At 36.9% G+C, this 288,358-nt stretch overlaps 16 protein-coding genes, 5 long non-coding RNA genes and 3 pseudogenes across 38 annotated transcripts; 12 read left to right on the top strand and 12 right to left on the bottom strand.

The window, feature by feature from the left end:
* Window positions 1-871: 871 nt before the first annotated feature.
* LOC147512606 (uncharacterized) lies at window positions 872-2,740 on the bottom strand. Its single transcript, XM_086598748.1, has 3 exons — window positions 2,468-2,740; window positions 1,506-1,813; window positions 872-1,358 (listed from the first exon to the last, which is right to left on the bottom strand). Exons 1-3 carry the CDS (start codon window positions 2,738-2,740, stop codon window positions 872-874), a joined length of 1,068 nt encoding a protein of 355 aa, XP_086454874.1.
* Window positions 2,741-17,782: 15,042 nt separating this feature from the next.
* LOC147512605 (uncharacterized) lies at window positions 17,783-22,196 on the top strand. The gene is made up of 7 exons (XR_015217244.1): window positions 17,783-18,569; window positions 18,703-18,750; window positions 18,958-19,049; window positions 20,216-20,466; window positions 20,564-20,604; window positions 21,748-21,995; window positions 22,074-22,196. It is a non-coding gene; the product is annotated as an uncharacterized LOC147512605 (long non-coding RNA).
* Window positions 22,197-29,672: 7,476 nt separating this feature from the next.
* LOC147512604 (histone H3.3) lies at window positions 29,673-30,594 on the top strand. Its single transcript, XM_086595628.1, has 4 exons — window positions 29,673-29,855; window positions 29,942-30,018; window positions 30,106-30,196; window positions 30,294-30,594. Exons 1-4 carry the CDS (start codon window positions 29,784-29,786, stop codon window positions 30,462-30,464), a joined length of 411 nt encoding a protein of 136 aa, XP_086451754.1. The 5' UTR covers window positions 29,673-29,783; the 3' UTR covers window positions 30,465-30,594.
* A 53,864-nt stretch (window positions 30,595-84,458) lies between these two features.
* Window positions 84,459-86,867, top strand: LOC147512603 (uncharacterized). Of its 2 annotated transcripts, none has more exons than XR_015217243.1 (3): window positions 84,459-84,595; window positions 85,351-85,454; window positions 86,723-86,867. It is a non-coding gene; the product is annotated as an uncharacterized LOC147512603 (long non-coding RNA). The 2 variants fall into 2 exon arrangements; XR_015217242.1 differs by lacking the exon at window positions 84,459-84,595 and adding an exon at window positions 84,693-85,253.
* A 49,994-nt stretch (window positions 86,868-136,861) lies between these two features.
* LOC147512602 (uncharacterized) lies at window positions 136,862-140,662 on the top strand (annotated as a pseudogene).
* An 11,097-nt stretch (window positions 140,663-151,759) lies between these two features.
* On the top strand, window positions 151,760-156,250 carry LOC147512601 (DNA repair protein RAD51 homolog B-like). The gene is given in 10 exon segments (XM_086595627.1): window positions 151,760-152,138; window positions 153,369-153,513; window positions 153,633-153,743; window positions 153,857-153,948; window positions 154,334-154,428; window positions 154,506-154,619; window positions 155,472-155,601; window positions 155,792-155,862; window positions 155,864-155,908; window positions 155,990-156,250. Coding segments are annotated over 10 exon segments (1,044 nt in total). The 5' UTR covers window positions 151,760-152,021; the 3' UTR covers window positions 156,114-156,250.
* Window positions 156,251-157,337: 1,087 nt separating this feature from the next.
* Window positions 157,338-158,410, bottom strand: LOC147512600 (germin-like protein subfamily 1 member 17). Its single transcript, XM_086599476.1, has 2 exons — window positions 158,254-158,410; window positions 157,338-158,045 (listed from the first exon to the last, which is right to left on the bottom strand). The coding sequence occupies exons 1-2, from the start codon at window positions 158,369-158,371 to the stop codon at window positions 157,480-157,482; spliced, it is 684 nt and encodes a 227-aa protein (XP_086455602.1). The 5' UTR covers window positions 158,372-158,410; the 3' UTR covers window positions 157,338-157,479.
* A 1,895-nt stretch (window positions 158,411-160,305) lies between these two features.
* LOC147512599 (putative germin-like protein 2-1) lies at window positions 160,306-161,424 on the bottom strand (annotated as a pseudogene). Its single transcript, XR_015217241.1, has 2 exons — window positions 161,296-161,424; window positions 160,306-161,017 (listed from the first exon to the last, which is right to left on the bottom strand). The product of XR_015217241.1 is annotated as a putative germin-like protein 2-1 (transcript).
* A 1,473-nt stretch (window positions 161,425-162,897) lies between these two features.
* Window positions 162,898-163,344, top strand: LOC147512598 (uncharacterized). Its single transcript, XM_086598747.1, has one exon. The coding sequence runs from the start codon at window positions 162,898-162,900 to the stop codon at window positions 163,342-163,344; it is 447 nt and encodes a 148-aa protein (XP_086454873.1).
* Window positions 163,345-166,433: 3,089 nt separating this feature from the next.
* Window positions 166,434-168,262, bottom strand: LOC147512597 (putative polygalacturonase; annotated as a pseudogene). Its single transcript, XR_015217239.1, has 5 exons — window positions 167,936-168,262; window positions 167,647-167,773; window positions 167,361-167,535; window positions 167,094-167,170; window positions 166,434-166,905 (listed from the first exon to the last, which is right to left on the bottom strand). The product of XR_015217239.1 is annotated as a putative polygalacturonase (transcript).
* Window positions 168,263-179,792: 11,530 nt separating this feature from the next.
* On the bottom strand, window positions 179,793-181,173 carry LOC147512596 (putative germin-like protein 2-1). Its single transcript, XM_086595626.1, has 2 exons — window positions 180,755-181,173; window positions 179,793-180,496 (listed from the first exon to the last, which is right to left on the bottom strand). Exons 1-2 carry the CDS (start codon window positions 180,870-180,872, stop codon window positions 179,931-179,933), a joined length of 684 nt encoding a protein of 227 aa, XP_086451752.1. The 5' UTR covers window positions 180,873-181,173; the 3' UTR covers window positions 179,793-179,930.
* Window positions 181,174-181,860: 687 nt separating this feature from the next.
* On the top strand, window positions 181,861-184,248 carry LOC147512595 (uncharacterized). The gene has a single exon (XM_086598746.1). The coding sequence runs from the start codon at window positions 181,861-181,863 to the stop codon at window positions 184,246-184,248; it is 2,388 nt and encodes a 795-aa protein (XP_086454872.1).
* Window positions 184,249-189,388: 5,140 nt separating this feature from the next.
* On the bottom strand, window positions 189,389-196,107 carry LOC147512594 (Pentatricopeptide repeat (PPR-like) superfamily protein). The gene is made up of 3 exons (XM_086595625.1): window positions 192,620-196,107; window positions 191,401-191,468; window positions 189,389-189,877 (listed from the first exon to the last, which is right to left on the bottom strand). Exon 1 carries the CDS (start codon window positions 195,855-195,857, stop codon window positions 193,212-193,214), a length of 2,646 nt encoding a protein of 881 aa, XP_086451751.1. The 5' UTR covers window positions 195,858-196,107; the 3' UTR covers window positions 189,389-189,877; window positions 191,401-191,468; window positions 192,620-193,211.
* Window positions 196,108-198,675: 2,568 nt separating this feature from the next.
* Window positions 198,676-203,053, bottom strand: LOC147512593 (uncharacterized). Of its 8 annotated transcripts, XR_015215030.1 has the most exons (5): window positions 202,915-203,053; window positions 202,691-202,754; window positions 202,005-202,558; window positions 201,144-201,255; window positions 198,676-200,577 (listed from the first exon to the last, which is right to left on the bottom strand). It is a non-coding gene; the product is annotated as an uncharacterized LOC147512593 (long non-coding RNA). The 8 variants fall into 8 exon arrangements; XR_015215029.1 differs by having other exon boundaries at window positions 202,691-203,053; XR_015215034.1 differs by having other exon boundaries at window positions 202,005-202,240; window positions 202,693-203,053.
* Window positions 203,054-204,117: 1,064 nt separating this feature from the next.
* Window positions 204,118-207,442, top strand: LOC147512592 (uncharacterized). The gene is made up of 6 exons (XR_015217238.1): window positions 204,118-204,254; window positions 204,351-204,493; window positions 204,577-204,817; window positions 205,399-205,495; window positions 206,198-206,444; window positions 206,972-207,442. It is a non-coding gene; the product is annotated as an uncharacterized LOC147512592 (long non-coding RNA).
* Window positions 207,443-212,801: 5,359 nt separating this feature from the next.
* Window positions 212,802-215,517, top strand: LOC147512591 (F-box only protein 13-like). Its single transcript, XM_086595623.1, is given in 3 exon segments — window positions 212,802-212,971; window positions 214,018-214,843; window positions 214,845-215,517. Coding segments are annotated over 2 exon segments (1,233 nt in total). The 5' UTR covers window positions 212,802-212,971; window positions 214,018-214,048; the 3' UTR covers window positions 215,283-215,517.
* Window positions 215,518-220,480: 4,963 nt separating this feature from the next.
* LOC147512590 (1-phosphatidylinositol-3-phosphate 5-kinase FAB1B-like) lies at window positions 220,481-233,536 on the bottom strand. Of its 4 annotated transcripts, none has more exons than XM_086595621.1 (12): window positions 232,746-233,511; window positions 230,917-231,666; window positions 230,461-230,614; window positions 229,947-230,291; window positions 227,875-228,795; window positions 227,459-227,790; window positions 226,130-226,253; window positions 225,879-226,037; window positions 223,489-225,030; window positions 221,915-222,181; window positions 221,089-221,449; window positions 220,481-220,610 (listed from the first exon to the last, which is right to left on the bottom strand). In XM_086595621.1, the coding sequence occupies exons 1-11, from the start codon at window positions 233,360-233,362 to the stop codon at window positions 221,123-221,125; spliced, it is 5,538 nt and encodes a 1,845-aa protein (XP_086451747.1). In that variant the 5' UTR covers window positions 233,363-233,511; the 3' UTR covers window positions 220,481-220,610; window positions 221,089-221,122. The 4 variants fall into 4 exon arrangements, with proteins under 4 accessions (XP_086451747.1, XP_086451746.1, XP_086451745.1 ...); XM_086595620.1 differs by having other exon boundaries at window positions 220,609-220,680; XM_086595619.1 differs by lacking the exon at window positions 220,481-220,610 and having other exon boundaries at window positions 220,819-221,449; window positions 232,746-233,536.
* Window positions 233,537-238,548: 5,012 nt separating this feature from the next.
* On the top strand, window positions 238,549-247,918 carry LOC147512589 (ARID/BRIGHT DNA-binding domain-containing protein). 5 transcript variants are annotated; one of them, XR_015215025.1, is made up of 18 exons: window positions 238,912-239,194; window positions 239,274-239,465; window positions 240,346-240,399; window positions 240,574-240,662; window positions 241,094-241,361; window positions 241,477-241,533; window positions 241,730-241,761; window positions 242,809-242,944; window positions 243,048-243,221; window positions 243,488-244,117; window positions 245,386-245,523; window positions 245,664-245,762; window positions 245,856-245,956; window positions 246,055-246,145; window positions 246,396-246,505; window positions 246,637-246,722; window positions 246,892-247,567; window positions 247,657-247,918. XR_015215025.1 is itself a non-coding variant. In XM_086595617.1 (16 exons), exons 1-15 carry the CDS (start codon window positions 239,060-239,062, stop codon window positions 246,492-246,494), a joined length of 2,295 nt encoding a protein of 764 aa, XP_086451743.1. In that variant the 5' UTR covers window positions 238,912-239,059; the 3' UTR covers window positions 246,495-246,505; window positions 247,657-247,918. The 5 variants fall into 5 exon arrangements, 3 of the variants coding, with proteins under 3 accessions (XP_086451740.1, XP_086451743.1, XP_086451742.1); XR_015215026.1 differs by lacking the exon at window positions 246,892-247,567; XM_086595617.1 differs by lacking the exons at window positions 246,637-246,722; window positions 246,892-247,567.
* Window positions 247,919-248,095: 177 nt separating this feature from the next.
* LOC147512588 (E3 ubiquitin-protein ligase RSL1-like) lies at window positions 248,096-249,612 on the bottom strand. The gene is made up of 2 exons (XM_086595618.1): window positions 248,843-249,612; window positions 248,096-248,528 (listed from the first exon to the last, which is right to left on the bottom strand). Exons 1-2 carry the CDS (start codon window positions 249,463-249,465, stop codon window positions 248,369-248,371), a joined length of 783 nt encoding a protein of 260 aa, XP_086451744.1. The 5' UTR covers window positions 249,466-249,612; the 3' UTR covers window positions 248,096-248,368.
* Window positions 249,613-251,015: 1,403 nt separating this feature from the next.
* LOC147512587 (E3 ubiquitin-protein ligase RSL1-like) lies at window positions 251,016-253,479 on the bottom strand. Its single transcript, XM_086599475.1, has 2 exons — window positions 252,732-253,479; window positions 251,016-251,398 (listed from the first exon to the last, which is right to left on the bottom strand). Exons 1-2 carry the CDS (start codon window positions 253,340-253,342, stop codon window positions 251,242-251,244), a joined length of 768 nt encoding a protein of 255 aa, XP_086455601.1. The 5' UTR covers window positions 253,343-253,479; the 3' UTR covers window positions 251,016-251,241.
* A 4,968-nt stretch (window positions 253,480-258,447) lies between these two features.
* Window positions 258,448-259,635, bottom strand: LOC147512586 (E3 ubiquitin-protein ligase RSL1-like). The gene is made up of 5 exons (XM_086598745.1): window positions 259,522-259,635; window positions 259,249-259,460; window positions 259,004-259,141; window positions 258,628-258,649; window positions 258,448-258,549 (listed from the first exon to the last, which is right to left on the bottom strand). The coding sequence occupies exons 1-5, from the start codon at window positions 259,633-259,635 to the stop codon at window positions 258,448-258,450; spliced, it is 588 nt and encodes a 195-aa protein (XP_086454871.1).
* A 17,007-nt stretch (window positions 259,636-276,642) lies between these two features.
* Window positions 276,643-278,694, top strand: LOC147512585 (RING/U-box superfamily protein). Its single transcript, XM_086599474.1, has 2 exons — window positions 276,643-277,641; window positions 278,378-278,694. Exons 1-2 carry the CDS (start codon window positions 276,782-276,784, stop codon window positions 278,451-278,453), a joined length of 936 nt encoding a protein of 311 aa, XP_086455600.1. The 5' UTR covers window positions 276,643-276,781; the 3' UTR covers window positions 278,454-278,694.
* A 5,871-nt stretch (window positions 278,695-284,565) lies between these two features.
* LOC147512584 (uncharacterized) lies at window positions 284,566-286,671 on the top strand. The gene is made up of 2 exons (XR_015215024.1): window positions 284,566-285,304; window positions 286,233-286,671. It is a non-coding gene; the product is annotated as an uncharacterized LOC147512584 (long non-coding RNA).
* A 178-nt stretch (window positions 286,672-286,849) lies between these two features.
* LOC147512583 (E3 ubiquitin-protein ligase RSL1-like) lies at window positions 286,850-288,135 on the bottom strand. Its single transcript, XM_086595613.1, has 2 exons — window positions 287,406-288,135; window positions 286,850-287,279 (listed from the first exon to the last, which is right to left on the bottom strand). Exons 1-2 carry the CDS (start codon window positions 287,996-287,998, stop codon window positions 287,195-287,197), a joined length of 678 nt encoding a protein of 225 aa, XP_086451739.1. The 5' UTR covers window positions 287,999-288,135; the 3' UTR covers window positions 286,850-287,194.
* Between the last annotated feature and the right edge of the window lie 223 nt (window positions 288,136-288,358).

The raw sequence follows: 288,358 nt of genomic DNA, 5'->3' as shown, positions 1-288,358 counted from the left end.
TTGACCGTCTGGGTGTAATTCGATATGCCTATAGGACCTTAGGCAGTTCTTCGACCCATAAACCCTTCGCGTCATCTAATTTACGCTTCATGTTATCCAAGATGATCCTGTTAAAGGCTTCAGCCTGGCCATTGCCTTGTGGATACCTTGGAGTTGAGAACAGATGGGTAATGTGAAACTCCTCACACAGTTCAGCAACCAGTCTTCCAGCGAACTGTTGCCCATTAACTGAAATTATAACTTTGGGTATACCAAACCTGCATACAATGTTGTTCCAAATGAACTTTTTGACATCCTGTTCTCGAATGAAGACAAGGGGAACTACTTCTATCCACTCGGTAAAGTAATCTGTTGCGACTAGCAAGAATCTGACATTGCTAGGAGCGGGTGGTAGGGGTCCTACAATGTCAGTTCCCCACTGTGCGAATGGCCATGGACTGGCCAATGGGTGCAATTCTATTGTTAGAGCATGGATAAGTGGAGCAAATCGTTGACACTTTTCGCACTTGCGGACAAAAACTTGTGCATCCTTTTACATATAAGGCCAAAAGTATCCTTGCCTTAGGATCTTGAGAGCTAGAGTTCTACCCCCAGCATGGTTGCCACAAATTCCTTCATGAACTTCTCGCATAACCTATTCAGTGAGATCTGGGGAGAGACATCTGATATGAGGTCCCAGAAAGGACTTCTTGTATAGATCGTCTCCAACGAGGGTGTCTCTTTGTATCTTTGCAAGCAGACGCCTTGCTATATTTTTATACTCAGGGAGTGTCCCTTCTTTGAGGTAGGACTTATATGGATCCATCCAAGTTTGAGTAATGGTTGGAATGACACAAACTGTTGTAACTGGGACCTAAATGCTAGATTTCTCTTAGAACTCGATAGGGATTGAACGAGACTCGCTGTTGCCCAACATTGAGGCAACATATGCCAAAGCATCTGCGTGTCTATTGGCTGACCGAGGCAGCTGATAGAACTGAATATTCTCAAACTTGCTCTGAAGTCCCCTTACCAATTTTAGGTATTTTGCCATTCGTTCATCCCTGGCCTCGTATCCACCATCAACTTGGAAAACAGCCAACTGTGAGTCACTAAAGACTGTGAGGTGTGACAAGCCCAGATCGAGAGCCATTGTGAGGCCAACAAGAGTGGCTTCATATTCTGCCTCATTGTTGGAAGCATTCCAACCTAACTGGATGGATTTCTCCAATCGCATATTGTCAAGAGTGACTAACACAACCCCAATTCCTGCACCTTTGTCATTTGAAGCTCCATCCACAAACAATCTCCACCCGGAGCTTGGCTCCCAGGGATCTAGATGGTTTTCTGGAGATTCAAGCTGGATGCGATCATCTGTACTGGGGGTAGTTGAGTCGTACCCTATGTAGGTCTTTGGGAAATCTCCCAAGAACTTTGCTAGTGCCTGACCCTTCTCTGAGATCTTAGGGACGTAAATAATATCATGTTCTGACAGTTGCACAGACCATTTTGTTAGCTTCTCTAACCTGTTCGGTCTTTCTAGAACTGACTGCAATTGGTACTCTGCAAAAATAAGTGCTAGAGCGACTCTTTTGAGTTTTGGGTACCTTGTTTCTGCTGGAATAAGCGTGCGGCTCAAGAAATAGACAGGTTTTTCAACCTTCTTTTCATCCACGCGTATTAGTACATAACTGATACCGTAGTCAGACGAACAGAGATAAAGACCCAAGACTTCTCCCTCAACTGACCTGGAGAGGATTGGTGGTGCCCCCAGGTATGTTTTGAGTTGATCAAATGCTTTCTGGCATTCTTCCGTCAATGCAAATGAGGTATTCTTTCACAGTAACTGAAAGAGAGGTTTGCACTTATCTGAACTTTTGGAGATGAACGTGTTCAGAGCTGCTAACCTGCCCGTAATTTTTTGAACCTCTTTCATATTTTTAGGTGAGGGCATATCCAGGAGTGCCCAAATTTGATCCAGGTTTGCCTCGATTCCTTTTTTAGTAACTAGATACCCCAAAAACTTCCCTGATAAGACAGCGAAAGCACACTTTGTAGGGTTGAGCTTCATGTGACACTCCCTGAGAATGTCGAATGCACGCTTCAGGTGGGAGAGATGATCTCCTCGTCTTAGGCTTTTGATCAAAAGATCGTCTATATACACCTCCACAATGTCACCTATCAATCCTTTGAACATCTTGTTTACCAATCACTGGTATGTAGCCCCTACATTTTTCAGTCCGAACGACATGACCTGATAGTAATACAGGCCATCCTCGGTTGTGAAACTGGCATGCTTGTGGTCCTAGTCATGCAAGGGGATCTAGTTGTAACCAGACGACCCATCTGTGAAAGACAACAGTTCATGTCCAGCCATAGCATCCACCAATTTATCAATTCGTGGCATAGGGTATCTTTCTTTTGGACATGCACGGTTCAGATCCGTGAAGTCGATACAGATTCTCCATGACCCATTCTTCTTTCTTACTGGGACAATATTAGAAATCCAAGTGGGAAAATTGATTTCTCTGATAAATTTAGCTGCCTTCAGCTTTTCAACTTTGGCTTTTACAGCTTTGGATCTGTCAACACCTATTTTCCATGGTTTCTGCTTGACTACTACTGCATCATTGTGGACATTGAGTCGGTGGCATGCCACATGGGGATCAATTCTTGACATTTCTTCAAACGACCAAGCAAACACATCCTTGTGCTCTCGGAGGAGCTGTATCAAAGCTATGTGCTCTTCATAACTCAACATTGTGCCGATGAAAGTGGTTTTTGGAGAGCTGCCTCCCTAAATATCCACTTCCTCCAACGGCTCCAGTGAGGGGGGACCCTCCCTCTCTCTTGGGACCAGGTCCGAGAGAGGGGGATCCAACTATAATTGCTATTTAGCGGGTTGCACCACCTCCATTGGTTCAGAAGGGAGTAGGGATTACTTTGTTGCCAAAGCATATCACGTCTTGGTAGCCACCAGATCTCCTCTAATTGTCTCAATTTTCCCATGATGTGGGAATTTTAGACATTAGTGACAGGTGTTGGGAACGACTCTGAGTCTATGTAGCCAGGTCCTACCTAAAATCATGTGATATGATGTGTTAGCTTTAACCACAACAAAATTTATGATAAGAGTTACCGGACCAGTGACTACAGGAAACTGGATCTCCCCAACAGTGAAAGCTTTGTCCCCACTAAATCCATACAGGTTGGAGCTGGTGGCAACCATCTCCGCATCTGGGATCTACAACTTTTTGAATGCATCATAGTAGAGTACATCTGCTGAACTGCCTGGGTCTACCAATATGCGATGTTAATCATAATCTCCAAAAGGGAGTGTGAGAACCAACACATCCTCATGTGGACTTTGGATATTAAAGCAGCCAGCTTCAATGAAAAAAATTAGTGGATCATTCTTAGGTACCACGTTGACCTGAGCTCCTGTAGTCAGCTCGCTGTTCATGATCCGCATCTGCTTGGCGATGCGTATTTGATATCGCGTACCCTTGTCAGTGACCTATCCACTTCGTTTACTTGCTTTATCCAAAATCATATTTATCTGGAGTCGGCCATTGAGTGGTCCAGTACCTGGGGGGTCCTGAACTGACGTGCTGATCTCCTCAGGATGTACTGCATTTGTCTGCTCATGTGCGACAAATTGCTTCAAATATCCCCTTTCAATTAGATCCTGTAGTTCATTTTTCAAGGTTCTACAGGCTATGGTGTTGTGACCCTTACTCTTATGGAACTTGCAGTAGGTTCTTTGGTCTCTGGTACCCAGGGAACCTAGCTTAAGCGGAGCTGGCCATTTGAGGTAACTCTGATTTTTGATCGAGTCTAGAATCTCATCTGGCATTTTGTTCAGAGGGGCAAAGTTTCTGTCCATTGAAGGAAGAGCTTCTTCAGCTCCTTCCACACGTGGCTTCTTCTGTGACTTTCCATCTGCACTACTGGCTACATTTTAGTATTGCCCTCTGGGCATTTGTCCCTTTGATGGGGATTCGGCCCTTTGGCGACCACGATTACGGTATCTCTTTGATTTTTGAGGGGAAGAATTTTCATTCCCTTCTTGAACCTCCGAACCTGCCCCGACTATTCTTCTTCTTGACGTCTGTTCAGGACATCTTCTTCCCACCCTGCATGAGTTTCAACCCCGTCAAGGAGTTCCTCTAAATCACAGGGTGGTTTCCTAGAGAGAGATCCGAATAAGGCGTTGTTTTCATCCAACCCTTGTTTGAAAGCTATTATAGCAGTCTGTTCATCACAAGACTCTATTTGGATTGAAATTTCCATGAACCGTTGCATGTAGGATCTCAATGCCTCTCCATCCTTTTTCTTGATGTTGAACAATGCATCGATCCATTTAGGTTTATGCTTGTTGCATGAGTACCTGTCTATGAAGGTCCTGAATAGTTCTTCTGAGGACCTGATCTGACACTCAAGTAATATGTGGTACCACTGGAGCATAGATCCAAACAGGGAGGCTTTGAACTCCTGACACATGACATGGTCATATCTCTCATATTGTCCCATAGTAGCACGATACCTGAATACATGATCCACTGGATCTGACTTGCCACTAAAGACGCTGAACTTCGGTTGTCTGTAACCACGGGGATATGGTTTCCTCATCACTCGTAATGCGAAAGGAGATGGCAGATTGAACAAGGGAGTCTTGCATTTTTCTCATCTTGCCTGTCATCCGATGCATCTGACGAATCAGGTCATTCTTCTCAGTTTCCCATGCAGCTTCTTTGGTAGAATGCTTCTTGGTCTGAGCTATTTTCCTATGTCGAGGGTCAACATCATGATCCTGGTCAGATGACTTTGGTTCAGATGCTGTATCTAAGTCCTCATCTGAGTTATTGTATTCTGACTCAGATGTCTCGCATCGAGCTGGACCCCCACGCCTTGGGTTCGTTGCACGATCACCTTCTAGAAGGTCGTCATCATCGAGTTCAATGAGTGTCTCCTTCCCTGTGTCGAGTTGATACAAATGCCTCGACAGCTATACTTCTCGTTCAAAATTGCTCATTTGCTACTCCAAAGCATGTACTGCCTGGCTTACCTGAACAGACTCTGGGTTGGTGAGAACAACATTCTCACCATCTTAACGCTTTTCTTGAGCGTTATTCCTGGGGCCTGCACCGGGAATTGCTGGTCCGTCGGTGCTGGTCATAGGTCTTTAGAGGGGGTTGTTCGCGTCATTGTGGCCAGCGTTGTCCCCCCCTTCAGGTGTCTCATGCTCTTCTTCTCTCACAGCGGCACTACGTGTGGTAGCGCCACCCTTTGTTTTCTTTGCTCCTGCCATCACAACAGTAAAAGTTTTTAGGCTAAATCAATCGTCTGAAACGAATATTTACCTATTTTTGTCCCCACAGACGGCGCCACTAGATGTAGGGGATTTTTTGAGTTTTCCCTGATCTTCTTATGTGCCTTGTGATCTTGGAATCTTTAAATGAATAGAGAAAAGATGAGATGATTGTGAGTTCAGGGTAGTTCCTAAGAGTGAATCCCCTTTGTTTATATAGGAAGAGCTACGAGAGTCCTAGGGTTAGGGCTGTCTTCACCGCTTGTGAGTTCTCTTCCATCTTTGGACTCTGCCTTCCTATTAGGATTTCTCTTCTTATGGAAGTCTGAATCTAGACCATATCTTACGAGAGGTAAGTTTCCTTGTTGATAATAATGTCCCATTATGTATGGGAAGATTATATCTCGGAAGGAAACTCCTAAGATATGTCATCACGATTCCTTCCTTATCATCAAAGATCGTCATCTTTAGTTTCCTTCTGTTCAAGAACTGTCTATATCAGTTCCTAACGACTGGGTAATTGTTATGCTTGAGGCGGTCAGTCATGTGCTTGGCACATGTCCACTAAACACTCGTGCTGAGCATGAGATCACTTACTCACAGAACTGATCCGATGGTCCTCGTCTCATTCTGGACATCTATAGTCTTAGGTTATTTCCCATACATGTGTCATCTGTTCAGTGACGGGAAATCCCCCCCACAGAAGGTAACCTTTCTAAGTATCTTCAAGTTGTACATCAATTATTACCATCTTTCAAAAAAGTCACTATACAGCACTTTCTACGAGACGAGAATCGCCACGCTGATAGCTTGGTGTACCTCGCAACCCAAACACCGAACTGTGACCTTAGGAAACTACTCATTGAAGTAGTAGACCGACCTTCTTACCAAAATGAGCACGCCCTAGAAGTTACCAACCTATGCCCACTCTCTGATAGTCAGATGAGTGGGCAAACATGGATGCAACCTATCATAGATTACATTCAGCTAGGCAAAGCACCAGAAGATCGCATAAAGGCCAGACAAGTTCAATATCAGTCAGGTCGCTACTGCCTCGTCAATGACAAACTTTTTAGAAAATCGGCTGAAGGACCACATCTGAGATGCATAAGCCCAGAACAAGGTCAGACGATTTTCGCAGAAATTCACGAGAGAGAATGTGGTAACCACGCAGGAGGTCGCTCTCTGGCTCACAAAGCGATCTCACAAGGATACTTCTGGTCGTGAATGCAGATCGATGTCAAGAAGTATGTACTTGATAAAACCCGTAAAAACTCAATTAGATTACTCTAACCTTATTCTTACTGTATCAACTATTTATTTCCTACTCTCACATATAGATTCATGCAATATATATATAGAGTACGGATTCGTTCCACTATTAACTCTCAAGACTTAACCAAATTCAATTGATCTTATACTAATAATTATGGATGTGAATTTATACTACGAGATAATACTATCAATTGATCTTATACTAATATTAACTAAAGTAATTAAATATAGATGAATCAAATATGGATAAATAATTAGGGGAATTTGATTCCACCTTGAATTCAACTCAATAACTTAGCATAGATTGTTGTAATCCAATTTTTACGTTCTTACGATAAGAATTGGTCATTCTAATCCCTAATCATTCATGTCAATCTCTACCAACTAATGACTAGCATGTGAGGAAGTTCTACCCATTCTCATGGCGAATCAACTCCCTTCTAGAGTGGAATAGACTCTTACAACGATTCTACACTACACAATCAAGTTTTCATCAAGGCTTCATAAAACCCCTCTAATGGAGGTTTAGCCTTGATTCATTAAACTATCATTTCCTAATGAAATTAAACTAGACATCATATAAAGGTTCTAACTTTACTAAATTGAACTAAACAATAATTCAAATCTAAATTAACAACTAAGAAATCATTAACAACTAAGAATCGAAATTAGATCTAAGCAATTTTAAATAGCAAAATCGAAATTATCAAGAACTAACTATTTTATTTATCTAATTAATGATAAACAATGATTCAAATAACTAATCTAAAACAAGGTATGAAAAAACTAATTAATTAACTAATACAAATTCTCAAAACTAGATCTAAAATATTCTCTAATGGCTACCTTCTATCCTAAGCTCATTGATACTTAAGAGCTAAGTCTTGTGTGTGGAAATAGAGGAGACCAGATCCACATTTTCGTGCATGAGCTGAGGAGCCATGTTTTGGGCCGAAAAATCAAGCCCAAATCCCAATTTCTTTAGTCCACAGGGCCCTTTTCAGCTGGCTTTGACCTCAATAGGCTTTTCGTTCACTTTTGCTCCTCTGATTGGGTCAAGGTTTGGACCATTAGAAAGCCCTTTCCGAGCCGGTCGTTTTGACATAAGGTACGCCTAATTCTAAAGCTTGAGTCCAAAGATACGGTCTTCGAAAGTTATGCTGACTTTTGTGTGATGTTTCTGCCCGCATTGACTCTGACTTTTCAGCTTCTGACCGGGCTTTACAAAGGTTTTTTCTCCTTGAATCTTGGCCTTTAATCACAGAACTTCTTAGCAACCAACCCTTGCTCCTTTATATCGCCAAAGTGGCACATTTCTGCACATAATTGACTTTAATGCCTAGAATACATAAAAGCACATAATTAGCATTAACTCTTATTTATTACTCGCATAATTGGTCTAAAAGTATTATTGTTAAGGGGTTAAAACTACAGTTTTGGGCTCTTATCAATACTCAAATGCGTTAAGTGTCAAACATTTGGCCACAACATCATTCAGCTAGCTCGGGAACTAATCAACATTGTCAGCCCTTAGCCATTCCACATGTGGGGCTTGGACATCATGGGTCCATTCATTCCACAGAAGAGCACAGGCTTTCGGTTCGTCCTAGATGTAACAGACTACTTCACCAAATGGGTGGAAGCGATTCCCTTGGCACATGTCAAAGAGGCTAATGTCAGAAACTTCATTTGGACCAACATCATCACCAGATTTGGCCTCCCCCACACATTGGTGATGGACAATGGTTCTCAGTTCAAAGGAAAAACGGTGAAAGAATTCTTGGCTAAGTGAAAGATCGTTCACTCATTATCCACTCCCTAGTACGCCCAGAGCAATGGTCAAGCGAAAGCTAGTAACAAAGCAATCCTAGAAAACTTGAAAAAGAAGATTGAAAAGAACAAAAGTCAGTGGCCGATGCAACTAGAAAACATTATGTGGGCTCATAGAACGACAGCTCGTTCTAGTACAGGTGAGTCACCATTCTCATTATGCTACGACACTGATGCCGGCATACCTAATGAGCTAACAATTACAATGACTCAATCAGAGATCGTCGAATCTGGTTAGAATGATTCCATTCTCGCTCATGAGGTCGATTTACTCGAAGAACGACGCGACCTAGCAGACATTCGAGTGACATCCTACTAGCAAACCTTGAGGAAGACTTCCAACAAACGAGTTAACCCTCAAAGTTTCAAACCTGGAGACCTAGTCTTGAAAAAGACCAAGGATGACTCGAAATTAGCACCAACTTGGGAAGACCCTTATATAGTGGAACGAGTCGTTGGCAATGGAGCATATTGGATCAAAACCCAAGAGGGACAGCCACTTCCACGTCCTTAGAATACTTTCTTGCTAAAGAAATTTTATCAATAAACAATTCCATTTTATGAATTCTTATTCTTAGTGTTAATACTCATACTTTTTATTTTGCATCAATGCACTGCAATCTCGCAGTATTGTCAAATCGACGCACAGCTCGCTTGCTAGGAGCAGAACGTGCAATTGAACTAAAATGCTCTACAGAGCTTAAACGTTTTCCACACTTAAACGCTCACTCGAGCTCAGAGCTACATAGTTCACAGGCTACTTAGCCTTAACACTTCTTGCCAGATGGAGACCTATACTTCGACGGTCCCACGCTCTCCAAGGACAGAGCATTCAAACGAACTTAAACGCTCTACAGAGCTTAAACGTTCTCCACATTTAAACACTCACTCGATCTCAGAGCTACATAGCTCACAGGCTTCTTAGCATTAACACTTCTCGCTAGTTGGAGACCTATACTTCTAGGGTAAACTAAGCGAAGAACGCTCTCTAAGGGCAAAACATTCAAGCGAACTTAAACGCTTTCCAAAGCTTAAACGTTCTGAATGACAAAATGCTCTCTGAAGCTCAGAGCTACATAGTTCATAGGCTACTTAGCCTTAACACTTCTCGCCAGGTGGACACCTATACTTCGATGGTCAAACAAGCGAAGAACACTCTCCAAGGATAGAGCATTCAAACGAACTTAAATGCTCACCCGAGCTAACTGCAGCATAGCTTACACAGCTCTCGCTATGTTTCAAAACCTACATTACTACGATTAACATAGTAACGAATGCTCTCTGAGAGCAACACGCATGCTTAAGCTAAAACTCTCAAACGAGCTCACAAACTTCATAGCATCCTATGTCTGCCTAGACAATGGGATATATATTTCTAGGCTAAATTCCTATGAAAATATATGCAACAAGCATTCAGCCAAGAGTACAAACATACTTCAAAGTACTCATGCATTTCATAAGTGCAAATTCAAACTGCCTGGACACACTCAGGAAACCAGTTCTTTAACAACTACCGAACTGCCACTCAGGTGGAAGCTAGTTCATCCAGATCTCAAAAATCAAGCAATAGATAAGTCGAACTGCACAGGTTTCCCTAGGGTATCAGCTCTTAATGTATCTGGGCTGAGCCCCGCCATTTCAAAAAGCGAAGTGCCCAGGCAAGCCCAGGAAACCAGTTCTATTGTTTTACAACCATTAAAAATTCTGGAATTAGAGAGAACATAAAAACAAACCTCACCAAAGAAGAAGAAATGTTGCAACAGTGATCACACATCAGGAGTGGTAATATGTTTATCTTCATCAGGCACGAGACTTCAATCAGCAGGGACAGTACTGGTAGACGAAACGTTACTAGCATCTCCAATTACAACAAGCGCACCCGCGTCTTGAACCCCACGTTCACGCTCTTCTTTCAGTTCAAAGTACGTCTCCTCCAGCAACGTGTAATAATCTTCGTACACTTGGTCATATGCCTATTGAGCCTGCCGAGCAATCGACTTGCATTACTTAGCGTGCTCAGTTATTGCACTCAATTTTTCGTGCAAGTCGATTATCGAACTGATCATCAACGATCTCTCAGTGACAGCGTCCTGATGTTTTTTCCTCAAAGCTTTTAGTTCCTTCCTCTCAGCATCTCGAGCGAGTTGCAAACTCAGCAGGCCCGCCTTTATATATCTTCCCCACATCATTTTCCACATTTCCCATAACTCGGGCCGCATGCTTCAACTTATGATACCCAGTCAGAAATTACAACAAAAACATACATGTTATTCTCGCCAATAAAAGAAAAAGGGACCAGAGAATAGTAAAGCTTACCAAATAACAAGCCATGTCCATGGTCTCCATAGTCTTATCTAAATCTTGGTCTTTTAGAATCTCCTTGTTACCATCCAAGACAATACCTTCCAGAAGACAGTTAGCTATGGGTGCCGACCCGAGGCTGCAATCAGATCGTTTGATTGCTCGCCTCTTCCCCGTTTTCCCAAAGATAGGCGAACGGTCTTCCTGTGTCGCCATCCCGCTCCCCAGTAAATTAAATCAGCCCCAAAGCTTTCCCCAGCAACAACTTTTCCTTTCCCAGCCACAGCACGGATGCGAGAGCCCAGGTCGACCCCACGCCTAGAGCTCGGGCCCCTGATCACCAAAGCTCCAGGTCGCTTGCACGAACCAGAATCAGCCCAACCCACACTTTTAGAACGCTTCTTGGCCTTCGTGTCAGAAGCAATCGCTTTCGGTTTACCCACATCACGTGAACGCGTGGCAAGAATTCAATCTCCTCCAAGATGAGCGGAGAAGTCTCCCTCACCCCACCCATTGGAGGGACCAAATATTCAAAGTCATCACCATCTGCTCGAGGCATTCTGCAAACACAACGTTCAGCAAAAGAGGCATACAAAGCATACATATCACCAAAGCAGAACAATGAACATAGGGCGGAAACGTACCTGAAGCATTAAAGAACTTTGGAAAGAGCTTCGACAGTACTTTGGCAAGAGCGTTAGCAGCACTTGAGCAAGACCTTTCGCAAAGAGCTTAAGGAAAATGACGAACCAGTAACCCTAAAGACTCACATAAAAGGTATTTAAGGCAAATCATTCCACTTCCCAAGACATACCATAAATTTACCAAAACCCTAATTGACGTGCCGAAAGAATCGCCATTTTTTGAAAATTCCATAAAACAGTGAGGTTACCCTTTCTGGTTCCCAGACGGTTCACATACTCACACGTGCTAATTAAGGTCCTCTCTAACCAGAACGCTCTAAGATGGAGCACGCTCTCTACGAGCAGCCCGCTCCCTCTAGCTCACAAGCTACATAGCCTCAGCCCCGCCCCTTACTTGATCCTTACAACGATTAGAATTGACTAAGCAAAAACGCTACCCAAGAGCATGACACTCAATCAAGCTCAAACGATTCAGTGCCTTGACGCACCTGACCAGTTGGATTCTTCAACGATAGGCAAGTATAACAGCATCAACAAACGCATTCAAGACATCAAGAAAAGAGCAACAAGAAAAAGCATGCATTTCATAAAGGCAAAGAAACGAACGAACGGACTTCGGGAACCGGTTAGATGCGCTAGTCGAATCGGCTGGATGTCCCGCAAAACCAACTTCGCCGAAAGCATTCATCACACAACGAACGACCCAGAACAATCCAGGAAACCAGTTCATTCAATCTTGTTCAAAACACATCATAGGAGCGAACTGCCCAGGTTTCCCCAGGTTATCAGTTCTAATGTATCAGGCCTACAACCAATCAAAGAAACGTAAACTCTTACAAAGAAATGATTAACTCATCAACTTGAAGCGGGTCCAGTGAAGGGCCAGAGGCAACCTGGAGCGAGGTCACGACATGAGGGACTTCAAAGGTCATTCCTACCTCAGTCTCCCCAAGCAAATCACCAACAGGAACAATAACAGCAGGTACCGTAGCAAGAGCAGCATCAACATCTACGAGGGGAGCGACCTTCTTCTAGCTCGCTTCCACATGAGCATACTCCTCCTTAAGCTGTTCATGCTCTACCCCCAGCTGCTCATGCATTTCCTCCAGCTCCTCTAGTTCGGTGAAATTTCGCTCGTACGCCTCCTTAGCCTCCATTGCCACCTTCTTGCACTTATCAGCAAAGTCATTCACTGTAGTCAACTACCCTTCCAGCTCGGTCACTTAGTTCTCTGCAACCGTTCTCTCCAAGGAAAGATTAACAACTTGGGCCTTGAGGTCGTTCAACTAGGCATGTTCAGCTTCCTGCACCGCTCGAACACCGGCGAGCTCGTCCATTAGCTTCTCCAGTTCATTTTTCTCCATTTCAACAAACTGAATAGCAGTCTTCATCTTCTGATACCCAGCTATAATCTGCAGCAAAATAAACACGGTAAGAAGCACGAACAAAGCTCAAACAAACAAAGCATCAATTTCAGGTCGCAGTTAGGCACTTACTAAGCAGTGAGCCCGGTTGAACGCTCGCAGGTTCTCAGCCAGATCCTTTGAATCAAGATCCTGCCGATCACCGTCCAGTGTAATCCCTTCCAACAAGCACGACGCTACAGATGCAGACTTATAACTACAGTCCGACCTTTTAATAGTCACCTCCCAGCCAGTGCGCTCGTTTACATAAACAAGGTTACGCTCAAGTTCATCACCACCAGTACTAAGATCAACTTTCCCGCCCTTCACAATAGGAGCCTTCTCCCTCACCTTCTCAGCAGCAGTACCAACATCCCCGTGACCCAGAACGCTAAAGTCTATCCTAGACCGGGAAGACCAAGCTGTCTTCCCACCATTTCATTCCACACTAGCAGCACCAGAATTGCCACCAAGGATGACTTCAGCCGCTCTAGTGACCTTTGCAACCCTAGAAACAGGTCAGCCTTCCTCTTCAAGGAACTCTTTCGCTCACGAGGAACGAAAGAGATGTCCTCAGCATCAACAGGGAAGCTCTCATGTTCTTTCCCCCTTCCACCAGTAGTAGACCTATCCACCTCAGGTCGTTTACCACTTCCACCAGCACCTCCACCAGGTCGCCCAGACCCACCGCCATTCCTTTTCCTCTGCTCCATACTCACTATCCCACTATCTTCACGATTCATACTTGGATCACTGGAAAGCCTCACAACGTCTTCACCCCTAGACCTTTTCTTTTGTTCCCTCCTCTTCGCCCTGATCCCACGACCGACTCTTTCAACAAAGTAGTTGGCCACTTCAGGCAGCTTCTCTTGCTTCTCAGCACGAGTCAGACAAGCAAACCTCTCTATCACACTACACCCTTTCTTTCTGGCAATAGCAACCTCTGCACATAAAAGCGTCAAAGGTTAGTTCGTTATAGCACAAATTCATCAACATACAAAACAAAGTCATGGCTAAACCATACAACCTAGCACATACCAGTGAAATTACACACCCTAGTCTCCACACTAAACCCAGAGGTGCAAAAATTCCCAACTATTAGAAACGGCCTCTTCTCCCAAGGCTTGTTACTAACTCCATCCAGAACGCTAGACTTTCCAGTCAAAGCCTGTAAGCTGAAGTTGTTAGCACTAGATCGTTTCACAACAAAGTGCTCAGCAATATCCATAACACCAATGTTGTATTCTCCACTCTCATTCAAAAGATCGGACACCCTAAGCAAACGCCACGTGTTTCCAACGAACTGGTAGGGCACTTTCTCACAAAAATTTAAAAACTCACATGTCAACCGAGAAAATGGCAACCTCAACCCCGCTTTCAGTTGCCCCTCACAAATAACTATACCATGATCACGAGGGACGAATGCGCTACTAAAAACGTCAGCGTCCTCGCCCAGCTTGTGAATCTCCATATCATTACAAAGAACACCGTAAGCACACCTCAAATCACCAAAACTTTTTAAAGCTTGCTTATATACTACCCGAGGAGGCACTAGAGGATGATGCACCAGAACTTCTCGCCACCGCGACCACAGTTTCGGAACCAACATCCTCTATCTCCTCACTCAACTCAACCTCCCTAACCTCCTCAGAACGGGTATCATCAGAATCAGACATTATCCTTCCTCTCTTCAAAATCACAACAACTACTAAACCAAAACCAAAACCAGATACCAAGCAAAAGTAAAGCGAACAAAAGAAAAGTGCAAGAAATGAAAATGGCGGAAACTAACCTTAGCTCTCGTTCTCAAGGGAAGCAAATGAGGACTCTTCATCTCTCCAACCGTATATCACAAGCCACCCACCGGTTCATTTTTCGAAAAAAGCACAATCATTTTATTTAAATCTAGCGTGCCACGTGTTCCCGCAAAACAAGGTGTCTCAGCTGTAGCCTTTCAAATCACACGTACCACGTGCGCACACACAAACTCCATACTCTCAGCAGATCGATAACACAAACTTAACGACCTACTGAGATGGGGTTGTGTGAGGGAGTAATATTCACATCCAATTAATATCAAGCACGAGTCCAGCACAGACGTGAATGCAGATCGACCCTCGATTCTCGTCCTCATAGCTCGCTTCATAGCGACTCAACTATGGTAGTCGATCTGACTAAACAGTAGTCAACCGACCTGAAGTCTTTGTCACATGAGCTCGCTCCATAGTAACTCGCTATACACGAACGGCCTCGAAAGAACAGCAATCTCCAAGATTCTCGCTCACACCAATGGGCGGTAACGTAAGTTTTAAATGCCATCATCAAGACCGGAGCTTCAGACACACTTCACCATAAATGTCCTTAACTCGTCATCATGGCGCGCGAGTGACCTGAAGACCTGGATCTGACTTGATGCGCGAGAGCCGGAGGCGCAAACCCTTGCCTATATAAAGAGGATGAGGAACTACATCTGACCTGATTCAAGTCCCCCCCACCAGAGGAGAGAACTTGATACGTAGGCAATTCGTCTATACGAGCTCGGTCAATACCATATATACACATCATCTCCCCCACTTTCTTGAATCTGTAAGGTAAAACCAAATATAACCTTTACAAAGATAATGTTATAGGAGATTGTAGTAGGTTTTACACAAGCAATTGCTAAAGGTGGGAGATTGTAGTAGGTTTTACACAAGCAATTGCTGAAGGTGGGCAGCAAGGTAGGCGCGAACTGTTTAGACCAAGCTCTTGAATGACCCGTGAACATTGATTTTAAGAGTGCACTGAAACTCAATCTTACAAACAAATTCAAATGGTCGTTTACCACAGATTTACACAAGCAAGTCACCGGTTTCCTCGAGTCAAAGAGCCAATTGATGAAAATCTATCTAACGTGCACCTCGTTGTGCAACTAGAATTACACTTTTAATATCTAGCATACACCTCGTTGTACAGCTAGAAGTGGTGTTTTATTAGAAACTGACTAGATTTTTTAAACTGGTGGCTAACTTCTATCAGTTCTAAAACAATTTGATTATGTTTCATCAAATTTTGAGACAGACTACTGAAATGCTAACAAGAAAGCTGCATTACCAATAAAAAACAAGTTGCGCTGCACCAGCTAAAATGCTGGAAGCTCTTACACTTTTAGTACCTGAGAGGCCACAAATACAACAGTCTACAAGTGAGAACAAACCAATTGATGTCAAACTAAGAACAAAAGGAAGTCGCCATGTGGGGCATAGAAATTGCCAATTACACTACATTGGCATAGAAATTGGCTTTTGGTCCCTCCAACAATGCTGTCTTTAGCGTTTGGTCTAGAGGTAATCTTCCATTAGTGTTTGGTCCGTCCTACTGTCAGTTGGAGGAGTCTCTGATCAGCTAGTGTAGTATTTCATGGGAGAGACTGGCGGGAGTAAAAAGATCACTGAAATTCGGAATCATCAAATTATATTACATGGTTCGAGATATTGAGTTTTTAATCCCACACTGTCTACTTACTAGCATCTTCATCCCTTTATAAATTCATGCTTTTTCTCTCTGATGCTGAGCCTGGTAACGCGGGCTTCTGACTCAAGTGGGAGCAATAGAATGGTTGTATGTCGGGTGAACTTACAAGACTGCTTGGACAGAAATGATAGATATCTTTGGGCTTGGCTCTGTAATGGATGGTCCCATGGATAAATGAAATGCTAGTAAGCAATAGACCAGGAAGGGACAAGTCATTAAGCTCTTTGAGCCCGAGCGATCAGGTCCAAGCTTACCGTAATGAGGACCAGCTACAGCCATGTAGGTCAAGATGGTCCTGCCTTGTGCCTGATCGGAAAACTCGCATAGATCACAAGACTTCTTTCAGTCCACTTCAATCAAACATCCATTTTTTTTCTCTTCCATCTTCTTCAATTCGTTTATTCTTTTACTATTTTATGTCCAATTCATTGAAATGAACTTTATACACAAATCATTCAAACAATTCTAAATGAATCAACACTTGGATGAACCAACATTTCACGGTACCACAGTTTAACCCAGTATTTTTAAGTACAAGGTCTTGCATTTTTCTCTCCCAGATTGGTGATCTCATTTATACGCAATGTGCTTTTGTACGCAATGTGCCCAGTGTATTGGGAGAACATCAAAATCGTTTGTCCTAGTAACATCTCAGTTGCATACAATTGTTTGTACTTAATCATGTAGTCCAAATCATAAGCTTCTTTGCAACAAAAGTTCAAGAAATAGTTCAGCTACTTTGATTAGCTTTATGGGTTTAGTAATCCTTGATTTATATTGTACCTACCCAAGGGATAACTCTTCGGTAAGAGTTTTTCTTCATTGTTGAGCTGAGTTGTATGCAATGCATCCCACTGTAATAAGGTAACATCATAATCTCGTATCCCTGTAATTCTTGCTAGTAGAATGTAAACATAACTTATTGTTGCTTTTTCTCTAGGAAACAGTATCTTTAGTTTTCTTCTTTCTTTTCTGCAATTCATGGATTTTGATTTCTGAATGAGATTAACTTTTCATGCCACGCAGTTAGTGCATTACTTTAGCAAGGTTCTCTTTGTTATCTGTGTGTGGGTGGGTGGCTTCATTTTGTTTGGGTCCTATTATTGACAGACCCCATTTTGTGTTGGGCAGACCCCGTGACCAAATCCGAACAAAAAGAAACCCTAGATAACCAGTTACCACCTTTCGACTCTGCGAATTCACCCGACTGATATTTAGGAAATTTGGAAATCACCGAGTTACCCATAAAAAAAAAAAAAAACCTTATTATCTTTATATATATATTATAGCTCTCCCCTCCTCAATTGAGGAAGCGTTGGTAGAGTGTCCACGTGTCCATACTAATTACGAAAAATCAAGAGAAAAAAACTGCGAAAACTAAGAGTCCCACTTAATTATGTTTCCTAAAAATGAGGACCAACAAATGAAAGTAAGTTTACCGGCAACAAAAATGCAAACCCATCTTTCTCTCTACAAAGAAGAACGGCCAACCCATCTCTTACTCTTCGCCATTAAACAGAACTTACCATTCATTCTATATTAGCTAAGAGGATGTCACCCCAATATCGGTTATCTTTAACTTATTTCTTCAAACCAACTATCACAATCCATCCGATATCACAAAAATTTCAAAAACGTGTTAACCCTTAAACATCATGTACCAAGAACCCCATAAATCAATTGATAGAATGGAATTGCAATTTGTAAAAAATAATTTGGGGTTGTTTAAATGAAACTGAATTTAAGGAGTTCAAGAAACTTATCTTGACGGCTCGATATCGGTTATGAAATAATGAGGTTGCTACTACATTGATCCCATCTTTGGAGTTTGGACTGCTGTTGATATCAGTATCGGCATCCTTCTTGGTCTTTCTGAACATCAACCATGGCAAGTCGCCCCCAGTATCGGTATTGTCTAAATTTTTGATGTCGTCCCAGGTTTTTATCTGTATCGGTATCAAAAGTTTAAATGGGTGCTTGATATCGAACTTCAGTTGTTAGAATTGATTGGTATCGATATCGAAAATGGGTTGTTGACTGCGTTACGTTGAGTTGGGTTGGGTTGGTTGGTCTCGATATCGAAACTTTGGTATCAATCTCGGTTTGTTGGGGTGTTATTCAGTATCAAAATTGGGTGTTGCTGTTTTTGGGAGTTTGAGATTTAGATCAAGGAGGAATCGAAGTCGCCCCCAGTATCGGTATCGAATTTGAAGTCAGGTATCGGTATCAAAGTTCTCCCACCCGATGACACAATACCACCCCTCTCCTTACGAGTTAGGAGTGTTCACTTCAAGTCTCTATTCTAAATAACAGGTGTTCTCAGTCACATACTCACACATGTGCCTTCTCTCAATCCGCCTCTGCTTATGCCGATGATTATTTATTTATTTAAATTTCTTTTTAGTTTGTATTTGTATTGAACTGATTAATCAGATTTTCATTGCAGTCTCACTCAATAAAAATAAGACTGGACCAGCAATTCGGGTTATCTAAGGTAATCACAATTGGATCAATTGAACTCTCCTATGATTAGTCACAGTAGAAAATGGTTATTGTATTTTGGTAAGGAAAATCGGTTACTATATTAAACTGTTGTTATTTCTCATGTCTCTGCTTTTTGATCACCTTCTCATTCTCAATCCTTTTATCAGGATATTGGCCATTAGAAAGGATTAAATTAATGCTTAGTAAGTGATTGCAGGTGTGACAACAATTGCTGGAGGAAAATACATTGGACTATTAACACCGAATCTTGATTTAATTAGGACTAATAGAGTGGATGTACAATCTAAGGTATGTAATTTACATGGCTAAAGACCCTATGAATCCACTAGAATTAGAGCATAGGCAATTTGTATGTATATTGTTCAGTGATTTTACATACAACATGGTTTTGTGCATCGTCTTTATTGGTTCAACTCAAATACATTGTATTTATTGCACGACCATCCAACAATTTTTCACATGAGGTTTGTTATTATTTAAATAAATGGTGATACGGGTGTCTTTATCTGTAGAATCACTATTTAAATTGTTAGCTAATTGTTTTTCTCCATAACTTAGTCTGATTAGTTTTAGTATCTTCCTTTCGGTAATATATGTGTGATTAAAGTTGAATGAATTAACTTAGCTTGAACTCCTTTCGTGTCCAAACAAGTCATGGAGTGGAATAGCAGTCCCTTTTCAAGCTCTCTGATGTTATCCACGTAATCAGGGGGATTACGAAAAAAAGTGGAGAGAAAAATGGGATTTTACGTAGATCTCATAGAGTTAAACACTTAAACCCAAACCCAAAAGAAAATATCATAAAAAAAAAAACCTTTCTTCCCCGTCCAAAACCTTTGTCACTTTTATAAATCTGATACAGATTTTCATCACGATCATCAGCCTAATAAGTTGCAAACCTCGATACCCGAGTTCAGGTACGAAAAATTTCCTTACAAAACATTAAATTGTGTTTATCTTTTTCACTATGTTTGAGGAATTATTAAGTTTGTGGTAGAATTATATTTATTTAAATAGGGATAATAATAATTTCAATGGGTTCAAAAACAAATAAGCTGACCACCCACGACATGAAAATTCTAGACATGCAATATAACTCTCTTGAAATCTGAATGGGGTTAATGGGATTGCAACTATACGAGATAGTCTTTTCAACACTACCTTAACACCCAAGGTAAGTTCCTATCCTTCAATTGTTCTTCAGATTATACCATGAAGCGCCACAGTAAGGTATCAGGTAGAAAGCAAACAAAATGTTTTTCCTGGCCTATGGCCATTATAACTTTTTGAATGCCTTTCACGTGAAATTAAGAAGGGTTTGTATAGATTTGCAAAAATTCATCTCGGTGAAAATGATGTCATAGATTCCTTTCACATGGTTATAGGCTTTAATGAAATCATTATTTAATAAAGGTGAATCTCTGAGCTTTATTCATTTCCACCAATGTTTACAGCCAAGGCTCAATATACATGTCAAGAGAAAAGATTCAATAGGTGTGAAATCTGCTACAAGAACATGATGCAGAGGAAGATGCATTTGATGTTCACGAGAATTTAGAAGAAGAGGAAAATGAAGAAATAGTTGAGCTTGATCCGTCTGCGTTTAGTAGTGACGAGGCATTCGCTAGAGCTCTTCAGGATGCTGAGGAGAGATAATTGGTTGTGAGATTGATGGCTTTTACTGGTGTAAATGATATAACCAGTTGTGAGTGTTTCTAGACTTACCTTTTATAAGCATATGATAATGGAAGGTGTTGAGTAGTTGTTTAATTATGGGTTTGTTTTGTTTTTGCTTTATATAGGGATTGCGGATGATACTGAGGACAATGACGATAACTCTCAAGTAATTTTCCTTATCCTTGATTTTGATGTATTATGAGATTCAAGACTCATGATAAGTTTGTGGGCTGTAGAGTAAAGTATTAGCTCTGATGTGTACTTTTGCTACATTTAATTGAGTTTGATATTATTCACCCTTAGTGGTTAGTACAACTTCCAAATATAGAATTCTCAAGTTATACTTGATATATGTCTAGAATTTGTATTACCTTTGTATGGTGAACACTATCTTATCGTCAACACACTCTATTCTGCAATATGTATTTGCAACTCAGGTATCTGCAACTACAATTTTTATATGGTTGACTGGTTGTTTTGGTCTTATTTTTACCTAAGTGTGTTTTACTACATGTTTGTTGTTTGTCTGTCTGTCATTGCTAACATTTAGGCATCAAGTTCATCGCAGTAGAGTAGTAAGTAGAAAACAGTTAATCAAATGCGTAGAGGCTCAATTTGGGCCGACTCTTACATATACTAATAAGTAATAACTAAAGATTAAATTCCATGAATGCTATTCTGACAAAGTGAAATTAATTAGCCAAACCCAGTAATCACTGATTACTCTTTGACAATGAACAGCCCCAGTTTGATAATACTTCGTCATGTCCAAGTAACAACACGGTAGATATATATGTCACCTGAACAGCCGAATGATGTGATCTAAGACAAATGTAACTGCAAACTTTGCCCTTAATATTTATTTTTCTACCAACACCGTATGATTTTGTTGTTATATGGTTTTCCTTGCAATTGTTTTTTAATCAGTATCATTGCTACTTTTACATTTGCATTGTTTAGAGTATTTGTGCTCACAAGCCGTACGCAGCTGACTATTGTCTTACTATATTAAAAGCATTAGTTGGATTTCGTAGTCATGTTGTTATTGTGGTTTTTCTATTTTTCCCTATTGTGCCATCATTTTTTTGTTTTTACCGGTACCTCAAAATGTAGTTTATAGACTTCAGGTAGCCTCCCTACTCAGGCCAACCACCCTGACCATAACATTTGTTTTACTACTCTAAGTGGTCATTTTTTAGTTACTTGGCTATATCACAGTAGATTTGTATCATTAATCTTTAGTGAAAACCCTTTAATCCTGGGTTGCATTGCATTAATGTCTGAATCATATATCTTTTTGTGTTTTCAGGACACGTGGGAGGAGGTTGATCCATGTGAATTGTCATATGAGGTAGACCAATTTATCAGGTTGTTGCTTTATAAATTAGGAGCTTCACTGTGGTTTACATAATATAATCTGCTTCTATCTTTACAGGAATTGATTGCATTGGGTGAAGTTGTTGGCATTGAAAGCAGAGGACTTTCTACAGATACAATAGCCTCTTTGCCTTCAGTAATGTATAAGGCTCAAAGCAATCATGATGGTAGCGCTAAGCAGTAAGCACAACACATGTCCTTAGTTGTCAATAGTAGACAATTTTTATGTGATTATGATATTATGGTTGTAATATACAGATGTGTCATTTGCTGGTTGGAGTATGAAGATGAAGACACCTTGACGGTGCTTTCATACAAGCACTCATACCACTATGAGTGTATAAACAATTGGCTTCAAATAAACAAGGTATGTGTTGTTGTTGTTTCATTTATTGTAAGTGTGGCAGATGATCAAATTCACACTGGCTGTGCATCATCTTATTATATGCTGATTTGACGGTGTAGATTCCGTATTTGTTCGGACTCCAAATTCTACGATCATGTTCAAGATCTAAGGAAATAGAAATACTAAGAATTATCTTAGCATTGTCTGATGGCCAAAATGCACGGACCAAATCCTATCGCCATTGTCTGGTAAGAGGGTCAATGAAGTCACTAACCCGATCAAGGTTGCAGTTATGTGGTTGATCTAAGAGAGGGAGAGGTGAAGGTGTCCCAAGCACCCAAGCACCCAAGCACCCAAGCATCCAACCAGACTCTAATAGATCACCTAGCTACTTTCCAATTGAGACCAAGGGCCATGAGTTTTCGAAGGTAATGGATGAGTTTCCAGCTTTTTGAAGCACTTCTATGTACTGTTGCTCTCATAAAGTCTTGAGGAGGTTAATATTTCATCTTCATCTGGCGTGCCCATAGTGAAGTTGGTTCAATCAGGTCCCATGCTTTCTTGCGCGCCTAGCAAGGAAAAATTTTGAATTTGAATATCTTTTATACCCAATCCTCCTCCTTTTAGTGGTGAGCATGCAAGGTCCCAAGAGAAATAGTGTAACTTTCGTTCTCCCACTTCATGACACCAAAAGAAAGCACGCCTAAAACTGTCAATTTTGGTATTAGTGGTGATTATGGACCATATCGACAGTTCTCCAAGTGTTTGAAGGTATGCCTTTATGTCATTCATTTCATTTTTATTTTTTTAGGTTTTGTAATGGGTTTTCTTTATATGAAAATTGCCATTTTAGTTTGTATGGGTTTTTCTTTATATGAAAGTACACTTCAATTCATGCTTTTATTATATTCGGTGTATTTGGGGCTTTCTAGCTTCCCATCTTCACATTTCTCGGTGTTTGAGAAAAAATCTCGGCAAAAGATTGTTTATTTTGATGGATTTTAGAAAAAATAGTTTGTTTGATCTCAGAATGTGTCTAATATTCTTCTCCAATACCATTTGAAATTTGGTTATACTGCTACGTTGTTTAATTTATTGTTTGGTTTGTAACAGGTCTAATATTCTTCTCCAATACCATTTGAAATTTGGTTATACTGCTACATTGTTTAATTTACTGTTTGGTTTATTGCTTACTAAACTTAGAAACAACCTCCCAAAATTGGAAAAACCTTCCTCACACTAAAAAAACAATTCGTCGCATAAAAAAACCTTTCTTCCCCGTCCAAAACCTTCCTCACTTCTATAAAAAAAAAAGAAAGTAAAAAAAAACGTCATCACACCCTAAATTTTCATCACAGTTTGAAGAAGAGATTTAGTTCTAAGTTTCAACTAACATCATTTATCTTCTCTCTTGATCACAACTTTAAGAACTAACAAGAGGAAAGATTTGCCAGGTGTGAAATCTCATTGTATTCGAAAATATTTTGGACTATTGACAGCTTTGATTCAAGATTTTGTAATGATATGATGACTGTAATTGATGATATATCTCATCATGATTTTCATTTTTTTGTGTTGTTTTAGTGATTTATTATTTTGGTTTTTGTAGAAAAAAGGATTATTATACAGTTATCAATTCGTTCAAGAGGTGAGTTTTCTTGGTCTGATTTTTCTGGGAAGATCAACCTCTTCTTTGTCACCATGTATTCATGCCTATCAACCTATCATGTCTTCCTATTCTATCAAGTAAGATGTCTTCATTGTCTTCTTATCTCTTCATGGTTAATTCATTTTTTTTTTTTTTTATTAGGTTTTACATGCGATCGCGTTGTCATTGGACAATTTTCACTGTTGAGATGACACCCATTTTAATAGCTGTTGAGAATGTATGTCAGATCCAAGTAAAACTCTTATTAGTTTTGTGTTTTTATATTTCACTATTTACAATTTTTATGATTGGTTTGAGAAAAAATATCTCAGAAACTGGTATTTTTTTATTTTTTTTGGTGTTAATGTCCACATAAGTAACTGTTAAGTTAATTTGGATGGCAAACTGACAGAATCACCACATTGTTAAAATTGAAAAGTTGGATGTACAAAGTGTTAACAAAAAAAGTTGGTTGCCCACTATGTGAAATTGGCCATAGTTTGATGCCCAGAAATTCATTTTTTTTTCTTTAGGAAATGGTTGAATCTAATATTAATGATACATTTTGCATTTTTTTTTAAGTGTTTTACCACTGGCGAGAATAGTTGATGAACACAGATGGAAATTTATTTCAGGCAATATTCTTACAAATCATGGAATCCTATGGGATCTTATACAAGGAGGACTTGAGCATGCTTAAATATCATAGGAAGCTTAAATTCATTTGACGTGAAGGAACCTTCAATGTTTTTAATAAATAGAGTGGTATTGTTGCTCTTTTCATTGAAACTATGTTCTTGAACACAAGTGATAACAGTAAGATTTTGTTTTAATGTAATATAAAGCTACAACAAAGGTATATTAAGTTTGCTTAAGGTTGAAAGGCGTTTTTTCCTCTGGCAGTAGCAGTAATCAGAAATATGTCAGGAGCAGTTTTTTTTTGGTTGAAAATGTAATGACGACTTTAGAAACTTTTGTTGCAAGTCTTTAGGATTGCACTTTTTTTTTGTCAATTGAACAAAGAATTGTCTATCTAATGGTGATCATATTGTAATGTTTCCTATCAATTTTGTTTATTGTGTAGACAAATTCAAGTCTTAAGGTTCTGTGTCATTCTACTTATTATGTAAATTTGATTTTGAAAATTAGCGATATTGGACCATCATAGATAATACGTACAAACATTTTCCACGCTCTATTTCATTATTTAAAAAGGTAATGGCCTTCATCCTCCTATTCCACTCATAGGTATTTGCATTTTATTTATTTTACTCTGCAATACTACATACTTCACACATTGGAATCAAGTTTTCAGAGTTCCTGACAAAGATTGATAGGCATTTTGGAAAGGAGCTGGAGAATGAGCCCAAGTTTTTGAACAATGGTGATGCAGGGTTTGTTAAGATGATTCTACTTAACTAATGGTGGTCAAAACTTTCTCCTTTAACAAAGAGGGCCCATGAAATGGGAAAGTGGTGGCGTCCCTATACTTTTTAAATAGCCATGAGTCAGCCTATTCTCCTGACTTATTATTCTTCTTTATAGATTTCGTTACTTTTAGTTAGCTATTGTCGAAAACTCTTAGCATTTTTTCGATAACCTAGAGCGCATATTTATCCCACGGATCAGGCTGTCTCAAATCTTAGTCATTAGGCAAGGAAGTAGAATAAATGTGAGAACAAGAACACTAAGATTGAAGGAAGGATTAAATGAGCAGAACTGGGATCAACAAATATAGATAGCATAATAAAGTCGTTAATGGCAGAGTCCATAACGCATGATTAACGTGTAAATTGAGCGTTCCAAGCATTTAAGATTTTTATGTCCACTCAAAATTTGACATGGCTGATCATCTGGAAGTATTCTTGCCACTTTAGCATCCATATTCCATAATATTAAGGCAGGAGGATTAAGAAAAAATGGGAGAAATAACTGTCGATAAAAAAGAGAAACAACCTGTGAGAAAAAAAAATTAAATAGTAAGAGTCCCAATTAATTATGTTTCTCTTTTGAAGAGTCCTAATTTAGTTTCCTAATCTATAATAATAAATATTACAGGCACAAAGAGATTCCTTTATATACTAATCTTCAAATCGAGAGAAAAAAGTCATGAGCAATTCTTGAACTTCTAAGTATCCCATACTCTCGAATTCTTTCTACAAGTCTTCTTTCAGCGAGAGACTCTCCTCAAATAAGGAGATTCCTTTATATACTCATCTTCAAATCAGGAGAAAAAAACTGCGACCAATTCTTGAACTTCTAAGTGTTCTTTCTACAAGTCTTCTTTCAATACCTCCCCGGTACATAGAAAGCACCATCTCGAGTTCTCTTAGCAACTTCACAAATAATGATGAACGACATTTTCTCTTTCACAACAACATGATTTTGAGTTCTTTTAACTAGGTAGCTATGTCTACAAGAAAGCGAGATGCACCTTAAGATACTTGAAAGTGTATTTAATCAAAAGAGTTTATATTATACTAAGGAAGAAATCAAACTTTTGACAACTCAACTGTCAATACATGGTCAAATTTCAAAAGATAATATTTTTCAGGATGACCTCAAAGAATAATTAACGAGAAAATTGGAAATTTGATGCAACTGCATTGAACTAATCTCAAAGAATAATTAATATAAAATCGAAAACTGAATGTAAATGTATTGAACTAACTTTAAAGAATAATTAATGGGAACATCGAACTAACTTCAAAAAACAATTAACGGGAAATCATGAACTGGATGAAAATGCATTGAACTAACCTCAAAAAATAATTAACAAGAAATCAGAAATTGAATGCAAATACATCGAACTAACCCCAATGAATAATTAATGAAAAATTGGAAACTGGATGCAAATGCATCGAAACAATTAACGAAAAATCGGAAACTGGATACAACAACATTTAACTAATCTAAAAAAATAATTAACGGAAATCAGAAACTGAATGCAAATGTATTGAACTAATCTCGAAATATAGTTGTATTATATGTAGTTGAAATGTCTACACAAATATAGTTTTGCATTTAAAATAATATTTACCACATATTTATTCGTATGATTGGGAATGCCTAGCTATTCAACTAGGTGCAATATGATTTTCGCCTCATTTGGCATTCTCATAAAAACTTTGATCAAACGCCTATTATTAAAAAACAAAAAAAAAAGTCGAAAGGGTTCTTTATTTTTATAGGTGGGGTTTTCACGTTGCAAGATTGATATAATATTTATATCTCATAGCTCTGTATAGTTGCAAATATTTTTCAAAATAATATAATATAAAACGGCACCCGTTCATAGGACGGGTTCGAAAAGTAGTTAGGACCTAATCTAATACCACGGTTTCCAAAGCACTCAGCCGAAAAGTTGACTTCTCCTGGTAAAGAGGAGATAACCACATGGTTTGATGATGATAGGGTACTCACCTATCTTCTCAAGACTCATGGATCGTTATTCCCGCCAGGCGCCAGTACATGGTTCCCCTTGCTGATAGAGCTCAATATGTGTCCTTGATCATTGAACATCACTCCAATGCCTATGGGGCCTGGAATCCTTGCAGCACTATCTTTCTTCATTTCCTTGCACTCATATCAACCTCTTAAAAATCATGATATCTGAAACCTTGTTAAACAGCGCACCTTTGACAGCTTTCCTGGACAGTGTATCCAATATCTCACTTGTTAATTGAATCGAGACACAGACAAAAAAAATTCTTCCTAAACAACCTTGTTTCTGCATTTCCCAAGAACTTTAATTATCCGTAAACCCCTAATGATCGGGATTTTAGCATCAGCTTTTGAGAGAGCTGCTCGTGTTATATATTAGTTTTACTAGAGTTTGCTAGTATGTTGGAATGACAATATAATACTATCAGCCCAATCAATCAATGGTGATAGTGGGTGTATGGTGAAGGGCTAGACGAGGTTGCAATAGGTTATTTTGATGTAGTTTTAGGGTCTGCCCAACCCAAAACATGATTTTTAGGATAATGGCAAATTTGTAATTTTTTTTTCGTGTCTGCCCAACACAAAATGGGTTGTGCTCCTAGCGAGTACCTTTAGTTTTCAAGAAACGGGCCTCACCTCCCTGATTCTGATCCGGGTACATAAAAAACCCTCCGGTTCGGCCCGCACCACATAACCTCCCTATAATTCATGTTGCGTTAAATAATCTCCCTATTTTTTAGAAAAAAGAAATCACGATCTCTTTTGTTTATCTTTTTATTTTTTCTCTCCCCTTTTTAGCTTTTGAAAAAAAAAACCCCCATTTTCACTCATTGTTTGTCGTTCAATAAATTTAATTTCTTTACTTTCTCTTCTATTATGTTCAATTTTGAAAAGTCTTTTTAGAAAATTTTCATTTACGGTTCAAAAATCACGTATGATTATGTTGTAGAGGAGTTTGGTTCATTGGAAGATTTGATCTTGAATCAACTCATTTATCTCTTCAACTTGTTTTTTGAATGAAAAATAACGGTCTTAACTTCCAATTGGAGGGGTGGAATCAATTTTTAATTTTTTTTCAATTCAACTTCATGTGTATTGAAAAAGATTAGTGCAAATTTATCTTTTCAACTGGTGGATTTAGATATGTTTGCTTTCACTCTTCTTTGTTTCTCTCTGGTGGAATAGTTTTCGACTTTTCGTCAAAATTTGATTTTCTTTCAATTGATTTATTTCTTTTCCGGTCTTATAAATGGACGTTTCAATGTGCAAAAAAATCTGCATAGCAAGTTGACTATGTAAATTTATTTTTGCATAGAAATTTGACTATGCAAATTTAGTTTTGCATAGCATTTCGATATGTAAATTTATTTTTGCATAGAAATTTGACTATGCAAATTTAGTTTTGCATAATATTTTGATATGTAAATTTATTTTCGCGTAGCAAATTGACTATATCAAATTGACTGTGCAAATTTACTTTTGCATGACAATTTGACTATGCCAAATTGATTTTCACATAGTAATTTCGAATTAAAATGTATTTTTACTTTATCTTCATTTTCAGTTTTTATTTTTATTTTTTGAGATTTTTTGCAAGAAAAAAATTAGATATTTGTATTGGGTTTATTATTTATTTTTATTTTTCAATAGAAAAAAGGACGTAGGAAAAAATGAGAACCTGAGCTAAGTTACGGGGTATCTGTGTCCATTTAAATTGTGGTTTTGTTTTTGAAAAAGATAGGAAGGTTTTATGAGTTCTCTAGCTGGCGAATAGTTTTTATAGACCTGATTATGCACTCAGGGAGATTTATCGTAAAACTTGCTTTTGTTTTAGCAAGAAAATTTGAGAAAGTGAACCGGGATTGTTTTAGTTATTGACTTTATTGTTGGATTTGAGCACCAGCCGACCTGAACCAAGAATAAAGATTTCGAAATGAAGCAGCAACTCATCTATTAAATTCGTTACTCACTGTCAATTTTTTACAAGATCGACTTCCTGCCATTGAGTGCCTGTGTAAGCCGTTCCCTGCATTAGGTTGTTTGATCAGCAATGCCAGCATTGAACCGAACTTATGCAGTTCAGGAAATAACTTGAGAGAAACATGAGTTTCTTGCTAATGAAATAATAATGCTAATTTGATTTCTATTGGAATGAAACAGAAATAACAACTCCGATCCTGACGTTTCACGGATTCACGTTTCATGAACTGGACGCCTGCGTGTTCAGATAATTTGTTTTTTTCTCTTGTGGGCCCTGGGCTTAACTTTGACCCACCTTCACTTCTACGGTATTCGGTTAACCCAACGCCTCGATCCACCTTCAGTCTACTCCAGCCAATCACAATCCTCCTTTCTATGTTGTATCCAATCAGAATCAAGCACACGGATCGTGTGCTTCTTTCCTAGTCAGAAAAAGAGACGGTTACACTCAAACACATGTCTATAAATAGTCCCACAAACTTGATCATTCTCATCCCTGACTCCATTCTCTCGTCTCGTCGCACCAAATAAAAATCTTGGTTTTCTAGCAATGGCTCGTACAAAGCAGACTGCTCGCAAATCAACTGGTGGAAAGGCTCCAAGAAAGCAACTCGCTACCAAGGTTTGTTTACTAATCTTTCATCTCATTCTTCGAAATTTCTTTTTAAATCAAGATTTAGGGTTTTGAAATTAGTGTTTTAATTGAAGGCTGCAAGGAAATCAGCACCAACAACAGGAGGAGTAAAGAAGCCACATCGTTATCGCCCCGGGACTGTTGCACTTCGGTATAAATTTCTTTAATTATTATATCTTTTTGAAAATTAGTTAACAAACCCTAACTTTAATTGTTTTGTTTCTTTATGAATTAACAGTGAAATCAGGAAGTACCAGAAAAGTACTGAGTTATTGATCCGTAAGCTTCCGTTCCAGCGTTTGGTTCGTGAAATTGCACAGGACTTCAAGGTAAATAAATAGTTACTTCACAATTAACTATTACTGTTAATTTCATTGAGAGGGTTGTTTTTTTTTAAAAAAAATTTGGTTTTGTTATTGTGTGTAGACGGATTTACGATTCCAGAGCCATGCTGTGCTAGCACTACAAGAGGCTGCAGAAGCTTATCTCGTGGGTTTATTTGAAGACACAAATCTCTGTGCAATTCATGCAAAGCGTGTCACAATTATGCCGAAAGACATACAGCTTGCCAGGCGTATTCGTGGTGAACGTGCTTAAGTCATTGTCAAGTCAAGTTTTTAGGAACGTTTAGTTTCTAGTTTAGTATGGAAGTATTATGATGTAATGTAAAAACAGATAATTTGATATTTCTTTCTTAAATACCACAATTTACATGTTCCATCTTTAATGTTGCTCAACTACATACACATTACCCAGCTTGAATTCCTTCATAAAAACGTGAGACTCAACTGTAACTTGTCATTCGCCAGTTATTACCTTGGGTTTGTTGTGTGCTCCACAGGGCTGTTTTATCGGTGAATCCCACATTTGTCTCTGATTATATTATAATCGCAATTCACTATTTTAGTTTCGAGTTGGCCTTCGAAAAAGGCTTTGACTTACTGATGAAGATTATGATGGCATAAAGGTTCATGATAATATTTTCTATAAATGAAATATCAATGCCCGCTATATTTCTGGTCTTCCCTCGACTTACCTGAAAAGTTAAAATCTGATTCTCTACCTTCTGTCTCTATATGCACCTATTGAGAATTGAGATTACTAAATGACTGAATCTGACATGTGTTCTTAGCTTATGAGCATGTTCTCTGGAGCTCATCTAATGAGGCTGTAATTAGAAGTGCATCTAAGGTTTAATATTTCTTTTCAAGCATGGGGATTGACGATTGAGGACAATTGATAGCCAAAGTGAAACCAGCATTTGGTTGGAAAATAGGATCTTCTTGGAACTAAATATGTTCGAGTTAACTATATAGAATAATCTGACAGACAGAATGATAGTATTTCAGGTTGTGTCGATCAATTGTATTTAGAAACCCCATAATCAGCAGAAAAATAGCACAAAAACACGAAGTTCTGTTTCATCTTCCCTGATAGAGGAACTCCGACATTGAGCAACATGAAGTGTTGCTCAGTTGTTAATAACTAACCCTAGATATTAACAATTATGTGCTATTAGCAAACCCCGCATTTAGTCCTGATTATGTAGTAATGGCAATTGTAGGAGAAGAGTTTAGTCGAGCGCCCATTAGTTGCTCAGTTGATAAGGCGCGCGCCCACTGGTCGGTTTACATTGCTTTTTGATTACGGAGATATCGGGATTGATTTGTGGCTTGATTTTTAGGCAACCACAATTGGTATGTTGCAACAAGTGAAGACTCCACCTTTAGAAACTCCAGAAGACCTGTACGTAATTATAAATGGATGTAACGTTGTAAACTCCCATTGATTCATACAAGCAATAATACTCCTTTATTCTCCAGTGGACGTAGGAAGCCACAATGGCTCTGAACCACTATAAATTTTTTGTGTTATCTCTTTAATTACTTGTTATTTACTACTGTTAGGAACCACAACTCAAATATACTTACTCTTTACCAATTACCAACAACAATATAAACCTTTCTCTTTTTTTATACCAAGTGCGAAAAATGCAATCCGAGTCTAGTGAAGATTAATTCACTATGTCCTTAAAACAGATTTTCCCCTTAATGGTGCTTCAAGGTTGGATGGGAAACTGTCTCCCAAAATAGAACGGATTTTTCCTTCTATGGAAAGCAGCACTTCAATTCCACAGAATTAGCGAACTCAACACTGAGCACTTCGATGAGTTCAATAAGCTCATTGCCGACTTATTGAATTTGGATGAAAAAGTGCTTGAGCACTACATGGCGATATGCCTTTAGAATTTCTTTCCGGATGATCTCGAGTATCTCGCATCTAATTTGATGGCAGAAAAGGAAAGCTTGGATTATAAAGTGGTGGCTACAATATTGGTGAATCATGAGTATGGTAAGAAGGACCTCGCAGTCTACAGAGAGTCAATGCTTGAAGTTTTGGTTGTGAGTGGAAGAAACTATGAAAGGAATAATGGTATAGGTGGTGGATCGCTCTAAATCAAGTGTGAGACGTGATCGATTATATGAAAACCAATGTGCATTTTGCCACAAGAAAGGACATTAGAAATTTAAATGTCCCAAGTTGAAATCGAAAGACCAAGATTATTCAAATATTGAAAGTGTGAATGTTGCACAAGATGGAGATAGTGATGACAGTTCAGATTTTTCTTTTAGTGCTTTGATGGTTGGTTGTTCCACGAGTGAGTGGATTTTTGATTCTAGATGTACTCAACATATGTATCCCAATAGGGATTTGTTTACTAGCTTCAAGGAGCTAAATAGTGAAGATGTTCTGTTAGGTAATGACTATATATGCAGAATACGTGGAAAGGGAACTATCTGTTTGAAGATGCTTGATGGAGCAGTTAGAGAATTGGTTGGTGTTCGGTACGGTATATGTCGGATTTGCAATCTAACCTCATCTCTTTAGGTTTTTTAGAGTCCGATGGTATATAAAAGTTGTGTTTGAACATGGGGCTCTAAAGGTTGTTATAGGTGCACGTGTGGTGATGAAAATGACAAAGCAAAAGAATTTGTACTTTCTTAATAGAAGTGTAACACCCGCATTTTTAATTTAAAAACCAGTATTCTTAGCCCACATTAGTGAGAAAACCCAAACAATGTTGGTATATAGACTTTGGGCCATTTTTGGACCATTTGGAGGTCCATAATGACAAGAAAAAATGTTTTAATGTTTAGGTTTTAATTAAATTCGAAAATATTTTTTTATTTTTTGAAAACCCTAGCCTCCAAGAACAAAAAAAAAAAGAGGAAGAAGAAGAAGAAGACAAAAAGGAAGAAGGAAAATAAAAGATTATTTTTATTGTCTTTGTTCCGTATTTCTCTAACAAGGTGAGTTAGAATTTATGTTTTTAGTAGAAACATGATATGTTGTGCTTTTGTGTTGTTTATATGATGGTAAGTAGAGACTAGATAGATGTTAAAGATATTTGAATTATGACAATTCATACGTAGGTTTATGTACTAAGTTATTAGATTAAGTTAACATACTTTCTTTTGATGATTTGGTGAGGGTAGGTGTTTTATATCATGTGTAACTGTTTTGATATGAAAATCTAAGACTAGGAAGCCATTATCAGTTGTGTAGAATCATTAGAGAAGAAGGTGAATGGTAAAAGGGTAAATAGAAAACTGTACTGCGTAGTCAAAAGTTTCGTATTAGATGGAGGTCGATCCATTATTGGATGGATGTAAAATTTAATCTTAAGTTTTAAAAGACTATGTAGTTTGACATATTCGAATTATAGACAGATCCAACGGTTGGATTTCTGTCGAGGAATGCATAAACGTGACTGGTCGAAGTATAAACTACGTCAGAAAACTGCACTGCGCAGTCATAAGTTTAGGCGTAGATGAAGGATGACCCAGTCATGGAATTTCCTCATATTTGATCTGTTTATTCAGCACACATAGTAGTCATACCCAGTAATATTTCAGGCCTATCCGATGGTGGGACGTCAGTCGAGACATGGAAAGACGAGCATCTTGGTATTGGTTAAGTAGTAAATTGAAAATGGTTTATTTTATGAGTTTATTTTTGTTTTCAGTTATTGTGCATGATTTTATACAACCTGGAATTTGTTATGTATCTATCTCAAGTGTGTTTTTGATAATAGTAGTATGTTGGCATGATAATTGAGTTAGTTTGTGAAAAGTGTAGGTCTTTGGAGTGAAATAATAAATATTAGACGGGAAGACTTTTGACCTTGGATAATTTAAGAGCTACGTAAGGCTTGATTCCAAACCTTAAAAGATTTAGATACATAGACAACTTTGTAGTAAAGTGCAGTCTTTATATTAGATATTATATAATTAGTGTATTTACTGGTATAACTAATGCTTATGATGGTTAGACATTTACAAATATGATGTAAAGTGTTCTGCTTACGTGGTAAGAAACTACATGCCTCTACTTAAGCGAGAAACTATTTAGTGAGTCTCGAAAAGTAAGAGGAACTACACGTCTTGATGCACCTTAGTGGTTCAATAGCATTAATGACTTATTTTGTTGAAATTAAACTGGGACCATGCCATGTTATTTATGTTGAAATGGTATTGAATGTTTATATATTGCTAGTGGTGGTGATACTCAGAGAAACTACGGGTTTCCAAAGTGGACATGGAGAATGAAATTGGAGAAAGTTATATTCTGTTTGAATAATGGTTTATTGTATATGATTCTATTTGTATTGTATAAGACCTGTATTAGGGTATATGGGATGTTGTTAGTATATAAATCGTTTTTTTCGATTCGATGATTGGCTACTTGATTTAACTGGCATTTGTCAATATGGTTAAGTAGCCGGTTCCACGAATCAGTATATCTTTTAGTAGTTGGGTTTACGGCTGAGGTTTTAATATATTAAATAGAAGTATATTATTTGATTTTCAGGTTATAATAGGTTTTAAATTTATGAAATGTTGGAAATACAGAGGAAACTCTGCCAAATTTTTTTTAGAATGTGATGTTCAAAGGTTGTTTTATATTTTAGTTCCAGTTTGGACTAGCTCATGTGAGTCAAACCCGCTTACGTCTTGGTTTATTAGATTATTGAATATTCGGATCGAACTCTTTTATCTTAATATTCAATTATTTGAAAATTTGGGGCGTGACAAGAAGTGTGGTTGGTACAGGTGGAGATCATTCTACTTGTATGGTTGTTAGAAACTCTACCATAAAAGAAGAACGTGGTTTTGGGAAGAAACAAAAATTTGTTTCTTTTGGGCATTTTGATTTGAATGTATGTTCGGATGTCTCAAAAGGTGGAGATTGATGTCGCTCTTTGTGATGTAGATGGGTACACAACTGATAATGAAAGTGAAGCCACAATTGAAGTTGTAGATGCGCTAACCCATGAGCATAGTAAAGTTGTGAAACCATTTGTTGTTGGAAGCCATATGAGATTTCGAGGTGTTGGAACATCTTCTACTCTAGGAGATAGTACTGAAATATCTACAGTATAGTCAGTGGAGATGATATTTGATACTTTTGACCCCTGTGTGTTGAAGTTTGTTGGTGATCCCTTGAGGGGCTCACGCCCTTCTGGGCAATGATATGGGCATGGTTGTTGACTGACCCCTTTTTCGGGGGTATGGAAGAAGCTTGAGTTTAAAGTCTTTAAGTGGCATCAAATTGCAGTAATGTGGACTGAAGTAAAGAGCTTATGCGGACAAATGTTGTTTGTAGGCCGTAATAGATCAATGTCGATCTATTTCACCATTGCACTTTCCTGGTTCCAAGTTAAATAGTATGTACTTCATTGAGAAAGGAAATGGCAAACTTCCCTGTCTGAAAGACTACAACTTGGAAGATTGACGTATCGAAAAACAATATCCAATTAGGTCCGAAGACACTATCTATTCTGTTACAATTTTTATTTGTTGAGCCTACACTTGAGTGCTCTTTTTATCATGAACTAACATTGTTGGACAATGTACTCTTGTTTTGGTTAGTTAGACTCTAACATATATGGTCTTCTATTTTGGATGGTTAATCTTTTTTTGCTTTATGATGTATGTGTTAAGTTGGAGATGGCATCTTGTTACTGAGAAAGTGAGTTGGAGATGGCATCTAGTTACCGAGCAAGTGAAGCTCATTCGGTATTTTGTTACCGAATTTGAGAAAACAACCTGACTAGTTGGATTTTTCGGTATCCCAGTGCTGAATGAAGTATGACATTTTGGTATCCATATGCCGAAATAGATCGAAATTTCATATCTCACCGAAATTTCAGCTACACTGTATAAACAAAGTTAGGGTTTAGAATTTGGTAATTGAGACAAAATTGGTTGCTAGGGTTTGAGATTTGGTGCCTCTTTTGAGAGTTTTGTTCATGCCCAAACTCATTGGTAGTTTTCTACACAATTGGTTGTTTGTTGTATGCATGAGAGATTTGTGAGTCCATAAAGAAAGGTGAATTTGGGGGTTCTATTGAACCAAGATGAGTGTGTAACACTATTTGATTATCTTTCAATTGGAGCTTCTCTTTGGTTGTGGATTAGGCGCAAGCAAAACCTCGTAAATCTTCGTCTATCTTATTTGGTTGATTGGTTTACTATTTTTGTGAGTAGTTTATATTGTTTACTACTTGTTTAGGAGTTATTTAGTTGATTTCATACACTGTAGTTGTGGGTTATTGTTTTTACCACATTTGATATTGGTTGACGATTCTGTTGCATAAAATTGGTGTGCTCCATAGTTTTTGGGGCACAACAGTATGCAATGTTGCCCCATATACATCAAAATCTGTCGTCCTTCGAACCTTTCACTCTGCTTGTAAAACTGAATTTATTTACTTGTTTTGCTCTAGAAGGAAAGGATCTATTTGTTTTCCTTTAATTTTTTTTTTCTTGCTTGCGTTCTTTGCATTTCATAAGTTTGTCTTCCATGCTACCTAGCCAAAAAATGTGTTCTTTGTGTTCTGCACCCTAGTGCACTCCCTTTAGAGAGGAATTTTGGAGTTTATTTTGTTTGTCTGTAAGTAAAATTTGCTAATATATGTTTTTTATGGGAAGTGAGGTAGTGCGGCGCAATGAAAATCTAAGGTAGATCCTTCCAGCTTCATCTTTTGTTGCTTGATAGAAGTCCTAAAACTCCTTCTTGAGCCTTGAATGCACAGCATCAAGTCAAGATTGGTGATGACTTACATGAAGTATCTTTGGGCAAGGCTATTACGTAATGAAAATTCATTTTTGTTTACCTATGTCAGATATATCCATTAATGTTTTTGTTTAATCACTCCACTTGTCAGTATGGTTGACTTTAACCAAGTCCGATCTCTGATCCATGTTTGTATAAACCTGTTAATATGTTTCTCTTCGACCTTTCTTTCTTTCGCTCAGCACAATCCTGGCAAAGTGGTAAGTGTGCTTGATTATTGGAAAAAAGAAGCAAGTGTGCCTACCGAATTTTACTTAAAAGGATGGTACTCCTTACTACAGATCTCCAAGGGACGAGGAATGCATGGCAACATTTTCATAGACAAGAACATGTGTAATGTTCCATTAAGTAGTCCCCGACAGGCCGACACAACTAATCAATTGGTTTTGTTGAGAATGACGTACGGTTGGCTTCTGTCACACCTCAAATTTTCAGAAAATTCAAAATAGGGAATTATCCAAGATATAATTATCTCAATCGTCACCTTATTCAATCATCTGAAAACCCAGGATGAAACGAAACCCTAATAACCCATTATCAAACATGACAATAATCATCTTAGATCAAGCTAGATCAAAAGAATAACTCTTCATATACGAATTCAAGAATTACTAACCAACTCTATTACATCTGTTTCAAATCAAGACTTTATACTTCATAAAACCTATACCAATAAAACTCCAAGAGCGAATCCAAATCACGTGTCTTCATCCACTGCACTCCACCATCTATGTTACCAATAACACACCCACGTTGCAAAACAAAGCAAACATGAGTCAGCAAATTGAATTTGCTGGTATGAGTAAGACTAAAAATATATAATAGTCTAGTAGTATATTCAATCTTTCAAATCAAGAAATATAGTATTACAATCATTTTAATTTGGAAGACAATTTAGTTATGTATTCTCAAAACGGCATGCAGTTTCTTCCCAAGTAAAATTTCAACCCCCAATATACATTTTCAAGAAATCTCATATAACAGTATTCATCATTCTCACTTTCCAAAATAACTCACAATATAATTACTACTTACATTCTACTTATTACATACACATATGCTGACTTATTTAAATATGAGTTTGATACACTTTACCTTTAAGCCAGCACGTCGTCTTAGGATAGGACAACGTCTCTGCATAAAAAGTTAATAAGTCCTACCTTCCTGCAAAACAAAGTTAGATTTCCCAAACGTAATCATTTATAGTATACATCTATTTAACTCTCACTACAACCATCATGGGTATATATAATCTAGCATAATATATCGTCAATATTAACATTCATGTCACACCACCATATCCATTATATCATAATATATCACCAATATTAACTAACATTCATATCATACCACCATATCCATCATATCATAATATATCACCAATGTTAACTAACATTCATATCACACTCTCATATCCATTATATCACGCTAACCATATTCACATTCCTTCGTAAAAAATTATATGCATCATATCATAATATATCACCAATCATATCCAACAACTCGCTCATACTTAAAGCTAATATTTTTCTTAAAAACCACTCGTCTACTTATGAGAACGAGAAAAATATCACAACCAGAGAGTACATTCATCCCTTGTGAGTATCAACTCACACAAACCATGTATATATTTCTCATAAGAAATCATGTACATTATAATACATAAATATTCATATGCAATAACTCAGTCACACGTAAAATAAATATTTTACTTTGCTTATTAATTATCTCGTTGACTCATTTATTAAAAGACACAGCCCAACCTTTAGTTCCTACTCCACGATTTGCACTTCACATATTTGCCAAATCAAACATATTCGTGTGCCTCACTCACATCGAGTACCACTAGAAGACATATGTCCAAAGTGGGGATATCGCCTCCAGGAAACATATTTCCATCTTGTAAACTCGTAACTTGTGAGTCACAACCATCTCTGGGCTTTCCATACACATAATCATAAAGCCTCTTTTGGGCATAACAAAATATCAGGTCATTCCCACCACATTCAAGGAATACCCATCATAATACTAATATGTCATTCATGGCACATTCAATGAATACCTTAGGTCATATTCCAGCCATATTCAAGGAATACCCACTACTACAGAAATGGTCATATACCACTATTTTTTAGAGTGGTAAAAGGCCTTTTACCACCGTTTCTAAACCATGGTATTAATGGGGGTGGTAAATACTTTTAGCTAAACCGTGGTATAAACTTGTTCCTATTAACCACGGTTTATCCTAGAACCATGGTAATAAGTTTTTAAAAACCATGGTATCTGAATATTACGAAGTACTGATTTCTTGATAAACCGTGGTATAAAGTCACCATATTTGCCACTGTTCTTCAAGAACCGTGGTATATAAGTTTTTTTATTTAAAAATAAATAATAGAAATCCCTAGTTATTTAAATATTCTAATCACATAATAACTTCATGAAATAATTATGCATATCACATTCCACTTCATCACAAATTCAAAACACCATGGTCCACATGACTAATTTTAAACATCATCCGAAAGCAATCCACTCCCAATCGAAAATCCAAATTCTAATCAATAAAAATATATTATATATAAAGAACATGTAAACTAACTTATTCTATTTTGTTCAGTATTCCAAATTATGTTACAATGAAACAACAACGCGTACAAAAGAAAAAAAAAATGTAAATCTCTATAACTTCACCAGGAACATTCTCTTCTGCGTTGGCATTTTTGTCCCAAGAATATTCAACAAGAATAAGCAAAGTATGATCACCCTATGAAAAAAATAGTTGTGACTAAACAATAAAGAAAAGTACATGTAAAACAGTTTAGAAATTGTATAACTAACCACTTATGTACCTTGTTAAATAATTGATTCCTTAAGATTCTTGAAGTATGATTAGTTGGTTGTGACGTAAAATCTGTCAAGATCGCCATTAATTGTTGCATACTCGTGAAGAAGCATCCTGTTAAGTGAAAAATAAATGAATAAGAAATAAAAACAATGAAAAACATTAAACAAAAACAAAAACCCTTTACCACTAAAATAAGGGTTCACTACCCATATGGTATCTATGTTGGCACGAGGATAAACTCCAAACCTACATGCGTGAAACCGTCACATGCTCAAAGGATGGTGCTTAGATGACTATATACAAAGAACCAGAGCTTAGGTACATAAACAAGTTAGGCCAACCCATCCACAAAAAATGCCATGTATGCTATAAAAAGAGCCTCTCTACTGCCTCAAACAAATCTTTTGATGGATTGGAGTTATTTACATCACCTTGGGCAGGAAGATGCCAAAATGCAAATTTCAAGAAATTAATCCTTTTCTGAATCCTAAAGCACACAATTCAAGTGTATATGAACATTATATTTTCTTTCACGTGTATGTGGCTCACAACTAACACTCTTTACTAATTACCTTCAACACAATTAACACTCTTCACCAATTACATTCAGCATCTGCCATAGGTGTTTTAGATTTGAGTGTTACTGAAAATTTATGTTCTCAAACAAAAATTAACTAAGTATACAAAAGATTGTAGAAATATAAAATGAAACAAAGCTGATTGAGGATCCCTTAATTGGCCTTTTAACTTGAAACCAAAGAATATAACGAGAAACACAAACAAATAATAGATTCAATTTTAGCACTTTTTAATAAGCAACTGAAACTCTTGTTCCATCTCTCTATCATTTACAATCTCTATTGAACAGTGCAATTCAATCAAATGGAGACATCTATACAACAACAATTCTCAGCAACAACACATTAATTCAGTTAAGCAAATTAGGAAGTCAGGAACAAAACACGCTACCTATAGAGAGCGCAATCAAAGTTTCCGACCTGTACAACTAGAAAATATTTTCCCAACCTAACAAGGAATAAAAGAAAGAGGACCATTCAAAGTGTCCGACCCTACCAAATTTAGCACAAATATATAGTTTACAAGCATCAAACCCTTAGTATTTCAATACTCTTTCTTACGTGCCCTATAAAGGTTATCATGTCAACAGAGAGGAAACACAAAGAAAATGAAAATGTATTGCATAATCAATGCGACATCTATGTGTACAACATAATTCACCATCAATTGAAGTAAAAAGATATTGAGTACAAAATTCAGTTTGAATAGCCCACTTTCTGTAGAGCATAACTCTTGACTCCGATATCCAAATGCAACAAAACAACATTCATTAGAAAATAGACGCAGGGCACTGACTATTTTGTAGAGGTCATTGAAGCTAAATGTGACTATAACCTTGTCAAAACATAGCTGGAAAGCAGTCCAGTGCTGCTTCCCTGGGCAGGCACTACAGCACAATGTTCTCAAATTCTCACTAATAAAATTTATGAGGCTCTCTCCATGTGTTCAGCCTACTCAAGAATTGTGCTTGCATTGCTCACTCCCTTTTGCCTGGGTATAAATGAATGAATGCTATCTATTACCCTGAAATACAAAAAGTGCTAATTTCAATGCTTACAAAGGCAAACCATAGCTAAAGGAGAACTAAAAGAAAGCGAAAAAAAAGAAAGACAACTTAAAATGCTAAATCAAAGATGGGACATAACAAAAATGGATAAGAAAACCATTAGTTTGTTCCATATTAGCGTGAGTTGTTGTAAAACACTCTATCGATGGACAGTAAACTGAATCCAAAAAGTGCTACTTGGTCATTGTTTCCTGCTTCAAGACCACACTAGCCAACCCATACATTCATTCTATCGAACACATTAATAGCAAGACAATCGGCTATTTAGAGAACAACCAACCAACTACATTGAATCATCACAAAGAAACAACACAGAGAGAACCTAAATTGCCAAGTATCCAACCCTCTAAGAAAAAAATCCTCTTGAATTTAATTCGTAAAAGTTTTTTAATGCCAAGTAAGACTACTGATTGTTAGTATCGTGCTCCAGCTACATGAACTTTACCACAAAAACTTAAAAAGAAAAGTTTGGCTTGCCTCATCCCTGAAAATTGTTAGTGGGTAATTAGGCGGCATGGATATCTAGTCAACCCGAATTACTGGCTATAACAAACAGACCATTGATATCCACTGACCTCTGTTAAGTGAATCCCCCACAAACATCCGACTCTTGCCTCTCAATTTCTCCTAACATCTCAGTTGCATTCCACCTAAATGACACAAGAAATACTGAACTTGAATCTCATTTTATAGCACCTATTAGGTAGGTAATATTACATGAGGCCAAAGAACACAAGCAAAAAGCGAGAAAGCAATTTTCTGGTATTTACCATAAGACCGCTAAACAAATGTAACTAATACCTCTTGAGATTGTAGTCATGAGGTTGCCATCTCCAATTCCAGTATTCTAAATCTGTCCTCCCATGCTTCCAACATGCTAACTTAACAGAAATATACGGGCAATCCGATTCATTGTAGAGTGGATATGAAGCATTGTCAAATATCCATTTCCCCATAAACATATCACACTTCTCCAAAATAAAAAAAACCAAACTTCCCAAAATAAAATAAAACACCATTGTCAAATATCCATTACTGGAAATGTTTGAAGAAACTGATTAAATTGAAGACAAACAGAGCTTATATACTGGAAATTTTAAAGTGGAATTATAAATTCTAACTAATAGATTTTACATACGTAATTAAAGGAAACACACCTTCAATTTCGAAGTGTAATCAAGAAATTCTTACCAAATGAGAATAAAGAATTTTTTTTTTCAAAAAAAGCAGCACGATCTTGTGAAATTCGGGTTCGAGAATTCTGCCCTAGAGTTAACGAAAGCTACAATAGTAAATTGCAGGAAGAAAATTGCAGCTTGAGCACCGACGATTTAGAGCGAGTGGAACTTTTTTTTTTTTTTTTTTTTTTTGATATAACTTCTACCCCACGGAATTATAATTTGCCGAAATATAAACCACTGTTTGCCAGAAAACCGTGGGATACTCCTTAACTGATTAGTGGAAAATTAATGTGTTTTGGTATATAAACAAACAATATGCCACGGTTTTTGTAAATTAGTGGTATAAACTAAGATCCAAAAAATTGGATCAATTTCTGCCGTGGTATACAAATATTAGGCACTATTATTACTAAACAGTGGTATATAAATTCATATATACCGTGGTATATGTGTCTTTCTGTAGTAGTGACCCATCATAATATTAACAGGTCATTCATGGCACATTCAATGAATACCTAGGTCATTCCTGCCACATTCAAATATCCATCATAACACTAACATGTCATTCATAGCACATTCAATGAATACCTTAGGTCATTTCAACCACATTCAAGTAATAATACAGTCAACCCGCAAGGTGAATGCCTTAGTTCCTCTCTAAGGCGGCTTTTCACATGACATTATTAGTCATAAATATTTTATTTCATTTCTTTTCATCAAATAGGCATGGAGAGATCTAAATATGTGGGCGACACATTAAATTTTTACCGGACACTTTTGCACCGGATTTTAACACTCAAGAGTTCTCATTTATTATAATATTTTGATCATAAACTAAACATTGTCTCAGCAATAGAATCATTACTAAATATTCCAAACACAATAACCAATCAACTCACCTCATTATCAATTATATAAATCACAGATATCAAAATTCTCAATTATGAGTAACACGTTAATTAAATGCCTCATGAATACCTTTTAAACAATCATAATCACATACACAATTAAGTACTAACATTGTTCACATATAATTATCAAAAACTAATATATAATATATAATATATAATATAGTATAGTGGTTGCACTTTTGCTCAAAGCTGCCTAAATATCTAAATCTTTCAAGATTGGAATCAAGCCTTCGTAGTTCTTATCAGCCACATTGTCAAAGTCAAAGTCCATCAGTGCCAATATATATTATTGCATAATACCATGTTAAATCTTTATTAGATAGTGGCAAATATGTTTAATTATACAAATTTTGACAATATCCTATTATTAGATTTGTCCACAAAGTTCAATATGTCAAAAGTCAAACTTGGTCAACTAGTCAACAGCAGTCAAGCCCGACAATCAACAGTCAAAGGGTTATTTCCCAAAATCAGTTAATCCAAAACTCATCCCATAACCCATTAATTAAACAGTGAACTCATAAGTCCTAAACTGACTTGGCTAGCCTGAGTCGGTTCAATAACTTAAGTCTTAACCCAGCCCATAAACAGATTAAGCCCAACTAGAAATAGTTTTTATAAACTGATCCAACCCTCACAACTCTAAGCCCACAATCCAGAAACTAAGACCCAAGACCCAACTAAAAGAAACTAAAGCCCAACCCACTTAAAATGAAGGCTTGCCCAAAGAAACCAAAACTTAAAATTTCCGGTCCAAGCCCAACTAAAAAGACTTTAGATCCCGGTCCAATTAAGAGGTCGTCTTATACCTCTTTCTTCTTCCTCAACAGCCAACATCACCACCGAATCAACCACCACCAATCTCACTCCCCACCACACCAAAACCGTTCGGTTTTTCTCCCCCTCAAAAACCAAAACTTTTAACACAACCAAAGCTAAATTCCATCACTCCTCAAAAACCGATCCCGACGCCATTAACGCCCCCTTCAGAGCTTCAACAGCACCCATACAATTAAACAACCAAATTAACATTCAACAACCACAGTTCATCCAACAACACAATTTACCTATACAAACCCAACAGTTAAACAACTAATTCTAAACCCGACATCACCCATAAACCAACAATCCACAATCAATTCAAATCAAGAAATATCGCATAATATATAGATCGACCAAGTAAATAACAATAACCCTTAATCAATTAATTACTCGCATTTTATCAATAAATCTTGCCGAGTTTTCTTGAGACCATATATGTTCTTCAATTATGATGATAGCCTTTATTTAAACACAGTTAACACTAAATAGTCGACAGTACCAAAACCAAATAATAAATCAATATGTGGACAATTTAAATATCAAGTAAAAATAATTTTTCCACAACATCGTGAAATCTATAGCAATGTGAAATTTATCAAATCCAGAAAATATCTACTCACCTCTGTCATGTTTACGAGCGACACGTGAATGAATATAAACTTGAGAATGAAAAACGCCACGCAACAATCGTTAGAAAGCAATCCCAATAATCTTCGCCTTTCTCTATTTTTCACTCTGTGTAAAACTCTTCTTTGTGTTTTTTTTAATCTCCACTAATCTTTATCCTATTTTTGTTTTATTTTAATTATTCTTATTATTAATATTAATCATATATTATAAAAATAATAAATAAAAAAAGCAGGGTGTTATATATACACACCTTAAAGGAATCTCGTCTCAAGATTCTAGGAAAAAATATAGATTAACCAAACAAACATATGCCAAGCAATAATTCTTCTAAGGTAACTGATCATATCTCAACGACGTTAGTCTAAGTTTGAACATTTTTACGCTCGCTTAGTTCGTTATTATCGCTACGACAAAATCTGATGAAGTTCCCGCGTTTAGCTTCGTCAGTCTAAGTTTGAACGCTTTTACGCTCGCTTAGTTCGTTACTATCACTACGACAAAATCTGACGAAGTTACCGCGTTTAGCTTCGTCAGTCTAAGTTTGAACGCATTTACATTCACTTAGATCGTTACTATTGATAAGCACCCAAAAGTGTATTATGAAACCCCATTGAGACATATAAATTTGGTTAATTATGCGTTTAATAATCATGAAATAAATATGTTTTCATACTTTTGCAGGTATTTGCAGTAAACATGGAAATATTGGTTAAACCTGCAATAAAGCACGAGGAACGGCGTATATATGAATTCTCCCAAATCCGCACAGAAGCATCAAACTTCCAAAGCTCCTACCTCTCAAACCAGGACTCCAAATGCGACAAGAGAGTCTTTCGGACAATCGAGGCGATGAACTCTACGCATAGACGGGAAGTTGTAAAAAAGCGCCCAAAATACCGGACCGCCATCGGATCGCATTATGGGCCCACTATGGGGCCACAAGATTGGATGAGTCATCAATCATGGAGCATGTCAAGACAAAAATAACAAATTATTGGTGCAAAGTTGACACCTTGTATGTAATAAATTAGATTAGGTGTTAATAGTGAAAAAAAGGCAAGGTGTCACTTTGTTTTAATGTGGTGGATAAAAATGAATTAATGTGGTTTGATGATTCACGTGGGAGGAAATGAGATTTCTCTCAAATGGAGAAGAAATTAGACAAGGGTGGGGGACACTCCATTTACTCCCTTGACTTATTTTTCTCACATGGCATTATTTTAGTTCCTTAGTGAAAAAAATCATAAGTTAGTTTTTAGTTTTTGTAAAAAGCTTGTAATAGTTTTAATGGAGGAAACACTTGTTTTCTTCTAGAAAATAAATATATCAGTGAGTTTGACTGTTTATCTTCTTCCTTTCTATATCTCTCTTTTTTTTTTTTTTTTTAGTTTATAAATCCTTGTCCCAAGGATCATGAGCTAACTTCCCTTTTGGGGAGTTAATCCAACTCATGTGAGGGTAAATCAATTTTTGTTGGTTTGGTAGGTTGTTAGGAAGAACAACTAGTTCTACACCCTATCCCAAAATGATAGTTGGTGTAGTGTCTAGTTAGGAATCAAAGCAATGAGCTTAGAGATAAGTCATTGTTTAGTTCCACTTGCTAGCATGTGTGAGCTCTTAAGTGAGCCATACATGCTAGGGATCAAATCTTTTCTTCCATTAGGGGCTTGTCTATGAGTCTAGGAAGGATCAAATAACCTGTTTCAAATCAACAATTAATGATAGTTTCACATGAGGAGGATTAACTCTCCACCTTTTCTTTCAAATCTCTATTTTGGTATTAAGTGCATGTTTTCAAACTTTAATGTTTTTTTTTAATATTAGGTGTAGGAAGGAAAACCTAGCATTAATATTTAATCCTTACTCCTTAGTTTCTCTTATTGTAACATCCAATTTGTAGTTGTTCTAAACTTTAGGTTAGTTCGAATTTTTATTCCAACTCTACGAAATGAAGATCGTGAGTAAGGAACCTTGAGTGCTTTTGCATCAATTTAGAGAGTTCAAAACTCTAAGTAGTAGTAAGAGCATATATCAAATGGCGCCGCTGCTATTCTAAAGCCATAGAACTTGTGCTACAGATCGGAAGTTGCATCAAGGGGGAACCCGCATTCTCTTCCTTCATTTACTTTTCGTTCGTTTACGTTTTTTTTTGGTTAAAATTTGTATTTTTCCCTCGAAATAGACCTGTAATCTCACAAATTTTTCGTTCCACTTCCAGGTACCAAAAGTTAGGACTGGGAAACTTCAAGGGCGAAAAAACGGGAAGCTACAGGTTCCAAATTTTCAATATTATTATTATTATTATTATTATTATTATTTATGTTTTTTTTTGCATCTATGCCATGTATATAGTATTAGGAAAAATTTATGGATTATTATTTACGTATTAGCCTAGAATTATGCATGAATCATGTGAATATGCCTGTGAATATATATGCGGTTAACTGGTCATGAATTACATATTAATGTATATATACATACAAATGGAATTGTTTTGCATGGTTACAAATGGAATTGTTTTGCATGGTTATCTATATATCTATATCTAAGTCACATGTTTAGCATATATATTACCGAATGAGTGATTATTTGCATGTTAGCATCTATAACTTAGGAGTTATACATAGTAATTAGGATGTGTTTTGGTATTTTGGCCATAACTTTGGCTACGGTTCTCTGAATCACGCGTGTGAGCTCAATTCGGAAAGATCTCAACGACGCGCACGCTGTCTCCACCCAGCTAGGCTCGGTGGAGGTCATTTTCGAGGTCAAAATCAACTGTTTTCCCCTCCAAAATCATCATTTTAGAAAACGGTGTTGTTTACTAAGTCGATTTTGTCAAGAAAGAGGAGAACATTCCAACGAGGGTTAAAATCTGAGTTGGGTAAGTTGTTTCTAAACCCTACGGGTAAAAGCTGCTCTCTATAGGACATTAAAATCTCAATGAGTATTGTCGAAATCGATTTATTATGCAATACAAGAGTCGTATTTTAGTTTAGGTATAATATTTTGCATGTTTAGTTTTGTCATCTATTCTGCGTATGTATATTATATTATATATTGCTAATGTATTTTAGATCATTATGAGTGATTCAAATTAAGCTTTGTTTCTTGTTGATATCGTTTACGTAATATCGATTTACAAATTAAGCGCACATATACATATTACGATGTATATTTGCCCCATGCGTATGGAAATATTTATCGATGACACAAGCTTGCCTATTCGTATAGCTATACGTATGAGTAGAGTATCTTCACATGCTATTGCACCTAGTATTGTATGAGTAGATCGTATTTGCATGTTTGTATTTTAACCCTTGCATAAATCTCTAAAAAAAAAAAAAAAAAAAAAAAATTAAATTAAATTAAATTAAATTAAAAAAAAAATTAAAAAAAAAAATAAAAATAATACCGCCTTTGCAAAAATTTTAATTCCATAAATCTTAAATCATATTCCAATGGTGTCTAGGAAACTTGAAAGATTGAGGTTACTTAATTAGAATCGTGCTTGCACGGAAAACCTCCCTCATATCTCTCTTGTGACCTGGCTGTTGGTTTATGCACACGTATTCCTAGCTTCATTGCTACGTTAGCAGCAGCTTAGGCATATGTTGTTAAACTCTAATGTTTAAGATAATAATAAAATTCGAGTCCTACTAAATTCCTTCTGTAAGTTAGATCTAGTTTTATGCTTGCATGAGATTAAGGTCTGGTTCCACTAAAGAAATTGAACATACCTATCGTCGAAAAAAATACGATAAGCAATTGCGTAAGTTCTCACCTAAAAATTGTTCTTCTTCTGCTAATTACCTTCATCAAAATCCTTCGTCGCCATCAACTTCGTCATTATGGCCGGCGATCCTCCACCAGCGAGAGAAGCCCCTCTCGGACTTTTATCTTTGCACTTCTGGGAAGGACCTTCTTCCCCGCATCAAACTTGAGGACATTGTCGGTGATTTTAGTAGATCCCATCAAACGTTTTCAGTTTGTTACCAATATATCATGGTTTGGAGCACGAAAAACCTTACAATCATCTTCGTGAAGCTTCAACAAGTGGCAACAACATTTCATCATCCAAATAGCCTCTCTAAGGAACAACTCTTTGCTTCGATTTGTTTCCATTCACTTTAGCGGAAAAAGCGTCAATTTGGCTAGCAGGACAACAGCCACAGTCCATAGACGCATGGAATAAACTAGTTCAAGCTTTTATGCTTCAATTTTACACTCAGAAGAAAACAACTGAAATGCTTCAGAAAATTCAGTTCTTCCGTCAAAATCCTCATGAATCCTTTATGGAAGCATGGAGTCGTTTTACTGATCTTCTGTTAGAATGTCCTCACCACCAACTAGAAAAAGCTGTCCTTGTTCGTTCATTCTTTAATGGTGCAATCGATCATCAAAAAGAAACTCTTGATATAATGAACGGAGGTTGCTTCATGGACAAAGGAGCTACCGAAGCTTATACTTTTCTTGAAAAACAAAGCGAAAAAAGTACACACTGGGGTAACACTGAGTCGTCTAGATCATCAAAGGATCTTTGTTACAAAAGCCACATCTATTTTTGAGGTAAAACCCGTTCCCGAATAAAAAAATTGGATAGAATCCCTAACTAAAAAAGTAGATGCCCTTGCAGTTCAAGTAAACGATCAACTACCAAAACCAGTTATGAACGTTGACACAGCTCCTTGTGTCCTTTGTCTTAGTCCTGACCATCCTGATGCATATTGTCCCTTGTTATATGTTTCCCGTACTCAGCAATCGGAGGAGGCATGTGCATTCAACATTCCCAATGCACCGTGGAGACAACATCCGAATTTCGCTTGGCGCCAAAATAACCAACAAATGGGGGCACCTCCAGGTTTCGCTAATCCACCTGTTCGACTTACCAACAATTTTATTCCATACCGCCAAGGAAATAATCAACAATACCAACAAGGTCAATTTCAAAATAATTCCAATGCTAATTATCAAAATAACCGCAGCCTTGTTCCAGCTAATCCAAATCCCAACTATAATCAACTTCTCAGCAATAATCGTGAACTACTACCTGTTGCACAACCTGCGCAAACCATTATGGATAGGACAAATGAGACTTTCTTGGCTTACATGAACCAACAGTCTCAAATTTTAACGTCTATCCAACAATCACTTCAAAGATTGGCGAAAGAAAAGAGTCGAAGCGTGTTTCCTCACAAGCAGCCCCAAACCCTAAGCCCGACAAACCACGACCTTTGAACTCACCAATGCCCTCGGTACAAGCACCCCCAACCAAGGTGAGGTGCATGCAATCACTACTCTACGATCTGGAAAAACTGTAGACAATCAGATACGTATGCCAGATGATCAACCAAAGGAAAAAGAGGGTTCCAAGGAATCTAGTTCTAATAATGAACCTACGGAAGAGTTCTCTGATACAACAAAGTCAACACCTCCGAATGTAGGAAACAAGCAAGTAGACCCCTTTGCCAAATTCCGCCCTAAGGCACCGTTTCCTGCACGCTTGGCAAAGAATAAACCTGATGACAATTTTGCTGAAATTCGAGAGACTTTTCAAAATTTAACAATCAACTTACCTTTTCTCGATGCCTTAAAATTATTACCAAAACATGCAAAATTTCTGAAAGATATGTGCACCATAAAAAGGAGAACTAATGTTCCTCAACAAGCGTTCCTCACTGAACATTTTCCCTCCATCGCAGAACACAATGGTATAGTAAAATACAAGGACCCTGGTAGACCAACGGTTCCATGCACCTTAGGTGACAAATACACGCCATCTTTGCTACTAGACCTAGGAGCTAGTGTGAACTTACTTCCATATTATTTATTTAAACAACTAGGTCTTCATGAGCTCAAACCTACCACCATGACTCTACAGTTAGCAGATCGTTCCATAAAGTATCCAAAAGGAATTGTGGAAAACGTCCTTGTAAAAGTCCAAGATTTCTTCTATCCTGTAGACTTTGTTATTTTGGATACAGAAGTTGCATGTGATTCCATTCCTATCATCTTAGGACGTCCTTTTCTCGCCACTGCTAATGCTCTTATTAACTGTAGAGATGGTTCCATGACCATGTCCTTCGGAAATCTTTCGGTCGAGGTGAATGTGTTCAAGTTGATGAAACAACTTCCAGAGCCTGACATTGATGGTGAGGTCAACAGGATTGACAGCATTCCACAAGAGTATTTCACAAACTCTTTTCCTGAAGATGAAGTGTACCAATTTCTTTCCTTTAGCGAATCTGAAATTGAGGACGACGATTATACACAAGAAGTAAATGAGTTATTAGAGTCAGTACCATTATTTGACCCTACAACAGTGATGTCAAATAACTTGGATGATCATCAATCTGTTTACTACATGGATGATGACCTTCCTCAAGAATCTTTAATACCCACTCCGCCCACCCCTGAATTAAAACCTCTTCCTTCGGAATTAAAATACGTCATGACTTGATGCGATGGTCGCCACCCGCTTATTATTTCTTCACAATTGATTGACGATCGGGAAGCTCGTTTAATTAATGTCATTCAACAACATCGCTCGCTATTGGATGGTCCCTCGATGACATTAAAGGCATTAAACCTAATGTGTGCACCCATCGCATACACCTGGAAGAAAATGCTAAGACGTCGCGTGAACCACGCGCCGCCTAAACCCTACCATGAAAGATGTGGTCCGAGAGGGAAGTGTTAAAATTACTAGATCGCGGGTATTATTTACCCTATCTCTCGATAGTGTTTGGGTGAGTCCCGTACCGCGTAGTTCCAAAGAAATCTGGCATTACAATGCGGCCCGATAAAGATGAATGATGAATGCATTTCCGCTCGTATATATCCCAGTAAAATGGCGAATATGCATTGACTATCGCAAACTTAATGCCGTCACTCGTAAGGATCACTTTCCACTTCCATTCATCGATCAAATGCTCGAACGTTTAGCAGGTCATGCCTATTACTGTTTTCTTGATGGTTATTCAGGTTATTTTCAGATAGTCATAGACCCTGCTGATCAAGAAAAGACAACGTTCACCTGTCCATATGGTACATTTGCATATAGACGAATGCCTTTCGGCTTTTGCAATGCACCTGGTACTTTCCAACGCTACATGCTTCATATTTTCAGTGATATGGTTGAAAGGTTTATGGAAGTATTCATGGACGACTTCTCAATTTATGGAGATTCTTTCGATAGGTGTCTATCACATCTTGAAATGGTCTTTACACGTTGTGAAGAGAAAAACCTTGTTCTTAATTGGGAAAAATGTCATTTCATGGTTACTAAAGGAATAGTTTTAGGACATATCGTTTCAAAGGACGGAATCGAAGTCGACAAAGCTAAGATAGAAAAAATTGCTTCACTTCCTATACCAAAAACAGTTCGAGACATTCGCATTCTTAGGACCGCAGGGTTCTATATAGGAGATTTATTCAAGATTTCTCAAAGGTTGCTAGACCTTTAACCAATCTCCTGCTTAAAGATGCCGCTTTTGATTTCAGTTTCAGTTGCAAACAAGCCTTTGAGGTATTAAAAACCGCATTAACTACCGCTCCCATAATTCAACCACCTGATTGGTCTAAACCTTTTGAATTAATGTGTGATGCGGCGACTATGCTATTGAGTCTGTACTAGGGCAACAACGCCGAAGATAAGCCGGTTGTCATTTACTATCGCGAGTAAAACCCTTAATGAAGCTCAACGTAACTATACCACCACCGAAAAGAGTTTCTCACTGTTGTATACGCGTTAGATAAGTTTTGTCCTTACCTAGTAGGTTCTCCAACTATTGTCTACACTCGACCATGCGGCGCCGTTATCTATTAGCGAAAAAGATGCAAAACAAAGGTTGATCCGATGGATTCTCCTTTTGCAAGAGTTTACTCTCGAAATTAGAGATAAAAAGGTAGCGAAAATGTGGTTGCGCACCATTTATCAAGACTTGTCGATTGATGTTGATACTGATACCGAACCTATCTGTGATTCCTTTCCGGATGAACACTTGTACTCTATTTTTTCGTCCCCTTGGTACGCAGACATAGTAAATTACTTAGTTACCGAGGAAGTCCCTTTATCTTGGTTTCGTAATGACCGGAAAAAGTTCTTATCCACTGTGAAATTTTATTTCTGGAATTATCCCTACCTCTTCAAATATTGTTCCGACCAACTAATCCGCCGTTGCATTCCCGACTGGGAACACAACGATGTGTTATCCTTCTGCCATGAACAATCTTGTGGTGGTCATTTTAGTGGTAAGAAAACTGCGGCCAAAGTTCTACAATGTGGATTCTATTGGCCAACACTGTTTAAAGATGCACATGAACATTGCAAAGCATGCAATCGCTGCCAACAGCTAGGACGCATTACTCAACGCAATATGATGCCCTTAAATCCCATTCTAATTGTGGAAATCTTTGATGTATGGGGCATCGACTTCATGGGTCCATTTCCAAATTCTCATGGCTTCCTATACATACTTGTAGCAGTTGACTATGTCTCAAAATGGATTGAGGCATTGGCATGTCGTGCTAACGATCATAAAACGGTCGTTTTATTCGTAAAAGAAAATATTTTCTCTAGATTTGGTGTTCCAAAAGCTATAATTAGTGACGGGGGAAAACATTTCTGCAATAAAATTTTTGAATCATTAGTAAAGAAATATGGAGTCACGCACAAAGTGGCAACTCCGTATCATCCTCAAACCAGTGGTCAAGTAGAAGTCTCCAATCGAGAAATCAAATCCATTTTAAAAAAAACTGTCAATCCATCTAGGAAAGACTGGTTTCTACGATTATCTGATGCCTTGTGGGCATACAGAACAGCTTTTAAGACACCAATAGGGATGTCTCCGTATCGCCTCGTTTTTGGAAAACCTTGTCATCTACCGGTTGAACTTGAGCACCGCGGCACTATGGGCCATCAAAAGCCTCAATTATAACACTAACGCGCGGTAAAAGAGAAAATTGCAGTTAAATGAGCTTGAGGAAATTCGGAGTGATGCCTATGATCTCTCGAAATCCTATAAAGCTAACATGAAAAGAGTGCATGACAAGCACATATTGAGAAAAGAATTCAAAGTCGGTCAAAAAGTTTTGATGTACAACTCAAGATTACACATTTTTCCAGGAAAATTAAAAACTCGATGGTCTGGTCCTTTCACTGTCTCTGCTGTCACCCCTTATGGGGCTATCTCTGTGAAAAACGTAAATGATGGTAGCGAATTTCAAGTAAATGGCCAGCGCCTTAAACATTATCATGAGTTGCGCTCTCCAGATGTCGAAGAGACTCTTCTCAATGATCCAGTCTACACAGACTAATAGATTCGCTGGTGTACTTCTTTCCATGTATTTAAACATGAAAAATATGCCATTAGGGTAGCCGGGCCCTCTTCTATTTTCTTTTCTAAAAATCCCTAGAGTGTGTGGTTGCAAGCGCCGGAACCTTAGTCCACAAAACTCTACTTCAGAACTGAGTATAAATGTCTTCTGATAATCGAGCAAATGTGCCTCCTGGAAAACAATGGGTACCAAAAATTTCAAATCCTTCTTTCTCTTCCCTTTTCTATTCTCTTCCTCGCGAACTCCAACTCATCATTTGGTGTAAATCTCACCCATCTCGAATTGGTAATGGTCGTAGTACTTTTGCTCGAAAGCGACGAGCGAAAAGGATGGGGTGGTGTATGAACTGTCAAACTCCTTTCTGTCCAGGTCTTGATATTTTATCCGAGATGAGCCGGTATAAGGTATATTATTGTCTGACACCAGCTCAACAGGATAAACTTCGTCGTCGTCCCGTTGCTCCCACAGGTTGGGATTCGTTTTGAGGATCTGACGTTAAAAGACTCACATTTCGCCTTGAGGATCCGGCGTTAAAAGACTCATATTCGTTAAAAGATCCGGCGTTAAAAGACTCAACATGTATATACTGCGTTTTTTTTAGCACCCAAAGATGGTGCCCAAAGAGAGTCGTGATATACACCATCGGACATTTCCTAGTTAAATGCGGGCAATGGATTCCACCGTGCCAACCCGATCACTTTTCTATGTGATCTGTTTCGGGCGGTTTGAGGCTATACCATATGTACTAAGGGTAATATTATTATTAGACCATTGCACATTGGTCGGGATGGTACCGCCCCACGAACCCTAGGCCCCCAAAACATAAAGGTTAAGCCACGGTCTGGCTGGATTGGGTTAAGCCCAGAGCCGACATGAAAGTTGCCCGAAAGTTAAGGCTGTTGTGATGTGTTGTTTTATTTGGACTTCGGTGGTGTTGACCGCTCTTCTCGACTTGTACATTTGTATATAAAAGTGTAAATAAATAAAAACCAAAGATTGTTATAAAAAAAAAAATGTTTGAATGTGATTTTTTTCATATTCCAGTGGATGGCATTTTTAATGCTGATCGTTTCGATATATCATCCGTTCAATTTGGAGTTGAAACGATCGAATTTCCACGTTTGAAATTTCGGAACATTTCGGGACATAAGGGGAATTTCTGTAATTCATTTGTGCTTGGGCCAAAATTTTGACCCGACCCAAAAATCAAAAAATCCGGGTACAAAGCCCAACGGTCAGAACCCAACGGACCGATCCAAACGGTCAGATGCCCAACGGTCAGAAATCAAGTTATAAATACAACTCTCCTTTCCACTTTCACTCATTCTCTTCTCTCACTCTTCACAAATTTTCAATTCCGTGAACATAATGAATCAAATAGAGCGATGGGAAAAGGAGCAACGCGAATGGGCAATCACACTAATCGTGATAACAGTGTTTATCATTATTCTCTTGTCACTCATGCATAACATGATCCAGAACATCTAGATCTATGGAACCGTCTCTTTTTCTGATTTTCATTTTGTATATTAGTATGGTGTGTTAAATAATTCTCACACATTTGTACGGGTTACGTATTAAATGGAGAAGTTCCAGATTAAATATTTGTGTATATTAGTTGTCTTTTCCTCTCTAAAAAATAATAATAATAATAATAATAAATAAATAATAATAATAATAATAATAAATAAAATTAAATAAAATATAAATAAACAAACCATATAAATAAACAAACCATAACAAAATATAATGGCCATCCAAATATATATATATATATATATATATATATATATATATATATATATAATAATAATAATAATGGATACACATGGTGTCAGAGAAAATCGCGCACGCTACAAGGTACGCATAACACTTGTCACACATGGAGCTCGATTATTCTATCCATATTCTATTACTGAGTTATGATCATCATTTCTGAAATTACGTGTAAGTCTAACTACTCTGTGAAACTTTCCTTCGTATTTTCTAACATTAAACCATCTCATTAATTGTAATTGGATATCTGACATGACAAAGACTTACTGTGGATCCCCATTGATGATGTTCATAATCACATGGGTCATTAACTACACTTGGATTCCAGTTTGGTACAGACTCATATTTTGGCTATAAATCTCTTCTTTTTCAGCCATTCTTATTCAAACATTTTCACTCTCCTTCACTCAGTACTACTACCAATGGATCAACCACGAAAAATAACGGTGAACAAGACTACACGAAAACTTTCAAGATGGCGGTTTTCTCCTTATTTTGACACGAAATCATATCGTCGCGGATGGACCTCTTCTATATCATTCAGAAGCTGGTTATTCCCGAGATTTGGTTTTGATGTTCTACCAATTTAGCGGATCTGAAAATGGAAAATTCTACTTCAATGCTTATGGACGACGATCGGAGTTAACTAAGGACATGCTCTCCGACATACTTCAAATCCCTGTGAATACCCAGGAGTCCCTTTTTCAAGAATCATCATTTGATTCCACTAAATCTTTACTACGAGCTACCGTATCTCATGACGAAGACAGAAATACACATCACAGTGTTCTTTCGCGCTATTTGAAATAGAATCAACGTGTTGTGCTCCACTGGTTGGGACACAATGTGGTAGGTACGTCACACCAATCAGAAGTCACAAAACATCAACTTCACCTACTTTGGATTTTGCAGACTCAAAGAGATGATTTTTGTCTAATCCACCACCTCTGGAGCGTAATCACCAAGAAAACAAGAAGGTCAGCACCTCTACCCACTTTAGTCACGCAAATTATGATGCGTTGGGATTATCCAGTAATTTCTCCAGAGACACCTCTTCAAAGAGTACATATAAATGTACTCCAAACAGACTACTCCGCTGGTTTTTGGACTCCTGATACAAAGATAGATGAACAACACGACCCAAACTTAAATCCTGACCATGTCTTTGAGGAAAATGCCATGTTTAATATTTTTAATCCTATGGAAGGCATTCAACTTCTTCATCAGGGTTTGAGGGAACTACATGCTCGTCAGAATATCATCATCACAACTCTTCAGGATTTCCAAGATCGTCAAGCAACGCATGATGTTGAACAGGAGGAGATCTTAGAGAATCATTCTCAATCCTTGCACAATCACGCTCTCCTAATGGAAAATCAAACTGTACTCTCTGCCAGCCAAGGGGACATTCAGATGCAGCTCGGCCAACAAATAGAAGACCTAAACAGTCTGGTGCAAAATATGCATCTTCAAGATCAATATAAGAATCCATGATATTACTAAGTCAATAAGTATATAATCATCTATGTTGTTACGTTTTTCCGTCTTACTATGTATTTTGTCTTATCTTTTTGTCTTCTTTTGTATGCAATGCTTAATAGGATTGTCATCATTTCCATTGTGACTAATATAATTTTAACATGTGCTACAGGAGGGTCTATTTTCTTACATACTCATTTTTCCATCCAGTTTGCCTGTATCATTACCCATTTCTTTACTTCATCCACCATGGCATCTTCATCAAACATTGCATCTTCATCATCCATGGTACCTCCCAAACTCATTCCTGAGCAATCCTTTTCGATCTATGATGGATTCCAATGCCTATGGCCATCTCTTCCATGATTACATCACAAACATTGGGTGGTCTTCCCTAATTCTTCAACCTGACCAAACTTATTCTCCGAGTTTGGCTGCATACTTTTATGCTAATATGGAAGACACACCAGCATTCAACCATGCGCATGGTTTCTACTTAGACGGGTTCACAATCCGAGTTGGTGACACACCTCAAATCTTTTCTGAACAGCAACTTGCCCCATCTTTGGACCTTCCATACCATGAACCTGCTGCATCTTGGCAGTACATCTATCATAATTCTTACCGTTCCTTTCAGTGGCAAGCGTTTCGTGACTCTTATGGTGATGGCCTTGAGATCAAACGAGAAGGAGATGGCCATGTGCCATGGCGCAACATCACCATTCCATTAGCAAGCATGACCATGAACATGGGGACTGCAATGTTATTTGTACTCCTAAACATTATGGGAGATTGGCATTTTTCTACTGCCAATGAGGTCGCTATAACATTCAGTGCACTAGCTTCGGGGTCATCGTTATTTAACATTTTAGGTTGTGTTATCTCCTGAAACGAGCTCGCGACTTTTCGGGGATCGATATATACTTTACCGGTACGACCGCTTGCGGATCATGAAGACACATTTTTCCACGGTTTGCGGCTACTTTTCATTTTCATGGTATCAATCAAGGTGGATTCCATGTGCCCAAATGAACGTAATCATTCGCTCATTGAGGTTTCGTCAATGGAAGCGTCCCGCTCGATACCTGAGGCATGTTCGATGTTACCCAAAGGACGAAAAGATGAATACCAATTTGAGGGAATCCGGAGACAAAGAATGGGCAGAAATTTGGCAGACTATTATCTATTGGCGCGATGCTAAGGAAATGCATTTCCTTAAAGAGGACGCCACCTTCACGCCTGGCCGATGGTAAAACTTGAGTTTGCCATTGTACATATATCTAGCTAAACCTTCGCTTGGTGTGCTATTGTTTTTCATGTTTAGTATGATATGGTTCATTATTTAGCGTGTGCTATGTTTAGTGTGCTATTGAACATTTTCTTGTTCTTTTCGAATAATATATTATGGTCTCCAACCTCTCTGTTCCAAAGAATCTAGCACTAATTTTGCTCCGCGGTTCTCGTGTACTTTCTCTCTTTAATTATTGATCCTTCGAGGACTAAGCATCATTCGTTTGGGGTGCTTTAAACTCAGAGAGCAAAAATTAGGCATCTTGTAGCCTATATATAGTTTTTATTTTCATATTAATAATTGTACTTAGTGACAAAGTCTTGTTTCCTTTTCAATGATGAAAATTGTCTAGAAATCTCACATTAGTATCCGAATTAGGATTTGTTTTAAGAAACTTTAGATAATACGTATGCAATAGTTTATACATCTTTTCATGAATATTCATGTACTGAGTATCATTGATTGTACATAGCAGTAAGTTTCTGGAACCAACGGTTAGTTACTTAAACTATAAATCCTGTGAGAATCTAACCAAAAGCCTTGATATGAGTGATTTGTGTGTGATGACACAGAGGAGTAGTTTTTCCGATTAGAGGAAATTACGCATCTACTTACTTGATCACCACCCGAACCCTAGGCGAGAATTTAGGCCTTCTTTGGATCGACATAGCTAAAAAAATTCTTACCTATTACAAATTTTACCACTAGTCACTCCACTGAACCGTTCATCAAACCTTTCACTTTCACAAAAAAAAAATCCTTACCCATTTATTAAACCAAATAAAAGAACCTACCTAAGTAATGAGTATGAGAAATAGGATTAAATGTGGAAAGAATAAAGAGAAAGACTTGTCCCAAATAAAAGTCAGTTACTTGCTTCAGGAAAGAAAAATAGAATCATGTTTTTAAGCCATCTAAAAAAAAAAAAATTGTATTAGAGGCTTAAGAACAAGGTTATAAAACTCAGTTAGAAGAAGGAAAGAAAACAAGGATTCCTCTAGTGTAAATATATGAAGACCCTATTCTCTCATACTTGTAAATTTTGATTATCCATTTCCATTTTCTTGTACACTATCCACCTAACCCCCACAATACCTAATAAAGACCTCTAGCTCAATTAGGAGTAGGGTGGTGTGATAATAAGTAGTAGACGTGATTGATCGACATCGACTCTTCTGACTGTCATTGAGATGTGAGGAAACGTGTGCCCACTGCACACTGGAGTTAACAAAACCTGAGTGGTAAAATTTTGAGTGAATTTGTGTTTCAACACATACCTGTGAGAACCCATTTAGGTATGCTCTCCAAAGAATCCAGAAACAACCCTGCTAGTACATTTCAATGAAAAGTTCACTACATGCATGATCATATGTAGATGTTTTAATTATTGAATACATATTAACTTGAGTTTCAAAGAAATCAATCCTCGTTCCCTGCTAAGGAGATGTATGGATATCTGAGATTAATTTAGGAAACGAAGTTTACACATTTGAGTCGTTGTAGTATAAATGAAGTTTGTGAGTATCTTTTCTCGAAAAACTCTCACGAGGCTATAACTCGTCCACTAGGGAATTCCTAGTGGTTCAAGGCCTTGTTGCATATGGTCAATGCAACCGCACTCTGCGAAACGAGAATTAGTTTAGGACTACACATTTTTGGCCACTTATCTATTTTAATGTCTCTTCTTTGCTTGAGGACAAGCAAAGTGCTGTTTGGGGGTAGTGTGATAAGCACCCAAAAGTGTATTATGAAACCCCATTGAGACATATAAATTTGGTTAATTATGCGTTTAATAATCATGAAATAAATATATTTTCATACTTTTTGCGCGTATTTGCGAAAACATGGAAATATTGGTTAAACTTGCAATAAAGCACGAGGAAACGGCGATATATGAATTCTCCCAAATCCATTGTAAGCATCAAACTTCCAAAGCTCCTACCTTTCAAACCCGGGACTCTGAATGCGACAAGAGAGCTGCTCGGACAATCGTATGCGATGAACTCTACGATAGGCGAAGTTGTAAAAGCGCCCAAAATATCGGACCGCCATCGATCGCACATGGGCCCCTATCATACGGGCCACAAGATTGGATGAGTCATCAATCATGGAGCATGTCAAGACAAAAATAACAAATTATTGGTGCAAAGTTGACACCTTGCATGTAATAAATTAGATTAGGTGTTAATAGTGAAAAAAAGGCAAGGTGTCACTTTGTTTTAATGTGGTGGATAAAAATGAATTAATGTGGTTTGATGATTCACGTGGGAGGAAATGAGATTTCTCTCAAATGGAGAAGAAATTAGACAAGGGTGGGGGACACTCCATTTACTCCCTTGACTTATTTTCCTCACATGGCATTATTTTAGTTCCTTAGTGAAAAAAATCATAAGTTAGTTTTTAGTTTTTGTAAAAAGCTTGTAATAGTTTTAATGGAGGAAACACTTGTTTTCTTCTAGAAAATAAATATATCAGTGAGTTTGACTGTTTATCTTCTTCCTTTCTCTATCTCTCTTTTGTTTTTTTTTAGTTTATAAATCCTTGTCCCAAGGATCATGAGCTAACTTCCCTTTTGGGGAGTTAATCCAACTCATGTGAGGGTAAATCAATTTTTGTTGGTTTGGTAGGTTGTTAGGAAGAACAACTAGCTCTACACCCTATCCCAAAATGATAGTTGGTGTAGTGTCTAGTTAGGAATCAAAGCAATGAGCTTAGAGATAAGTCATTGTTTAGTTCCACTTGCTAGCATGTGTGAGCTCTTAAGTGAGCCATACATGCTAGGGATCAAATCTTTTCTTCCATTAGGGGCTTGTCTATGAGTCTAGGAAGGATCAAATAACCTGTTTCAAATCAACAATTAATGATAGTTTCACATGAGGAGGATTAACTCTCCACCTTTTCTTTCAAATCTCTATTTTGGTATTAAGTGCATGTTTTCAAACTTTAATGTTTTTTTTTTAATATTAGGTGTAGGAAGGAAAACCTAGCATTAATATTTAATCCTTACTCCTTAGTTTCTCTTATTGTAATATCCAATTTGTAGTTGTTCTAAACTTTAGGTTAGTTCGAATTTTTATTCCAACTCTACGAAACGAAGATCGTGAGTAAGGAACCTTGAGTGCTTTTGCATCAATTTAGAGAGTTCAAAACTCTAAGTAGTAGTAAGAGCATATATCAACTATCGCTACGACAAAATCTGACGAAGGTACCGCGTTTAGCTTCGTCAGTCTAAGTTTGAACGCTTTTACGTTCACTTAGTTCGTTACTATCGTTACGACAAAATCTGACGAAATTACCACATTAAGCTTCGTCAATCTAAGCTTGAACAATTTTACGCTCACTTAGTTCGTTACTATCGCTACGATAAAATCTGACGAAGTTACCGCGTTTAGCTTCGTCAGTCTAAGTTTGAACGCTTTTACGCTCGTTTAGTTCGTTACTATCTCTAAGACACAATCTGATGAAGTTACCACGTTTAGTTTCGTCAGTCTGAGTTTGAACATTTCTACGCTCGCTTAGTCTAATTTTGCCAAGTTAAGTTAGCATTGGGGGAGTTTCATTCTATTTCGTTTTATCTACATAACTCAACAACATTGTCAGTTTTCCACAGGTATGTTATCTGACATCACAATGATATTCAATTGCCAATACATACTTTATTTTTATTTTCATCACAAGAATTTTTAGCTCTATAATATTACATTCACACAGTCACATAATCATTGGTTTGGGAAAAACCAATGGTTCCTTATTAGTTTTTTGCTTATACAATTCGTACAACTCTTTTCGTTTCAAGCGAAACTATATGCCAGCTTAATTATTTTTTCTAAAACATTCTACCAATCTTTCTACGAGAAATTTTCCGAGCGAAAATTTTCGTCAGCTTCATTATTTTTTCCAAGGCATTGTGCCGATCTTTCTACGACAAATTTTCCGAACGAAAATTTTCGTCAGCTTTATTATTTTTTCTAAGGCATTATTCCGATCTTTTTACGAGAAATTTTCTAAACAACAAATTTCAACAGCTTCATGCCGGTCTTTCTGAGCGAAACTTTTCGAGCAAACAATTTTTGGCAATTTCATTATTTTTTCTAAGGCAACGAGACGATCTTTCTTAGTAAATCTTTCCGACAGCTTCATTGAGCCAATCTTTCTGAGCAAAATTTTCCAAGTGAAACTTTCCATCAACTTCATTCTTTTTTCTAAGGCATCAAGCCAATCTTTTTGAGCACAACTTTCCGAGTTAAACTTTTTGACAACTTCATTATTTTTTCCAAGGCATTGAGCCGATCTTTCTCAACAAAACTTCTGTCAACTTCTTTAATTCTTCTACAATATTAATTGACACCTTTTTACGTGAAACTTTTATTCGTCGACTCTTGGTGAATATATTTTGCTCGTAATACCGCCATTTCTCCGAGCGGTGAAAATTCACATTACGTCAAATTTCTGAGCGAAAATTTTCTCCGCTCGACATTTTTCTTCGTAAACTTTTCATCGAAATCTTTCTCCCGTATAATAGAGTCGTTTCTACTTGCGGCAAATTAAAAAAAAAAAAAAAAACTTTTCGTCAGATCAGTTCTTCCTACCAACGTCAACAAGTCAACAATCATATTAACTAAACGCAAACAAATACAAACAATTCAACACCAAAAAAAAAAAGGCAGCAGCAGCAACAAGTAGTTCCATCTCGTCTCCACCATCATCTCTTCAATGAATTTCTCATTCTCGCACTCAATCTTTTTTATTACTTCTAACCTCGGTTGGTTTCTCCACAAGAATCCTGATGACGACCGTTCATTGTCATGCATCATTGAATTCTACTGAAAATTTATTTCGATCATCAAAGAAATCTTCCTCTTCTTCGGCTATTGATTTTCTCACCTTGTGTTACCGTCTCAAGACTACCCAAAGGAAAGGATGGATAAACCACGGGATAAAGGGTCCTGAATCTATTGCTTCAATGTTCCAAGTTACGTCGTTTATCACTTCCTCCGGATCCGGATTTAAATTCGTACCTTATCCAATCCGGATTGCATGTGCTTATCAATTTTTGTCTTTATCTCTTTATCTCCTTCAATTTTTGTCGACCGACTTAGTAGGCCAATTGATAATATGGAGACTCGAACCTTGTTCACTAAGCTCATCAACTAGTAGGTCTGCCACTACAGCCCAACCACTTTCTTAAATAGTTTTTTTTTTTTTTTTGCATACTTTTATTAATGCTAATGTCGGCAAATCCTAATTAAAAATTGGTTTTCTTTATCGATTTTTTGTGTCATCTATTTTCATTCTCGCTTCACCCTCTATCAATTAATTACATTGCAGCCTCATATAAATTAGTTTAAAATTATTTAACACACAATATTTCAGGCATTTTTCTCGACATTTCATTTTCATATCGTTTACTTTCACATGACACTTTGTTATACATTCCGCTTTTTTCTTTGATTTTTCTTCTCTTCTTTGCCATGTGAACTTTGTTCACATGCTAAAGAGGGGGAGGTGTTTCAACCCCCACCTACGTGGTAAACGTCCATTAGTATGGGTCTCTATTTTATTTGTTTAATCGACAGGGCTAAAGCCCAATTTGGATCAATGTACAGGCCCATTAACTCATGTGTCTACGGTTGAACCTTAGCCACATGGCTTGCCACTAATGTACGTTAATTTATGTCTAGATTCGTTTCTTATCAAAGAGATAATTATCAGTTGAGAGTTATATTCAATTACAATTACTTAAGTTACAAGAATATTTGAACTACAAGGAGTATCTACTCTACTTATATAAATACCAAACTAATTTTCATAAAGAACTACGTTCTTGAGACTTGATCATGTAGGAACCGTTATGGTTTCACCGAATGATTTACAAACTGCGAAAACTCATGCAGCGGAATAAAGGGTGTTCACGGTTTGGTTTAGAAATCGATACCTTTAGATCGGCTGTGATTTTTCTGAGAATCAAAGATCTACCAAATCAGCAACCTCTTGATCTTCTGTTGTATTCCTATATTTAGAATGGGCGTTGTGTGGGCAACGATCTTCCAGCCTTTTCTTTCTCTCTTGGCCTCTCTCACTCACAAAGTTGGAACTGAATTTGGATCTCACTTTCCTTGAGCAAAACCTTGGTAAAAACGGCCAGAGAGGTTTCTATTTATAGGCTACAACAGGGACCATGAGGAGAAATCAGGGTTAGGTCCCCTGACGAACTTGGGCTTCCCATGTTCGCCCAGAACACACGGCCCAAGTCCGTCAACAAATGACTTATTCCATTAAAGGCCATTGTTGCACTACCGCCCTAATCCTAAATTACGTGTTATGTTTATGGGCTCCATATTATATGCTTATTGATCTCCTCGTGTTTAAGATATCGAATGCCCATTGATTAAGTCAAGTTACTGACAACTACATTAATCAACTTCTTTTGTCCTTGAGTAGTACCACTCAACCTCATTGTCATGTCGGATTAAATCCACCTCCAGGGTTTACATGACAATCGTTATGAGCTCCTCAAGGGGACATCATCAACCCGACTTCCTGCGGATCACGAATTCCTTCGATAATCAACAGCACACCTTACATACAATGTCATTACCCAATCCATCGAGTTTGTTGATTCACAAATTAATCTCACTCATTGATGATTTAAAGCAATGTACAATGCACATAAGTACCCGTTATTATATCCGGATTAAGAGGACAAGCATCCATAATAACAGAGGTGTTTGTTCTCTTATATAGTCAGTATAAAGAGAAACAACCTCACTTGGTCCTATTCAATACACACAAAGTGTACTAGTGTAATCCTGTAATCAAGATATACTAATACCAGATTATACTACAACCGTACCAATGTGTACGCACAAAAATATGTACCTAGGTCTATGTAATTAATTTTAGAGTCGCCACTAACTTTATTAAGGAAAAGTTGAGTAAAACCTATGTGAAGGACTAGCCCTCAAAACTAGGTGATTATTGGGTTCGGAGTCAAGGTACGATGTGGGAAGGTGTGAGGCACCCACGCTCGCCTAGTAAAACCAGCCTTACTTCTATTGAGGTGTAATGTATTAAGATAGCTTAATGAAGAAAGCTTGAAATTTTATTACCAAATTAGATTATCTTCACTAAATTATTTAAAAGCAAATGACTATATGCTATATTAAAACTAAAAAACAAATAATCTTAATATGCAATACTAATTAAAATAAAAGAGAAAAGAAAGATATCACCTTATTTGGAATGTTGCCTCATACTTGATTGTAGATTGATCGATTGATTGATGATATGATAAACTTGATCTTGAATTGACAACTTTGATTTTTGGATTGAAACAGGTGATTTGAGAAAAAAACAACTTTTGGTGAAAAGAAGTTTCTACTCAAGATCGACAAAAAGAAAAGAAGGCTAAAATGAAGAACACTGAAGAAAAGAAGGCTATTAGCTCTGAATAACTAGGTCCAGATTATTAACTCCGAATTCCTAGCTCCAGATCTTTTTTTTATGGGTGAATGAGATCCATATTTATAGCTTTTGGGATGGATTTCAATATGGTAATGAGTTTGATCCAATGGTTGAGTGTTGATGAAGAAAAATCCAATGGCTTGATATCTTTCTGGATGCACCTCCTAAATCTAGCCCTTGATTCAAGAGGTGGGATAAAGGGTGCGATCTTGGCCCTTGATCTTTGGATCTTTTAGATGGATTAGGGCAAAAAAACAATCCCTAGACGTCCTCAATGAGCCCACAATCCAGGGTTTCCAAACATGGCTCCAAAATGGCATATTCTTTAGAATATTCTTGATTTTAGGGATCAAATCAAATAAAACAATTAAGGAAGGTTCTCTAGGTTTTTGGAGGATTTAAAATGGACTATAAAACCTAATGAAAAGGTACAACTCGAGCTGGATCCACAGCCCACAAGAACAAGTCCAAATCCAACCAAAAAGGCCTGTTTTGACCATTTTTTAAATACTGCAAATTCCCTTTGACCGGGTCAAAATTAGGCAAACTCTTCTTCACAAAAGATGATCCTTAATCCATTAGGAAGGCCCATGAACTCTTAAAAATACCCTTGGGTCGAAATCTTACTCCAAAAATGTGTTTCACTGAATAGCGCGCACAACGGGCTGAAATGGGATATGGCAAGATTAGGGTTTCTGAAATCCAAAAGGAACCTAGGCAAGCTTGTACTCATTTCGAAGGATTTTTCAAGGGGAATTCAAATTTGAAATAATCTCATCCAAAGAAAGAGTGGAAAAAACGAGATTTGGGCTCCAAAGGGTTATAGGGGTATTTTGGTAATTTTTAACTCAAAATCCAGAAAGCAACGAAACTTCAGCCATAGCTAAAACATGATGAGGAGAGTCTAAAGACACTAAAAGAAGATGAAAAAAAAAGTTTGATGTAGAAATGAAGACTCTAGAAAGCAAATTACCTTTTATGATCTTATTTAATTCAAAACAAAATCGTAAATGCATTATGCCTGGGGTGCAAAAATTGGGTGTCTACACAATGGTTTGTCCAAATCAATCTAGGTTGTGAACGTTTACTTATACTTTATAAGGTACTGATGATATGATCTTTTGTGTGTCACCACACACCATATCATCTACAACATGAAGTATTAGACGCATGCATATAACTAATAACATATATAATATGCATAACATTTGCCCATATGATTCTCATTCAAAATATAAAGAATTAGAGTTAATACAAAAGTAATACTTTTAGTATATAACCCTATCAGATCTCATCGATAATTTGGGTACGTAGGCAACCAAAATGTACAGTCTCATCATTCACTCAATCACCATCGCATTTTCACTACTTTTCTATGTTCTTCATCTCTTTCGTCACTACTTAATGTTTTGATCATATTTGGTCGAAACACACATATATAACTTGTGGGAAGAATTGACGAGGAAAACAATAATGATTTTTGCTATAGATGGATAGCCATCGTGAACAAACAACACTGAACCGGATGTAGTCCTTGATATTGATCAACTTTTCTACAATGAGAATTAAAATATGGTATGGAAGGTTTAACCAATTAACTTCTTCATCTTTGTTGTCTAGCATCTTGAACAAGTAAGATTTTGGTTTTCTCTGAAGAAAAGATTGATCCAACAGAATATATTTATATAGAAAAAAGACTTCTTGCGGTTTTATTTGAAATTTTGAACTTGGTTTTCTTGTTCTTACTTATTTCTAAGACTGCATTTGTTTACTCACTCACTTGAGGAAAGAAAGAAAAACCCATGAGTGGTCTACTATGGAATAGAAAAGAAAGGAATGTAATGGAGTTTTCTTTTTGATGCGTCTATTTGGTTATTTCGAAAAAAGGAAAGGAAACCCTAGGAATGGAATCTATGATGTATGTACCCGAGTGGGTCGGGTTATTTTCATGAGTTTCTCATGATTGTAAGGCTTCGAGCCTATTATTATTGTAGTAAGGATTCTCCCTCTAATGATTATACTCTTGGGGATCGGAGATATGTAACTCTTTGAAGTTTAATTAACAGGTAGGGTCTGCCTCAGATGATGAATAATGGAAGAAGAATGAGAGATGAATTAAGTTGAATTGAAATTACCTTATCAAAACCACCGCCAATAAGAGGATTTCATAACACAAGAGTGAGAATACTGTCTTTGGTTATGAAGAAAGGCGTTAGTAATAAATGAATAGGAATGAAATCTTAAGGACTACTTAATTTGGGGGTAAATTTAGTATTTCGGAAAAGCAAACGGTCTGTTAGCAGTTTCGAGATGGAATGGGGGTCTTTTGTGATGATTGTTACTTTGGGGGGTTTTTCACAAATGCGACCATACAATAAGGGGTTAGTACAAAAAACCCCTAAAAAAATTGGTAAAAAGTGTGCATAATCTTGAATTATTATACACTAATATTCCTTACGGATCAGAACATTATTTTGTCTGATCAATACTTGTTCATATACACAAACTAACACTTGGACACATTGTGAATTATGCCTTTATCTTATTTGGACGACGTTCCAGTAGGCAAGTTTTAAATAGAGGAACTGATTGAGGAGGGAAAGAAGGTGTTTGGATCCTATTTATTTATTACCAATAAACATTTATTAGTGAAAAAAATGTTTTTTGAAAAAATAAACATGTTTGGTCTTTATTTTTGTATAAAGTAGTTTTTCACCCAAAAAACATTTATTGGTTCAAAAAGCATGTTTTATGATAAATAGCAAAAACTTGTTTTTCAAGTTAAAAAACATTTTTTTTCACTTTCTCAGACATATGGATTGCCCGGGTGCCATTAGTGATAAATGCCGAGATATGCTGAGATATTTTGAGAAATATCACGAAATTTACTAGTTTGATAAAATAATAGTTTTTAAGAAAAAATCTCAACCAAACATGTTTATTCAAAAATTGTTTTCAGAAAAAATACTTTTTGAAAAAACTAATTTTTTTGAAAAAAATGAGATCCAAACACCCACTTAGATTGGTTAGTTATTTGTTATACCTTGCTAGACTGCTAGTGCTACTCCTACTATATTAGCTTATGGATTTGTTCTCAACATTTCACTATTGCTTCCCTCTCAACTCTCAACCACTTTCTTTCTTAGTTTCTAATTCACCAAGAATGAACAATGGTAATAACCAAGCAGCTGCTTGTAATGTGTGTGGTAGGCACTTCCCAAAGCACGACGCATTCACCGTTCATGCCAAAACAAAACACCCACACCACAAACATATTTGCTCACATTGTTTTAGCATTTATATTAGAAATAAGGATTTGCAAATCCACACCGACCCAAGCGGTTGCTTTGGGCCACCAAACCAAAACAAATAATAGGGGTCACACTATTATCGGCACAAAACAGTAAACTTTCTAATAAAGCTAGAGTTCAATTAGTTGCCACTTATTTAGAACATTAAAAAAAAAAAAAACAACAACAACAACAACCATATTTAAGAAAAAAAATAAACACACGATTTCAATTAATCTCTTAATCCTCGAGAACCCAATTCCTTATTAAACTCTTTCGCAATACATACGTACCCCACTCGTTATAAACAATTAAAAAAAAAAAAACACTAAACCAACTCACAATTAAAAAACTCAAACTTTTATCTATATCTAAAAAAAACAAATAAAACTCATGTGTCAAATAACAAAATCACTTCACTCGCTCTCTCTTGAATTATATTGAATAACACAAGTTTAAAAAAAAATGATAACATTAACGCATATAGGGCCACATTCTATTGTCTTGTTTTAGGCCACCAAAATGTCAGGGCTGACACTCAGCTCATTAGATATCTTGTCTTTTTTTTTTCATGCATGCATCATGTGCCTGCACATATATTCATGACTGTTTCAATTCTTTTAATTAATCATGGATTGAACTTACCTTTAATTTCTTGTTTACTTTGGTTCTTCCAAGTTCAAGACAATCAACCAAAACACTCCAATGTAAGAGCATTCCCAATGCAAGTCACTTATTTTCACCTCTATGTAGGACTATTTCCTCTCTTTACTACCTTTGTGGTGAAAAATAAGAAAAGGTTGCCCAATGCAGAGGTGACTTTAAATCTCGGATGAAATGTTTGATTCCATCTAAATGTAAAAATAAAAAAAATCGAAAAAACGGCCGGACGGAATGAAACATCCTGTCTGAAAGAAAAAAAAATGAAAAAAAAGTCGAAAAAACACGTGGCGTCCGAAAAAAAAACGAAAAAATATAAACAAAACACATAAGACGGAATAAAATGTTCCGTCCGAAGCTCACAACTCAATGACAATCTCGGTAGCAGCTTCTACCCTCGTTGTGACTTAGTTACAAGTCACCGTCATTGTCACATTTGCATTGGGCAAGTGTTTTATGGTCCACAAATATGAAAACTCTCGATTTCCCCTCATAGTGACTTGCATTGGGAATGTTCTAAATAACGTACTCTTTTTCACTTTGTAGACTATCTAGGAGAGCGGTATTGGCACCCCAATTTATGGGACTAGCACCTCTTTAGATGATATATGACATATATCATTCATTTTCTGAAAAGAAAAATAGATGAATATGATATATATCGGGATGATATCTATCTATATAATAAAATAGTTTGGTTTTTTATGCTATTATATCAAGCGGTCCAGGAGAAAACAGTTTTGAGATAATCTAATGGGTTGTATATCAAGGGTTTTCAATATTGAAATAGAAACCCATGAAAAATAAAATATCGGTAAAAATCAAACTAAATAAGATTTTCCAATATCAAAAACTCTGAAACTCTACACCCACCGTAAACTCTCTCACCAGAAAGTTCACCATTTTCAACCAACAAAAAAAAAAAAAAAAAAAAAAAAAAAAACAAACCTCAAGGGTGCTTCTTTTTTGCCCACCAATCTATCAGTTCTCTCCACCTCTCCAAGTTCTCTCCACCATCAACAGGCAAGATTAATTTTCATTTGATTTTACACAGTGATTTTTCAGATTAATTTGTATATTACATAGTTTGAAAGTGTATGTATTTGGAATCTCGTTACTTGACAAGAATTTACATGTGAATTTTTCTTCCACTATCACACTGTTCTGCATGTGAGTTTTTCTTCCACCCAAACTCTATGCAGTATAGAATTATTTTTATATATGAAGAAAGTGGATTCTTCATATCCTCCGTACTAAGACTGATTCCCGGGGTCGTCACACTCATCCTCCACTTCTTAATAGAGCTCCTGTAATATTTAATGGAGCTCTACATTGGATGATTAACGATGAATACTACAAGAGATTGTTTGGGAATTGGCCGCATTTGCATTAATTTATATATAATACTTAAAAGTTTGTAGAACACGATTGAAGGAGGTGAATTTTTTTTGAAAAATTTAAACAAAAAATTGGAATTAAACTCTATTTGTTTCCAATACGTTCTAAATTTTTCTAAAAGTATTAGACATTATATTTAAATGGCTAAGAACTGAGCTCTTGGGACAAAATGCATGTAAAGCATTTTATGGGTTCGGGAATGGGTACATTTCTTATCTATTCCTTAGTGGATTCATGTGATGGATGGGAGTAAATTTAGGAAGTGGGAGTAGAATTTCATTATAACAAACTCAGTAGTCTTTAGGTATGAGACATGTAAGTTCTTGGTTGTTAATACCAATTCAGTATGCCCTCAAGATATAAGCTGGTAAACTCTAGCCACGTACGTACCTTTGTTGTTTTGTTACCACGAGAAATAGTTTCATTGTTTTGTTACCACAAGAAATAGTTTGCAATACATTTCCCCCCCCCCTTTTCTAGGTTGTTATTTACCTTTATTTGCAACCATTGTATAGGTTGGGATGTATATGTAATCATGGACTTATAGAGGTTGTTGAACATGCATGGGTTTGATTATTTTGTATTCAAAAATGGAAAATGTTTATAACTAATATGGGCTTATGATCATTTGAGAATAATTTTGATATACTTGGTATTTAGACTCTCGAAACAAGGTTCTCAATGTAGATAATATGGTTTGAGGAGTTTTTGTTGAGCTTTATCCTCTTTTTTCATTGAGCTCTATCATACACAGTGAATATTTGTGATTAATGTGCACGACTTAATTCATATTTACTTGAAAATTGGTGGTGCATAGGATGCGGGGTATACTTAATAAGTTCATATAATATACTTATAAGTTGTTCTGCCTGCCTGATAGATATGATGTCCCACACGTCTCAAAGCTCCTAAATCCTTATATAGCATTAGGCGTTGTACATCTCAATTAGATATATAGATATATGTATGTTTTTAATACAATAGAAAATTCTCACATGTAAATAAAATGTGTGAGGACTGTTGCTCTTTCAAGTAAATTCAATAGATGCTATTTTTTTGTGCACATTGTTTATAAGGTGTTAATATGTGGATTATGTTTTTTCTCTTACACATGGGAATCTAACATGCATAGTGTGACAAATTCTTTTGTTAGTCGATGGTAACAATTTGTTGTGGATGTTTCAAAAGAATGATAATATATATATATATATATTTGGATGGATGTGGTTTGAAAGGAAAAGTACTAACACATTCGTAGACCAACGAATGGTAGAACTATGAGGAAGGCCAATATGAGAACGTGTACTTGGAGAAGCTTATATGAGTTTTTTGGCTCTACATGACAAACGTAGAAGATGAACTTACGACACTTCATTTTCAAAAGCAGATAACAAGTGGGTCATGGAAGTACTAGCTAATTATGATGCTTTTGTTAATGGAAAGTGTTCCATCTCTAATTTCTTTATTAGGTTCTCTTTCTTGCGCCATGTTCTTTAGTATATTGTACTTATATTATGCACCAAAATGGAAGCTGGATTTTAGTTTGATGTAATAGGGATTATATATACAAATAATTTATTTTATTTTATTATTATTTTTAATTTAACATGTGTATAAATATTGATTAAAGGATCGTGGTTAGTTATTCAATATACATACTTCATAGTGTTGCTCAGTTCTATTGATTATCTTCTTATAGCATCTTTAGGAGTGATACCAACCTAGCATCAAACACCAAATTTCCAACAATTTGGTGTTTTTTCAACTTCAGGAGAGTCACATGTTAATGAAAACACCAAACCAAACACCAAATCGGCCAATATTTGGTTCTAGCTTTGGTGCTGTGTATCAAATCACTCACGCGGTTTTAGAAAAACTGCGCGGTTTTGCCAACACCGCGTGGGCTTGGGCTAGATTGTGGGTGTCACACCCCAAATTTCGACAGAATTCGGAAAAACAATATTTGTTCCCGACTCTTCAATTTTCGAGGTGTGATGCACTCTCAACTTCCAAAAACCCATAATTAATTTTAAAATGGGGATAATTAAAAACCAATAAAAATTTCAAATAAACAAAAGTCTTCTTCATTACAAAAATTCACAAATATGATTAGGTTACAAATCTCCTTTCCATAACTCTTTAATTATAATTACAACTGAAAATACAAAACAACATTACCTCAATTAAAATCTATTGCACCTTAAAGGAAAACCAAACATATCCTGAAATGCGACGCTAATGCAAACCACAAGCAGCAACCAACCTTCTTCAACATTAATCCTGCCAAGACTTATCAACTATGTTCATTTAATGAACACACCCGATAAGCAAACATTCAAATCGGGTCAGCATTATAAACAATGCTGGTGTGAGTAGCCCTAAAATACAAATTATACTTATACATATATATACACAATCCATAAGGCATTTAGTTCCTCCACCGAGGCGCCTTAACTTCCAACGACTAATACAACATTCTTAATTACAAAAATTTAGGCAGGTAGTTCCTCCTCAACAGGCTCTTTTTAACTTCCCATTAACCACACAACAAACCATACGCATAATAAATAAGGAATGTAGTTCCTCCATTAAGGCGCCTTAGGTTCTAACTAAACTAAAAACCAGCCAAGCATATTCTATACTTACCGCATTTCATGCTCAATTACAGAGTGGGTCGTCTCTGCACAAGTAATTAGTTTGACCCACCCTTCTGCAAAACTATATACAATCATATATTTAAAGATATATTATTAACCAACATATTACCATAATTATATTATATAAGGCTTCCTTTGCGTGTCCTTAAAATCACGTCGTATCTATGTCTTACCTAGTTTTCCTGGCTACCACAATCGCTACCCAACACCGAACATGTACATCCACATACCTCCCCTCACATAATGAACCACTCTGTGCGTAGCTACCCTAAGCGGGATATCGCATACCAGGTAACTCTCACACGAAAGTCATTATGTGAGTACTGCCACTATTCGGCATAAAATATCGCGCATCTCATTCTAATTTTGCGAACGGAATAATTCAAGCCACTATTCGGCTACACCAGGAGGGCCATTCAGATTCACTGAAACGCCAGAAGGGCCAATCATATCACATACGCCCATCATAAGGGCAAATCACATGAGTTGTGGTAGCTAGGTTCCAGGATTTTCGTTACGTAATTTATTCAGGTGTCATATATTCATGTCTCATAACAATTCTTGTTCTATCTCATGCCAGTATACTTAATTGCACTGAAGCTCAACGTTTCTCGTTATAATAAAATCCTCATTATCACGTGCCAATACTATTCATCGCACGATATTCAAGCATCTCTATTTCAAATCTCAAAACTTATTATTTCACGTGCCAATCATATATTGCACTACACTATATGGAATATCTCAAGCCTTCATAAATACTACCATTCATTTAAGTAGCAACTCATAATAGTAATCAATCATGTAATGTATTCTTTCAATATAGTTATGTGAACTCAATTCACCATCAAAGCCCAATACTAAAGTCCGTGAATCTAAGTCCGTATATAATTTAATTCTCATAAAAACGTATATATCTAAGTCTTATAAGAACTCCCCTCTTGTTACGTGCCAATATTTATATGTTTTATACACTACTCACGTTAAATCTCAATTAGATAATGACAAACCAATTTATGCAGGCTTTCATAACATTTTAGCATTTGATTTGTCCATACAATTTACAACATAAAACATAGCACAATTCAACAGTTAAAAGTCCACAATCAAAGCCCAAAACCAAAACCCAAAAGTCCAAATATTTAAACCCAATTGGATCTATTTTAAGTTATATGGACCGGCCCCAAAACAAACTTGAAATTGGCTCAAAACAAAAATGGGTTCGGCCCAAAGGATTAAACTGAAACCGGCCCAAGACTTAAACTAAAACTGGTCCAAAACTTAAATTAAACTGGTCCGGCCCAACAACTAAAAACTAAAGCCCAAAAACTGAAACTAGCCCAACACTAATAAATAGAACTGACCTAAAACCAAACTAACTTAGCTCCGGCCCAACTAACAAAACTAAAGGTTTTGGCCCAAAGCCTAAGCCCAACCGGTCGTCTCCCTCACCAGCTCCAGCAGCCTCTTCCACCACCAGCCACCACTCATCCTCCCCTTTCAACCCAGCGGTTTTGATCCCTGACAAAAACCCAATAACTTTAATAAAAGCCCCAACTCGATTTCTTATATTGCTAACCCTCCCTTTAAATGGGATATGGGTCGTCCGCCATTAACAGCTTGCTTCAAGCTTCCAACAGCCCCCATTTACAGCCCTCACACACACTACACTAGCTACCCCATCACCAACAACCCATTCAAGTACTCAACCAAAACCCCAACAACAAAGTTCAAATAAAAACTGGGCGATTTCTTGTCGCCACCATTAACACCCTCTCAAAGCTTCAACAACACCCATTCTCCAACACCAAATCAACATACCCAACACTCAATCGACCAAACATCCACCCTTAATCAACCAACATAACAACAGTATAACCGTTCCAACAATATACAGGACAAATGTTGGTTTGCCTCGCGCCGCCATTACCGACCTCTTCCAAGTTCTAACAGTTCAGTAAAGAATTTCAACAGTTTCAATAAAACTAAAAGATATCGACAGACATAAATAATTAGAACAAAAACTGATCGGAAGTACTCGGCAGTAAAGGTTTTTATTCATAGACGTAAAACTCTAGTTTCGATGAAAAAGAAAAAACGTAACTACTCACTTTAATTAAAAGCTCCACGAATCCCTCCTAGTCCAAATCGTCGCGCTCCAACTCTCTAGCAAGCGAGCCGCCTCCATTTTATTTTATTTTAAATCCCAAAAACCCTATTCTATGGAAAAATATGAATATATACCTGGGTTTGAAATCTAAGCCCAACACAGACTCGAGCCCAGCAATCAGGCCCACATATCCCAAATCCAATCTAACAAATTTTAAATAAATAAATAAATTAATTAATTAATAAATACATATTACAAATACGGGCGTTACAGTGGGCTTCAATCACGCGGTTTTGCTAAAACCGCACCAGTGATTGGGAAAGAAAAAAAATAAGAAAGTTGATCACGTAGAGATTGAAAACCGCGTGGGCTTGGGCTTTTAAGATGGGCTTCACTGGCGCGGTTTATCCAAAACCGCATCATTTGATGTCAAAAATTTGATGTTGCTCCTAAAGATGGTTGGTGTTTTTTTGGTTTGGTGTTTTTTTTGTTGCTCTCCTAAAGATGCTCTTAGACATTGTTTAAGTTGTTGTATGCTATATCATGCATAATATCAATATGACACATACATGTTCATTTTAGATGTAAAAAAATAGTGGAAACCATGCCAAATTGGTGTAAAATGCATGGTGTGTTTAAACATACGTTTAATTTAATAAATTCACCCATAATAACAATTGAGTGGCATCACCACGGGTAATTCTAGACTATATAATAAAGCAGCTTGGTTTTTTATGCATTTAATTATATCAAACGGTCTAGGAGAAAGTAGTTTTGGGAAATCTAACGGTGAGATAATCTAATCGTAATTATGGGTATTAAAGTCATCAATTTATGTTTTAGGAGTTTTAATTTTCTTAAACTATTACTAATCACTCGAAAAAGTAGTTAAAATGAGATTGACTTTTGTTAATCTCTTCGTGGCTTCTTCGTCTTCTCTCCCTTTCTCTATAAAGCAAAATGTTCTTTCTTCCCAAGCAGCAAGGGTCTATTAGTTACTTCATTTCCAGAAAATAATATATAGATGGTGTTGTTCTTCAAAAAGTGGAGTGTGTTTCATAACATCCTCGGTATAACAGAGTTCCCCCAGTGTAGAAATTTATCTATAATTGCATTGTCTTCTCTTTCTTTTGATAAGTTTTTGAACTGTGTTAGTTGTATGAGTTTTGAAAGAGTGTATCGTAGCCAGCAAGCACTATAGACAGTATTAATTCCGCTTGCATATTTGCAAAAAAATAAAAATAAAAATAATCTTTTTATTTATTGGCTACCATGCTTACAATCCCAAATTTCGATGGAATTGGTGCTATTAGCCTATTAGGATTGGTATTTATTTATTTACAAATTAGGATCATTGCAAGCTAGCTATATGCATGCAATACATGTACATGCTTCATTGCTTCTTCTCTCTCTTTTTTAACAAATTATTTTTTCTGATCTCTTTAAGATTTTCTTTTCTTTATTTTTTTAAGTGTCAAAAAGTTAAAGAGAACCACAGCCCATACGCCACTAAGGTGTCATGTGTAGCATTGTAACACCTCGAGATAATTAGGTGTAACATTTTATATTTTTAGTTAAAATGTTCTAATAACCAGTGTTCTTTGCTTCTTTCGAAGTAAAATAGCTTGGTTTTTTGAAGTTGTTATATTAATGAGACGGGAAAGGGCAAGGGCAAAGAGAAAACACTTTTGGCATAATCAAACGGTGAAGTGAGATTAACAATTATGAAAATAAAGGATTACCCGTAAGGTTTTCTTAACACTTTGTGCATCTATCATATCTTGCGATAAAAATTATGCCTCCATGAACTCTTCATTCATTCATCAAAAGCAGTCAATATTTTTTTTTTCCTAAAATCAATCCTCATTCAATGGAGTGGATCTTGAGTTCTATTCATCCATTTTCTTCCAATAGTTGTGTCTCCTCTCCCACTAAAAAGCGCATCTAAGAACCTTAAAAACGTACACAATATTAAAAATAATGGCATGGCCTCAAAACTCTACGATAGCTAAAAGAATTTGGTCACCTTCAAAACTCAGGGATAATGTAATGAGTTAGGTAGTGGCTTGGAGTTATGAGAGTATGTTGCTTCTCATACAAAGTTCAACCAATGGAGTAACCAGCGAATGGTATATAGACCCCCTCTCAAAACAGAAGCTTCTTTTATAATTTAATTTATTCTTTTGTTGTTAAATATATGTCAATTTTTTTGTATTCTTTGCCTTTTTTCTATTATAATTTGGCTTTGCATGGAAATACGTGATTGATAATTAATGGAGTAATTGCTTCATATATTTGGGAAGCGATGCGCTATAAATGAGAGCCCCCATGTTAAGTCTATACTTTGTTCAAAACAAAATTTGAGCTTAGTTAAAAAATTGAGCACACATAAAATAGGAGCAACATACAAAATGTAGAAAGCTAACAATGTTGCGCATGAGTTGCTAAGGTCTTTGTGTAAGCAGCTGTTTCTTGCAAAAAAATTAGTGTAAAATGATAAATTTAGACATGCTTTTATTTCGTTAAATTTACCCCTAATGACAATCCAGTGGCATCGCCACGGGTTAAATTCTAGTATCTTAATATTAAAGCTCCCACAAGGGGTATTTTTCAAGCTCTATTAAAATTTCACGTTATCTCCTATTAAAACGAGAATTCCTCTCCTATTTGAAAAACGAGAATCTTTTTTTTTACAACGGGAATTCTTCTCTTATTAAACAAACTAGCTTTCGAACCCGTCCTACAAACGGTACCGTTGTATTAAATTATTCTAAAAAATATTTGAACTATGCAAATCTATTTATAAGATATGAATATTATATTGGTCACTCATCAAAATTTCTTGCAATATGAAAACCACACTCCAGAAAAATTTGACTTCTTTTTGTTGTTTAATAATAGAAGTTTAATAAAAGTTTTGTGAGAATGCCCAATAAGGCGAAATTCATATTGAGTATACTTGAATAGCAAGTCATTCCCAATCATATACTTGTCAAGACATTCCCATTACACATAAAACAACAATGTTTTGAGGTTAGTTCAATGCATTAGCATCTAATTTCTGATTTTCCGTTAAATATTTTTTGAGATTAGTTCATTGTATTTGTATACAATTTTCGATTTCATGTTAATTAATCTTTAAGGTTAGTTCAATGTAGTTACATCAAGTTTCTGATTTCCCGTTTTCCAATTTCCATTTATTATTCTTTGAGGTTAGTTCTATGGATTTGCATCTAGTTTTGGATTGCCGGTAATAACTCTATGAGGTTAGATCAATGCATTTGCATCCAATTCCCGATATCCCATTAATTATTTTTGAAGTTAGTTCAATACATTTGCATATAGTTTTCGATTTCCATCTAATTATTCTTTGACGTTAGTTTGATGCATTCGCATCTAGTTTTCGATTACACCTTAATGATTCTTTGAGATTAGTTCCATCTATTGGCATCTTATTTCCGATTTGCCGTTAATTATTTCTTGGGGTTAGTTTCATTCATTTGCATCCAGTTTCTGATTTTATGTTAATTATTCTTTAAAGTTAGTTCCTTGCAATTGTATCCAGTTTTCGATTTCTCATTAATTATTATTTAAGGTTAGTTCAATGCAATGTTGCATCCAATTTTCAATTTTCCGTTAATTATTCTTTGAGGTTAGTTTGATGCAGTTGCATCCACTTTCCGATTTCCTGTTAATTTTTCTTTAGGGTTAGTTTGATGCAGTTTCATGTTGTTTCCGATTACCCATTAATTACTCTTTGTGGTTAGTTTGATGCATTTGTATCCAGTTTCCGAGTTCCCGTTAATTATTCTTTGAGGTTTGTTGAATTGCATCCAATTTCCGATTGGCTATCAATTATTCTTTGAGGTTAGTTCAATGCACTTACATCCAGTTCCTAGTTTCCCGTTAATTATTCTTTGAGGGGGTTAGTTCATTGCAGTGTTACATCTAGTTTTCAATTTCTCGTTAATTATTTTATGAGGTTAATTAGTTATTTATAGTGTTGCATCCAGTTTCCGATTTATTGTTAATAATTCTTTGAGATTAGTTCGTTACATTTGCATCCAGTTTTCAAAATTTGTCCTACTAATTATTTTTTGAGGTTTGCTCAATGCATTTGCATCAAATTTATGATTTCCCGTTAATTATTCTTTGATGTTAGTCGATGCATTTGCATCCGGTTTCTGATTTCCCATTAATTATTATTTGAGGTTAGTTAGCTGGATTTACATCCGGCCAGTTTCCAATGTCATGGTAATTATTCTTTGGTTCAATGCAGTTGCATCCAACTTCTAATTTTCAGTTAATTATTCTTTGAGATTAGTTAAATTCATTTGGATCCAATTTCCAATTTCACGTCAATTATTCTTTGAGGATAGGTCGATGCTTTTGCATCCAATTTTTTATTTCCCATTAATTATTTCTTTGAGATTAGTTTATGCAATTGCATATAGTTTTTTATTCTCTGTTAATTATTCTTTGAGATTAGTTCAATGCATTTTTATGCAATTTCTGATTTCTCGTTAACTTTTCTTTGACGTTAGTTCAATGCAGTTACATCCAGTTCCTGATTTTCCACTAATTATTCTTTAAGGTTAGTTCAATGCATTTGCATCAAGTTTTCGATTTCCCGTTAATTATTCTTTTAGGTTAGTTCAATTCAATGTTGTATCCAATTTTCGATTTCCTGTTAACTATTCTTTGAAGTTTGTTCAATGCATACCAAGTTTCTGATTTCCCATTAATATTCTTTAATGTTGGTTCAATGCGTTTGCAGCTGGTTTTCCAATTTTGCGTTAATAATTCTTTGAGATTAGTTCGATGCATTTGCATCCAGTCTCATATTTCCAATTCCCTTTTAATTATTCTTTGATATTAGTTCAATTCATTACAGTGTTGCACACAGTCTCCGATTTCCTATTAATTATTCTTTGAGATTAGTTCGATGCACTCAAAAAGAAGACTTTTGAAATCAACACAATACTTGTAAATTGAAGAACTCGAGTGGATAGTCAACAGCAGAATTTTAAGAAAGAAGCTATAAAGAGATGAGCAATAATTAACAGGAAAATCTCTTATTATTCTTTGTTTCAAAGTGTATAGATTAGAAAACAGGAAACATAATTAATTGAGACTCTTAGTTCGGTAGTTTCTTTCTCCTATTATATCTTAATCCCCCCTCTTAATGCTATCCTTTCGTGATATCCAACGACACAATATGATCAGTCCTTAGTAGATGGATCAGTCACTTGCGATTAGAAACCATATAAAGCCTATGCTAATCACTAAAGGTATTGCTAGTCCCTCTTGTTATTTTCTGAGTTCTGACGATATCCTTATCTTCACAAACTCGATCTTGCAAAACTATCAAGAAGGTGTTGGTCAACTCATAAACAAAAGGCAAGCTACTTATGAGTGGCATAACTACGGGCTGAAGAAGAGCAATATCACTTGAGTTGGATGTTAAAAGAGGGTACCTCTCTCTAAAGTACCTAGGTGTACCTCTCTTTGAAGGCAAGCTAGGTTACCAGGGCTTGTGTTGGCGGTCTTCTTGACAATATAATAATAGAGCCTACTATCCTTTCATGGAGAAATATACTAAACAAAGTTGTATTAGTTAGTATACCTGTTCACAATCTTGCTGATTACAAATGGCCACAAAGTCTAACTGAAGAAGCAAAAGGATCCATAAGGAATTTTCTTTAGTTTAACAATAATGAAGAAATAAAGAGAACAATAGGGATCAAGCTGTTATGAAGTCTGAAGTTTAGTAATTGCTACAAACCGAATGTATAGCTGTTAGATTAGGAAATCGTTAGTTGTTTCGAAGTGTATAGATTAGAAAACAGAAAACACAATTAATTAGGACTTTTGAAAAGAGATTTAGTATATAAAGGAAACATAATTAATTGAGACTCTTTTTTCAGCAATTTTTTTCTCCTATTTTTTCTTAATCCCCTTGCCGATGTGGACACCCTCACAACACTCCAAAAGAGAATGCTATTATATCTCTACTAGTAGCATATCCTATAATGATCGTGGCCTCCTAAATTCATCCGGGTATTTTTCTTACGCATAATACCTCTGGATGAATAATTATATCAAACACCTAGATATTTATTAATGAGGACTATTTGGTCTTTTTATGTCATTGTAAATTTTTAGTACCGATATTGTCCTTAAATTAAAATATTGGTTAACACCTTTGAATAGGAGCAATCAGTCTTTTCATGTGGCGGTATATTAAAAAACCAATTCCACGCAATTTTGAATTAATAATTGGGTAATTTAATTATACGGGGTTAAGAAAATGAAAAGTCTGTGGAGAGAATACGAAGGGATGGATATTAAATGTTAAATGTTACTCAATTCTTATTGTGGCGGCATTCGTGCTGATTAGTTTTGGGATTTTGTTTTTTATGTTGAAATGTTGCAAGGGAAAGCAACGGGGTGACAAATTTTCAAAAAGTCATAAAATGGGTGCATCCAACGCTCCAATGGGGAAGTCTTATGACATTGAGTCCTATGGCAATTCTCAGAATGTTACACAGAAAGGTAATGTTGTTCTCTTTATTTTTTTCTATTATGAAGCGAAGGGATCAGTCTATTGTGACAAAGATAACAGAAATACAGCTTAGAAAGTAAGTTGAGCGCGCAAACTTACTTCCATGTCAAGAACAAGCAAAAGAACACATGCATGTCAAAAAATTGTGCTTTCCACTTCAGAACAGAATTCTCAACTATATATAAGATCCTTTTGTTTTTCATTGTTTTGTAGGCTTTCATTTTTTTTTATATTTGGCTATTGAAGGTTTGTTTTGGTACATGGGTCAGTTAGAGATGCTAGGAGTCTTCAAGGATTTTTTTTTTTATTTATGGATTGGATGGAGATTGTCGTTTGTGTGCTCAGCTTATGGAGGCTTATTTGCGTAACGGTAAATATCCAATGTTTAAGCAATTGCTATTAGTATTTACTGAAAACACGGGCTATTCTTTCAAAATGATGCTCTCTATCTTGATGGATTGTGAGAACACTTACGGTTGTGCCAGTAAATCGATTTTTGGGTACTTCGTTTTCCATGTTGTCCAGTAGTCTTGCCTTAATTATAATACAATTTCTTGTGAATTGATTTGGATGCTAAGTTAATTATACAATTTATCAAGTTTGAGAGCTTAAAGGATTCAAAGTAGAGTTTGATAGATTACAGAATAAAGTGAAAAGTGCTCGCTCAGTATTGGGTTTTTGTTATGGTTCTGCCTTTCTTCATTTTTTTACAAGGATTGGTTGCTTTCTTTCTGTTGTCTGGATATAGAACGTACTGTTGTTAATTCCTCTTACCTGTTTTAGCAGGGGGACTGAGAGAGTAAGCAGCCTATCAGACAATTGTGGTATGTAGAAGTCACGTCTCTATTGAGCCGAATTACAATGGACCTACAAAATTGTTAAATGTATGTTGTGCATGAAGGTTACTTTTTCTTTTTTAGTTCTTACCATGAAACTTGATACTGAAGACATTGTTCTGATCTCGTCAACTACTTCATACAAATTCCAGATCAATTTTCCCTGCTGGTAGCTGAAAATTTTACTTTCTTGGCTTAACTTCTCATGCCCTAAATTGTGTGCACTTTCTTTCTGTGTAGTTGGTCGCTGCAAGGGTAAGAACACTTCAGGACGATCAATACCAGCTATAACTATGGAGCTCAAGGTATCATTGTAAGTAGTCTTATCCTTGATATTGATAAGTTGCAACTACTTTTTGCTTGCATTCTTACCATAGTGAATTCTCATATGCCTGTGGTGTCTTGGGTGGGTTGTCGTCTATAACCTAGCAAATGGTTAAATGAAATTGATCGTTACACAAGCGAAAATGTGGACAAGTTTTAAGGTAGAAACAAGCCTGACCTTACAGCAAATACAATTGTGTCATATGAAACAACCAAGGTAAATCTCACTCCTCTGCTTTATTTTGTTGGATAAACCAGCATCGTATTATTGAAGGTGGCTGGGGAGAGGGGGAGGGGGTGCGAGCGACACTGGCCTAAATATAAACAATTTTGATTGTTTATACTTTTACCATATTATCAAGGTAAAGGCTCTATGTTTGAACAATTTTATTCCATTTTTATTTTCTCTCATTGATTGAAATTTGGGCCTGTTTTTAGGAAATTTTATACCTAACTTCATCAACTTTCATGGAACCATTGCATTGGCACTCTTTCTTGGTAAAGTAGGGAGTGGATAATCTAAAAAGTGCCAAAAATGAAAATGTGCTCTTTTTTAAGTTTAGATGTTTCAGTTGACTTGGTTGTTGGTATCCTTTTCAAAGAAGTCGATTTGTAGATTTCATGATATTCTTTTTGAAATTGGGGATTGCTATGTACATTTAGTTTCTAAATTTAGGTTTTGGCCTTTTGGGTATTGCTTACAACATGTAGTTTTTGAACTTGGGTTTTGGGATTGAATTAAGAAGTAGGCACTTTGGTAGACTAAACGTAGCCTTTTAACTTTTGAATTATCACAACACTTGGCAAGTGAACAAGAAAATATGTACCAGCAATAAACTTACCTTATTCAAATTTTGCCTTTCGAACTTAGAGAAAACAAATTTTATCTGGACTGCTTCTACTGCAATCTGTAACAATCATACCAGTCCAGTCCAGTTGAAGGTCTATGTGGCACAGCTGGAATCTCTTATGCATCTTTCTCCATGGAGTTAAAGTGAACTTACGTGTTCTACTCTTCATGTAATCATTGTGTTTTTGGTTTAGCTGCTAGAGCTATGTGATTAAATGTAGTTGCCACTTTTACTGCTAATACACCAATTTTTCTTTTGCTCCACAGTTACCATGTAGGCACAGATCTGTTTCTGTCCAGTAGCGACATACGTGACTCAGTTTCGAAATTGCTTTGGCACCATCGAGATGACATTCTGCTATTCCTTGAAGGTACCACCGCTCCTCAACCAACAACTAACTTCATTCTTGGTTTCCTGCTTATCCATTTTGCTTGTGATGACAATTGCTTTCGAACGTTGCCACCAAAGTATAAAAACAATTACCATTCATTGTTCATATTTTCTGCTTAATATAAACTTAACCATCTACAAAAAAAACACCTGGTTCTGGCGAAGGGCATAAGTGGACTACTTACCTGAGTGCACAATGGTGTTATTTTTTCCCCCAGCATACAGACCTCATGGAGTGAAAACGATTTACAATGGAGAACCTTTTGATTTGAATCCTGAACCGGAGGAAGTGATGGAAAGTATAATATATGTTGTTTGTTAATTGAGAAAAATAATTTTTCTATTTACTCTAATGCTCACTACACGGTCTTTATCCAAAATTCTAAATTGTTGTCTTAATACATTCAAAATTTTGACCTCTCAGTTTCTGGTCACTATGTTGTTAAGCTTTGTTAAGTGCAAGTTGTAAAAATGTTTGCAGTGATCAAAGATACTGATTATGCTATGAAACCAAAGTTTTTAGCGAATTTCATGGATGATTAGAGAACATTACTAATGCATAATACCATTATAAAGAAATTTGAACTTTGTGGTTTCACCCCACTCTATGAATGGCACCAAAACGAAACAGGAGGAGAAGAGAAAAATATGGTACAGAAATAACTTAGTGTGATTACTGAGTAGAAAGGATGTAATAAGAAGCTTAAAGTCACAATATGTAGCTAAGCTTAACCTGAGAAGCCAAAAAAAAAATCGGATAAAAAGAGAATTTTTTTTGGAGGAGCTATTGCAAGCATCCTGTTGGATTGAAAGCTTTCAAGGTTTTGATTTCTTTTTCTATTTTCAATTGATGTATACTTTAAAACTGTGAAAAATCAAAATGAATGTAGTGCAATCCATCATAAATTTTTGGAATTGCATTTTTTAAGGTTGCGATTATTTAAAGCAATTAGTACATCCATCCATCTCTGTTTTTCTTATTTGGAGTAGAAATTCAATTTCGGTTAGGCATTTTAGAATTGCTAAGGTCAAGCATTTAACATAATTTGAAGGTTAGACTAGCAACATATGCTTAAATGAAAACAAACATGGATTGATGGATTATACATTTACGCAAGCATGTTTCTTTAAGACACGTTATAAAAGTTTTATTGTATCATCAAAAGACAATGTTATGAACGACTTTTTTACTGTTATTTAGGGGACAGTGATATATTCATATTCGGTTCATCTATATGGATTGTATAGGGTAATAGTTGTTGTTCTGGATTGTTTTGATAACGAACTGAAGTGGAGATTGTAGTTATTCTTCTCTAGCTAGGAGGATATGAACACACGAGCAAGAATGACGCTATTATATACACGCCAAATTAAGGTACCGATGATTCAGCGTTTTGATTCCATTTATTGGTTTTGCTTTAAATTAAATAGGATTGTTATGTAGTTAGCAACATATATACTTGTAGGTGGTACAAAGTTAGACTATATGAGGAATTCTTTTTACAATGGCTGGACTGTCAAAAAAAAATGATAAAGGTCGTTCTAATTCAATGTGGTGGCGGAATGTCTATTAGATTTTCTGATCGACTTCGAGTGGAATATATGTTTTTTTTTTATAATGGGGAAATTAACTCATATCCTATCACTGTTGTTTACAATACATAAATTAGCCGGGAATGGTAGACTTTATGTGGAACATTTATGTATTTATGCATTTGTTTAAACATGCATGAAGTAAGAGCTATTACTCTGACTTATTTGACATGGCTGTCAACCCTTCCATACCCTGTCAACCCACTCATTCAAGAATTGCGTTATATTTCGATGTAAATAATGGATTTTGGTGTATTGTATGCTTATACAAGGCATAGATATGATTGTTTTAATGCAGAGTTACACATTTTTTTTATGTTATGTAAGGATTCTATGGTGTATTTGCTATCATTTATCTTCGTAGTATTCATGTCTTACTATTAAAATGTTTCTGAACATATTCTTTCCAAATTAAAAATTCACATCTTACTCTTTTTCGTCTTCTTGATTAATTATGCATTACATTACATGGTCTACTCAATACCTAACATTGGTCTTTCTACTTTTTTTTCCCCTTTTTGCAGACAGGTGTGATACATGATTAATTGTTGCCCTAAACAGAACATGTACAAAGAATTGCATTGTGCTTCCCCGCTTCAGCCATGCCACAAGCTTATATGTGGTGAGTCACAACCAATCTGGATTCCATATCTACGATATACTAATACCCGACAACTTGGATTTTGCATACACATGCAAGAAGAATAAACCACGTCCAAGTTCAATTTGTGCTGGATTATGAATAGTATTTGGATGTTTGACATGTTTTGTAGCAGTTAAGATATCATTTATATAAATGTCTTGGCAGCTATAATTGGTTTGATAACATTACCTGTCACATTTGCTTATCCACGTTTCATATGGACTGCTATTAAGAAACCATAAAGATTTAGTTCATTGGACTACATTAATTTGATACTTGTGAGTTTAGGGGTGGTTATTGGTATTTTTGTTTTTGTTGGACGTATTAAGAGTGAAATACACACCGTGACACACGCTTCTTGAAGCCTTAGTAAGGTTCAAGCATAGTGTAGAAAGGAGATAGAGTATAAATTATGTGAACTTTTGTATTAAAAATTTACATTGCTTTATTGTTTTCCTGTGAAATTCACTCTGACATTTGTATTATGTGCTTTTTTATTCACCCCTTCCCACCCAGCCACCAAATTCAAAGGGTAAATGACTGTATCATATAAATTATTTTTACCAAATTTATTCATCAAGTGTATATTTTCAAAAATATAAAAGAAAATAGATAGGGAATTAGAATACAGACACGACATCTGAGCACTATGAACAAATTTTAAATACTATAGGCAAATGAGTTTTAGCAAAGTGGCTAATGAGAACCCCTTTAGTTTGTAGGTGAGGGTGATGTCCAAGTTGGTATTTTCTCAAACATTAATGCACAAAGGTTTAGCTTCTTCCTGAATTGTGAGTACTTCTGAATTAGTATTTTTTTTAAAGTTTGGTTAATGAGGTTTTCTTTTAATACCACCTATTGTTGTGTTAGCATTAACCCTTATATGTGGTACATTAATGCAATAGCCCCAAAGACTTCTGCCACCCTTATGTATAAGATATATGCATTATAGGATCTGTTGAGTAGGATAGGAATGTGATTTATAACTAGGTTTCAAGGGGTATGGTCTCCAATGATGTCCCATTGGCATGGAATTCTCTTCCCCTTCTCTAAATTAGCCATTTAATTGGAATGTGAAATAATTTGTTACAAACTCCACATCTTGATAAACAAAATAACTCTAAGACATTCATGAGGTCGGGGAGCTAGAATGCCTCGAATATGATATTTAATTATTTTTAAAATAGGATTTTGGTTTTTTCCAGCATAGTCCTGTTTTACTGTAATTAACTTTGTTGAGGATATAAATCTTTTGTCTATTCAAAAAATTAGTTTGCAAAAGAGGTGGTGGTCTTTCTTGCTACTTAAAAACAAATCTTAAGGTATTGGTTCTCTGTTATGACTTAGACTAATAGATTTGTTGAAACTCATTCTCAGGTGTTATTATTAGTTAATATTAGACTAGATTTGAGTGCATTGCATGCTCTTTAAGTCGACTGCATTAAACTTGGAGGGTTTACTCTTAATGAATTCTCTAAAGATCCCATTGTTGTATTCGAGGCTGCCGCTAAAGAAAAAAGGTTGGTATTTTGTTGTCGCACATAGCCTAATTCAATTTGCATAAGCCAGCTTAACATTCCCTTTCATTTTCCTCTAACTACCAGTATGGCGTTTCAGTATACCGTCTGGAAATTTAAAATTTTCTCTTTCGCCGTGCAGAAACAGTTTACAAGGTGGTACACAAACTTGGACCTAGAATGTGGGCTACAGTTGGTTTCCCATAGGGTGCTTGTCATAGAGAATGGGAGTTGACTTTATGTAAGCTATTATAATGAGGAGTTCATTAAGGTGTCTAGCGATTTCTATGGAAGCTATGGTGGTACACTCAAACAAAGATCTTCTTGGGATGTATGTTTTCTTATAAAACTTACATTGGCATCATGCTTGATAAAGGGACACAGTAAGTACTGCTTATACAGAGTTTCTTATTAGGTGTGATACCATATATATCATAATTCGTTAGCTTCTACATGTTATGAACCTTTTCAAGTAATGATGCACTTAATGTATTTATCACCATTTTCCATATCCATTCCCCCAAAATTAATCTCACGGGGACTTTCTTCTCATTGAGGGTTTGTCCTAATTAGCTTTGAACCTAAATTGTGTAGTTAAATGTTTCTGAAATCTCTTTTATAATTTTTGAATGTCGAGCATTGCAGGGTGGTGCCAATAGGGCACGAAATTCAAGTAGATATTGATTGGACTAGCGATACTATTTTGTACTTCCAGTGACTGCAAAGGATGCAAGTCCAAATTTAGAGGTCATTTTCTATACAAGTATCACTACAACAAAAGGGGTCTGTTGCAACGCACTCTTTCGCCACGCTTAAAATTTGTTGCAACAAGTCATCTTTTACAACACCGTGTGGCGTTGCTAAAGGTCATCCGTCTTAATAGAATTTTCATTTTGGGAAATACCTTGAGCGACGCCTTGAGCGTTGCAAAAGTGGTCGCTTAAATTTATGATAAATAAGAAAAATAATTAAATTGAAAATGTTTATTGTTGGCAACGAGTGTGGTGCTGCTATAGATTAAATATCTATTGCAACCCCCTTGCCGTCTGATAAGCACCCAAAACTGTAATATTAAACCCCGAGAGACACAACATTTTGGTCGATTATGTGTTTAATAATCATGTAATAATTATATTTTCGTACTTTTGCAGGTTTCCGCAATTAAAATGAATATAATGATAAAACATGCATCGGGCACAGAAATACGGAATATTTGGAGTTTCCCCGCCAACCCCCGTGAAGCCCAACAAAGCCCCGACTAGAGCCAAAGTTTCCAAAAGAACAAAACCAAAGGTCGCGAGCGGGTCCACATATAAAGAAGCAAAAAACTTCCGGCTCAAATCGGATAAATCTAGATGTCGACGTTGGCTAGTGAAGCCGCCATAGCGACCCGGGCTAATTTAACTCTGCGCAAGGACAAAAAGTCGTAAAACACCAAAAATCGGCTAGCGCCATCGGACACACTAAGTGGACCCACTCTGGGGCCCGTAAGGCATGACGAGTCAGCATAGGTAGGTGGCAAAGGATGGTTTCAATTTGGTACCACCTGGCAAGAGAGAAGACACGTACCAATTCAAACCAGGTGGTTTGAATTGAAATGAGCTACAAGACGAAACTTAAAAAGCAAAAAGACAAAAAAGTTAAAACAGTTAAAACAAAACTTTGATTCTCAAAGTTTCGAACCATTCAATTAGCATAAAGCCAAATCTCAATTAAATCATTCACGGATAGCCTTCCTATATCAGCCTATATATATGAGGGGGTGGCCTTCATATATCTTCCTTCAGCATATTCATGCTTTAGCTTCCTTTAGTTAGTTTATTTCTTCAAGACTTACATTCGTCATTTCCATTCCAAAGAAGCTTAAATAATCGTAGTTATTTTACCCTTAATAAAAGTCATTCTTTTCTAGTTTAATTCCCTCGTCCCTACATTTATTTACTTAATGTATATAGCAAGTTTTATTATTCCTTCTATGACCATGAGCTAATCCCCCCCCCCCTCAGGGGGAGGGTTATGCTGCTCGTGTAAAAATCCAGATTGACTCTTAATATTCTAGAGTCACTACTTAGGAATTAGGCTTAGATTTGACATCCGGTCCCAAAATGACTGAGACTGTACAAAGTTGGACTGCTGATGCTCCAGAACAATCTCGCGCGCGACCCAAAATGTCACGCGGCGACTGCAGTGTCGGGGCAAATCGAATTAAATCCGGTGATGTGAAATCGAGCCAGAGCTGAAATAATATACCAGAGATGAGATATTATTGAAACTCATTATGCTAGTGAAATGCGACCTAGAGATGTGGGCATGCACTAGGGATCAATACTCGACGTCGTCTCCGAAAACGAGACGAATTAGAGATGTAGTGATTTGGTAATATAAACTGTTGAAAAATGATTCTTACATAAGCATGATTAACTCTCTCCCTGTTTCTCCATCTTTGTTTACCTACATAAAATCACCGTAGTAATTTACATTAATTGCACTACCGTTAATTTAATTAAATCCAACTAAAAAAACCTAAAATCCTACTCACCAAAAAGTTGTAATTCCAACAGAACCTATCCGAGCCCTAAGGTTTGGGCGATCCCTTACTCGACCTATCCTACCAAACCCACGTGAGTAAGGTAACTTGACTAAAACGCATTTACGACTATACGGACGTTGGAATTTGACTTTGGACTTGGGTCTTTGGACTTCGTGACTTTGACTTTGTGGACCTCTGGACTTAAGAAAATAAGTAACGAAAACCAAAACGTGTATAAAATGTGTGTTTATCAAATGGCAAACAACGCCGGGGACTCGACTTAACGTAATAACCGGAATACATCCATAAAACCCCTCCCTACCTCCTCATCTTTTTAATTTTCATTTCTACAATACTAACGAAGTCACGTAACTCTTTACCCTAACTTTTTCTACTAACAAATATCGTGAACCAAGTTTTGTTTATTTTCATTAGCACGTCCTAAGTTCTCCGTGAGGAATTTGAAGTCTTGAACAGACAAAAGAGTCTCGGACGAGACTGAATTAGTAGCACGCGAGACTAACCTGGAGTATCAACACTCCGGTTTTCAGGTACAGGCCACTTTCCTTTTCAGTACTCTTTTGGGCTCTCTAGTCCTGTTTTTCTAGTAAGCATAAGCTCGGGAGTTAGTCGATCGCTATACGAGGAATCGCGGGACGCCAGGTTTCAAACTCTTAAACTCCTCAAACTTTGTCGAGGATATTATTTGCTATAACCTGTTTTACCTCGTATATTTGTATGTTGGCATGAGGACTCCTTGCATGTAAAGGTGGTTCGTCATTACATATTCACGTTAACACAATATGATTCAAATATATTTTGATATATGTGTAGCGTCAAACCAACTGCTTAGAATATTTTTGTATGTGTATGTTACATCAATTCACGTACACGGTATTCAATTGCATGAGTTCGTTATCGACATTCCCCTAGCTCACGTATAACTTACATATAGTTGCACGTATAGGTAATATAGATTTGCATGGGTAGACTTTCTGCGTAAACTAGTATATGATTAGTTAGTTTCTATTTTGGCATCTATCGTTTTAATTGCATATTTCGTAATCACGTCTCCATAATACATTAATTACGTAAATAAAAAAAAATAAAAATAAAAAATCATAGTAATTAAAAATTTCATCTAAATCATCTTAATAACACCCTGCATAATACACCATTATAAATCATCATCCTATTCCATCAGTGCCTAGGAAACTTGAAAAAAATTGAGGTTGCCTAATTAAGGAACGTGCTAGCACGAACAACCTCCCTCAATTCTCTCAAGTGACCTGGCTGCTGGAATATTCACACGTTATCCTAGCTTCCCTGCTCGAGTTAGCAACAGCTCAGGAAGACGTGCTTCAACTCCCTCCTTCCTAAATTCTAAAACCTCCAGTCATTGTTCGTTCCTTATGAGCCTTAAATTAAAATTTATATTTGTATGAGACTACGGTCCGGTAAACATAAGGAATTAGAACTTAGATATCATCGTCGAAAATACAAGAAACAACTGTTTATGTTATCTCCTAGACATAGTCCCTCCTCCGTAAATCAACCTCGTCAAACATCTCCGTTGCCATTATCTCCTTTAACTATGGCTGAGGAAAATCTCACAGTCGAAAAACCCCTTTCGGATTTATATACTGCCTTACAGGAAGGACTTGCTTCCTGCATTAAACTCGATGCGATTGTAGGTGATTTTCGTATTCCGCCAAACATTTTTGATTTGTTACCTATTTACCATGGTTTAGACCATGAAAAACCGTACAATCATCTTCTTCGGATGCAACAAGTAGTCACCACTTTCCGCCATCCGACCGTTACCAACGAACAAGTCTTGCTTAGGTTGTTTCCCTTCACCTTAGCTGATAAAGCTTCAGTTTGGCTCGCCGGACAAGCGCCGTAATCCATTGACACATGGGCCAAACTTGTTCAAGCATTCATGATAAAGTTCTATACTCAGAAGAAAACTACAGAAATGCTTCAAAAGATTCAATTCTTTCGCCAGCACCCCCAGGAATCCTTTTCGGAAGGGTGGAGCAGATTTACTGATCTACTTCTCGAATGTCCCCATCATCAACTCGACACCGCTGTATTAGTCCGTTCATTCTTTAATGGTCTCTCTGACCATCAAAAGGAAACATTAGATATCATGAACGGTGGTTGTTTCATGGACAAGGGCGCTACTGAAGCATACACTTTTCTTAAGAAACAAGCTTCACGAAGCACCCATTGGGGAAACACTGATTCTTCTAGATCTTCTAAAGACACTACTACCAAAGTTACGTCTATGTTCGAGGTCAAACCCGATCCGGAATTAAAAACTCTAATCGAGTCCCTAAACAAAAAGGTCGATGCTCTTTCGGTACAAGTAAATGAACAAAAACCCAAACAGGTCATGGCTGCCAATGCTTCCCCATGCCCTCTTTACTTAAGTCCAGAGCACGCTGATAACACGTAAAAATAATATCTCCTAAATATTAATGCTACAAGAACACTAATACGTAATCCTACCGTTCTTACGTTTAAATTAATTCTTCTTACTCTCAAAACATCTTCATGCAATATAATGAGTAAGGATTTCGTTCCACTCTTAAACCTTCAAGACTTAAATAGAATTCAATTATTCAAACACAAGGAACAGTGAGAGTGATGTGTTTGGTGTTTAAACTAAAACTAATTATAAATTTAAGACAACTAAATCTAAAGATTCTAACTTTATGAAATTTAACAAACAATAATTAAAATCTAACATCAATAACTACGAAATGACTAACAACCAAGAAATGAAATTAGTTCTAAGCAATAGATAAATGACAAAATCGAATTTGATCAATAATAAACTACTTGATTTATCTAATGAAGCAATAACAATATTTTAATACTTTAAATTAAAACAAGGGAAATGAAAACTAATAAAAATGGAGATTCAAAACTAGATCTAGATCTAAAAACTAATCTAGATCTATCTTTTTCTAACCCTAAACTCCATTACGTTAGCTTCCTAACCTAACTGCTTTTGCTACCTAACCTAATTGCCATTAACAAAGAGTCAAGCTTTTGTTTTTATACATCCAGATCCAAAAATCGTGCATGGGCTTGGAGCCATGTTTTGGGCCAGAGAATCAGGCCCAAAACCCAATTCTTTCAGTCCAAAAAGGCCTCTTCAGCTGCAGTTGGCTTCCACAGACTTTTCGTCCACTTTTGCTCCTCTGATTGGGTCAGGGCTTGGACCATTGGAAATCTCTTTCCGAGCCGGTCGTTTTGACATAAGGTAGGCCCAATTCCAAGGTCTGAGTCCAAAGATATGACATTCGGAAGTTCTGCTGACTTTTGCTCCTTTATCTCGCTAAAGTGGCACATTTCTGCACATAATGAACTTTGAAGCCTGAAATGCATAAAAACACGTAATCAGTATTAACTCTTACTTATTACTCACATAATTGGTCTAAAAGTATGATTGTTAAGGAGTTAAAACTACAGTTTTGGGCTCTTATCAAACCACCCCCAAACAAATTTTTTACTTGTCCTCAAGCAAATATGAGAAATTAGAATAAGTGACCAAAAAAATGGAGTTCTAACTACTCTCGCTTTCATTGAGTCGCGATTGCATTGACCATATGCAACAATGCCTTAAACCACTAGGAATTCCCTAGTGGACGAGTTATAGCCTCGTGAGAGTTTTCCAGTGAAGGTACTCACAAACTTCATCTATACTACAACGACTAAGAAATAAAACTATTGTTTCCTTATTCATGCTCAACTATCTATACATCTCTCTAGCAATTACATAAGAATAACCCAAATAACCCTAAGCTAATATATGCATAATAATCAATCATCTAAAATAAACATATAACAATGAGTAATACTATGAAATGTAATAGCAGGTCCGTTTATGAAAACTCGGAATAGCGTCCTTAAGTAGGTCCTCACATAAATGTCAAGACAAAAACCACTCGATTTTTCCACTCAAGTTTAAGCTACTCCGATTGTGCGGTGGGCACACTTTACCTTACAATCTCAATGACAAACAAGGAAGCCGGGTCGATCAAACACATCCGCCACTTTACTATCACACTAACCTATTCCTAATCGAGCTAGAGGTCTTTATTAGGTGTCATGGGATTAGGAGATGGTTTAAGAAGGAAGGAAATGGATATTCTAGAGGACAAGTCTGAGATAATAGAGTCTTCATATTATGTAACTAGAGAAAACCTTGTTATTTACTTTTGCTTCTACACTTTGTTTCCATCCTTAGCCATATTTTTCTTTTCTTTGGCCTTTGACTCCCTTTTATTCTATTTTTTTTGGAGTTTTTTTTTTTTTTTTTCTTTTTTTTTTTTTTTTTTTTTTTTTTTTTTTTTTTTTTTTTTTTTCTTTTCTCTTTGGATGGAAACTTCTTTTCTTTATTTTCTGAAGCAACTAACTAATTTTTGTTTACACAGGTTTTTCTCTTCTTCTTTCTTCCTCATTCTATTCCCTCGGACTTATTCTAAATTGGGTAGGTTGATTTTTTATTTTGTTTTGTTTTTGTAACAGGTAAAGGAATTGTGGTTTATGGAAGGCTAAAGAAAGGCTCGAGGGGCTTACTAGCGAAAAATAATTCATAGGTTTGAATTTCTGGCTATATCGATCCAAAGAGGGCCTAAATTCTCGCTTTTAGGATATGGTTTAGTGATCAAGCAAGTGGACGTGTGATTTCTCTATCCGATTTTACTTCTCCCTTGTGTCATTTCTCAAATGTTTCTCATATAAGGCTTTAGGCTATATTCTCACAGGATTTTGTAGAATAAGTACTCTAGCCTAGATTTCAGAAACTTCATCGCTAACAATCATAGATACTCATGTAATAAATTTATAGATAGATGCAAAGATTATTACCTACATATTAACCTAAGTTTCTAACAATTATTCTCATGCAACATGTTCCTACGCGAGACTTCTAGATTGTTAAGAGCATGGAGAAAGAAAACAATACCAATATTCCTAAGTGTATAGCATACTTTTTATTTATATTTTTGAATTTTTGAAATTTTAACTAGAAAACAAGTGCACATTATACATATCTATATCCTAACAGATGTCTTAATTACACGTGTTTCTATGCCCCCCCAAAAAAAGCATGCTTTGTCCTCAAAGCATTTAAATAAAGAGGGTAGAAAAATACCATGGAAATGCGGAAATTCGAACATCCGCAAAACAAGGTGAGAACATACTAATATAGGAAATAAAAAACGCGAACTCTATAAGAGTTCCACCCATTATGGGGTTAGCGTAATTAAATTGCTTGGGACATAAGCAGACACTAACTGAAATTAAAACTTACCTCCACTCCAGCGTTTACATTTGTCATCCTCCTCTTTCTATAAAGAAGTGAGGTTCCTTCGCGATCCCCGCCATGCCTTTATAATTTGCCAAGCTTGCCGCCTTTTATCATCTACGGATGCTAACCTCGTTGCGCCACTTGGTCGGATGGGGTGTAAGGTGCAACCCGATGAGGTTGTATCCTCCACCTTTGCCAAGTCATTGCACGGAATGATCGAATAATAGAATTGGTGGGTCTCACAATGTCGAATTCCCAACCCAAACCGTGAAAGGGGCACAAAAAACAGGGAAGAAACATAGTATAATACGGCAAACTAATATAGGCATAAGAAGATACTTATGCCTCATGCTATGGGCTCGTGCTAAACTAGACATTAAGGTCTTAGGAAGGTCATATAGCAGGCGTTCCTCAGCTAAAGCAAGGAAAACATCGCAAGTGGCATCATTCGCAGAAGAAAAATGTCACTCCCCTAATATGTTTAGCATGATAAAGAACATTACCGTATCACATTAAGGGACAAGCTACCAAGGGCTACATTATATGTCCCTTGGTCCTCTACACGGAAAATGTCGGACCCATAAGCCTCATGCACAAAGTCATAAGTGTAGACATGCATATTATCTACCCAATAGCATCATGGGTCTTGTATTTCAGCGGGCATGGCAAGTCCAAGAACAAATGCTTGCAAGAACCATAAGCAGTCCCAGCCTACGTGTGTGATCACCTCGCGAAACCAAGCACCATAAGTAGTGCTTTGAAACAAATCTTCGAAAGATTGTTCAGGTATGACTATAGGAGATGTCATCACAATATCTCTTTGATCAGTTCCACAAAAATCCTGGAATGACCCTCTGAAAATTTGAAAATCCGCGTTCGCGAAGAAGCGCTGCGGCGCTGGCCAGATTATAGAGCCTTGGCGCCATATATGAAGTTTTAGAATTCCAGTGTTTGGCTTGTCGCTGGTCGCATCTTGCATGCTGGCGCTCTAGGTCCGATAGATGAGGGCGGTCGCTTCGGTATGATGAGGGCGCCGCGCTCTAGGTCCAGTAGATGAGGGCGGGTCGCTTTCGATGATGAGGGCGGTCGCTACCTCGACTAAATTTTCAAAAAATGTGAAGGGCGCAGCGCTCGATGAAGCGTATTGGCGGCACTCAAACCGAGTTTAGATGAAAAAGAAAGTAAAACTTGGAGTGAAAGGTGAGGGATGATGGTGGGGTGTAGTGTGGGTTGTGAGTGTAGAATGAATGAAGTTTTTATAGGTTTTGAATTGTTAAAACGAATCGGTAGGTTGCCAAAAAGCTTTAAGGCAATTTCCGGAAACAATAAAATTTCCGAACCCGAAAACGGAAACAACTCATATTCTTGATTCTATAACAACCCTAATATCTTTCATACTGGATTTAGACTAGTAACTTCTAAACTCTCTTAGATTTCATCCTACCACCACATCTAATCATAGGTATGCCAATTACGACAATATTCTCAACCTTCACTCCAAAACAAACTCTAAAATGGAGGATCTTCTACAAATCATGATATAATAAATAATACCACCCCCAAACAATTCGAAGGTGGGATTAACACTAAAATCCATGCACAATTTGAAAAGAACCACATTATATTAAAATTGAAATTCAAACAACATTTAACTACCAAATTCAAAGTTAACTACGAATTTAACAACGTAATATCCTATCTACTAAAAATAATAAAAAAACAACATCAAAACAACAAACAAGAAGAAATCTAGCTACTCTTCAAGGGAGTGAGGTGGGGGTAAGAATAGGAATTTGAGTGATCAAGAATGGAAAAACCAAACACCCCACCCCCAAACAAATTTTTGAAAACAGGGTTTGTAAAATTTGTTTTAAAACGTGGTCTTTTAAAGTCGATTCCCTAGACTTAAAGTGATATATATGTATTTACATGCAGTTTTCCATATATCAATAATCTAAACAATTGTGGATCTTTCCATAAATAGTTAACATGGAATGCACCACCAAACAGAATCAAGCTCCAAAACTTTCTACGACGCAACTTAGTTGAATAAGAAGGTGTCCAAGTGAATGATCGTGAGTAAATGAATGGTTTTGGAAAATACTTGGAATGTGGATAAGTGTTAGAAGAAAAGGGTGGGAAGAATGAAAAAGTGTCAGGTGGCTTATCCTTGGGTGTTACTTCTTCACCAGTTGGTTTTAGATAGTTGTGAAGCATTGGAGAAACGCCAAGGTCAAGTACAAACTCAATGGTTCTTTGAAAAGGTAGAGGGCGAGGAACATTCATGAGGGAAGGTGAATGAGTGACATGAGGATGTGAGGTGGGTGAATGGTGTTCAACTCGTGTTCTTAGGTCTATATCATCAGAGGCTTTGAGATATGCAAGACATTCCTCAATAGGTGGGTAAGAAGAATCACTGGGATAGAGGGCGAAAAATTCTTCTTCCGTCATGGCGTCAAAGAGATGAATGGATGTCAATAGGAGAACTCAAGGAGTCGAAGGAAATCTTCCTCGATGTTATCTACGTCTAGGGAGTAGAAATTGTGATCCTTGTCTTCTTCCATAAGAGGGGTATCTACTAGTGTGGGGACTAAAGTGTCAGCCGCACTAATGTGAGGTACAAAACTCTCAATGGACTTCACTTCTCCTTCTATAGGCAAACCTAGTTGTCCCCTGTGTTTGTCTAAACATGTTAACTTCTACGAAAAGATTTCCAAAAGTAAGAGTCATTGAGCCATCCCGACAATTAATTTGGGCATTGGCGGTTGCCAAGAAAGGACGGCCTTCTAAGATGATGGGAATGGAATCATGAGCAACTTCGTGTCAAGAATAACAAAGTCGGCCGGATAGTAAAAATCTGAACTTTAACGAGAATATTTTCAACTACACCCTTGGGATACTTAATAGAACGATCGGGCTAACTGCAAAAGTCATTTTGGTTGGTTGAAGTTTTGTTAGACCTAATTGTTTATATAAATAAAAAGGGAGTAAGTTAACACTTTCGCCCCAGGTCTAATAAAGCAGTTGTTATGAAGGTATCACCTAAGGTGCATTGATGCAAGAGGGATCGACCGGGGTCCTTGTACTTAACAATTCCGTTATGTTCGATAAAGAGGGATATTGTTCGATTAAGAATGCTTCGTGGGGTATGTTGGTTTTCCTCTTCTTGGTGCACAACTCTTTTAGAAACTTAAGCGTGTCCAGTAGACTTTTATAGCTTCTAGAAAAGGTAGGTTTATAGTCAAATTTTTAAACACTTCCCTAATCTCATCAAAATTCTCGTCATTTTTAAACACAACTAGTCTTTGGGGATATGGTGCTTTATCGCTATTTTTAGCAGAAGGGATAAAAGTTTTATTAGTCTTTGCTTTATCTCTAGCCGTTTTCCAACTAGGTGTCCATATTGGAACCTCTACAGGTGTAGGGTCTTCACTTTCTATTATAGTATGTGGTATGGTATCATTTTTAGTTTGTGGGTAATCTTTAGGCATAGTCACTTGGTTATCAACTACTCGCCTACGAACGAAAAGGTAGTGATTTGCTGTAGGTCCCCTTGGTTTTATATTACCATTACCGTAAATATCGCTTTATTTCAAAGGCGGTGTTTGTTGACTTAGGATTAGGCATTGCTTGACTTGGAAACACCGGTTTGGTTATTATTTTGGTTAGAAGACATGTCAATAACCTTTTGGCACAAAAGACCGCATCATTTGCATCGTTTGTTTCATCATATTAGAGTTTTGATCATGCTGATCTTTCATCAAGTTGGAGTTTTGTTGCATAATTTGATTTTGTTTCTCCAACAAGGTCACTACTACTTTGTATGTAGATGGTTGTATTGGAATTAAAGCTTGTTGAGTGTTCATGTCTTGATGTTGATAGTTCTGGGTTATGGGTACTAAACCTCTATTCTGGTCACCTAAGTTCCCTTGTCCTTGATGTTGAGTTAACTGATTGAAGTGTGATGGTTGTGGTGGTGTTTGTGCATACACAAGAGGACAATAGAAGTCGGAATGCTCAAGACTACAACAGGCATTACAATGAGTAGAGTTAATGTTCATGACTGGAGTGGGTTGTTGTTGAACAGAGATGGCATCTACCTTTTTAGTGAGGGCATCGATAAGAGTTTTAAGCTCGGGATCATGTTTAACCTCAAGAGAAGAAGGAGAGGAGCGGGAGGAATTGTTACCTCCCCAATTGTTGTTCCTCTTAGATTGATCTTCTAAGAATGTATAAGCCTCTAAGGCTCCTTTACTAAGAAAAAACTACCCCGGACATGATATCTAGAACCTCCTTATGATAATGTGAAAGCCCCCTTGAAGAAAGCACGAACAAGCGTGTCTTTCGCAAGATTATGATCTTGGGCATTCAATGAGAAGATCGATGAAAACGATTCCGTGCCTCCGGAAAGGATTCATGAGGATTACGGGTGAAGAAATGAATCTTGTGAAGCATTTCATCCGTCTTTAGTGGTGGGTAAAATTGTTCCATGAACAATTGAACAAGTTGAGCCCATGAGTCCACGAGTTTGGCGTTTGGGCAGTTAACCAAGACCGCCTTTGTCGGCTTGGGGTGAAAGGAAACACCCTAAGTTTAACTTGATCCGGACTTACGCCTAGGATGATGGAATGTAGTGAGAACTTGGTCTATCCTACGATGTGCTGGTAAGGCTTCTCGTGGTCTAAACCATGAAAAACCGGTAACAAGTTAAATATATTAGGGGGATTCGAAAATCCCCACTAGGTTTGCAAGAACGATGCACGACTTAGGGCCATCGTTTAGGGCTTTTATAAAAATCGAGAGAGGAGTCTCTTGTTCTTTAGCCATTGATACAAGTGTAGTGTGTGAAATTCTAGATAGGCGTGTTGTATTTATTTCTATGAAAAACAAGCCCGATTATACTAGAATTAAAACTCCTCCTCGAAGAGGGAGGAGGGAAGAAAGAGTACTGATGCCTCTTGCTACTCTGCGTTTGAATAAGCGTCTTGTATCTGCGATTTAAGTGTATTTAACAAGTTAGAAACACTTAATAACTTTAAGGAATAAACATATGCATTTACCTATGAAAATTGGGCTGTTCGGATGAATTTTCCTTGTTGGGCGCGGGTAGGGCGCGGGTTGGGCGCGGGCGCGCTCAAGGTAAGTTGAAATTACAGTGAATAAGGGCGGGTCGCGCTCAACATGGGCGCGGGCGCGCTCCAGGGTTTTCAAGTTTTAGGCCTTTTATCGTACTCCAAAAAATCTGAAATTTTTACAGTAATTTGCTAAGACGTCTATCAAGTAGCCTGTAAAATTTCAGATCGATCGGAGCAGTGAAAGTCCCTCTACAGCCCTCCAAAGTTTGCGCAACAGTTTTCGGACACAATACAAACAACCGAATGGTTAACCCATCAAAACAAATCCAAAAATTTCCAAATTTTAACTGGAGACTCCTAACAGATCCTAGTTGTTCCTGTAAAAAATTTAGAGCAATTGGAGTTCTACAACCTCTCCTTATTGGCTGGTGTTTCAGATATTAAGTGTTTGCAACACTGCAGAAACACACTGGAAACACTCTACTATTTAGGTGGTCAAAACAAATCAAAAACTCATCAAATTTTTACTACAAACTTCTGGATTAGGATAGATACTCCTGTAAAAATTATAGAATTTTTAGAACTCCCTAAGTAACCTTATTCATCTGTTTTTCAAGAACATACGGTGTGAAAACTGAAATGCAGCACTATAAAGATCGTATTTTTTTCACAAGGTAAACCAACTTTGAAAAATCTGAAAATATTCTAGTAAATCAACAACACATTAAATATTATGTATGAATATTTTCAGAATTTTCGAAAATTTAGAAATACCTTCACCGCAGTGTTTTTCTCTGTGAATCCGCAGCTCCTATTCCCTGAAACAAAGGAATGGTTCAAAAATCAAGAAACAAAAATGAAAAATTAAAAGGGCGGGTGGGTAGAGAATGGGGGATTGCCCCTTGCATTCAAGCAATTGAATTCTTGTCTTGAACGAGATTAAGATGGCAGCGGCGCCATTTGATAAACATAAAAATAATAGAATCCTAAATATTAATGTTAACAACGGCAGCGGGTTCGATCCCCGGCAGCGGCGCCATTTGATAACCGTAAAAAATAGTAGAATCCTAAATATTAATGCTACAAGAACACTAATACGTAATTCTACCGTTCTTACGTTTAAATCAATTCTTCTTACTCTCAAAACATCTTCATGCAATATAATGAGTAAGGATTTCGTTCCACTCTTAAACCTTCAAGACTTAAATAGAATTCAATTATTCAAACACAAGGAACAGTGAGAGTGATGTGTTTGGTGTTTAAACTAAAACTAATTATAAATTTAAGACAACTAAATCTAAAGATTCTAACTTTATGAAATTTAACAAACAATAATTAAAATCTAACATCAATAACTACGAAATAACTAACAACCAAGAAATGAAATTAGTTCTAAGCAATAGATAAATGACAAAATCGAATTTGATCAATAATAAACTACTTGATTTATCTAATGAAGCAATAACAATATTTTAATACTTTAAATTAAAACAAGGGAAATGAAAACTAATAAAAATGGAGATTCAAAACTAGATCTAGATCTATCTTTTTCTAACCCTAAACTCCATTACATTAGCTTCCTAACCTAACTGCTTTTGCTACCTAACCTAATTGCCATTAACAAAGAGTCAAGCTTTTGTTTTTATACATTCAGATCCAAAAATCGTGCATGGGCTTGGAGCCATGTTTTGGGCCAGAGAATCAGGCCCAAAACCCAATTCTTTTAGTCCAAAAAGGCCTCTTCAGCTGCAGTTGGCTTCCACAGACTTTTCGTCCACTTTTGCTCCTCTGATTGGGTCAGGGCTTGGACCATTGGAAATCTCTTTCCGAGCCGGTCGTTTTGACATAAGGTAGGCCCAATTCCGAGGTCTGAGTCCAAAGATATGACATTCGGAAGTTCTGCTGACTTTTGCTCCTTTATCTCGCTAAAGGCACATTTCTGCATTATAATGAACTTTGAAGCCTGAAATGCATAAAAACACGTAATCAGTATTAACTCTTACTTATTACTCACATAATTGGTCTAAAAGTATGATTGTTAAGGAGTTAAAACTACAGTTTTGGGCTCTTATCACACGCCGATTCTTATTGTCCTTTGGTATACGAGTGTCCTCCCCAACCTTCTGAAGAGGCTTGTGCTTTCAACATCCCTAATGCGCCTTGGCGACAACATCCGAATTTAGCTTGGGCACCCCCTGTCCAACAACAAGCTCCTCCAGGTGGCAACAACGTTCCTGTACGACCACCCGCGAACTACAATTCCTATCGTCAAGGAAATCCTCCACAATTCCAGCAAGGGCAAAGTAATTTTCCCAACAACGCAAATATAGGGTACCAAAACAACCGCAACCTTGTTCCCGCTAATCAAGGATATGGCTACCAAAATCAACCCGTGAATAATAACCGTGAACTAGCTCCTGCTGCTCCTTTGGTACAATCCACAGCCGATAAAACGGCTGAAACTTTCCTGACATACATGAATCAACAGAATCAAATCCTAGCTTCTATCCAACAATCTCTTCAGCTATTAGCTCAGGATAAAAGTCAAAAGGGCGTGTTCCCTGGGCAAGCAGTTCCAAACCCTAAGCCTACAAACACTGCCTTTGAACTCAACAATGCACCAGGATCTAGTAATCCAAGCCAGGGCAAGGTAAATGCCATTACCACTCTTTGTTCTGGCCGAACCATCGACAATAATATACGTATGCCAGACGAGGAATCGACGAAAGCCACGACTAACGTCCTTCCAACTCCTACCTCGCAACCTATAACGGACGAAGTTGTACCTTCAAAATCTACACCCACGTCCCTAGGAAAAGATACCACTGATCCTTATACACGATTCCGCCCAAAAGCTCCGTTCCCTGCCCGTTTGGTAAAGAACAAACATGACGAACATTTTGATGAGATCCGTGAAACCTTCAAAAATTTGACCATAAACTTACCTTTCCTAAATGCGCTAAAGCATTTGCCCAAGCATGCCAAGTTTTTGAAGGACATGTGCACCACCAAACAAACGTCATTTAATGTACCTCAACAAGCATTCCTCATCGAAAGTTTCCTCGATTACCACTACCAATGGTGTGGTAAAGTACAGACCCGTGTCGATTAACCAAGTATACCATACACGGGCGACAAAGTATACCGCTATCGCACTTTTAGACCTAGGTGCGGTGTTAACCTACTTCCCTACTACTTATTTATGCAGTTAGGTCTTCATGAATTAAAACCTACCAATATGACTCTGCAACTCACGGATCGCTCCATCAAGTACCCAAAAGGCATAGTAGAGAACGTTATAGTAAAGGTCCAAGATTTTTACTACCCAGTGGATTTTGTCATTTTAGATACTGAGGTGGCATGTGACTCCATTCCTATCATCTTGGGACGTCCTTTTCTTGCAACTGCTAACGCTCTCATTAATTGTCGGGACGGTTCAATGACATTGTCTTTCGGGAACCTTTCTGTCGAACTTAACTTGTTCAAATTAATGAAACAGTTTCCCGATCCTATAATGGAAGGCGAGATTAGCCTGGTTGATAGTCTGGAACATGATTATTTCACAAACTCTTTTCCCCCAGACGAGATACACCAATTTCTTTCTTTTGATAATCCGGAGTTTGACGATGACTCGTACATAAAGGATGTCCATGCATTATTAGAGTCAGTACCACTATTTGACCCTAATGCTGCGGTGCAAACTGATTCAGAAGAACCGGATTCGCTCTTTTCCATTGAAGAGATGATCCCTCACGAATCCTTGATCCCCAATCCTCCAACTCCCGATTTAAAACATCTACCCTCTGATTTGAAGTACGTGCATCTCGATCTCGATGGTAGTCACCCTATAATAATTTCTGCTCACTTGACTACAGACGAAGAGGCACATTTGATTCATGTTATCCGTGAACACCGCTCCGCTATCGGATGGTCCTTAGATGATATCAAGGGAATAGACCCTAGCATATGCACGCATCGCATACATCTTGATGACGGCACAAAGACATCGCGAGAACCACAACGCCGCCTTAATCCCGCCATGAAGGAAGTAGTGAGAGAGGAAGTTTTACGTTTACTTGATGCGGGTATCATATACCCTATCTCTGATAGTGACTGGGTTAGTCCTTTCCACGTTGTTCCCAAAAAGTCCGGCATTCAAGTTGTGCAAAATGAAAATGGTGAGTGCATCTTCACTCGCATTCCTTTGAAATGGAGAATTTGCATTGACTATCGCAAACTTAATGCCAGAACCTGTAAAGATCACTTCCCTCTCCCATTCATTGACTAGATGCTAGAACGTTTAGCCTGTCATGCTTACTACTGTTTTCTTGATGTCTATTCCGGATACTTCCAAATTGTCATCGATCCCGCCGATCAAGAAAAGACAACTTTCACGTGTCCCTTTGGAACCTTTGCATACGCATCGAATGCCTTTTGGTCTTTGTAATGCCCCGTGCACTTTCCAACGCCGCATGCTTCACATTTTAGTGATATGGTGGAACGTTATATGGAAGTCTTCATGGACGACTTTTCCATTTACGGAAATTCCTTTGACGCATTGTTTATCCAACCTTTCTAAAGTATTAACGTTGCGTTGAGAGAAAAATCTGGTACTTAATTGGGAGAAGTGTCATTTCATGGTTACCAAAGGACTTGTTCTAGGTCATATTGTTTCAAGACGGGATAGAGGTCGATAAAGCTAAAATTGTTAAAATTGCTTCGCTACCTTTCCCACGCATAAGTGATATCCGCGTGCCTTTTAGGCCACACCGGGTTTTATAGAGATTCATTCAGATTTTTCTAAAGTTGCTCGACCCTTTAACCAATCTTCTCGCTTAGGATCGATATTCGACTTCAATTTCAATTGCAAACAAGCTTTTGATACTCTAAAAACCGCTTTGACTACCGCTCCTATCATTCAACCATCTGATTGGTCTCAACCATTCAAACTGATATGTGACGCTAGCGACTTTGCTATTGGTGCCGTACTAGGCCAACGACGTGACGACAAACCCATTGTCATTTACTACGCTAGTAAAACTCTTAACGACGCTCAACGTAATTATACCACAACTGAGAAAGAGTTCCTAGCTGTTGTCTATGCTTTGGATAAGTTTCGCCCCTACCTAGTTGGAACATCGACCATCGTATATACTGACCATGCCGCAATTCGGTACTTACTCGCGAAAAAGGACGCAAAACAACGATTGTTCCGTTGGATCCTTCTCTTACAAGAATTCACCCTGGAAATCAAAGACAAGAAAGGAACCGAAAATGTCGTAGCCGACCATTTATCAAGGCTGGTTGGTGACATCGATAATGATTCTGAAGCTATCGGTGATTCCTTCCCAGATGAATACTTGTACTCTATTTTCTCATCTCCATGGTACGCGGATATCGTTAGCTACCTAGTTACTGAGGAAGTCCCCTCCTTTTGGTCACGTCCTGATCATAAAAAGTTCTTATCCACTGTAAAATATTATTTCTAGGATGAACCCTACCTCTTTAAATATTGTTCTGACCAACTCATTCGTCGCTGCATTCCCGACTGGGAACACACCGACGTATTATCCTTTTGCCATGAACAATCTTGCGGAGGTCATTTCAGTGGAAAGAAAACTGCGGCCAAGGTGTTATAATGTGGTTTTTACTGGCCTACCCTTTTTCGCGATGCACACGAACATTGCATAGCTTGCATTCGTTGTCAGCACCTAGGTCGAATTACCAAACGAAATATGATGCCCCTAAATCCTATCTTGATTGTGGAAATTTTTGATGTTTGGGGCATTGATTTTATGGGACCCTTCCCTATTTCTCAAGGTTTTCTATACATTTTAGTCGTTGTAGACTATGTGTTCAAATGGATCGAGGCACTCGCATGTCGCTCAAATGACCATAAGATTGTCGTGAGATTTGTAAAAGAAAACATTTTCTCTCGTTTTGGTGTTCCCAAAGCTATCATCAGTGATGGGGGTACACATTTTTGTAACAAAAATTTTGGGTTTTTAATGAAGAAATATGGAGTTACTCACAAGGTTGCTACTCCATACCACCCACAAACGAGTGGCCAAGTGGAAGTCTCCAACAGAGAGATAAAGTCTATTCTGGAGAAAACTGCCAACCCATCAAGAAAGGACTGGTCTCTCTGCTTATCGATGTCTTGTGGGCATACCGAATAAACATTTAAGACACCTATAGGGATGTCTCCGTATCGCATTATTTTTTTGAAAAGCCTTGTCATCCGGGTTGAACTTGAGCATCGTGCCTTTTTGGCCATCAAAAGCCCAATTACAATATCATCGAGGCAAGCGAAGCTTAAAACCGCAATTAAATGAGCTGGAGGAGATTCGAGTGATGCTTATGATCTCTCAAATCCTACAAAGCTAATATGAAAAGAGTGCACGACAAGCACATTTTGCGTAAGGATTTCAAAATTGGCCAAAAAGTTTTACTTTATCTAACTCCATATTACACATCTTTCCCCGGCAAATTGAAAACACGATGGTCCGGTCCTTTCATTGTGGTCACCGTGAAACATTATGGGGCAATCTCTTTGCTTAATCCAAAAGATAACAACGAATTTCAAGTCAATGGACAACGCCTAAAACATTACCACGAATTACGCTCACCAGATGTTGAACAGACTCTTCTTTAGGATCCAGTATACACTGACTAGATGTTTCGTTTGGCGTACTCAATCTTGTTTCTATAGAGGGTACACCATTTTGGTAGTCGGGCCATCTTCTATCTTATGATCTCCAAAGTTCTTTGAAGTGTGTGGTTGCAAGCGCCGGAACCTTAGTCCATGAAAACTCTTTTTCAGAACTGAATATAAATGTCTTCTACAACACGAGCAAACGTGCTTTTCGGTAAACGATGGGTACCTAAAATTTCACTTCCTTCCTTGTCTTCCCTTTTCTACTCTCTACCTCGCGAACTTCAGCTAATCATTTGGTGTAAGTCTCACTCATCACAAATAGGGAATGGTCGTAGTTCTTTTGCTCGTAAACGACGTGCGCGAAGGATGGGATGGTGTATGCATTGCCAAACACCCTTCTGTCTAGGTCTTGACTTCCTATCCGATACTAGCCAGTTTAAGGTATACTTTTGTCTAACACCAGGTACCTTGGGATAATCTTCGCCGCCGCCGTTTCTCCCAGGTTGGGATTCGCCTTGAGAATCGGCGTTAAAAGACTTCGATTTGTCTTGAGGATCTGACGTTAAAAGACTCACCTTGTAGATATGTTTATATTGTTGCCTTTTCCCTTTGCATTAAGTTTTGCACATGGGATTCGTGTCCAACCTCAGATGTTGCATACTTGGAACACAAACGGGCAATGGATTCCACCGCACCAACCCTAGAATTGGTTACTTTGAGTCCCTTTGGGGCGGTTTGAGGATAGCCGTATGTAATAAGGGCAATTTTGTTAGATCAGAATACGCCGACGGTCCAGATGGTACCTTCCTGCCTCTAACCCCCATAATACATAGAGGTGAAGCCACAGTCTGGCTGGATTGGGTTCGCTCCAGAGCCGACATGACAGTTGTCTATGATTATAGATGGTGACTCTCCTGGACATCCAGTGTTTTTCACGTATATCTCCCTTGTATATAAATAAAACACTCTCTTTCTTTTTTTATAAAAAAAAACCTTGTGACCTTCAAGAATGACTCATACAATTGGATAGCATATTTCGTGCCGATCGTTTCGGTATCTCATTCGTCCAATTCGGAGTCCAAACGAGTCGTGGGTGAGCATTTAGATTTTTAGGTTTAAATCGGGCATTAGCCTTGATTTGGGCTTCGGGAAAAATTTTGGCCCAACCAAAATATCGATTTCTCGGTCCATTTAAACACAAAAAACCGGAAACCACGCGTCACATTTACATCATTCTTCTTCCTAAAAAACCGGATCTTGCCCCCTCTCGATATAGTCTCGCACGAGATAGGCCCACACTAAAACCAGGTCTCGCACGAGACCCTCACATCTCCGACCAAGTTTTCCTTCCGTCAGAACATCCCATTTCTTCCCCTCATTAGTAATCAATAGCCATCCTCTCTCTAAGACCAGTAATGGCCGAAAACAGGCGGATTTGTGTTGAAAAAAAATTTGGAAATTTGTTTGAAAACGGGATGTTTGCTCCATTCTTTGATCACGAAATTCACTCTAGAGGATGGGAGAGTTTGTTATATGCCAATGGAGGGCTTTATTCCAAGGATTTGGTGATGAAATTCTACGACAATGGGAGCTTTAATGGCAACCATTTTTGGGTCACCGTCGAGGGTGTGTCGCCACGGTCACACCTGTTGTTGCTCTCGGGGATCACGGGCATCCCTCCGGTCGACCAATGTCTCGACTTCGAAGCAAGTCCGGTACCCACGGACTTCACGACCTAATGCTCGACACGCTAATCGAGGGAGAGTACAACATCGACGGGAAATGCGCGTATCAGCGCTCGGTGCGACGGAACCAGCTGGCTGTGACTCAATGGCTGGGACTGAACGTCATTGGGCACCTCGAAGCCTTCGGACATCAACAAGACCTTCCTCCACCTTCTCTGGATCCTCCAGGAGCGAAAGGGTAACTTCGCATCGTTACCTTTCTTTTTGATATTATCACACATGCTACTCTTAGGTCAGCCCCTCTTGCCGTTCTAGTAACGCAAGTTATGATTAATCTGGGTTTTCTATCCGCCACCCCACTACTCCCTATACCACAATATGAGAATATGCTTGTCTTCAAGAAATGCATACACCCTTGGGAACCCACAACACCTAGGGCTGCCGAGCACGCTAGCGTAGGATCCTCTCACCCACCATACTTTGATGAGACTGCCATGAGTAAGATCACCCACCCCATAGAGGCCCTACATGCTGTGAACAGTGGTCTGAGAGACATGTACACTCGCCGTATCGATCGATGACGTACCTTGGGCGAAGTTAAGGACAGATATGACCACTTCGCCACGAAGTCGATGATGACAAAGATGGGCGAATTCCAGCAGGAAATGAGAGCTTCCATGACTGCATTTCAGATAATATGCTTACTCGCGGAACCCGGTTCCAACGAATGTTCATGGCGAGCGCCAAAGATCAATTTCGTGCTTCGGTGATGGATACTCGGGTGATATCCAGAGCGTTAGCCTCCACGGAGCTCGTCTTTGCCGCGACGTCGCCGTCAGCAGGACTCAAGGTTCTTCTTCTGCAGCCCCCGAGGATTCTGCTACAGCACCTGAGGAGCATCACTAGCTAGATTTATTTTTTCCGATCTTGTATAATATTTATATCAGATATTTTATTTACGTGTTTGCAATTTCCAGCTTAATAGTAGATGGTTCCTAAATATTTCTATCTTGATATATTAGCTATATCTAATATTATAGTATATAGGTAGGAACATATATTGGTAATAATAAATTAGATACATATATATAAATATATATTTTAAATGTCATACTTAAACAACAAATTTTAACGTAAACTAACGTTTTATAAAACGTTTAGAAACCGATAATGAAAACGCATCAAAAACGGTCAGAAAACGGCAATTTTCTTTCTATAAATAAGTTCAACTCTTCCTCCATATTCACTCATTTCATATTCTTCCCTCTACACTTCTTATTCTAAAAAACGTTTTTAGCTCACTCCAAGCTCAAGATTCATGGATGCACTAGAAAAGTTTGAGCAGCAGCAGATTGAATATGCTACTCAAGTCTTCATGCTCGGTTGTTTTATTATAGTCATGTTGTTAATATGGCATATAGTTCTATCTAATATTTAGGTTTGTATTTAAGTCATCATATCATTATGTTGTGTTTCCATACCGTTGTATGTTCTTACATCTTATTGTGATCGTATATCTACATTTTCCTCGTCCTTCTACTTACGTTTTTCAAAAAAAAAAAAGGGGCACTCCTTGTCACATGCCCCATCCTTCTCGTCCACACTACATCCACTTTTGCACATATCTTAGAAGATACACGTGGTCTAACTACCCTGTGACACCTCGAAACGTATCTTTTACATTTTCGGATGAGTGCCTATTTATAACAAGGATAGACACCTCAAAATTTTAACTTCCCTTTTTCCAAAATAATCTTTTTTCACCACTCCATCTTTAATGGCTCTCACTCGAAGTTTCGTGCCCGAGCAAAATTTTATGGAAAATTTCCAAAATGGTCTTTTTCATCCTTTTTTTTACACTGAAATATTACGTCGAGGATGGTACCCTCTTTTACACCATAAGCAAGCATTTTATTCCAAAGAATTGGTCTTGTTATTTTATAAAAGCAGTTATTTCCAAAACGGACAATTCTTTGTCCGTGCTAACGGATGCGAACATGAATTTACTATGGAAATCATCTCTGAGGTACTTCAAATTCCTATTACAAACCAAGGAGTACACCTTCAGGATTCACCTTTCGATAATATCCAGCATCTGATGTTTGCAACTATCCTTCACGGCGAATATAACCGGAAAAATCGTATTGTTTACAGCGATCTTTACAAAAGAACCAATTATTTGTGATCCAATAGGTAGCTCATAATGTCCTAGGCACGTCTAAGACTTTCGAAATAACAAAACCCCTCCTCCATTTACTCTGGGTCTTGCAGAGTAACTGCAATGATTTTTGTATTATTAAATTTCTCTGGAATGCGATCGCACGTGCCAAGAAAAAGGCAGCTCCTTTACCAACCATTGTGACACTTATCATGATACATTGGGGTTTTTCTAGTACTTCTCCTCATACACCTCTTCGAACAGCTAACATTCTTACCATTCACTCAGTATGTAGGAAGGGATTCTGGAACCCCGACGTTGCAAAGAACCATATCGGTGCAGGAACCAACGAAGATTGTTCCACCGACAACATCTTTACTGAAAATGCATTATGCAACGTATTTAATCCCATGGAAGGGCTTCGCTTAATTCAACAAGGACTGATGACATTATTCAAACGTCGAACATTATTATCACCAAAATTCTTTGAATTTCGGGACATGCGGGACAATAAACGAAGAGGAACAAGCACAATTCTTGCACGACCACAACCAATTCTTGGCAAATCACACTCTCATAATGGAGAAGCACCGAGATTTACCGCATTTAAAACAAAATATTGCAACAGTGTTGCACGGATTGATTGACATAGAAAAATCTTATAAACGGATCCCTCCCACAAAAGGATCCTCGCCGTTACTTGGGCCAATGAAACCATTTAAATTTTGCAATTTTATATTATTTATCATTTTCTTTTTAGTTTTTAATTTTCGTATGGTAATTTGTTTTTACTTAATTATTCTCATCATACTCTAATATTTGTTTATCCTTGTCTAAACAGGTCACATTTTTTCACACATGCATCTTCTCCAATGGAAGCTCCAAAGATGATTCCAGAACAATCTTTCCACTCGTTGCTGAATTCTCCGGCATATGGACATCTTTTCAGAGACTACATCACTCGAGTTGGTTGGAACTCTCTTATTCTACACCCGGAGCAGACGTACTCCCCAGGTTTGGCAACTTATTTTTATGATCACATGGAAGATCTACCAGCTGTCCAGGGTTTCCCTTTGAATGGTTTTACACTACGTATTGGTAACACCCGACACGCTTTTTATGAGCCAACAGTGGCTATGGGCTCTAGACCTTCCTCCTCTTCACCCGGATCTCCCCATTCAATACATGATAGAAATGACCTTAATGACTATTCTAGGGAAGATTTTGTCGCCCGGTATGGCGATGGCCTTGCCCACGCCAAAGAACGTCTTGGAAGCTAGCCGATGGCCGGACTTCACTATTCCACTAGTCGAGATGACCATGAATGTTGAAACTGCCATGTTATTTATTCTTCAACATCATGGGGATTGGCATTTTTCCACCGCATCAAAGTCGGTGTAAGACATTCCATGCATTGGCCCAAAGAACATACCACCTTCGACATTCTGAACTAGTAATTGAGAATCTTAAGAAGGCTCGGTCTTTTTCGGAATACTATATCACCACCGATTCTGACATGCGGGATAGTGAGGGCGATACTTCCCTCGGTTTGCAGCCACCTTTCAGATTTGGGTAAAGGTCGACTCTATGTGTCCAACAAACAAGATAATTCGTTCTTTACGATTTCGGACATGGACACGCCGCAAGGTATCTTAAGAAAGTTCGTTCTTTCCCTAATGATGATAAAATGATAGCTCATCTAGACAATGCAAAAGAAGAGGAAGTGGAGTGAAGTCTGGAAAGCTATGATAGATTGGCGGGATGCAAAGGAATGGCATTTCTACAGGGACGAGGCAAAGAGGGACTATCCCCCAGTTCAAGGTTGGGGCAATGTGAGTTGATGCATGTACATAATTGTTTTACGTTTTGATGTGAAATAAATAAATAACCTAACAGTGTGCTTCTACTTTTATGATATATAATATATAGTGTGTTACAATAAATTTCTGTGGATGATGTCAGCTTTATTTTTGCTCAAAGCCTCTCAGGTATACTCTTTCTTCCTCTTAACACTTTGAGGACACAGTGTCCGACTGTTTGGGGGTGGTGAGAACCTTTTGCAAAAATTAGGCATGCATAGTTGCATATAGTTTACTTAATGTCTAAATAAACGTATTTAGTGACAAATTCTCGTTTCCCTTTCTATGTTGAAAAATATTTAGAACTCTCCCCCTAGCATCAGAATTAGGACTTGTTCTTAGAAGCTTAATTTAATACGTATGCAATAGTTTTACATCTTTTCATGAGCATTCATGCACTGACTATCATTTAATGTACACAGCAGTAAGTTTCTGGGACCCACGGTTAGACAACTGATAAACGTGAAATGATTCGTTTACCTACGAAATGAACTATGAATTCAAAACGTAAGTAAACTAAAACTAGTCTTTTAATGCTTATGTTTTATCAAAAATTCTCTACTCTCGATCCAATGAGATATAGTGGAGTAGAGTGATTCGTTCCACTCTTAGTCCTTCCGTATGCTTGTTTTCTAGTCTAAATACTCTACTTAAAGTCAATGAGAGATTTACGAATTACGAACTAGACTACGATGCAACTACCCATGAAATGCAACTAGTCGATTATCAGACAACTAAGGGAATGCTACGTTGATTCGATGATAAGGAGTTAGAGGGGGATTGATTCCACCTTAACTCAACTTAATCCTCTAGCGGCGAAGTGTCGTCAGTAATCCGAATTGAACTGCTACACGTAACAATCGGTTCTTCCTAATCCCTAATTACACATGGCATTTCTACCAATTTATAACTAGCATGTGAACAATTAAACCCATTCTCATGGTGAAATAATTATTTCAAAGTGGAATAGAAATTACGACTTTAATCTACGATAAACGGAATCAAGCTTTCATCAAGGCTTCTCAACCCCTCTAATGGAGTTTAGCCTTGAATCATTCCGCAATCATTTCCATTTAGCTTAAAACTAAACATAATATAAAGCATTGAAATTTACTTAATTAAACAATAATGAAATATAATTTAATGACTAAAATGAAATAAGGACAGGAATTGAAATTAGATCTAGAATTGGAAATGACAAAAATCGAAATTGATAAAGAATACTACTTTATTGATCTAATCAAATTGAAGAGCAAGATTCAAAGGTTTAATCTAATACAATAATTTAAATGGAACTAAACTTAATTAAAACAAGTAAATCTAGATCTAGAATTATCTATATTATTTTAGATCTAACTAGCTACCATTAACAAAGAGTTAAGCTTTTGTTCTTATACTTTCAGATCCAAAAATCGTGCATGGGCTTGGAGCCAGGGTTTGGGCCAGAGAATCAGGCCCAAAACCCAATTCTTTCAGTCCAAAAAGGCCTCTTCAGCTGCAGTTGGCTTCTACAGACTTTTCATCCACTTCTGCTCCTCTGATTGGGTCAAGGCTTGGACCATTGCAAAGCTCTTTCCGAGCTGGTCGTTTTGACATAAGGTAGGCCCAATTCCGAGGTCTGAGTCCAAAGATATGGCATTCGGAAGTTCTGCTGACTTTTGCTCCTTTATCTCGCTAAAGTGGCACATTTCTGCACATAATGGACTTTGAAGCCTGAAATGCATAAAAACACGTGAATCAAGTATTAACTCTTACTTATTATTCACATAAATGGTCTAACAAGATGATTATTAAGGGGTTAAAACTACAGTTTTGGGCTCTTATCAAACCACCCCAAACAAAGATTTTGCTTGTCCTCAAGCAAAGATAAGAAATTAGAATAAGTGACCAAAAATGGAGTTCTAACTACTCGTTTTATTGAGTGCGATTGCATTGACCATATGCAACAAGGCCTTAAACCACTAGGAATTCCCTAGTGGACGAAGTTATAGCCTCGCGGAGAGTTTTCCAAAGATGAATGTACTCACAAACTTCATCTATACTACAACGACTAAGAAAATAAAACTATTGTTTCCTTATTCATGCTCCAAATTATCTATACATCTCACTAGCTATGAACAAGAATAACCAAGTCAAAACCTAAGTTAATATATGCATAATACTCTATCATCTACAATAAACATATACACCATGAGTAGTACTATAAAATGTTTAGCGGTGTTTGTTTCGAGAACTTCGGAATAAGCGCCCTTAAGTAGGTTCTCACAATAATAGTCAAGAAACAACACTCTGATTTTTCCACTCAAGTTTAAGCTACTCCGATTAATACGAGTGGGCACACTTTACCTTACAATCTCAATGACACACGGGAAGCGGAGTCGATCAAACACATCCGCCACTTACTATCACACTAACCTATTCCTAATTGAGCTAGAGGTCTTTATTAGGTGTTACGGGATTAGGAGATGGTTTAAGAAGGAAGGAAATGGATATTCAAGAGGACAAGTATGAGATAATAGAGTCTTCATATTATGTAACTAGAGAAACCTTGTTATTTTCTTTTTTGCTTCTATACTTTGTTTCCATCCTTAGCCATATTTTTCTTTTTTTTTCTTTGGCTTTTTGACTCCCTTTTATTCTATTTTTGGAGTTTTTATTTTATTTCTATTTCTATTTTTCTTTTCTTTGGATGGAAACTTCTTTTCTTTATTTTCTGAAGCAACTAACTAATTTTTGTTTACATAGGTTTTTCTCTTCTTCTTTCTTCCTCATTCTATTCTCAGACTTATCTTAATTGGGTGGGTTGATTTATTATATATATATTTTTTATTTTGTTTTTGTTTTTGTAACAGGGTAAAGGAATTGTGGTTTATGGAAGGGCTAATGAAAGGCTAAGAAGGGCGACTAGCGGAAAATAATTCATAGGTTTGAATTTCTGGCTATATCGATCCAAAGAGGGCCTAAATTCTCGCTTAGGATATGGCATAGTGATCAAGCAAGTGGACGTGTGATTTCTCTATCCGGATTTTACTTCTCCCTTGTGTCATTTCTCAAATGTTTCACTCATATAAGGCTTTAGGCTATATTCTCACAGGATTTGTAGAATAAGTACTCTAGCCTAGATTTCAGAAACTTACTGCCAAACAATCATAGATACTCATGTAATATATTTATAGATAGATGCAAAGATTATTACCTACATATTAACCTAAGTTTCTAACTATTATTCTGATGCAAAAGCTACGTGAGACTTCTAGATTGTTAAGAGCATGGAGAAAGAAAACAATACCAATATTCCTAAGTGTATAGCATGGACTTATTTATTTATATTTTTAAATTTTTGAAATTTTAACTAGAAAACAAATGCATATTATATCTATCTATATCCTAACAGATGCCTTAATTACACGAGTTTCTATGCCCCCAAACAAAAAGCATGCTTTGTCCTCAAAGCATTTAAATAGAGAGGGTAGGAAAAATACCATTGAAACGCTGCGTGAAATTCAGAACATCCAATAAAACAAGGTTAGAACGTACTAATATAGGAAATAAAAACTAACACAACTCTATACGAGTTCTACCCATTATGGGGTTAACAGAATTAAATTGCTTGGGACATAAGCAGACACTAATAGAAACTAAAACTTACCTCCACTCCCGCTGTTATTCGTCATCTTCGTCATCCTCTACTTCTATAAAGAAGTGAGGCTCCTTCGCGTCCTGCCATGCTATGATAATTTGCCAGGCTTCACGCCATTTATCATCTATGTTTGCTAACCTATTAAGTGCCACTTGGTCTGATGGGGTGTAGGGTGCAACCCGGTGGGGTGTATCCGCCACCCTTTGCCAAGTCATTACACGGAAAGATCGAATAATACTATTGGTGGGTCGCGACCGTCTACCCTAATCCAATCCGTGAAACGTGTACAAAAAACAGAAAGAAACATAGCATAATAATACGTGAAATTAGAAATGGGCATAAGAAGGTACTTATGCCTCATGGTATAGGCTCGTGCTAAACTAGACATCAAAGTTCGGGAAGGTCATAGAACCGGGCGCCCCGTGGCTAAAGCAAGGAAAACGCCGCAAGTGGCGCCATTTCACGTAAGAAAAATGTCATTCCCCTAAAATGTTTAGCATAATCCAAACATAACAGTTCCTATGTTCATGGACCCGCTACCAAAGGCGACGTTATAGTCCCCTTTGGTCCTCAATACGAAAATGCCTGCCCCATAAGCCTCGTGCAAAACTCATAAGTGTAGACATGCATATTATCGACCCAATAGCACCATGGGTCTTGTATCTCAAATGGGCATAGCAAGTCCAAGAACAAATGCTAGCAAGAACCTCCGGTAATTTCCATTGGTTCATCGTTAATGTTGATGGAGAACACTTGTTCTCCATCCGGTCTCTCAAAGAAAATGCAGTTATTATAAAAATAAGATGCAAGTCTTTGGAGAATAAAGTTCACCGGTCTTACCATAAGAGGTTCCCAGCCAACGTAATGTGATCACCTCACAAAACCAAGCACCGTAAGTAGTGCTTTGGAACAAATCTTCAAAAGACTGTTCGGTATCAATGTTGGAGATGTCATCTCAAAATTACGCTTTGGAATAGCTGCGCTAATGATCCGGATACTACGCCAAAAAACTGGAAAATTTCTGGTCCACGGAAGTCGGGCGCCGAAGCGCTGGCTAACTACTAGGCGCTGAAGTCGCTTTTCTTTGTATTTTGGAATTCCAGTGTTTGAGTCGCGAAGTCGCTTTTGACTTGTATGCGCCAGCCTCGAGCAAAATTTTCTGTCGAAGTGTAGTAGAAAGCACGCCTCTTGCTGCGCGCCCGAAGGCTGTAGATTTCGCGAAAATGAAGTCGAAAACGGGAATCGCGGGTGTGAAGGGTGAGTGATGGAGTTTAGGTGTAGTGTGAGTTGTGAGGATAGATTGTATCAAGTTTATATAGGTTTAAAGTTGCTAAAATGGATCGGAAAGTTGCCAAAACTAATTACGCGCAGTTCGAAATCCTAAAATTTCCAAACTCGAAAACGGAAACAACTCATATCCCGGATTCTAATTCAAACCCAATTATCTTTTAGGTTGATTTTATGATAGAATGTACCTATTTAATCTAGATTTCATCCTACAATGATACTTAATCATATTTCTGCCTAAACAACCATATTTTCACCTTGACTCAGCAATTAATTCTAATACGAGGGTTATACAAAATTAATGCTTGAATTGATAAAACCACCCCCAAACAAGTTGGGAAGGTGGGGTCAATATGAAACAACCATGCATAATGAAAATAAGCCCTTATATTAAGATTTCATTCGGAGTACCACTACAAAATTCAAATAACGGAAATAAAAGTTACATTAAAATAAATAACAACAAAAATAAAATAAAACAACAACCACTATCAATCCTCACACTCTCTAAACACCTCGCCACTGGTGGCGGAGGGCACACTCTCTAGTGGTGGCTCCTGGGCTCCCCGAAGGTCCAAAGAGCAGTCGCCGTTCGTCGGCGACGACGCCATGCCTCGTAGTTGTGTCCTCGAGCGAGTCCAGATGAGGTGGGAAGCGTGCAAGCATATCCACTCTAAACCGGCGCTGGCTTCCATCTCACCCTGCCGCTCCCATCTCTCATCCTCTCTCTCCGCGCGGAGCTCGAAGTTGTGATGAATAGTCGCCTGTCGAGTCCGGAGGTCTGCACAGATAGTGTTTAGTGAACGCATGCCCCTATGAAGCACAGCCATGCGTTCGGCATCTGACCAACACCTCTCGAGGGCATCTGCGTCAAAACAGGTCAAGTCTGCCTCATCCTCGGAGGCATCCTGATGTCCCCCAGCCTCCTCTTCATTCTCAGCTCCACCATCCTCTTCTTCTTCTTCTCTATCCTCAGCCCTCCTCCAAACTTGTTGGACACACTCCCTATAGATACGCGTGTTACGGTGCGGGGTAATGTAAATCCTATCGAGGGCCGAGGGCTTTCATCTTCAAAGATGATCTTGGTGATTAACACGGGAAAGAGGTGCCAAAGACTTTCCGACCCCTAATCATGCTTCGGTAAAACTCCGGGATACGAAAATCGTTGCTTCCGCCCCGAGTACCCATAAGACGTGGAGGCGGTCGGACCGATGTCACCGACCTTGTCCTTCCCTAGGACATTCCGACCCGAATCCACCGAAATAGAGCCACCGGTTGGTCCCGAGGGATGCCCGGCGAACACAATGGGAGTTTGTATTGTAGCTCCCATTGATGGCGATCCACCCCATCAAAGGCTCTACCCTCAAAACGGGGTCCCGTAAAAGTGGCATCGGATGGATTCTAGGCGGAATGCCTAGAATCTCAACCAACAAATCCAATGAGTCAACTCCTTCCTCTTCTTCTTTACCAACACAAAATCCTACTCCCCTCCAACTCCCTGGTGTTGTAGAACCGTCGGACCAAGTCTTCGTGGTAGAAGGCTTCGGTCGAGTACCACAGACTACCCCAGTCTCTACTAGCCATTTCGTCACCGTAAAACGGCGCGAAGTGGTCGGCAGTGAAAACTTGCTCCGGTATAATTCGGCGTTGTTGAGCCATCTAGTGTTTGGAATGGAGTGAGGGTTGAAATGTGATGTGGTGGTGTTGGTTTTAATTGACCGACTGAAAGAACAGTGGTGGTGGTGGAGTGGTGGCGCGGCAGCACCAAAATTTTGAATTTTCGGTGGGTTTTTGTTATTTAAATCGGTGGGGGTTGTGGTGGTTTGGTTTTAGAGAAGATTTGGGGTTAGGATTTGATTTTGGGCGTGGGTTTATTGTATTTTCTTTTTAATTTATTTTATTTTAGGTTTTGGAGCTTTGTTAATGGCGGAATGGAGGAAAAAAAAAACGATGAACTGTTGCTACAGGTAAGGGCGCGGTCGCGCTGTCGGTGGGCGCGGGTTGGGCCCAAGCCCAAAATCGAAATTTTTGATTTTTTCGATTTTTTTCGCTAACTTCAAATCAAAATTGCCGCTTCGTTACCGGTCCGATTTTTGCGAATGAGATATGGAAATGATCAGGAGAGAATTTCCTATCCAATGATCCATAAAACACTCTCTTCCGACTTCGGATGACACACGAGATAGTGGAAAACGCCTCGAAGTGCGTGCATGACGTAAGTTATGCGAACGAATGAACTCTAAATTAATAGATTATGTCAATCCGAATTGTAATACAATAAAACGGCCTAAGCAACTCTAATGGGACATAAAACATTTTAGTATGCGGAACATTTAACACCCCACCCCCAAACAAATTTTTTACAATGAAGCTTAGAAAATTTGTTTTAGCAAATGGGTCTTTTAAAGTCGATTCCCCGACTTCCTAGATTACTATGTTTATTTTTATTTTTTATATTTTTTTTTTTTTATTTTTAGAAGGAAAAACAATAAGCAATAAAGACATAATTCACACCATATAGAAACATGACTCAAAAATCCAAGAAAAACATGTAAGAGTGGAAAACGTGAACTATGTGAACCGTGGACTTAGGATCCGGTACTTACAGCCACACACTCCATAGGGAGGGCCCGGTTACCTTAATGGTGCACTCACCAATATATTAAAGTGAAAGGAAATGCACCAAACACAGAAATTGAGTCGTTTATAGTCAGATACTCGAGACTTTATCTAAAACATATGTATGAACATGCAGTTGATCATATATCAACAACCGAAATAGTTGTGGATCATTCCATAAATAAATATCACAGAAAACATATCCAAACACAATCAAGCACCAAGATTTCCTACGACGCAGCCTAGTGGAATGAAAACGAAGTCGGATCACCCTATTGTGTAACCTATCATGCACCTTATTTTTCATTTTTGAATGAGTGGGTGTTCTAGTAAATAAGTGTGGAAAAGTGAATGGTTGTGGAGAATATGGTGGATATGGATAAGTTGTAGAAAGATAGCCTGTACACAATGAGGATGTGGTTTTAGCACCGAACTCATTCATTGTGTGTGTAGGGACTGTCTCAATTCTAAAAATGAAGGTGTCAAATACTTTGTCCTTCTGAAGTATCTGTTTGCTAAAAGGATTTAAAAAATTATGAAGCACAAGAGAAACAAAAGGATCGAGTGCAAACTCGAGATTCCTTTGAAAGGGTGGAAGGAGGGGAATCGAGGTGGATGTTGTGCAAGTTAGTTCTTGATAGGGTGAATTGTCACCTACTCGAAGAAACTCATCGAATTCCTCATCTAGATTGGTCATATCCACATTACTATGGTAGTCCTCTACATCTTTGAGAAAGTCATCTATCCCGTCCTCATCAATAATATGTGTATCGACTAGTGTAGGAATGAAAATGTTGAGTCCGACTTTCCAAAGGAAAGAATTTTGGGCATATGATTATCGTGGAACGTGTTGTTGAAATAATCTCGAGCAACGCTTTCGATCATGCTAACCTCTCCATCCATAGGCGAATCGGGTAATCGCTGTGTCCTTGTTTTAAAAACATTGACTTCAAAACAAGATGGCCAAAAGACATGGACATTGAACCATCACGCAATTAATGAGCGCATTGGCGGTTGCCGGAAAGGGCGCCCTAAAATGATCGGACAGTGGTCGTTAGCGACTTCGTATCGAGGACTACAAAATCAGCCGAATAGTAGAAATCTGAACTTTTACCAAAGACATTTTCGACTACACCCTTAGGATACTTAATAGACCGATCGACTAGTTGCAAACGCCATTTTAGTGGGTTGCATCTTGTCTAGACCTATTTGTCTATACAAATAAAATGGGAGTAAGTTAACACTAGCCCCCAGGTCTAATAACGCGGTCGTCGTATAGGAATCTCCTAAGGTGCATTGCACAGTAGGACGACTAGGGTCCTTGTACTTAACAATTCCATTATGTTCAGATAAGGTTGGGAATTGTTCTGTTAAAAAGGCGTCTTTTGGTATATTTGTCTTACGCCTAGTAGTACACAATTCCTTTAGAAACTTAGCATGATGTGGTAGCTTTTTAATAGCTTCGAGGAAGGGAAGGTTTATAGTTAGATTCTTGAAAACGTCCCTAATCTCCTCGTAATTTGTATCCCTAGTTAACATGGCTAATTTTTGTGGAAACGGTGGTTTCTGTCTATATGTAGCAATGGTATCACCTGGATGTTTAACCGTGGCTTTGCTTTTCTTAGGTTGTGTTGTAACCGGGTACCTCTACGGTGGGTAGGCTCTTCAGTTTCTATTTCGTATCTAGTAAAATAGTAGGTGTAGGGTTATCTTGGTGGGGTAACTATAGGCATAGTTACCTTGTTATCAACCACTCTGCCGAGCGGAGTGGTGATGGCATTTATCTCACCTACATTTTCATATTCATTACTAGTATTATCGGTTACCTCAAAGGCGTGTTTGTTGTTTTAGGATTAGGTATTGTGTGACCTGGCAACACACCTTTGGTTTTGGCTTTATCTTGAGCCAACCGTTGGGTTAAATTATTAACGGATTGTAGAAGCCGTTGGTTAGATTGAGCCATGGTTTGGAAAAGTTTTTGGCTCACTTGTATGAAGGTGTCAAGGCGATCCGGTTGTGTGGGTGTAGTAGTCACGGGTGGTGTGGACCGAACTATTTCACGGAATTATTTATGGGTGGATTTTGATAATTATTATTGACCTAACGATACCTCTATTAGTATTATAATTATTATAATTACCTTGACCTTGTGCTTGACCTTGTCGAGGTTGCACTTGGTTGTTATAATTATTAAAATTACCCCGACCACGCCCTTGTCGTAGTGGAGCTTGGTTAAAGCCGTGCGTTGGCCTAACATATTGATTATTGTACCCTTGAGGTGTGACTTGTTGGTTATTTCTCCAACCGGAGTTGGGATTTTGTCTCCAAGGCGTTAGGTTCACTATTAATGGAACAAGCCCTGTTCATAGGCTATAGACGCCGATGAGAGTCGGGATGCTCGGGACTCCAACAGAAACTACATGGGTTTGAATTTACATTCATGACGGGGATAGGCTTTTGTTGTACAGAAATGGCCTCTACCTTTTTTGTGAGGGATTCAATTAGAGTTTTAAGCTCAGGATCTGATTTAACCTCAAACATACTGGTAGCTTTAACTGTGGAAGAAGAACTAGCGGAGCGGGAGTAATCGTCACTACCCCCCCAGTTGTTATTTCGCTTAGTTTGATCCTCTAAAAATTTATAAGCCTCCGAGGCTCCTTTGTTTAAGAAACTACCCCCATTCATTATGTCAAGGACTTCTTTATGGTGATGTTGAAGTCCTTTGAAAAAGGCACGAACTAACGTGTCTTTTGCTAGGTTATGGTGTGGACACTCTATAAGCAGATCGGTGAAACGATTCCAAGCCTCTGAAAATGATTCATGAGGATTTTGTCGAAAGAAATAAATCTTGGAAAGCATCTCATCCGTCTTTAGGGGTGGGTAAAAATGTTCCATAAACAAATTGAACAAGTTTAGCCCACGAGTCCACGTAATTAGGCGCCAAGCGTTAACCAAGACGCCGCCTTTATCGGGCTAAGGTGAAAGGGAATACCCTTAATTTAATTTGTTCCGCACCAACCGTAGGATGGTGGAATGTTGTTAGGACTTGTTCAATCCTACGATGTCTTTGATAAAGGTTTTTCATTGTCTAAACCATGAAAAAACGGGTAACAAATTAAAAATATTTGGAGGGATTCTCAAATCCCCACTGGTCCGCTAGAACGATGCAAGATTTGGGGCTATCGCCAAGGCTTTGTAGAAGTCCGAGAGAGGAGTCTCTTTTCTTCCCCATTATATCGGTGGTGTGTGTGAAATAGTAGTTAGAGGTGTAGTGGGTGGTATACTAGATAGAATTGTTTGTTGGCGTTGTTGTGTGATTACGTTTGGTGTTTTGTTCGACCGACCTTAATCTCATGCAAGACTAAGTCGAACTTAACTAAACATGCAACACTCCAAACAATTACGATATACTAGTAGAAACCTCTAACGGAGATCGCGAGGTGTGGAAGAAAGGAATACCTGATTAGCGTCCTTGCTTCGCTTATGAATAAGCGTCTTGTTTACGTTTGTTCGGTGTATATAGCAGGTTAGAACACTGAAAAATATGAAAGATCAAAGTTCAATCAAAACCGCCGAAATCCGAAAAATTTAACCGCGAGGTACTTTCGGCTTCCATAGAATGGCCGCCATCTCCGAGTAATTTTCAAATTACAGTGTTTTTAGCGAATTCGCTCCCACATGGGGCGGTCGCTCGATGTCCAAATGAGTTAGGGTGGGTCGCCGCCAGGAGGGCGCCTTGGCGCTTCGGTGTAATTTTGCCCGGATTTTTTTCAACTCTGAAATGGACAACCACAGTATGAATCAAACAAGGGTGGGTGGGTGAAATGGGACTTTAAAAACAGTACTAACACTACGAAAACAATACGAAAGTGAAACTAAGATGGTAGCGGCGCCATTTGATAAACGTGAAATGATTCGTTTACCTACGAAATGAACTATGAATTCAAAACGTAAGTAAACTAAAACTAGTCTTTTAATGCTTATGTTTTATCAAAAATTCTCTACTCTCGATCCAATGAGATATAGTGGAGTAGAGTGATTCGTTCCACTCTTAGTCCTTCCGTATGCTTGTTTTCTAGTCTAAATACTCTACTTAAAGTCAATGAGAGATTTACTTAATTACTTAACTAGACTACGATGCAACTACCCACGAAATGCAACTAGTCGATTATCAGACAACTAAGGGAATGCTACGTTGATTCGATGATAAGGAGTTAGAGGGGGATTGATTCCACCTTAACTCAACTTAATCCTCTAGCGACTAGTCGTCATAATCCGAATTGAACTGCTACACAGAACAATCGGTTCTTCCTAATCCCTAATTACACATGGCATTTCTACCAATTTATAACTAGCATGTGAACAATTAAACCCATTCTCATGATGAAATAATTATTTCCTCGGGCGTGGAATAGAAATTACGACGACTCTACGATAAACGGAATCAAGCTTTCATCAAGGCTTCTCAACCCCTCTAATGGAGTTTAGCCTTGAATCATTCATGATCATTTCCATTTAGCTTAAAACTAAACATAATATAAAGCATTGAAATTTACTTAATTAAACAATAATGAAATCTAATTTAATGACTAAAATGAAATAAGGACAGGAATTGAAATTAGATCTAGAATTGGAAATGACAAAAATCGAAATTGATAAAGAATGCTACTTTATTGATCTAATCAAATTGAAGAGCAAGATTCAAAGGTTTAATCTAATACAATAATTTAAATGGAACTAAACTTAATTAAAACAAGTAAATCTAGATCTAGAATTATCTATATTATTTTAGGTCTAACTAGCTACCATTAACAAAGAGTTAAGCTTTTGTTCTTATACATTCAGATCCAAAAATCGTGCATGGGCTTGGAGCCAGGGTTTGGGCCAGAGAATCAGGCCCAAAACCCAATTCTTTCAGTCCAAAAAGGCCTCTTTAGCTGCAGTTGGCTTCCACAGACTTTTCATCCACTTCTGCTCCTCTGATTGGGTCAAGGCTTGGACCATTGCGAAGCGCTTTCCGAGCCGGTCGTTTTGACATAAGGTAGGCCCAATTCAGTGCCGAGTCCAAAGATATGGCATTCGAAGTTCTCACGACTTTTGCTCCTTTATCTCGCTAAAGTGGCACATTTTTGCACATAATGGACTTTGAAGCCTGAAATGCATAAAAATACGTAATCAGTATTAACTCTTACTTATTATTCACATAAATGGTCTAACAGTATGATTATTAAGGGGTTAAAACTACAGTTTTGGGCTCTTATCAACAACTTAGTTTCCATATCTTGTAAGAATCTAACCAAAAGCCTCAAAATGTGTGATATATGAGTAATGACACAGAGGAGTAGTTCTTCCGAATAGAGAAGTTCACACGTCTACTTACTTGATCACTACCCAAATCCTAGGCGAGAATTTAGGCCTTCTTTGGATCGATATAGCCAAAAATTCACACCTGTAAAAAAAAATTGCCGCTAGTCGCCCCACTGAACCTTTCATTAATACTTTCTACTTCACCAAAAAAAAATCATTACTCATCTAGTAACCACAAATAAATAAGCCTACCGTGATGATGAGTATGAGAAATAGGATGAAGTGCAGAAAAATGAAGAGAAAAACCTTGTCACAAATCAAAATCAGTTACCTGTTTCAGAAGAAAAGGAAAAGAACAAAATAGAAATATGTTTCCAAAAATCAAAAGAAATGTCAAGGTTAGAATCCCAAAAAAAATTAAAATTAAAAAATTAAAATTAAAATTAAAAAAAAAATCAAAAGGGAATACAAAAGCTTGAAAAATCCAAGTATGGAAACCCATGTTAGAAGCAGGAAAGAAAATAAGGATTCTCTAGTATAAATATCTCGAAGACCTTATTCTCTCATACTTATCATTTTTGAATTTTCCATTCCATTTTCTTCTACACTACCACCTAAGCCCCATAACACCTAATAAAGAACTCTAGCTCAATTAGGAATAAGATAGTGTGATAATAAGTAGTAGTTGTGACTTCTAATTCCTCGGCTCCTCATTTGTCATTGAGTATGTGAGGAAATGTGTGCCCACCGCATTACACCGGAGATAGCAAAGCTTGAGTGGAAAAATAAGAGAGAAATTATGTTTCGACACATACACCGTGAGAACCTACTTAAGGACGCTATCCAAAGGATCCGAAAACGCCCCTTTCAGTACATTTCATTATTAGATCACTGCATGCATGCTCATACGTAGATGTTTCGATTATTGTATGTATATTAACTTGAATTTCGAAAGAATAAAATCCTTGTTTCCCCCGCTAGTGAGATGTCTAGATACCTGAGATTAATTAAGGAAACAAGCCTTTGTTACTGAGTCGTTGTAGTATAAATGAAGTTTGTGAGTATCTTCTCCGAAAACTCTCACGAGGCTATAACTTCGTCCACTAGGGGAATTCTTAGTGGTTCAAGGCCTTGTTGCATATCGGTCAATGCAACCGCACTCTGCTAAATGAGATTTAGCTTAGGACAACACATTTTTGACCACTTATCCTTTTAATGTCTCTTCTTTGCTTGAGGACAAGCAAAGTGCTGTTTGGGGGTGGTGTGATAAGCACCTAAAACTGTAATATTAAACCCCGAGAGACACAACATTTTGGTCGATTATGTGTTTAATAATCATGTAATAATTATATTTTCGTACTTTTTGTAGGTTTCCGCAATTAAAATGAATATAATGATAAAACATGCATCGAAGTACAGGAATACGATAATATTTGGAGTTTCCCGCTCAACCCCCGTGAAGCCCAACAAAGCCTGACTAGAGCCGAAGTTTCCAAAAGAACAAAACCAGTGCAGAACGGGTCCACATATAAAGAAGCAGCAAACTTCCGAAGCTCAAATCGGATAAATCTAGATGCCGACGTTGGCTAGTGAAGCTGTCATAGCGACCCGGGCGACGAACTCTGCGCAAGGACAAAAAGTCGTAAAAACGCCAAAATCGGCGCCGCCACTAGACACACTAAGTAGACCCACTCTGCGGGCCCAGAAGGCATGACGAGTCAGCATAGGCAGGTGGCAAAGGATGGTTTCAATTTGGTACCACCTGGCAAGAGAGAAAACACGTACCAATTCAAACCAGGTGGTTTGAATTGAAATGAGCTACAAGACGAAACTTAAAAAGCAAAAAGACAAAAAAGTTAAAACAGTTAAAACAAAACTTTGATTCTCAAAGTTTCGAACCATTCAATTAGCATAAGGCCAAATCTCAATTAAATCATTCACGGATAGCCTTCCTATATCAGCCTATATATATGAGGGGGTGACCTGCATATATCTTCCTTCAGCATATTCATGCTTTAGCTTCCGCCTAGTTAGTTTATTTCTTCAGTACTTACATTCTGTCATTTCCATTCCGGCAGCTTAAATACTGTAAGTTATTTTACCCTTAATAAAAGTCATTTCTTTTCTAGTTTAATTCATGTCCTGCATTTATTTACTTAATGTATACAACAAGTTTTATTATTCCTTCTATGACCATGAGCTAATCCCCCCCCTCAGGGGGAGGGTTATGCTGCTCGTGTAAAAATCCGGATTGACTCTTTAATATTCTAGAGTCACTACTTAGGAATTAGGCTTAGATTTGACATCCGGTCCCAAAATGACTGAGACTATACAAAGTTGGACTGCTGATGCTCCAGAACAATCTCGCGCGCGACCCAAAATGTCTCGCGCGCGACTCTCTGGTGTCAGACATCTCTCCAATTCGTCCAGCTGATGTGAAATCGAGCCAGGAGCTGAAATAATATACCAGAGATGAGATATTATTGAAACTCATTATGCTAGTGAAATGCGACCTAGAGATGTGGGCATGCACTAGGGATCAATACTCGACGTCGTCTCCGAAAACGAGACGAATTAGAGATGTAGTAATTTGGTAATATAAACTGTTGAAAAATGATTCTTGCATGAGCATGATTAACTCTCTCCCTGTTTCTCCATCTTTGTTTACCTACATAAAATCACCGTAGTAATTTACATTAATTGCACTACCGTTAATTTAATTAAATCCAACTAAAAAACCTAAAATCCTACTCACCAAAAGTTGTAATTCCAGTTGTGAACCTATCCGAGCCCTAAGGTTTGGACGATCCCTTACTCGACCTATCCTACCAAACCCACGTGAGTAAGGTAACTTGACTAAAACGTACGACTATACGGACGTTGGACTTTGGACTTTGGACTTGGGTCTTTGGACTTCGGACTTTGGACTGTGGACTTCGGACTTAAGAAAATAAGTAACTGAAAACCAAAACGTGTATAAAATGCGTGTTTATCACCGTCACTGGTAATTCCGGGATATACTATGTGTATGCCCTTGTTGCGACATTTTCGGTGTTGCCAATGGGCTTTGGTATGGGTGGATATATACTTTTTGGCTCCAAATATTTTTCGCGCTCCAGTTTTCACCTTCCCGCTACAAGTCATAACAAAATTAGAAATACCATACAAAAAAATAACATATGAGAACCCTAGATTGCCGTCTCTCTCCATCCAAACCGAAACTAGCTTATTTCCTCCATCTCCAAAACTCATCCTCTTTCTCTCCACATATTCAAAGCTTATCTCTCCTCTACCCTCAACCTCCACTGTTTCTGACTTTACTGAGGTGAGAAGAATTGAAAAGCCATTGAAGCTGCAACAAAATCAAAAGCTTCGTTTTTTTGTTCCCTGTCCTAGTTGAAATCGTTTTTTTTTTTAGATGAAATGAATCCTTTAGACCTTGGACTCTACGATTTTATTCTTTTGTTGGTTGTCTGTACCGCACGGAGATGCACTTGAGATAGGGAAGTTTGTGTGTAGCTGGCTGGGATACGACATCAGTAGGGGTTTCACTGCTTAGAATAGATTTGCTTGAGTCTCTTCTCCGCCAAAAAACGGATTTAGAAGTAGGAGGCCCTGCGTTCGAGATCTCATTCACAGCTTTTTGGCACAAAAGAAGCGAATCAATAGGATCGGTCTCTCCTCTCGATTCGATTGGAGGTGTATCTGCTTCAAATGCGTATATCTCGTCCGGGGCGGGGAGTAGCAGATTCTGGTAAATGATACTCTAAGATGGGAAGTCAGGCTTATGGCCCACCTTTCCATCTTCGTCTTAGTAGAGCTTCCACCTCCTTTCAGTTGAAAAGCCAGTTCTTCCTCGAGCTATATTGGATTCGACCTTTTATGATTAAAGAGACTCATTTGACTTTTAAAACCGAACTACTTAGGTTTGGTGAAAGCAAAGGATGATACGTTGAAGCTTTTATCTGCACTATTGCATTTTCTTAAAAAAGAGATAAAAGTGAAAAGCGGCTTTGAATGCTTTTTTATAATACTGAAATCTTAAAAGAGTATTGGCGCTATTATACTGCCCAATAGCTGTTTTCAGAATTCCATATATAAAAATAATTAATTTGATTTCTTTTCTTACTTTAAGAAAAATGTATATCATAATTCACTCTGCTCTATTGACTTCTAGGTCGGATTTGGAATAGAAACAGGTATCGATTTATCCTACTTCTCTGTGTAAGGGATCAAATCGATTGATATAGACTCTTGTAACTTTCAACCCTTTGGAATCTCTCAATTCCATCTTTCATGGCAGGCAGTGAACTCAAGAACACCCGCCCGTTCTGAACACTAGATCGAAGTAAGCAAAAACTAGAAAAAGAGAATCATCTAATATGCAAAGTAAGAGGCCTTATCCGAAAGTAGCGGCGAAGGAAGCGAACGTTGACTCTATTCCTCCCTTTTCTTTAGTCGATCGTGAGTGGGTCTGTCGTCCTCCTCATTAGAGTCCTCCTAGAATCAATAGCATTTTGTAGAAATACATCCTGTCTTTTCACCTTAGTAGTCCTATGCATAGTTAGTATTATAGCCCCAATCATGGCTACTAATAAAATAAGACTAGGAACCAAAAACTAGACGAAATAGTCAGTATGAAGTAAATGGCCCAATGTTTCCAAATGAGTCCAACTTCGTACCTTTTCGGCATAAACCGTATATCTCAGAAAGGTCGTATTTCTTTGGGTTGGTAGTAATGGAATGGTTTCATTATCTAAAATGAAGAACATTTCCCACCAAAGGGATCAGTCCAATAATACCACTCACTGGTAAATAGAGCAATACTTCTTCGTGAGTCTCCGCTATTTTCATATGGAACATCATAACAACGAATAGGAATGAAACGGCAATAGCTCCTATATTCACTACTGGGGAGATCATAGTGGAGAAGTCGAGACCTAAGAAAAGAAGTAAACCAGAAGTATTGCGAAAGATTGGGATGGGAAACAAAACGGAATGTACCGGATTTTTTATTCACCATGGTCCAACTCTATGATTCACCATCTATCAGTGGAAGTTCCACCACATTTATTGATCTATATTTGGTTTAGTTTCTGGTGTTGGTTCAGAAAATTCTTGAAAAATCGTGCTTGAGAATTTGGTCTCGGGGTTGAATAAGATTTTTAGATCTACGAGTCTGCTTTCCAATATAATTGGATTCATCTTGTTTCGATATTTGCACAATAAGCTACGACTGTTTTAGTGCATAATGGTCAGCCTAGATTTTTCTGACAAAGTTATGTATTTGGTGGCGTTCTGTGCATTTTCTGTTGGGAAACTCCTTTCATGGCCTGAAAGTTAGTTGTAGACAATTTAGTGTAGTTTCATACCCAATTTACCTTGTATTAATCCGAGTTATACAAATAAAGTTATGATAGTTTTACTGCAGATAGGTCAACCAGGATTTTGAATGTTTTCAAGATTATTGTAGTTTTTATTGTTGCTTTAGTGAATGCAACATTGGTTTATGTGTTTGAGGGAGTTCTCTATTATTATTGTTAGACAATATTATATATGAGTTTGCAGGTGTGCATACAAGTGTTTATACTCCTAAAACATGGTAGTTTTTGTCTTTTTTTATTTTGGCTAATTTTCTTGATTCCTCGATCTTTGCATCTTAATGTAATAGAGTGACGGTAATGTAATAGAGTGTGTTTGAAAACTTGGTTCAGGTCCTCAACTTAAGCACTTGCAACAAGGAAAATAGGTTGAAGCTGTAAACTTCTTTCAGGTAGCCTTTTCATGTTCTCTAGCTTGTATATTTTTTAGATTAAAATTGAACTTTTGTTTGCTATAATGCAATTTTAGTAGTTTTGAACAATTGATAGCTATATTTTAGAATTTAACTTTTGAACAATTGATTGCTATATTTAAGAAAGGTCTCGAGTTTTTTTTAGTAGTTGTAGATTATCTGAAGGCAAGGTCTGATATATTTCTCTAGTAGTTTCTCTACGAGAGATCTTAACTGAACAAGACCCAATCTAGGCATTCCCTGTCTTTGGAATAACTCACCAGATAAGTTCCAATAAAGCTTTTCAAACATTCGAGGCTGGTGGAGGCTTGTCACTACTACAAAAAAGGTAATAGATAGCATGACGATCACAACATTTGACAATTAACATACACTCGTATAATATATAAAATAAAAGTTGACAGAAGAATCAACAAGCTAGAACAAATAACTAACCTTTGGTATCACCAGACCGTATCATTATTTAGAACCTAGGCTAACCAAGTAAAGCTTCACATCCGATACAAGCAACAGTCCCAAATTTAATTAGCATGAGCATTTGACAGGTTGAAGTCCTACACAATCCATCAAGTAAAATCCTATGTTAGGACCTTCTCTATGGATAACCTCATTACCTTTGTGAATTCAAAATCAGCAAAGAAAAAAAAACTACTAAGGACTTGTACTGTGAATACACAATCTGCATGTGCCATGCTTAGTCAACACCTACAATGAGTCATGGATAGTTCAAAAGGATGTGTAGACATGAAGATATATAGTGGATTGACACTAATTAATGTGCACAATGCCCAATGTTCACTCATGATTTAGATAGGCATTGATGCAAAATTTGTAGTTCATGCACTTGTCATCACTAATCTGTAGAGGACTAAAAAATGCAGAGATGGGAAGTGTACCTTAGCTTATTTCAAAGAAATTAAACACCAATAAAAATCAATTCTTGTACTAGGTGGTTCAATAAATCGTCTTCAACACTTACAATGAAGAGAAGAAATGCAACATTCTAAACAAAATTTCAATATTAAACGCAAGGCAAATAAAAATCAGTTAACATAGCGTACATAAAACCAAAAAGACAAACCTGTTGATTAATAATTCTTTCTACTAATTCAAAAGCTTTCATAGTTTGAGTCAATTAATTCAACGTTGCAAATCCCAATTCCAGATCCCTCTTCCTCTTTTAGGGCTCACGAAATAACTTTCCAAAATATGATTCAAAACCTACATACAAACCAAAACAACCCTTAAAAATGGAATAAGTAGAAAAGAAATACTGCAAATAATACAAACAAATGGGGGAAACATAAAACCCAAGTGAAGCCTAAAGAGGAGGAAAAACCAACTTCACTAAACAAACAATACAACAAAAAATATCATACAGTAAAAGAACAAACAATACAACAAAAGATACAAAGGAAAATGACATTTCGAAGCCCGAATCTATTTATGACCATCATGTGAATTATATCCATGTAAAGTTGGATGCACTAAAATTGGTCAAGAAAGTCATAATTGTTAATCATCACTCAGAACTCTGTTGTCCCAAGCAAAGGAGTTCTTTAAATTGTACTAACTTCTTACGTAATTCTGACCATGGTATATTCTTAAACAATGAGCCACTCCCCAATAGAAGAATCATAAAGCTCCAGAATTTTGCCAAGGCTAAACCGTAAACCCCACATGCCTCAGAAATCTTATTAAGTGTAGGAGGATTGGTCAAGCTAAGTGGAGATGTTGTTGATGCAGAAACTCCAGAGCATAGATAGAATATTATCAACTAACTTTCTATAACCAAAATTAAGAAGATGGGGACCATTAGGCACTACAGTTAGTGTTAACTAACAAGATACAAAATCTAGTAGTCTGAAATCATAATGCATAAATCGTCAATACATAGGAGTATCACAAATCAAAGCATTCAAGAGAACTGTTTGTTATAGCCTATTAACTATCTTCACTAAAAATATATTATACCATTTCAGCTTAATAAAAATGTAAATCAAAAACAAAATTTTAGAACATATATTCTTCAGCCTTTGAAATCATGTCGTGTGACTAAATCAGTTATAAACAGTGTAGATTAAATGAATAAACAATATAATTGGAACCTAGTTGTACCTCTCCTCTCCTCGCTTCGCTCTTTTTAACACTTTCATTAGTCGAATATCTTCAATTAAAGAACCCTAAAAAATGTAAAGGAAAGGTTTTTTTTTTGTTTTTAGTTTAAACAAAAAAGAAATTGTAAAAAATGAAGATTGGGTTTTTCAAGGAGAAGATGAGTACTAATAAGGTTTCCGATTTTGATGGGGGTGGTGACGGTTTTGGGGTGGTTGATGTCGGTGGTGGGGGTTTTGGAGAAAATTAGACGGGTGTTGTTTTGATTTTGGAAAGAGATGAAAACAAATAATAAGGAGGTCGGGCTGAAAATTTGGTGTAAAGCCCAATAATTGACCTGCCGACAATAGCACTTCTCCACAAACGCAATCAATTTTATTGCGATATTCGTCGAAACGCTATCCTTAGCTATCCCAAAAAACTTTATAGCATTTTTTTTTATAAATGTTATTGAATAAATGCTATCTTTTTATAGATTTCTAGTAGTGTGTGGTAGCCTTTCTTTAGCGATATTACAAAACTAAGTTTCTAAACTTAAGAGAAAACTTATAATTAGTTGCATGATGTTTTGTCTCTTGAGACTTATTTGGATTGGTAGAACTTGGTTTCTTTTATTTGTTTTGCAAGCTTAATGAGCACTATATACAAGCCTTTATGATATTATATACGTACATGGATTGAATGTTTGTTTCTTTCGTTTAGAGGAGTTTGTTTTACCTTGCCTAGATATGTCAATGTCATTCTGAGCATCCCTGTCCATTGAGCATTAGTTGAACAGTTCAATAGACCAAATTTAGTAAATAAAAAACATTCAATAAGACCAAAAAGCATAAACCTACTAATTAACTAACGTACCAAATCTTAGGGTCATAAGTCGTAACTTGTCTAGTAGAACGGGGAGTACAACTAGTAAAGACAATGTAATACAACCTTGAAAGTTTATTAGTTGGTGGTAGCTAATTAAAGGTAACGACGTCTATAGGTTTTTCTCGTGGACGCCACACTTTCTCCAATACAACATTAACAAAAAAAGTTGTTATTTTTAACCACAAGATATCTCATTTAGTAATGCAACATCATACTTAATTATACCAATAACAAAATTTTAACAATGAGATCCTTTAAAATATTAGCATAGATAATTCAATTTTATCGAAAAATAATAATATATTAAGTTATTAACATACAATGACTACATTAGACAATTATAGTGATAAAAAGAATAAATCAAAGTAGACTTTTTGTAACCAATTTAATTTGAAATAAAAGAAGTAACAATTATGCTCTTTCTCAGAGATAAAGTACCTAAGCTATGTAGAAGATTAGGGGTAAAGTTGAAAAGTTAAAAGTGAGATGTCTTATATTGTAGTTTGTCTTTTCTTGAAGTGAATGTCAAAAGTACCCTTCATTAAGTGACTTTCACTTTAAGTTTAAGGGTTTGAAAGTTTATTAGTTGTTGTATTAGTGAAAGTTTAAGTTCTTAGAAACAAATCTGATAAGTTGGTGTAGCATGTGTACTGTTTTCGTTTGTGATGTCAAAACTGATTGTATAATTATTATCTTGTAGTAGGAAACACGAAAATGGATAAGAGTTGGATACAATTGCCAAATAGGTTTTGGCCAGCGTATAAAAAAGGAATTCGGGATTTTATTGATATTGCTCGTGGTCATGTAAACAGTGCGGGCAGGACTAGGTGTCCATGCAAAGAGTGCAAAAATAGGAATTACAAGCACATCAATGAGGTAAATGATGATCTAGAAAGGTTAGGCATGGACAAGAAGTATACTCGTTGGGTGTTTCATGGAGAAGAATATGAGGAATTAAGTGATGATGATGATGACGACGATGATGATGGCAATGGTGTTCAAATGGTAAATTTTGATGGGTTAGATGACATGATTGAAGATTTACAAGCTTCAACACATGTTGATAATTTGGAGCCTCACGTGGAACATGGGGAATCCAGAGATGATGATGCATTGAATGCAACAGAAGGTGAAGGTGGCTTTAACAGCAATGGAGGAAATGTAGATCCATATGATGACCTTTTGAGGGAAGCACGCCAACCTTTGTATCCAGGTTGTAAGATTTCTAATTAAGTTAGATTATCTTGTGAAATTGCTTCACTTAAAGATAATCAATCGCTGGAGTAACAAATCGTTCACTATGATTCTCCAGTTGATTAAAATCGGATTGCCTGAAGGTGAGACACTACCAAAATCTCATTACGAGGCGAAGACATTAATGCATAATCTAGGACTTGGTTATATCCCAATACATGCATGCAAGAATGATTGCATGTTGTTTTGGAAAGAAAATGACAGTCTTCAAAATTGTCTCGAATGTGGGGAGTCAAGGTATAAAGTTTGTGAAGGCAAGACTAAAAAAATACCACAAAAAGTGTTGCATTACCTTCCACTTAAACCAAGACTCAAGAGGTTGTTTATGTCGAGGGTTACTGCTGCAGATATGAGATGGCACAAAGAAAAACATGATCGGGAGGAGAATGTACTAAGGCACCCAGCAGATTCTCAAGCTTGGGGCGATTTTGATAAGGAACATGAGTGGTTTTCCAATGATCCTCGCAATGTTCGCTTGGGTCTTGCAACTGATGGATTTAACCCATTTGGAAATATGAGTAGCCAATACAGTATGTGGCCTGTAATGGTGATACCATATAATTTACCACCGTGGAAGTGTATGAAAGAACCGTTCACCTTCATGACGTTACTTATTCCAGGACCTTCATCACCTGGGAATGATATCGATGTCTATTTATGACCTTTGATTGATGAACTTAAAGAGTTATGGAAAGATGGGGTGGAGACTTATGATGCAGTGGCAAAGAAAATATTTCGGTTGCATGCTGCAGTGTTATGGACTATAAATGATTTTCCCGCATACGGTAATTTATCTGGTTGGAGTACCAAGGGCAAACTAGCTTGCCCTAATTGTAACAAGGATACAGTTTCCATGTATTTGAAGAATGGACGAAAGTTGTGTTATATGGCAAATCGTCGTTTTCTGCCGCTAAGGCATGCTTGGAGAACTCGTGGCAAACAATTATTTGATGGAAATAGGGAGAGCAGGTTGCCACCTAAAGAGTTGTCTAGGGATGAATTGTTATCACAAGTGAACTATGTAGAACCCCTTCAGAAATTTGGAAAGCCTAAAAAAAAAAAAAAACGTACCGAGATGGAGTTGAACTGGACAAAGAAGAGCATATTTTTTTAGTTACCCTATTGAAACACTCTTAAGCTGCGACACAACCTTGATGTTATGCATGTTGAAAAGAACATTTGTGACAATGTTGTGGGGACATGCTAGACCTAGATAGCAAAACAAAAGATTCAGTAAAAGCTCGATTAGATTTGGCCGCATTGGGTATAAGAAAAGAGTTGCATCTAATCCCAAGAGGTGATAAGTTTGTAATACCCCCGGCATGTTACACATTGTCATCTTCAGAGAAAAAATCTTTTTGCGAGTGGCTGAAGTCGGTGAAGTTTCCTGATGGCTATGCGTCTAACATTTCTCGATGTGCAAATGCTAAAGATGGTAAGATAACAGGAATGAAAAGTCATGACTGTCATGTGCTCTTACAACAACTTCTCCCGATTGCAATACGTGGTTTCTTGTCGAAGGATGTAGCCATTGCATTGATTGAGTTGGGCCTGTTCTTCAAAGAGTTATGTTGCAAGACGCTAAAATTGGAAGTACTTGAGAAGATGGAAAAAGACATTGTAGTTATACTTTGTAAGATCGAGCAAATATTTCCTCCTGCATTTTTTGATGTAATGGTTCATTTGGCTGTCCACTTGCCGCGTGAGGCGATACTTGGAGGACCGGTGCAGTATAGGTGGATGTATCATATTGAAAGGTAAGGCATATGACTTGCAATTCATTTAACGTGAAATTAGCATTTTAAAGTTAAAATTTTTATTATACATTAATCATATATGTGTGATTTGTAAACAGGTATCTACACACGCTAAAACAATATGTTCGAAATAAGGCTCGCCCCGAAGGTTCAATTGCTGAAGCATACGTTGACAATGAATGTCTCACGTTTTGCTCCATGTATCTTCAAGGAATTGAAACTCGGTTCAATCGTGAAGAAAGAAATTATGATGGTGGTAATGAGAATCAAAAGACAGGATTTGATATTTTCACACAGAATGTTCGACCATTTGGAGCTTATACAAATATCATTCTCGAACCAAAGGATCGAGACAAGGCTCATTACTATGTGTTGAATAATACAGAGGAGTTATCAACTTATTTAGAGTAAGTTCTACTGCATTTAACTTATCAATTCTGTTTTATACATTTTAAGCCACTTTAAGTTGTTAAGTTTATGTGTTTGATATGCATGTAGTCAACACATGACAGAGCTTCAAATGGAAAGCTCACGCAACTTGCCTGAGAGACAAGAAATGTTGTTTCCTAGTTGGTTTGAAAAACGTGTAAGTGTTTGTACTATTTATTTTAATGTTATTGTTATGAACCGAAATAGTATGCTAATTATGCTTTACTGATTTGGTGTACATTTTTATGAATAGATGCAAATATTACGCAATGAGAACTCTCCTGAAGCTACCGATGAATTGTATTCATTGGCATGTGGACCTGATACACGTGTGAAACGTTATAGTGGTTGCATTGTTAATGGGATTAGGTTTCACACCAAAGATCGAGAGAAAAATCTTTGAACCCAAAATAGTGGTGTTACTTGTAAAGGAGAACACCAAGGAAAAAGAGACCGACTTTTACGGTATTTTGACCGATGTTTTGAAGTCAGCTTATCTATTCGGGAGAGAGTTTATCTTTTCAGATGTGATTGGTATGATGTTGGTAATAGAAGGACAGGAATACAAACGGATGGTTTTTTCACTAGTATTAATACCTCCAAGACGTGGTATAAAGATGACCAGTTTGTCTTAGCCACACAAGCATGCCAAGTTTTTTATGTCGATGATACCAAATTGGGTAGTAGTTGGCAAGTTGTGCAAAAGACAAAGCCTAGAAATGTGTTTGATGTTCCAGAGAGGGAAGAAGAGATTGAAGCAGGAGGCACTGATGAGGCATATCAACAGGAGGAGCATACAGGGATGGATTTGGATAATGTCCAACATGATGAAACACATGAAGCTAGTAGCAATGGAATCCAAAATGAACCTATAACACCCATACAACTAAATAGAGACGATATGGACCCAAATGAAGTTGATGCCAACGAGGTCGTGACTGCTATGGAAAGTTGCCTTCATGACAATACCATTGTTGATGAGGAAACTGAAGAAGAGGATGATGATACATTAATGGATTATTGTTCAGAGGAAAAAGTTGTCATATCGAGTGATGATGACACGGACGTAGATTGAATATTTTTTTAGTAACTTCATTATCCATTTTGTTATTGAATGGAGAGCTTTATCTTAGATTTTATCTTGTTTTTCCATTGAGTAGAAATACTATATTAAACCTGATTTTTCTAGCATGTGTTTCATTTTTGGATATGTTGCATACTATATTAAACCTGATTTTTATCATTCATGAATTCTTTCTTTCATATTCATGTTATATCTGTTTCTATAGTTATGGTACCTGGTCTAAATCGACCCTCGAGGGCACAATCTATTTCACAACCTCAGTCTGTGGTTAACGAGGTGAATGGTTCGAGTGTCGGTAAGATTATAATTAATGGTTTTGTGTAATTCGTTAGTTAGTTCAAATAAAATGTCGTGGAAGCTCATACTTTTTTGTTTAACAGCTCCATTTAAGAAGAAAAGAGGTAAGGTTGTGAATCAGAAAGTCATAGACTACAAAGACGTTACTGGTCAGAAACCAAGGATAGAAATTCAACCAGGTAATACTAGACCTGTGGGGAAGTGGAGTGCTCAATTTGTCAGGGAGATTGGCCTAGTTCTTGGCGACCGACACAGTCCTCTTTACTCGCCATGATTGGAGTAAAGTGGGAGAGGAAGTGAGAAAACCATTACGCGGACCGTGATTCGGTAATGGAGTTTTATGTTTTAGCTATATGATATACCATAATTATTTTATGTAACTTTAAACTACATTTCTTGTTAGGAAAAATTGGATGTGGATATGCACCTTCCACATGTGAAGTACGCTGTGGACGCAATATTAGGGGCACGTTTAAGAGGATTTAGGTGTAATCTTCACAAGCATTATAGGAGTTTCAGAAATGATGGAGTCACACGATCACACCCTTATAGTGGCTTGGCACAAGAAAAATGGAATGCGTGTTGTGATTGCTTTAGAAAAGAAGATTTCAAGGTAATATACTTTATTGTGCTAATTAGGAAACTGCTATGTATTGAATTATACTTAAGGGTTGTGTTGATTTCTTAAAGAAAAACTACATACTCGTTGTAATTTTATGTTTTAGCTTGGTCTGTCTTTCTATTTGGATGATGTAAGGAGTACTTAATTTATTGGATTTTGAATGAGTTCAATTTAATGTTTTTGTTGGCATTGCTTTTGATATTGTATTCATTTTATTGCAGAAAATTAGCGAGCAAAATTCAAATAATCGGCAAAAGCTCGAAACAAACCATTGTGGTGGTTCAAAGTCATTCCTAGGATACTTGGAGGAATCTGTAACTTTCTTTATTTACATACATTGGGTTGCTTTTTCGCAGTTTGATATTATTTGAAGTAAATTATAAAGGGATATGTTTTCAAATCTTTACAGCGTGACTCTGAGACTCAGGAACCTATTGGAAAGATCGAATTCTATCGTCGAACCCACTTTAGCAATAGTAAGGGATGGACTAGTCTCATTGCTGAACAAAACTATGTAAGTAAATTTACTTGTACCTAGCTTTACCATGGTGTACTTATAGTTCGATATATTTATGCCCAATTTAAACTTATAGGACCGAATGCGACAACTTAAAGCTGAGTCTGAAGTAGAAGGTGCTGAGCCAAAGACTGAGGATGAAATTTTTATTATAGTATTAGGTGTAAGGTCTGGATACTCCAATGGCCTTGGGCATGGGGTCCTGCCATAGTCATCTAGAAGGCTGGCATCCCTTCATTTAGAGGAGGAAGTGCAAAGGAGGAGGGCTGAGGAAGCTGAAAAGCGTAACGAGGAGCTCACTGCTGAAATGATATCTCAAAGAAGTCAAATAGAGGAGATGGCGGTCCGTCAAGCTAGGTTTGAGGCTTGGATGTTGCAAGTCAATGCTAGTTCTTCATGGTACGTATGAGCTGTTTGCATTAAATTGATTGGTTGCATGCCTGATCGAGTAACTCCTTTTGAGATATTTTGTGTTTGTGATTTATACTAGTCTGCGAAAACTATACGTGTATCCTTTTTCCTCGAACTTTTTCTATATTACCTCGTAATTTATACTAGGCAGTATCGAGAGATGGCGACTCTATGAAATTCTTATAGGTCTAGCTGCTCTAAATAAAGTAAAGCCTAGAGGCAGGGCAGTGCACTAGTTTAACTGTCAGATGCTAGTTTTAGTCATTCAGAGCTAGTTTCAAACTAGCTAATGATATGTACTAAGCTAGTTTCAAGTCTAGCAACTGTAAAGAGAGTAAAGCCTAGAGGCAGGGCAGTGCACCAGTTTAACTATTAGATCCTAATTTCAGAGCTATGTCATGCATCCCTAACGAATGGTATTTCCTTAAAGAATGATCAGTGATTTTGATTGCCTGGCCGCCCTTCTAGACCTGCATATGCTCAACTTTTTGTACACGACCTTGTACCATCCCTTGTCCAAGTCATTCAGAGCTAGTTTCAAACTAGGCACTGATGCATTCTCTTTTTTCAGACTGTCTTCACAAATTGTCATATGCATTCTCTTTTGTAGTAGATTTTGGTAGAAAGGAACGAAACATTAGTAGTTGTCTTGCCCTGATTTTGTCAGATGCATTCTCTCTTGTAGTAGTTGTCTTGTAGTAGTTCTCTCTAGAGATACTTGGGCTTAAGGGAGCTAGTAAGTTTGTAACTGCAAAACTTTGATGGCCACTGCTGTCCCATCCCTTAAGACCCCTTGGTAGACGTTCCCGAAGCTACCTGACCCGATAAGTTTCCCTTCATCAAACCCTCTAGTATCCTTTGAGAGTTCTTTATAAGTGATTCTGGGGAAGTTGAATTTCAGTTCTGGCGCTGACATGCTAAACAACCCATCTTTCTTGGTGGAAATTATTCCTTTGATGTATCGATGTCCAATTGACCTGCCTCTTTTTGTGTGTTTAGATGTGGTGTATGGATGATGTAGATAGATGTGGTATGGTCGTTGAACAAAAGAGAAGCGTATCAAAACCTAATTATCCCTCAATGAGTAAAGGATGAGTAGGGTATCGTTCCACTTTTAAGTGTATGTTTATATGAAGGACAGGACTGGAAAGGGGGTTTGAGGGATTAAAAACTAATATTGTAGAGATTGTAGATTCTAATTCTAAACTAAGCTAAACTAACTAAACTATTGAGAATTTATAAGAGAGAGAATTCAAGAGATTAGAATCCACCAATACTTTTAATCTATGACCTTCTGCTTCATGGTTGTTCTTACAAGTAGACTACAATTAGGCAATCGAGCGAGTGCCGATGCCCTTTGATCTAAACATCGTTAACAATTAACTCTACTTAAGGTTGTTCTTATGTTTATGCTATTAATATCTTCTTTCCTTTTATGTAAGCTCGGGCAGCCATTCAATGTATTACCAAGAGCAACATCAAGGAGTACTTCCTAATAGGGCAGCCATTCAATGAATCACCACTTAAGGCAAACACAAAGAATACTTCCCTGGTCAAATCCCCCGAGCTACCCCTTCTAAGGCAACACAAAGAATACTTCCCTAACTCTAAAGAATTACACTACTAGAAGAAAAGTAAATAACACTAGCATGATATTAATATTGCAAAACATAAACCCTATTCTATACTTCCATCCCCTGGCCGGTGTGGGCAATGGAACTAATAACTACAAACATAAAGAACTAACCTGATTGAAGAACACCATGAACCAGAAGAATCATTAAACCTTAAGCACTGGCTTCATCTCCTCCCTTGAAGGAGAAGATTAGCCTTCCATATAGAAGGAAGAACACGAAGAACGAGAAGAAGAAGAGTCGAAGAACATAAGACTAGAAAGACTAATTTATTAAGACTCAGCTAGTTAAAACCGATCTTTTATTATTAATCTCTCTCTGCCTCAAGTTAAGGAGACAAGAATATAAGTGAATTGGCCAATTACATGAGGCACTTAGGTCCTCTATTTATAGGGGTTACAGTGAGTTCTAGAAGCATTCCAAACCGTCATTTGTTTCCTAATACAAATAGGTTTCTTTCAGAGTCCGACTTCGTCTTCAAAACTGAGAAGGAATTGACCACAGTGTCGATTCATGCATCTGGACGCATTATCCATGCGTCCCAGACTTAATCAATGCGTCTGGACGCTCGATCTATGCGTCCCAGACGCAATCAATGCGTCACGGGCGCCGATACATCGTCCCCGCAGCGTAAAGCCGATTTTCTCTTACGCTCTATCCTTCTATCCTCTTTTGCGGGCTTTGGTCCAAGCAACGAATCCTTTGGCCTTGGGCTTCCAAATAGACTTTAAAATAGGTCCAAGTCGCATCTTTAATAGCTCCAATTCCTTGGCCTTCTCCATGATTGTCCACGGACCTCCCATGTGATCCTTAATGCTCCGAATTGCTTCGTTTTACCCCATTTTCTCTAATATTCTACAAAACTCTATTTTTCACCTCTAGAATCTTAAAACATAACTTACAAACACTATTAATCCACTAAGATGGCTAAACAAGAGGCATAATCGAGGGTTAAATAGCACTTTTTGAGCACTTATCACCAATCCAACAAAATATGGTAAATTAATAGTAACAACTGCCTGTTCTTTGAAAGTAATATCTCAAGTGTCTAAGGGTTGAATACTATGTATGCTAGTCTTCTGGTACAATTTAAGGAAGAATGATCTAGGAAAATGCACTTTTATCCACTCTGGGAAAAAATCTTACGGATTTACCTACTATGCCTTGCTCTTTTTTGAGAATATGTCTAAGTTATTGTGATTTTTAAGTTCAGTACAAACAAACCCTGGCACAAAATGCTTGATACATGACGTAAACAGACACAAACGTCCACTGGCCTGATCAGCCTTTGCATTTTGTCATCATCACTTACCATAATTTACCAGGGTATCAAGCATTGCTCTTTAATTAAGTGTAATGCACTGTTTTGTGGACCATATTATATTCAACTTGGGTTTCTGCCAAGAGATATTGCAAAGTGGGTAGCTCCATTATGTGATGCTAGTTTTTTTTGTTTCTCTGCGTATATATATATCTAAAAGTAGTACTTGCAACTGCTTTGGAAGGAAGCAACAACAAAGTACAACTGATAATGTATGTCTCACAGGCATGTCCTATATCCGATGGGACCCTAGTTTGACCACATAAAAATATTTGCATGATTACTTGCATTTTTGCTTCAATCTTCTTTTAATTTGGATAATTATACTTACTAATGTCTCTTTTCTTTTCCAATTTGTTGTTTGTATCAGATTGGCAAATTGGTTGGCGGTATATTGATAAAGAAAACTTGGGTGGATGTTGTTCGAATCGGCAGATTATGGGAATTTGGCCAAAATCTTATTTTTTGAAGAACTAATATTATTTAGTTGATGGCTTTGAAGATTTTGTAATTCAGTATATTGGAAGAGACTAATTGTATGGATGCTCAAATAATGATTTTGGATGATCTTAATTAATGAAATATATTTTGCTATAATTTATTGTGAATGAATACATCTGATCGGTGTTTTTAGTTTAATCATAAATTGTATTGGGCAGGTTTATATAAATTGAAATGATTCAAAATAATGCGTAATACCTATTATATATATGAGTAAACCCATTTGCAATGCCAAGCTCGTTGTAAAAGAATTAGGGTGCTGCAAATGTGTTTAAACAATTACCAACACATACATTTGGTGCGGCTAAAACCACTAGCAGGGGTAGCTAAAAACACACTTTTGGCAACGCCTTTGGGGCAACTAATGGTTTAAACCTTTTGCGACAAAGACCTAGGGGCAGCTAAAAACACACTTTTGGCAACGCCCTTGGCGCAGCTAATGGTTTAAACCTTTTGTGACAAAGACCTGTAGCTAATGCTTTGCTTCTTTTGTGACGCCAGAGGGTGCAACTAAAAGTAACCCTTTTGCAACGCTAGCAGGTGCAGCTAAAAAGAACATTTTGCAACGCCAATCGCTGCAAATAGTTTAAATATTTTAAAAATCATTTTAGTTTGGCAAAATACTTTAGCAATGCTAATAAAGTAATAGCAATGGGACAAGGCGATGCAATAACCTTCAAGCTTTTGCGACGCCAATTGTTGCGTCTTCATTTAGCTTTTGTGACCCAATTTTTTGCAGCGCCTTTGTGACGCCCACATTGGCGTTGCTATTGATCATTGGCAGCGCTTTTTCGTACTTGTAGCGACACCAGATGGCGTTGCAATTGAGCCTTTCTGTTGTAGTATACACTATACCGCATTGGAATTTGTGCGAGTACAAGCTATATCATCCAAATTCATAGGTCATTCTCTATACAAGTATACACTATACTGCATTGGAATTTGTGCGAGTACAAGCTGTATTATATTTTACTAAGAGAAAGTGGCGCGCCTTGAGCAAATGCTTAGGTAGATGCCTCTTTCCTTTTAATCGATGGTTTAGAAACAGTTTAGTTCGATATGTGATCTATATATAAGGTTTTTCTTTGCAAGCTAAAGAGTTAATTAATACTCAATGCTAGGTTATCACAGGCGTTATTCATTGATTGATATGGTGGTGTTTACTTGACTATCCATATATAGGTATAAATTTTCAAGGTCATTTTTTCTTTGGAATTTTTTTGCTTTTGGTATAATCATAGGCATGAACACAAAGCCTATGAGATTCATGTACATGATTATATGTTAATTATATAGGCTTTGTTCATCCATTTTGAAATAGCGAATTCTCAATACACAGGACAACAAATTGGTCGTGTAAACAATTTTGGATTGAGTTTTACTCATGGTATATATAGGCATCAAAGCTGCCTATTATCTATAATCTATTGTCGATTTTGCTTTAATATTATTGTGATTTCGTGCTCATATCTATAAACCACAATTTGGGTTTTAAGTCTGTTAATTAATACTCTTGCCTTATACTTTTGTTTAGATATATGTCATAGCCCATATGCCAATTTCAAAATGCTAATGTGAGTTGTAACCTGTAGGTATATACTTGCATAATTTCACAAAAAATAATAATTGAAAACTAAACTATGATGGCATTCTCATCAATAAGTTTTATTTTTCATTCAAGTGCAGAGCACGTGCATATTTGCTAGTATATATATATAAAGATTCTACACTATGCTGGTTCATCCTCATCAATAATGGTATTCAAGTGCTTTCTTGGATGGTCATTTATATGATTTGGACTGCAAGGATGGGTGCAAGCTGAGGATCTACAACTCGGATACAGATTCTTGGAGCAAGCACATTGATAGCAAGCTGCACATGGGTAGTTCCCGGGCATTGGAGGCAACAGCACTTCTCCCTTTGAATGGGAAACTTTGTATCATTCGTAATAACATGAGGATAACTATGGTGGATGTCTCTAAGTCTGATAATGCAGGGGAGGTCATAGCTGACCAGCTGTGGGAGACTATTGCTGGAAAGGGGCAGTTCAAAAATTTTGTTGCGAATCTCTGGTCAAATTTTGCTGGTCGTAACCGCTTGAAGTGTCACATTCTTCATTGTCAGGTTCTTCAAGCTTAAACTCCCTACTGACACACTACATAAAAGGTTATTCTGTTCGGTTGGCATGCATCAGCTCAATATTAAGTGTGGAACGGGAATAGCTTCTGCTGTACTGGCAACTTTTCATTCATTTGAAGCCTTGTAATTTCTGCACTTCAACAGATACTTGATCAGCGTTATGTACACTCCCCACTCTATATTTTGAAAGATGCTTATATCCAATCTGTCTTAGAAAATTGAAGTACTCTCTACAGCGCAAACAGTTGCAAAAGGCCAATTGCTGGTTCTTGTATTATTAGCTTAGTGCATTGGTGTTTAAAGTTTCAAATGTATGTAAATTGGCTTCTCCGTCTTTTGGTTTTCCTTTTTTCTATTTTTATTTTCTCCCTAAATATATCAAATATTAGTTAGGGAGCAAGCCAATGGGGTAAGGGAAGGTGTTAGAGATGCTCGCCTTGAGAAAACAGTACAAGCAGGTGATTAGCAGCATGAAGCACATCGACCGTAATTACGCAATACCACTGGGCGACCCATACAAGCAGCGGACCACCACTAAAATTCACGAACTGTCAAGGAGAAACCAAGAACCTATTGCATAAAGTCCCTCTTCCTCATCCTTCTCGTCGTCCGATCCAAACCTAGACTTAAACCCCTCTCTTACCTTTCAACCACCGAACCCTTTCTGCGTCTACGATTTTATGCCATGTTCTAAATTGATATAAAAGATATTGATGTTAAGTGTCCCTTTCCTTTATGACGCTTAACGAGTTATCCAACAATTTTTAAGCAAAGAAATGATCTCGCTAACGTAATCAGATGCATCGAGTTAGAACTTAAAAGCACTGTACGTATTACCACTCAAACACTACCTTGCTGTTTAGACAGGTTCTTATGGTCATGAATAAATGGTAATGCATCCAATAGATTATTAGACAACTTGATAAGCTTTAATAAGCCTAGCAGTCCTTCCCAATTCCTGTCAGATACAACTAGGTGAACCATTTTGATCAGTTCATAAAACAAGCTTGGTTCAGAATCTTATAGCTTAAACCATATTCAGACTGCAAGAATTAAAGCATATAGATAGCTGCACAGAATTCTATCAAAGGATAAACAATGATACAAAAGAAAGAAACAGAGAAAAAGTCGTAAGAAATCGGAATACAGACTAGAAAGTAGTAACTTTAACTCACCATGCCGCCCATGGAGAACTCACTCTGGCGATTTTCCAAGGTAACTTGGCAGCAAAGAAATTAAGTTTTGAGTCCGAATTGGAGAAGTACGTGAAATGGATGTTGCATAGAAATTAAGCAGAACAATCCTTATTTTTCGCTTGGAGAATAAGAGTTTGTTGGGAAAATACTCGTTATATGATTTTGATTAGGAGTTCGATCAATATTAGTGTTGAGAGACTTGATCAAATGGATGAAGAGGACATCAATATAATGATGAGAAACTAATCGGATGGATAAAAGGACACCAACACATTTCGGAATCACCAGACAAGATTAGTCACCGATTGACATGGAGATCAAACGGCCAATGGTAATTGCTTGGAGAAAACAATAGCTTACAGAAGTACAAACTAACGTACTCTTCTCGATACCTCTTCTAACTAGGACATGTAGAAATGCCGACATCACCACCCCACCAAGTGTACGTACCTCTATAAATATACGACCACCTTATATCCTTTCTCACAAAAGCCTCTACAAGCTATAGCTAGGTTTAAGTACAAGCAAAACTCATTAGGTTGAAGGCAGATTATAGAAGAAGAAGTCAGAGTTGTTTGCTAGTATAGAAAAAAAGTGATATTTTGTTTACAAGTAAAGATGATCATCCACGTCGGATTTCGTTTTGTTCCTAGCGACAATGATCTCATATGTCACCTACGGGAGAAAGTTTATGGAGAAGGTCCACAAGGGATAATGAAGAACATCATTGTGGAACGTGATCTTTATGGAAGCGAATCGCCAACGGAAATATTCAATGGGACTACGGCGACAGAGTTATATTTTTTTACAGTCCTCAAGAAGAAATTTGGTCATGGAGTGAGAATGGATAGAACCGTCCGTGGAAAAGGAACGTGGACGGCACAGTACAATGGCAAAATAGAGGGAGGATGCAAAATCCCGGCCATTTATGACCCGAATGATAAATCTGTAGAAATAGGATATCGGAAAAATCTGAGTTTTACGCCAAAAGGTGAGAAAGCAAGGTTCGTAGTGAATGGTAAGAAAGAAAGTTGGGTAATGCATGAGTACACTTTGAAAGAATATCCACCTGGCAAAGACGTTTTCGCTCTTTGTAGGATCAGCAAGGGAAGGAGCGATAACCGCGCATCTTCAAGTTCATGTGCCTCTGTTTCTTCTGATGGGCTAGAGGAGAATGATGAATACCAACCAAGAGAAAAACGTCCCAGGACAACTACAGCATTGGCGTCCGTACCAATGTCCCCTTCAACAACATCAGCTTTCAATGAGGGAGTAACGACAAGTCCGACAAACAGTTATGGGAATTTGTTGCGGCAAGACCATAATCAGTTGTCAGCGTCATGTATGTCCAGTATGCCTATGCAACAACCCAGCCTTGGAAAGAACGCGTCTCAAGAGGCTCCTCAACCCAATGATACGTCTAATAACCTTGATTCATTATTAGATAATATACCTATGGCGAACCTAGACTCTGTGAAGTCATATCTGGCAGACGACTCATTAGGATCAACTTCAGGAGTGGTCGCAGTGCCATTGGATGGCGGACTTATGCAACAAGCTGGCGATGAAAATTTTGCGTCTCAAGAGGCTCCTGAGCCCAGTGATATGCTTGATGACGCCTATGATCCTTCAATATTTTGTGAAGACCTTGATTGGAATTCTATGCACCTCGGTGAACTTCCAGCGCTCCAACAGGATCCTCAACCTGTTAATATGCTTACGGACTTCAGTGAACTTCTATTCGAAGAGGATCCTCAACCTGTTAATATGCTTATGGACTTCAGTGAACTTCTATTCGAAGAGGATCCTCAACCTGTATAATATGCTTGGCGGCAACAGCAACGTTGATTCGACATTATTACACGATATGTTGATGCCGAATTTTTCCTAAACGCTATTTACTTGTAACTAGGAAATGTACAAAAACATGTTTATATTATAACATGAAAGAGTTCAATGTTTTGTTGATTGAAGAATAAGATCTTAAATTTTTTTCTATGATTAATTTTTTTCAAGTTATTATATGTCTTTCGTTTATGTATGCATTACTACAGTTAACCAACATTTTATCAAAAAGTAGTTAAGCAATGTTCATTGTATATCTTCAAATCGTAAATGTAGATTGGGAAATGTCCATAAGTTTGACACGCATCTAATTACCATCACAACTTGTACTCAGCAAATGTTTAAACAGTTTGTCACAACATCTTGGTTACATGAAAAAACTGGTTGCGCGATCTTTGTTTACTTGTGAAAATTTTGCCTGGAAGCTGTTATTAACGTCTGGAATGGGAAGCTTTGTATCATTCGTAATAACATGAGCATAACAATGGTGGATGTCTCTAAGTCTGATAATGCAGCAGTGGGAAACCATACCCGTTAAAATGGATTCGGGTTGCATCCCGTACCATTTCCAGCCCTAGATTGAACTTACCTTTCTTGTTTACTTTGGTTCTTCCAGGTTCAAGACATTCAGCAAAACATTCCAATGTAAATAACGTACTGTTTTTCACTTCATAATAGACTATTTTCTTCATACCACGGCAAACAAGCTTTTCAAGAAACAAGACCCAAAAGATTAGACTGGACTCGGGTTGCCCTAATAAAAACACCCGAACTGCTTCAAAAGCAAGCTTTCTCTCTATCCAAAAAGTGTTCTTGGCGCCTTGATCGAAACCCAAAAAATTTCCAACCCCTCTTTTTTAACCACCAATGGCCATGGAGCAGAAGTTTCGCCCTAACAATATGATTGCAGAAGAAGTTGAAGATATGCAGCAAGAACAACAACAACAAGGTCCACCTTGTTTTTTACCTGTTGAGCAGCTTCAGGTATACATTTACTCTTGAATGTTGAAAAATATCGGTTCCTGTATGTTTTTATCGACTATAATGCCTGCCCTTATTTTTAGTCAAGATTGAATCTTTATTGGATTTTGCTGTTAAAATGTTGGTATATGAATATGTGGTGTTCTTTTCTGTTAGAATCTTTATTGGATTTTGGGGTTTTGGTGTTCAATTAGGATTTGGGGTGTGTTCATTCTTGAAAATGGGGTTTTCTTTGAATATTGAGAAATGGGGATTTCTCTGTAGTTCTTGTTTATGCTAAAAATGGGATCCACATAAAGGGAGCTTCTTCAATTCTACAGCGAAATTTCATTTTTGAGTTCTGTTCTGGAATGGGGTTTTCCCATATTTGCTTAACTTTGGATTTGAAGATGAGTGTAGCTATTGAAGTTTGCATATGTTGTATGATTCTGTTGAAGTTTGTCTCTGATCTAGTCCAGTTTGTCACTAGCAAATTAAGTTTGACTCGAATTCTCGTCTGCTGAATTTTTGTTAATGAGCAGCGTGGATTGATATTCTTTTTAATATCTAAAAATGATTTTCACTGTGATGCATCACTATCTGAGGGAAGTTGCACCATCAGAGTGCATTCGATGAACTAGTGTATGTAGTGAATTGCACCTAAGAATCTCAGATGAATGCTTGTGTATTTATTGAACCAGTTACTTGACAGTAATTTAATTAACAATTACTTACATCTATATAATCTCTCGTTTGTGTTCAAGGTAGCCTTCAAAAAAGATATTGAGAAGCAACTTCGACATATCTATCAATTTAAATAAGTTGCTTCACAACATCTTATAGAAGTGTGAGGAATTTAGTATACTATACTGGAAGTAAACGACTGTGATACCTCTTGGCCACAGGATTAGCAAAAGCAGTAACCACAGCATGCTTGTGAAATTTTATTTCTCGCTTTGTATGGTGATATGATAATTGTAGTCCTAATATGGTTTTCCTAATTAAGCATCTGTTTTTTAATGCTAATGTGTTTCTGACTTTCTGTTATATGATCATAGCTGTGTTGTACTACTGATTTGTCAGAAAAGGTCATGTTGGTATACTTTATTCATGGTATACCCTTTTTTCCAAAGACAAACCAGTTTTTCATCTGACAAGGATCTTCTTACTTCTTTTTTGAAAATTTTATTTTATGCTAGGAATGCATACTGTTATCTGAGTATTGTTTTTTCTTTTGTTATTCTTGTACACTAGGCGTCTGGGATAGGATCCCTTGATGTAAAGAAGCTTAAAGATGCAGGTCTGTCAACAGTAGAATCTGTCGCATATTCCCCAAGAAAAGAGCTACTTCAGATAAAAGGAATTAGTGAGAATAAAGTTGACAAAATTATTGAAGCAGGTTCGCATGATCTTATTATTTTTCTTTTCCTCATTATGCTTTACCTGTTTGTTTTTCCTGCTTCATGCATCCATTTATTATTAGCAGTTAATTTCGACTTGTGTCTTCATTTTCAACAGCGTCAAAGTTGGTTCCATTGGGGTTTACTAGTGCTAGCGAGATCCATGCACAAAGACTTGAACTCATTCAGATCACGACTGGATCGGGGGAGTTGGACAAGATTTTAGAGGGTAAGTGTCAAGTCTGTATGATAAAGATTTCGGTTTGATACGCCAAGCAAATGAACCAAAGAAAATGTTAATAAAGTGTCACTGTATTGCTTTAACATGGTACTTCTTAATAGGTGGAATTGAGACCGGCTCTATAACTGAATTGTATGGCGAATTCCGTGGTGGAAAGACTCAATTGTGTCACACTCTATGTGTCACTTGTCAAGTAAGATCTTATGTCTACAAGTCCTTTCTCTGAATTCATCTGAATTAGAAGAGCTAGCAAAGTTCAGTTTTTCAGTTTGATCATTTCCTTTATATAAACATGAAACTAACAATATTCTAGGGAAACCGAGTTGCTTAAAATGGCTAAAATAACAGAGTAACGTATTCGTGAAGAATGGCTTTTTAAAATTAACCATTTACTATTCGAAGTTACCTTTGCACCTATTAGCCAGATGTTTGTCTTTGGCACCAATAATATAAACACAGTCTCTACTTTCAAGATTACAGACATGCTTTTTATTATCATTATTATTATTATTAATCAAAACATCCTATACTCTTTTTTATCAAAAAACTGATATTTGCAAAGCGTGTTGGTGTTCCAGCTTCCTTTAGACCAAGGTGGTGGCCATGGTAAAGCAATGTACATTGATGCAGAGGGGACTTTCAGGCCTCAGAGACTCTTACAAATTGCAGACAGGTGTTATAATGCTACCATTGGAAATGTGTATATTTTTAGAACTTTGATTTAAGGGTACTGATAGTTTCAATTTGCAGGTTTGGAATGAATGGTCCTGATGTTTTGGACAATGTGGCTTATGCTAGAGCCTATAACACTGATCACCAGTCAAGGCTTTTGCTAGAAGCAGCTTCAATGATGGTAGAGACCAGGTCTGTTACTCCCTGGATGCAATTTTTTCTTTTTCAATTCCTTTGGTCAGAAAAAGGGGGATCTTAGTTCTTACATCCTCCTTTCCCAACTTCCATATATTTTGGATGGTGACTTTGTCCAGACCCCTTCTAAAGAGCAAAACAGACTCCACTAAGTCGTGGCTACCAGCACATTTATGGAGGTCATGCAAAGACTATGGGTTTTTTTTTAGACTTCAAAATGATGGAACGTGTAAATTTTAGAGATCCAGATTGCTGTGGAGCATTCATGATGAAGTCAGACTCCTAGTTGATTTTAAGCACTAATTCATTGGTTTACGTAGCTCTGGCCTCAATTTAGCCAATGAGCGTGAAGGTATTTACAATTAAATCAATGAGCAGAACTGAAGTGCATTAATACAATTAGTATGAGTTTTTATGAATATCTTACTTATTAAATGATTATGAATTTTAGGTGTACGGAAAAATAAAATATGGAAGATGCACCAAAAACTTTAATAGTTTTTTTTTTTTAAATTTAAGCTAGGGTTAGGCGGACCCTCACCTGTATTAGATTAAAATGTTCTTACATAGACTTTCCCTTGAGCGTCCTCTTCTACAATGTTTTGAAGGGTACAGTTAAGGGGAGGTACAAAATTGCATAGTCTTACATCATCTGCCTGACTAACAGCGGCTAAGTGATCGGCTGCCCGATTAGTCTCTCTGAATACATGACAAAACTTTAATAGTTAACCCTATGACGAATACTCAATTATGTTAATACTCACCTTCAAAATTATTTAGTTGACTACTCCTTGACTCAACTCAATAGATTGCAAATGGTTAGTTGAGATGTTGGTTTTGTTTGTACAGATTTGCTCTTATGATAGTGGACAGTGCTACAGCTCTTTACAGAACAGACTTTTCTGGAAGGGGGGAGTTGTCAGCTAGGCAGATGCATCTTGCAAAGTTCCTAAGGAGCCTCCAAAAATTGGCAGACGAGGTAGTATATATACATTTGAGATGGATAAATCTCGTAAAGCAAGCTTGTTTGTTTGTGAGATAGAAGTTTGAGTGTTGAATTGTGTACTGGCAAAATAGTTATACCTTGGAATATGTCCTTAGCCTTTGGGTTTATGTTGTTACTATATTGTATTCTTAGCATAAACATGCTCTAACAGTATGGTTTGTAGTTTGGTGTGGCTGTAGTGATTACCAACCAAGTTGTTGCAAAAGTGGATGGTAACATGTTTGGTGGCCCGCAAATCACCTATCGGTGGAAACATTATGGCTCATGCTTCTACGACAAGGTCCGATATTTGCTTCTTTCTACACATGCTTTCTATCGATGATTCATTATGTTGATGGTCTATGATTCCCGTTTTGTCTAGGCTTTCTGTCCGCAAGGGAAAGGGTGATGAGCGCATCTGTAAGGTAATAAGCTCTCCATGTTTGGCTGAAGCAGAAGCACGATTTCAAATTTCTGCAGAAGGTGTTACTGATGTTAAGGAGTGATCCATGCTAACCTGTTACCTCCTGACTTGTTTTGGACAATGAGGTCTTCGACATGTGATCTTCATATCTATTAATGAAGCCACAGATATCCAGATGCTATAGTTCTATTAATGAAGCCACAGATCTCCAGATGCTATAGTGTTGCTGCATCGTATTCTTGAAGACAGATTAGTGGTGTATTTCTATTCATTTGATAATTGATTAAAGATCAGAAGCCCTTAAGTTTTGGTCTCGGGAATATTTTTCTGTTAACCGTTCCATTATGGCTCTAATTAGATGTAGTTGATACTTGATACTGTAAATGGTACCATCACATATGTTGGCTTAAGAGCGTTTTTATAGTGAATGTTACTCTTGGTTGAATGTCCTTATGTTTTGCTTTGGCAGAAATCACCCATAAAAACCGTCTTGTGGCAGGGTAATTTTAACTTGAAAAACTGTCTTCTACTGGGTGGAGCCCATTAGAGGGATCTATTCAAAAGCCGTGTAGGGCCAAAAAAAGTTCAACCCAAATCCATGTGGGCTTTGTGCTCAAACTTTTAAGATCTGCCACAAGCTTCCAATTTGGAATCTGCAAAAATGTCTCTTGCTAGTTTAAACTTTTATTACTTGTATATTTTTGAACTGAGGTCGTTACTTATTGCAACCTGTAGTACACACTACACAGCAACGTCAAATTTCATCGCTTGTATTGCTTCACCTCCTTGTTCTAGTGTCACGGCTACTATAAACTTATTAAATAACAAATAATGTAAGTGGTACGGTATTAGATGTAATCTGCTTTGTCGTTTGAGAACTTCCCCAGTTTAATGGCTGAGTTGTTGCAGATACTCCACAGTAACTTTGTGAATGTGGTTGAAAGTTGAAACTGCAGACTGTGTCAAGGTTTTGTTGTGTGGAGACGATGCACTTCTCTTATTGAAATGAACTCGCTTTTGAGTTGCATGATACTTAGTAGTCATTACAACAAACAAAATTTATGTTGTGGGAATGAGATGGTCACTTGCAAGTTACGATTCTCATTTTTATATAAATTCATAGTAGCTGGAAGCAACTGGAGCTCTCACTTCTGTTTCTACAACAAAACTATCATATTATATGATTGTAGAAGTGTTAACATTTTCATTTTATATTGAAATACAGTTCTGAGAAGATAGTGCTCGCCCTCATGGACAATATGGCAGTGGCACAGCTTAAAATACAAGTAGTTCCTTCTAGTTGAACTTTCTTATTGCAAGTAATCGTGGAATCTTATTGATAATGATATGAAAAGGAACAAGTTCTACAAGAGAAATTACAGGATAAGAACCTAAGAAACATCTCTGTTACAACAAAATAAGCCCCATCCTATTCAACAATATAGGTCCTATAAGTCACTACGCCGCCCAGAGTTGGCCGTGAATGGAGCTTGAAGAAGATTAACAACTTTCTTGTTAACTTGGAATGCCTGGGAAAGAATCGCATCTGAGATGGGTGGACTTGATCCGAAGACTGTACTTGGAATCATAATCACGCCGGAGTTCTGGCTGCTCATACCAGCAATAGCGACAGCCCTAGTGGGTCCTACGTTTTTCTGGAAGTGAATAAGGCCTTCAGGAAATACAAATACATCACCCTGATTAAGGGTTTTGGTAATGAGGCGGTTACCGGCGCTGGAGGTGACAAATCCGACATAAAGTGTACCTTCCAAGACTACTAGTATCTCAGTTGCTCGAGGGTGTGTGTGGGGTGGGTTGAGGCCATTGGGACGGAAGTCTATACGAACCATGGAGATGCCAAGAGTGTTGAGTCCAGGTATCTGAGCCACATTTGCTGGAGTGACCACTGAACCTTGTAGGTTTGATGTGTTTCCTGCTAAATGAAGTCCCTGCAAGTAGAAATCGTCGGCAGTAGCAAGCACAGGATCCTTGCAGAATCTCCCATTTACAAATACTGCAAAAACAAAATTTATTTAAGTAACATTGCATTTGGAAATCTGTCTAGTGCTGTATGTGTTAGTGTATGATTTCTCACTCAATTCGGCACTATAATTGAAAATGGACTGTATCAAATTTCATTTGGCAAACTTGGCCAAAGTGCGAAACTACACTTCTATATACTTGTGCTAAATAAAAGAAAGGAGAACAAAGCTCAACTATACCAGCTCCTGTTGGGTCATTAGTAGCCACACAGAAATCCTGAACTGGACTGGGATCAGAGGCAAGAACAATGGAAGCTAAGACAAGTAGAGTGAAAGCTACAAGGATGTGAGAGCCCATACTGTTTTTCCTATTTCCACTAGATTTGAATGACTGTGAAGATGTCTGTACATCAGTATTTATACGAGTCTAATGCGTATAAAGTCGTCAATCCTAATAACACCCTCTTCAATTTTCTTAATTCTAAAAGACCTGTGTGCAATTTTGAATTTTACATGCTCTTTTATCGGGACATATTTGTCAAGTACTCAAGTGCTGAATACAAGGATCAAATCTAATGAACCATGTGCAGTTTTGATTATAAACAGATTCTTTTGTTGATCATTTGATTAATGCAGAGCCTAGTGCACATGGAACACATGAACACTAAAATGTGCCTGCAATGGGCAGAAAGGATTATTGGTTATGAATACTTATAGCAATGAAAAGTAGTATATAGTATATTAATTATTCTGGATAAGTGCGCGCTAGGTTTGGTCACTTATAAATTGGTTAGTTGCAAGAAGACCCTTTACGAATCTCTGACCAGATTGTAATAAGTTATTTGATTAACAGTACACGAGTTATATTATTTATAGAGTTTTAATTTAAGGCATCTCTTGCAGTCCGGAATTTGCTAACATGTGCACCCAACAAAAAATGGAGATATTCTATCCAGTTATTTTTTCAAATTACTGGTTTTGATTACAGTAAAATAATAGCTGAAAGTTCCATTCATCTTGTGTTTCCCCTGCCAGAAATTGATCAGAAGAACCATGTCTTACTTAGCATCATGTCTTTTTTGTGGGGTAGGACCGTTTTTCACTTCGAAGTGGGAAGTCCTTAGCGCGACTGCGCAAGTTCTACTAAAAAAGCCCTCAAATCACATATTCAATGCCAAATCGAAGCACAGAGACAATTAGTACTAGATTTTGTGTTCGTTTAAACTTGAAAACCTGTATCATCCATAAGTATGATAGTGTCAAGTGCTTCGTTCAGTGCAATGGATTGAGCCAGCTTTCCACAAATGTGCCTTGCTCAATACTATCATATTTCAAACGATAAGTTTAATAAGAACATTGTTATGAACAGAGGTCTTTACATTTACTGAACAAAATAAACTAACATTTCATTCATCGAATTGGAAGTGGAGAAGCATAAGAAGTATCTATAAGTCTATAACAGAACAAAGTCAACAAACAATTACAGTACAATGACATTTACATTTTAATATGGTTACACGTACTTTTTATAATTTTTCTTTCTTATATTGTTCAGCTGTATTAGTCCAGAACTTCCGCAGCTTACTGGCTAAATTGGAGCAGATAATCCTTATATGTGGAACTTTAGAGAATGGGGTGGAAACTTGACATGCAAGTCTCTCAGAGTGTCGCACCACAGCACTCACGTTTTTAAGAATGTGATGGTTACCATGTGTGAAGGAGGAGGAGGAAGTTCAAAGCAAATTAAAATTTTAGTTCTAGTATCATACATTTTATCACAATTCTGTGCAAGTCTCATGTTACGATCTTGCATTTGGTGATGGCATCAATCATAGGTCGGAGTTCAACCCCTCAAATTGACTGTCTGCTTGTGTTGCATAATATGATATATTAATTGATGCAGACGGAAATTTGACAAGTAGAGCATCGCTAGGCGGTGTATCATTATGCTGATATATATGGAATAACTGGCTGAAGTTTTCCACTTATGCCTACTCATTACCTACTTGGCTACTTCAATGATATGGGCAATATATTTAGGTAAAATATTTCATACTACATAATAGAACTTTTCACCAGGGCATTATTATAGTCACAATCGCTTTTCACATGTGGTGATGCAATGCAAGAAGCTCTTTTTTGTACTGTACGTATAGCGCAAGGATTTCATTTTCGCATCATCGCATGTATAGTGAAAGATAGTTAAGAGAATATAAGTTACCAAAAAAAATGTTAAGAGAATATAGCGTCAATACTGCACGCAGTAGCACTCTACTTTCTGTTTTCATGAAGTTTTTTCTTTTCGCGAGCAATTAAAAAACTTTATTGATCATCATGGAAAGATACGAGTGTTACGAGGCTACATCAAGATACATTTTGAGGTTAAATCAACCTCTTTTATTACAACATTCAACTCTATGATCTGTCCTATCAATCACTACATACTCGAAACTAACGGAGGTAGGCCCAAACGGGGCACAAAGAAGATCAACTACTGTCTGGTTAACGTACTTGGAATGCCTGGGAAAGAATATTATCTAGGATGGCTGGATTTGAACCAAAGACAGTACTTGGAATCATAATCACGCCAGAGTTCTGGTTGCTCATACAAGCAATAGCAACTGCCCTAGTGGATCCTACGTTTTGCTGGAAGTGAATAAGGCCTTCTTGAAATACAAAGACATCACCCTGATTCAGGGTTTTGGTGATGAGCCGGTTACCGGAGCTGGAGGTGATGAATCCAACGTAAAGTGTACTTCCAAGACCACTAGGATCTCAGTTGCTCGAGGGTGTGTATGGGGTGGGTTCAGACCATTGGGTCTGAAGTCTATACGAACCATGGAGATGCTAAGCGTGTTAAGTCCAGGTATCTGGGCTACATTTGCTGGAATAACCGCTGAACCTTGTAGGTTCGATGTGTTCCACGCTAAATGAAGCCCGCTCAAGTAGAAATCATCACCAGTAGCAAGTGCCGGGTCCTTGCAGCAACTCCCATTGACAAACACTGCGAAGGATATGATTCGTATATTAGCAGAAATGCATGGTATTAGGTAAATCCAAAGTAGTGAAATATGTTTGTAGTGCGCATTTTCGTGTATCAGCTTTTCTTTCTGTGTGCTTATTTGCTCTCAAACCGGTACTTTAGAAAGGAAAAGGACTAATCTAGTACTCTGTATTTTCTTTATAGTGTCATTGTAGCGTTTATTATATACGCATGAACTATATTTAAACACATTTCCGTATACTAAATATAACTAAGAAAAGATTGAACAAAATTTGTACCAGCTCCTGTTGCGTGGGGCGACGCAGAAGTCCTGAACTGGACTGGCATCAGAGGCGGGAACAGACGAAGTTAAGGATAGAAAGGTTAAAGCTAGAATGATGCGAGAGCCCATAATGTTTTTACCTTTGTTAATAGCTAGATTTGAATAACTCCTAGATCGAATTCGTTTATTGTTATTTATAGAAAAAGTTTATATGTATCAACAAGTCTGCAATAATCAATCCTGAAGCACAACCACTTCAATTCAAAAAAATTAACAGTTAAAGAACATTAACAGAAAATATATTCTTGTATTGGTCATGTTTTAAGCGGTCGTTAGCCTACAACGATGAACGATGTCGTGATATTGACTTTTATCTAAAAAAATGTCGTGGCAAAAAATAATGTCGTGATATTGACCATGTAATTGCTGAAGATAGAATTGTACTAATTCTCATGCCGGTAGACTGCTTATTTAATTATATATTATACATATATTAAGCAGCTATCAGGGTTGGCCAAGTGCCTACCATTGTTATTTAGACCTTCCAATCTTAATTATATTATATTATATTAATAATTGGTCGATGTGAAAAACGTTTTCATTTTGCGGGGGAATTGAATAAAAGAATATATTTATTGTAAAGAAATAGAGAAAAGTAAGTTGTTTTAGGATAATTTTGGACATACCCAACAAAACACTCTCGTACCCGAACTTTAAAATAAATAAATAAAATAATTTTAGACACATTTAGCTTCCTAAATTATCCTTCTTTTTTATTAGACGTACCTAATATATTTATTGACTAAAACAAGTCATTTACTCTACGTGATTTAAAAGAAAAAGACTGCGGTTTTTTTTTTTTTTTTTACTTCTTCTCCAATAACCTCTTATTCTTTTATCTCATCAATAAACATGCAAACACCCACTTTTAATTTGAATCAATCATATCAAAGTAATGAGGATGAATACCAACCGAATGAGAATGAAGAAAAAAATTCAAAATCAAATTTTGACGAATGGGAGAACGCAGAAGACTATTATACTTTAGATTACTACAATGAACAGATACAAACACCAAACAAAAATGTGAGTTTGTTTGCAATATTAAACAAAGTGCTATTTTTTTTGGGTGCATACTGAGTATAAGAAACCTAAACCATTTTTTTTTTTTTTTTTGATAAAATTTTACTTTGAACAAATTTCATCCTATTAGTAGTGCATCTCCAAATGCATTGTCTTTGCTTCAACTAAATTATGAGTCGAAAATGAAGAGCAAGAAAGCCCGGCTTAAAACTCTAATTTTGTTTGTCCGATATGACCGACGATTTACAACCGCAATGATAAAGAACTTGAAGACACTTTTATAAATTTAGTATATCGTTTTTCCGAATGGTGATGTAATACAATCTATAACAAAATGATTACAGGTATTTGAAAATCGAAAAGACCTTGTTGATTGGTGCAGAGAGGTAGGGAGAGAAATTGGTTTTGTGGTTATCATTACAAAGTCGGATAGTGTTGAAATAGTGGCCGAAGACCTAGGGTGCTTTTAACTTGTGAGAGAGGTGGTGTTTTTAAACCTCAAAAACCAAAGAAGACAGATCGATACAAGTTATCCATGAAACTCCCTCGACAGACAGGAACGAAAAAGTGCAAGTGTTCATTTAAGTTGAAGGGTTATCAGCGTAATCAAGGGGGATGGGAAGTGGTTATAGTTTGCGGAATTCATAATCACCGTCTTGCTGAAAATCTTACAGGCCATTCTTTTGTGGGAAGGCTAACACGAGATGAAGAAATGATTGTGATCGAGATGTCTGAGGCTGGCGATAAACCAAGAGAAATTTTGAATGCTTTGAAAAAGAAAGACGGCCTAAAGAATTTGTCAACCCTAAGTACCATCTACAATTTTCGAGCGAAACATCGTCTTACAAAATTGCAAGGGAGATCACAGATGCAACAATTATTGAAGATGTTGGACGATCGCGATTACTATGAGTCTTATAGAGAGAACCTGATTACAGGAGAATGCAAGGATCTTTTTTTTTGCTTATTCGAGATCAATTAAGTTGGCCAAGTGTTTTCCGGAAGTGTTGAGTATTGATTGTACCTACAGGACTAATCTTCACAATCTGCCATTGCTAGAAATTGTTGGGTTTACGTCTACAATGAAGACGTTTGCTATTGCTTTTGCATATTTAGATTCAAAGAAGGAAGATAACTTTGTTTGGGCTTTGGAAATGTTATATAGTGTTTTGGAAGGCAAGGCATCTAGTGTGAAAGTCATTATGACTGACAGAGACTTGGCATTGATAAATGTTGTGGCGCGTGTATTTCCCATGGCTAAACACCTCCTTTGTCGTTAGCACATTCAGACTAATATGATTACTAACTGTAAAAAATCTTTTGAAGAAAACAATGAGTTTCGGAAGTTCTATGAAATGGTTTGTGATTTATTCAGTTCACCTACTGAAGATGTCTATAATGAAAATTTGGTTGTATTTAGAAATGAATATGCACATATGACACGTGTGGTACAGTACGTCGAAGAGTTGTTGAACAAGTACAAAGAACAGTTTGTGGCGGCTTGGGTTGATTTAGTGATGCACTTCGGCACTCACACCAGCAATAGAGTTGAATCCCAACATTCATCTTTGAAGAGAAATTTGAGCAGTTCACGCGGCAATTTGTACCAAAATTGGGATGTGATTGATAACCTCCTTGAAAATCAGCTCAATAGTATACAAGCTTCATTTAATATTAGTCGCAATATTATGCGTCATTATAGTCGAGACAAGGCATACAGTGAGATTAGAGGATTTATCTCTAGGGAGGCGATTGATATGTTGTCGAAAGAACTTGTACATTCAAACAAAGTGGGCATTTATGAAAAAGAATGTGGGTGTGTTTTGAGGCGTACTTGTCGTCTTCCATGTGCTCATGAGTTGGTACATATGGTAAAACTTGGTGATGGTTACATACCCTTGAGGTCTATAGATCGTCGTTGCCGGCAACTTGATTTTGAGCCAATGGAACTTCCAAGACGGTCGCTGGACATTTCACCTGAGGTGGAAGGAATTAAGAAGAAGTTCAATTGCTTACCAAAACACCAAAAACTAATGTTGATGAAAAAATGTTTAGAGCTTGCTGATCCAAAGACTACACACATGCAAGAGCCTCAAGAAAAACTCAATGTCAAAGGTAGACCATCAATTTCAAATAAACATGTGAAAGTATCAACTCAAGATCAGAATGACATAAGAAGAGAACCATCTGCTTTGGAGTATGCACAGACGCAAGAGGAGAAAAAAGCAAGTGAACAAGTTCCGAAGAAGAGAGGCAGACCACGTAAGAACCAAGGAGAAATGCAAGCAATTGAAAAATTACCTAAAAAAATAGGCAGGCCACCTAAGAAGCCAGCTTAAACATCTTTGCTAGAAGATTTGAATCCATTGTTTAACAACTTTATTGTTTCATGTGAGGATGTCCTTGGGGTGGACACTGTGGATACATGTCCATAGCAAGATTATTGAACTATGGTGATGAGACTGGATGGTTTACCGTGAGGAAGAGGTTGTTGGTCGAATTGATGGAATATGCAGAATAGTACATTGAATGGTCTAGATTCACCATTTTCGAACACTTAATTCAAAATTTATAATGTACAAAGTCGATGACGATGAACCCGACTGAGTGGTTTGAACTTCCTGACATGGGTTGGTTAACTGTTTGTGCTTATAATTGTGTGTTTGTCACCCTAGCACCAAACCAGTCATTAACTTACCTTCCTTTGAGAACTCCACCAGACTTGGAGCATACTCTCATTATCTCAGTTGCTCATATAAATAACGGCATACATTATGTGCCGCTTAGACTCAGTGATGATGCTCCCTTGCCACCAGTTATATCAGGTTACCACAATCTAGCCTACCCGGGCATCGCTGACTTGTGGATAGCAAAGGTTCAAGAAAAACTTGCCGATTGGGATAGGAAGGTAAATCCAAAAAAAAATTATAGGCTAGAAGAGTTGATGCAATATGCAGATTACTATACATAGTTGTACGGTAATGACGGGTTTGAAAACCACAAAAGAAACTTAGAGTGTACCAAGTCTTCTACAATGAATGAGAAAGAATGGCTTGATCTCCCGGACATGGGTTCCTTAGTTGCAAGTGCTTTTAATTCTATTTTTGTCACCATAGCGCCGCGACAATTAGGTGTCACATACTTTCCGTTAAGGACAGGTCCAAAAGAAATGTGCCGGATAATCGCCATTTTCCACGTAAACAAAGGACATTTTGTGCCAGTTGTGCTAAAGGATATTGCTCCTCTACCTCCGGTTTGGCGAGATTGGCAGTCTGTTAGATGCCAGAAGCAGCAGTGTGGGAAACTGTTCTGAAAGGAAAATTGGACAGGTGGGCCGGATCGATTCCAACCAATATGCAGAACCTACAATATGTTTATCCAGATTAGTTTAAGTTGTTGGATAGAAAAATAAAATAGTTAGTTGTAATTTCTCAAGAATTAATCTGTGCTTATTTCATTATAGAACATGGCTTATGGCAATATTAAGGTTTAGTTGTTGGCAATATGTATGGCTTATGGCTTATGGCAATATTTCATTTAGTTGTTGGCAATATGAGGTTTTGAGTATCAACAGAACAAAGATCTCTTAATATAGATATACTTAAATTGTGTAGTTACTATGGAAGATAGACCTGTATTTCACCATTTTGATGTTTCTGTTGATGCCCCTTTAACTTTTTTCTGTCGTCTATGATGGGAAGCGAAGTGAAGTGTTGATTATTTGAAATATAAGGAAGACTGGGAGTGGGAGCTAGCGTAGATGTTACATATCATATTTGAGTAAATAGTAGGCATGCAGCCTATTTTTTTGTCATTTCTGCTGCATGTTTTTTTGTCATTTCTGTCATATCGAACAATAGGGTTTACTTCAAATGGATTCTCAGAATAAAGAAACATACTATATATGGTGGCATGGATCACGCTTACATGCAAAATCCTGGCACTAAAACTTACAGAACTATAGAAGCAAGCACTCTTCTTAGCTAAGTTCATTATAACGACACAAAGAGCAATAGAAATAGGAGGGTCAATGGTGAGGAAAACATCTCAAAAGATAAAACACCCTTTTCTTGTATCATGATATTAGACCCAGATGGATTCAAACCATCAACCTCTCAACTAGTGAGCGCTCTTTCCATTTTGAGCTTATGGATCCATTGATAGCAAACACAGGGAAACAAACATTTATTTTGATGAAGTAAATAAAAACAAAGGACTCCCGTGTATAGTGAAATTGTCACGTTTCTTACAAAGATGTCTTTAACATATCCTCCTCTACCTATTGTAGTTTTAATTCGAATTCCAGATTGTGTATTTATCGCTACAGTGTCTTCAATCCTAATATCATGTACTCCACCAGACATTTCACTGCCTAGAGCTATTAGAGCACTATCAGGGGAAATGCAAGTAAGCCTTCTGATGATTACATGCTTTGTTGGAATTCCAACTTTAATTCCATATTGATCCCAACCACATTTTAACGAAATGCAATCGTCTCCTGAGACTATGTAGCAGTCCTCAATTAGCACATTCGAGCAAGAGTCTGTAGAGAAAAGGAACACAAAACATTATATTTGGCCAATAAAAACAGTGAAAGGCTTCACTTAGCTGCATCAAATTGTTTTTACCAGAATGTTGTGGTGCACGGAACACAAAATAATTAACTTGGGAATGTAAGATCATAACAAGGTGCAACTTAGAAGCTTAAACTTAGCAACTAAAATGTTGTACCTGGGTTAATGCCGTCAGTTTTAGGTGAAACTGGATCATATGGAGCAATAATCATACGCTTTTGGATGATAATATTGCTGTATTTTCAGAAGAATATTTTATCAGAAGATAATTAAGGTCGTGAACTAGCTAGTTCGTCAACAAAGATTAGTACTCACACACATTGTATGTTAAACAATAAAAGTTCTATTGAAACGATCTCTTGAAACTGAAAATTTGTTTGCTAAGAAGTAACAGAAACAAAATTAAGCCAAAGTAGTACTGAACCTACTATAAACGGGATGAAAAAACCAATGCAGAGAGTTCAACAACGTGAGATTGGATATCTGAATGTGTCTAGAGTACAAAAGTTCAATCAAGAACGGGCGGGTGTAGTTTAATTTATTGTGGTGATATCTGTGCCACCAATTTTGACCTTGGCCATCAATTGTGCCATTAGCACCTGTACGACAGTAGTCTCAATATTAGATTTGTTGCATTCTGAATTGAGTATTTTCTTGTAGGTTATTATGTATGATCTAGGTTCATACACTATGATAAATTTGAACGGTACTTGTGATTATAACATCAGTGAGATTGGTTCCATGAATGAAACTACTGTATCTTAGACCGTCACCAGGAGTATCTCTTCCTCTCCCATAAGAAGGCAAAACAGGAATGAGAGGAAAATCTTTCGCATCCTACAATCAGTTGGAGTGCAATGTTAGAAGTGGGGGTTGTATACCACACATCATTCATCCATGTAATCTGGGATTTTTAGCAATATTTAATAATTTCACCACTTCTTAAAGGATTAGTCTAAAAGACTAAAAATATAGGCAGCGTATATAAACTAGCCGCACCTGAGAAGCAAGAATAACTGCATCCTTTTGGAGATAAAGTGTGAAATGACTAGTGAGATTGAAGCTGCTTGTGAATCATTTTCCTGGAGGAATAATCAGCTGAGCCCCACCGTCTGAACTAAACTTGCTGAGATCGTCTATAGCTTTCTTGAAAGCCTTTGTATTGGAAGTTTTTCCATCCCCAATTCCTCCATATTCAGTCAATAATGCACTATGCTTTCGACAGCTTATGGCTGGATACTCCGAGTTTAACTTAATGGCTAGACCACATTCTACTCTGTCTACACTCAATAGTCCTAGTAAAACAATAACGAAAACCACCTCCATTGTCTGTGTAATTCAACAAGGAAAAACAAGAGGAAAATGATTAATACGTCTATATATAGGGGAAAACGCTAAAATTTCTAACCATGCCAAACAGAGCCTCAAATTTACTATTGGTTGAATGTTCCCCAATACTAATTTTGTATGAAATAGGCCACTGTCCAACCTTGAAGCATACTGACACCAAGGCCTTTTGACACAAATATAATTAACAAGAGTTCAATCGCAATAAAAGAACAACACAAACCAAGAGATCATGTAGAACAGAAACCTTGAAACTAATAAATGAGATGATAACAAGAGACGAACTTACTTGAAACATTGTCGGGGTGCTGCTTCTATCCATTGTTTGAATGGCAAGGAAGTCCTTGCTACTATTTAATAAAGCATGCAGAGACTAATTTTAGACTCTACAAATTTGGAATAACAGTCTTCTTGTCTTGGAGAGAAAAAAGTAGTTTAAAAAAACGGTGCAATTTCCATCACAAAAACGGTACCAAATAAATGATACAACGAGAGGGATGAAGAAGAATGCCAAAGAAACTTGTACTAAAAAAAACGGTACCAAATAGATAGATGTGTCGTTATTTTGTTTTTTGTTTTTTTATTTTATTTTGCCCCTATCCTTATTGGAAATACCCCAAATTATTTGGGAGATATTATTTGATTTAGGCAGTTATTGGGGTATGGCATGGGGTATGGCAAAAATTTATGTTAGTTATGGGGTAAGGAAGTGTTTTGTTGGGTATGTCCAAGATCACCCTTGTTTTATTTATCACTTTAAGTGAAAGTGTTGAACTTATATAGACATGTGAAGTGTTGAGATATTATCATAGAGTAGAACTTGTGGTTTTGACTAAAAAATCTCAATGTCACGTAGGAGGAAAGAAATCAATGTGAGTTCAGCAGTTGTAGATGTCATATATTGCTCGATATTCGGCTTCCGCGCTGGAACATGATATGGTAGGTTACTTCTTAGCACTCCAAGAGATACAATTAGACCCCATAAAAGTATAGAAACCAGTAGTAGAATGTCTAGTAAGGGCACCCAGCCCAGTCGGAAAAGGCATAGAGATCAAGATTGTTGTGCTTGAGTATGCACAAACTAGTAGAGATAGTTCCTTTGATGTAATTACAGAGTATTCTTTTAACCATTTGGAAGTGTACATTGGTAGGTGCATGCATATGTTGACAAACATTGCTCACAACATAGCTCAAATCGGGTCGAGTCAAGGTGAGAACTGAAGTGTGTCGACAATCTTTTGATACTCTATAACATCATGATAGAGAGCTTCACCATTTGAAATGAGAGCAGGTTTAGCAGCCATAAGAGTAGATATTTGTTTGCAATCAGTCATCTTTGTATTAGCAAGTCGAGCATATATTTTGTTTGAGATAAAAAGAGTCCATCTTTGAAAGATTGTACTTATACTCTGAGAAATTAACTGAGAAGGCCGAGATCCTTCATGGAGAATTGAACCCCGAGTTCTGCAACAAATTCATCTAATAAAATATTATTGTCACTAGTGAGTATTATATCATCAACATATACCAGTAGAACCATGATATTAACACCATTGTTGAAAATGAATAATAATGAGTTAGCTGCATGGGTTGCATCTAAAACCATACTCAATGAGATAAGAACTAATGAATCTGTCAAACCAGGCCCGTGGAACTTGTTTTAAACCATACAAAGATCGTTGGAGCTGACACACATGATTTGGCAATAGTGCATCTACAAAGCCGGGAGGGTTGCTCCATGAAAACTATGGTTTGAAGATGTCCATGTAGAATAACATTCTTAACATCAAGTTGCCGAAAATTCCAGCCTTTAATAGTTGCAATGGTGAGAACTGTCACAACCCGAATTTCTAAACAATTACAAAGGGAATATTTGAAATACAAATATCTCAAACATCACTATGTTCAGTTGTCTAAAACCCAGACTATGACGGGGTGGATACAACACATACCAACACCAAAAACTCATATCATAAAAGAATCAACTTAAAATAAATAATCCCAATATTTATCCGTCATCACTTTATTAATAGGTTATCTTCCGTCCAAAAAAAACATCTTTCAAAACTCTAAGAATAAAAAGTCCTCAATACCATATTCTCATGCCATACTGAATGTGTAAGCTACGTTATTACATACTTCCAAAAAGAATCGGACCTAATAAAAGTAACTAACGGACTGCTCCGGGAAAGAATCCAAATCAAACGCCGTGGTTCCACTACCTTCCACGTTGCCAAAACAAAGCAAACATGGGTCAGCAAAATGGAATTTGCTTGTATGAGTAGACTAACAGCATAAAAACATTTCTAGACTTTACTTATCCAAACAAATACTTTATATGTACCCATAACTTAACCATTCTCAGCTTGAAAGACAGGTAGTTTAATTTTTCAACCGGCATAGTTTCTTTCCAAGCAAGATTTCCATTCTATTAACTCATTTTAATAACTTAGTAATTGAATTAAATTTTACCGATAACCACTTCTGTATAAGGGTAGGACAGCGTCCCCGCACAAAATATTATTAAGTCCTACCATCCTGCAAACGAAAGTTAGAAATTTTTAATAAACATATGTAGATGCTCTATAAGTATTCAAATGCAAGTCCAAGCACACTCGCACAACCAAATCAATTTCTCTTATTAATTAATCGATTACTTTTTTATACACCCACCCTTTAGTACCTACTCCACGATTTGCACTCCACACATTTGCCAAATCACATATTCCTGTGTGCCTCTCTCCCACCGAGTACTACGATATCATAGCCATCTCTAGGCTTTCATACACATATTCACAGCCTCTTTGGGCATATAATTTCAGGTCATTCATGGCACATTCAATGAATACATTGGGTCATTCCTGCCACATTCAAAGAATACCCATCATAACACTGACGGGCCATTCATGGCACATTCAATGAATGTCCTGGGTCATTCCCACCACATTCAAGGAATACCCAACCCTACATTCCCGTATACTCAAGGAATACGACCGATCCGCAAGGCAAATATCTTAGTTCCTCTCTAGGGCAGTCCAAACTATTAGGTCATTCGTGGCATATTCAATGAATGCCCACCTATCATATGACATCATCAATAATAAAATCTCATTTCCAAATCTTGAGGTGTGGAGAGTTCTAAAAGGGTGTGGTAAATTTGTTGAGAACATTATTGAACTTTATTGCATATATTCTTTCAGAGTAAAGAGGAGTATCTTGTTTCGTGTATCATTGTTTACACGTTATTAATTATATTGATACCTAAGTGTCATAGCGTCGTATATCATAAAAGAATTATAGTAAGAATGAAATTTCACATAGTAGTTAATACACATACACACGTATATATAAAAAGTATTAGCCTAAAGCCAAACACACTAATAGCCCTAGACCTAATCTTAGCCAAGTCAAAGGTCAAACTTGGTCAACTAGTCAAAGTGTTGACTGGTCAACAGCAATCAACCTGCCAAGGGTCAACAGTACGTAGTCAACCAGTTCTAAACTCATCTAAGCAAAAACCCAAAGACTAAGGCCCAAAAATCTTTAGCCTTTCTCAAGCCCAACTTAAATAAACTTAAGCCCACATGTTAATATCTAAAAAACCAACTCAAGCCCACAAGTCTTATTTCGGCCCAAGCCTAACTAAAAGAAACAGAATCGCCACCACCTCCTTCTTCTTACTCAACGGCTCACCACCCCCACCGATCAGCCACCATCAACCACCAACCTTAGTCCCCTCTAAACCCATCGGTTTTAACCCTCACCAAAAACCCAATCTTTCGATACAATCAAAACTCGATTCCCTCACTCCTCACAAATCACTTTCGACACCATTAACAACCTTGGGAGCTTCAACAGCACCCATACAACCCACCGAAACAGTTCGGTTTTGATCACTAACAAAACCCAACACTATGATATACTAAAAAACTCGATTCCCCTTACTTGCCCAAAATCGAGTTCGACTCCATTAACACCTTTACAGAGCTTCAACAGTTCAATCAAAACAAAACTCAACATACCCAACTCAATCAACAACCAACAACCAACCGACGTAAATCAACAACCCATTTGATCATCCAAACAATTTGGTTTACACAACCAAAAACAAAGGCAGTATACTAACCTACGAAATTCATATAATATAACAAATTTTAGGGCAATATATCTCCATTAACAATTTATAACAATTCAAAAATGGTAATAGGGGCAGTAGGTAAACCATACAAATCAATTGGTATTCGACAATACGATTAACATTATGTATTCCAAATTCGACAGCATATAGCACAGAAACAAGCATAAGAATAATGAGCATAAACCTTATATATTTTACAGCAAAGTTTTCTATACAGAGTAAAAATCTAGGTTCAGTGAGAGACAAAAATATCTACTCACTCATGATACACTCCTACTATCAGTAGATCTCCAGCAAGAAGCCTCATTTTTCCTCTATGCATAAAACTCTCTTTTTTCTTCTTTGTGTAAAACTCCCTCTGTGTAAAAAAAAACTCTCCGTGTGAATTCCTGTGTAAACTCCTCTATGTGTCCTTTTTTTTTAAAACCCCCCGTAAAACAGGGATGAAGATTTATCTCTTTACCTTTCCTATCTCCACCAATCTTTATCCTTTTTCATTTTATCTATTCTTATTATTTTTTATTATAATTATTATTATTTATTGTATTAGGAAAATATATTAAAAAAAATGGGGTGTTATAAGAACAGTCCTGCTAGTAGCAGGTTTTATTACCGGATTGAATGTTTCGAGAAAGTTGACTCCTTCCCTTTGGTTATAGCCTTTCACTACAAGTTTTGCTTTCAGGCGATCCAATGAACCATGCATCAGATTTGAGTTTGGCTCTAAACACCCACTGACAATCAATGACATTCATGTAGGGTTGTCGTGGAACAAGTACCCATGTCTCATTGTGTGAGAGAGCATTCATTTCTTCTAGCATAGCATAATTCTATCCTAGGTTACTAATTAAGAGAACTTTTTGTGGATTTTGGTATGGTGGAGATAGGAGTAGTAGTAGCAAGTAATCCATACTTCGGGTTTGGCTGGCGAATGACGTCTTTCATACGAGTTATCATTAAGTGCGGTTGTACAGGCCTAGGAAAGGTGGAAGAAGATCTGTGTACTAGCCTTGGGGTTGTTTGAGTATTATTAGGCTCATTTTGAGATGGATTAGGTGGTTCATTTTGAGGTGGATTAGGTGGTTCAGTTTCATGTGGTGTGATAGGCGACTGTTCAATGGATAGTGATGGATTGATAGGAGCTAAATTAAATAGCCTAGCAAGTTCTTGGCCAGTAAGTGAGCAAAGTTGAGTGGGAGGATTTTTGGAATGAGTTTCAGTAGGATGCAACCAATTCTGAAAAGGAGTTGTGCCAACAAGTGTATCTTGGGATTGTGTGGGCCTGTGAAAGGAAAACGATACTCATCAAAGATGACATGACGCGAGATATAAACACGCCCATTTTGAGGATTGAGGCACCGATAGCCTTTGTGTTTAATACTATAACCCATAAATACACAAGGGAGAGATCTTGGTTCTAGTTTATCCTTTGTATATCCTCACAGATAAGGATAACATAAAGTACCAAAAGTTCAAAGGAAATCATATGTGGGCGGTTTTTTATGTAATAGATTATATGGAGTGGTCATGTTAAGAGTTGGTGAAGGCAATCGGTTTATTAGAAATGTTGACGTGTTAAAAGCCTCGACCCAATACTTCTTAGGAACTGACGCATGAAGCATCATAGCTAAGCCAAGGTCAACAACATGATGGTGTTTACGCTCTGCTAAACTGTTTTGTTCAGGAGTACCTGGGCATGATAGTTGATGAATTATGCCTTCACCACTAAGATGATCAAGGAACTTTTGTTTCAAGAATTCACCCCCATTATTTGGCTGGAAAATTTTGATTTTCTTCTCAAATTGTTTATCCACTGATAAGAGCCCAAAACTGTAGTTTTAACTCCTTAACAATATTGTTTTTAGACCAATTATGTGATTAATAAGTAAGAGTTAGTACTGTTATCATACTTTTGTGTATTTCAGGCATTGGAGTCGAATATGTAAAAAAAGATGTCCATTTTGCGAGATAAAGGAGCAAAGTTTGGTTGCTGAGAAGTTCTATGATTAAAGGCCAAGTTTTAAGGATAAAAAGCCTTTTTAAACCCCGGTCAAAGCTGAAAAGTCAAAGTCAACGCGGGCAGAAATAGTGCATAAAAGTCAGCAGAACTTCCGAAGGTCGTATCTTTGGACTCATACCTCAGAATTGAGCCTACCATATGTCAAAACGACTGGCTCGGAGAGAGATTTCTAATGTTTTAATCCTTGACCCAATTAGAGGAGCAGAAGTGAACGAAAAAGCTATTGAAGTCATTTCCAACTAAAACCCCTTTGTGGACTGAAGTAATGAGGTTTTGGGCTCGATTTTCCGGCCCAAAACATTGCTCCTCAGCCCATGCACGAAATTGTGGATCTAGCCTCTTCTATATCAAGAGACTAAGGCTTAGCTCTTAAGTTATCTAGTTAGTTATCAAGAAATTAGTGGTTAGAACAAGAATTTAGTTTTTAGAATCAATACTTAGTTTATATTTCAAGTTTAGTTCTAATTCAATACTTAATTCATAGATTTAGTTTGTCTTAAATTGATAATTAATTATTCATAATCTTAGTTTTAAATTCAGTTTTAATTCATTTCGAATTATTATACTATTGTTCAATTAGATTAATAAAGTAATTATCATTTCTTCCATAATGTCTTATTTTTATTGTTCTTATTCCATTAATGATAGTTTAATGACTCAAGGCTAAACCTTTATTAAAGGGGTTTGAAGAAGCCTTGATGAAACTTGATTGTATTAGCGTAGAATTGGTTGTAATGTTCTATTCTACTCTAGAAAGTAATTAGTTCACCATGAGAATGAGTTTAATTGTTTCACATGCTAGTTATTAGTTGGTAGAGATTACCATGAATAATTAGGAATTAGAAATACCCAACATTTACGTGAAAACATAAAAATTAGGATTACAACGTGTTCTATGTTAGTTTATTAAGTCAAATCAAAGTGAAATCAAATTTTCCTAATTCATTCTCATATTGTCAATTTAGTATTGGATTGCCGCCATTTCATTTATCACATCTTTATTAGTTAATTCACCATCGTAGTTAAATTCAATTCCATTACTTTCACGACTTTGTTAGCTTACACGAACTAGGAAACTTCACATCTAAACGACTAGGAGTGGAATGAATTCTCTACTCTAAACATATTGCATTGATAATGAGAGTAGATAACTTTGATATATAAGCACGAAAATAGTTTTAGTTTTACTTACATTTGAGTTTCATCACTTAATCGTAGGTAAAACTATCGTTTTCTCTATTATCATCCACCATCGTTTGGAACAATAGAAATACCCTATAAAAGTCAAACTTTTGCTTGATAGGATAAAACCATATATATCGCGAAAAATCATCAACAAAGACGACATAATATCGAAAACCTTGATTAGATAAAACTGGTCCCCAAAGGTCACAATGAACTTTAAAGAGTGGTTTAGAAGACCTACTGCTTGAAGAGAAAAATGGGAGTTCGAAGCTTTTACTCATCTCATAACTCATACATAAGCCAAAAGAACTTTTATGAACTGAAATAGAGTTATTATATTCTTCCTAAGAAAAGCAATGATTCATCTGTGCCAAGTACTTTCATCTGTAACTCGAAATCTATTTGAGAAAAAAGCTTTAGCCTTGGTATTAGCTAAAACATATAGTCCTGCTTGTCTACTCCCCGATGCCATCACCTGGTTCATCTTTCGATCCTTAATAAAAAAAAAAACCATTTTTATCAAACTCAAAATTAAATAACACGGATAATCAGATGTTAATTGAGAAACAAAGAGCAACTTCTTCTTAATATCAGGTACCACAAGAACATTTTTAATTAGTAGTAAAAAGTTATAAGTGGCATCACCAGTATGTGTGATGGGTAGACGATCTCCATTACCAACCATAACATAATCAGATCCATTATATGGTTGTAAATTGCAAAGAGTACCTGGATTATCAGTCATGCGTGATGTAGCTCCAGTATCTGGAATCCACTCGCCATCATTATTAGAGTCATTCATATGGAGAGCAGCTAAGGCTTGTGGAACGTCCTCATCTTGAAAAGTGTTATCAAATCGGTGCCAACACTTGAGAGCATTGTGTCCTTTTTTGTTACAAATTTGACAGAATAAGATAGCAGACTAAGCAACATGAGGTTGATCCTGAGCAGGAGCAAGACTCTTTGGTGTTGTAAGCTGTGACATGTTGTTGTACTTATGCATATTGCAAGTCTATGTAAGCGCCATGACCTCTAGAGCTAAATGATGAAGAGCCACGCTCCCATTAATTAAGGTCGAATGTTACGACGTTGCCCCACAAAATCCACATTAGGATTGACATTTTCATAAAAGATTGACTTATTTCAGAGTTCATGATTTTGCAAAAGTGGAATCAGATGAACATAAGATAGAACTGGAGGTTTTAACATAGCAGTTGCAAAAGATTCATACCTTAGTCCAAGAGTAATAAGAAGGCAGAATACATTATTTTTATCATCAGAGATTGGCTTTCCAATGGCATTTAACTGATCACATATTGCCTTGAAGTCCTTGATATAGTCAGATAAAGGTGTTGAATCCTTTTTCTTCTCCTGAAGTTTGAGAAGTAGTTCGTACTCCCTAGCTTGAGAACCTTGAGAAAATACATTTTGTAATGCAGACCATACATCATGTGATGTTTTCAAACCAACTACGACTCCCATAGCTTCTTCAGAGATGGTTGTCGTTATCTATGTTTTTACCAATCGATCGGTGCGAGTCCATGCTGCCAAATCTGGATTTGGTATTATGTTGGTGTTGTTAGCATCAGTAATCTCAGCAGGTGGTGGAATTGTATCACCTGTAAGAAAACCAAGTACGTCTTGACTTTTAATCAATGACAAAACTTGTGTTTCCCACAGAAGATAGTTAGTAGAGGAGAGTTTAAGAGAGACGAAATTGGCTACATTGAGATTTGTTGGATATGGTCATATGGATACTTTGGTAATGATGTGTTGGCCATTGGCTGAAATTGTTAAATGAATAAAAACAGGATCTTACTCTTTGAAGACTATAGATAGATGTTTTGATAGTATAAAGAAATAAAGAAAAGTAAGTTATTTTAGGGTGATCTTGGACACACCCATAAAAACACTCACGTACCCCATAACTAATTAAAGTTTTTGTTGTACCCCAACAACCGCTTCAATCCAATAATACCTCCCAAATTAACTTGGGATATTTCCAATAGGGGCAAAAAAAACCAAACAAAAACACGTCTTTTTTTTTCAGCAATTTGATTTCGATTTTTTTTTCCCTTCATCCTCATTACTTTGGTATGGATGATTCAAATTAAAAAAGGGTACTTGCATGTTTATTAGTGAGAGAAATATTGCTAAAGAAGAGGTTATTGGAGAAGAAATCAATATCATTTTTTTTAATAGAAAAGGAAAAACATGTTATTATTCTTTTTCAGTTACAAGTGAAAAACTTAGAATATCTACGGTTAACTATTGGGTCCTTAATATATTCTAATAAATGAATTGTTTTGTCTTGGGTATGCCTAATAAAAAAAAGAATAATTTAGAAACATAAATGTGTCTAAAACAATTTTAATTATTTTAAAATTGGGATATGTGAGTGTTTTTATAGGTGTGTCCAAGATCACCTTTATATCGATCTCTACCATTACACCTGTATAGACTCGAACGTTGGTTTATTGGAAAATGAAATGGCTCTAAGACCACCTAGGTCACTAATGAAGTTGTGGAAATGTATGTACTAAGTGAATTATATAATATTTCCAACTTAAGTATTGACCCACTGGTCGAACTGGTGACCCAGTTCCTTTGCCGGGTCAGTGTCCGGGCTGGGTCTGATATCTATGAGATTATGTGTTGAGTGACTATGTCACGTGCTCTATTATATTGTTGGCAGTCTTCGCACACCAAGCCGTTTTATTCCGTTTCGTATTTTATGTCTAAAACACCATGTGTAGCATTGATTAGTATAAGCATATGGAATTATATTACAAAGTTGACCCTACAAAGTTTAAGCCCAGCCAAAAGTCTACTGCTTTGTTGTTGTCACTTGTACAGTTGTACAGTTGTACTACTGATTCTGCGCATGGAAGACATTAAGATAAAATGTAGCTCGAAGCCCGGAATGGGAGAAAATGTTAATTGGTGCATAAATTATGGAACAATAATTAGGAATAAAAGGTGGTTTTTGTCTATTTTTCAGTAGTTAAGTTGCAAGTAATTTTTTTATGAATTAGTCTGTATGACGTATCGAAGGCGTTTTCCTGAATTCTCAAATTTTATTAACATGCTGACCCAACAAAATATAATTAGAAATCTTTTAGCATGCCATTGGTTGTTTGACTTATTATTATTTTCAAGTTGCTCATTTTGGTTACAGTACACTGTATATAACCAGTGAAGGATCCATTGTTGTGATTTTTCCTGGCTGAAACAATCCAAAGAAACCATTGTCTTCTTTTCTTTTCTTTTCATTTCTTTTTCGTTTTTTCCATAATCACAAACTTTATTGATTTCCAAATGTAAGTGCAATGCTAGGCCTAAACAGCAAGATAGAGTACCGCGACAGGAATATTACCAACTTGGCTGAAAGAAGAGTAGCATCAGTAATATAGCTGTCAGCACGAAGTATAATAACTTAATACAGGTTCTGCTTTGGCAATGCTGCTCTGAAACCAATAATTCGGTTTATTTGACTTCCACATATTCAATACCACCAGTCCACCACAATCATAAAGCTTGTGAACTAAACAGTCTTGCCTCAGTTGCTTACTTGTAAACACGTACACCGGGCTGTTTCTGGCTGTCTATGCGTACCACCCACCCAAAGGAAAGCATATGGCAAAAACCATGCCTTTATGGTGAGGTACCGGTAGAACCATGTTTCTCTTCAAAGGGATATATGCCATTAGAAAATTACAGCGTTCCTTCTAATAAATACCCTTAACTCTTTGACAGCAGTGTCACTCAGCACCAGGCCAAGAAATTTTGGTGTTTGTTTATCATAAATTCATAATAATATTAACATGAAAATCTATGTTATCTATCATAGTATCAAGTGCTTCCGGGCAGTGGATGGATTCCATTATATTGTGAATCCTAATTTAAGTGACCTCATACTCCAAACCAACTGATCAACTGTAATAAGATGGTCCTGCAAGTAGCTAGAGCGCGCTCTCACTATAAAGTATCACATACGGCATTAATAAGCGCAAGGATAATTAATGATGCAAACATTTATATTGGAGAAACTTAATTATAAGACAGTAAAGCGAAAATAGCTCTTTTTCAAGAACAGTAATACACTATCACATTAGTCGTACAACTTACAACAGTATAACAGTAATTCTGGTCGAACTTTTCATATATCCAACCAATTGAGAAATTTTATTGAATTGTGAAGAAATGGGCACTACCAATTACATTTGTGCAGATTAAAAAACCATGCATCCTCCCTTACAAACTACATCAAACAAACCACAACCTCTTCAACAATAAAGTAGGTCTTATAATTCATCACTGCGCACAGAGTTAGGCGTGAATGGAGCTTGAAGAAGATCAACCACTTCAGTGCTGACTTGGAATGCCTGGGCAAGAATATCGTCTGAGATAGGTGGATTTGATCCAAAGACAGTACTAGGAATCATAATCACGCCGGAGTTCTGGCTGCTCATACCAGCAATAGCGACAGCCCTAGTGGATCCAGTATTTTTTTGGAAGTGAATAAGACCTTCTGGAAATACAAACACGTCACCCTGATTCAGGGTTTTGGTGATGAGGCGATTACCGGAGCTGGAGGTGACAAATCCGACGAAAAGTGTACCTTCTAAGACTACTAGGATCTCAGTTGCTCGAGGGTGTGTGTGGGGTGGGTTGAGACCAAAGGGTCGGAAGTCTATACGAACCATGGAGATGCCAAGCGTGTTAAGTCCAGGTATCTGAACCACATTTGCTGGAGTGACCACTGAACCTTGTGCGTTCGATGTATTCCCTGCTAAGTGAAGCCCCCTCAAGTAGAAATCATCAGCAGTAGCAAGCGCCGGGTCCTTGCAGAATCTCCCGTTGACAAACACTGTAAAGGATTCATATAAGCAACAGTGCAGTTCAAAGTATTAGGATAATCCAAAGTAAAAGATATCTCTTGTGCGTGTCTGTGGGGAGACTTGGCTATCATCAAGTTAACAACTATACTACAAATAGAAAAAGGATTAATTTACGCACTTTTCCAGCCCGTACATTATAATGTAGAAATAAAACCATGATTTCAACACCATTTCCGTAATTTATATATATTCTATATAAAAAATTTAAAAGAAAATAAAAACTATACCAGCTCCTGTTGGGTCATTAGTGCCAACACAGAAGTCCTGAACTGGACTGGGATCCGAGGCAAGAACAAAGGAAGCCAAGGCAAGTAGAGTGAAAGCTACAAGGATGTGAGAGCCCATAATGTTTCTTTGCTATTATGGTAGAAGTACTTCTGAACATTTCTTTGCATGGGTACTTATAGAAGTGGTCTCACGTGTAGCGACTAACAAGAAGTCAACAACCAAAGTCGTCGATCCTAAAGAGCAACACCTTTTTTTTTTTGGTAATCAACATATATTTTATATAAAAAAGAGCAACACCTACGTCTCTCTTGCGTATTATAATTCTAAAAGACCCATGTGCAATGTTGATTATAAGTAGTCTTTCATTGATAATTTCTTAAGCAGTTTTGGGTCTCTACAACTCTATTCTGCACACATTGACCGTATAACTACTGGAGATAGAGTACTTAATGAGAAGTGCTTCTTGTAATTATCTTTAGGCACCCGTCAAGGTTGGCCTAGTGCATAATATTGAAATATATATGCCCAACTTAATCTTAAAAAAGCAAAATCTATTGTTGTCACTTTAATTCGTTCTTATTTAATTCTAAAAGGTACTAGTACAACTGTACAATGTTGATTAGGAGCATTGAATAGTCGTCACTTTTAAGCAGCCCAGGTGTTCTCTCTTGTAATCCTGCATTCTGATCGTTAAACACACGAATAAAATATATCTTGAACGGGTACACAACATTAATCTGTATAAATATAAGTTGCATGTTGCTATGACTTTTGGATAAGTGCTGAGTTCTATCAATTTTAAAGTGGTTAGTTGCTAGTCGATCATACAGGAACTTATTGTAATTTATTGATCTGACCAGATTATAATTTAGTGTAAGACAAGTGTGGTTGTATTTAGACATCTTGAGTTTATTATCGAGAAAAAAAAATACATCTTGAGTTAAGGCATCTTATTAAATTCCGGAAATTTGTTAGCATGTGAACCCAACACAATGTAACAAGATACCTTATCCTGGTTAGTCCACGCAATTGGTTTTTCCACTTGCTATTATTTTACAGATTGTATAACCCAACACACGTATTGTGGATAGCTTTAAAATTAGATATGGCTAAAGCATATGATAGGGTGGAATGGTCTTTGGTAGATAATATTTTTGAGAGGCTAGGGTTTAATTCATCCTGGAGAAGTATGATCCAACAATGCCTTCCCACTGTCTCCTTCAGAGTGTTGCTGAATGGCAGCCCTTTGGATAAGATTACTCCTGAGAGAGGCCTTAGACAAGGAGACCCCCTGTCTCCCTATCTGTTCATCATAATGTCTGAAGCCCTATCTAGGATGATTGCTAGAGCTGAGGCTGCAGAACTTATCCATGGGATCAGGATAAGAAGAGCCTCCCCCCCTATCTCTCATCTCCTCTATGCGGATGATCTCATCTTATTCACTAGAGGAAACCTAGAGGAGGGGGGGCAGCTCAAAAGGATTCTGCAAGAATATTGTGCAGCCTCAGGACAAAGCATAAATTTTGATAAGTCCAGCATGTTTTGCAGCAGAAATATCAAGTTTAGAACCAAACTCAAGCTGAAAAAGTTCTGGAAAATGAGGTTGTTTGATCCCAAGGAGAAATATATGGGTATCCCCATTATGCTCTCCCATAAGAAGGCAGAGGACTTTGAATATTTAGTAAACAAAATACACAATAAGATTAAGGGGTGGAAAGCTAAGGTGCTATCACAGGCTGGAAGGGCTACCATGATCCAGTCTGTGATACAGGCCACACCTTTGTATGTCATGGCTACTTATATGCTCCCTATATCTACATGTAACAAGATTGATAAAGCATGCAGGGACTTCTTCTGGCATGGGACTGAGGAATCGAAAAGTGTCCACACCATAGGGTGGGATAACTTGTGCAAACCCAAATCTGTTGGAGGGTTGGGATTCAGAAAGATGAGGGAGATGAACCTAGCTATGCTAGCAAAACTTCCTTGGAAAGCAGCAACGGATATTAACTCTATATGGACTAAAACCCTTGCTAGCATCTATGGTAAAAACTGGATTGGGGATGTTTGGAAGCCCCCTGAGTATGCCTCTTTCTTCTGGAAAGGCATACACAAGACTTTCAATCTTATCAGTGGGGGGCTGATATGGGGGATTCACAATGGTCAATCCATTTCGATTTTGGATGACCCTTGGGTTGTTAGCAATGGCCTCCCAAAAACTTTGAGAGAGTTAGGAGTAGATGACTCCAGGCTAACTGGGCTCCATGTGAAGGAGCTTTTCAAAGAGGATAGGACTGGGTGGGATGAGGCTAAAATCACAGCTTTATTCCCCCCTATCCTTGCTAACAGAATAAAAGAAGTGGTGATCAGACCTTTGGGCTTGGGGAAGGACAAGATAGTCTGGGGAGCTGAAAAGTCTGGCAATTTCACTGTGAAATCTGCCTACAAGTATCTTACCAAAGATAACAATGTGGGGCAGAATTCCAGCTTCAACACCAAGGCTGTTAAGCTTCTCTGGAGAGCTAGATTGCCAGCTAATATCCTGTTATTTCTTTGGAAGGCCTATATGGAGGCCTTACCAATGGGGGATAGGCTGACATCTAGGCATATGCTGGGAGATTTCTCCTGCCCTCTATGTGAAACTAGCTTGGAAAATGACACACATCTTTTCTTTGAATGTGACTGGTCTAGGGCCCTGTGGTTCACATCTGAACTGGGTCTGAGAATGGAGGTTCATGGAAGGAATGGGGTCAGAGATTGGATTTATAAGTTCCTAATCTGGAGCTGCAGCAGCAAGCAGCAAGAATCCCAAGCTGGGATACAAGCTTGCTATCTTCTGTATAACATCTGGAAAGCCAGAAATGAAGCCAAGTTCGAGCATAGACAACCTAACAGGGAACGGATAATCAGACGAAGTGGGGTGGAGGCAGAACAATGTTATGCGAGCTTAACTGCATGCCATCTTCAGAACAGAGCTTCTACTGCTCATGAGCCCCTTGATGCTAACCTTGACTTTGATTCCAAGTTCTTTATTATACCTAATGAGTGTATTAATATTAGGTTTGATGCCTATTTTCAGGCAACAACGGGAAAGGCGGCAGCAGGAGCTATTGCTTGGAACAGTGAAGGGATGATAGTGGGAGCTGGCACTAGAAGGTACCAAGCCAGATCAGCAGAGGAGGCTGAGATGGTGGCAGCTGAGGTCGCTGTAGCATTAGCTCTAAATTCAGGATGGACTGAGCTTTTGGTAGAGGGAGACTGTATAGCAAGTATCAAGGCTCTTAATAGGCAAGATTGCGCTTGGCAGTATGAGAGTCTGAGAAACTATGTACTTAGATTAAGCTCTCCTTTATCTTTTTGTAAGTTTAAGTGGGTTAGCAGAAAAGACAATGGAGAGGCACACTTGTTGGCAAAATGGGCATATTACCGGCAGCAAGTGTGTCAGCTCCCACAGTGCCTCCTGAACTTCAATGTTTTGCCGATCTCGGTTTAAGTTTTATGATATATATATAGTAGGTTTTATCGAAAAAAAAAACACACGTATTGTTAACGGTAAATTGATTGCTGAAAGTTCACAAAAACCCTGTGTTATAGTGGATATCAGAACTCAGCTGGGCCGGCCTTTCTTTCAAAGGGCCCAATGTAAAGTCTGAAAAATTAGGTTTTTGTGGGTTTCTAATATTATAGTGGGTTTTTAAGAGTTTCAGAGGGTTTTTTTCTTTTGTTTATATTGGGGACCTATACAAAGCCTTAGACAGCATAGGCCTAGGGCCGGTCCTGAAACTCAGAGCCACTCCTTTCAAAAGTAGTACCTATATAACAATTGATTTGGATTGGGATTGGGCTTTCTGGGCAATCCAAGGGTTTGGAATCGGATATCTCTATAGATTAATAACAAAAATGGGGACCATGGGACATAATTGGATGATAATTACATCTCTAGACAGGTGGGCGACCCTGGAATTATGGTTCCATGACAAAAACGTAAAAAGCCAGTTTTGCCCTTTTAAGTATTTTAATTTAAAAAATAAATAAATAAATAAAAATAAAACCAGTTTTGCATGTGTTGATGTAACTGGAGCCTCTCCATTGGTAAGACTTGGGAATTGAGTCTTTAAAGTGGGAGAAACAGCTAATAAAGCAGCGGCAGGGAAAATTGAGAAACACGAGAAAGCTTATAGAGCTAACCAACATTGTTTCATTCCGTTCAGTTTTGACACTTTTGGTTTTTTGGCACAATAGTCTGTTGAACTCCTTAAGAGATTGCATAAAATTATGGACTGTAACGTAATGATAGCTGGTTCTAACGAGTTTGTCTTTAGGAGGATAGGATTTGTTATTTAAAAAGGATTTGCGGCGCAACTTGTTGCACGTTTATCATAATTATTTGTAAAATTCGTTATCATTATCAATAAAATTTTCACATTAAAAAATAAAAATAAAAATATCACTCTCACTCTATCTCTAACGTGTCTCTCACTCTCACTCTCTCTCTCTCGCCTCTCCTCTCTCTTCTCTCTGTGTTGTACACATGCTTAGTAGTGTTTGCATATTTGTTGCACACATGCATAGTGGTGTTTGTATATGTGTTATATACATGCATCGTGGTGTTTGCATGTGTATCGAACTACTTCAAACTTAAAAATATCATCGACGACAACAATATCATATCGAAATCGAGATAAATCACACAATCGATTAACATAAGATTCGAGGATTTGAAAAAAAATCAATTGTTGTTCAATTGCTTGTCGAACCAGTGCCGAAATTGACCCAATTATTCTTCAATTATCAATAATCTAGAATTGAAAAGTGAAAAAGTAAATTGCAAAGTGAGAAGAATATTTGTTATAAGAGAATAAGATGTTTCCTTATGACCAGGGGCATATCTAGGAGTTGGCTAACTCGGGCTGTAGTCCCCCTGACTTTGCTATAAAAAAAAAGTATAGTGGTAACTGTTCATAATTTATACCCCCAAAAAAGTAAAAAAAATAAAATAAAATAACTGTGAATTAATGTGGGTAGCCCCCCTATGGAGAATCTTGCATCCGCTTTTGCTTATGACTTAAATCACTAATCATAACACACAAATCAATTAGTTCAAAGATGGAAACAACTAAATCTCAAAAAATATTATAAGTTTCTAGTTGGAGTTTTTTTTCGCTAGATGGAGAAGATATATATTTTCTCATATCTTAAATCACTCACAAATCATCAGCTAGCTCAAATATGTAAACAACTAGATCTCAAATATATTTTACAAGTTTCTAGTTGGAGTTTTGTTTTGCTAGATGGAGAAGAAGGTTATAATTGGTATTAAACAAAAGTAAATTGCTTACGTCAACCCAAAAATGTCTTAAAACCAAAATTATTAATGATAGTTGCTAATGTCAGCCCGTTTTTGTTCTAAAACCAAAATTATTGTTCATCCGGGTCTAAAACCGAAATTCTTAGTCAATTTATGTGTTTGGGCCTAAAATACAATGGGCCTGCACCAAAATAGAATCACTTGACACTACTGGTGTGATTTGAGGGCTTCCTAGTAGATGGAACCACAAAATTCTAGAAAACAATTGCGTTGGCCTACGGACCAATCTCTTTTAGGCTACGTTTGTTTTAGCGAAAACTAATGGAAAGGAAAGGAAAGGAAAAATATAAGGTGGTCCACTTTTTCCATAAGTTTGGTGTGTTTGCTTGCTATGGAAAATAAAATAAATTTTCTCTGGTGGAAACAAAATTATGGAATGGAAATGTTTTTTATTCCAAAGGTCAACCCACGGATTTGAGAGGAAAGGAAAAGGAAAATAGTTGTTTTCTTTTCCTTTCTTTAATTTTCGAATAACAAACATGAAATAGGAAATGAAATAGGAAAGAGAAAAAAAAAACATGAATAAACACATTTCATTCCTATTTTCTTTTCCTTTCTTTAGTATTTGCATAACAAACATGGTTTACTCCATATGTTGGTTTTCCTTTGTTTTCTCCATTTTACCAAACATATGCCAAAATTTAGTTTCCATTCCATTCTATTCCAGAGTGATCATTCTATAGCTTTCCTTTCCTTTCCTTTCCTTAGCTAAGTGAGCACCCTTAATCTTGTTGAAATCTATAAGCCATGACAAGAAGTCAGGAATGTTCACTGAGTGCATAGCTCCAACACCTTGTTTCGTTCCTATAAAAAAAAAAAACCTTGTTTCGTCTAGTGTCGCCAATAATATCAATTTATATAGAATAGAAGTACAAAACAAGTAGAGGCATTTCCATATGAATCAAGAAGCTTCACTTACCTTTCAGTTTCTCCATACTAACTGTAACAGCCATTTTCATAAGATGGGTCATTGTATGTATTGGGCCCAGAGAATAGGCCCAAGACCATGCTAGGCCCCATGAGGTAAACCTAAGGAGGAGATATAAAAGTGAAGAGAAGGGAACTTAAGGGAGGAAAAAGAGGAAAGGAAGGAAGGAGGCACCAGAGAGAGGAAAAGAGAGAGGTTGAGGTGAGGAGGAGGGAGGAGACAACCAGAGTAGGTGGAGACGACGGCCAAAGGAGACGACGGCCAGAGTAGAGGAGGAATATGAGGAAAGATCCGGAGAAGAGGAGTATGAAGACGTCGGTCAGAGAGAGGAGGAAGAGGAGGGGAGATCAAGAGAAGAGGAGTATGGAGACGTCGGCCAGAGAGAAGGAGGAAGAGGAGGGGAGATCTAGAGAAGAAGAGTATGGAGACGTCGGCCAGAGAAGAGGAGGAAGAGGAGGGGAGATCTGGAGAAGAGGAGAAGGGAGACAGCAGCCCGAAAGGAGGAGGAATAGGAGGGGAGATCTAGAGAAGAGGAGAAGGGAGACGACAGCCAGAGTGGGGAAGAGGAGTAGGGAGATAATGTCCCGAGATGAGGAAGAAGAGAAGACGACGGCCAAAGGAGACGATGGCCAGAGGATACGGCGGCCAGAGAGGAGGAGGAGTAGGGAGATGATGTCCCGAGATGAGGAAGAAGAGAAGAGGAGATATCTATAGCAGAGAAGGGAGAAGACGACGGCCAAAGGAGACGACGGCCACAGGATACGGCGACCAGAGAGGAGGAGGAGTAGGGAGATGATGTCCCGAGATGAGTAAGAAGAGAAGAGGAGATATCTATAGCAGAGAAGGGAGAAGACGACGGCCAAAGGAGACGACGGCCACAGGATAAGACGGCCAGAGAGGAGGAGGAGTAGGGAGATGATGTCCCGAGATGAGGAGGAAAAGAGGAGGAGATATCTAGAGCAGAGAAGGGAGGAGACGACGACCATAGGAGACGACGTCTAGAGGAGACGACGGTCAGAGGAGATGACGGCCAGAGAGGAGGAGGAATAGGAAGATGATGTCCTGAGATGAGGAGGAAGAGAGGAGGAGATATCTAGCGCAGAAAAGGGAGGAGACGACAGCCAGAGAGGAGGAGGAATAGGAGGGGAGATCTAGAGAAGAGGCGAAGGGAGACAATAGCCAGAGAGGGGAGAAGGAGTAGGGAGATGATATCTCGAGATGAGGAAGAAGAGAGGAGGAGATATCTATGGCAGAGAAGGGAGAAGACGACGGCCAAAGGATACGACGGCCAGAAGAGACGACGGCCAAAGGAGACAACGGTCAAAGGATACGACGGCCAGAGAGGAGGAGGAGTAGGGAGATGATGTCCCGAGATGAGGAAGAAGAGAGAAAGAGATATCTATAGCAGAGAAGGAAGAAGACGACGGCCTAAGGAGACGATGGCCAAAGAATACAACGGTCAGAGAGGAAGAGGAGTAGGGAGATGATGTCCCGAGATGAGAAGGAAGAGAGGAGGAGATATCTAGAACAGAGAAAGGAGGAGACGACAGCCATAGGAACGGCGGCCAAAGGAGACGACGGCCAGAGGAGACGCCGACCAAAGGAGACGACAACCAGAGAGGAGGATTAGGAGGAGAGATCTCAAGAAGAAGAGTATGGAGACGACATCCAGAGAGAAGGAGAAAGAGGAGGAGAAACCTAGAGAAGAGGAGCTGGAATGAGGAGACAACCAGAAGAGAATAGGGAGACAACCAGAGGAGATGACGTCTAGAGAAGTGGAGAATCCAAGAGTGAGATAGAAAAGAGTGGAGAGAGGAAAGAACTACGGTGCAGCTTGATCCCTCGATAAGGAGGTACGTAGGCAACCCAAGCGGGTTCAGCTGATAAAGTCAAATTAGGTGTATTGCTCGCCTTCAGCATCTAACCAAGGAGTCGAGAATTATAAAAATATAAAAAAATTGTGAAATAGGTTGCAACACTAGCAAATAGGCACTCGCGCTGCGCCTGCAACTGCTAAGATGTATAAAACCATGATATACCGCATAAGCCTAAGGGATAGTACCAATCATTATGTAGAAATTCAACATTCAGAGGGCTCTCTAAAATTAATTGGTAACTCCAATTTTCCAAACGTAGGTAAATTTGTATAAAGCTCAGTTTATGGTATTTGATGGTATTGACTATTGAATCAGTCAGAGCAATTTAAAAACACCTTTCTCAACTAATTAATGTAATGGTTATTTTTTATGGATATGGATGGGACCTAAACGTGTGGAGAGAAAACCAAGGCAGACTTTAGAAAGGAAAATTTGGAACTTAACTAACTGTTAAAGCATGTCTGTTGTTCTAAAATGGAAGTGATGTCTTCTAATAAAATGATGATAAGATGTAGTCAGCTAAATAACAACAACATACAAAGTAGATTGCAGATGCATCTCAACATTTTGAATACATTGTGAAACTATTTATAACAAAACACATCATTGAGCATTGCTCCTCAATATCAGTGGCAGAATGCTCTCTGTCAGTCGTTGTATCATGAGTCATTTTGACTTTATGGTCCCTATAACCTTCAACATACCATAGACTCGTGACTCTCCACAATTCCATTTCATATGGAAAAGCAAGCAGCAGGTGTACAACAACCCTGATGGGGAACGATTAGCTGCACTCCTTGTTCTCTCTCAGATCATCTATACAAGCTTGGAATACGAGGCACCCACTACAGTGTGGGATATTTTTCCAGTCGAAGATGTTAAACAACAGGGACTTCTTATGCTTCAAGTGAGATGTAGCACATACCACAAAATCATTTTTGAGTGTTCGCTGGAAAGAGGAAATCCAAATAAGATAATATTCTTTAAAAAGAAGACAGCCACAAACATTTGAGAGAAAGAAATAAGAGTAAATAGAATCACAGAAGTAGTATGTACTGAAGTTTAATTTCCCACTGAAATCTGGTGCAATACACCCCAATCGACCTATAGTAGTCAGAGATTTTGGATCCGTCTCTCACCTCATTAAAGAAGCAACTTGTTTTCATTCAATGTAATAGATCCTCTAGATAGGTTAGTAGTAGACACTCTAGATGGGTTAATATCCTCTTCACCTTAATACAATGTTCATGAAGAAAATAAGAACTGTACTCGATGAATAAGGAGACTTCAGTGTCACACTTCTTTCTGCTCCCTAGAATGGTGAATGGTGCATTGCACTATATTCAGGGAAGAATGGTTGAACAAAGATATTCCACTGTGATGCTTTGCACATTAGAGGGGGGGGGGGGCGGCACAAAGTAACACCAATGATATGATCATGGATATTTCTCAGTAGAAAAATTAAACCACGTAATCAATAATGAAGAAACCAAAACAAAGAAAGAAATCAGAATAAAGTCAATGGATGTCTAAACATTACTTATAAAAAGGATCACACCCCCAAATTGTACCATCTAAGCAAAAGAAACGATAAAGAAAAATACATTCTCAAAATTTCTTATTTTTAAGTGTAAAAGCAATGAAACTGTGTAAGATACAAAGAAGAATAGAGAAACACGATTAAGATATCAAACACCTACACTTACCTGAAAGAGCAATTCAAAACTAACAAATGACCCAGAGTCGCATAAAGGATATCCAACTCTGTTCAAGTATAATAAAATTATTTACAACACAAATAACTTCCCAACGAATGCTTGTGGAAAGCGTCTTTGCTGACGAGGTTATGTTTTAAGCCTTTAAAGAGAAATGCTTACAGAAATCCAAGTAATGAAGTGTTTCAGCAATTTAACTTTAGGTACTAAGTTTATATTGTACCAATCTTCATTGGTAATTATGTAAATAGGTATGATAAGTTACGGTAGTAGTAACTGGCGAAAGAAATTAATAAGCACACAATGAAACTACAATTATTTATAGGGACTCTTATTTATAAGGAACTCTGTCAGTACGGAACAAAAACGTAACCACTACTTTAGCACCATGAACAATGAAACACAGAATAAAACAATTGTAGAAAATCAAAGGCAATAACGATTAATTTAGATAAACTATATGAAACTCGTTAACTAAAACAACAACCATGTGAATTGCATTTCAGAGAACAACACAAATGAAAACCCAATGAAGGACCAGAATCCAAATCAGACAAAGATGCAGAAAGAAGACATGGTTGAACCATGCGTGCAATCTACCCAGCTGAACTTTAATTTATAGTAAAAATTTGAAGCATAGTATGTAGACCATATCTATGATGCTTTGTATTCATATAAATGTGTCGACTACAAATTGATGATAGTATGCATCAATGAAGAAAGAATGAGCAGTGAAAAAAAAGGAAATAAAAAATACCTTTGAGTTTGGGAACAACAGGTCTTGGATGCAATTTGGAAATTCAATATGATACATGTTCATTCTCCCTGCAACCCATTCCAAATGTCAATAACCACACACAAGGAAAACATAAAAACAATTGGTAAGAATAAATAAAAGCAACCGTTTGATTCACATCAATTTAATCTATCGAAAAGTGTTCAAACTTAGAAGTTCAAAAGATAACCAAAACCATGACACCACCGCTCAAAACTTTGGTTCCTAAGGAAGAAGAAGTGAAATATAAACGGAAAGAACAGAAGAAATTCGTATTCTACCCAATTACTTTCAGCGAATACATGGAGTTCAAAAGATAACCAAAACCATGACACCACCGCTCAAAACTTTGGTTCCTAAGGAAGAAGAAGTGAAATATAAACGGAAAGAACAGAAGAAATTCGTATTCTACCCAATTACTTTCAGCGAATACATGGAGTTCATGAGCTTGGCAATGTGTCAATTTTGTCGCGCCCAATGCTTATTTGAATTGGCGTTTCCCTAATAATTAAAATAGAAACACCGATGATAACTTAGTGAAGTCTTCTCTCTATCGGTATTGAAGTACTATGGAGTCGAAAGCAAAACCCTTACTGTTTAACGAAAGCAAATATCAGAAATCGCTCAACCGAAAACATGTCTTTCGAAATGAAAACTCACAGAGATTGAAAGCAAACCCTCTATTTTTTTTTTTTTTTTGTTTTTTGTTTTCCCTTTAATAATCATAGGATTTTAACCGATATATTTGGGGGAATAAGTTTGGGCGAAATATAAGGCCAATAATTTTTTTATCCTAACTTGTTGAACAAAAAATGGTTATTTCAGGGAGTTCGCTTTCTTATTAGAATAGATAAGTTGTACGTATAGCTACCAGGTTCTCCGCCATATCTTTCCTTCCAATTTTCTCCTAGTAATTCCTCGCTAAAGCAAAGTCAGATTGCCAAATATATTTTTTCTCGATTCCTATTTATATAAGGCAGAGGACCAAAAAGAGATAGAACAAGATCAAATACTTGAAATAATCTAGTACGAATTCTCTATACTTGTTGATCAAAGTACAGGATGTTCTTTCTCAGTCTTCACAGGCAAGTAAGACTCTGTGTATATGTACAAAGGATTTTTATAATAAAACGATAGAAAGATAAGTAGCACATGATGTATGAGGATAAACTTGGTAAGACTTCCTTCAGAAAAAGGTTACCTCACATTTCCTCTATTGCTCCTTCTACACGGATAGAGCTGATACATGTTTTTGGCATTTTGCATTATCGATCAGTCTAGCAGGAACAACTGTCAACAAATTGAGCTTCAAAATGTATGCTTATGTAAAAAGCAAGCTACATGTTTCATACTTCTATGGGAGCTCATTAGTCAAAGATTTCCAATCCATATTGGCCGTGTCATTAAAACCTAATAACATTTGGAAGAACACCACGAATAACTTTAAGCACGAAGACCCTTCTTAACTGGTACACCGTCAAACATCTCAGTAAGCCCACTGGTAGCTCATACGAACCCTAAAACTGTAGTGAACCCTCGTTCTCCTCCCACTATAAGCAGAGCCAATGGTAACTGGTAAAATATCCTGATTACTGATAATGGCACCATCACTAGGTTCCATGCATTTCAAAATCCAGAATTTGCTTGTAGCTGACAAGAATTCATAATCACGTATAGCCTCAGCGTGTTCCACCCAAAGAGACCTTGCCCCATATTTCCTCTTGAAGCTGAATCTGAGCTACACTTGACGTTCTTCTGCGACACCTATCAGCCGTTAATACGTACTTGATCTGTCACCAATAATCTCTACAAGAACACTGCCCATTTTTGAAATGGTGTAAACGCTTAGAATCATACAGATAAATATCACGTCCATACCTCAGGGATATAAACTTGGCAGTTCTATGGCAGTCTCCACACATTCTACAGTTTTTAATAATCCGTATACTTTGAGATGAGTAAGGAGTGGATATGAGTGCAAAAGAGAGTGCCAACTTCTCACTGTGAAACCCGCATTTCTCTTCCCTCTCTTCATCTTCAATGCAGAGCTGCGTATCATGAGGATAAAGAAGCACTATTTTGATTTCCTCTGCAATCCTAGCTAGCTGAGAGTAGATACGCTTAGAATTAGTCATAGAGCGTTCACCTGTCCCAATAGTATGCACTGTGTTCTTCATTTCAATCCAGCTGCACCCAGTGGAGTACTCTAACCCACTCCACTTCTGAGGCTTTCTCACTTTTACGGCATCGTCAGACCGCCCACTTAGACCATATAACTGTACTAATAACCTGTAAATATTGACGCTTTTTGGTCCCATGTCGAACAAACATTCTGCTGCACGGACAGCCAATGCAATATTTCCGTGCACCCTACTGGCTGTAAGTAAGGCATCCCAAATAGCATAATCCTGCTCTATGCCCATCTCCTCAACAAAGTTCACTGCTTCTCCAAGTCTATGGGAACGACCTAGCAAATCTAGCATGGCTGAATAATGTTCCGAACCTGGTGAAATCTGATAATCATTGGTCATGCTGGATAAAGTACTATTTCCTTGTTCTACCATCCCAGCAAGACTATAGGCCAAGATAATACTTACAAACGTTCCCCTGTTTGGTTTGGGTCCTAGAAGCCTCATCTGCTCAAAGATATTAAGTGCCTCATTTGGGCAACCATGCAAGACGTAACCAGCCATCAGTGTGTTCCAGGAGATGACATCTCTGGATGGAAGATGTTCAAATACTACTCTTGCATATAAAATGTTCCCTGACTTAGCATAAGCATCTATAAGTGTGTTTGCAACAGAGGTCTCCAATTGTAATCTTCCACGTAACACACAACCATGAATCTCTTTTACCTTTTTTGTTGCTACTAAATTCGCACAAGCTGGTAAGATGCTCAACATGGTAATTGAATTGGGTCTAGTGGAGCAGGATTGCATTTGACGTAAAAATCTGAAGGCTTTGTTTTTTTGTCCATTTTGCAGCAATCCAGAAATAAGTGAATTCCATGATGCCACATTCCTCTTTGTTGTTCCATCTGCTTCCATCCTCTGGAAGAGATCCATGGCTTGATCTTCATCTCCTTTTCGTATATAGCCAGAGATCATCACATTCCACGTGATGACATTCGGCGTGACTGCTGAGTCCTGCATCCTCGTGAAGAGATCATATGCTTTGCCAAAGTACCCAGCTTGTGTGTAGCCACCTATCATTGTATTCCACGTGAAAACATCTTTCTCCAAGATCATATCAAAGATACTCCGAGCACCTTCAAGATCCCCACACTTTGAGTAAATATCAATTAATGAATTTCCTAAAAGCACATCTCCCGTACTTCTTAGTTTAACACCCAAGGCATGTAGCTCCATTCCATTATTCAATGCTTTCAAAGAAGCACACGCTGAAACTGCACTTGCAATTGTTACTCCATTTGGTTCGACTCCTGCCAAAACCATTTCTCTAAACAATTCCAAAGCTTGGTTGGTCCGCTTATTCTGGGCACAACCAGATATCATGGAAGTCCAAGTAAATACATCAGGAGCAATACCATGACTTTCCATCTTCTTCATTAACTCCAATGCAACATCACTGTTCCCCATTTGATTATAACTAGCTATCAATATATTCCAAGTAATCACACCTGGTTCAACTCCCTCAGCCCGCATCCTATCAAAAAGCCGAAGAGCTTCCTCATTCTTCCCTCTCCTACAATACCCCGAAATAATAGAATTCCACGTCACTGTATCCTTCGTATCCAACTCCTCAAAAAACCTTCTAGCAGCACTCAACTTCCCGCACTTGGCATACATCGCTACAAGAGAATTCTTAACATGAATAGAAGAATTCAACCCACTCAAAATCACAAAAGAATGTATCACTTCCCCAGTCTTCACATCCCCTACATTAGCACAAGCCTGTAAAACCTTGGGTAAAAGAAACTCGTCCGGCATAACCCCTTCTTCCATCATCCAAACAAAAAGCTCTATAATCTCCCTCCACCTCTGCTCTCTAGTATACCCACCAATCATAGCAGACCACGTAAACAAATTCCTCTCACCCATTTCCTCAAACACTCTCCTAGCTTCTCCCAAACTCCCACACTTAGCATACATACTTACAAGTTTAGTCTCCACAAAGGGGTTCATTTCATCAACTAAACTAATTCTACTATGTACTTTACGACCTTGTTCTATCGAATTCGAGTCAATACAATGCTGTAATAAGGAAATGTAAGCATTGGATGTTAACTTATTACCTTGTTTGGAAATTGTGTCAAGTGCATTTACAGCTTCTTTGAGCTGGCCATTTCTGCATAGATGGTTTAAATGAAGTTCAGTGGCTTTTGAGGTGAAAGAAATAGTGGGGTTTATGGGTTTTGAGGAGTTGACTAGATTTGGGACTTGTGGTATGGATTTGCATGAAAGAATTGAGGTTTCCATGTTGGAATAATTTTTTGAAAAGTTATGGTTTTATTTGTTTATTTGAATGATTTGTGGATTGAGGAGTTGAGTGGATACATCAAGTTAAGTTATCCATTTCTAGCTGTGGGCTGAATCTGAAATGCTGAATGGTGTAACATTTATTACAGTTTTGCAAATTGATGGCCCACCAAATCTTATTTTGAACGTCCAGTAACTTTCAGGTGGAATGGTGGAAATGGATAAATGGACATTTTGAAGATGTGGATTCCTAAGGTTGGGTGCAATATCTCCCCAAAAGTGGAGGAGTGGCAGTGGTTTTTGTCCCTTATCTCTATAATACTCTTCATATACAGAGAGTAATATTGAGGAATAGAGAGTGCATTCCACGCGAGTTAAAATGATGTGATTTGTAAAAACTCAAATGGCGCCACTTGAAGTGGCGTGGAATGCATTTTTCAATTTCATACCGCGCCATTTGAAAAGGCGTGGTTTGTAAAATCCCAAACGGCGCCACTTGAAGTGGCGTGGAATGTATTTTTTATTTTTTTTAATTCCGCACCGGTCGAAGTGGCGTAGAATAGTCTAAACCATTGGACACCAAAATTGACTCATCATCCTCAAAACATTGTTTTTTGGTGGAATGGAAATAGAGGGTGATACACCATTGGACTCAGTCTAAAAGAGATGTAGATTCATTGAGATTCTTCGGCTATATCTTTCATGTTATCAAAGAAAATGGGATTAACTTGAATTGACAAAAAATAATGGCATGTTTCAAATGTACATAACTAAACACATTGCCATAAGTTAAAATAAGCTAGCTCGATTGAGTAGCGGTTATTGCATGCATATGAATGGAAAATACAGGATTAGGATCATCCGAAATGGCTGACAATTTTCATTATTTGTGGCTAAAAAACATTTATTATATATACTAGTAAACGGGCACGTGCGTTGCACGTGCTAGGTGGAAAAATTGGGGTGAATAAAATCAATATGTAACATGTTTTAGATTAATACAGGTGGAGGTATGACAAAACACATTAATAAGGAAAAAAAAAATCAATACTCTAGTTGTGTTCTTTGTTTGATTCGATTTTTGTTGCTCTGCCATGTTGTAAATGGATCTTGTTGAGCATTTATATGTGAGTGAAGAACATTGTTGGATTCATATGAGTGTATTAACTGTAAGTTATAAGAATTCTCCATTCTGAAAATGTTATTAGCACTTAATTCCAAATGCATTTTTTTTTTTGCAGGTTTCGGGCTTCAACAAAGAAGTAAACGATAGATTTTTTTTCTATTGTTTATGTTCTACATTATGATTTCCTACATAACTATCTCAAAAGCACATAACAAATAAAGATAAACAATCTAGTTTTTTTTTTTTTTGCTAAGGGTAATTGTATTAAAAATAAAATTTTCGAAGTACAAAGAATAGATATGATTGATAGTCAATCACTATCTCAAAGCTCAGCCTACAAATCTATAGTACGTGGTGTTCATATCCTCAATTCTATGCACGAATGCAGGCCTGCCATCCCACCACTTCTTCTCTCCCTTTGCCAAGTGTGCTGCTTCTTTGGAACAGATGTCCACACCAAAGTTAACCTCACGCCAAGTGTTAGTCACAATGATCCATTCCACGAGCCCTTTCACTTTGTCCCAAGCTGCTCGAATCTGCCAATGTACCTGATCATTTTGAAAAGATTTCACAGCCGCAGTAGAGTCGGATTCCACCCAGATATATTTACATCATATCCCAGTTCCACCGCTTTTGAAATGCCCCTATCGCAAAACTCTCCGCTATAAACTAATTTATACGAACTTTAACTCGTGATAAGAGACCCTAAGTTTTTTATGGGAGTTACAGAGATTGGAACGATAGTGAGAGAGGTTACGCTTTCTTTACGGCTTGAATGGTTTCATTGTGTTGAAGGAACTCTTAGTAAATGGGCATTTGTGTTGCATGTGTAAGTCATATAGTTGATTTATTCATATAGAATTCAATATGACAAAATAATATGATAATTGTAAGTACAATAATTCGCAACATTATTATTTTGGATCTGAATTTGGAGACGCTAATTGTTTTTCTCAACTGCAGCTTGACCAGCTTCATCTTTAGTCACCTGCATTTTTGTCTTTTCATGTGCTGAAAAAAAATTATTTGGAAAGGTATCTAGCTGCCTATTTTTAATATATAAAATAAGGGGGGGGAATGAGAATAAATTACTCGAATCAACCTTGATGCTGCCGCTGTTATAACTTGGTTCTTGAAATTGTGCATTAAACTGAACAAATTCATTAGATTATAGTAAATCAAAGTCCTGAAAAAATGTTAATAGTTGTTTGTTTGTAATAAATTCATATTTTTTGGATGTACATTGTAAAAGATGTATATGATGAATCATAAGAACCACTTTTACCTTATTGTATTTGAAATTATCAATCAAATCCATTGGTTTCACGATTAAGAATGTCAAACAAATCTCACCTAACCAGCAGAAGCGTTGCAAAATGTTTGAGTATATAGATTTTTTTAATATTTTGTTTGGTGGAGCTGCAAAAGTGGGCATAATTTATCGGGTTGCACATAAATACACCTCCTCTTCTTAAATGGTTGGAAAACTTTGTTTACATTTTCTACATCAAAAAAGAATTTGTTTTAGCCTTTAAACTTGACAGATCTGACATATCTAGTGAATTCAGCCAAGTAACAGAAACTGATGGAAAGATTTTCCAAGTATGTTAGACTCAGCAATTCATCAACAAAGTTGGTTCCAATTTCTTCTCCATAAATATGTACATCATCCACACAGTAAAGCTGTAACTATTGGAGTAATGGTAACTTCGATATTAATCCAGCGGCAATTTCTTTCAGTTTTGTATGTTGGAGATCAAGGCGTTTGAGATTAACAAAAGCTTCCATCCCGTGGCAATAATGCAGATCGTTTGACTTCGTTATCTACACCTTACAAATCTAGATCGAGTTCCTTTGACCATGCTTAGCATATTGGTCCTCATAATGGGTTTCATTGGTAGCTTGCGGACCAAGTTTCCAGTTTGGACATGCTTCATAGCATACCTTCTTTATCCATTCTCTTTGATGTTTGTCTATGTTCTTGATTACGTTTTCGGTTGGTCTTAAGAACTTTGAAATTGTCTATTATTCCCTTGCAAGTGGTCAAGCAAGCACAGAGTATGTTGTGAGCAGGAATGGCTTCCTTCCCCGCACCAGCAGCTTTCACTTCTGGGAGATTTTCTACTCATCCCTACAAAGTACAAACCTTTTGGGAGTTGGCACCGTAAGGCCCACTGTGTGGTGGCTTATGGAGAGAAATGATGATATAGTCAGAGAGCAAAAGAACAAAATATTAGCCGTAACTGATTATAACTAACCAAAGTCCTTTACCTACATTCCTATCCATGGTTGCTTTACTTCAGTATCATAATGTAGGGGGAACTTAATTGTCTGACCATCAAAGCAGGACCAAGAAGGAGAATAGTAATCTCAATGTTTGCAATCTCCCAAAGGGTTACTTTATAAAAACAGGAATCCCCTGCTTTATCTAAATAACTAAAAAATAAATGGTTGTAACGGGGGATGGACTACAACCAGGGAACATAGGCCTATTTACTGAGATTATTCATCTACTAATCTACTATTGTAGTATTGTGTCAATTATAATTAAAAAACATACCATATAACATTCAAAAACCATCAGCATATCTGACAACCATGTCAGAATGAAAATCACTCAGTACGTTTATTTGCAATTTCATCAGACATCAGGTGTTACTTAGCAAAAATAACGACTCCTAAACTCCCAATTGCATTATGTCAAAAAGATGCTTGTAGGATTAGTCCTACTTAAATTTGCACAATAGCGACTCGTAGAATAGAGGCATTAACACTTGATATCATTATATTCATGATTAGCCCCTCTAACGAGGAATGGTCACCAATGAAATACCTTCAAAAGCATTTTATAAGCCTCCAGCAAGCGATTAGCAGCAGGCCCAAACCCATGCAGTACCTCCATCATGTGAGTCCAGGGACGAATTGTCTCCACATCCAGGGTGCACTATCAGTTCCATCTCTGCAAGCATCTTTGAACTTACTGTCAAATATTTGCTTTCTTTCTCAATAGCAATTGGAATGTGTGATGCAGGCTGTACATTCTCATTTCCATTTCAGTTGGTGACTTGGTGTAACTGAGATCATAACGTCAAATAAAGACACCAACAAAGGGCTTCATATACACTACCTTTAGGAGAAACATTTGCAACTGGCTCTGGTCATGATTAATTTTTCGTCAGGGTGGTGTGTCAGGATTGGAAAAACGTTTTTGAGTGTCAAGTACATAATCGACAGCATAAATATAGCATGCCTTTTAGTTTGTAGGGAGGAAAGGGAATAGGGATCTAAAAGGGTGTTTGCACTTATGGGTGTTTGGACTTATGGGTTAGTACAATAGTGGAAAGCAAAGTGTACAGACAGAGTCGAGTGGACGTTTCTTGTTTCAGTGCCTCTTTTTTTAGAATCTGGGCTTGCCCTTCATGGAACTGAGACTCAAACAATCTCCTCAATCTGAACTCATACTGTCAAATGATGAGACCAGAGGAGTTAGGCTCTGACAACTAAAACTGACTGCCTAATATAGTTGGCGCTGCCATTAGAAGTTCTTACACGACGAGACCATTTCAGTTGAAGCTCTTGCTGAAGAGGAAGGCCCTGTGTAAGCGTTATTATAACATTCTAAGATTTTCAAAATATTCTAAGGTAAGCGTTATTATAACATTCTAAGATAATCAAAATATTTTCAAAATAATATGTCAGTGGTTATAATCTTCAACCATGGGTCAGAGAAATAGTGAATGTTATTCTAAACCATTGGCATAGTGATCATGAAGCATAAAATCGTAGTGTGTAATCTTTTATGTGGAAATCATTGCCACTAACTTTCCCGTGCCCAACAATTCTACTAATTAACTAATATGTGAATTGCATACAAAAGGCCACCTACTAACGGCACACTTTATCCTATCCAAATTTCAAGTATATTCTTGGGTCCTCAAAGAGACCCAAGTGGAGATTCTACTAAAGTGGTGCGTGTGAAACTCAAAAAGGTATTTACTTAGCATTCTCTTTTGTCAGATAGGTGGTAGTGCCAGATAGACATAGTTGTTAGAAATTAAAAAGTTCATGTCACAGTCAACACGATAAATATAATCAGTTGGCAAACAAACCATATGATAGGAAGAGAATAGAATACATGATGAGAATGAATATTTAATAACCTTAATAGTTTGCTTGTTGGTTTTGAAATGGGTATAAAACCGTTGAAGTAGCGATCAATCCACTTCTTCTTATTGTAGGTTTCGAAGCATCTTCTCTTCAACTTAATTCTTCCTGTAATTGATTGAGTAGTAAGGATTTGTTCAACCCATCTCAACCCATGAATTAGTTACTGGCAGATCGAGGATGTCTTCAACAAAAGAAAATGGGTGGAGGTTCATTCACAAATAAGCTCATTAACAATTAATAACACATTACGTTCAAGATCTACTCAATTTCCATCATAACGAAGGAAATATAATGAAACCAAGATTAATGACAACGTTATTTACACTTTCCACTGTTCATGAAAATAGATCGAAAGAGATATGAATCTAAAATACATAGTATAGTCAATAATATAATACAAATTTCATAGTACCATCCACAAAATGTATACCTAAGACAATGATTATAGCAGGAAAGACTAAAAATGGAAAAAATAATAAGTAAAACGAATATAACCTGTTATTCAATCAATTAGTCAAAATGTTTTCTATTGCTTTAGCATCTAAGCAAATGGAGAAAAAAATCCATATCAATGGCAAATTAAGTTGTACTGGCTTTGAGAGACAAATAAAATAGGCACTTCGTAGTAATATTATAAACTCCATATTTAATTACACATTGTCAACAGTAGAATAAAACAACATATAATTGGAAGTCAGGAAATTCATATGAACGTACCAAGTGAAGTCAAGTCAAAGGCAGCAACCTAAACAGTGCACTTCCTTACTAAGTAATAGATTAGAGTTGTATATTCGGACAAAATTGTAGTGTTTCCCATGTATGATGCATCTAGATATTTGAATACCTAAGCGTACCTTAAATTGGGGCATAATCCCATTTCGAGTGAAACTGTAATGAAGCATTCCTTCAACCAACCTGTGTTTGAAATTAACTCTAACAATACTAAAATGAATTAATAAAATGTTTAGAAAGAAATCCAAGAGTAATATGAATTAGGAAATACTAATGAAAAGAGAATTTACATTTTTTTATTTGTAAATCAACATCTTTCTGGTCGACCTTAAACCCCCAAACTCTACTTGATAACAAACTGAACAATGGAAAACAATGAAAGTGCAATACACGCTTAATTCCACGTAACGGAAAATTAGGAACAGAGTACGTGTTATTATTATTATACCATCAAAATGCATTGGAAAAAATCAAGTGAGAATCTCGTGCGTGACAATATAAAGTGAAACATGTAATGGAAACAACAGAGCGACATGTAACAGAATTAACGATACCAACTATAAAATGAAGAACATAAGCAACAATAGTAACAAAGAATGCACATCTAATCTGGTTCACACAAATAATGCATTAAACTCTCGGGATAATCACCAAGGACAAAAATTGGATGGAACACCTGAAAAATGGGAGTTGCGAAACACACACCCTTAGATTAACTGTTGATACTGCTATTGCAATCTAAAAGTACAATAAAACCAGGTTCACACAAATAATGCATTAAACTCTCGGGATAATCACCAAGGAACACACCTGAAAAATGGGAGTTGCAAAACACACACCCTTGGATTAACTGTTGATATTGCTATTGCAATCTGAAAGTACAATAAAATCACTCTAAATACAAATCTGATCTAAACAAAAGATAAATGAAATCTGAAAAAAAAAAAAATAATAAATCATTATTTTGGACACTAATGTGAATGAAAATATAATAAATCAGTGATCTTATAATTCATTGGAAATCAAACTTACAGGCCCTAGTAGATCCATTATTAGATTTGGAAACCATAAACCAATCTTCAAATTATCTGCTATTACTTAATTTTATAGTTTAATAGGGATTAGGTGAGTCAAACTTAGACAACAGGATGAAATTGAGAAACTATGTAATTGAGTGCATGGTTGTGTCTCTTCGTCTTCGACTCGAACGGCAATGGTAGCCTACAAACAGTCATGACTTTCACCACTTCTAAATAAATACAACTTTAATTTGTATTGTTGCCAGTTGGTTTTCATTGTATTAGTGTTCTTTCTTTATATTAATGACTTAATTAAGCAAAACTGAAAAAGATAAGTGGTTTTCTACTAACAACATAAGAGAATTAATGCTTGTGTGTTTTCTTTTTGTTTTATTGTTATTTGTTTTTCTTAATTTTCTTTAACTAAAGAAAAAAGGGAGAGAGAGAGAGAGAGAAAACCGGATGAAAGAGTAACAAGTTTTTCATCTGTAACGGGCCCTTCACTTGATTGGGATGTTAGCCTGGTACAACACAGTAGCTGTCCCGCTAGCATTTTTGATTGCCAAATAATTACACTTTATACCGAAATTAAATGGAAGGAACCAACCGTCTCTTTTCTTCTTCTTCTCTCTCCCAAATATATTTCAATTGTACGCCACCATAAATGCATTTAATTAGCCATTTAATCAAGCAATTTATTAGACGTTAAAAAAAACGAAAAGTCATTAAACCTTCTCTCTCACCAATGAAGGGTTGCTCTCTTTTTTTCAACATTCCATGTGACCAGATAAGAAGAAAAAATAAAAGAAGAAAGAATCATCGTACATTCGTATCCATCACTCCGACAATTAGCAAGTTGCATAATTTGAAATCAGGTACGTTTCTTTTTTTTTCCCAAATCTTTCAGTCAAACAATTTTCATAATCAATTACAACTCATACTATTTTCAGTTCTTGTTGTATGGCTGACTGGTTATGATTTCTGAAATTTAGTCTTTTTGTTTTATGTATGATGTGACTTTTACGTGCAGGGAAAGGCAAAGAAGGTTGTTTCTGCATAGAACCTCTGGTTTGAGATTCTGAAAGCTCAGATAGAAACTAGAACACTGTATATGCTTTTTAAGGTAATCTCATCGATGGCTCTGCAGGTGCTTTTTTGTCCATTGGGGCTTTTGGTCATTGTTCTAATTGGCTTATTTTTCATTTATTTCTTCAAGATGCTTGCAATAGAAAAAGCAATCAGCAGAATTTGGGTACTATTAAATCTTCGAATCTGTGTACTGAGATTATTGAATACACAAGTGCAGTCTGCAGTTTGGCTTCCATTGCTCTTCCGCGATATGTTCGGGAGAAGGTCGGTTAGATACTTAGATGCATTACAAGTATCGACACACATGGCTTGACCATTTCAAGTATATCTTCGTTGACTTGGTATATATTTTTGTTGTAGGATGTTCCAATTGAGTCTCACCCATCTAAGTTGGTTGGAAGCAATGGTTCTAAAAACCGCTATTTTGATTTTGACAAGCTTGCGGAGTTCAGGGTCTTGCTGATGCTTGCATTCTGCTTGGCATGCCCTTTGATTCACCTGAGGTTTGGGGATTCCATAGAGCTTACTGTTTTCTATTGTTTTTTCCCCAAATAGTTCTAATTGCGTTTTTCTTGAACCTGTCTAGGCACAACAGCTAAACAAAGACATATTTGAGACTATTTATTATCATGCTCTTAAAGCTTCTTATGAGTTGGCTCCAAAAGAAGGTCCTTACGAGACGTACCAAGGGTGCCCTATGAGCAAGCTATGTAACTAGAGGGTTGTAACTTCTTTTGTGCATTTATGTTTCCTTTGGGAGGAAGAATACACATTCCCCTCTCATTTGAATAAGGATAAAAGATTCTGGTGCTTGGCAAATGCCACAGGTGATTTTCTCTTTTGTTTTTGTATGTGCATGTTTTCTTGCTACTTAATTTACACTTTTGCCCCTTAACTATATATTGATCAATTGTGTCATGGTAGGATAGAGGTTGATTTTAACTTGATAACATAGATATAGGTGTGTAGAGCCTATCTGCAGTTGTTGTCATATCAGCGTGTTTCACTTGTGAGAGAGCATTTTGGATGCTCACAAACTACTGTCTAGCCTCGATGATGTAGTGTAAACACAGGTGAAAATCTCTATTTTGTTTGCTTTTGAGCACGATGATTTGGGTATATTCTGTATTTCTGGTGTTTATTCAACTCACAAAAGTTAACATATTTGTTCAAATTTTTTACGAACAATTTTGCTCTCCCTTTCCAGAAAGTCTTTACTCTCTTTCTTTAAAATATTAGTACTCATGAATTATGAACCTTACCTGTCGATGAATAAATTAGGCGTCTATTCAACTCGCAAAAGTTAACGTATCTGTTGACATTTTGTATAAACAATTTTGCTTTCTCTTTTCAGAAAATCTCCACTCTCTTTCTTTGAAATATTAGTATTCATGAATTTTGTATACAGAGTGGTGTCGATATATGAAGGTGGAGAATTAAGAACGGCAGCGTTTAGAGAATTGAAGGAAGAAACTGGAGTTACATCTGCAGAAATTCTTACAGAGGTTTGATTTAGTAATCCACTTTCATTATTTCGTGTTACGTTGGGATATTAGTGTTGTAGGGTATGCCCTTCAACGTGCCACTAATAAGTATAAGCACCTCATAATGCACTTTTTTTTAGCTATTGACTGTTTTCTACCATTTTGTCAAGTCATCATTTAGCCCGCTAGACTCCTGAGAGATTTATCTATTTGAGTGGTATCTTTTGAGTTGTCAAAAGATTGCGAGGCGATGAATATATTTTAGACAGATGAATCTTTTGTGAAGTATTAAACGAAATGTTGAATGTTTAAATACTTCCTTTCCAATACTTGTGTATCAACTACCGTACATAATGGCAATTGATTTCAAATTTAAAAGAAAGGATCAGTAAAATGACCTCCCTCTTATTGTTCTCAGTTTTTTTGGCTTAAAGTGTTCATTTCGCTATGTATATACTATATTGCAATATACTTGGTACAATGTGAGATTTCCATAAGATATTGTTGAAATAACCAATGATTGGAGCACTAGCTATTATGTATTAACCATGTCAAGTTTTCAACCAATAAGGTGGGATATTAATTTACAAAGAAAATTGAAAGATGTAATATGGATGAACTTAATATTTTTCAACTTGGAGCGTGATTTCATTGCCTTGAGTCAGTGTCTTGGGTTAAATGGGTTCTCTTGATTTGAGACACACGTGTTTATTTTATCTGCAGTGGAGAAGCCTCGAAGGGCAGGGAGGAAGATTTTGCTTGGTTCAGAAACAAAAGAGTACAAAAACGGTGATGCTGGTCACAAAGGCCACTCAACAGACGACAACTATGATTCTGTTTCTTTCTTAGAACCAAAAATCATGGGCATTGCAGTTCCAGGAATGTTCATTCTGTGTTGTGGTTTGCTTTGTCCATGCTTTTGTTCGAAAAGGAAAGAAGCTTCCCGAAATGTTCTCTCGACCAAGTTCAAGTGAGTCGAATGTTATCACTATAGGCATTCTATTTTTAGGTCGTGTACTTCTAAATCCCTCAAACATTTGTGAATGATGAAAAAATGGTGAACAACATACCGTTGTGGCTCTGTATAATGGTCCTCTCTGCTGTTATGGTACAAACTTCAGATTTCAGAGTACTTTTTGATTCAGTAGGTTATGGTCTTTGATTGATACTTGATACTAGGTATCATCAATGTATGAAGAAATTAACTCAATCAAGGCCTACATTATCGGTTATTGGTACGTGAAGGATGTATTTAATTTTCATTAATAGGACCCATTAGAAGATGTTGATATGTGATGATAGGTAACTGAGTGGTGATTCCATCAGGGATCTCTTTCCCATTATCCGTGCACATTTTATTGTGATGTTTTAGGATATCTTTTTTTTTTTATAAATGTTCATACGTTCTATGTTAACATTAGACTAACTAATGTTGACTCTTATTGGATTAACTTGGGAGAGCATCTTTATTTGCTAACGAACTATCAAATGTTGCAGTGGATTCTGTTCCCTCTGGAGAATTGAACTCTGCTTCTGAAAATATTCCTGACCGGCTTGACAGCCCACTCCGAGGGCCTAAAAGTCCACTTTGGATGCTAGCTGCTCCACTCCGAGTCCCCCCAAGCCCTTCTCAATTCACAATGTCCCCGCAAATGAAAAGAATTGGATCTGTACATCTTAATTTGAATCAAGTTATGAAAGCAACGGAAAACTTTCTCACCTTTACTACAGATAGGTGAAGGGGGTTTTGGAACCGCTGAGGGGCTCGGTTGCAATATGGTCGTCGTTATTAAGCCATAAAATGTGCATATTACAAGGAGTTCAATGTTGCAGTCTACATGACTAAACAAGGTAAAACTATCGGTATGAAACTTGGATGTCTATTGATATCATGTGCGTATAATTTAAATAATGCATGTAATTAACTCAATCACATAATGTTAGAAATTACATATTTGAATGGTCACAGTCATTGCTTATCAATGTAGTGGTATGTTCATATTTGATCCAAAGAAACCAGAAAAGGGGCGCGTCCTACCTCATGCAAAGGCGAACAACGTGGCACAATGTGTTCGACTCTCAAAATCTGCCCGAGTCCAAAGCTATATCCTCAGACTTGCATTATTCATCCTAAAATTTATAAGCTTACCATCATGACCGGAGCAATACAAACACCAAATGCAACTATTAATTGAAATCATTGTGCTTAGAGGGGGTAGCCTTGGTGATCCTGTTTGATGATCTAACTATGCTAATCAAGAGTTATATTACATATTTATCTTCAATAACTTTCCCATACTAACTCCCAGCCCTCTAATTGTATCAATATACTACTTTTTTAGCTTATTGCCTTAGCAAGATCCTCATAGGAGTCAATTATGGGATTTATGTAGTGTAACCTATCCAATTGTAGTTTACGTAAATGTGAATCGTTAAACTCATTCCAATGTGAATTAATCTATGTTCTGTCCCATGAGGCCATTACATTCATATTGATCTCTTCCTTGTGAGGTGCTGATCTGATTCTGTGATAACCCAATTTGCTAACATAAAATTGACCAAGGCCTATTATCACTATTTGAATGCTTGAAGCACCAAGTTAGAGACCCATAACCCAAGTACCCAACCAATATGGTTAAGTTCACCACGAATAAATTAGAGGGTTCCAAAAGTAAATTTGTTTCGTGACTAAATTAAGTTTTCGTTGTCTACGTTCTATAGGACATGTCATCATGCCAACCGACATTGTGAAATACCAGAACTAATGTCATCGGTTAAATAGAAGTAATTACTCAATACTACCTCTCCAGTTCAGGCTCCTCGAGCGTGCCCAATTTACCTAAGGGTTAGATAATGACTACATAGATGCTTTTGATGCACTAACCTTTTATCTTTGTCGTTTGCAACGTGCACTTGCTAGAATGAGAGGCTCAAAGTACATGTTATTTGGAGCTATACTTAACAGTTTATTACTTAGTTATGTCTGGAAATCAAATAGGAATAAAGTTCTATTCAATTCAAAATTTAAACGGCTGCTAGTGTGTCTGCTCAGACATAATGTCAATTGTAAGTGTGCTCACTTAATTATGTTTACACTTTTCGGCAAGTTTTGTTTAACATCGCGTGCATAGCACGTGCATCTTGCTAGTACAATTAAAGTTTGTACAGCAGGTAGAGAACTCATATCTGCCTTACTAGCAGCCCATCGAGCAAGATCGTGAGCCTCCCTATTAAAGTACCGTCTTAACCAGCTAAAACTAGAAAACACAAATTTACTATAAATTCTCAATTGCATATATCCAGAACTATGCGAATCCAAGGGCTGTAGAATGAAGGTCACAGGACTTACATTACTCGCCATTGACATAACTAAGCCAAAATCGACGCTGAAGTCTCGTAGGAAAGGTTGTGGAAAGAATGGAAGTGTAACATTGAGATTGTTACGGCCCAATTAACGATATCAAGGGCCTTCTAAATGCTTAACTCAGGCCTAACAACAGAGTGGTTAATGGGCTTTCCAACCCTTCTATACGACAGTGCATATGCTAAAACCCAAGTAATTTAATGATGCACTAGACATTACCCATGAAGAAAAGTGAAAAGGGTTTTCCTATCCAAACTTCTAAAGCCCCCATAAAACAAAGAATATGGATACACTAGTAGGGCACAATATCCTTTCACGTGTGAAGAATGTTGCCTCTTTTATGGCTTTTTAAAGAAATCCCTATTCTCTAGAGACCAAACAAACGTATTCCTGACGCTAAAGCTACCATAAGTCCATGCAAGAATTGTATAAAAAAAATACTGAAAATAAAGTCTAATGGGGCATGACTGTTATATGCTTTAATTTGCTTTCCTTTAATTTTTTTTATTATTTGGTTATAGTCACTTCCATCTTTAATGTTTTATTTGATGAGTTAAAGAAAACTATTTCCCTTTCATGGAATTCTTAGAGACATGGTTAAATTCTTTTGTAACCTTGTCTCTCTTTTTTGCTGGAAACTAAGTTCAAACTTGTGAATACCTTTTAACCCGACTTACAAACTTAGAAATGTTGGATAGTAGTATAGTACTCTTCACGCAGTTTGAGACTTTGAGTTACAGGAGAGTCCTCACTGTGGAATCAATTTGGACTGGGTTGGAGGCCCAAATAGACAGTAGTATATGCTAATGAGTACTCATGAGTCACGGACATAAGTCAATTCAAGCAATGACTTTACGCTAGCCTGTCGTATCCAAATAATTATGCCTTGGATGTAAGATGATGTCTGAAGTCAAACATTATGGGAGATCTTTTAGGTGAAGTGGACCACTGGACATTAGATTATGCGCCTCTACCGTATGTGAAATGTGAACAGACTCTGCCCACATTTTACTTTTACAGCTTGCTTGTGCCAAAGCTGCACAAAGCTACAGTTCCAAATTTTGTAAACCTTATTTTAATTATTAAGTATACACTTCATAGTAACAACTAACAACTATCTAACGAGGAAAAAAAATGTAGACAAAAAAAACGATGAAAAATCTTTATTGTACCAAGTGCCAACTTTAAGAGGTTAGACACGACGAGTTCTGCGTAGAAATATAACACGAGGATAGTTTGGTCATTAAGAATTGCTTCCACAGTTACACGTGTGTCTGAGACTATGAGGCTTTTGCTTTGAGAAGACCAACACACCAACGTGCGAATTCTTTTACAAGCGTGCTTGTCTTTTTTTCTCACGGTTCGTTACACGTGAGCTTATTCGTTGACTAATTCACCCTCCCTTAACTTTAAAATGACTATTGAGTTCTCGGCACTGGAGTTTGTGATTTTAAATGGAATCTAGGAATTCCGTCCAATGTTAAGTATGTCTTTTTTTTTATAAGAATGTTTAGAGTTTGTCGAATCATGAATCGGTTTGGTAGTCACCTTAGAATTTTTGTAAACAAGTACTTAGGCTTGCATCATCGTTCAAATAGAATTAGTCTTACTTGTACATCATCAGTGACATTGTTAACATGAAAATATGAAATACAAAGATAATGTTATTACAGTCATTTTTTTCCCTTATTTTTCTCCTTTTTCTAATATAGCTTGAGATTTTTTATCAGAATATCGGACGGAGATTGGTGACTAAAAAGAAAGGAAAGAGAGAGAAAAAGAAAAGAAAACAGAAAAAACAGCTAAGCTAATGAGATGGTAAAATTGTTTTGTTAACAAAAATAAAAAAGCAAATACTGACAATAGTGGACATAGAGATCTCTGCAATGAGAGGGAGGAGCATTAGCATCACATCTGAACCAACACAAGAAAAGAGGTCGGAATTAACGGCTTTTGCACTTGTTTTCTTCACTTATTTTATTACTATTTTCTCTTTGTTTAGGGGATTGTTCTGTTGCCATTGACTTATGCAAAAGCAAAAGAGAACAAAAGCAAAACTCTGCACCAAGTGTGTGTGTTATGTGTTTTTTTTCTACAGAGATTCCTCAACGAGGGGAGCTTAGTTTGCTTTTGCTTTACAAAGGTCAGCTGCTCCCCTTCTATCTCTTTCTTTCGCTTTGACATGCAAGTATAACCACTAATTACTAATCTAGTTAAACATGCATTCATTTTCTATTTGTTTTTCTTTCTTTTTCAATGTATATATTTTTGTTTCTCTTTCTACGTTTGATTCTACATAGTAGGGTGATAGGAAGAAATAATTTAGTACTTAGATTCGGTTACTTTTTTCTTGTTATAATGTTGAAATAAAAAATTGAATTTCTTTTTCTCTTCAGAATTCTGTAAAGGTTGCGGCAATTATACTATATAGTAGAGACTAATAATTACACAAATTCTATTAAAACTTTTGAATTTAAAAAAAAAAAAATGTTTTTTTCGAAAATACGGACAAATTTTTGTAAAATTAAACAACTAATTAAAACGACAAAACACAATAATTTATAGTAGTTCGGCGCCAATGCGGCAACCTATGTCCACAGGAGAAGAAAAATTTATTGTTCGAGTACACAAAATTATGTGTATTTTAAAAATAGAGTCTTCCTTTTTATAGAAACACCAATATCAATCGAACTTGTCATAAACCAACTGAGCGCCGTCACGCCTTCGTGTCATCATGCAAGAACTGAAAGCGGCGTCAAGATCGCTTTTTTTTTCTCCCACAATTTTTGACAATGTTTACAAAATTGTCGAACTTGCGGGTTTTTAACTTGTTGAATTTTCAAGCATCTGCACGTAATAATAACAACGCAAATGTCAGTGTAACTTTGTTTTGTTAATATTTATTGGAAGGAAAAAGGAAGAACAAATGTCTTCTGTATATGTAGAGCCACTAGCCTATTAGTGGAGTCACAATTCTTACTATGTGACTTCAATTTGGCCTTCAGTGGTGTTTTGTTCCTCAATCAAATCAGAATCAATGATTAAAGGATTAAATTTCTCTTGGAAAATGATGTTAACCATACAGGAATCGACATCCTTGAAGCCGACACTTTCATGGACTCTCCTTGACAACAATTTGGGTTTATGTCAACAAAAATGCACTTGATATATATATTGATGTAAGAAGGATGTCAAGATGACTATATAATTCAACGTTGTATTGATAATTAAGTAATAGATAACTCAGTACCTCACTTAGAAGTTAGAACTTAGAAGGATGTTTGTTTTTTGTGTTAAATAGAAACGCTGTACGTTAAACATACACCAATAAGGTTTAAAAGCATTAAGCATATATGGCCTGGCTGCCCTCCAAATCGACAAAAATCAGTATGGTTTGATATGTGGTATTTGATGTATTTCCTACCCTACTTTGGATCTATCACTAGCTTTCATATAGTGGAAAGTTCATTCGTTATAATAAGAGAAAATATATGATCCTATCGTTGCCCATACATGATTTTTTTCAGTGTTGATTTAAGCTCAAGGCTAAAGCCCTCCGAGAAAATGATGCCTAGTTATAGAAATGGACATTTTTGTCATTAACTATAAAACGACGTGGATTAGATTACAAATTTATAATATCAAATAAATTACAACAGTTAATTAAAAAAGAAAAAGAAAAAATAATTTGTATTAGTTGTCATTTGTCAAAGCACTTTCTTCGATACCTTGTGCACCAGACTACAATCAGAGGCTACTTCGGACCAGTCACTATCACTGAGTAGGCACATGGACTTTCCACAACCCGGACCCGAATCAAATTTAGATTCGGATCCATTTTCCACCCACACAAGAGAGAGAGATAGCTTTATCTTTTTTTCTCCAATTTTTCACTCTCTTTATCTTTCACTCTCTCTCTCTCTGTTAGTGTCAACGCGAACAAAAAGAGCTTCTCAGGAAGCTTCCCACCCATCCCCTTCTCTCTCTCTCTCTCTCTCTCTCGATATATATATATATATATATATATATATATATATATCATCACAATGCCTTCTTTGTAAAAGCAAGTTCAAGTGTGCAAGTGTGCATTTCACCTTCTATCTTCATTCAAGCTCTGTAGCTTCAACTTTCAGGTTTGTGTTTCTTGTTTTGTTTCACTACTAAATGAAGCATGTTTGAAACATTTTGGTTAAGTTGGTAGTGTTTGTTTTAGTTCAGTTTTGTTGTTTTTTACTACTTTGTTCAAGTAACTTAGAAGTGTTAAGTCATTTGAGCAAAAGGGGTTCGGTTTTTTGGCTTAAAGATATGATTTTTAATGTATGTTTGTCTGTTTATAGAGTTCATAAAGAAGAATTGGGTTTCTAACATGTCATTTTGACTACTTTGTTGAAGTGTAACAATTTGGGCATGTGTTTTTTTTTCATTTAGTATGAAGAAGAATTGGGTTCTTGAACATGTTGTTGTCTTTTGTGAGTAAAGGTTGAAGTAATTGGTTAAAATGTTGTCTTGTAGTTCTCACTCACTGGAAAAAGATTTGGCCTAGTTTGTTTCATGTGGTATCAAGAAAGAAATAGGAAATTGTTTAATGTAAAAATGAAGATTTGATTTTACCTTGAGTGTTTGTGGACTCTGGTGCAGTTTTTGTTTCCTTCTTATCTTTTTGAGAAAATGGGTTTGGCCCTTTACACTTTTGTCATTTTCTCAATAAACTTCACTAAATTTTAAGCAACCATTTTTATTGCTAATGGAATTTTAAACAATGTGGTGAACATAGGTTATATTCAAGAATTATGTACCTTCTATGAGTTTGAATTGGACTCTTCTATATTTTTATTATCTTGTGAGGTTACTGAATTTTCCTTCTCTCCTTTATTCCCAGTGTTTAGTCATTTCATCTTGTGAAAGTAAAAACTGTTTTAACAGAAGAGCACCTTTATTTTTCAGCTTTATAATAATTATATTTGTACATAGACCTGTTACTGCAAATTGGCCTGCAAAACATGATATTCTTTTTAGGCATCACGAGGTTTCCTTTTGTAATTTTCTTTGTTTTCATATCTTCTAATCTGTGTGTTTGATTTGATCTCCAAGCATTCTTTTACTTTCCGTGATTCTAATGACAGACAACTAGACAAGAATACAAAGATTCCTTTTTGATAATAACACCATTTCCCTCTAGTCTTGCAGCTATCATCACATATTCTAATTCCATGGAGCAAGATCAGAGTTGTGTTTCAAAGAAAACCAGGAAGAGAAAACTGCAACAAGAAGGTGATGGGGACTTTGGTTTCACCTTGGATGAGCTTAATGAAGATGTGCTTGAGAGAGTGCTTTCATGGCTACCAACCTCGAGTTTTTTCCGGTTGCGTTCAGTGTGCAAAAGATGGAAGTCTGTGGCATCCTCCTCTTCTTTCCGACTTGCCTGCTCTCAAGTTCCTTCCAGGGATCCTTGGTTCTTTATGGTCAATCCCCATTTCAACCAATCAATTGTCTTCGACACTGCTGAGAAAAGCTGGAAAAATCTCAACTGTCCACTTCTAGGCCAAGAAAATCCCAACTGCAATTCAATCCCAGTTGCAGCTTCTGGGGGTTTGATCTGTTTTCGCAACAGTTGTGGTGATTTTGTTGTTACCAACCCAGTCACAGGTGCCTGTCGAGAACTCCCGCCACTTGATCCAATTACCCAAAGTCAAGCCCTTCATGCCATTGCAATGAGTTCATCTTCTGAGAACTCCTCGTACAAGCTTGTATTAGTTTTTGGCGAACTTCCAAACCTATCCATCAATATCTTCGAGTCAGGGAAAGGCTGCTGGGGAGAAGAAATTATGCTAAGGAGGAAGAGCAATGACTTGTTGGAGCCTGATGATTGTGGAGATGATACATTATACTTTCTTAGTAAAGCTGGAGATGTGGTGACAACTAACATGCAGAGAAGCCCTTCAAAGCAATATTCATCTGTTATAACTGTCAAAGATGGTGAAGAATTTATTAATTTCCTTAGCTCGTCAGGGGACGATTGTGGCATGTAATCTTGTTCAGAAATGCTTCCTAGAGTACCCACGGCTTTTGCCAGTCTTTCTCGAGTACTCTATAGATGTAGTTGAGTGTACAGGTGAATTACTAGTGGTAGTCTTATCGGAGTTCCTAGAAACTGCAAGCCTTAGGGTCTGGAAGTTCTCTGAGGTTGAAAAATCTTGGCTTCAGGTAGCAGCAATGCCTCCTTCGATGTCACACGAGTTCTATGGAAAGAAGGCAGATATTAACTGTGTAGGTTCTGGAGATCAAGTAATGATATGTGTGAACTCTGGCGAGTTTGGGACCTATGTTCTATGTGATTTAGTGACCAATGAGTGGATTGAATTGCCGAAATATTGTGTCGATGGGAAGGCTAAGGAGTTCATGTCTGCCTTCTCTTTTGAGCCTAGAATTGAGGCTTGTGTATGAATCTGTAATAGGAGTGAAGTGGGTGAGGGGTGTGTGGAGTTTTTTTCATTTCTGGAGTTTGTGTTTTCTGTACAACTCTTCATCCTATTGTTCAATTGTTGTACACTGGCCAATACAGTTTGGCTCGCAAGTAATTTGTGTAAACTGTAAAATGATCAGAGATTAGATTTTAACTCAATTCCTTGTGATTTTGAAATTCATATGAAGTGGAAAGGTTATTAACAAGTTTGTGAAACCATGCATTCGTAAGAGTTACGACAGCTCTTGAGCATCTAAAGTCCAAAATTGTAGATAGAACTCCTGCAAGGTATTGTATGCACTATGCAATGCCTTTTTTGGCGGAATATATCAAAGATCATGTTTTGTTTGAGTGTTTCCCATTTGAAAAAAGGGAATTTCATATCCCAATCATCTGAGATTAGAATACCTTCCCTAAATTACCAAAGTACCTAGCACCAGCTTTAAATTAAAGCAAAGAGAGAGGGAGAGGAGTAACTGCAAAGAGAACAGTATACATATCATGTACTGTCTTCTTTCATAGTGAAAGGGATAACAGAATCAATATAGATATTTGCTATGGTGCAAAGTTGATCCTTTGGCTCAGAAATGCCAGTGCTTGTAGGTCGAATCTTTTAATAATACAGTGGGGTCAAGTATTTGTCCTCTTGTATGAATGTTGTATGAGTTGGGCGAAGGATATGTAAAGTGCAAACCACATTCCAACTTGAAAGAAAATAGGAATATCTCAATGACCCTGGAGAACCAACAAAAATGAAACCACAGAAGAGTTTTTATCTTCAAGACTTTCCCGGCAACCAGAATGATGCATGGGTCTGTTTGATTTCAGATGGGAAAAATTCCCATAGGAGATTCACTTTATAAAGTTATCTTTTTGAATACGAGAATGCAAGGGGAATTTTCTCCACCTTCAAGAGCTTTCATGAAGCATTCTTTCATAACCATCACATGAATCATAAAAGATGGTTTTGACCATATAACACCCCGTGTTTTATTCTTTTATTTTATCCTAATAATAATAATAATTAAACTAGATAAAATGAATAGATATAGATAACTATCAGATACGGATAAAAGCCGATAAATAGATAAGTGTTGTCCTTGTTTTTCGGGGATGTTTTCTCACGTAGAGTTTTTAGGAAAAAAAAACACAGTGAGGGTTTTAGAAAAAATGAGAGTTTTACTGAAGGAAGGAAAGGAAGGTTTTTTCTGGTAGCTGGTGGATAATCGGAGCGCGCTAAAGGTGAGTAGCTATTTTGTTATTTCACCGGATTTATAGTTTACATATATCGGTTATCTTGTCTAATGTTTTTATCTTTGCTTCATTGTCTTGTTTTATTCTATCGTCGTGTCGTCGAAGTTGTTAAAACTCTAGAGAAACTTCGGATTTGATATAGAACCGCCAAACCGTATTCTTGTGATATTGTCTTTGTTGAACTGTCGGCTTCGGAGGCCGTTAATGGCGGCGTGAGCAACGGAGAAGCGCCTGTGCCTTTTGTATTTTTTTTTATTTTTATTTAATTAATTAATTTAATTATTTATTTTAAAATTTGTCGGATTGGACTCGGGATCGTGGGAAGCTTTGGTTTTGGGCCGAAGTCGGTGTTGGGCTTGGGTTTGGACCCAAGATATAAACACATTGTTCTGAGAATAGGGTTTTGAAGATAATAAAATATAAAAATTGGAGACAGAGAAAAAAGTTGGTTTGCTGGAGAGGTGGAGCACGACGATTCGGCTAGGAAAATTCGTCGAGCTGTTAGTTAAGGTGAGTAGCTATTTTTGCTATTTCACAGAATTATAGTTTTCCGTGTACCGGCGTATACTGTTATAAAGTTTATGCTCATATTTTCGGTTCATTATTTGGTTATTAGCTTTCGTCCTGTTTTGAAACTCCTACTGTTCATACTGTTGAGACGATATTTTGTCCTGCTCATACTGTTGAAAATTGGTTAAACTGTATTTTTGAAACTCTGTTGGGAGCTTGGGATAACCGTTAATGGCGGCCTTAAGAAAAAAAATCGACAGTAAAAGTTAGGTGAACGGTGGTTGTTGTTTTTTTGTGTTGATTGAAGTTTGGGTAGTAAGGGGGTTGAGGCGTGGGTATGAGGCTGTCGAATGGGTGCTGGGAAGCTCGGTGGAAGCTCCCAAGACTTGTTAATGGCGTTACTGCCATTACTGTGATACTGGAACTTGGGGTTATGCGTTTTTAAAAATCGTTTGAACTGTTTTGTTTGGATTTGATGTTTGTTTGATGTTGGAATGTGGATGGGGGCGGTTGAAAGGTTGGGGAAGCCATTAATGGCGGTCCGAGATTGTAGATCCAGTTGGGGAAGTGAGTGATGTGAGTAAATCGAGTTTTTGGTTTTATGAAAGTGCTTTGGTTTTTCATAAGGAGTCGAACCGACTTGATGGAGAGGTGAGATGGTGGCGGCGCGTGAGCTGCTGGTGGTGGAGCTGCTGGAGGAAGAAGATGACACTGTTCATCTTAGTTGGGCCTTTTGTTGGGCCTTTGTTAGTTTAGATTGTTTTGGGCCGGTTTAGATTGTTTTGTTTGGGCCCGGATTCTATTTTAAATTGTGGGCCGAACCCATTTGTATTTTTGGATCAGTTTAATTAAGTTTAGTTTGGGCCCAGTTTAAGTTAAGTTTTGGGACAGTTTTCTTTGTTTGTTTTCGGGCCGAACTCAGTTGTGTTTTAGGCCCGTTTCTAATATTGCTTGGGGCCAGTCCATAGGACTTAAAATGGATCTATTTGGGTCTTCCAACTTTTAGACTTTCGGGTTCTAAGTTTTGGGCTTGGCCAGTTGGGTCCGAACCATTACCTTAGTCATGAGCCCTTGAGCCATGCACATTGACCTTAGCTATGAACCATGGCTATGATCCTGAACCTGTTGAACTTGGAAACGACAGTTTGACTTTGATTAGGGTTGACTTTGACCAGTTGACCCAATTTGACCTTTTAACTCGGATTATGATTTGGGTTATTAAGATAGGTCTAGGGCTATTAGCATGCTTGGCTTTAGGCTAAGACCTCTATATATACGTGTGTATGTGTATTAACTATATGTGATTTTGCAGTATTTTATGATATGCAACGTTATAACACTTAGACATCCAGGAAATTAATAACGCGTAAACCAAAAAAAAATACAGTTATCAAGATACTCATTCGTTCTCTGAAATGATATATAAAATAAAGTTCAATAATGCGAAAATAAATTTACCGCACTCTTTTAGAATTCTTCATGCCTCAAGTTTTGGATTTGAGTTTTATGACTGATGATGTCATATGTTAGGTGGGCATTTATTGAATGTGTCATAAATGGCCCGTTAGCGTTATATAGGGGTATTCATTGAATGTGCCATGAATGACCAGATTGTTTGGACTACCCTATAGAGGAACTAAGGTATTAAGCGCTGCGGGTTAGTTGTATTCCTTAAGTGTAATGCGGGAATGTAAGGTTGGGTATTCCTTGAATGTGGCGGGAATGACCTAAGGTACATAGGTTGTGAAATATGTGTATAAGAAAAGTAATTGATTAATTAATAAGATAAATTAATTTGATTATCGCGAGTGTATTTGGGCTTGCATTGGAATACCTATAGGATATCTACACATATTATATAAAATTGCTAACTTTCTTTTCGGGGAGGGTAGGATTTAATAATATTTTTTGTCGTGGGATGCGGTCCTACCACCTTATCTGAAGAATGGATATCGGTAAGTTTTAAATTCAATGGTTTAGATATTAAAACGAGTTATTATAATGAGTTATATAATGGAAGTTTTGCTTTGGGAAGAACTATCTATGCGGTTGAAATGACCAGACTAATTGCTTCCAAGTGTGAATGATTAAGTTATGGGAAAATATAAAGTGGTTATTTGGATAATTAAAAAGTATGATAATGTTTATATGTGGTTAGTCTACTCATACCAAAGCAAATTTCATTTTTGACCCATGTTTGCTTTGTTTTGGCAATGTGGGTGTGTTCTTAGGAACATAGGTGGAAGCGATGGAACCACGGCGTGTGATTAGGATTCTCGCCTGGAGCAGTCTGGGAGTTTAGTTTATTAGGTCTGATCTTTTGGAATGATGTAATAACGTAGGTTACATTTTCATATGACATGAAATACAATGTTGAGACCTGTTATTCTTAAAGTTTGTTTATGTTTGTATTGGGATGGAAGAAAGTTTTTAATAAAGTGATAGTTGAGGAATTTGGAGGTTTTTGTTGTTAAGTTGATCCTGTTGTGATGTGGGTTTTAGGTTTTGACATGTGTTGTATCTCCCGTCATAGCCTGGGTTTTTAGACAATTAAACCAAATGATGGTTGAAATATTTATATTTCAATTATTCATTTTTTTTTTATTGTTTAGAAATTCGGGCTGTGACAGACCATCTCCACCTTCAAGAGCTTTCATTAAGCACTCTTTCATAACCATCACATGAATCATAAAAGATGGTTTTGACCAAGATTCAAAATAGTTTGGTAAACTTAGAATAGTAGACCATACAGGCGTACCTAACTAATCTCTTCATCTTGTATTCTTGTATGAGTTAGACGATCATAACAGAAAGAGATTTGCATTAAGAGGTACTCTTGCATTTGTGCAGATTATATCAAATTTTCTTCTTATCACCTTCTCTAAATGATTTATAATCTCATTGCTTACTAAGTAGAGAACACAATCCAAGCCATATTAACACCCAGTAAAGGACCATTGTAATCACATGTTACAAACAATGAAGCAAAAGAAGCACTGTGATAAAGAAAGGGTATGCAATCTTAGACAAAGCCATGATTGTTCTGTCCAAACTCGAAAGTCCTCTGGATTCAAATCCAAGCTTGACACGCTAGCCACTGAGGTGAGAGTGGATTCAAAATTTATAAGCTCACTACCAAATAGTAACATGGTCCACCACACTCACATTATGGTGACAATGGAGAGTTTTCCTCTCTCCTTCCAATGCAACATTTTGTGTTGGACTGGGCCTAGTTGTTCCAAACATGTTGCTGATTTGAGAGAATCTCTCATGCTGGATTGGTCTTCACTCTTCACTCTTGATGAGCAAGACTATAAAGCATATAGGATTCTTCAAAGCATGCTTGGTAAGTTAAAGATTGCGGGAGATCATGTTGGAGCAGTTATGCAGCATTTCTTTTTCGAATGAAGACAGTCAGGGACTCAGCGTACAACCTCATTGTATGTAGTATTCTAAGGTGCAGGAACAATTGCAGTTTCTGTGCAGATGATTGCAGTTTCTGTAGTATTCTAAGGTGCAGGAACAAATAAGAAGGCATCTGTCTACTGCATGATTCCAAGTGACTTCAATTAAAATGTTTCTTTCAGCTACATGTGAGAGTTCAGAACTCCTTCACTGAAGTCATAGTAACATGTTCCACATAAAAAGATAAACACAGAGCAATCACTTAACTGATTGACTACTCAAATCAAAAGTAGCGACCCACCCAATACGAAGAAAATCATGTAAGAATACTGGACCAAAATGTACAAATTTTCAGAAAATCTGCATCTATTGCAATGAACCAACTACAAATACATGGATATGGATACTCTGTACAAATGATTCACTGAGAGGTCATCAAATATCATACCCTCAATGGATATTTCTTAGCATTAAAATAGCCTTGTTCCGCCTTTTCTGGCAAAAAAAACTGAAAGATTTTTTTTTTCCTCTTATGTAACAAGTGGAACAAGACAGAATTTACAGATTTACAGTAGGACCAAATGAAGGTAAAAAAATGGGAATAGAATTCCAACTTACATATTGCCATCGTCAGATACAAGATCCAACATTGTCACTTCGCGGATGTTCCACACTGTGTTTTTTCATCGCAGATGTCAGACTGAGATCTGCTGGGAATGATTGGAAGAGGGGACCACTGATCGGGAACCATAAGAAAATATTCTGACATGGCCTTCCTGAACCGCTTCTTGTACTGCTTAGGCGAGACTACAGTAGGGGATGAGTTTTTTGGTCCACCTAAGATGCCTGAAGCCTTCACCCATGTCTCAAGGTGCTTGTCCCATGTGTACTGCCTCACGAAATCGATAATCCCAAGAACCAGCTCGTGCTTCTCCTCGTCCACCCCAACCAGTAAGGAGTAATCCATTACGTCAATAGACTGTCAACAGATGAATATGAAACATTATAATTCACTGCCATGGAACTCAACTATGCAAAATTACCGACTATTAGGGAAAAACAAAACATCAAATATGTCAATCTTAGACGTCAGATCAGGTGACCCAAACAGATGACACACGGCAACGACTACTGGATTGAGTGGATCAGAGAAGGACGGGCAAAAAGAATCTGAAGTACTCTATTAACAGGTAAACTGCACATATATGCTCAGAGTTTTAACACAAAATTCAAAAGGTTGGGACAAAACCTATTTTGCTGAAAATCACATCCTATGAGCAACAGGTGACCAGAAACCTATTAGTCCTCTGGTAATCACTCCACACTTTTCTTTCTTTCAAAAAGTAAAGTCAAAATTGTAGAATAAAGAAAGAGAGAATCAGCTAATGGTCTAGTGAGTAAAACATAAACACGTAAATTCAGCAATCACCAGATTAAAGCTCACCGCAAGAAATGAAGTGTCATTCCAGACAGCTCTCTCCAGCAAGCGCTTTGCCTTGTTACCCACAAAAATTGGACAAGTTGGCATTGCTTCAATAAGATTCTGATCCAGCAGAACCTTATTGTCCCCACTTGAATCTGCATTATATCGTGATCGAAGAGACCCTTTAAGGTCATAAAGCCTTGTAAGGTTCCGCCCAAAAAATATATATTCCATTGCTAAAACGTCCATCCTCGATTCCTTCCCTCCTTTTAGGTGCTTCGATGTAATCTTATGTGTGCAAATGGGGAGAACATAAAAGGAAACAAGCAACTGTCACACACAGTCATCAAAGAAGGGGAAAATAGGAAAAAAGAGAGTGACAAATGTAGAAGGCTTTGGTTTTGAAGCTCCCACAACTTAATGGTTCTAGTACTTTTGAGTCCAAGCAATTGAGTGCCAAGAACATGAAATGCTAGAAGTCTGAAAGAACTTATATAAGTGCAACACGTGAAAAAAATGAAATCATCATTTGAATTCCATGATTTCCATCAATACATATATAAATGTCAACTAGCAAAAATTACCATGTACAATTCTCTACAAACAAGATTTTAGCGTGTCGGTAGTAAAATGATTCATGAGTAGATTTGTGGGAATCATCCTGACAAAATATGTTGCAACTTCTACAGAAAAGTGAAAAAGTCGTAGTGTAGGTCCACTTGTTAAGGGTGTCAATTCAGGATGTTGTTTAAGGGTGTCACGGTTAGGGCTGTCAATGGGTTTCGATAACCCGATAACCGACCCGAACCAAACCGATAAAAAACGGTTTGGGTTTTGGTAATTTGATTTATTTTCTACCGACCCGAAACCAAACCAATAAGATATTGGTTTGGTTTCGGGTTTTCCCTCCACCGAACCGATATGAACCCAAACCGATAAGATAACATTTTAGTAATATTTATGATTAATTTTGTATATGTTTATCAATTGTGTGGTTGAAATTAATTGATTTAATTTAAGATTTAATTGATTTTATAGTTTTTGGTTCAAGTTCGGTTTGCAATCTTTCTTATCGGTTCGATTCGGTTTGGGTTTCCAATATTTCTTATCGGTTCAGTTCGGTTTCGGGTTCCAAAATTTCTTATCGTTTCGGGTTCGGATTTTCCCGAACCCGACCCAAACCAATCCATTGACAGCCCTAGTCACGGTAGCTTGACCAATATCTACAGGGAAGGGGAGCATACTATGACACACATAAATGACAAACAGTTATTTGCGCAAATCAACAAGATTATGGGCTGAGTTTTTATTTTATTTTATTTTACTTTTATCTTATTGTTTCCTCTCTTACTTTTATTTTTATTTTTTATTTATTTTCTGGTGAGGATGATCACCTCATTATGAAGATCATCCTCACAAAAAAGTGGTCCATTTGATTGTCTAATTTTTCCAATGATGTTCAAGTCTAGGATTTATCTAATAGTTCATAACTATTCACTATTGCAACACCATTGACAGGTTAAACACAATGAAATGTGATGATTTTTTGTTACATAAAAATTTCACTTCAAACTTGACAAGAAGATGGGCAGTACCTGGTATATTCCTAGAATTTTTGCCAGACAAGTTGGGCTTCCAGAGCCAATCGACTCGGATAGATACCTAAAATATTCTGGAGCAAACTTGATAAAAGATTCCAACTCTGTCTTGGTTACTCCTTTGACTATAAACCTGTCATCCAGGGTCTTTGCAAAGAAGGCATTGCTCTTACCCCCTTGCGCAACCCACTTCTTACAACGAGCAAGAGACTTTACAAAATCTAGCTCTGAGGGGCAACAAGTACTCCTTAAGGCTTCAAAGCGCTTTGCATAGAAACAGGTAACTGTATATTTTACCTTCCCAAGTGGACCATCCCCTGTGAAAGACACTCTGACGTGCAATGCCTTTGTATAAAAAAGAGGATCCAAAACCTGAGAGCTCCGTGAACCAGACTTGGATAAGAAACTATCATCAGTGGACCCAAAACTTCTAAAAGATTCAGAGGTTGCCCCATCAAGAGAATGACGCAGATTAATATTTGTTGAATCATGAAGTGGCAACGAAACCGCCGAATTCAATCTCTCCCGCTCATCTAACATCTGGGCATGATAATCTGGTGAGAGTAGTGTGTATGATATAATGCTTGTAGGCTCCTGATCATAAATTGGTACAACAGTGTCATTCACACCAACCGGAAACAGTAATCTGGCCCTACTTTGACGTTTCAACTCCCGGAATGACGAGACATATACAGGATTATAGTCACTGAGGGTATCAAACTTTGGAATGATCCCTGAATAAATTTTGTTGAAAGAATAGTAGAAGGTCTGAAAAGGCATTCCTGACCAGACTGCTGAGTCCTCTAAGTTGTCAGACAGTTTAAGAGGTAAAGCAGAACCCAGAGATTGAGTCGCCTGAATTGGACCTTGATCTTCTAGATGCTCTTCTAACGCAATATTCTGCATTGCAGCCTCTAAGGTGCTCGGCGTATTTAATGAGACTGCACTAGACAATCCAGAAGCACTTTCTATTGGTGTTGTACTTCCTGAAAAACTTTCACCAGTCCATGCAGCATCAAGGGTGTCTGACAAGTTTGCCACAATTGGCAATTGACTCTCTGAGCTGGCCCTGCGAACAATTACACCAGGGTCCAGAGGATCAGTTTGTTCACCTAGGCTCATGCTTGTAGAAATATGATGCAGACACTCCCTTCCTTGGTTTGAACAATCATCCACGCATACATCATGATGGGTTAAGCCAAGCTGGTCATTTTGGTAACTATTTTCCCCCTGACTAGGAATTCGATAATGTTGTCCGTTCACATGAGCGGAATCACAGCTTGAGAAAACTCTACCCTGGATAGAAGTTGAGTTTGTCTCAACCTTCTTCACACTAGAACTAGTAGATTTTTCTACATGTTGCACGGAGCTGCTGAGTCTTTGGATGCTCTTGCTATCTGAATTGGCTGCAGAGATCAAGCGGTGGTCCCACATATACGAATGGAAGAGCAATTTCCTCCGCAACCGATTAATCTCCAGAATATCAATAATCAATTGTCCCCTTTTTACCTCCTTGTTTAGTGCTTTGTGAAGAGATTCCTGCAACAACAAAAGGCAGTATCCAAAGTCAGTCGAGAAGCTCTGAAAAGAAAGGAATGTGACAAAGGAAGGACAAACTTTATCACCCTTGTATTATTAAAGAGTCCATTTCCAAGTTAATTACATTCTTAATGGTACAGTTCTAAGAGGGACAGTTGGGACATTTCCCTCCAAAGGGGGAAGGGGGGGGGGGGGAGGTGTTTCTATAGTGTAAACTGAAGTGGTGGTTTTATGTTTCTATGGTGTAAACCCTACTATTTTTCTATATTAAGATCTGTGAGAGAAAGCCAAAATCAACTAAGGCCCTATCCTCTTTTTCTCCAGACTTTCTTCTTCATCTCTAGCAATAATATTATTTTACTGTTAGTATATATTTTTTTTGGCAGATGGTAATAAATTCAATAATATGGTAAAATATTTACAAGAACATATACCATGGGATACATAATGCAAGAGCCCAGGTTGTCCTCCTTAGCAAGAATCTAAGTGAGGGAGACTACGTGATACTGAGGGACCACAAGACCCAAAACCCAACAAGAAGAAATAGTAGCTTACATCTCCTCTACCACAAATTCCACACAAAAGAGTGGCTATCACAATTGAAAAAAGAGAGTACAAGAGTAGCAAACCGAGAAAACCATAGGTATTTTTCTCACATTTGACTTTTTCCAGTTCAAAATTCGTGGTTCTCCCCAACATATATAGGTAGCTGTAACACGTGATTTTAGGCCTCTTGGTGCACTGAAAGGATTAACGGAAGAGATCCAAGGCATGGCATCAGCCATCAAGTATAAGGAAGTTTCTGTCATTCACACATAAAACTAGACCAGATATTCACAATTACAAACCTCAAATTCTGCCTTCTCCTTTTGCAGCGTCCCTTCCAGTTCTGCAACATTCCGTTTTGATTCAACTGCTTTAAGTGACACTGTGCCCAATCTTTTCTCAGCAATCTGATGGAGAGCGTTTAATACTTCTGTAAATAGGAGTTCTGCCCAATCGACCACCTAACACACACGAAAGAAAAGGCCACAAACTATGAGGGAGCAAAAAAAAATCACATCAAGTTTCAGGAGCAAGGTTTAGCATATGATTTGACCTCATTTGCTTCTTTCTGTATCCACTCCTGGTTATCATAGTTAAATTCCAGCTTGGCAGGCGGAAGGTAAACTGAATGAACATCAATTGAAGCATAACGAAAGCATGCAACCATTCTCCCAAACCTGCAAGAGTAAAATCAAACAACATGATGCATAAATGCATAATATAGAGATCCACAGAAAGATGACGGTTATCATGCACAAATAGAGAAATATGCTTTATAAGAATCATATGTGAATATTACCATTTAAAAGATAAGGGTTATGCATGCAAAAGAAGGGGAAATCTGATATTTTATTATCACATGCGGGTATTACCAACTACAAATGGATTCTGTGGAATATGATGAACAAAGGAAGAATTGGGCCCTTTCTATGGATCTCATAGGAAAGGTTTTCTAAATTAGGATTTGAAACCTTCCTTATTTATTGAGGCGATCCTTTCTCAAATATTGAACATAAACTTTGAGTCTTCAATGTAACACGAGTACACGACACAAACACATGTCTGTATTCAACATGGTGTAAGGTGTCACACATACTGACCTACAGAAGTGCAGTAAATGATTTCTATTGAAGTATGTCCCTGAGTCACAGTGTCCGACACAACATATTCTTACAAACATAGATTGCCATTCTTATATAGCTTTCAATAAGAATCAAAGTAAAAAAATCGATAAGTAACATCTTACATGAAAATTAAATATTATTTCTTCATACAAGGAACAAGAAATACAGACTAGTTCACTAGTTGGTTCACCAATGTAAGTTGGGACCACTATGTGATGGACCAAGGCCACACACAGGTGTCCAATCAGGGTCCGTTTGAAACTGACTCCAGTACTCCACCAAGTTGGTGAACTTATCTTCGTGTTTGGTACACAATCGAAAAGATCACTCCCGTCTTTTAAGGAAGTTAGAACTTCCAATTCCAGTTGCAACATGCCTCTCCACAGCTTAACATTAGGAGTTGGGATGTATACCTTTTTAATCAATATAATTGAACTCCTCAAAATTAGAAGTTGAAACATCTAAAAACTCTAGAATAACTTTGTAATCACCGATCAAATCTCTTAAGTTTTGTCTGAGAAACTAATGCAACTAATCAAACTCGTGAGAGTTGGTACCCAACAGACCCATAACAAAACTAACGGATTTTCTACGGAGACTCACAAAACTCTGTAACCATTCAGAGAATGTGACATGGTTGGACACCTAAGGACAACCAATCAGATTGATATTCAACGAATGAGTTTAAAAAAAGTCTCACTGTCTTCCTTTTGTATCAGATTTTTTTACTCATAAATCATAATACAGACCGAGCTTACCCGTAAAACCTGAGACAATCTCGATGTAATGAATGACCACAGCTAGCCACCCTACTTGCAGCAGCATGATTTGAAAAGCTGAGCTCCAAAAATTTCCCAAAAGATAATCCCCAAGCGGCATCAGACATCACTACTCTTCGAGTTGCCGGAGGGAACCCATTTGTCCGAGGACACCTTAGACACCGATGCCACATCCAAATTTTGCCTTCTCGTTCCCCTGGAAGAAGGAACTCCGGTAGCTTCTTAACAGAAATAGTAAGGCTGCCTTGTCTGTGAGTATAGCAATGTACATGTGCTTCTGATGGCATCTCACATGAACGACAGCGATAACTCTAAAAAACAGGATCAACCACTAATGAGTTAAAAGCTGTGGAAGTCAAAATTTCATGGGTATCTAAAAAGCTTGAAAAGATTACCTGATCAAATAAATGGTCTCTTAAAAACCTCCCCAAAGGTTTGTCAAAGCTTCCGTAGTATTTTATACGAAATAGATGTGACCTTTCACACACAGTCCCCTTCCACACACAGCGGGTTGATAAGGAAACCAAAATGCTCTGATGGTCAGATGGGGATGGTGGAAATTCTTCCTTACATAGTCCAGGCTCATCGTGGTACGTACTGCTATCATGCTGTAAGGATGTCATTTTTGAGTTACCTGATTGAGTGGTACTTATTGCATTCTGATCAATGTTAGAATCAATAGCTTTGACGCCAACTTGCCCCAAAGCCTCCGATGCAACAAACCCATTAGAGGGAAAACAACCAACCCCAATGGCTAGGCTTCTGTCGTCTTTAGAAGCTTTGGTCTCAGTAGAATCCTCAAATTCCATACTATGTTTCTCACCATTTGGTAAATATGTGGAGACCTTGTAATCAGAACTTCCTGAGAAAACCTTCGGAGACAAGTAAAGATCAGAGGCAAAAGAGTTGATAAAGGTGGAGGTATGACCTGTATATTGGGAATTAAAACTTTTAGAGAAACTAGCTGCCAAGCTCTTTTCCAGTTTGTGGACATGGGGACTATGTACTGGTGATTTTGACTCTGATGTAAGAATTTTGTTAGGTCCATGTGGTTCTCTATAGGTTTGAGGCCCCTGAGGCTTGCCAGCGGATGCAACAGTAAAGCCAGGTACTACCGAAATGGACCTGTCGATACTGGATGGTTTATCTGGAAGGGCAACAGTTATGGGAGACTTCAAAGGGAGTTCTGGAAGAGAAGCACCTTCATCAGCAAGAAAAGATGTTTCCAGAGCTAAGTGATACGCTGCGAAGACCCCATACTGGAGGACATGCTTCACCTTCTTCAATTCATCCCCATTAGCACCCTTAAGCAAAATCTGAACAAATGGACAAAAGAGCATTCAAGTTGTTTAAGTCACATCCAATTATCTGTATACAAATACATAAAGAGTGCACCCAGAAGTACCCAACAAGTGGATAATAGCTTAATAGTACACTTCGAGAGCAACCATTTATTTTAAGAAACATGTAATTTGTGATCAGCCTTTTCAAGGAGTTGGAGGTCCCCACCATGTGGCTCGTTTCTAGAGAATTCTTCAACAATAGCCATGACAACTGAAGCTACAATGAAAATCTTTTCCTCTCAGAATAGTATTCCTTGGTGTAAAGGATATTAAAAAAACAATATAGTTTGAGGAGGCACATGTATAATTGAAATGATACATGTATAAATGAACATTCTTTCCATATCTTCTTTTCTAGCATCTCTGCATAGTCTTTGAAGCTATGTAACATGGACACGCCATATTTCAAAAAAAAATCTGTGTCGGATACGTATCCACGCGTCCGTGTCGGACACATATCAGACACCTATTGTATGTACATCAATTTTTGATATTTCACTGTGTCAGACACTTCGTATCCACATCGGATAAGGACACACGTATCCGTGTCAATGTAACTTAGCTTTGAAGACAATTCCTTAAAACTATATATTATACTCACTCACATGACCCTACTCTACTTGCATTTAAAGATATTTTAGTTTTTTTATTTCGTTTAACAGATAAAACTTCAGAAAGTGAAAACTTTAACATACACCAGTTTCAGATTGATTTTTATCAGTATGCGTAGGAGAATTTGGAATCAATACAGTGAATGGTTGTATCTTTCTTCTTTCCTTCTTCCTTATTTACATGTTCTAATTTCATATAGTATGATGTATTTTGTTTTGTTATGGGTTTTCTGTTAGAAGATTGTCACGTAATTCACACCTTACATTTCATAAGCTAAGGAACCAAATGCTCCAGAGAGTGAACACTTTGAGTTACCAGTAAGTATGTGTTTGAAGATATTCGGCCTAACTAATGTCTTAACTGCCTAATCAACAGCATCTAAGATCATAGGTCGGTCAATGAAAATAAGATTAGAGAAAGAAAGAAAAAGGAAGAAAACGCAACTGCCCACAATTAGTTACCATCTCAGTAGATAATTGACAAGTACACCTTAAAAAGCTTGCAGAACTTACAGTACAACCCAATGGTTTAGGGCACCCTTCAAAGAACATCAATGTCTTCACCAATTTCTTCCCTCCCTGGCCGGCAGTCCCATGTTCTTCAAGAAACTTCTCCACGTGGAATGCCCCACAATACCCCAGCTTCTGAGATGAAAGATGATCAATTGAAGGTACAATTTGTGCACCTGTGCAACGAGCTATACGCTCTAGAAGTGGCCTTTTAATATTAAGAACAAGTGATATATCTTTTGCAAGGAGGTAATCTTGTGCAAAACGAGAAACTGATTTCTCTACCAAAAGGACGTTAGGGTGGTGAGCATCTATCTTTGCAACAGCCATCTTTAAATGGTCCATTTCCTACATCAATATGTGACAGCCATAAGTACAAGAAAGACAATAATGACCCAATGTACTAGGATAGTAATGATTCATAGTCAGCAAGAAATGTAAAACCAATTCTTTTTCTTTCTTTTTTTTAAATGTATACAAATATATATATTTAAATCGAAAGGCGAATGATGAGAACCTGCTGCAACAATGTATCAAAACTTGACAGAAGATTAGTAACCCGCTGATACTCAAGAGCTCCTCCAAGGATAAGGAACCGAGGCTTCTCCAGTTCTGAAGTCATCCGGCGATGGGCCACATTTTTCTTACAAACAACGCCTTTTACCACAAGACTGCATCAATAAGCACTTCATCAAATGTAAAGCAGATTAATATGATTGCAAAAAGAAAAACACATCGCTAAACTATATTTGCATTATATGAGTAAATTTAGAAAAGTTTATAAAACTACAGCCATGTATAAGGGAATGTGTAACCAACACTACTCTTCTCAGAATAAAGGTGTGGCGAAGGATTGCACATTAAAAAATGAATAACATCTTGTAGATGTTATATTCTGAGCTGATCATGTGTCATTTGGCATGACAAATCTGAAGTGATTATAAAGGAACCACCAAAATCCCGTAAAAGTCACCTTGCACTGCGATGGCCAGAAGCTAAGCATTTGATCTTCACATATCCACCAGGGTCCATTCCTCCACTTCTACTAGTGTCTGGTTTAAGGAGTGTGGCAGCCTCCCAGGACAAAGATGTAATTATCTCTAACCAACTAGCTTTGTCATTTTCCTCACCTACGGGCAGATTTTCCACCTGTAACAGCGAAGCTACCAAAGCCCTGAAATGTCCATCAACTACATTCTTCACTGCCTTCTTGTGCTCCTCAATTGATCGCTCCCTACTTCGGCTTTCTCCACTGCCAAAGCTGCTTGAAGACCGCAGGTATCCCCACTCACCTGTAGCACCCTCTTCTTCTTCATCATCCTCAAACAAAACAGGTTCTCGCTCGTCTTCTTCATCTTCCGGTTCAGGAGGGAGCCAAAGTAGCCCATTGTTTTCAAAATCCACAGGTTCGGCATTTGTGTTCTCAACACTACACAAAGAAGGGTTTGTTTCACGCTCACTGTTATTATATTGCTCCACTGCTTCTTCATGCTTTATGGAGTTTGTGCCCTCTTGGACTTGTCCTGCTTCTAAATTATCATGTGGTGAAGAGCTGTTCAAATCCTTGATAGTGATGTTTTCTTCATCAGGAAGCACTTTATACAATTGGTCACTATCATCAAACTCAACTCGATCATAGTAGTAACCAGTTTGGGAAAATTGCATTTTTTCAGATTCGGTTTGGTAAACACCATATTCATTATCGTCATCATCTTCATCACTCCTGACACAAAATATAAGCAAACACCATTACATCGTTAGAAAAACACATACACAAATAGTGAAATTACATACAGATATCTGGAGAAAAATATACGGTTTTAATTAGTTTCAGCATTTTCTCACACATCTATATAAAAGAAAATAGTAGGGTTTACATAATACAAAACATTAATGCCCTTGGAAAATGTCCCATAGAACTGTAACATAAATAATTGAAGACTTGCATGAATGTTGGCTCACTGAGTAAGGTAACATTTAAGGACTAAGAGGAAGAAAAGCGAACTGTATAAGGTTCTGAAGATGTAAGTTACTTTTCCCACTTCCAAAAAGTCAAAAACAAAACCATGCCAATTATATATAAACACATTGGTAAGCAATCATGGATAAACATCTATGCAATTAAGGTACGTATTCAACTTCTTTCATGAGGGATTGAAAAACATAAAAAACAAAAAACAGTTCGTATAAGGGTAGTTATTATGCATAAACAAAAATATGTACAAAAGTTACAACTCACAAACATAAAGATGTGAACTCGGTCGAATTTGGATAAACTAAGTGCTCTACTAATGATAGGAATATAAGTTCAGAATGACATCCTTAGTAGGGTATCCCACAAAAGGGAAGAACAAAAGGAGAGAAAGAAAGATACAAAAAATATAAACATACAAAAAAAAAATAAAAAAAAAAATTATTGCCTATATTACATTTACTTTGTCCCTTCGCTAACGGTAAGGTTAGCCCCACTATGACCTGAAGGTCACAGTTCCGGTTCGCGGAAACAGCCTCTCCGCAAGCAGAGTAGTTCCATGTACATCTGACCCTCCCCAGACCCCACACTGGGGAACCTCGTGAGATGAGCTAGCTCTTTTTACATTGATTTAGTGCAGCTACAACACATAATGTGTATCCGTACAGAATTGTCTATCTATGCTAGAGTATACTGCTACAGGTAGATTTTAAAGGCAAAATAGGATATGTTACTGACTTGAGAATACTGGGTGTTCTTGATGGTGACAATGACAACAATGAACATAAAACAAGTGGACAATATACTAAATATATGAGATATAGCCATACCTGTTCATGCAATATTCAAATGGGTTTGGCAACCGGTCTCCTGTGAATTCTATAGAATCCACAGTACTTTCAGATGCTACTGCATCTTGCTGCTTATTTTCACTAGCTTCCATTTGAGCAGGTTGAACAGGACTGAGAGCAGAACCATGTGGCACACTCTGGTAAGGCCCAGTTGAGAACAACCCTGAACTCTGGATGCTGCTGTGACCAGTACCACTGGAAACAAAACTGACAAAACTTGTTGCAGAAGGCGAGGGGCTGACACCCTGAATGGACATAGAATTCCCATCTTTGATAGTTGCCATCTCCTTTTCCCATTGTTTGAAGCAAAAGTTACATGCCCGGATCCTATCCCACTCTCCTCGACAAGTCATCGATTCATCAGATGCTATAGGAATTGAGTTTGTTGTACACTTTGCACAAAAGATGCGTCCACAAAGGCGGCAGTGGTGCCGCCGGTTAAAGATTGTAAACTGAGAGTCACACTCATAGCATACTATGCAGCTTTCGTCGGGCATCCAGAAGTCCCTCGACAAACTTGCAGGCTCAGGTCGACGAGGAATCCAGGACTTGACAATGTCAACCAGCTCACAAATCTTCTTTTCAGGAGTGCCCATCAACAAAGTAACCTACTGCATCTACTCATTATGAAATTTACATCAGTGTACAATTAGATTGTTAATCCCCAACACGGGCCCAAGCTGAAAGTAATCACATGTGGCCAGACTCAATAATGCGGCCTCGAATACCAATAATCATTTGAATTCCAAATCTCCTACACCAAAATCTCAAAAACTGAAACCCCTATCCAAACTTTAAGTTGTAGTAGTAGCAGAGACAGGTAATTTTCAAATCCTCCTGCAGTAAAACGAACTCGCTTAAGTTAACATTCTTGTATTCCCAATTTGAATAAAGCACTTGAACATATATCCCAAAAGAAGTATATTAGCTTATTGTCAACCAAATTGCATAACTACCCAACATGCAAAAAGTTTCTCGAACTGAACAACATACAAAAGTCACAACTAATCTTGCCAAATGCAAAAAAACGTTATCAATAAATCGAAAACATGATAATAAATTCAACCCCAGATCCAAAAAACAAGCAAACCCACGAAATCCGCAAGGGAAAAAAAACAAAAAACAAAACACTTACACCAACAAGAACAATATCGTTTAAGTTTAAATGAAAATGTAAAAGAAACAAAAACTGAGAATGATAATAAATGTGAACGCGTACCTGAGTAATGTATAACAAGTGTTGGAAATCAGAGTCGGAGAGAGACAGAGAGAAATGAGGAAGGGACTGTTTGCATGCAATTTCGTCTTGCTGTGGAAAAAATAAGAAAACCGTGGGAATTTTAAGACAAGTCACGAAATTTTAAATATTTTATTTGTTTAAATATTTAAACTTTTTAGATTATTTTATTGGTAAAGTGATCTTGAGATTAAACATAAATTAATTGAATATTACAAAAGATAATATAGTGGATAAGGGATTTCAATCAAGAATCAAAATATCGATATCGGTGAATATATCGATGTACTCAAAAACTGATATATATCGAATATATCCATTTTTTTTTGTGACCCGTCTAAACTATTTAAAATATCAAAAATATCATAAATATATTGGAAATATCGGATTTATATAAAAAATTTGTCAAAAAGTCAAACGGTATATATCGATTATATCGGCAATATACATTTTTATATCGGAAGTACCGATATATATCGGGGAAAAAATGGTTCAATATTCAGGTGATATATGTTGAAAATATCGATATCGGTGTACCAAAAAAATTATATATATATATATATATATATATATATATATATATATATATATATATATATATATATATATATATATATATATATCCTGATATTTTGGTCCTTGATTTCAATAACTTTTACATAGTCACATCCCTACAATGGTCAACATTAGTAATCTCACTGCCATCTATGGTCAAAGTCAATCAACTCCTTCATTTTATGCCACAGGCTCAATCAATTTCAGTGCAAGGTTTGCGAAAGCGGCTGTAATTAGAGATCGACTTATAATAGGAGTTATGCTTTGCAACAATTTGCTGCATGCAAGTACAGAACAATATAATGGATCTAACTAGCATACTTTTGTTGTAATTCTATGTATTTTTAGTGGTTAGTAAAGATGTTTATTGTCTTTAACTAACAAAGTGGAAAATACTTTATTTGGGAAACTTTTCATTTTTTGTTTGGGAAACACCCTAGAGGGGGACCCCTACCGGTTTTATTAAGTAAAATTAACGAATAACATGTTGTTTGAGACATAAAACTAAATAGAGTGTCCATCCATATCAGTTGCTTGGGCGATCATGTTAAGTGGATACACGTACTTTCATTGATTTTTGTTCGTACAATGCATAGTTTATTTGGAAATGGGTTCAATGCAGGGTCATCTTATGTTTGCATCTACTTTTTATGTGCATTAGACATTGTATTATTTATTTATTTATTGTTCACGCACAATCTATTTTTGCAGCCATAGATTCATGGGATTTAAACTTTTGTAATTTGACCTAAAATGAATCATAAATTCATACACATAAAAAGTACACCTCTACTTTGCATTTAAACTTTGTACCATTTATTTATTTATTTTTATTTTATGGGTAAAAATGTGTGGGCAAGCCTATATTTTAAAGAGGTTAGTAACTCAATAGTGTGCAAGTGAGGTTTGAACCCTGGACCTCTCGTATCATCACCCAACATGTAGTATTTATTGTGTTGCAAATTTATAATCTTTGTACTAGGACAATTCAAATTTAAGAGCACACCCAGGTTAATGCAATTATCATTTTTCACATAATTCTAAACCTAATTGTATCTTCATCAACACATTCTTAAAAGCAATAATTTCGGTTTATATATGCTACATAGCTTGATGTAAAATCAAGTGGTATAATTTGGGCACTACTTATGTAGCAATGTAGTAGAAAGTAACTCTCATGTTTTTTTTTTTTTTGCTAATTGGGTGTTCGGGCAAACTTATGCACACCTCGACTAATTTCGAGCCTTGGTTGGAAATTCCACCGGATACTAATCTTCGCAAATGCAAAAAAGCGTTATCAATAAATCAAAAACATTATAATAAATTCAACCCCGTATCCAAAAAACAAACAAACCCACGAAATCCGCAAGGGAGAAAAAAACAAAACAAAGCGCTTACACCAACAAGAACACAGTATCGTTTTAAGTTTAAATGAAAATGTAAAAGAAACAAAAATTGAGAATGAGAATAAATATGAACGCGTACCTGAGTAATGTATAACAAGTGTTAGAAATCAGAGTCGGAGAGAGAGACAAAGAGAAATGAGGAAGGGACTGTTTGCATGCAATTTCATCGGGCTGTGGAAAAAATAAGAAAACGGTTGGAATTTTTAATTTTAAGACAACTCATGAAATTTTAAATATTTTATTTGTTTAAATATTTAAACTTTTTAGATTATTTTATTGGTAAAGCGATCTTGAGATTAAACATAAAGTAGTTGAATATTACAAAAGATAATATAGTGGATAAGGGATTTCAATAACTTTTACATAGTCACATCCATGCAATGGTCAACATTAGTATATGGTCAAGGTCATTCAATTCCCTCATTTTATGCCACAGGCTCAATCAATTTCAGTGCGAGGTTTGCAGACGCGGCTGTAATTAGAGATCGACTTAGAATAGGGGAGTTATGCTTTGCAGCAATTTGTTACACGAAAGTACATAACAATGGATTTAACTAACATACTTTTGTTGTAATTCTCTGTATTTTTAGTGCTTAGTAAAGATGTTTATTGTCTTTGACTAAAAAAGTGAAAAATACCTTATTGGAAAAATAATCATTCTTGGGAAACACCCTAGAGGGGACCCCTACCGGGTTTATTAAGTCAAATTAATGAATAACATGTTGTTCCAGACATCTCTACACTATATACTATATGATAGTCGGGTCTTTAAGAGTCACACTTCTCAACCGAACAGTGTATTTATAATCTATTTATTTTAAGATTTTAGAACTATCTCCCTTAGTTATTCTAATTAGTTATTTTCTTTTTAAACAATTTGCCAAAAACTCCCTCACTTTACTGATATTAGATTTATCTTAATATTATTTAAAATAATTTAGAAAACCTCATTCACGTCACTGAAATTATATTCAACCCCTCCTAATATTTTTATATGATTTTTTAGATTATAACTATAATTCAAAAAATCATACTATCCGAGAGATGTTAGAGCGACATGTTTAAAGACTTGAAAAAACACCGATGTGTAGCACGGTTCACATACTTGTAAAACTAAATAGAGTGGCAATCTCTGTTATGGTTTTCACACGTAGTGTCCATATCAGTTGATTGGGCGATTATGTTAAGTGGATACACATACTTTCATTAATTGTTGTTCGCACAATGCATAATTTATTTGGAAATGGGGTTCAATGCAGGGTTATCTTATATTTGCATCTACTTTTTATGTGCATTAGACATTGTATTATTTATTTATTTATTGTTCACACACAATCTATTTTTGCAGTCATAGATTCATGGGATTTAAACTTTTGTAAATTGACCTAAAATGAATCATAAATCCATACACATAAAAAGTACACCTCTACTTTGCATTTAAACTTTGTACCATGAATTTATTTATTTTTATTTTATGGGCAAAAATGTGCAGACAAGCTTGTTTTTAAAGAGATTAGTAACTCGATAGTGTGCAAGTGAGGTTTGAACTCTAGACCTCTCGTATCATCACCCAACATGTAGTATTCATTGTGTTGCAAATTTATAATCTCTATGCTACGACAATTCAAATTTAAGAGCACACCCATGTTAATGCAATTATCATTTTTCACATAATTATAAACCTAATTGTATCTTCATCAACACATTATTAAAAGCAATAATTTCGATTTATATATGCGACATAGCTTGATGTAAAATCAAGTGGTATAATTTGGGCACTGTTTATGTAGCACTGCAGTGGAAAGTAACTCTCATGTTTTTTTTTTGCTAACTGGGTGCTCGAGCCAACTTTTGCACACCTCGACTAATCACGGAGCCATGGTTGGAAATTCGACTGGATACTACCACACAAGTGGCTTTGAGGGGAAACGAACTAGCGACCATTGGGCAGCAAACCCAAGACGGGACTAGTTGTGCTACCCCTCAAGGTTAAAAAAGTAACTCTCCTTAGAATGTGTCATGCAGTTATCCTATTGGTGACTAATCAAACTGATCTAAATTCTAAACAGATGACCGAATTCAATGACCAAGACCATAAGTATAGAGCACATGTGTTTCTCTTCAAAGCACATAATAAAAAGTATAAGTTTATCGAAAAAAAAAAAAAAAAGTATAAAACAACTATCCAAGCATATACTCACGAAGTCACAAGCATAGAGCACCAACTGATTACTTAAAAGGAAACGAGAAACAGTCACTACGAACGAACATTTTCAATTTGTCATAATGAAATAGATTTGATTTAGTCAAGTTAACTAAAACACAACTTACATACTAGACTACTGGAGTAGTGAATCAAAAGTGTGGGACCCACAATTGTTTAATAATAATAATACTTTTGAATGTTTCTTGAATGTTCTAAAGAACAAGGAAAGAACAGTCTTTTTTTACCACCACATGTAAATTAAGCAAAAAAAATTAGTAACAATGAAATGTATTGGAGAGTTGAATGTTTGGGGCACTGGGGCAGTAGTGGGAACAACAACAAACAACTACTACAAATCATCACCAGATTAATTAAATCCCCAAACAAAATGGAAACTAAAGTCCAAAAAAAATACCCACTCTTTTTCAGATTATTTTTTCTGAATCCAAAAAGAAAAAAAAAGAAACACAATTAAAAAAAAAAAAAAAAATTGAATCATCTCTCTCTTTTTCTCTCTCATGAAAATTGTTTTTCCCAATTTCCAATTGTTTGACCAAAATAACATAAATACACTAATTAATAAATAAAAAAATTTAAACGGGGCAGGGCAGAGATATATTATTAGTGAATAGAATCAAAGACAGTGAGTTTGAGTTTGGTCCTCTTTTATTCTTTCGTGGATTTCTAAATTCTAGGGTTTACTTTTTTCCCATCTCTACTTTACCAATTCCTTCTTCGTTTTCGATGTAGTGTCTCTTTCCCTGCATTTCAAGCTCCCTGCTTTCTATATTTTTCGCTGATTTCATCTTGGCCTTGTTAGTGTTTCAGATTTGGTTGTGTTGATTGTTTATTTATAATATATATATATGAGTGGTTCAATGCATTAAGCATGTCTAGTGTACAAGGAGCACCTTCAAAGTATGCATGTAGTCTCCTTGCAGTAATTTGTGGAAAATTTAAAGACAGACAAGAGGATGTAAAGAGATACCCCTTTCCCGAGCTGGCTTCCTCGGGTCGTTTAGAGGTACTAATTTTAGTTAACACGTCTTATAAACTTGTTTAGTTTCTTACTATTGATTAAGTATTGTAATGTGTGGTTACAGGTTCAGACATTGATTAATCCGACAATTGATGAGTTCAGGCAAGTTATGGAATCATTAAAGCCTAATATGGTGTACTTGCTAGGAGAACAGTTAGTTAATGAAGAAGGAATTGGTTCACTGGTTTGGGGAGGTGTTGATTTGTCTACTCCCGAAGCTATATCTGGGATTTTTAATAGCACATTGCCAACTACTGTAAGTGTTTGTTACTTGGATTGTTTAGTAATTATATAGTGCATGTATTGTACTTTGTTGCTTTGGCTATTTGTGAATTTACACCCTGAGAGAGACCTGAATGCACATCGCCAGCATTGGAAAAAACATTTTTGTTTGTTGTTTATAATTTGAATGTGCTTTAGACTTGATCTGTAAGAGCTATTTATAACTTTTGCAATGCTCTGTCTCGATTCACAATTAGAGGTAGAGATTCTCTGTTGACATTAAAATGTGTTTGAAATTCGAAGAGAAAAAAGGATGATCACTTTGCTATTCAGTCACCAAATTAATATGTTTAACTCCAAATTGTCTCATGTGGATACCAAATCAACAATATAATCGATAGGATTTACATATCTTTGTCCTAAGCTTATAAATGTGCAACTCATAGTACTGGACTTCAACTCATCATTTGGATGGCTATTTATAAAAGGCATTAAAAATGAATCATTTAGGACTAGGAGCTTACTTGTTCTGAGTGGATAAGTTCTTTCAGCAATATATAAATGATGCCTGATCATTACTTACTATATTGTAGCATGTAAGCACATCGGAGGTGTTTGAGATGTCAGTTTGAGGCCCATCTTCTTGTTTTTGCAGCTATTTGTGTTGGGTTTCTTGGTCTCTCTAACTTAAGAAGTATATTTTTTTTCTGTAAATCTGCTACTGTGTGTTTGAGCTTCACGTTGCGAACTGCAAATAGTCATAATAACTTCTACTCTGTACTCATACTTTTATTGCTTTCTGTAAGTAACTGTTATCTTAATGGAATTTTAATCCCTTAGTTAATGGTGAAGAATAAGAAGTTAAGTGTCTGGTCTGATCTTATCTTGTGCGAAATGTTGGCATGCTGGTGCAGGTTTATTTAGAAATCCCCGATGGTGGAAACTTGGCAGAAACAATTCATTCTAAGGTGATTCTCAAGTCTTAATCTGTTCAATTCCTCTATCATACTTCCTGTTCCGGTAAAAGGACAGTTAGCGAAAAATTGTTGGCTGGAGGAGAGTGGATAAGAGTACTTATAAATGGCTTCTCTGTTGATTCTTTGATAAAGTTAATTCCTGATTCAGATGTTTTTTCTTGGCAGGGAGTTCCTTATGTTATATATTGGAAGGATTCGTTGTCATGTTATGCAGCTTGCCATTTTCGTGAGGCATTGATGGCAGTGGTTCAGAGGTACTGCATTTAACTGTTATGAAAAATGCATCTTGGATGGTGGGGATACTGAGTTAAATGTGTATCTGTTCTATGTCTAATTACTTAAAACTTGCGCCTAGGGTTGATACTTCTCACATGTTTGATCAACACTTGTGGTAATCAATTATTTTATGAATCTTGGCTATCAAAAATAAAATGAAGTTTATGAACCATATATATAATAACTTGGGTGAGGAGGGAAGCAATGTTGAGGGAAGCAGGTGGCAATTCTGGTTGTTTTTGATATGAATGATTGGATGACCATTTGTTGTTGACCGCTTTGCCTTTCTTTCTTCATAGAGAGCTAAGCTGCATCAGTGTGCCATGCACATTTATAATTCTTTGATTGCTTAAGGCTGACAGTACAAGTTAGATGGTAATAACTTCCTCTTTGTTTTTTTGGATGTTAGTTCTTGTAGTCACACATGGGATGTTTTTCAACTTGCACATGCCTCATTTACGCTCTACTGTTTAAAAAACAACGAGAAAGGTAATGGGAAGACAGGTCCAAGCCTTCTTGGGGAACCCCCAAAGATCAACATTACTCCAGTGGAGAAAGACGCCGGAGGAGGAGGAGGAGGAGAAGAAGAGGATTCATCTGGTAATCTTCCTGCTGTTAAGATACATGATGATGATGTAAGCACAAGATTCCTTGTTTGTGGTGTGCCATGCACTTTGGTAAGTGGGCATTCTAGTTCGTTTCCTTGCCATAAATGTTTGCTGCCAGTTGATATTTTTATGTCCACCCCTCTCTATCCATGGCTTATAGCTGACTGTCTGCCTGTCTCTATAGGATGCATTCTTATTGGGATCTTTGGAAGATGGTCTGAATGCCCTTCTTAGCATTGAGGTAGTACACAATCAAGAGTTGCTAGGATTTATCATTAAGAGACCACAAATAGTTATACTTGGATGTTGCTTTTTACCTTTGTTACTCATTTTGTCTATGGATTGTTTCTTGAAGTCCTTCGCTTGCTCATGAACATTTTTTTTATATGAAGAAATTCATTTTTTAGTTTTGACTGCTTACTTTGGTGTTGTTGCAGATACGAGGGAGTAAACTTCATAATCGTGTTAGGTATTTAATCAACTTGGCTTTAAAATTCACAGTTATAAATCAATTAGAGTTCTGGTGAATTACTATACTTGCATGACCTGTTTTTTCTTTGAGAAAAAAAGCAAATTGTGTCTGCATTTTTGGTCAGTGTTTTTGAGCTTAAATACTCATTTACTTGGTAATTTGGTATATCCATTTGAGTTTATAATACCTGTATGTTTGCTTGTGTTTGTTTGGTGGGTGGGTGAGTTGTTAAGAACATACATACTGGTTCGTACCCCGATAACTTAATAAATGTGCGCCCGCACTGGCATACTGGGGTGTCATGGGTTATTGTCAGGTCCTCATAGATATTTAAGGGTAATAGGATACTACATAATTTTTAATCCAGAAACCCCCTTTTTTCCTTTCTGGAAGTAGTATATGCATTTGGCTGCCAGAATTCTTTTCTATGAGATTGTCAATATCCAGGGTTTCCAGGGTCATTGGTTTGAATGAAAATTTGACCCTTCAAGCTCTCACTCATTTATGTAATTAGTATGTGTAATAACTAATAATCACTGTCAGGTAGCACACATAATGTTTATTGCCTGTATACGAGTATTTTTTTTTTTTTTTTCTTTTCCATATATAATTTGTTTAATTCTTTTATCTGTTTATACGAGTTTGGTATTAGTTTGATGCTAAGTTACATGGGCACGCAATATTTTGAAAATAATCTCGGATACATATCCACGTGTCCATGTCGGACACATATTATCTGTGATATAATTTTTGAAAATTCGCCATGTCCGACCCTTCATATCCGTGTCGGATACGGACACACCTATCCGTGTCAATGTAGCTTAGGTTTGATACCCTATATCTCAGAAACTGGAAGTTATTATTTGTCATCCGTAAGCCGTTATTCTTGCTAAAGCAGATTAGGTTTTTCCTAACTAGTTTCTTGATAGACGAAGATGATGTAGATTTTTCTAAAATGTGGAAAGTATTGTCTTTTATGGATTAGCAGTTTGGTTTTATTTTGTAATTTGATTGGATTGGATTGGATTTGTTAATATTTGGCAGCGCTCCACCACCTCCGCTTCAGGCAGGAGGATTTTCTCGTGGAGTTGTAACGATGCGATGTGATCTGTCGACCAGTAGTTCTGCCCATATATCACTTTTAGTATCTGGTAGTGCGCAAACTTGTTTCGATGATGAGGTAACTATAAATGAATGTCTTTCTTGAATTTTATGCTTCCTTATTTGTCAGGTACAACAATGTTTTTTTTCTTTGGCTTGAAGACTCTTTGTTTTTTCTCCAGCTGTTGGAAAGTCATATAAAAAATGAGCTCATTGAAAAGAGTCAGTTAGTCCATGCATTGCCTAGTTGTGAGGAAAGCAAGCGATCTTCATCTGAACCTTGGCAGTCTGCTTCAATTGCTTGTGGGGCAACTGTTTTTGAAGTTTGGATGAAAGTTCCGACATGGGCTTCTCAGGTATATAATCGTTCCAATATGTCTTTGAAGCTTTCTATCATTCTATGAATTAGTCCCTTTTTGAGGCTCGTGCCGCTAATGATAACCTTTTTTTTCTCGGCAAGGCTGTCCATGAAGTTGCTTTTGGATAAGTGTGTGTGTGTGGCTATCCATGGAACTGTTCCTGGATGATCTTTCCTCTTTTTTGCAAAATCTACTGCCCTATAATTTTTAATCAGCATAAGCTCTAGTCTTTATCTTCCTTGCGTGTTGTGGTGCCTTTCCAGGTTTTGAAGCAGCTTGCTCCACAAGTTTTCTATCGTAGCTTTGTTGCCCTTGGAATTGCCTGTATTCAGGGTTCTTCTGTTGCTTCTTTTGAGAAAGATGATGCTGAGCGTCTTCTTTTCTTTAGTAATAGGCTGGGGAAGGATCTTCATCCACTAGATGCTATTCCTAGTAGTCTTCCTAGCTGGTTAAAAGTACCTGCTCCAAGTCGAAAGAGGTCTGAGCCATGTCAAGAAACAAAACCTGTTCTAGTGGGTGAAAATGGATCAGGAGTTGGAAACGTAGATGGACATTCCGATAAGGAGATCAGGTCAATTGATAGAAGTAACACTCCGTTATCACCTAGGCGACAGAAACTGAAAGTCGCTGCAATGAGGCCTATCCCTCACAGCCGTCGACACAAGATGCTGCCATTTTTAAGGCCAGCTGAGGAAGACTGGTATGATGGAAGCCTGGGGAAGATAAACTCAATAAGCCTCCCCCCTGCTAAGCCTCATGTTGCTGGGACTACTCCTGCTTCGCACCGGAAGTTATCAGCGAACTCTTTCCAGGCAAAACAAATTATTTCCTTGAATCCCTTACCGTTGAAGAAACATGGCTGTGACCGAAGTCCGATTCAGGTTTGCTCAGAGGTGAGTTTTGTATTTTCATCCCCTTTTATATAACAATAATTGATCCCTAAATTTGGTTGTTGATACTTATTTTGATGTTTATCTAGTTGTGGATAGTTGGATATACTACACAAAATTTTGATGCAATAGACATTCTACTTGATGCATACTGTAGACAAAATACAGATTATTGTAAAGTCGACATTAGAGTAAGCTGTCACCTACTATGTTGCACGGACGCGGACACAGACGCGGCGACTCGGTTATATCTCAAAAGTGTAGGACGCAGCAAAGGACGCAGAAATTAATTAATATTTATAATTTTATTTTATATAAATTGAACATTAAAAACTAAATTAAATGTATCAACATTCATAAATTCAAAACTATTAAAGATAAATAGCCACAAAATTAAGTTTAATATTTCCTAATCAAACTTTAAAAACATGTCATAAGTCTTAATAAAACAAAAAAATGAAAAAATTGAGTTTTTTAATATTATTTTTATTTATTTATTTATTTTTGGTCAAAATCCGCGTCCTGACCATGTTGACCGGTGTCCAGTTTAGTTAGTTTAGTTGACCGCGTCTTGACCGTGTTGACCGCGTCCGACGCGCGTCCATGCCGCGTCCGACGGACACAGCCCATGGGTTGGTGCGTCCGTGCTTTAGAGGTCACTTACTATCCTTAAAGTTGGAAAAAGGAAGAGGATAAGAATAGTAATTAGAAAAAGTACAAACAGTTCAGAAGTATTGTTCCATAGGAAACTTTTCAATTTATCTCTCCTGTTGTATGTGCATTTTAATCGTTAAATAGGGTTCTATTTTTTATTATTGGTAAATAGGGTTCTATTTTTTTTAGTTCATGTTGCACTACTTTTGGACTGTCCTTCCAGTATATTCAAGGGTATCAGCCTATCAGGTGTCAGTTGTACTTAAAATCCTTGCGATGCACAAGGCAAAGAGCCACAGCAGTGAAGCAAGGTGTAGTAGGTTTACAATTTCATAGATAAATATAAAAAATGAAGTAAATAATAGTACCCAAAAATTAATCTATTTTCAGTGTGCTATTAGATTATACAGCTATCGATTAAAAATTCAATACTTCACTTTCTAGTTATCTACTATCTTGAAGTACAGTTTACTTATATACAGAAAAAGTTCCCTATGATATTTATTCCTTTCAGGAGTTTTCCTTGCCTTGCATTGCATGTTCCAAGTATCTACTCCTTCGCTTCCCTCATATCTGGAATAGGTTTAAGAGTTCCCTATGATATTTTGTCCATTCAGGAGGAGTTTTTAAGGGACGTGATGCAATTTCTCGTCCTTCGAGGGCATACACGTCTTATCCCTCAAGGAGGGCTGGCGGAGTTTCCAGATGCCATACTTAATGCAAAACGTCTGGACCTTTTCAACTTGTATAGAGAGGTACATATTTTCTTATATTTTCATCTTGTCATAGCTGGGATTTCGCTCTACGGAAGTTGTAGCAGTATCTTGATGTTATCAGGATTTGATTCGCTTCTCTATCAAACTTTTACCATTTAAGCCCGTGTTCCTCTTTTTAGGTAGTTTCCAGAGGGGGCTTTCACGTTGGAAACGGCATCAACTGGAAAGGCCAGGTTTTCTCAAAAATGCGCAATCACACAATGACAAACCGAATGACAGTACGTCTTACTCCACCCCTACATTTATATCAAAATTGAAAGTAGTGGAGTATCTCATTTTTTTCTTCCTAATTGTTTTACCATCTACACCAGGGTGTTGGGAATACACTTAAAAGACACTATGAGACGTATCTTTTGGAATATGAGTTGGCCCACGATGATGTAGATGGAGAGTGCTGCTTGTTGTGTCACAGGTCTCTATTTTCTCCTCTCACTGTCTTGCACACACACACACACACACACACAAATAGATATGCATTTGCTAACATTTGGAGGTTGCAATCTTTCACAGTAGCGCAGCTGGTGATTGGGTGAACTGTGGTATATGTGGTGAGTGGGCACACTTTGGCTGTGACAGACGGCAGGGACTTGGTGCCTTCAAGGTATGACACAGCTATTCCTAAAAGCTTATGTATACATAATAAGTCTAAAATGGAGGGTTAATTTCCAGACTTTAATTTTGAGTGTCTTCCGAGTTGTTTTTGTTCAAATATACGATTTTTTCACCCCATGCAATAGAATCAATATTGAGAATTAATGTTGTTTTTAACATAGACAATTGAGCTGTAGTGTTAATTATAGTGCAACCGAACGAGTAGTATAGTTAATGTTCTAACACTCACGTGACAACAGGACTATGCAAAAACAGATGGGCTGGAGTACATTTGCCCACAATGTAGCATAACAAATTTCAGGCGGAAACCCCAGAAACCTGCAAATGGGTATTCATAGATAGTCTCACGGTCTGTATAATTCTTTATTTACTTATTTTTTTTAAAATTTCTTTTATGTTGTGAAAGCAGATGGAAATTGCCCCTTCAGTGGTGGTGGGGTTGTATTATTATTATCATTATTATGTCTTTCCCAATTGTAGTTCCATGAGAGGTGGTTGAAGCCAAAGCTTTTTTTTGAGGCATATTTACAACTCAAATTAGGGAGAAGTGGTCCATTTTTGTGAAGGTATTCTTTGTCTTATTGCAATTTACAGTAAGCAGCGGGTAGTTTTGAGGCACTGAATAAATGCTGAAAATGTTAGGTAAATGGATATTTTAGATAAGATTATTACTTTGAACATCCAAAGTTGTAGTCTTTAGGTGCTGAAATCCAAAATAATCGTTCTTGATGGCAGCACTCTTCCGAACTGTTAATAATTGACCACTTCTAGTCCGTGACAATCAGTCAAAGGAACGGAGGTTAATCTTACAGAAGATTTAAGACATGCCCTTCCAAGCTATGAAGCTACCTAGATGTTTGAAAGGGTAAAGTTGTTCCATTGCTGGGCATTATGTTGTACGACGGAAACTGGAAAGAGGAAAAGGTGGAAAGAGGAAAAGGAGCTAAGCAGTAAGGATTTATCTGAAAGTGGTTAGATGCAAGTGTGTGCCATTTTGTTGACTTATTTCTTCTGGACAGATAAATATAGGAGTCATTTTTAGCAGTTAAATTGAGATTCTTGTCCATGTTTGGACTTATGAACTGTGCATACGCCATTGCAAAAACATTTGCCGTTAATAAGTAAAGTTACAAACGTAACTGTATATCTATTTCGAGTCCACGATCAACTGAATGTTCCTGAAGAGAAGAAACGAGCAGTAGCACCTATGTGGCTCCTAATTTCCAAGGATGCGGTGTACCAGATGAATGTCCATGCAAATTCAATAAGGATGGCAGCAATTGTCAATGTAGTTATGAAAGTTATGTTCAAGTATAACGCCCTTGTGCGCCAACACCACTGGTTAACAGGCTCTGTTCGACACCTGCATGATCAAAACATAAATTAGGAAGTTTGATGATTCAGTGTGAAAGTAAGACTCTGGCTTTGCACATTCTTATCTGCTTCTGTCTTAACTCTTCAATAACCAACGTTGTTTATTTTCTTTTCTTTTCTTTGCAGGCTGGACCCTAGGCCAAAATTAGCCATGTCGCTTCTATGTTGCCAATTTGCCACACATAACTTACTCGTTTACTTTGTCTCACATGGTCACATGTCACGATAAATCCTATTTACTAATGCGCCAATGTAGAATGAGACTGAATGTTTTCATCTTTATTGTTTGTTGTGTCTTCTTTGATCTTCAGCTTGACGTTGAAATTGAAATTGAAATTGAAAATTTCCACTTTTGGAATATGAATCAAGGACAGATGAACTTTTGTAATTGTATTTCACGAAAATGAGCATGACTGGAATACAGATGTTACGCATCTCTTTCATTACTCCGAAAAGTCCAAAGTACAAACAGGAAACAGCTGAAACAGGTATACAACATGACTATATTGGCAGCAAGATCAATATATTGCTTTCTGAAAGTAAGTGTGGTTTTAGAGATCAACTATTTGAAGAGTTTAAGTGAGCTTGTTGGATACAAATAGCAATTAATTACATCATAGAATTCTTACTCAAAACTTTGAAGAAGGGAACCCACTCCATGGCTTAGAAGTTGGGACATTTACAAATTGTAATCTCTAGCCTAGGGAACTCAAAAAATAAAAAGTGGAAAACAAGAAAAAGAAAGAAAATCCATCACTTGAGTCCGTAAAACCACAGAAGGAGGTCATCTAGATTTTCAATATACGTAAAGAACAAAGATAAATTTCTAGTGACACTCTTATGTGTGAGTGGCAATAGCCCAGACCACAATAGCAAAGATGCTGATTACTACCAATATTATAAATATGCAAAATAGGTTTCCTGGAATCTGACTCTTGCACCAACACCAGTGGCTTGAGCGTTTTCTTCCACAAGCATGACAAAAGGTGGTTCCACACCTGCATCACCAACACATATGAATGAGCAAGGAAGAACCTGATCTGAAATATAAGAAACTGAAGGCAGTTGTGTATGTGGAGAATTGAGAATAGTAGTCCTAGAGAAATAGACAAGAAAATCACTAGCAAATAAAAACTGGACATCACTAATAGAAGTGTTTGTTCCCTATCTAGAGCCTAGAAGGCAACATTAGATACTATACAATGGACATAATGATGCAATAGAACACAACCCTCGAACAGTTCTACTTTGTGACTTCGTCGAACTGTCTAAGCGATGGCAATGGAAGTAAAGAGCAAAAGAAAAAGTTAACCTGCATCTAACGACTTTGCAACCAGAACTCAACTCTACACCGTGGTTGCAAACTGGGCATCTCTTCCATTTCTGTTCCTCCATCAGCTGACCCAACAAAACGTCATTTGCATCTCTCATTTCCCCTGTTTCATTGCAACTATAACCAGCGTGCCAAGGAACTTTACACTCAAAACACAATAATTTCTTGCAATTAGGACATTTTGTCTTTCTAACCTTCCCACCACACTCATTCAAGATCAATGCCGAGCAATCAGTGTAAGGACAATAGGCAGTTTCACATTGTAACAGCGTCGACTCACAAAGCACATCACACCATCTTTCAAACACTCCTATGGATAGGAAGGAATGACATGAATGAGGGTCTAAAAACTCATCACATTCCAGACCAGGACATTTTATCTTCGACATATCGTAGTCTTCGATCTTTGCTTCAATGTACTTCTCCATACAGTCCACACAATAGGAATGATGAAAGCATTTCTTGTTGCTCTTGAACCTCTTGTTGATAGAGACAGGTTCTATGCATATCTCACATGTGAAGGTTAAATCATCCTCATCTTCTTGTTTGTTCTCTTCAAGATTCTCATTAGTTTGGTTTGACCTTTGGATTGTGTTTCCCATGGTAACTAGTACTTGAAATGGTGGGTGATAGAATTATAGAAGAGCTAAGATATGTTTTTATGACACTCTGGTTTGTTTGTTTCTAGTGATGATGTACAACAAAGAAGCAAAATGAATGGCCACGATTAAAATAGTGGAGCTGATCATATCTTCATAGAAATTAGTCAAATTACACATTTTAATCTGCCAAGGTTCAGGAGGTGTTGAGACTATCTTTGTCACTTGCTACATTTAGATGTGCAGACAATGAAGTTTCATCAGTGTATTGCAGGAAGTGAGCCACTGGGAAAAAGGAAAAATAAGTTGGCCATCTTTGTCACAACTCCTAAAGTACAAATAAATGGAATATCTTGTCAGCGATATTGTTTTAAACTCTTAATTGTTGGACTTTCTTGTTCATATTTCTTGGTTACCACTTGCCAAGGTTTAATGGTCAAAGTGGTATCACAAAAAGAACAAGGAGACTGAGTTGCAGGACTTGTTGGGGGTGGGAGTGTGGGACATAGAAAATGTGTGACCTCTGGAGTCTGGGCCTCCGGGGTTTCAGTGTTTCACTACAAGATGAATATGATTTTCTGCCGTGTTTGTTTCCAATTTTCCATCCTAAAACATGCGAAAAAGTTGTGGTTAATATGATCGAGCCACATATCTAATGAGCTTCCAGTATTTTCCTAGAAAGCAAGAAACTATTCTGTATTACATTTCGAAAATACAATGATATTAATCAAATGTCGTTAAAATCCTTGGACAATTAAGTATTGAAAGCTTCTCCATGGCGGTGTCTAGCTTGTAGATTACCCATTGCCTCCCACACCTCTCTTGGAAGTTCGCCAAAATAGCCACTCAAATTCATTGTTCTAAGCATGATAATCCATGCAATAATTCATCAGGCTATCTACGTCCACGGTTCCAATTCCAAGGGTCGCAAAAATTACAGGAAGGCGCGATTCACCGTCTCCTTAAATGGGCATTCATTCTTTGTGAGAAAATGCGTAACACCATGAACAAGACCCAATCCTCTTGCAAGTAATTACGTTTCAATACGCATTAATCCTAACTTCTTTAAAACACCTGATATCAACAGTTTTTACATTTCACCAATTATCTTTAGCTCTTCTTCTATCAAGCCCGAAAAAGATTGCACCATCCGAGCAATCCAGATTACCCATTCCCATTCTTCAAGAAAGACAGCACACAACATGAAACAATTGATTGCGCCACAAAAGCACACATCTGAAGGAAGGTTTTGTCAGCAAAGAACCTGCATATTGCTGACGAGTGACAAGTAACCAAGTGCATACATGTTTGTAAACTGGACAGACATCCCCTCCACTTCTTTTCCCCCATCAGCTGACCCAATACAAAATCATCTTCTCTCATTTGTCCTGTTACAGTTCAGCCATAGGCAGCCTACCATGCGACCTTGCCCTCAAAACACAACCACTTTTGATTATTGAGACGCTAAAACCAATTCATACAATTGAGCCTATTGAAATAGAGGTCAATGAGACCATATATCTGCTTCTTGAGATCCAGTTACTAACGAAATAGAGTCAAAATCACAATCCAGCTACTAACGAAAAGGAAAAAAATGTTCCAGATCTAACCCATTCTAAGGAGTTGACTGTTTCCGACTGATGCAAAACACCACATTTATAACGATTTCCTAAAGTTCTACCATATATTCTTTTAATACAACAAAACAAACCTAACGAAAAAGTACTATCACTAAGTCCTCACAATTAAACAACATAATATACTAATCTCTGCAGTATTCTAATTGCCAGTTGGTTGAGAAGCTGTCCAGAAGAGGAGACACATTATAAGGATCCAAATAGCACACACCCAAACCATGAAGGGCCTGTCTTGTAGAAGACGTGTTCCACACGAACACCACCTTCTTCCGCAATTATGACAGAATGTTGTTCCACACCTGCATCACCAAACCATGAACACTATGAAGGGGAGATAAACAGTTGAACAAGTAAACTTTAGCGTATAGGCTCAACTTGTTTACTCCGCAAGCTAAGAACAAATTTGATCCTAAGAAATGAAGAGAAAGGTAATATGGTTTGAGGGCGGTGGTTAGGGCTCCCAAGACCAACAAGCTGCAAATAGCTTAAATTTTTTCATTAAAAAGAACAAAATCTCTAATGGCAGCCGAGTTTTTATAGAATTCGCATCTTAATGAAGAAAATCTTTTCTCCAACTGAAAACCACAGTTATCCTAAAACTTCATTTTTCTTTTTGAAAAGATGTGCAAGTTATTACAAAGTTTTTCTTTTTTATTGTTTAAGATAAGTCTAGCTATCCATATTACTGCAAGATGAGAACACTAAAGAATGTTCTCTCTGTTGCTATTGACACACAATCCTTATATCCTAGACTAAATGTCGCCGGGTAGAAGAATTACACAAACCTGAATGATTGTTAGATGACATTAGGATAGAGGGAACAGATTGTCTAAAAGGAAAAGAATAAATAACAAACCTTTACTAGCGAGCAACAAGAAGCCAGCTTCATAACATGTTGGCACCCTAATCTACTGTAAGATATCAAATGAATGATGCTGCTGCCACCATGGATATGTAGGATTTTGTTTTGGATTTATGAAGTTTGAGGAATTGGACATTTCAAAATCATCCCCCCACACATACCCTAAATTAATCTGCCTTGATGACCCAACCAGTACAATCAAAGTATTATCGCAAAGAACTATATAGTAAAACTATCCTCAGACTTGCTCATTTGTTCAAACTTCAAATATCCTTTAGCTTAATATCCATTGAGATTTTGACTTGCTCCATGGAACTTACGGAGAAACTAGTGTGCATATATGATTGTTTGATGGAAGCTTGAAAGTCAGATTCGGGTATGGACCAAACATGTAGCACATACAGTTATTGACGAATAGAAAATTCCTAACAAAACTTTCGTTCTGTAAATGAAAACCTTTTCTCCAACTACAAGAATTATGCTACATGCCAATGTTTATATTATATACTGGGAGAGAACCAAAAGCTGTTCTAATTTTTGAAAAGAAACTCTTAGAACAGCACTACACATTGATCTCTCTTGAGATTGAGAAGCAATAATCTCTACACCCGAGATGAAGTTTGCACAAACCCGTAGGATAAGCAGACGATATTATTTTATTTTGGAGGGAGTGTTTTGCTATCAAGAACCGCAAATACAATAAGTTGAAGATAAATTCCCAAGACAAAAACAAAATCGGCTGGTTATGAAAAGGTGAAGTAAATAAGTACCTGCATGTGACAACTGGGCAACCAGAAACCAATTCCACACCATGTCTGCAAACTGGACATCTCTTCCACTTCTTTTTCTCCATCAGACGTCCCAGTAGAACTTCATTTGCATCTCTCATTTCCCCTGTTTCATTGCAACTATAACAAGCGTGCCAAGGAACTTTACACTCAAAACACAATAGTTTGTTGCAATTAGGACATTTTGTCTTTCTAACCTTCCCACCACACTCATTCAAGATCACAGCCGAGCAATCAGTGTAAGGACAATAGGCAGTTTCACATTGTAACAGCGTCGACTCACAAAGCACATCACACCATCTTTCAAACACTCTTGTCGATAAGATAGAGCGACACGAGAGAGGGTCCAAAATCTCATGACATTCCAAACCAGGACACTTGATCTCCGACACATTGTAATCTTCGAGCTTTGCTTCAATATATTTTGCCATACAGTCTACACAATAGGAATTATTATGAGAGCATTTCTTGAATCTCCTGTCCCTAGACACTGGTTCTATACAAATCTCACAAGTGAAGAAGCTTGGAACATCCCCATGTTGCTCTTCAAGATCGTCACTAGTGTGCTTTGACTTTTCAATTGTGTTTCCCATGATAATCTTTGCTACTTTCACCTTTTAAAATAACTCTACCTAATCATTTTCAGTCTCTCACTTTTTCTCAACCTTCAAATTTGTCTTCTACAACCTTCAAAGTTGGTGCTACTCTCTGTTTTTACTCCCAATATTACCCTTGTACTAGTTAAGATAAAATTTACAATAATTTCATAGTGCTAGAGGGTATTATGGGAATTACGATGTGGGCTATCACTTTTCACTAACTTCCGAGTATGAACAGGACTACGAAAGGACAAGATAGCTAGCAAGTTTTTTTGCTAATTGTTGATGGTGCTGGAGTCGGGCTTAATTCATTAATTAATAAGGTAAAGAAGAAATATTCATTCTTCGTGAGGAAGTCATGTACAAGATAGCAAGACCATGCATCTTGTAACTTGTAACTAATTATGTTTGGTTGATCAATTCTCAGTATTTTGTAGCCTAGTTATACCGCTTTGAGACTTGAGAGGCCGTCAGGTTTTTTATTTTTTTCGATAAGATATATTTTATTTTTTAAAATATCTAAAATCTGTTAAATATTTTCAATGAGTTTAATAATAGTAAACATTATATGAATTTTGTAATTTGTAAAAGAGGTTAAAAAAAGAAAAGTGAACACGAGTATATATGTATTATACTATAATTATCTAAATTGTATAAAAATTCATTAAAGAAACAGGAATATATAAAAATATAATATATGTATATTTAATGATATGTATATAAGTCATAATTCATAACCTAGTTAAGTATGAAAAATGTAGATGTTTAATATCATCTCTTCCACCATCATCTATTTTTTTTAAAGAATCATGATATACATGGGGCATCAAAATCAAACAACATAGCTAGGTGCCTAGGTGCAACGATTAAAAAACAACAGCCAATATGTGGTGGCGTGGTGCATCCGTGCATATGTCTTGGACTGAGACCCATAATTTTAATAGGGGCTTTTATGCCAATTCTATTGGGCCTTTTATCAACTAAACTAAAGGTGATAAAAAGGGCTGGGCTAGTCCGCCTTCAAACTATAAAAGTCTTAAATGATTGATGGTTTGTCACCGCCCTAAAGAGCCGGGTCGAAAGTTCAAGCATGAAAAACTCAAGTTCTTTAACTACCCTCATTTTGAAAAGCAAATGAAAGCCGGGGGCCGGCCTAATTATACTTTATTAGTTTACTATTTTTTTTTTTGTGATTTTTTATTTATTTTTATCATACTTTGATTATGTATATCAATTTTAATTAAGTATATAAAACTAATTCTCATGCCTTTAGAAAAATAAATAAAAATAAAATAGAGATGGTGAAAGAGATTATATTTTTAAAACATCTATATTTTTCATACTTAACTATGCTGTTAGGTTGGATTTGTTTTTATGTATGACTTATATACGTATCATTAAATCAATTACAAAAAACGCAATATATGTTATGTTTTAATCTATCCCCTATTGAAAACTAATTTTGTGATTTTTTTTTATACAATTTAGATAATTAGAGCATAATACATAAATATAATGTAAAATAAAATAAAAATGTATGAGGACCAAATGAGGACTGGTGAGGGCTTAATGAGGGTCGGGCTCGTGCTTCAGAACTTAGGCCTTAGCCCGCCCCTTATAAGCATGAGGGCTGGGCTGGCCCGCCCTTCAAATCTGTGAGGGCCAACTTTTGAAGGCTTAAACATGCAATTTTGAGAGCGGATCGGGACGGGTTGAGTGCCTGAGGGCCAAATTATCACCCCTAAGTCTAAACTCTTTGGATAGAGCCAGCACTGTCTCCCAGTCCAAAATGCTCAACTATGCAAGTGTTTATGGACCAGACAATCAGAAGGCAAACCACTACAAAGATGAAAATGAAATCTGAACGGTGCAACCAGCCTAAGAACCAGGGGCGGATCTAAAGGTTGGCTGACCGGGGCTACAACCCCCCCCCCCAAAAAAAATAGTAGTATGAACACTAGCCCATAGGCCCACAAGTCACAGTCCCCCCAGTTTGGTCTTGTCCTTTTGCTGTTCCTATTAGCGAAAAAAAAGAAGGAATCACAACTCACAATCCCCCCGGCCCACAATTCACTATCCCAGTTTCTCATAACTCACAATCCGAGTTTCTCAAAAAAGTAAAACCGAAAAAAAAAAACTAAAAGGTCAACAAAAAAACAAAATAGCCCTTTGTGTCGTACACTCGTACTTTTCACAAAAGAAAATTTTGTTCTCTATTATTGTCTTCTTCTAGTCGGCAGTTCCAATTCCGTGCCTAATCTATTTATCATTTTATTTCATATTTGGCTATTTATTACCTAATAAGGTAAATTGTTTTGTATTATGCCTATATTTTTTATTTCGTTTTTGTTTTTCAATTTTCAAATACTAATGTGTTCTCTACTTGACTTATTGCCTTGTTAACTTATAGTTTATATTGGAGTATTAGATTGTCATTTAATTTTTTGTCTTATTTAATTAGTTGAATATTATTGTAGTTATTATTGTGATATATTTTTTTTTTTTTTAGTATAGATATTGATTCTGAAATTATTATGAGTTATCTTAGGTAAGAATGTCTGAACATCAAGCTGTAAAAAATGAAAACCATGTTTTCCTTCTTTAAACCCAAAGATGTCACCCCGAAAATGATGTAACTTCTATATCATCTAGTCTTGATATTTCAAGACTTGATAGAGATGGCCAACCTCCTTCACAAGTTCAAGTTGTTGAAATTGAGCAAGTTGAACCTTCTCCTCAAGCCCAAAGAGTTAGTGTTGAAGAAGTTGACTCCACATCTTTATTTGAACGTGATCCGGTAAACGTGCTCAATATATAATATACCGGTTAATCAACAAGATGATGTTCGACGAGCTTTTCTTGGAAAGGCGTTTTACTTGAACTTCGGTGAGAAAAGAGTATCCATCCACCATATTCGAAAACAAACTCGCCGGTTAAACTCCTCTTGGTTCACACTCTTTCCTTGGCTAGAGTACTCACTCCATAATGGATAGAGCTTATTGTTTTCCATGTTTTATATTTGAAACAAATCCGGGCCCCCGCATTCAACTTTGAAGGTTTTAAATGTTGGAAGAAGATTAATAATGGAAAGAAGTGTTCCTTTTGCAACATGAAGGAGGTCCATGCTCACCTCATAGGTCGGGATAGCTTGTGAAAATTTCATGAATCTTTCTTGACATATAGATAATGTGTTAAATACATTATCTAAAGAAGAGGTTGTTAAGAACCGTTTGCTAGTCAAAGCTATTCTTCATGTATTCAATTTCTTGCACTATAAGGGATTTCTTTTAGAGGCCATGACGAGTCCAAAAAGTCAAAAAATGGTGGAAATTTCAGGAGTGTTGGGATTTGCGCCGATGTTGAATGACAAGGTTGCAATTATTAAAAGATGCTCCAAGAAATGCCACATATACCTCACATTCAATTCAAAAGACACTTTTGCATATCTATGCCGATAAAGTGAGAGGGGAATTCGTGGGAAATTGGTGATTAAATTTTGTGTCCTTGTTGATGAAGCACAAGATAATTCAAACAAGAAGCAAATGGCGATTGTCCTAAGATTTGTTGATAGAGGTGGTTTTGTTAGAGAGTATTTTCTTGGTATTGTTGGTGTTAAAGACACTTGTGCTTTAACTTTGAAAGAAGCTATATGTAATATCCTTGCTTGCCATAATTTGCATATTATAAATATGAGAGGTTAAGGTTATGATGGTGCTAGCACTTTCTTATAATGGAATGGATTACGTTGTTTTAACCAAAGTGTCCATATGCATATTATGTGCATTGCTTTGCACATCGCCTACAACCATGCTCTAGTTTTTCTAAAGATATTTATGATGTTTGGTTGTTTTTCAAGTTGGCTTCTATTGTTAATCTTCATGTTTAGCGCTTGAAGTGTAAACAGAGTTGGAAGATACTGGAAAAATGAAATTGATATCTTTGGTAGCTAGTGGTGAACTTGTTATCGAAAAAGGAGCTAATCAAGTTTCTACTACTTTGCAACGAAAGGAGATACTAGATGGAGTTCTCATTTTGCTTCGGTTTGTAGCCCGAAAAGAGATGTTTGATTCAATTTGTATAGTTTTTGAAAGCATGAAGAACGGGTCAAGCAACTCTATGCATGGGGAACCTAAAGGTGCTATTCTTGCAATGAAAAGTTTTGAGTTTGTCTTTCTTTTTCATTTATTGCATAAGACTATGGGAATTACTAATGTCTTGTGTAAAATAAAAAAGTCCCAAGACATTTTAAATGCTATCGAAACTTAGTCTCCAATCTGAAAAGCACTTCTTCAAGAATTAAGATGATCTTCTTGGGCTTTTACTTAGTGATGTGATTTTGTTTTGCAAAAACATGACATTGATATGCCTGATATGGGTGCTCGACACATGGCGGGTACAGGTCGTTCTTGCTAGCAAAAAGATTACATTACAGTTGAGCATCACTACCACGTCGAGTTATTTAATGCTGTAATAGATTCCCGGTTGGTGAAATTAAATAACAAATTTCGGAAGAAACAATAGAGCTTTTTATCTTAGTTACGCTTTGGATCCCAAGATGCTTTTAAGTCCTTCAAAGATTGATGACATTTGCAAACTCGCAGAATTTTTTATTGTGGAGACTTCACGAAAACAAGAGATACATCATTTAAGAAGTCAACTACAACATTACAAACTTGATGTGCTCAAACATCCTCTTTTTCAGATTGTCTACCATCTCCTAATTATGTCAAAGACTAGTTGAAACAAGAAAGATCAATATCTATTATTTGATTGATAGATTGATTCGATGTCTTGACACTTCCTCGCTTTCCAGCCAGCATTCTGTATGAAATTGCTCAAAACCAAGATGGGGGATGAATTTCTTGCAAATTGCATGAATTTACATTGAGCGGGAATTTGCTAAAGATAGTTGATTTGGATGCAATAATAGATGTATTTGATAAGAATCCAGGCAAAACTTCACTAGTGTGATGCTAATGTGCTATGTTATTCTTGCACATTTCTTTGTTATATTTGTCTAGGTCTATAGTGAAAATACTATTTTGTCCATTTTGGGTAAGGTAATAAAAGTGATAATTATTTTGTTTATCAATGCTAGCTTATTGGTTCCTAAAAAATTCTTTAAAGGTTAACTCCATGGCAGCCCCCTTATCTAACATCCTAGATCCGCCCCTGCTAAGAACCAACAGCCTCTCTAGTCTCTATCAAAAAAAAAAAACACAAAAAAAACAAAAAATAAAACAGCCCCTCTAGCAGCGACACCACCTTCTCCCACAAACATGACAAAACGTGGTTCCGCACCTGCATTACACATGGATGAGCAGGGAAAATAAATGAACTAATGAAGGGAACAAAAGGATATGTATATGTTGTAATTCATCATCTAACCAAAAGGGTCTGTATATGTATATGTTGTGTAATTAAACTCAAAGGAATGTATAAATTAAAAATATCCGTTCCTCAGACGTATTTTTTTTTAGCATATTCTCTAGCTTACAATTAGATAGTTTATAATAAATTTTTTTGTTAAGTAACTGAAAATCTTATTTCCATGTACAAGAATTATGATTCATGGCATTGCAAGAGGGAACCAGAGTTGTTCATAATGCTAAAAAGGACCTCATAAAATAGTTGCAAGAAGTGCAAAGTACCTACCTGCATCTTACAAGCCGGCAACCAGAACTCAACTCCATCCCGTGTTTGCAAGCTGGACATCTCCTCCATTTCTTTTTCTCCAGCAGCTGACCCAATAGAATGTCGTTTGTATCTCTCACATCCCTTGCTTCTCTGCAGCTATAACCAGCGTGCCACACAACTTTACACTTAAAGCACAACCATTTTTTGATGGGAACCATTTCTTGCAATAGGGACACTTTGTTTTTTTTACGTTCCCACCACACTCATTCAGGATCGATGCCGAGCAATCTGAGTAAGGACAATAAACTCTTTCACAATGTAACAACGTCGACTCACAAAGCACATCACACCATCTCTCAAACACTCTTGTTGATAAGATAGAGCGACACGAGAGAGGGTCCAGAAGCTCATCACATTCCAAACCAGGACATATTGTAATCTTCGATCTCTGCTTCAATATATTTCGCCATACAGCCTAAACAATAGGAATTATGAGCACATATCTTGATGTTCTTGAACCTCTTATCGCAAGACACAGGTTCTATGCATATCGCACATGTGAAGAAGCTTGAAACATCCCCATCTTCCTGTTGTTGTTCTTCCAGATTATTGTCACCAGTTTGCTTTGTCTTTTGAATTGTGTTTCCCATTGTAAAGATTTTTCTAAAAAACTACAATACTAAGGTTTGTCTCAAATAACTTAGTGGAATTTCTTCGAAGAATTGCTTTATAATCTTGTAAAAAACTTCTTAAATATTAACAGCCCCCCTTAAAATCTAGTCACAAAGACAAGCAATATGTAGGAAACACCTCTGTCTCTTACTTTTTCTCAACCTTCAAATTCGTTTCAGTGTGTGTTCACATTTCACAATACCCTCTCTTTTTTTCACTCGAGAGTCACAATACAACTTTCACACGTCACACTCGAAACAATATAGAAAGTTGGCCAAGTTTTTTTTATTTATGGAAAGGAGTCCTAAATTTTATCTTTTTCCTTCCATATTTACGCTTATCTACTATCGCCTCTTTAAAGCAGAGTACATTTTGTGAGGACAATCAAAATAGCGCATTCTTGAGACATAGATATGCCACGTGGACGCTTCTTAATTAATCATAACAAGTTTTCTAATATAACATGAATTATTAATTTTAAGAAGTTTCATAAATACTCGATTATCCTAAACCGAACTGGAACCGAAACCGAATATTCCGGTTCTAGGTCTTAAAAAGTTAGACCCATTTAAAATGGGTAATTAAGAACCGAACTGATAAAAAATCGAATAGTAAAAAACCCGTGGGTACCCGAACTGAAACAAAAACCGATTATTATGATTTCGATATATAAAATTTAGTATTATATTACATTTAAGATAATCAAACTCGGGGAGAGATAGAGACACATTCTTATGCGCACATTCTAGCCACATTTTTCACATACAAATGAATTAAGGCATAATTTTTTGTAGAGATGATTTTCCCACTATGAAAATCATTCTCATAAAAAAATTATAATATTTGGATATGTCTAACCATGTAAAAATTAGTTTAGCTTTTCATCTAACGGTCCAAAAATTTTGTGAGCATGTTCTAAGGTTAAGTTTTTTTTTTTAAATGAGCTGAATTTTTGTGAGCATGTTCTCCATGGTGGGGAGATCATCTCCACAAAAATTCAGCTTTTAATTCAACTTTTAAGTTTACGATTTTAATTTGCTTGGATTAATTTACAATGTGGTTAGAATGTGGCTACAATAAATGTGCCTCTATCCGTCCTCATCAAACTCATACATTATAATATAAAATATATTCTTTACGTATAAAAGTCTATTAAATATATATAACATAATAGTGAATGTGTGTTGTTAAATGTATATTTTATAACAATATGTTAAACAAGTGTATCATAGATGTTAATAATAATGTCAACGTGTATATTCTGAATTAACTAATACATTTTATATTTATTAACTTATGCACGTGTATATTTAAATATGATACACATGCTTGATATATTGTAGTACACACACTTATTATAAACCAATATGTAATGTTAATGTTAAAAATTAGTGCTGATCAAATGTAATTGTAAGACGCATGTAGCATGTTTGATTTAAAATGCGAGTTAATACACGTGTACAAATATATGTGTATGCACGTAAAATATATTAAGGTAACAAATACATGTGATTGCACGTGTACACGATCAAGTTAATACAAGGAAACAAATATATGTGTATGCACGTAAAAAAAAAATCAAATTTTGGGATTAGATATTTGATTATTTTAATTTCTATATCAAAACTTGAAATTATCATATGCATGAATGATAAATGTTTTAATGTGTATGATTGACGACCCGAGTTAATTGGTATGCACATTTAGTATGCATACTTTATTATAATATAGTATTAATAGAAAATAGATATGTGCATACGCACTGGCTTCTTTGAAAACTTGCTCAATAATCGTCACTATGCATATATAAAATTTCAAATTGTTTTAGTTTGGGAAAAAAATTTCCATTTTGTTGTTAAGCCGCCGTTTTAATTGTGTTTAAAAAACCATTTTTAATTGGGGGAGAGATCTCACTATAATAATTGATTTAATTTAGAAATGTGATTTCCGTTTTGATAAAAGAATGATCCCGTCTTAATTAGAAGTGTTAGAATTTTCCTTTTCAATATAGGATAGAATTCACATTTTAATAAAAAATAATCAATGTAGAATTTTAATACAATTTGAAGAATACATTGGGTGCGAGCTTTAATATTAAAATATAGATATAAATGTACAATAATCAGTTTGCATACCTAAAAATAGGTATGCACAATTGGTGTGCACTATATAATACAGTACCACGCACTGGTAGTAATCTGATATGAGAAAAATATGTGATCTGTATCAAAAAGCTAGATAATTGATATTGAGTTTTTGGATTTGGACCATGCTTATGTTTTGTCGATTTGGGGCTCACTCTTACATCCAACTTTTTAATGAATGATTTTTGGGCTCACTCTTACATCCAACTTTTTAATGAATGGTTTTTGGGCAATGTTCATTGACCATTGTGTTGCAAATGGAGAGCGATTGAATCCGTAATTTCGAAAGTTTCTAAACTTTTGTTGTGGTTTGTGATCCAAACATCGCATTGCTCTACATCAACAAAAAAAAGGGAAAAAAAATACAGTTTCTTGTATGGACCAGCGCACAAAATCTGCAGAGAATATCAATATTTAGCACCAAATACTAAGTGGGTGTTTGGTTCTCATTTTTTCAAAAAATTATTTTTTCTTAAAAAACACTTTTATGAAAAAGTATTTATTCTAAAAACAGTTTTTCAATAAACATGTTTGGTTGTGACTTTTCTTAAAAGCTATTTTATCAAATCAATTTCACACTATGTTTCTCGATATATTTTGGCATATCGATAAATCACTAAAGTCTAAAAAACTTCCGGGAGTTCATTTGCCTTTAGCACCAAAAAATGTTTCCTTAAAAAAAATAGTTTTTTAACTTAAAAACAAGTTTTACCTAATTATCATAAAACAAGTTTTTGGGACCAAAAAGTGTTTTTTGGATGAAAAACTATTTTTTTTTTAAATAGAAACCAAACACATTTATTTTTTCAAAAAAATGTTTTTTCACTAATAAACACTTTTTGGCAATAAATAAATAGGATCCAAACACCCCCTAAGCTTCTTATACTTCGTTTTCTTTTCATTTATTTATCTTAGGGTCCGACTATTGCCAACGGGCACTTTGGTTTTGCCGATGGTCAGAAAATAAAATGTAACCCCTCATTTAAGAATATTAAGTCACGTGGGAAACAAAATAAATGAAATAGTAGAATAGTAGTTACTAGTTAGTGAAGGTTATCTTCTTCCTTCATCCAAGTCTATGTATCTACTCACACTCCGGCAACATTAGAATTTCTTCGTCTAATCAAGAAACCAAAAATTATATGAATAGGAATCCTTTGAAAATCGAAGGTAAACAACTAAAAGCATTTCTTGATGTACACAACTAATTTAGATTACATGTTTAAACAACGCTTCTAAGATCATACAAACTACTTATGCCAGATATATCTATTTTTCATTATCCACTTTTAATATTATATGCAAATCCATTCCTCAATTATTTGTAACAAACATCACCTCCAAAATCATCTATTGAAAGAGATTTGTGATGCGACGCGTATCATTGCCATTGATCATATCTTGAGACTAACTTATTGGATCATTATAATTGGTCATCTCAAAAGTCATGAGTTACCAAATGGTTGCAAAATAAATATGAATACATGCATATCTATCAATGCAATACTAAATATCATCAATGAATGGAGCACTAAAAGTGGATCTCATATGAATGGAGCACCAAAGGGGGGAGGGAATTCTATATATTTTCTCTCTACTCTCTAACAAAAGTGGAGAATTGGAGGTTTTTCTCCACTCTCCATATTCTCCGTTCACCATTGATCACTCTATCACTCGAATCCAAACAATGAACTACGTTCGACTTGATTCTAGTTCGTCAGCGAATTGGATACGTAGGTAGTTCGATCCGTCGAACTCAGTCACAATATCATTCTACCCAAATCATCAACACACGTAAGGTTCGCTAAAAAGAACCTTTACATTGGCGTCGTCTGTGGATCAAATATCTTGGAAGTTTAGTCTACTTCGAGAACAATTCTCTACACAAACTTTCATTTCCAAGCACATGAAGCGTTGGTGAAAAAGTCATGGATGCTGTTGATGAATATCGAAATTTCAAAGTTAACGATTATGATGCTGCTAATCAATATTGGCATTTTCTATCGCCAGACCCGATCTTTATAAATATGATGATAAGTTTCTCTAACTATATCCTTTATTCAAAACTTCACATTTGAATTAAAGGCTAAAACACACATTTCAATTATTGGATTCACATGCTATTTGGTATAAGATGATTTTTTTTTCATTGCCTTGTTGAATCACATGAGGCCATGAGCATACACAAACTAGCAAGTTCTTTAATATCGCCAAAGCCAGACTGTCTCCACAAAAAGGGGAATCCTATCTCGACCTCATCAGGTCATATTTTCATGCTTCTTTAGGGACTTCTACTATGAACAACAATTTGATGTATTTTTTGTCGCTTGGAAAGCAAGAACAATAGATACTACTACCCAAAACTAGGGTTTAATGAATAAAAGCGAATTTTAATTCAATAATAATAATCAAGTCTGAAAATCTTAAGGTTTACATCTGCTTATATAGAGAACTAGTTAACAAATCCTAATCATAATGGAAACTAAAATAGAAGCTAGTCTAATTCTAATTAACTAAGGATTCAAAATAGAAGTAGAATAAAAGATAAACTCTGAATTATGCATGTGCAAAATCTATTAGCCCTCGCTCATTTTGGTTACAAACCAAACTCAAAGCAAAACACACATCTTGTAATGGACTCAAAAGTTCAAATGTACATGGTGGTATATACGTTCTACATGCAACTACATATGCGTCCTACTTGTTGCTTTTGTTGCAAATTGCAATAATTCTTTATGCCATAGCCTTAAGTCAATACAATATCTCAAGATCTAGTTTTGCAGATCATAAAAAAGCATTCTAGACATCATTCGATCAACCTCGACAAGTGGTCATGTTCGACTTGATTTATTCTCAACAGCCCCTACACTCTGCAGATCGATAAAAAGAAAATCATATCACAAGAAGAATTTAAATGGGGCTTGCGATCACGGCTTTTACAAAAGTCTATGCTATTACTACGACTTTACGACTTGCCAATTCTCTATTTGCATAGCATATTATTAAGTTGTCTCATTGACTTACCATTTCAATTACAAAACTAAGCGTACTCAACTCCTTTAATATGCTAGGGCAATTCATTTGATTGGCTTAATAGAGTTCTATTAGGTGGGATGACTTAAAAATGGCGACCTGACACCCCCTATTGCGACTCAAAGCTCCCTCTTGGGCAGTTCGCCTGTACTACGAATTGGTCCTACCATAATATTACAGCGTGCAGATGTATTTCAATATAACAACGCAAGTTTCAAACTTCCGAATCAATACTATCTAGACATTGCGAATTGCTACACAATTCTAAATAGATAAGTAAAATTTTTCCCTTTTCCTTGTACTGTGGCTTAGTGTTATGGAGCATACTACCATACTCAGGAGCCTTGGACATTCCAAGAGTTTACATGTGGCCATGCAGTTAACAACCGCATATCTTGGTACATAATGACAAGAAGTACCTGATAATGCCGGATTCAGTTCCAAATTGGATATTATCACCTAGGTCGCAACATGTATCAATTGCTTATTTGGAGTAGGCTTTGACGGCATCATCAGTTCTAAGGAAACACTTCCAATCCGAACACTATTATAGTATTGACTTTCATTTTCTATGTCACTACAATAGTATGAAATTTGCTAAACAACAAAATGGATATAGATCCATTCTTGAAAGTGTATCACCACAGACCAGTATGCTGGAGGTCGATCAAATTCTCAGTCCGTTGCAGGTCGCTCGGATTGTAAAGTGGAGGTTCGTTCTAGCTCCCCAATTACTTGCATTACATCAAGTTTGGATACAAGAACTATGGTTGATATCCATGTACTCCAGCAGTACCAATTTTTTTTGGGTACATCTCGCCAATTCATGACTACTACTGTTTTTTCATGGTGTAGCTAAACCGTTGCAGGTCGATCAAGCTCCAAACTAGGGGCTATCCACAACCATCTCCGGATTGGGGCTTATTGTTGCCATCTAAACATGTTCAGTTATGTTCATATGCTCTATGCATCTCCAGAATTACTACTGTTAGTTTGTACTAATTCTTTAGTGCTAGCTCGCATTTTTTACAGGTCAATCAAGCTCCAAAACTAGGGCTAGCTACATTCACGCCAATTCAAGATCAACTGTCAACCATAGTAACGCCCCCTAAAAGGCTAGTTATCAACCAATCAACTTGATGCCCTACTAAGGATCAAGTTTGGTTCAACTATAGTCACGCCAATTCAAGGCTAGCTATCAACGGTGATCTCCAAATTACACACTCCATCGAGCTCAAACGCTACATAGCACCACCACTTCTCACTAGTTGGGGACCTATACTTCTAGGACCGACTAAGTGCAGAACACTCTCTAAGAGCAAAACATTCAAACGAACTTAAACGCTCTCCAAAGCTCAAACGTTCTGAATGACAAAACGCTCACTCAAGCTCAGAGCTATATAGCTCACAGGCTACTTAGCCTTCACATTGCTCGTTAGTTGGAAACTTATACTTCTAGAGTCACCTAAGTGCAGAATGCTCTCTAAGAGCAAAACATTCAAACGAACTTAAACTTTTTCCAAAGCTCAATCATTCTGAATGACAAAACGCTCACTCGAGCTCAGGGCTACATAGCTCACATGCTACTTAGCCTTCACACTGCTTGTTAGTTGGGGACTTATACTTTTAGGGTCAACTACGTGCAGAATGCTCTCTAAGAGCAAAACATTCAAACGAACTTAAACGCTTTCCAAAGCTCAAACGTTTTGAATGACAAAACGCTCACTCGAGCTCAGGGCTATATAGCTCACAGGGTACTTAGCCTTCACACTGCTCGTTAGTTGGGGACCTATACTTCTAGGGTCAACTACGTGCAGAACGCTCTCTAAGAGCAAAACATTCAAACAAACTTAAATGCTCTCCAAAGCTCAAACGTTCTGAATGACAAAATGCTCACTCGAGCTCATAGCTACATAGCTCACAGGCTACTTAGCCTTTACATTGCTCGTTAGTTGGAGACCTATACTTCTAGGGTCAACTAAGTGCAGAATGCTCTCTAAGAGCAAAACATTCAAATGAACTTAAACGCTCTCCAAAGCTCAAACGTTCTAAATGACTAAACGCTCACTCGAGCTCAGGGCCACATAGCTCACACACCTCTAACTAGTTTAAAACCTACATGGCTAGGATTAACTTAGTGAAGATTGCTCTCAAAGCGCAACACGCTTACTTGAGCAAAATGCTCACTCGAGCTTGAATGCTACTAGAGCAGAACGCTTTACATAAGCGCTAAAAGGTCCCTTGACCTATGCTCACTCGAGCCGAACGCTTTCATAAGCCCTAAAAGGTCCCTTGACCTACTGGAGCAGAACACTTACATAAGCACTAAATGGTCCCTGGACCTACTCCCACTGGAGCAAAACGCTTACATTAGCGCTAAATGGTCCATTGACCTATGCTCATGGAAGTAGAATACTTACATAAGTGCTAAAAGGTCCCTTGACCTACACTCACTCGAGCTGAACGCTTCCATAAGCACTAAGTGGTCCTTGACCTACACTCACTATAGCAGAATGCTCACACGAGCTCCAACACGCTCACTGTTCCACTTGGACACGTGTCAAATTTGTTCTCTCGTCAGATCGTTCTTAAGAAAGCACGACCTAACAAGAAGGGGCTGTGTGAGGGACATATATTTGTGACACGTGTCATTGACATTGATTATATTTTGAGACTAATTTATTGGATCATTACAATTGGTCACCTCAAGAGTCATGAGTTACCAAATGGTTACAAAATTAACATGAATACATGCATATCTATCAATGCAATACTAAATATCATCAATGAATGGAGCATTAAAAGTGGGTCTCATATGAATGGAGCACCAAAGGGGGAGGGAATTATATATATTTCCTCTCCACTCTCTAACAAAAGTGGAGAATTGGAGGCTTTTTCTCCACTCTCCATATTCTCCGTTCACCATCGATCACTCTATCACTCAAATCCAAATAATGAACTACGTTCGACTTGATTCCAGTTCGTCAGCGAACTGGATACGTCGGTAGTTCGATCCGTCGAACTCAGTCACAATATCATTCTACCCAAATCATCAACACACATAAGGTTCGCCCAAAAAGAACCTTTACAATCCCCAACATAAAAATGAATTTTACGTAGAAAAAAGAAATCAAGCTTAAGTTGGATTTTTTTTTTTTTTTTTTTTTTTTGAGAAAGAAACACTTGAATTTAATCCAAACAATATATTTAAGTCGTTTTGTAGCTTTATTTCTTATGATATATTCAAGTCCTTTCGAACGGTAAAAACAAGGACTTTGAAAAAGAATAACCTCTTTTCTTTTGGTAAATTGAGGAAGAAATTTAAAGGTTGCAATTCATAGCTAGTAATTCGCCGAATTATTCGCGAATTATTAGGTTTGGCAAATAAAACGAATAAGTTGGCGAATTTTTGAATGATACGATTTAATTCGCGAATTGGTTGGGCCGGGCTTATAATTGCCGAATTATAATGTCCAGATTTTTGAAATTCAAAAAAATGGGATGGGCCTTAGTTGGAACCAAAAATAAATGTGTTAGTAATAGTAAGTAGAACAAAATATTTGACATTTGTATTATTTTTTCATGAATAAAATTGTAAAAATAAAAATAAAAACGTTATGTACTTATATATCAAAGTTTTAAATATAAAATATATAGCCGAATTTTAAAGGAATGCATTCGTATTATTCCCGTTTAAAACACGTATATCGTATTTTTACCGTTAGCGTTTTATTGGACCGAATATTTAAAAGTATTATTGTTGAAAATTTCAAATCTTAGGAGAATAATTTCCGTATCAAACTTTTGCCGTCCACAAATTTACTAGCTATGGGTTGCATATGACATGTCTATCTCCTATTTTATGTCAAAAAAAATTGAGGGTAATTACATCACATATTGCCAAAACCATTGGCAAAAGTAATGTGGCCCTTCGCAATAGTTAGACCCTTTATCTTATCCAAAAAAGAAAAGAAACCATTTAATGTTGGCCTACGGAATTTGGATGACCATTGAAATGGAAATTTGAATTTGCCAATAATCAGTCTCCTAGCTTAAAGTTCACATTTTTTTTTTATTTTATTTTTTCTTTTGAAATATTTAGAGGGTTAAGGCACACATACCGATTACATTGAAAGGTCCTCGTTCGAAGGCTTACATTGTCCGGGAGGCTTATCAACCTTGAAAGGAACCTAGCTCAAAGGCTCTCGTCGATGTGCCATAATTTTGAATAGATCCAACCACTCTACCTTGTTCATGAAGACTTGGTTTTCGTTCGTTCCTTGATCCACCTATCGTAGCAACATTCTGTCTCTAGCCCGAAAGCTCACATGGCCCAAATTCGTACACATCACATAATTACATTACACAAAAAGGCATCTCAACCAATACTTGGTGGGGTGGGAATCAAATTGAACTTGCAAGCTCGTCTTAATTACAACTATCTCAACTAAATAAAATCATTTAATCAAACATGGGAAATTGTTTTAAAAAATTGAAACATTATATATTCATATTCGTGAGACAAGAAATGGGCCTCATCCCCCTCAATCCAATCCGGTTATATGTAAACTCTTCCCTCACGAACATACCCATATAACCTCCCTGTTTTCCAGATTATGAGCAATTTGCGGTCTAATTCTTATCCCCCAATTTTTTTTATTTCCCATTATACCCTTTTCATTAAATCAAACCTTTAAATTAACTGGAGATCCTTATATTGAAGAACACCTTTCTAATAAAGCAGACAAACAACAAAGATTCTTCATCCTTACACTAAAAAAGAACACCGATTTCATTGTGACAAAAAATGGGTTTATAGATAACCATTTTATAGATACAAAATTGAGTGGGGGACTGGGGGAGAAGTTGAATCTACTTATTGCTGGTAGTGTATTTGTGGAAATGCCCATGGGGAATACAATTGCATGAACCACAATCATTTGTCTATACATTTCTCTAATCGACGTTTCTTTGATACCACATGTTTGTAACATTATGATTTTTTGTTATATTGGTGAAATAATCCATAAAGATATACCAACTATTATACTCTTTTCATTAATTGCTTTGGGCGAGACAAGAGTTGATGGATGAAGGACATCATGATTGGAAGAGGCCATGAGCCTACTATTGCCATATTCAATTTGTTCATTGGTGGATACTTTCCATTTCTAAAACACAAGATGTTTTCAATTCCAGGAATGAACTAGCCATTTGCACTGTACCAACTTTAAAATCCGAACAAGCTCGATTTCTAATTTTCATGTGGAAATTTAAATTTACATAGTAGTGTGACATATGACAATTTGAATTTACATATGAAAATTTAATTTTACTGAGTAGTTTGATATATGAAAAGTTGAATTTACATATGACATTTTAAGTTTACATAGTAGAATTATTTGTGAAACAAAACAAGCCTAATGAAAAAATGTATGGAAATATATTTTTACATATTATTTTTTGAAACTAAACATGTCGGTAAAAACTTAGATAACCTATGAATTTTCATAGTTGTTTAACCTATGCAAAATTGTATTTACATATAAAAATTTAGATTTTTGTAGTAGATTACTAAATTAAAATAATTCTAATATCGGACGTATGCTATGAAAATCTTAATTATACAAAAGATTAACCTTTGAAAATTTTAACCCGCATAAGATGTGATGCAGGAGTTCTTTTTGTTCAAGATGGATAATGGATATTGAAAAAATGAAAAAAATACGGTTTACAATAACATTTTATTTTTGACATTGGACTACATTTATTTCCACAAAGATGAATAACAAATACGATTCATGAATCACCATTGTAATCATACAACTTTCACCCAAACCAAATGCTCAAACCCCTCGCATTATTTTTGTATGTGATGACCTTATATTATGCAAACTTAAAACTACATAGCAATATCACTGTATTTTCATAGACATTTTTTCTAACATCTGAGTTCTGAAAGGTGACACAGGCTATGCATTGAAAATTCATATTTTCATATGCAAATATGAAATTTCATATACATTTTTTCTGACATCTGACAGGTGACACAAATTATGTAAATATGAATACATATATGAAAATATGAATTTACATATACACATGGATTTTCACAAACATTTTTTTTGTCATCTAACAGGTGACAGTCTATGCAAATCTGAACTTACATATGCAAATATGAATTCTGATAAACTTTTTTCTGACATGGCTATGGAAATCTGACAAATGCATCAGGCTCATTTTTTTCCATTACATCCAGAATTCAAAGATCAAGAATTCAAACAAAATTAGTATCCAAAAGTTACATTCAGAATTCAAAGACAAACTAACATTACATAAAAGATCAAAGATTTACGTCCTTAATTCAAACAAAATTAGTATCCCAAAGTGATCCACCATACCACCAATAAAACACAACACATCATTTCATGATATTCTTTACTTTGCCTCTTCCTCCCCATTCAACCCAGTCTCTCCCATGTCCTTCAACAAAAACTATAAAAAATTTGTCCAAAAAGAGTTTCTTTCGTCTTGGCGATATGAACATCTCTAATTCTTCATTTGAACTCTTGAAAAAGTGTTAGCATAGGCAAAATAGTATAACAAAACACCTTGGTAGAGCTAGTAGGTTTTACCTCCTGTTGCAATAAAGGGGAAAATAATAAATAGGTATGTTAAACTGACATTTCAAAATTTACTTTCACATATATGAAAATATAAATTTACACAGCAAATTCAGCTATGCAAGTAAACATACGAAAATGTAAATTTACATAGTTATTATTGTAACCAAAACCGTACTGATGAAAACAAGCATACATATGTAAATTTACATTCACATAGAAATATGAATTTACATTCAAATTTACACAGGCTATGTAAATATGATACAAATTCAAATCTTCATATCAACTACAGAGTGTGAACTTCATATCAACTACAGAGTGTCAACTAATATCAATTTCAGACAACTTAAAATATGATTCTCATTTTAGATTTCGTTTATTTACAAACAAAATTACAAAAAAAAAGATTTTTATCTTCGATTTCTTCTTTTTATCGGTAGTTGTTTTCCTTTTTGTTTGTGACATGGAAACTTTCGATTTTTTTGTTTTGTTGGGTGTTTCTCTCTTATTTTTCGGTTGTTTTGTCATTTGGTTTTGCAGGATATTTAGGGTTTATAAGAATAGAGGATGCGGCTAGAAGAAAGAGAGAAGATAAATTTGAGATCTAAGATTTTATGTGTGGGGGGTATTTTAATCAATTTGGATATTTTAGAAAAATAGGAGGGTTTTATAGGTTAGTACGTAATGAGGGGGTTTTTATGCTAGTTATGTATCAACACTAGGTTTCGAACCCGTCCTACGAACGGGTGCCCTTATCTTAAATTATTCTAAAAAAATATTAATAACTATGCATATATGCATAGTTAGTTAATAGCTATGAGATATGAAAATTATATTAATCACTCATTCAAATTTCTTGCACCACTCTCTATAAAAAGGAAGCACCAAACCTTGATAAAACTTATCGATTTCTTTTTGTTGTTAGGTTTAATAATATAAGTTTCATTGAAATTTTGTGAGAATGCCAAATGTGGCGAAAATAATATTGAAACTACTTGAATAGCAAGACATTCCTAATCATAATAAAAGAATTATGATAAACATTAATTATAATACAAAACTATATTTGTCGAGATATTTCTCCTACATGTAATACAAACATGTTTTAGGGTTATTAGTTCAATACATATGCATCAAGTTTCTGATTTTCCATTAATTATTCTTTACAGTTAGTTCAATGTAATACGTTCCATCCAGTTTCCAATTTCTCATTAATTATTCTTTGAGGTTAGTTCAATGCAATAATTGCATCAAGTTTCCGATTTCTCGTTAATTATTATTTGAGGTTAGTTCAGTGCAATTGCATCCACTTTATGATTTTCCATTTGTTATTCATTAAGGTTAATTCAGTACAGCTGCATCAAGTTTTCGATGTTTCGTTAATTAGTCTTTTAGATTAGTTTATTGTATTTGCATCCAGGTTCCAATCTCCTATTAATTACTCTTTGAGGTTAGTTCAATACATCTGCAACCAATATTTGATTTCCCGTTAATTATTTTTCTAGGTTAGTTCAATAGTTTACAATTTCTAGTTATTTATACTTTGAGGTTAGTGTGATACAGTTACATCCAGCTTCCAATTTCTAGTTAACTATTCTTTAAGGTTATTTTAATGCATTTGCATCCAATTTCTGATTTCCCGTTAGTTAATCTCTAATTTTAGTTTAATGCAGTTGCATCCAGTTTCTGATTTTCAGTTAATTATTCTTTGAGGTTAGTTCAATACAGTTGCATCCAATTTCCGTTTTTATGTTAATTGTTATTTGAGGTTAGTTCAATGTTTTTGCATCAAGTTTCCGATTTTCTGTTAATTATTTTTTGAGGTTAGTTCATTTTCTGAGGTTAGCTCAATGCAGTTACATCAAATTTCCGTTAATTATTCATTTAGGTTAGTTTCAGTGCAGTTTCATCCATTTTTCAATGTTTCGTTAGTTAGTCTTTGAGATTAGTTCATTGCATTTGCATCCAGTTTTTTATTTCCCGTTAATAACTCTTTAAGGTTAGTTCAATATATCTGCATCTAGTTTATGATTATTTATATTTTGAGGTTAGTTCGCTGCAATTACATCCGATTTCTGATTTTTCGTTAACTATTCTTTGAGGTTATTTCAATGCATTTGCATTTAGTTTATGATTTCTCACCAATTATTCTATGGGGTTAGTTCAATGTAGTTGCATTCGGTTTTTGATTTTTTGTTAATTATTTTTTGAGGCTAGTTCAATGCAATTGCATCCGATTTCCGATTCTCGTTATTTAGTTTTTGAAGTTAGTTCAATACAGCTGCATCCAGTTTCCAATTTCCTATTAATTATTTTTTTGAAGTCAGTTCAATGCATTTGCATCCAATTTCTGATTTCCCGTTAATTATTACGTGAGATTAGTTTAATGCATTTGCATCCAGTTTCCAATTTCCGATTTCTTGTTTATTATTTGATAAGGTTGCATTTACACCTAGATTCTGATTTCCCGTTAACTATTGTTTGAGGTTAGTTCAATGAATTTGCATCAAGTTTCCGATTTTCCGTTAATTATTCTTCAGATTAGTTCAATGTATTTGCATCTAGTTTATTTTTTGAGATTAGTTCAGTGCAGTTGCATCCGGTTTCCGATTTCCCGTTAATTATTCTTTAATATTAGTTTTACGCATTTGCATCATGTTTCCAATTTACAATTAATTTTTCTTTGAGGTTAGTTCAATGGAGTTGCATCTAATTTCCAATTTCCCATTAATTAAATCTTTGAAGGTTAGTTCAATGTATTTGCATTTAATTTCCGATTTCCCGACAATAATTTTTTTTATATTAGTTTGATGTATTTGCATCCAAGTTTTGATTTCCCGATAATTATTTTCTGAGGTTAGTTTAATATAGTTGTATCCATATTCCGATTTTCTATTAATTACTTTTTAAGATTAGTTTAATGCTTGTATTTGCATCCAGTTTCTGATTTCATGTTAAATATTATTTGAGGTTTAGTTCGATGCATTTGTATCCAGTTTTCGGTTCCCCATTAATTGTTTTTTGACGTTATTTTCATTCAGCATTATAAATATTTTAAAATATTTGTCATTATTGTTTTTCTGTTATTTTTTTTTTCATTTTCTATTATATATTTTGTGATGTTATTTTTTGTATAATTTAATTTTCCACATGTAATTTGTTTTGGTTTGGTATATAATTTATTTAAGTCCAATATCCACTTTAACTTAATCTCGTTATTCCGCCGAATATATAACATTATAGAGTTGAAAAATTATATTATAGTATTGAAAAATTATAAATTCATAAATTTAATTGGAATGTCATAATTATTGTGGCCAGAATTGTGATTTTTGGAATCCTTAACTATGAATAAATGTCTAAATCCCACAGTGGATGGCGCATCAAATCAAAAGGCTTTTAGGAAAATCGTTTTCGGTAGAAACTATTGTTTTTAGCAATTTAGTTGTTTGTCTCATATTTTTTTTTTTGTAATTAGTTATATTGTTTAGGAAAAATTGGAGACTCTGTGAAACTCTAGATGAGATTTTTTTTTTCGTATTTAGCTATAATGTTTAGGAAAAGTTAGAGACTCTGTGAAACTCTAAATGGGATTGTTTCCTTATTTATATCATACTTTTTTAATAATTAGTAATAGAGTTAAGAAAAAACTGAAGTCTCTCCGAGTGCTCCAAAAAATAGATTGGTGAGGGTATAGCTATAATATATATCTAAGGCATTGGAATATGCCATAATTATTGTGGTCAGAACTGTGATTTTTGGAATCCTTAACTATGAATAAATGTCTAAATCCCACAATGGATGACACATCAAATCAAAAGGGTTTTAGGAAAATTGTATTTGGTGGAAACTATTGTTTTTAGCAATTTAGTTTTTTGTCTCATTTTTTTTCCTTAATTAGTTATATTGTTTAGGAAAAGTTTGAGACTCTGTGAAACTCTAGATGGGGTTGTTTTTTCGTAATTAGCTATAGTGTTTAGAAAAAGTTTGAGACTCTGTGAAACTCACTGGAGTCTTTTCGAGTGCTCCAAAAAATAAATCGGTGAAGATATAACTATAATATATATCTAAGGATAAAGATAAATATTTGTTTCCTATTTTATCTCCTATTTTTTCTTAATTAGCCATGACACATGGACACCCTAGAAACGCTTCCTCAATTAAAGAAGGTAGAGATATTAAACCCAAAATCTGGAAGTGAGAATTGCTAGGGTCTATTCCCCACTTAAATAGAGAAAACATTAACGGGCCACAATTGCTGAGCCGATTGAACTTAAAATGAGTTAATAGGTCAACACAAGTCAAAAGAAGTAAGCATGGGAACTGTACGTCATAAAGACAAAGAGCAAACAACCAGTCATATATCACCTATCATCTTCCCATCACACTTAGTTTCTCTCAAGAAGACGTAGTGGGATTTTGAATCAATAAAGTATGAACACGATTCCAAGTCAGATGCATGACCATATGCCATTTATAAAACAGACAGTAACATGATTTTGTTTTTTTTTAATTGTTTTTTACTTTCCTTTCTTCTTTTTGAAATTTTGAATCTACGTACAAATAAGAATTGATCAACATTTTACATTGGGGGTAAGAACGAAACTTTTGGTTTTGGCAATGGGTTAACTTTCTTTGGGAATCTTATTTTGCAGCTTTGTGTCAATTAAGGTCATTGATTATATCTCTTTTTTTTTTCGATAATTAAGTCATTATTATATCAACCAAAGCAAAGAAGAAGATACGGAAAAAAAAACTGTTTTAATATAATTGAGGACATTGGTCCTTCTTGATTATCAAATATAAACAAATTGCAAATATAGGTGGTTGTCGGTATAGATGGTTGCCATCGGATAAAAAATGTACGTACAAGGTAGTAGTCGGGGTCGGTTTAAAAAGATGAGAGAACATTGCCTTTTATTGATTTACTTTTTTTTGTTAAATGGAAGAGAAACAGGATATTGACTTGGTGATTAAGTAATCAGATAGCTTTTTATTGTGCGTCTTAGTGGGGTAGAACGGTCCTACCCCTTAAAAGGGCAGGACGTAATCACGCTAGCAATTCTCCATAATCAATACTCCAACCCGTTGAATGTTCTGTAGATTAGCAAAAGTAACATTTTAGTAATTGGTAGATTTTCTCGTCACAGATCACAAGAAAGTCGGATAAACCAAATCTCCACAAGATATGTATTTTTTTGTTGGAAACACAATTTTAACAAACCTCAAATATCAATAGAGTAATGACTAGTGACTCTTCGTAGTATGCGATCAAGTTATTAGTAAGATAGGAGATCTAATGAAACAAGACTTTCACAGAAATGGCAAATGCTTCTTCAAGCTCTTCTAGTCCTTGTGATCTTCATGTGGATGATTCTTATTATTTTCTTGTTTTATCTGACTCAAATGAAGAAATTTTCCCTATCTCAGATGAGAAATACGCCGAAGAGTTACAACTCCAGGAAGCACTCATGTCTTCCGTGCTAGCTACTCGTCTGTCGTTTGAAGCATTGGACGATGAAGTGGTTGCCACTCAATTATCTTTCAAGTTATCGGAAAATGACATGAGCAAGAAGCAAAGGATACAACAAGTTACTGATGGTTCAGTGGGTGAGTCATCTTCTAATACCAAATGGTTTTGTGAGATCTGCATGGAAGGAAAATTGAAAGAAGAGATGTTTGAAAAGAACAAGTGTTCTCATTTCTTTTGTTCGGATTGCATTAGTAAGCATATTGCGACCAAAATCCACGAAAATATTAACACTATCCAGTGCCCTGAATTGAACTGCAAAATTGTGTTTGAACCTGAGAATTGTCGATCATTCATCCCTGATGAAGTGTTTGATAGATGGACAAATGCGTTGTGCGAGTCTTATTTTATTCTGGAATCACAAAAGTTCTACTGTCCATTTAAGGACTGTTCTGCGTTGTTGGTTGATGATGGAGGGGAAGTTGTTAGAGAATCAGAGTGTCCGATTTGTCGAAGGTTGTTCTGTGCACAATGTATGATACCATGGCACTCTGATATAAGCTGTGAGGATTACCAAAATTTGGATGTGAACGAGAGAGGGAGAGATGATCGTATGGTGATCGAACTTGCTAAGAAGAAAAATTGGAGGAGATGTCCTAGTTGTAAATTTTTAGTGGAAAAGACAGATGGTTGCTTGCACATCAATTGCAGGTTAGTTTGGATTTTGGATATCCTTATTATTGGTTGGACAGGTGCATGTTATTGATTCTTAAGACTATTTGCTTATTCGGTTAAATTTGCATGTTAAGTTTATTATGGATATTGCAATGGTGTGAAACTGATGCTGCTGCCATATGTCTTGATAGGGTAAAAATGAATGTTCTATTCCTGACAAAAAAATAAAAATAAAAATAAAAGTAAAAATGAACAAGCTAGGAGAAATTTTATTATTTTGTTCCTCAAAATCTAAAAACACCGTCGCATTAGGAAATTTATTTAGTACAATAGAGGATTCGTAAAATGAAATGAATATTGTCTTCCCTATAGAAATGTAAATTAGTTTTAATTACTTGTAGGAGTCATATATTATGCATGCTTTTTACCCAATGTGCCTAGCAGTATACACATAGAAGATCCATGGTGAACAATTATACGTTTCAATTTTCGGTAGTGAACAATTATACGTTTCAATTTTCGGTAGTGAACAATTATAAGATCCAATGTGCTTATCAGTAAATTTATGATTCAAAGACATATCTTTCACCAAGAAGTTTACTGTGGATCATCTACTAAGACATCACATTAATCCCTGGTGAAGAATTTAAAAACAAAAAAATAACTTGCGTGCTATCATTTTCAGTAAAACTTTTCTAGATCTGGTAATGATTTTTTTCTTATTTTGTTTGTCACTCTTTCCATCTTAATTAATGTATTGATTTTATTGCAGATGCGGATTCCAGTTTTGCTATGGCTGTGGGGGACTTGGACCAGCACTCATGGTGGCTGCCAAAGAGATTAATTAGTCTATTGAGACAGAACAAGAACAAGTATTCTTTAGTTTCTATTAGCCGTAAGGTTCGGTTCGCATTAGCTTTGACTATATATGGGATTATATGGCAAAATGTTTATTTTGTTTACATTATGCTTTGATAGAACTCACTTTGACAGGGTTTGCTCGATTATCAAGTATTAGCATTCAAAAGATAAAACAATCTTTTAGCAAAATTTTGGTTATGTTAGTTTAACATTTTTTTAAATTTAATTAGGAATCACATTTTTCTTGTTAAGCAGTATTGCTTGAGCTTAAAGAACTCGTTAGGATTCAGAAATTCGAAAATGTTTAGGAAAATCACTTGTCTCAAGTAATGAATTGAAGTAAGTAGTTCTACTGAGCTGAGACAAAAAGTGATTTCGTGATCAACAAACTATAGAGTCAGTTCGGGAGTATTCAAGCTAGGTTTAACAAACACACTTTCTTGTAAATTTTTCCAAAAACCTAAGCAGGCAGCAGCATTCAGTTGGTAGCACACAGCATCTGTAAGAGTATTTTTCTTGTATATAGTAGTGTAACCATTACATGAGTGTATATAGACTAATTGTTTACAAGTAAATCCCATGATTCTAGGACAAGAATAAGGGATTGATACCATTCTATGGGAAGTTTCCTATCACGTAATTATATGATAGGAAACTTGATATATATCCTAACACCCCTCCTCAAGGTGGTGTGTGGATGTCATTCATGCCCATCTTGATAAGAGAATCGGTTAGCACATTTGTTGCCACAACTTTAGTCTGCAAGTTGTTGAGCTAACCGGACAAAGGGAAATCTGATTATGCCCGTATCAAGATTCTCTTTTATAAAATGCCTGTCTATCTCTACATGCTTGGTTCTGCCATGTTGAACAGGGTTATAAGCAATTTCTATGGCAGACGTGTTATCACAATAGAGATTCATTGCTTGTAGAGGAGGAAATCCCAATTCAGTTAGTAATATTTTCAGCCATAGTAACTCACACACTCCGAATGCCATACCGCGGTATTCAAATTCAAATTTGAATCTCAAGACTACCGATTGTTTCTTACTCCTCCAAGTCACAAGGTTCCCCCCAACCAAAGTGAGATAGCCAGAGGTAGATCTTCGATTATCAACGGAACCTCGCTTGTCGACATCAGAATCCATCCACATTCAAATGTCCATGTTTAGAGAATAATAGACCTTTGCCCGGAGTCGACTTTAAGTATCTCAGAATGCTGGCATGGATCATGCATAAATTGGCTTACTGTACTTACCGCATAGGCAATATCAGGTCGAGTATGAGACAAATAAATCAATCTCCCAACAAGTCTTCGGTAGCGTCCTTTGTCTGTACTTGGATCACTCAGGCAATGTGAAAGTGAGTGGTGTTGTTCAATGGGGGTATTAGCTGGTTTGCACTCGAGAAACCCTGTTTTGGTCAACAGGTCTAAGATGTACTTTCTTTGAGATAGAAATATACCATGCTGAGAGCGTGCAACCTCAATTTTGAGAAAATACTTGAGATTGCTAAGTTGTTTCATCTCAAATTTATAAGTCAAATGACATTGTAGACAGGAAATTTCATCAACATCATTACCTGTGACTATCATGTCATCCAAGTATATGATCAACACAGTGAGTTTACCATTTTTATGCTTCAAGAACAAAGTGTGATCAACATTGCTTTGTTTGTACCCAAACTTGACCATAGATTGTGTGAATCGACCAAACCATGCCCGTGGAGATTGCTTGAGTCCATACAAGGCCTTCTTGAGCTTGCATACTAATGAAGTATTCTCGAATTCTGAAATTCCGGGAGGTGGATCCATGTACACATCTTCAGTAAGATTGCCATGTAAGAAAGCATTTGTAACGTCAAACTGTAGAAGAGGCCAGTCTTTATTAACAGCCAAGGATAAGAGAACTCGCACTGTATTGAGCTTAGCCACAGATGCAAATGTATCTTGATAATCCACACCATAGGATTGAGTATATCCTTTTGCCACCAAACGAGCTTTAAATCTTTCAATAGTACCATCTGCTTTGTGTTTGATGGTAAATATCCATCGGCAACCAACAGTCTTTTTTTCCGATGGTAAAGCAACAAGATCCCAAGTGCCATTTCTTTTAAGAGCATCCATTTCCTCATCCATAGCCTTTGTCCATTGAGTATTTGTCAAAGCTTCTTGCAATGTACTAGGTGTAGCGACAGATGAAAATTGACACACATAAGATGCATATGAGTTTGAGAGTTTGCATGAGGAAACATGATTACCTATTGGGTATTTGATCTTGGCTTTAGGGTCAGGTTCATATTGAATATGTGGTATACCTCGATTAGTACGTGGTGGATTGGTGTAGTGAGAATTTAAAGTATGTTCAGTTGAAGGAGAAAGAGATACCTCAGGTAATGCCGAAGAGGGCGGTGGTGATGAAGTTGCGTGATGGATTGGACTATCTGGTGGTAGATCAGTAGCATGGTCAACACCGCAATACCGCCTTCTAGAGTATTCTCCCCCACTAGTGCCACTCTCAATACCGCAATCTGACGACTCGAACACCTTTTAGAGTATTCTCAACACCGTCTGGGATCAAAGTTCAAATTCCGTATGCGGTCGCGGGTTTCTTTGGTGGAGTAATACAATTCGATTCATGGAATACAACATCCATAGAGATATAAAATTTGTGAGTAATGGGATCGTAACATCTATATCCTTTCTGAGTTGTTCCATATCCAACAAAGGTACATCATATAGCTCGTGAATCAAGTTTAGTGCTATGTTTGGAGGATAAGTGCACATAAACTACGCATCCAAAAATTCGTGGAGGCAAACGAACATGAGGTGGAAGAGTACGTTGTTCTCCAAAGACATCTAAAGGTCGTTTAAAAAGACGTAACACTAGATGGTGTTCTATTCATCAAATACACAGCAGTACTAAGGGCTTCCCCCCATAAGTATTTTGAGTATTACCTCCAATCAACAAGGAGTGAGAAATTTCCAGAAGGTGGCGATTCTTCCGTTATGCAGTACCGTTTTGTTGAGGAGATTCTAAGCATGAAGTATGATGAATGATTCCATTAGAATGCATAAAGTCAATCAATTCTTGCTTAAAGAATTCACCTCCATTATCGGTGCGAACAACTTTGACAGATATACCAAATTGTGTGAGTATCATTTGATAAAAACGTCGAAATATCATACAGACATCACTTTTATGTTTCATCAAATATACTCAAGTCATTCTAGTGTAATCATCCACAAATGAAACAAACCATTTTAGACATCACTTTTATGTTTCATCAAATATACTCAAGTCATTCTAGTGTAATCATCCACAAATGAAACAAACCATTTTAGACATCACTTTTATGTTTCATCAAATATACTCAAGTCATTCTAGTGTAATCATCCACAAATGAAACAAACCATTTTAATCCAGTGGGGGTAGATACTAGAGATGGCCCCCACACATCTGAATGTATCAATAAAAAAGGAGTTATACTTTTAGTTGTTGATGAAGGAAAATGAGTACGATGGCTTTTAGACAGAGCACAAGTTTCACAAACCATATCCGAAATATTACAGCCCAATAAATAATGAAGGAAAAAGCCGCCTCGAAGATAACCAAGTGACGGATGACCTAATCTCTTATGCCATAGCCATATTTGCTCTATATTGTCTTCCAATTTCTGTGAACTTACTGCATGTGCCAAGCTTTTATTAATCGGTGGAGCATCACCTTCCGGATAGTACAATCCATCACGCAGCCTTACCAATCGCTAATCCTCTCCTTGGTATGGAAGTTCAAAAAAGACGATGAGTAGGAAAAACAAGCCAACACAATTATAAGCTTGGATAAATTTATTTACCGAGAGCAAATTGCATGCAAGAGAAGGAACATATAGAACATCAGAGATAGGTAATGAAGTAGGTAAAATAACTGTACCGATACCAACAATTGGTACTGAAGCACCATTGGCAGTTGTAATGGCATGTTTAGAATGAGATGCAAATAATTGGCTAAAGTTAGATGAGTTGCATGTCATATGATTGGTAGCACTTATGTTAATTATCCAATCGCTAGACGTAGTACAAGTAGAAAAACTAAGAACAGATTTGGACATACCAGTTGATGCCACCAAACCTGCAAAAGGTTCACTCGGTGGAAGGGTTGGAGGAACAGCATGTTTGAAAGTAGAACTTGTACCAGATACACCTTACCCTTAGGATGCCAGTCCGGGTAGCCATGGAGTTTGAAACATGTTTCAATAACGTGATTATCTCCAGTACAATGGCTACATTTGCGTCCTCCTTTCTTCAGGTCAGGCTGAGATAAATTTCTGCGAGCAGCCATAGCGACGCTATCCACAGGTGCACTGCCCAACATAGCATCATGCCGGTTGGCTTTAGCACATATCATGGCATAAGTCGTTTGAAGATTTGGGAGAGGGACTGTGGAAAGAATGCGACTCGAACCCCATCCAAGTAAGAGTCTAAACCAGCTGAGAAAGGCATACACTCGTTGGGAATTGACCTTGGATGTATATCGCCCAATATCAGTGGGACACTCCATAATACAGTCATCAATGGCATCATATTCCTACCATAATTTGCATAACTTCCCAAAATATTGAATAACAGTGCCACCATTTTGACAAATAGATAATACCTCACAATGCAATTGGTATGCTTTGGAAGCATCTTGACTAACAGAGTAGGTGAGCTTAGCAGTATCCCAGATTTCCTTTGCAGTGGATAATCTGAGAAACAAGGATCTGATATCCTTAGTCATGGCATCAAGCAACCATGATTTAATCATATAGTTGTCGTCCTCCCAAACCTCATATTCAGGGGAGGAAGTGTCGACTGGAGTAGTCTTAGTTTCGAAGATGAATCCCCAGCGCTTCCGGCCTCGAAGTTTATTCCGAGCATTTAAGGACCACTCAATGTAGTTCGTGCCATCTAGGCGTTCAGGGGTTCTCACTGGTACGTTTTCAGGTGTAGACATGGTGTGTAGGCAGCGTGAAAAAGAACGAGGAAAGATGGTGGCTAGGGTTTGTAGAGTGGATCGATACCTATACTGATACCATGTAAGAGTATTATTTCTTGTATATAGTAGTGTAACCATTACATGAGTTTATATAGACTAATTGTTACAAGTAAATCCCATGATTCTAGGAGAAGAATAAGGGGTTGATATCATTCTATGGGAAGTTTCCTATCACGTAATTATATGATAGGAAACTTGATATATATCCTAACAGCATCAGCTAACACAAATTTACAAATTTTTCTAAAGAGGACGAATTTCAAAAAGATGTTTCAAGGATTCGTGTTAATTGCTTGGGTTGTATATCATTTTAAGTTGAAACAAAGATCCAAAATACAACATGGCGGAAATAATTTCAGTTTGATAAGGTTTATAAGGTTTAATTCCACGCGCAGAATGCAGTCATGCACCATACTCCAACACGGCAACACCTGCAAATTGGAGTGTTGTTGCTTTTAAGCATTCTTGTTCCCTGATTGAGTTACATACGAATATACGATCACCATTTTTCTTCTAATTCTTCAAAGCACGACGTGACAACAACCAACATCATGCTTTCTCAAGGGCCTTAAGGGATAACTTCCACCATGATGGTCACTGGTCACCCAACCATCCCCAACATTTCACATTTGTAGCAAAAATTTAGTTCCACACCTGAATGGAATTAATCAAACATCAACGCAGTGAAAATTATCTCCTTAATTGGGCTTCAAAATTTTGGCTTGATCTGAGTCCAATAATAGAAGAATCATGCCAGGTTTAACCTTTATTACTGAGTTGGCCCGCTAAAAGTTTTGCAATTCTTTTGAGTTTTGTAACATCTCTATAAGTTTTTGAGCCTGGTAAAAGTTCGGCCTGATAAGTTATGGCCCATTACTTATTGGATCTGTTATTGGCCCAGATCCAATAAGGGAAAGGCCCAAGGCCTAGAGTGAAGGTAGGAACTAGGAACCATACTTTGGAATGCTCTCCTGAATCCTGATTGACTCGGAATCTTGGACTTCATGTTGCAGTTCTCTTCACAAAAATATAACAAAACCCCGAATTTCTGTTTAGCAAAAATTATACAAGTATTGAGGCTAGAAAGTATATGCAACTGTATGGGTTATACCTTATAATTAACTAATCCAAACAAACTTTCTTTGCCAATTGTTTCCAAGACTCAAGTAGCAATGGACAGCACAAAGCAACATCGAACCCATATATGTGAGATTTCATCCATAGAGGAGGAATGTCAAGAAGACAATCCAAGCTTCACTTGTAAAATTTGCATTGAACCATTCTCTTCCAGCCAAAGGTTCCAGAACAAGAGCTGCTATCATAATTCATATTGCAAGGATTGTGTAGCGTATTACGTCGAAACAAAGATCCAAGAATACAACATGGCGGAAATCATGTGTCCTGGTTTAGATTGTAAGGAGCTTTTAGACCCTCTTGAATGTCGCTCAATCCTTTCGATCGGCAAGAGTTTTCGATAGATGGTGCGACGCCTTATGTGAATTAGCAGTATTACGTATGGGATTTCGTGGAAGAAGTAATTGTCCATACCCGGATTGCTCAACTGTGTTCGTGTCTGAGTGTATATCGAAGACGTTCACACTGTGCTCGAGGTGCAAGCTTAGTTTCTGTTTCAGATGTAAGATTCCATGGAAAGTTGGTCATATCTGCACCGGCGAACATTGAAACAGATAATGGGGATGACATTCTTGTCGTGAATCTAGCTGTGGAAAAAGAGTGGAGAAAATGTCCTGGATGCGGTATGGTTGTGGAACGGATTTCTGGCTGTCCATCCATTCGATGCAGGTTTGCTTCTTTATTTAAAAATATTGCTATGGTAAAAGAAAGAAAAATTAGTGGACGATAAAGAAATAGCATGGATTCAAACGTGATTCTTGAGACAGGTGTTAAGCCAGTGAATACATCATAAAAACAATAGTAAGACTTGTACGCCAATATCATTCTTACTAGCAACTGGAGAGATAAATTAATTTTGGAGCAGACTTGTACGACAAGAAAGAAGCTCACTACCGAATGGAGTGAAGCAGTGGTGGGCATCTGGGCTTTCTTTTGAATCTCACCTACTTTAGATTTTTTTTTTAACATTCTAAGGTTAAGATAGGGCTGTCAATGGATCGGTTTGGGTCGGGTTTTAGAAAATCTGAACCCGAACCAATAAGAAAATTGGGAACCCAAAACTGAATCGAACAAACCGATAATATTATGTTTAATCCGAAACCAAACTGAACCGATAAGATATATTGCAAACCGAACCCGAACCGAAATCTATAAAATCAATTAAATTTTAAATTAAATTAATTAATTTGAACCACACAATTGATAAACATATACAAAATTAATTATAAATATTACTAAAATGCTATCTTATCGGTTCGGGTTCATATCGGTTCGGTGGAGGGCAAACCAAAACCAAACCAATATCTTATCGGTTCGGTTCGGTTTCAAGCCGGTAAAAGGCAAACTAAATCATCAAAACCCAAACTGTTTTTTATCGGTTTGGTTCGGATCGGTTATCGGGTTATCGAAACCCATTGACAGCCCTAATTGGATAGCCTGTACAAGGTTCTCAGAGGATGTAAACATTACATTTTGTTCTTGCTAGTAATACAATTATATTATTTAAGCACCTTATTGCTGAGAAAAAAAAGTAGGGATAGTCTTTTTGATACTTTCATCGATGGTTGGAGATGAAATTTATTTGATATTGTTGCAGGTGTGGGACTACATTTTGCTATGAAAGTGGAGTGGTGTATGGTATTGCTTGTTCCTGCTCCACTTGTCGCAAAAAATTTCTTGTTTTCATCTTGATGCTCATTGTTATGGCCATCCTCGCTATCTTACTCCCTATATGGCTATAACTTTGAGGAAGCTAGTGTGATGAAATTGGACCACACGTCCGCGCGTATTGAATGGTGCTGAAAGTGAAAGCATACCACAACTGGACCGCGCGATTGTAAAAGCCAGCCAAGCCAAAATATCATACAATCAGACCCAGAGAGATCAAAGATTGGTCAATATATATTTCAAATATATATATTGTTCTACCTTATCTTCTATTGGTAGATATATTTGTCAGATTACTCTTCTTCATACACTGTAATTGATATTAGGTTTGTGCAATCTTATTAAGGAAGCGGCTATTTCAAATGACCCATTTGCTTTTGCCAAAGGCCATAATCTAATTATGTTTATATGTGTGATCGGCATGGTGGTCTAAAGGGGTGGGTGACGTGCACTAATGACTATACTCGGATACTGCAAAACATATTGGTCGGCATCCACTTGCTAGAGATGTATCAGGGAAAAAAAAAATGTATTAAGCGAAGAATAGAGAACAAATGGAGTTCAATTGATGCATTAGAATGTGGAATTTCCTAGTATCGATCACTACAAGAAAAAGGACCTCCAATAAGTTCAAATTTTTTGTAGTTTGGAAGTGACAACAATGTATTGATTGATTTTCACATCATCATTGATAGACTGTGAGTTACTAATGCCATTTATCACGACCCAGACAGAGGCCTAGGTTTCACGCGACAAGCGCACCATACTTTAGCACCTGTAAGCTAACTAGGAGTTCTCACTTTTAAGCATTCTTCTTCCTGAGCTGCAATAAGCATTTTCCTTCCAATTCTTTAACTACGACGATGCCATCACAAGCCACGCCATGCTTTCTCAGTGGCACTGACTTCTGGGGCAGCTTCCATCATGATGGTCAGTCAACCACCCCCCACATTTGTAGCAAAAATTAGTTCCACACCTGAAAGTAATTAATCGAACATCAACGAAGTTAGATAAATGAAAGCTAACCATCGATTCCTTCCATGTCCTTACACAGGAGAATTTTTTCACTGTGAACTGGTGGAAATTAGAGGATGAAACAAACCTGCATCTAACCTCTGAGCAACCTGAAATCCGCTCAATGACATGGTAACAAGCAGGACATCTAGTCCACTTTTGAGCTATAGCTAACTGGCGAAAAAGATCATCGTTCTCATCCTGCAATCCCTCTCTTTCATCATCACACTTGCAACAAAGATTGCATGGAACTTGGCACTTGAAACAGAATTCTCTTTTACATTTTGGACAGTTAATTTTTCCAATCTTATTTCTGCATTTGTTCAGAACAAGTACTGAACAATCAGAGAACGGACAATAGGCCCTATCGAACCTTATAATCTCGTCTCTATGAATTAATTCAAACCATCTATAGGACAAATTTATTGGAATGATGGAACGAAATGAGATTGGATTCAAAAATTTGCTGCATTTGGGATGTGGGCATTTGATCTTTGAATAATTTTCATCAATTTTTGTTTGAATGTACTTTTCCATACATTCTAAACAAATCGGGTGAGACTTCCACTTGTGATTGAATTTTTTGTTTCTTGATTCATAACATATCTCACAAGTGAAGACTAAACGCTTTTTGTTGAATTGTCTGATAGATTGCTTTTGCTTCTGAATTGTGTTTCCCATTAAAAGGTAGATATGTTTCTTGAGTTTTGAAGTCTGGTTAAAAGCAGAAGCTTTTCAAAAGTTAGTTAGTAGGAACCGAGTGATCCTATTTAGCAGTAGAGTTTACAGACATAGTCAAAGTGTATCCTAACAATCACTCAATCTGCCCAAGAATTTTTCCCATTTTTTTCTTTAACATGCAACCCTATTCATAGTTGGTGGTTCAGTACTTCAGTTCCAATTGTTCCGGTTTGTGTTGTAACTGTAAAGTGTGAAGACACCAAATTAAAGTAGCAAGTATATAGGCAAATCCGTAAACAGTTTAGATGTTGTTCCTAAGAAATAGAAGATGAATTTGAATAAGATAGTGAACTTGAAACC

The sequence above is a fragment of the Coptis chinensis genome, chromosome 3 (genome assembly GCF_015680905.1).
Source record: "Coptis chinensis isolate HL-2020 chromosome 3, ASM1568090v1, whole genome shotgun sequence".
In the NCBI taxonomy this organism is placed as follows: Eukaryota; Viridiplantae; Streptophyta; class Magnoliopsida; order Ranunculales; family Ranunculaceae; genus Coptis; species Coptis chinensis.
Note: the sequence above shows the minus strand (reverse complement) of the source record. Positions and strands in the feature narration are given on the sequence as shown.

Coding starts and splice junctions, on each gene's coding strand:
- LOC147512606 (XM_086598748.1), bottom strand. CDS start 2,740: ATGTTGAGTTATGAAGAGCACATAGCTTTGATACAGCTCCTCCGAGAG. Junction 1,814..2,467: donor GGATTTCTAATATTGTCCCA/GTAAGAAAGAAG, acceptor TTACTGTGAAAG/AATACCTCATTTGCATTGAC. Junction 1,359..1,505: donor GTTCTAGAAAGACCGAACAG/GTTAGAGAAGCT, acceptor AACTACCCCCAG/TACAGATGATCGCATCCAGC.
- LOC147512604 (XM_086595628.1), top strand. CDS start 29,784: ATGGCTCGTACAAAGCAGACTGCTCGCAAATCAACTGGTGGAAAGGCT. Junction 30,019..30,105: donor CCCGGGACTGTTGCACTTCG/GTATAAATTTCT, acceptor ATGAATTAACAG/TGAAATCAGGAAGTACCAGA. Junction 30,197..30,293: donor AAATTGCACAGGACTTCAAG/GTAAATAAATAG, acceptor TATTGTGTGTAG/ACGGATTTACGATTCCAGAG.
- LOC147512600 (XM_086599476.1), bottom strand. CDS start 158,371: ATGGGCTCTCACATCCTTGTAGCTTTCACTCTACTTGTCTTAGCTTCC. Junction 158,046..158,253: donor TAATGACCCAACAGGAGCTG/GTATAGTTGAGC, acceptor TTGTTTTTGCAG/TATTTGTAAATGGGAGATTC.
- LOC147512598 (XM_086598747.1), top strand. CDS start 162,898: ATGAAACTCCCTCGACAGACAGGAACGAAAAAGTGCAAGTGTTCATTT.
- LOC147512596 (XM_086595626.1), bottom strand. CDS start 180,872: ATGGGCTCTCACATCCTTGTAGCTTTCACTCTACTTGCCTTGGCTTCC. Junction 180,497..180,754: donor TAATGACCCAACAGGAGCTG/GTATAGTTTTTA, acceptor AATCCTTTACAG/TGTTTGTCAACGGGAGATTC.
- LOC147512595 (XM_086598746.1), top strand. CDS start 181,861: ATGGCTAAAGCATATGATAGGGTGGAATGGTCTTTGGTAGATAATATT.
- LOC147512594 (XM_086595625.1), bottom strand. CDS start 195,857: ATGGAAACCTCAATTCTTTCATGCAAATCCATACCACAAGTCCCAAAT.
- LOC147512590 (XM_086595619.1), bottom strand. CDS start 233,362: ATGGGCACTCCTGAAAAGAAGATTTGTGAGCTGGTTGACATTGTCAAG. Junction 228,796..229,946: donor CTAAACCATTGGGTTGTACT/GTAAGTTCTGCA, acceptor CCATTTGTTCAG/ATTTTGCTTAAGGGTGCTAA. Junction 222,182..223,488: donor AAATTCTAGGAATATACCAG/GTACTGCCCATC, acceptor TGCACACATAAG/ATTACATCGAAGCACCTAAA.
- LOC147512589 (XM_086595617.1), top strand. CDS start 239,060: ATGTCTAGTGTACAAGGAGCACCTTCAAAGTATGCATGTAGTCTCCTT. Junction 239,466..240,345: donor ATAGCACATTGCCAACTACT/GTAAGTGTTTGT, acceptor ATGCTGGTGCAG/GTTTATTTAGAAATCCCCGA. Junction 246,146..246,395: donor AGGGACTTGGTGCCTTCAAG/GTATGACACAGC, acceptor ACGTGACAACAG/GACTATGCAAAAACAGATGG.
- LOC147512588 (XM_086595618.1), bottom strand. CDS start 249,465: ATGGGAAACACAATCCAAAGGTCAAACCAAACTAATGAGAATCTTGAA. Junction 248,529..248,842: donor TGCAAAGTCGTTAGATGCAG/GTTAACTTTTTC, acceptor TTGGTGATGCAG/GTGTGGAACCACCTTTTGTC.
- LOC147512587 (XM_086599475.1), bottom strand. CDS start 253,342: ATGGGAAACACAATTGAAAAGTCAAAGCACACTAGTGACGATCTTGAA. Junction 251,399..252,731: donor TGCCCAGTTGTCACATGCAG/GTACTTATTTAC, acceptor TTGGTGATGCAG/GTGTGGAACAACATTCTGTC.
- LOC147512586 (XM_086598745.1), bottom strand. CDS start 259,635: ATGGGAAACACAATTCAAAAGACAAAGCAAACTGGTGACAATAATCTG. Junction 259,142..259,248: donor TCGGCATCGATCCTGAATGA/GTGTGGTGGGAA, acceptor CGCTGGTTATAG/CTGCAGAGAAGCAAGGGATG. Junction 258,550..258,627: donor GCGGAACCACGTTTTGTCAT/GTTTGTGGGAGA, acceptor TTTTTTTGATAG/AGACTAGAGAGGCTGTTGGT.
- LOC147512585 (XM_086599474.1), top strand. CDS start 276,782: ATGGCAAATGCTTCTTCAAGCTCTTCTAGTCCTTGTGATCTTCATGTG. Junction 277,642..278,377: donor TGCTTGCACATCAATTGCAG/GTTAGTTTGGAT, acceptor ATTTTATTGCAG/ATGCGGATTCCAGTTTTGCT.
- LOC147512583 (XM_086595613.1), bottom strand. CDS start 287,998: ATGGGAAACACAATTCAGAAGCAAAAGCAATCTATCAGACAATTCAAC. Junction 287,280..287,405: donor TGCTCAGAGGTTAGATGCAG/GTTTGTTTCATC, acceptor AATTACTTTCAG/GTGTGGAACTAATTTTTGCT.